The sequence below is a fragment of the Pseudochaenichthys georgianus genome, chromosome 11 (genome assembly GCF_902827115.2).
Source record: "Pseudochaenichthys georgianus chromosome 11, fPseGeo1.2, whole genome shotgun sequence".
NCBI classification, from domain to species: Eukaryota; Metazoa; Chordata; class Actinopteri; order Perciformes; family Channichthyidae; genus Pseudochaenichthys; species Pseudochaenichthys georgianus.
Window position 1 is genome coordinate 31,626,989 of NC_047513.1, and position 288,358 is coordinate 31,915,346.

The 288,358-nt window shown below is 41.7% G+C and overlaps 1 protein-coding gene across 1 annotated transcript; it reads left to right on the forward strand.

The window, feature by feature from the left end:
* The first annotated feature begins 37,895 nt into the window (after positions 1–37,895).
* khdrbs3 (KH domain containing, RNA binding, signal transduction associated 3) lies at positions 37,896–222,450 on the forward strand. The gene is given in 10 exon segments (XM_034094620.2): positions 37,896–38,230; positions 114,886–115,004; positions 135,591–135,707; positions 156,774–156,854; positions 156,856–156,921; positions 162,715–162,854; positions 177,755–177,935; positions 193,078–193,160; positions 217,006–217,058; positions 221,390–222,450. Coding segments are annotated over 10 exon segments (1,023 nt in total). The 5' UTR covers positions 37,896–38,139; the 3' UTR covers positions 221,482–222,450.
* Positions 222,451–288,358: the final 65,908 nt, after the last annotated feature.

Here is a 288,358-nt window from a genome sequence, read left to right on the forward strand (position 1 = left end):
GTCTCTACTTTAAAGAGTCATCTCCTGCTGATGTTCAGGTGTATATCAGTATGTAGTGTCTCTACTTTAAAGAGTCCTCTCCTGCTGATGTTCAGGTGTATATCGGTATGTAGTGTCTCTACTTTAAAGAGTCCTCTCCTGCTGATGTTCAGGTGTATATCAGTATGTAGTGTCTCTACTTTAAAGAGTCCTCTCCTGCTGATGTTCAGGTGTATATCAGTATGTAGTGTCTCTACTTTAAAGAGTCCTCTCCTGCTGATGTTCAGGTGTATATCAGTATGTAGTGTCTCTACTTTAAAGAGTCCTCTCCTGCTGATGTTCAGGTGTATATCAGTGTGTAGTGTCTCTACTTTAAAGAGTCCTCTCCTGCAGATGTTCAGCTGTATATCAGTATGTAGTGTCTCTACTTTAAAGAGTCCTCTCCTGCTGATGTTCAGGTGTATATCAGTATGTAGTGTCTCTACTTTAAAGAGTCCTCTCCTGCTGATGTTCAGGTGTGTATCAGTGTCTGTACTTTAAAGAGTTCTCTCCTGCTGATGTTCAGGCACGTATGTCTGTTACGGCCACAACTTCTACATAGCTGTAGTGGCTCAGGCTGAGACCCGCAACATAGAAATAGACGAAACAACCAGATGAGTACCTTTTGATTTTGTTGAGCTGTCTTTCTCTAAACAAGGCATCTAAATGAAAAAGGTCTGGAGGACTGGCCAAAAAGAACAAAAGGGTGGAGGGAGCCTGAGCCAGCGACGCCATGGGCCGTAGGACCCAGAGCTCGCCCCTAACTCCAAGTCAGGTATATAACCAACGGAATAAATGAAGCCACGAAAACTGGACTTGGTCCTCCAGGCTAAAAAGAATAAAGAAAAAGACTTGACCAAATGGAGCTCTAGCTCCTAACCAGTTTCCTGACTGTACTGGGTTGGAGTGTCAGAGGCCAATCGTTCTCCTCCAGCCTTCCTTTCATCCCCTCTAATTAGCTGGAGCTGGGACCACCTGGGCAGAGGCGGAGCCAGGGCAGATCAGGTGCACCTGCAATACGGAGAAAGAACACCAGGAGGGGAGCACGTAACAGTGGCCCTTTCTCATTTCACTAATTTCCCCTCCTCGACTCCTCGACTCCTCGACTCCTCGACTCCTCGGTCCTCCGGTCGTGACCCGGAAATGAATTTCAGCGCGCCATATTGAAGGACATCTCATTTCTCTAAATGCACTTCGAGGACCGAGCGTCGAGGAGGCTCTCTGGAGGAGATGTAATCGAGGATACCCTGATGTTTTGATTGGTCAGCGCTTAGAGATGTCCCGCCCTTACATTGTGTTGGAGTGTTACATACGGAGTCCAATGGAGGAGGAGAGAAAGTCCCTCTGGTGGGAACACTGGCATGGTAGCCTTTGCAGGCCATTTAAATGCACAGAAGCCTTTATACCACACTAGAGGAAAAGGAAAACCCAATAATAAGATACTTTGTTTAACTCAAATCCACAGCCACACATTTGGAGATAGTTTTGTTATTCTAACTTGAGGCTGCAGTGCTGCAAAACTAATCGGGTCATTTAAGGTTTATAGATATTAGTTTTAGAAAGTGTGCTGTGTTAAAGTGTTTACTGTAGCTCATAACACATGGCAGGGGGCAGGGTGCAGCGTCTCGCACACTCAGTCACATTGGATTGCACATCATTTGGTAGCACAATGATAAGTTAAATCTGCAAGGCTGAAATAAACGTAGACATAGTAAGCCCTGTGCTATATATCACACATTAAATATTCATTTCAAGATAAAAGCCATTATTGTTTATGCAAAGGAATTATGCCAATCGATTTGCACACGCACAAAACTGAGACACTTCAAAGGGAAATACATGCATAATACAACGAGTATGCCGGCAAAGAATGCTAGTTCCAAACAAAGTGCATGGCAGGCCAATGGCCGGTCACACCAGCAACATGAAGTACATCTTCTTCATGACAAATAAATAAATAGAGCTCATGGACTTTGTGGATCTGCACGAGTAAAGTTTAATTATTTTCATTTCTGGGAGGAATTTGAATAATAAGAATAATTCATAAGACATTATTACAGTTTCTGGGTTGCTAGAGTTCAGGGTTTATTGTTCTGTTATTTATGAACATGTAATGATCGTCTCCTCCGTAAGATGCCACACATTTGCTCTGTGTGGCTTCACGTTGATGTTCAGTAGATGTAAATACCCTCAGGTCAGCATGCTTTATGAGCATCATTAAGTATAATCTGTGCTTCTGCCAAACGGAAACCCTGCAGTGCTGAATGTATCAATTATATCTTGACAATAATACTTTTTAAAATGTATTTATTTGTATGGATTGATCGTGAGTTTCGGTTGTATTTTTTTCTTGTCTTTCCTTCAGTAATAAAAATACAATTATAAAACCTTTATATTCACGTTTATAGTATTACATAATCAATTGATTGATCTCTAGTGTTTCCTCATTTGTGTTAAGACACTCAATAAATATATTGTTTAACAAAAACAACCAAACACTTTAGACTAAGCTACTTCAAATCCTCCACTTTTGCACTTTTATATTAAAAGTGCAATTTAATCATTTTTGAAAGATGAATGAACATCCGCTAAAGCACACACTGTGTATCGGGTAGGTAACGCAGAGATGGCAAAAGTACACACATCCTTTACTCAAGTGGAAGTACAGATACTCGTGTTTAAAAATACTCTGGTACAAGTACTGACTAAACTTCTTTACTCAAGTCAAAGTAAAGAGGCTTTGAAATGTACTTCAGTAAAAAGTACCCATAGCTAGAAGCTGTTTTAAAGAGTACCTGACCTCCCTTTATATTAATAGAACAATAATGTCATTGTTAGCTAATGAATGTTTCCATGGCAACATGACAACGTTTCCATTGGTCCCTCTTCTTTAGAGAAGACCAAGAAGTGATGGATACACGGATCGTGTTCAAATCAATAGGCACGCACTGACTAGACATAGAGGCTTTACGGTGTTACAAGGCAAACATAATATATATATATATATATATATATATATACTAATTCATATATAAATACATACACATATTAATACAAATGTTTCTTATTTTATTGAGCAGGACATTTGGAAACAAAAGCAGTGTTACATAAAATACATTTTACAAAGCAAGACAAGGACAACTGACACCAACCGGGACCAAGCAATACTGATAGGAAGACGTAAGGGTAGACAGTTTGTATCGTTTGGTGCGTGTGTGTGTGTGTGTGCGTGCGTGCGTGTGTGTGTGTGTGTATGTGTGTGTGTGTGTGTGTGTGTGTGTGCGTGTGTGTGTGTGTGTGTGTGTGTGTGGTGTGTGTGTGTGTGCGTGCGTGCGTGCGTGCGTGTGTGTGTGTGTGTGTGTGTGTGTGCGTGCGTGCGTGTGTGTGTGTGTGCGTGCGTGCGTGCGTGCGTGTGTGTGTGTGTGTGTGGTGTGTGTGTGTGTGTGTGTGTGTGTGTGTGTGTGCGTGTTTGATCAAAACGAAGGGCTTGTCAGATTGAGGCATAGACTGAGGCTTTTAGGGTGTCACAAGACAAACATATACATATACTAATTAATATATATAAATACATACACATACAATATATACCTAATAAATATGCTTACATACAAAAAAAATACATATATTTATCTCATTTTTTATTTCGAGCCACGGACCCAGAAAGGGATATCGAGATGAGGAAGAGGATAATATGAAATACAATCTCTTTCACTTCACTTACTTACTGTAGATGTCCAACTATCCACTCCGAAAAGTCTCTATATTGAATATGTTTTGTATGTATAACAGTATGTTTTTGGTTTTATATATATATATTTTAATATATGGAGCTGGTACACTGAAAAAGTGTCTGAGGATAAGGCATCTGTACTTGTGTTTGACATTGAACAAATCACATGGTTTAATTGGGAGATGTGTGTTAATTTGATGGCTTGCGGATGTCATTTGAAGACGACATATTACGTTACGTTATTTTAAATTCACTTTATTTTGCTGGACATTTGTTGAGTTGTGCCTTTTGTGCATCTGTTCTTGTTTCTCTGTGTACTTCTCTTGAGAATCTGAGGACAGCTTTTATGCTTTTTCACAATTGAGAACAGCACTGTAGGCCTAAATACTGTATAATGGCATCTCCACAGTATACTCATTTTAAACTCTGTTACCCTGGCAACAAGATTGGCATTCACATGTTTGCAGTATCCCATAATGGTTGATGGCTACCCTGCAGCGCTGAAGGCTGTGGCATTTCAACATAATGCAAAGTATAGAGTTCTACAATCACACCCACAGGATTATAGGAGGTTTTGTTATACAATTGGAAGTTTTAACATATATATTTAAGTGGATAATGTAGAAGCCATTTATATTTGTTGTTGGCATGTCATTTTTTTATGTTCAGAAATATCATGCAATATTATTTTGAGTTGTGTGCTCTCCACAAATACAAAAATGAATGTTCAAAAAGTATTCCATCACTGTGTTTTCTCATGGAGATTTTTTTTAAATGACCAGACTTCAATCTGCAGATTGTTGACTGCACGTGGTCCCTCGATCCTGAGTAGAAAGTACAGGTATTTGAGTTCAACATGTAAGAAGTAGAAAGTACAGGTATTTGTGTTCAACATGTAAGAAGTAGAAAGTACAGGTATTTGTGTTCAACATGTAAGAAGTAGAAAGTACAGGTATTTGTGTTCAACATGTAAGAAGTAGAAAGTACAGGTATTTGTGTTCAACATGTAAGAAGTAGAAAGTACAGGTATTTGAGTTCAACATGTGAGAAGTAGAAAGTACAGGTATTTGTGTTCAACATGTAAGAAGTAGAAAGTACAGGTATTTGTGTTCAACTTGTAAGAAGTAGAAAGTACAGGTATTTGAGTTCAACATGTAAGAAGTAGAAAGTACAGGTATTTGTGTTCAACATGTAAGAAGTAGAAAGTACAGGTATTTGTGTTCAACTTGTAAGAAGTAGAAAGTACAGGTATTTGAGTTCAACATGTAAGAAGTAGAAAGTACAGGTATTTGTGTTCAACTTGTAAGAAGTAGAAAGTACAGGTATTTGAGTTCAACATGTAAGAAGTAGAAAGTACAGGTATTTGTGTTCAACATGTAAGAAGTAGAAAGTACAGGTATTTGTGTTCAACTTGTAAGAAGTAGAAAGTACAGGTATTTGAGTTCAACATGTAAGAAGTAGAAAGTACAGGTATTTGAGTTCAACATGTAAGAAGTAGAAAGTACAGGTATTTGAGTTCAACATGTAAGAAGTAGAAAGTACAGGTATTTGGGTTCAACATGTAAGAAGTAGAAAGTACAGGTATTTGTGTTCAACATGTAAGAAGTAGAAAGTACAGGTATTTGGGTTCAACATGTGAGAAGTAGAAAGTACAGGTATTTGGGTTCAACATGTAAGAAGTAGAAAGTACAGGTATTTGGGTTCAACATGTAAGAAGTAGAAAGTACAGGTATTTGGGTTCAACATGTGAGAAGTAGAAAGTACAGGTATTTGGGTTCAACATGTAAGAAGTAGAAAGTACAGGTATTTGGGTTCAACATGTAAGAAGTAGAAAGTACAGGTATTTGTGTTCAACATGTAAGAAGTCAAAGTAAAAAGTCGTCAGAAAATAAGTAGTGGAGTAAAGTACTGATACCAGAAAGATGTACTTAAGTACAGTAATGAAGTATTTGTACTCCACTACTTCCCACCTCTGCATACCAGCCATGTTGTTTAACTGCCTGTGCTTCGTGTCCCTGCCGATCTCCTTCAGAAAGTGGGCTACTTGGGGGCTGCATGGGGATTAAAGGGGGCTGGAGGAGGTGATATTCAGGGGACATAGAGCTAAAGTATATTTTTACTTCCAATATAACCAGAGAAAATCACTTACACACCTTGTGACCCAGCAATGGTGCGCAGAGGCCCTTCTGGAGGTGTTCGGTGAAGCGAAGCTGGTTTCCGGTGGTGGTTTTTACAATCTGCTCCTCACGTTGGATGTATACTGCTTCAGTGTAATGGTGTCGCTGTATGATCGCTGTAGTCTGAGAGAAAACATGTCCACCTTCTCAGACCTTTTTCAAATTTTGTCTGCAAGATAATCAAGATAACTTGTTGGCAGTTTCTGTTTGGTAACAGGTGGGTTGTGTACCGTGATCATTTTTCTTATTGAGAGCTTTTTCAATGGAATGAGCTGTGACTGGGAGCAAGTCATAGGAGAGTGTGAAAACAGACCATAATGTCAGGTAATAAAGCCTCGACCTGGACATTGTTCGGATTTCTTATTAGAAACGATGGGAACTGTAATGGAATTGATATGAAACAGCAGATGTAACATTTTTGATTATATCATAATCACATTTTTAAATGATATAGATTGTTTGATATAAAGGTACGGATGCAAAACGCAGGTTACCTCGACTCGCCCACTAGTGCACTAATGTCTCGTTAGCTTGAGGAGATTGCCGAGACCCACTGCTGCGTTTTTGTTTGATTGATAAATGACTATGTGCGTCTTGCGTAGTGGAGCTAATAATGTTTTTCATATCTGTTATTTTCTATTCTTATGATTATACTTTAGATTTGAGTGGTTCATTCAGAGTACGATCAACACAGTTGCTAAAACACATCCTGTACAGTCAAATAAACAAACATACAACAAATCGCACAGCTCACGCACACACACACACACACACACACACACACACACACCATAAAACAAGTACAAGTAAAAACAATAGACCATTTAAACATCTCTACATCCTCTTATTGTATCTGCCATCTTTCGGTTTAACCGAAGCAACATGAGATCAGCAATGTAGTAAACCTTGACAAAAAGTCTTGTTGTCAAATGTTTTTCAGGTTAGCAGATTAGGATTCAATTCAATTCAAAACCTTTATTGATCCAGGTGAAATCCCATTGAGATCAATGATCTCTTTTTCAAGGGAGAGCTGCAGCAGTAGGTGTTACGCTCCTCGTAAAGAGACTCAAAACTTGAACCCGCTATGCAAGAACACTTGGGACGGAGACTTAGGTGTAGTGTCAAAAAAACTGGATTTATTTACGTTCCTCAAAAACAGGCAGGAGACAAAGTAGACTCTCAACAGAGTGGGAAGAACGTGGAGCAGGGCTGAGACGGAGGTTGGGCTGGACGTGGCAGGCAGGACGGAATGGAATATGGAGTATCTGGAACAGGCACAAAACAGAACAGGATTAGTATATGAAAGAGTATACAAAAAGACTAGCAATACTAGTCAGCCGGAACTGGAGTTTACCACTGTGAGTATACGAAGAACTGGCGAAGTCTGATGATCGAACCGGAGTGTTAAGCAGCAGCAGGTGAGTGGTGGTAATCAGTGATGATGAGAAACAGGAGCGGAGGTGAGTTGGCGGAAAACGGAAAGTAGGTCGACCACGCCCAGCCAGGAAGACAGACAGACAGAAAGACAAACAAACAGAAAAAAGGAGAAGGAGATACTGCAATTCCTCACAGTAGGTTCCACAAGAAGACATAAAAACATAAACAACAGAACAACAAAAGGACATCATACAGCAACATGTACAGGGATTACAATTTACATATTTAACCACATGTACAGGTGCCAACAGCATCTGACTGAGTAGCATCCAACCGAGCTTTAAAAACATGTCGTGGTACCAGCTTGGTAATTATCCATTCTTTTTGCAGACTGGATTGATTTGACTGTGATAGTTTCTGTAAACCTCCAACAATTCTAACAGTTAGGGCATCCTGCATGGTCGCTAATTCAGCAAAGCTTAGGGTTAGGTTGTATTGGGTCCCACAGGTGTGAATAATGTTCATTAAGACAGCTTGAAGGAAGACTCTTGTTCATGTGTGAGAGCAAAGCAGATCAGTCGTTTAAACCCTATTACAGAACACCAAAAGCTTCTTAATCCAAAAGTTCAAAGCAGGCTTAGACGGTGTGTATGTAGAACTGACAGCTCTTATTTCCCTTCACTAAGCATCATTTGGATAATTCTCAACAAGCATTCAATCTGACAGCGAAGTGTCCGTTTTTAGACGTGTTCATTTGAAACCCCTTCAATAAAATGGTCTGTCATGATTTTGAGTGGAGGATTAGGAGGTCGAGAGGGTTATTTCCACCTCTCCCTTCCTGCCCTCTCCTCGCCACAATTCTCTTTCTTTAATGGTGTTTGCCACTTTAGTCTCAACAGCTGTCTCCTACAAATACACAAAATGCCATCTCAATTATGTAAAGGGCAATGTACTTTCTTTCGGATGAAGGTGAAGCTTTACAGACATTGTGAAACGTTGTGGTTTGTTCTGTTTAGTTTCAGGCACTAAAACTACTTGGTTGTATTTAGTAAAAGATAATGGTTTGGATTTAAATAAGTCTAGAGAATCTATCCACCATATTCTCTTCCCTTCACACACTTATGCAGACGAGGAATGTATTTTTTATACAACAAAAGCAAACATATCTAGGAAAACATTTATTGAAATGTGATTCCCAAAGCAGTTTTGTTTTATGGAAATTATCATTTTAGGAACTATAGGCTGTCACGGCCCGTCCACACGGCGGCGTGCGTTGAAAGCTTCACCATTCACGTTGAATGGGGTGACGTCACTTTTCGCCGAACTGCATTGTGGGAAGCGAAGCGGAGCGTTGCTGAAGTGGCTCGCTGCAAAAGTTGAGCAATGTTCAACTTTTGCCGCCTCGGCAGAAGCGTCAGCCAATCGGATCATATGCCAGTACAAGCACTAGCCAATCAAACCGCTGCTTGTGTGTCAGGGGATTCATGTGATTGGTTGTTGGTCGAGCTTCAGACACGCAAGCCCCTGTGTGGACGTACCGTTACGGCCCCTACACACGGCGGCGTGCGTTGCCGCTGGGCGGTGGGCATCTTGAGCTTGGGGAGTCAACGCGAGCAACGCGACCAACAACCAACCACATGAATGTCCCGCCCCGGACATACAAAGCAAAGCATTCATGCTACATCCATGCTGGCTAAATATATACTGTCTCTGCTTGCTAGCTGTCCATTCAAACGAAGCACACTGGATATAAACTCCCCAAACAAGCGAAAACCTACCAGTTTCCCCCACTGCCTCTGCCCCCTCCCCCCATGCCTGGCTCCTCCGGTTTGTATCCCTGTATGTTCCCTACCGCCACGATCATTTTCTCCTCCTTTTGTTGACATATGGGAAATAACTGCGGGCCGGCTCTCCCAACATACACCCGGTTTGATTGGCTACTGCTTGTACTGTCAGATTTGCATACGCGGGATTCGATTGGCTGACGCCTCCGTCGAGGCTGCAAAAGTAGAACTTGTGCAGCGAGCACCGCGAGAGAAGCTACGCTTTGCTCCCACAATGCAGTTCGGCGAATCGTGACGTCACCCCATTCAAAGTGAATGGGCAGAAGCGTTGACGCGGCAACGCACGCCGCCGTGTGCAGGGGCCGTTAAAGAGCATTAAAAACATGAAAAAGCAAAGATAATAAAACATGAATAACACACGTGAATAAAAGTTACAGTGCCGTGTAATAAGCTAAACTTGTTCTTGCGTTGCTCGTGGTTTTATTCCCATGATTTAAATGAAGGTGTCTGTGCTGTGTTGGCTCAAAGCTTGACATAATCCCCTGCCTCTTCCACTCCTCCTCAACGGCCTGGGAGGATTTATGTGTTGTGTTAAGTAAGGCTGAAGCTACTCATGTTATCGCACTCCATCAATAGCAAATACATTAACAATATCTAGTCGCTGCAAGCACACTATTAATTTACCCCGAGCTGTCCCTACAGGCGCAGAGTGAGTGTTGGAGGCAGCGAGGTGGATCTGTTACTCCTCCCTGGGACAAAGTGTCTCTTCTCGGGGATCAATGTCCATCGAACTCGCAGGAAGAGAGGCAGGCAGGCAGCCAAGCTGGAGGAAACCCTCAGAGCCAGTCACGCTGTCACCTAAGAGGTCCCATCAGGCCCTGAAGAGACAGAGGGGGAAGCTGGAGCCATGTCCTCTCACACGGAAACATCGGCCATCGGTCCTCAGAGGTTGACGAGGTTGAAGAGGACAGAGCTGTAATGGATACAGAGAGATCCGGTTCACGACAGGAACAACCCAGATGTCCGTGACAGGTAATTGTCAGTCAGACATTATGACATTTATCATCCGGGAAACTTGAAGGAGCTCCAAGTTCAAAACTTAGTAACAGCTGATTGATAAACACATTGGACCACCCAAAATCCGGACATATTTGGGAACACTGAGGCCCCGTCCACACGGAGACGATATCAGTTGAATCCGCTAACGTTGTCTATTGTTTAGACAAGGGGTCTTCAACTACAATTCAACGAGGTCCAGTTAGAGAAAATGTCCCCATGCAAAGGTCCGGAACATCAAAATGTCAAACTTGCTTTATGAATTAGTGTGATATATATTGTAGTAGCTGTAGCTTTATCAACGTCTGCATGTAATCAACAGCTGACTGCCAATCAAATAAAGAAAGTACAAAAACAACAATATTTATTGTCAGTTAACATTGAACTCTACAGATACACAGTAAATACTGTGGATGTGTGTAATGTTCCTCTCGGGCTGCATTTACAAATAAAATAGAGAAAATAAATAAAATAGCTTTTGAAAATGTGTGCATCTTAAAAGTGCTTAATTTTAGATAAATAAAATAAAGTGTAGCAGCAGCTTGAGTTTCCCTTTTTCTTTGGTAACCGTTTCACATCATGACTCAACAGTTTCAGACGATTATAGAACATATCAGTCTTTACGTCATAACAGCTGAACAGTTTTAAGTTTCTCTTTCTTTCCCTCTTATATTGCAGTCCCTCTCTCGCTTTGTTCTGTTCAGTGCGAGGATTGAGCTGGAGCTTATTGTCCTGCCAGGAGTTTAGATCTGGGCTGAAATGGTGTCAGGGCCTTTCTCACACACATGCAGGTGCTTATGTTTTGTGACCTCAGTTCTGAGTTGAGGGAATGTTTGGTCTAACACAAAAGCTCTGTTCTCACCGTCCACGTTCCTCTTCTTGGAGAGCGCCATGTGTCATTATGTGTCTCTCCCTGTCTGCCGCTAACACGCCTGTTCACTCTCCTCTCCGCTTCTCTCCCTGTATCGCTAATTATTCTCTCTCTTTCCTCTCCGCTTCTCTCTGCCGCGCTCTCATCTCTTCTTCTGTGTTTCTCTCCCTGTATCGCCCGCTTGTCTCTTTCGCCCCCTGTCGGCGGCGGTTAAAATAGAATCGCCCCGTCAAAATTGAATTCCCCTATTAATGTATTGATTATAGGCCCGGGTCCGTATAGGTCGGCGTCTGGGTCCGGATCCGGACCGCGGTCCGCCTGTTGCCGACCCCAGGTTTAGACGGTTCGTCCACACGACGCCGAAACGGAAACGTGGATTCGGAGCCCGAATCCGATACACTTTGATAACAGCTCCCAAAGTGGGTAGGTCTGAGGACGAAACGCTTGCGGCTCCGTTTGTACGCCCTATACGATCATTTCCTGAAAACGATGACGCCATAGCCGCGCCTCTCCTGGGGGTATACTAAGAAGCAGGATTTTTGCTTAGCCGGCTAACTTCAGGGAAAACCCGAGGTTTCCAGTCCTACGAAGCTGGTTCTCTTTTTAGCAGGCTAGATCTCCATGGTAACTGATGCTGAGCGGCTAACCTGCTCCGGAGCAAACTCAATTTCATCGCGGGCCACATTAGCATTATGGTTGCACTCAAAGGGCCGCTTGTAACTTTAAGACGGTATAAATAATATAAAATAATGTATTATATTACATTACTGCCTCTGCATTGGATTATCATCGGATAGGGTAATAACTTCATAATTAACTACGTCTGAAAGCAGAAGTCTAGGGCAAATAATTGCAAGTCTCTTCAGTGTGCATGTCACAAAATGAGATGCATTGTGGGAAAGGTTGTTTATGGGCAACATGCTTCTGTAAAGTAGCATCTAACCGTATAATAAACATATTATATTCTTTGCAAGTTCTTGTGGGGCCACATAAAATGAAGTCGCGGGCCGGATTTGGCCCCCGGGCCTTGAGTTTGACACCCCTGCTGTAGAGTGTTATTGTTTGTGTGCATGTAAATGGTCTGAAACCTGTGTTCTTTCTAATGGCCAGCAGGGGGCAACTCATTAACTGTAAAAAGAAGACTAATTACTGTAGATAGAAGTCTATGAGAAAATGCCCTCACTTCTCACATGATGAGGGTTTCTGCTGGTGCCTCAAGTAGAAGCACAGAAACTCGTGTTTAAAAATACTCTGGTAAAAGTAGAAGTACTGACTAACCTTCTTTACTCAAGTAAAAGTAAAGAAGTTAGGGCTTCTAAATGTACTTAAAGGTGGGGTAGGTAATTTTGAGAAACCGGCTCGAGTGCGCTAGAATTTGAAAATACACAGCCGGAAAAAATCTGCCACTTCCTCACAGAGCCCCTCCTCCAACACACACGAACGCGCACATGACCAATGAGGGCACGAGATAAGTTTGTGCACAGATGGAAGGCTGACAGGCAGGTAGGCCATCCAGTTACTTTAGCCGGCTCAGATGATTGGTCGTGCTTTTTACAGCGCCACGGCTTCCACACATGATATTTTTTAATGTATTTATTGTCAAAGCATTTAATGTATTCATTGCTATCGGATGTTAAGAGCATTCCATGGAATATAACAAAAAGTGTTTCTGAAGTGAATTACCTACCCCACGTTTCCATTGGTCCCTCTTCTTTAGAGAAGACCAGGAAGTGATGGAGACACGGATCGTGTTCAAATCAATAGGCACTCAACGACTCTAAAGAATAATGATCACGCACCAAACACACATTCAGACTAAAGGAACCAGCTGTTTGGGAAATGAGAGAAGTAGAAAGTACAGGTATTTGAGTTCAACATGTAAGAAGTAGAAAGTACAGGTATTTGAGTTCAACATGTAAGAAGTAGAAAGTACAGGTATTTGTGTTCAACATGTAAGAAGTAGAAAGTACAGGTATTTGGGTTCAACATGTAAGAAGTAGAAAGTACAGGTATTTGGGTTCAACATGTGAGAAGTAGAAAGTACAGGTATTTGAGTTCAACATGTAAGAAGTAGAAAGTACAGGTATTTGGGTTCAACATGTGAGAAGTAGAAAGTACAGGTATTTGTGTTCAACATGTAAGAAGTAGAAAGTACAGGTATTTGTGTTCAACATGTAAGAAGTAGAAAGTACAGGTATTTGTGTTCAACATGTAAGAAGTAGAAAGTACAGGTATTTGTGTTCAACATGTAAGAAGTAGAAAGTACAGGTATTTGTGTTCAACATGTAAGAAGTAGAAAGTACAGGTATTTGGGTTCAACATGTGAGAAGTAGAAAGTACAGGTATTTGAGTTCAACATGTAAGAAGTAGAAAGTACAGGTATTTGGGTTCAACATGTGAGAAGTAGAAAGTACAGGTATTTGAGTTCAACATGTAAGAAGTAGAAAGTACAGGTATTTGAGTTCAACATGTGAGAAGTAGAAAGTACAGGTATTTGAGTTCAACATGTGAGAAGTAGAAAGTACAGCTATTTGAGTTCAACATGTAAGAAGTAGAAAGTACAGGTATTTGTGTTCAACATGTAAGAAGTAGAAAGTACAGGTATTTGGGTTCAACATGTAAGAAGTAGAAAGTACAGCTATTTGAGTTCAACATGTAAGAAGTAGAAAGTACAGGTATTTGGGTTCAACATGTAAGAAGTAGAAAGTACAGGTATTTGAGTTCAACATGTAAGAAGTAGAAAGTACAGGTATTTGAGTTCAACATGTAAGAAGTAGAAAGTACAGGTATTTGAGTTCAACATGTAAGAAGTAGAAAGTACAGGTATTTGAGTTCAACATGTGAGAAGTAGAAAGTACAGCTATTTGAGTTCAACATGTGAGAAGTAGAAAGTACAGGTATTTGAGTTCAACATGTAAGAAGTAGAAAGTACAGGTATTTGTGTTCAACATGTAAGAAGTAGAAAGTACAGGTATTTGTGTTCAACATGTAAGAAGTAGAAAGTACAGGTATTTGAGTTCAACATGTAAGAAGTAGAAAGTACAGGTATTTGAGTTCAACATGTAAGAAGTAGAAAGTACAGGTATTTGAGTTCAACATGTGAGAAGTAGAAAGTACAGCTATTTGAGTTCAACATGTGAGAAGTAGAAAGTACAGGTATTTGAGTTCAACATGTAAGAAGTAGAAACTACAGGTATTTGTGTTCAACATGTAAGAAGTAGAAAGTACAGGTATTTGGGTTCAACATGTAAAAAGTCAAAGTAAAAAGTCTAAAAAATAAGTAGTGGAGTAAAGTAGTGATACCAGAAACATTTACGAAGTATTTGTACTCTACTACTTCCCACCTCTGGTAAATACAGGATGGATAAGTCGAAGAAAATGCACAGACTTCCAGAGAAAGAGAGTTATGCCAGTGGGTGGTCAGCCTGCAAGAGTGTCGAAACAAAGCTTCCAAGCAAACAGTCTTGACATTGAAACATCAGACAAGCATAAAATTGAGTCTTTGATCCGTTCCATCATGAGGGATCGCTTGGTCATATCAAAACCATGGCTCAAAGCACATCATGAATCAAAGGAGGGATCCTTGCGCCGCGCTGATAGGAGAAGTCAAACCCAATGTGATTTTACGGTAATAAATTCAAATTCTTTTATCTTTTTTTCCATTTACACCAAAACCGTCTCAAACGTTCCTTCTGAGAAGTCACAATTCCTTCTGATCTCCATTCTGCATATGCTCTTCCTCACTCCATGAGCCTTTGTCTTCTCAGTGGCTCCAGAGGGGATTGGATTTGCTCGTGTGAAATGATATTCGAAGTGATTAAAGAGAGTCATTCAGTGGAGCTGGCAGTTCTAATGGAGAGCAGAAAGCACTCGTCCGGCTCTAATAGCCAGACAGGCGCTGGAGGAAAGGCTCCGCTGTGAGACAGAGCGCCAACAGGGATACATTTGACGGTTTTATTTACAGGGACGTTGTTTGTTTAATTTGTTGTGCTGTAAGAGAGGCGGTGTCATGGAGACTTGAGGTTTAAAATCGTCTCTTTCAGGTCGCTGTCAGAAATTAAGCAATGTCATATTTCATCTTTTATCTTTTCATGAATATCAAGTTTTATCTTCTTGCTTTATTTCATTTGTTACACATTGCAGCAATGGTGGCGAGTGACTACGAGCAAAAGCGTTTTTTTTTTGTTTTTTTTTACAAAGACGTTGTTTGTTTAGTATGTTGTGCTGTAAAGCCCCGGACACACCGAGCCGATTTTGGCCGTCGGTGGATGTCAGGCCGACGATGAGCGTCCTGTCGCCCTCAGATTGGTGTGTGACACCTTTTTGGCCGACAGCCCACCGATTCTACATGTTGAATCGGTAAGCAATCGGCCAAAGGCTGTCGGTCAAAGAGATCACTCTGATTGGCTGTTCAGCTAGCGAATCAGTGGATGAGAAGCGAAACGGAAGTGAGGGACCCAAACAAACGATTAAGAAGGCAAATCTGAGGTTTCATTTAACTCTCGACGCAGGTTCGGGAAAGCCCCGTGAGCTTCTCGCTGTAGAGGGAACATGGAACGCGCTATTTGTTGTTTGCTTATATCACGCAGCCTGTTCTTCTTCTCTCGGTTATCACGCAGTCTGTCTTCCGGTTGTTGCCTCTTTTGAAAGACGAATACACACTACCGCCGCCTGCTGGTCAGGAGAGGTATTGCCACTCACGCATGCGCAGTTCGTACGTGCTTCTTGGCCGTCGGCTGAAGTCTTTCAGTGTTCCAGTGCGACACATGGCCGAGACGCAGAGACGCGAGGCGACGCAACAGTCGGGTCCGTCTGTGTGAGTTCTTTGGTGTCAGCTTGCTGTGTCCCTACCTTCAGAGAGACTTGAGGTTTGAATCGTAGTCGCTGGTGGTCGCACTCTCAGGTTGTTTTTGTGTCAGTAATTGAGCAATGTCATACTGTATGTTATCTATTGAATGTCACGTTTTATCCTCTTGCTTTATTTCATGTGTTACAGATTTCAGCAACGGTGGCGAGTAACTAGTTAAAGCATATTTTCAGGTCAATTGAAAATAAATGAAAATTGTATTTATGATTTTATTTACAATGATATTCTTTGTTTTTACGGAGATACAGATGTATGATGACGGAGACTTGGTTAACTTGTAGTTAAAGTACAAACACAGATATTTTGTATGCTTTTATTTACAAAGCCGTTGTTTGTTTTAGTTTGTTGTGCTGTGAGAGAGACTGTATCATGGAGACTTGAGGTTTAACATCGTATTAGGCGCTGCTGGTCGCACTCTTTCAGGTTGTTTTTGTGTCCGAAATTAAGCAATGTCATATTTTATCTATTGATTGTCATGTTTTCTCCTCGTGCTTTTATTGAATTTATTATCCTTTTCTCTGCTTCAAATGTCACAGGTATTCAGATTGCAGAAATGTTGGCGAGCAACTCTAACTAAAAGCAGTTTTTGAATGCAAGAAAAAAGTACATACTTTTATGCAAAACAACCTATACACTTGAATAGCGCGGACACGATGCTGCCGTCATTTCAGAGGCAAGCTGTGGATGTTGACTCACAGCTCAATGCAACTGAGGCATAATTAATGCTGTTAGGAACACCTGTGATATTCCTGCTCCCAGTGCTATTCTACCTCGATACAATGTGCACCTAACAGTCAGAAACTCTTTGAACTATACACGAGATGTGTGTATGCAGCCATGGGGGCGAAACTGCAGTGAAAAGCTCCACTATATCCATTGTGCATTGCATTGTGGGACAGTACAACAACAGACTTAGGAATGTGTTTTTTATCAGTATGCATGATAACATATATTGAGGATACGATGTCTGCTGCTGCAATCTGAATAGATAGGATTTATAAAGTGCATTTCTTCCAAAGCGCACAAAGCGCTTGACAAATTGCTATATTTACATTACCCCGTGCATTCGAGCAACAATAGTGATGTCTCTTTCCTAATGTAAATGGGAATGGGAAAAAGTCCTGTTTGGCCGACAAGATGTCACAAACTGACGGGTGGTTATAGTGCCACCTTTTAGCCAAAACATACATTTGGTTTCAACGCCTGGCTGACTTCCTGGGGGCTTGGTTTCAACACATTACATATCTAAAAGATTGAATATCTAGAATTTGCAAATGGTCAGAAACTACTACTACTGTTTTGCAGAGGTGGGAAGTAGTGGAGTACAAATACTTTGTTACTGTACTTAAGTACATGTTTCTGGTATCAGTACTTTACTCCACTACTTATTTTTCTGAGGACTTTTTACTTTGACTTCTCACATTTTGAACTCAAATACCTGTACTTTCTACTTCTTACATGTTGAACTCAAATACCTGTACTTTCTACTTCTCACATGTTGAACTCAAATACCTGTACTTTCTACTTCTCACATGTTGAACTCAAATACCTGTACTTTCTACTTCTTACATGTTGAACTCAAATACCTGTACTTTCTACTTCTCACATGTTGAACTCAAATACCTGTACTTTCTACTTCTTACATGTTGAACACAAATACCTGTACTTTCTACTTCTTACATGTTGAACACAAATACCTGTACTTTCTACTTCTTACATGTTGAACACAAATACCTGTACTTTCTACTTCTCACATGTTGAACTCAAATACCTGTACTTTCTACTTCTTACATGTTGAACTCAAATACCTGTACTTTCTACTTCTCACATGTTGAACTCAAATACCTGTACTTTCTACTTCTTACATGTTGAACACAAATACCTGTACTTTCTACTTCTTACATGTTGAACACAAATACCTGTACTTTCTACTTCTTACATGTTGAACTCAATACTGTACTTTCTACTTCTTACATGTTGAACACAAATACCTGTACTTTCTACTTCTTACATGTTGAACTCAAATACCTGTACTTTCTACTTCTTACATGTTGAACTCAAATACCTGTACTTTCTACTTCTTACATGTTGAACATAAATACCTGTACTTTCTACTTCTTACATGTTGAACCCAAATACTTGTACTTTCTACTTCTTACATGTTGAACACAAATACCTGTACTTTCTACTTCTTACATGTTGAACTCAAATACCTGTACTTTCTACTTCTTACATGTTGAAACTCAAATACCTGTACTTTCTACTTCTTACATGTTGAACTCAAATACCTGTACTTTCTACTTCTTACATGTTGAACTCAAATACCTGTACTTTCTACTTCTCACATGTTGAACTCAAATACCTGTACTTTCTACTTCTCACATGTTGAACTCAAATACCTGTACTTTCTACTTCTTACATGTTGAACTCAAATACCTGTACTTTCTACTTCTCACATGTTGAACTCAAATACCTGTACTTTCTACTTCTTACATGTTGAACTCAAATACCTGTACTTTCTACTTCTTACATTTTCCAAACAGGCTGGTTCCTTTAGTTTGAATGTGTGTTTGGTGGCGTGATCATTATTATTTAGAGTCATAGAGAGCCGCAGTGACGCGTCCTAAAACCCAGAAGTAAGTTAGCACTTCCGGTTCCTTTTCTCCATAGGAGTTTGGAAAATATCTGAACTAAGGTCTGTGGTTGAAACACATTGAAGAGACGGATCACGTTTTGTTCTACGACATTAAATCATCAGCAGTGATCCCACTGGTGATTTCTGAAGAGTTGACGTGTCTGAAAAACGATGGTTGTTACCAAGTGGCTGAATAGGACTACAGAAGTCGTCGAGGCCGTTGTACGTCATTACGCCGAACAGTAAACACTCCTCTAAGTTAGTTTCTGTTCTGCTTGAAAGCCAGTCCCTGCCTCCTGCAGACTGTTCAGACGAACGCTTCAACTTGTTCCATTTAGAATCTGTATGTTTGAATATGGATCTGAAGTCGGCGTGACGTTGAAGACGCGACCCTGCTGTAGTTCCTTTATAGCATAACGTTAGCATTTTGCTTCTGGCGACTAGATTTATGATTAGAAAATGATAAAAGTAGGATAGACGTGTGGGGATTATCCGGCTGAACAGAACGAGATCCGTCTCTTCAATGTGTCTCAACCACAGACCTGATTTCCAGCTATTTCCTAAATCCTACGGAGAGATTGCTTTGGTTTCTGTCGAAGGAACCGGAACGAGTTTACATCCGGGTTTTAGGACGCGCCACTGCGGTTCTCTATTGCCTATTGATTAGAACCCGATCCGTGTATCCATCACTTCCTGGTCTTCTCTAAAGAAGAGGGACCAATGGAAACGTTGTCATGTTGCCATGGAAACATTCATTAGCTAACAATGACATTATTGTTCTATTAATATAAAGGGAGGTCAGGTACTCTTTAAAACAGCTGCTAGCTATGGGTACTTTTTACTGAAGTACATTTCAAAGCCTCTTTACTTTTACTTGAGTAAAGAAGTTTAGTCAGTACTTCTGCTTTCACCAGAGTATTTTTAAACACGAGTATCTGTACTTCTACTTGTGTAAAGGATGTGTGGACAGGTACGTGATACAAAATAGGCGGTCGTGGACATGAAATGTGACTTTGTTAGGCCCATGTCAATAATACTTCTGCTATTTTTACTGGTTAATGGTTTTCCTTTTTGCAGTGTGCATTGCATTGTGGGACAATACAACAACATACTAATACATGTGTTTTTTATCAGTATGCATGATATTACACACATTTACCAATGCTAGTCCTATCATCGAGAGTTTAGAGACGCCGTGAAAAAACTGAAACGTCGATTTTAATTAAACGTATTATGCAAACAGATAACACATTACTGTATTAGATTAGTTTAAAGCAGTAATATTATTATATTTGCTTTCAACGATCCTAATATAGTTATGTTAGATCTATTGGCATAATACATTTAATTAAAGTCAACGTTTCTGTGTGTGTGCAGAGTTAGGGATCAAACCTGTAACCTTGTGATGAAAGCATATCCTCCTGTGCGAAATTAAACAATTGAAATGTCATACAAAGTATCATATCACACACCTATGGTACCTGTGATACATATCAGCCCTCCTCTGAATGATTATCACTGAATATCAACAGCTTTCATGCATTTACTGAACGTGCGTATACACATCGGCTTTACATGAGGATTTATTTTAGCATGTGTGTTTTTCAGGTTTCGAGGTGTAAAAATATTGTAATTCTTCGTTCCATTCGCTGACAGCACGCTGTATCCGAGCTGTCAAACCATCTGCCATTACGCCGAGGCCCCGACGCCTGTTTGGAGCATCCCCCACTCTGGAAGACGATTATCATTCCTCACAGTCTCCACCTTTTGTACCTGCCACTCAGCGCTGCTCTCCGTGTAATAAGCTGCTCTCTTCCCAGTGCTGACGAGGATGTTTCCGCCCCAGCACTCCCCTCTCTCTGTTCTGTGTGGTTAACAGGCGCTAATGGAGGTCTGCTGTGGAGGAGACAGAAGGAACCTGTGTGCTTGTTACTAGTCAGTCTCCTTGGGTAAAACGCTTCCATTGGACACCTTTGTTTACTTTTGAAACATAGTGACATCACTACCTACCTGCTGTTTTGTTCTTTTGTTGTTGTTTTTTCGGTCATTGTGCTTTTGGCTTAACTTAAAGGTCTCCTATTATACTATTTTTAGGCATATATTATAGGTCTCAGACAGTGGCGGCCGGCCCATAGGGGCGCTAGGGGCGCCGCCCCCCCTCTTCCAATATGTTTGATATGATTGTCATTAAAAATTAAACATAAATAAAAATATATATTTAAAAAAATATATTTTTATTTTTATTTTTAATGAACAAGGTAAATATTATATTGTTGGTATCAGTAAAATGTATAATCTACAATAAAATCTCGTTTAAAATAGTTTTACGATGTCTAAAGTTACTGATAAGTCACATGTTTCCTGCCTGGCCGCAGCGTGTATCATTAGCCTCTCTCGTCCGGGCCGTAGAAAGGAGCCCTCAGCCAAAGCAGCAGCCAACAAGCTGACTGTTGCCATCTGTATACTATGCCGCCGAAACATAATTTCAGCCAATCAGCGTCGTCAGATCTGATGCTCAAAGGGCGCCGTGTCAGCGCCCTGGCCTGTGTGTCTGTGAGTTGTTTGGACTCGTATCCAAGGTGACGCTACAGTAGTTTGGAGACTCCGGTGCTAGTGGATCGCCGGAGCTGTAGATTAACATGTACATGCTTATTGTAGTTGTAAGGGCAGTGCCTGTGGCGCCATGGAGCATGTGTGTGGGCTGGACCTGTGTTTTACAGGAGAGGAGTGAGCAGAGGGTGGAGTTGTCGATTCTTGTTCAGTTTTCATCTTCCTCACCCTCTCAAACGTTGAGCTGCTAAAGAGACACGCTACCATGGAAACCAAACAATGGTGTAGCTGTATTAAAGTCTGAGTGGAAACAGTCGTGAGTAAATCTGATTTAGCCAGAAATCGGGAGAAATATGACCCTGGGAGGAAACCGGGGAGAGGGCAATGAAATCGGGAGTCTCCCGCGAAAATCGGGAGGGTTGGCAAGTATGACTCACACACACAAACACACACACACACACACACACACACACACACACACACACACACACACACACACACACACACACACACACACACACACACACACACACACATAATGTTCGTATTTTGTCTCCTGATTTTAAATGGGAATTAAATCATTTGAGTGTTCCCAAAGCACCAGTGTTCTGCAGTTTGTGTGGGCCTATGTACTGTTGCACAGTTTTGGAAGATTCATAGCTAACCACACTGAAGATTATGGATTATCTCATATTTTTAAGCCTCAATTTGTCCCCCCCCCCCCACCCTCTAACATCATCAGATAATTTAAGGGGTCATTTCTCAAAAATATCTTCCGGGGGAGGATCCCCCCGGACCGCCTTAGTATGGTTTGGTCCCTATTTCCATAGCCCCACCAAAATACTTTCCACCAGCCGCCACTGGTCTCAGATATCTAAAAAAACATGTCTATGAAGTGTTTTGCTCAAGAAACCCAAACAGATCACCCATTCTAGCCATGCTTAATTTCCTTCTATTTCAGCCCTGAAAATGTTCCTACTTTTCTCTCTCTTTATTACCTCGGATTGTGTAGAAGTCTATGAGAAAATGTTGTTGTGCTGATTCTGGGTCCGTAGCTTTAAAAAGATTATTATTCTATGAGATACTCGTCCAAACCAGGCATGAGAATCACTCACCTTTCGGCGAAATTCGCCATTTTGAATCCAAAATAGGTCGTTTGTGTGATTCATGTCGATCTGCAATAAAAATATTGTTGGGGTATGGGGGGGGTCTGGGACCCGGAGTAATCTGCGGCCGCGAGCTGTTATGTGCCATCATGACACGCATGGTGTTCTTTTTGTATATATTATAATGCAGCGCGAGCTGTGTGCTCGAGTCTTCCTGCCTGTCGGCTCTGCTGCTCCGCGATGATGGTCTAGCTTCAGCAGCCACATTAGCTACGGGTGCGTTCGTTAATATTAACTGTGCGGTCCGGAGTCACTGTGGCACAGACTGGACTGCTGGTGAACAGCTGTCAGAACGGGCCATTCAGTGTTCAGAGCAGAGCTCCCTGTCGGAGCGCAGAGCAATATTATCGTTGAGCTAGCTAGCTAGCATACATTGTCACTATCTGCTAACGTTAGCTTTAGCCTTCGTTTTCTAATAGTTTTTTTTTCATAGGCGATAAACGGGCGGTGGTATAAGTATAGATCTTGTACTTGAGTAAAAGTAGAAGCACTCAGATATTGTACTAGAGTAAAAGTAGAAGTACTCAGATCTTGTACTTGATTAAAAGCAGAAATACTCAGATCGTGTACTTGAGTAAAAGTAGAAGTACTCAGATCTTGTACTTGATTAAAAGTAGAAGTACTCAGATCTTGTACTTGATTAAAAGCAGAAATACTCAGATCTTGTACTTGAGTAAAAGTAGAAGTACTCAGGTCTTGTACTTCAGTAAAAGTAGAAGTACCAGTGTAGGAATAGGAATACTCTGTTACAGTAAAAGTACTGCATTCAAAATGTTCCTCAAGTGAAAGTAGAAAAGTATTCTCATCAAAATATAGTGAAAGACAGTAAAAGTAGTCGTTGTGCAGATTGGTCCATTTCAGAATAATATATATGATATGTTTTATAATGATTGATCATGAAAGTGTTCTCAAAGCTGGTGAAGGAGCAGCTAGTCTGAAGTACTTTGTAGACTGCAGGGTAGCTGGTGAAGGAGCAGCTAGTCTGAAGTACTTTGTAGACTGCAGGGTAGCTGGTGGATTTACTCCAGGTGGAACTAAAGTCTGATTCAACACTTGGTTATATTTCACATCATTCATCCAGATCTGTGAAGTAACTAAAGGTATTAATATATGTAGTGGAGTAGAAGTACACCATTTACCTCTGAACTGTAGTGGAGAAGAAGAACAAAGTAGCAAAACATTGAAATACTTAAATAAAGTACAAGTATCTCAAAATTGTACCCAAGTATAGTACTTGAGTTTATGAATTTAGTTACTTTACACCAGATGCCATAAAGATAGAAAGACTAAGCCTTGCACAGAGGCATGACAATAGATTTTCAAAATGCTCAGCAGTGCTGCCAAATTATAAACTGACTGCTACACAATTAAAATAAATGCTTTTATATATTTCTATTAGATGTGACTCTTTGGCATTTCTGTTATTATTACCTGCTGCTTTAGTTGTTCTGACTGCTAACATCCTGTTATTCCTCATTTTAAAGCCGATATTCCGTGGGGTCGGGGGGCTCAGGTCCTTGTCACCTTTTCCATACCTGATGAGTTTGCATCCCTGATAATACTTAGCAAGGAGGCCATAATATTTTTGACTCATGGCTGAAGTTAAGTTTCTCCAGCTCTCCCCAGGTTGGCAAAACAATGCATCTCAAAATGCATCAGATTGATGCTTTAAAATATGGAATATTCAAAAATGTTCTTGCGGGGGAGCATGCCCCGGACCCCCCTAGAGGGATAATATCCTTCTCACCTTTTTCACCCCTGACCCGTTTTCATGCGTGCCAAACGCCATATCATGTTCCAAACCATATCAAGGATTATTTCTGAAGCATTTTGGAGCTCAAACTCTTTTTCTCTCTCAAGGTGAGTTCCTTTTTTGTATTTCCTGCTATTTTACACATACTCTCTCCAGTACAGGTTAGCTCTGAGTGTTAGCGATGCTTGCTAATGTAAACAAATACGATATTACGTCCAAAACACGTCTCATTGTTTCTGATAGCAACTTTCTGATAGGGCCGTGGGTGTAAAGCCATATCGGACGCAAATCTGGATCAGCTCCGTGGTTCCCCCGTTTTTAGAGATGTGGGTACGGAGGAAAAGAGAGAGGGTTTTATTTGCTGATACTTTGTGAGTCTACCGACACATCGGGGACACATATATAAAAGACATTAAAAAGTGCATTTTGCATAGGAGACTTGTCATCAGATTGCCTACCCGGTTCCGACCTGCCTGCTCTGCCTGATCCCTGATCCTGCCTCGCCTGCTGTCTGACCCTGCCTGTACGCTGACCGCCTCGCCTGCTGTCTGACCTTCTGCCCGGCCCTGACTCACCTTCTGCCCGCTGTCCTCCGGTTCGTTTTCCTGCACATCATCCGGTTTTCCTCTGCTCTGGTATTATTACCAATAAAGTACATTACCAATACTCCGTGGTTTCTCGAGTGCTGCATTTGGGTCCTTCATAAGATTGTGACACACACACAGACACACACACTTCTGGAGGAGCAGACAGGCTTGGCGATACAGCTAGAACAAGCCAAACTCATCCTGAGCACACACAGCCGAAGTAAAAACAATAAGTGTGGCTTGATATTGAGTAAGAAAAAGGTTTATAACGCTGTGAGCATGGGTCTGCGGAGAGCGTTTCAACGTAGTAGTCTGAAAAACGTTTACCCATTCAAACATTCGTGGTAGATACCTTGTTTGTTTTATCATAAATACACAAACAACAATGAATACTTGCAGGTTGTGTACCCGAATCTCCCGCTGGTCCAAACCAAGTAGGAACAGCATCGTTCTTCAGTGCCCTACGCTGAGCATATCCGGCATGCATCGCTGAAAGGTTTGGGCGTGGCTACTGGGTATCCCCACGTAGCGATACCCAGGAAGTAAACAATGGAACATGAGAAATCTCCAACGAGGCGTTTTGCGAGGTGTTAGAGCTTTACTCGCTACAGGGTGTACTTTGAGGGTTTTTGACTGCAGACCGTTTCCATGCATAAAAACCTTCATAACAACAAGGGGACGGGTGATAACCGGAAAAGCACGACATGGGACCTTTAAAGTATATTTGAAGTGGATGTAACTCGAGACACATCAACATATACATTTCTCTGACTGCTGAATAATGAATTATGGGTAATGATTTTCCTTCCCCTGAAATAAATACAGCATTACAAATAAATGCCTCCAGGATATTTTACAGCAAGCGTCTCTTTCATCCAGACGTGCTTACAGATGGCTTCGGATGGATATTGACATTCATGGGGATCAAACCGTGACCTTCCTGTGACCTCTTTGTTGAACTCCTGAACTACGCCACTTAACGAAACCTTAGTGTTGAGCATTCAAATCCATATTCAGCCCCTCGTGAGTTCCATTCTGCTTTTACAATTTCCTTTTCCCATGTATCTTTCATATGTCCGGGGATTGGCCTCAGACTGCGGCAGGGTTAGTGAATTCTCCGCTAAACCGTCTTTGTGTTTCAATTTCCTCTTCACCATTCAGAGGGAGAACTTGGTCAAACACGATGTCGTCGCCCACAGAATGAGAAGTTTTATGATATAAGGGAAATGGAGGATTTGACTGACAGCAGCTTCTTCATCCCCACAGATCAAGAAAGTAAATCCTCCTCTTCCTCTTTGCTGCTCTTAGCGACTAATGGCTCACACAACACCGTAAGACAATAACAAGCTTCTCTTCCTCTTCCTCTCCGATTCATTTCTCTATTTTAGCAGCTCTTTTCAAAGGGTTTTCATAACGAAACATACATTTAGAAAATAGGAAAAGGTATTTAAGTAGAGGAAGATTGTAGGCCTACGTATCTATTATTGTATTATTTTTTTTTTTAATTATTTTTTTTCTTCCATATTTTATTTATGTATTTTACAATTATTAATTTAATTTATTATGAATGTATTTTATTAGAATTTATTTAATAAAAAAAAGTAGACTCACATTTTATATTAAGATTTTATTTATTGATTTATTATTTTCTTTTGTTCTCTCTTGATTTTAAACATAACTGAAAGTAGCAATAGTAAATTGTAATTATACTAAAACGGCTAAAAGTCCGACTTAAATCTTAAGTACGAACCGCATCACAGTATTTCTCTACCGTTTGTCTTTGTTAAGAGACTTCAGTATTCAAATGTTCTCCTCGCAGTTCATCTCTCAATCTCACGTCACAGATCGGTAACGCTCCATTAGCCGCCGACGTGATCATTTAGAAGAGGAGATGGTGAGGAGATCCGGGCATATGAGAGCTGCTCGGTAAATACATCTGAATTATATTCAGCGTGAGATCCACTTTCTTTACTTCATCTCTCTCAGTCTGTAACGTCTGGCTTCATGAACTGTCGGAGGATGTGTCCGCTTGATTTTCTGTTAGGATCAACAACTGGTATTCTGTTGTTCATTATATATATATATATGTATATTACATGACATGCTACTCAGGGACACAACGCGACTGCAGTGGGGTTTGAACCCAACACCAACACACTAGCCCACTGCGCCACAGCCTCCCATACAGTAGCACTCGGTTGCAGCTCAAAGTGCTTCAACAATATGGCATCAGACATTATCAAGTAAAACAAGAGCTGAAATAGGGAGGAGAAATAATAGTTAAAAATAAATGATAATATTAATAATAATATAAATAATAATACACTTAATGAAAACATAAACAAATTAAATAAATACATTAAAAGGAATCCAAAGGACACAACAAATCACCCATTAAGAAAAAGTGATAAGTAAGACAGAATGAATGCATTTAATAAAATATAAAAAAAAACTATAACAGATATTTTGAAAAACGTAATAAAAAAAGGGAAATAAAACAAAAATGAACACAGCAATTAAAGTGATTTTGGACGAGAATCTTTCCCCCACACGTTGCGTAGACACGCAGGTCTGGGTCTCCCCTTCAGCTTCATCATCTCGCACATCGTGGAAAAAGAAAAAGCAGATTGAATCTCACGATAATCATCACTTGCTAATTGATGCAAGCAGAGAAAGGCCTACTTCACAACAGGAGGGTTAACACTCAGAGAATATTGGAGAATACAGAGAACAGCCTCGGGCCGAGTGTGTGTGTGTGTGTGCGTGTGTGTGTGTGTGTGTGTGTGTGTGTGTGTGTGTGTGTGCGTGTGTGTGTGTGTGTGCGTGTGCGTGTGTGTGTGTGTGTGTGTGTGTGTGTGTGTGTGTGTGTTTGCTGATGCTATCATTGTATCATTGTTCTCGTGCTTAATCGCTGTGGCTAATGACAGGAAATGAAATCACTGAAGGCCGGCACGCTTCCCACAGAATAATTACTGCTGCTGACCTTGTGCCTCTCTCCGGTATGTAAGGTCACTATAATAACTCTCACACACACACACGCACACACACACACACGCACACACCACACACACACACACACGCACACCACGCACTCAGAGTTGACAGAAATGAAATGATGTGTCTGATAACCCCCGGTGACATCAGGCACAGTTTGTTGAATCTGTTGGAGATGAAATGTCTGCAGGCTGAAAATCTAAAACACCGCTAAGCTTAATGAAACATGTCAGAGTGTTATTTGTCAACACCCTCACATTCACGCTAGTTATTGATCGTGCTGTTCCTCGTCATCATTTCGTTGTTACCGAGCAGAGAGGAGCATAGTATGAAGGGCCGTGTAGGCCAACATCCAAACTCACCTCACACACACACGACTGAAAACATCTGGCCTTGCACACATGTGTGTGAGGTGTTCAGTAGTGAATGTGAGAGGATTTCAGTAGTGTGTGTGTGAGGCCAGATGTGTTCAGTAATGTGTGTGTGAGGCTTAATGTTCAGTAGTGTGTGTGTGAGGCCAGATGTGTTCAGTAGTGTGTGTGTGAGGTGTTCAGTAGTGAATGTGAGAGGATTTCAGTAGTGTGTGTGTGAGGCTTAATTTTCAGTAGTGTGTGTGTGAGGTGTTCAGTAGTGAATGTGAGAGGATTTCAGTAGTGTGTGTGCAAGGCCAGATGTGTTCAGTATTGTGTGTGCGAGGCCAGATGTGTTCAGTAGTGTGTGTGCGAGGCCAGATGTGTTCAGTAGTGTGTGTGCGAGGCCAGATGTGTTCAGTAGTGTGTGTGCGAGGCCAGATGTGTTCAGTAGTGTGTGTGCGAGGCCAGATGTGTTCAGTAGTGTGTGTGCGAGGCCAGATGTGTTCAGTAGTGTGTGTGCGAGGTGAGTTTGAATGTTGGCCCACACGGCCCCTCATAGAATAGTTTTCCGCCGCACTTTCTCTTAAACGTTTCCTTGCTTTCAAGGTGACTGAAAACACCGTTCCACATTACCTGAAACAACATAGCAGGCTTGGGACTCAAGTTCTACTGCTAACGGGTTAGCGTAGCACACAAACTGATATCAAATCCACCTATTCTTTCACACACACATACTGGTTTTGGGCCGAGGGCGACACCGTACTTCCGGTATGCGCCATTTCACGCGAGGTGCAAGCAGAATATCATCGTCTATTGCCTTAATCAATATCTAGTCAACTCTAAAATACCACATATATGCAATGGCATGATAATATTATTGTGACAGGTGGGGTGTTCACCTGGTGCTTCCAGAAGATAGACGTAGATGCAGCCAAAATCGACGAAGGCCACTTTCGAGGGTCGTTTTTCCATCTGCAGGCAGTCTGTAAGGGCGATCGGACAACCCACACAGTGTACGTCTAGTGTACGCTGGTAACGACCTCGAGCACACCCCTCCAGTCCAGAGGTGTAATCCGAAGACATGCAGCGATTTCTTCGGTCGTTAATTCAGAAAAAAACCTAGTGCGCTCTGCCTGGCTAGCCGACTTCCCTTACATACCTTGATCTAACATGCCAGAGGCTGTTCACCTTGGAGACCTGCTGCGGATATGGGTACGGCCTGTTAGCTAGCTGTTTACATTAGCACCTCCAGGATATTAGCACCTCCAGGAAAATGGCGTATTTATATATATATATGGCGCGCGTTGCATTGTGGGTAGCTCGTGACGTCACTGTGTGTGAAAGAATCGGGCACACTAATAAATATTGCAGTGCCTCTAATAACCAGCAGAGGGCGATTCTAATGCAAATATAGAAGTCTGTGAAACAATTACCCCACTTTTGACTTGATTTAATCTGCCTCCATCATACATCTTTTTGATGGGCTAATGGCCTAACTGCTAGTTTCAAGCCTCCTTTAGTGTACCATGATGTTCATTTTGGTTAATTACAGTCACATTTTAATACAATAGACAACAAAGCAGACTAGGATTGATGAAATACGATTTTTTAAATCCCAAATAGGGAAATGTTTGCGTACAATAAAACAAAACAAGGCATTGCTCATAGGTAGACATTAAAGAGTAGAAATATACAATACTAGAATTTAAATATCTCAAAATAGATTTCAAACAGCATTAAAAAGTAGAATTGTGCTAACCTTGTGATTGACAGGTCGCTAGTTTAAGTGTTTCCCATGTTTGTGTCGAGGACATTTCTTTGTCGGTTTAATGTTTATACAAATAATTGTATATATTTTTTTCCAATACTGTGTTTCCCACACTTTTATGTCCCTGCTTGTTGACTAAAAAGACCCTGTCATACTCAAAGCTTCGTCAGTTAAGGCGGTGGTGGCGAAGTCGATAGGGACTTGGCTTGGCGACTGGAAGGTCACCAGTTCAAGTCCCGGCAAGACCAGGTGCTACCGAGGTGTCCCTGAGCAACGCACCGTTCCCCACACAGCGCCGTTCAAAATGGCAGCCCACTGCTCCTAACACTAGGATGGGTCAAACGCAGAGAAACCGTTTCCCCACGGGGATTAAAAGTCCATCTTGTCCATAATCTAAAAGGTGACTTCACAGCGACTACGTCCACTATGTATACAGTCAATACAAAACACACAGGGTACCGACGTCCTTTTGATCCACACTAATATATAACATTTTCGTTTTGGCCTATGCTTCATCCTTTTACCTTTTATCCTTTTTATCCTTTTACCATCCTTTTTAAGTTTCATGAGAATCTGAGGAATACTCTTTTCTATAAGTAATACAATAAAATAATAAAAGAAAGACAAACCAAAAGCACAACCTCATTGACGGTGGTGCAGATTTAAAAATGTGTACAAAATACTGCTTTGAGGTGGATTTGTTTCCACTACAGTAGGCCAGATGTTTACATTTGTCATCCAGCTGTAGCCTCATATATATAACACTCAAACACGCGAGCGGTATCAATCTTCTCGTCTAACTCTCGACAAGAAGGCACATTTCCCAAAACGTCAAAAATGTTCCTTTAAGCGTGAAGCAATAATCCATCTGGAGGAACGTAATCCCGTTTGAACCCTGCTGAAAGTCAAACCTCGACAGCACCCTTCACACGGTGAGGCTTTGGCTGCAACCTCAGGTCTGTGAGGAGGTGGTTGTGTGTGTGTGTGTGTGTGTGTGTGTGTGTGTGTGTGTGTGTGTGTGTGTGTGTGTGTGTGTGTGTGTGTGTGTGTGTGTGTGTGTGTGTGTGTGTGTGTGTGTGTGTGTGTGTGTGTGTGTGTGTGTGTGTGTGTGTGTGTGTGTGTGCGTGCGTGTGCGTGTGCGTGTGTGCGTGTGTGTGCGTGTCGACCTTGGGAGCCCTGCTGGGTGCCATTGATTTGTTTACCTGTGTGCTGCTGACAGTTTCTCATTAGGTTTCTTTTTGCACAACACTTCCAGGAGAGGAGACCGGAGTCTGCGATGTGTGATCAATGTTCCTGATTGATCTGAACCGGCATTATAAGTCTGTTGAATGGCCGTTAAATGGATGGGAGCGCTCCATTTAGTCACCACAATGAGGCGCATTATGCGAGCGAAGCAGCATTGTGGAAGAAGAGTTCTGGTTAAATGACCTTTTAAGACAACGCACTGAGGCACACGTTGTGTTTTAGTCCACTGGTATTGGAGCAGAAGAAACCAAGACATGTTGCTTTATCAGGCCTTTTAGCATCACTCTTCTAGATAGATAAAGAAAAGGAGGCGACAACACCTTCATCTGTATTTGTGGAGCTTTTTAATTTCTGTTCGAAACCTCACTTTGATGTAAAACATGGGGCACTTTTCACGCTTCTTGCAGCATGCTTCAGAGAGATCCAACCTACTTCTTTTCAATTAGGACACTTAAACATTATCTCATGTGTGCTCCTTGCTGATAATTAGACGTGGGCACCAGGAGGCAGTGTTGCCACTCTCCCAGCAATCCTTCTTCCACCACCAACACGTGTTGAATCCACTTATTGAAGGTGTTAGAAATGATATAACGGGCCAGCACGGAGAGAAGGCATCCATGCCACAAAGTGACACGGCGATAATCAGACTGTGGACACGCGGAGGCCTCGTTACTCCTCAGGTGACAACACCCCCGTGACGTTGATTAGATCCCTGCCTCGCGCGGAGAGAGGGAGAGACAGCGGGCTAATGCAGCACGCATCTCTCTTTTACTTTTGCACCATTACTCATCTTCATCATCGGGATAAGATCCTATCCAGGCGCACCGATGAATGAATCCGACGGTACGAAGAAGTTTACACTTAATTTCCATTGGACCTATACGTAGCGTTTCGGAAGCGCCCACACATTAATCCAATCACTGTAACACCAGTGGCGTTTCTATATGTACAAAAGTGGTGGGGCACAAAAAACTCAGATGTCTAAATATAAGCTTCTGCAGTGAGGTTCATGGCTGCCGAGGCTCTGGCTCCGACTCTTCAGGTTTACAAATATTATATTTTGACCTAAATCAAAATATAATATTATTTTCAAAAGCTTTTTTTGTCTGATGCTTCAATTAATTTTAAACAGACAGTTCAACAGAAGGATACCCACAACATGTAATGTTATCATTTAAATATTGAATTGTTCTCTCTTAGTAAGATCCCATTTTCAATCAAATTGCAGTCTTACCTTGACTTGAAGATGAAGTCCATTTGCCTATCCTTCTGGACAAAAATCACTATTACTTTTTTGTAAAAGTCCTCCTTATCTTCTTGTAGTTTCAAAAGTCATAAATCTAATCTAATCAATAGATTTATGATTCGAAAAAGATAAAAGTAGGGTAGACATGTGGATATTAACCGGCTGAACAAAGCGTGCATTTATCTAACAGGTTTGTTTCCCACAGACCTTATTTGGAGCTATTTTCTAAAATCCTATGGAGAAATCTCATTGCTTTTAGGTCGAGGGAAGCCATGCGCAGCTTACTTCATGGTTTTAGGACGCGTCACTGCAGCTCTCTCTCCTCCTCTTCACACACCACACTTTTCGCGGCACACGTACTTACAGCCAATCAGCTCTGAATTATGTGAGATGACGTATGGTGGGGATGGCAGCACTTTGCCCCTATGGTCATTATTTTTTGCCACACACATTAAATAGGACAATACTCTGAGCATGCGCAGTGTAGTTTTTACAGTCACCGTTCACTTAGACAGTCAGAGCGAGGGGCAGGATCGGGTTTTGTCCCACATGGCTCTAAACAGCTCAATAGACACACACTGTAGACACTAATTAGAAGAGCACAGACTAAAACAGCAATGAGACGAATCAGACGATTAAACATGATCTTAAAATATATTTTTTTATTTATTTTTTGCATTTTTTTGTAATCATTATTTTTAATACTTTCTGCTGACACGAGGTGGGGCTGTGCCCCACCTGCCCCTAATGACCAGTCGCCACTGTGTAACACCCACGTATTTTTGATGTTCCTCAAATTTAAAACATGTTTGTTTGTCTGTTAAATAATACGGGCTGCACAAACGGAACGTGTCTTGGTGGCTTGAACACTTGTAGCCTAACACATTCCAATCCTCTCACACACACACACACACACACACACACACACACACACACACACACACACACACACACACACACACACACACACACACACACACACACACACACACACACACACGTTGTTGGCATATAGTATGTTTTGTGTTATGCTGTTGTGCCACGTGTATTGTTTAGTGTGTTGTTGTCTTTCATATCGCCGCGTGCTTTAGTAATACTATTTTTAAAATGTGGTCATGCCAATAAGTATAAGTATATATAGTATAACAAAATTAGACGACATTTGTTCTTGCGTTTCAAAGCAAAGGCTCTGAACGTGCAGATATAAGATACTTGGGTGTATGCACATGACATGCCAGCGTGGGGTGCTGCACGGCCGCGTGCTCAGCGGGCTTCAGGTGAAGGAAGAGGGCAGCCATGCTTTAATGATCACAGTAACACTTTGTGACAGCCCTCGGTTCCTCATCCTTCTCTCCCACCTGACGGCCGCTTGTTTCAACGTCTGACTTCAATGTTGGACACAATCTTCAGCGTGGCCATATCTCAATGTTGATTCAATGACTGTTTGCTATCTGGGAGAACATCTCTCGCCGCTGCCGCCCTTGTGGTTAAATGTGACTTATATATATATATATATATATATATATATATATATATATATATATATTAAAAAACAAAACATGATTGCAATTGATGTATGTGCAGAAGAGAGCCTACAAGCATTCGTCTTTCCCGCTTGCTGGCTGTTCGCTCCTCCTCTCTGGGAGCTGTAGAGACGTAGGGGACTTCCCCCCTCGCTCGTCTGTGTCCGATATCGCGTTAAACAGAGGATTTTGACATTTTACATTCATTGCTTACTTCCACATGCCTTTTCTCCTCCTTATCTCTTTCATAACTGTATATGTAATACATGTTAACGGCGTCAATAGCCACTTTAATGATACTAATGGACGGTAGTCCCGGATGTCGTCATGACGGATTTTCAGAATAAAAGCTTGGTATTGAGAACTTCCGGGTTGTTCCAGAATAAAATAGCATTTAAACTGACGGTATGTTTAAGGTGCATTATGCCATAAAACATTGATTTTAATTTCTAACAATCGCGATCACTTATGGCCGATTCCCTTCGATAAACAAAGAGGAAGACGTATCGGCGTGACACTTTGACTCAAACATCAGGGCGATGTGAAGGCTTTGTTTACAGAGACGGAGCTCAACAGATGGCAAGCATATCTATAAATAAGTCGCTCTTCTGAATAGGAGATTAGTGCATTTGAGCCGGTTTTTTAATGGTCTCTGAGAGAGATTAAAAAGTAAGCTGATTCATAATGCGTTCTCCCTTCGCTGTGAATCCCCCTCAAACAAGAGTCTGGAAAGAAAAGATCTCCAACAAGACGAGAAGTTATATGAATAAAAGCATCCTTTTTCTGCAAGGCTGCTATTTCGTGGGTCTTACAATAGTACCAGCTGCATCACAGCACATCAATTATAAATGATAGCGTTACAAATAACACGCTGACAACCTCTCAACCTGCAGACCCTCAACAAGCTGATTTCCAGCAGTTTATTTCACATGCCCACCACAAACTGTACGAATAAATGATCATTAATACCCCGAGGGAAATGCTTCCAGTGCTCAAAGGAAGACAGAAAACAACCAAAAGCACTTTTCTAAAGTTCACGGCGCTGATACATAAACCATCTCGCCTCTGGGTCACATGTTCTCCAAGTTATTGAAATAGAAAGGCAGAAAGAAAGAAAGAAAATCTCAATTATATAAGCAGCGCTGATCAGCCTACAGATAGCCGCCCACCTGAGGCCACCTCGGCACCCTCCACACATATTGACAGAACTCTTATCTCTCCTCCAGCGGGTATAACGCGTGTACACACATCCTGTTTCCCCGAGCCGTTCAGCACGCCCTTAACTCCTCACAAAGACACTGCTGCTTTCATCGTGTGTGCTTCCAGGAACTGTACGGCGCCGGCTGAAGTGGATTTAGAGGCTGGATCTTCAGTTATCTGCTGTCTGGATACATCTGTATTTTAATGACAGTCGAGCGTCACTGGCTGCTCTCAGGAACCGCAGATTTCTCTGGATGGTTGCGTTTATTTGCTCGTAGTGTCGTGGACGGTCCGCATTGATCAGCTGGCAGACAAAGCAGACATTGCTAATGTCCAGTGACGTGCGGGGAGGTTCGTGGCTGGTGAGGCACGGACTCTTTCAGTCAGATTTACAAATATTATATTCTGACCTTAATCGGAATATTCGGTTATTTTCAAAAGCTTTTTTAGTCTGATGCTTCGATTCATTTTAAACAGACCGTTCAACAAAAGGATAGGATACCCACAATCTAAGTATTGGATTGTTCTTTCTTAGTAAGATTCTATTTTCATTACAATGGTGGTCTTACCTTGACTTGAAGATGAAGTCCATGCTCTCCTTCTGGACAACAATCTCCATTACTTGTTTGTAAAAGTCCTCCTTATCTTCCTCTAGTTTCAAAAGTCTAGCTTGTTGCCCGGGCCGCCGGCTCTACCCACTGCGCTATCTATTCCTTAAACTATTGAACTGTTTTTATATTACTGATAATTGTCTTTTTGTTCACAGCTTCTCCGCATTTCGAAGTGTTTCCCGAGCCAGAACGACCTCTCTTTCTTCCTGGCTTGCTCTATAATGATACAATTCAAATGTAATACCAACAACAACTCAACAGCAACAACGCAAAATACGACAACAACCCACACATTGCGCATTGTTTAGAGCGGTCATAAAGTGTTGAAGCGCTCACATTTGAAACTGTTTCAACCTGTCAGCATCGAGACGAGGCAGTGCATTGAATCGCCTGAATGGACCGCGAACCAGTCAACTGATTCATTCAGGAAATGTCACATGTCACGTGATTTGAAGCAAGCTTCTATGGAATAGGAAGTCCAGGGTTGAAGCTCCGTTCGAAGCTTCAGTGTCAAACTGCCATCACTACCTTTAAGTTTGTTTTTGCAAATTGGCTGGTGAGCCTGTGTTCTTTGTGTCCATTAAAAGACCTGCTCGTGGCTTCAGAGACCAGTTTCCTCTCTTTTTTCTCGCGCCTGGTCATCCTTGTGTTTTGCTACTCCCCTTCGTACCCCTAGATTTGGAGGGAACGTAACGCAGACGAACACCGCCTTTTACCGCGTTTAAGTAAACATCGCGGTAAGGCTATAAGAGCTCAAGGTTCTTTGTTTAGTCATACGGACATAGCTACAGTGGAGTTATGTCGATGAAAATCTTAGGTCACAGGCTCCTCCAACAGAGCAACACAATAACACAGAAAAACAGAGACAAATAGTGCAAGTAAATATTAAAAAGTCAATACAAAAAGAAAAAGAGTGAAGTAGTAGTAGCTAACTTTAACGCTAAGAAAGTTAGCCCGTCATGTCACCCTAAGCCTAACGTTTTGAGCACCAGGAAAAGCGCTTTATAAATGTAATGTATTATTATTATTAGTATGTAGGCATATGCCGTGGAATTAATTCCGGTAAAATAAATGTATTTGAAGAAAACTTGTGTAAAATATATGTATCATATATTCTCAGTGACCCATGAAGTGCTGTGAAGGCGGGGTGTCTTATTTAATGAATTCGTAAACACGCCCGTGAGAAATGTGTGCTCGACCTACGAGGAGGTGAATGGATTTCCTCCGGACTATTGACAGGTTGTCCTGAGGAGCAAGCCGCACGAGTCGTGCGCTCCGAATCAATGGCTTGATTATGTGTAATGAGTGAAGAGGCAATGATGTGGCCTCCTGAGATATTACTGGAAGAGTATCATTAAGGCTTCTTAAAAACACACATGCTTACTGCGTGTTAAAGGCCTTTTGGCGATTAGCACAACACACATTATATCTGCCCGTATGGTGCAGTCAATCGAAACAACGGCGACTATACGGTGTTCAGTGACATGTTGAAACGGTTTGAGATCGTACTTCCTTCATTGCGAGCAGCTTCTGTCCAACAAGATGCTTCCTTGCTCTTTATTCAGGACGCTTTTACGCATAGCTGAAATATATACAACGACACGTCGTCTTCAAAACCAATAGAAAAGGAGATTAAAACCAGAAGGAACACAGAATAAGGCAGTTTCTTTATGCAGAAAACTGTATTTTTGTGTCTCGTTTGTAAAGTACATGCAGATCAATGTGACATTCTGATTTAATCAACTATATAACAGTTTTTCTTGTTTCCCAGCATCGAATCTGAGCTGTAATTAGTAATTGAATCGTAGGTGTTGGGGATGTGAGGAATGTGTCAAATCATCCGAAATATGTTCCAGCTTTTTGTGGAAATCCAATTTGCAGAGTCTTGTCTGGCATCTTTGAAAAGATCCAGAGAGATGAGCTTCTGCACGTTTGATTAACATCGCATGGTGTTGGTTTTCCTGTCGGCCGATACCACACGCGGGGACGAGCTGGAATGAATAGCCGCTCTTGTTCACGGTAACTTAACGATATCATATCGTGTGACATGATACGTTAGTTTCACTGTATGATTTTACTGAGTGAGTGAAGATTTAAATAACCAATGTTCAATATTTCAACATGTTACACCATTTTCATTTCTTCAGAAAAAATGTAAATATGTTATGATAGGAATCAGCACCACGGACAGCTCCTATGGCTGCCCTGTCCTCCTTCATTCCTTCCTTCCTTCCTTCCTTCCTTCTTATATTTTGTAATTATTTGGTTTGTCCACACATCGTGTTGCTTGATTAAAATAAAAAATGCCCCGCCCCTTCCTCGTGGACCAATAGCTGCCTCCCTCTGTCTTCAGCACCGGATACAACCGAGAAAGCCTCACACAGAGGAGACAGCTCACCGGTGGTAATGCGTACCGGGGATCCGCAGACTGACCACTCTTCACCGGGATAAACCTCTCCGTCTTTACCGCGTTCTGTGAGACATGCTCTGATACTCTGCTTCCTCTCACACACACAACACTTCACGGTGCTCCAACTTCACATTTCTTTTTATCTTTTTAATTTTTCTTGAATTGCATTTGTTTAATTGGAGCCACTAAGAAAGAAAGAGAAATCCCCGGAAGAGAAGATGGAGAGCGAGAAGTACTTGCCGGAGCTTTTGGCAGAGAAGGACACGCTGGATCCGTCTTTTCAGCACTCCCTGCGGCTACTGGATCAAGGTAATGTCCGTGGATAAGCACCGGGGTAAACACTCTATGTGTGCGGGTTTCACGCTCTTGTTGCGGGGCTGCAGGCTGCATGACTGCACGCCTACTGCCAGTTATAAATAAGAGGCTTTCTGGGTCTGACATTTCCTGTTTTGGTCTCACTAGCGAGGTTCCTTTGAGCAGCCAGCATGCATGTGTGTTCTGCCAAGTTGTCCTGCAGCAAACCTGTCCTCTGTGGAGTGAGATGCACGTGCACCTGCTCCATTCCACTAACTTTGTACTGTGGGACATGAAGGCATCTTTGAAGACGTTTTTTTACCTCTAAATGAGGATTTTGCTGCTGCTGGTTTTGATCATGCACGAGACTGAAAACATCAACTAATATGAATCTTTACCACCTGCCTGTTCTCCAGACTATCCGATTCATCTTTAAAATGTCTCTATCCAACTTGATGTCTCCACATTTGTCATTTTACCAGTTTTAAACACAAAGATAGTCACTTCAATTTGATTACAAATAACCCGATTATTAATCCGACTATTTGATTAATCGTTTGATCTATAACATATGATATGAGGTCTCTACACTTCTCACTTCGTCCCCCAAAGACAGTCACTTTAATATGAAATGTGACCAACAAAATGAACCAATTATAAGCCGACTATTTGATGAATCGTTTGATGTTTAAAACGTCAGAAACAGTGACACACTTCTCCTCCGTTCCGCAAAGTCTAAATGTGTCATGCTGCCACCCACAGAGTCACTTTGAGATCATGTATAAGTGAGAAATGAACACATATTAACGCCGTTATTCGATCAATGTTTGATGTTTTAAACGTCAGAAATGGGGAAATAGTTTCTCAAGTTTCAAGTCTGACGTCATGTCTCTTTATTTCTCATTCTGCTTCCCAAAGATATCCACTTTATTATGACGTGTGACTCCGACATGCATCAATTTACAACAATAGTTTCGCAATGTTCCGCTGCTAAACAACTGATCTGTGCAATGGACTGACCTTGCAGCTCTGAACTGATCAGAAGCATAACCTCGAGGCATAGCTACAGGATGAGGCAGGTCTTTGCAAACTGCAGCGGTCTCCTTTCATCAAGCCTTCTGCTTTGTAGCTTTGTGTTGGTGCTCGTGTGGGAAGTGCACGGTTACAGCCTCCAACTGCATCTTCGGAGAGCCACTCGTGGGCTTTGTGCGGAGCAGACTGCTGTCGGCTTTAAGGGCAAGGGGCAGCGGGCTGTGAACAGACCTGCTGCACTGGAACTCATTCTATCCTGAAACGGATGCTACGTCCAGACGACCAGACGCTGCGCCAAGCTGTTGTTATTCCCCTTCGGACAGCAGAGTCCCTTCGACCTGACGCCTCCGACGGTTAGCTCCTCCAGGCGTCCTGAGAAACTGAGACTTGATTGAATTGAATGTCTTTACGTAGAGTTTAAAACCCAGAATGCGTTTTATGGGTTGAATGTCATCCTATGAACTTGCGATACTTTGTTTATTTCATCTGCTCGTTGTTTCCGCAATCAATCGATTAGCTGTCGACAAAATGTCCCTCATAATGTCCAAAAGCCCAATTTCATGTCCTTACAGTTCTCTTTAGGTCAGACTTCTGACCAAAGGCTGGAGATATTGAGTATAACATATTTTGAAAATAGCGAAAAGTAGAAGTTATTCCTTATTTGAATGTATTTACTTAGTTTTAAGACTAAGGAGGACGTATAGGATTTAATGACACCTTCTAAACTTGCAATATGAACATTGTTTCGTCAATGAATCGATTACCTGTGAAGTCTGGTCAGACGAAGGAAGAACAATGTCTAGAAAGAGTCCAATTTCATGTCCCTAAATCGCCTGTTTTAATGTCTTTACTTTAGTTTGAAAACCCAAGAAGACTTTTCTGGATCTAATGTCACCGTGATGAACTTGCAGTGTGGATTCACCCTCGCTTTATTCAATCAATCTGCTCGTTATCTCCTCAATGAATCGATACACTGAAGTCTGCTAGAGAAACGATATCGAAACGCAACATCCAAAAGCCAAAAGTCTCTTTTTCTCTGACTCACAATCCAAAGATATTGAGTTTAAAACAATTGAAACAAGAGAAAAGCCAATGCAAAAAAAAATGTAATTTCTGCTATATTTAATTACGTTGTTGTTTTGTGAAATGATGATTGGCTTTTTTTCAAATTGATTTGCAGCTCCTAGCAACAAAAAGGGTGATACTCTTGTTGTGTCCTTCATACAATAAGTGTCCAACATATTCTGCACTGAATGACATGCGTTACATCCAACATTCACATTTCGCAGGATCCTGGCGAGACAGATTCAGGGACAGCTTCATCCCGCAGGCAGTATCGGCCCGTCCACACTCCAGCTTCGACAGCTTCAAAAACGGTTTCCAACGCGTTCACTTTGAATGGGGTGATGTCACTTTTCACCGAACTGCATTGTGGGAAGCGGAGCACAGCTTTCCTGGCGTTTCAAGCTGCAAAAGTTGAGCAATGTTCAACTTTTGAAGCTTCTGAAGCTTTCGGTGGAAGCGTCAGCCAATCGAATCATATGCCAGTACAAGCTCGAGCCAATCAAACCGCTGCTTGTGTGTCAGGGGCGGGAGATTCATGTGATTGGTTGTTGGTCGAGCTTCAGACACGCCCAGCTCCAAGCTTTTTTTGAAGCTGTAGTGTGGACGCGCCGTGAGGCGGTTAAACAACTGAACTGCTGAAAGCATTTCATAACATTCATCTGCTACTTAGTCCTTATGTATCTATTATCTAATATATCATTCCAACAACTCGTATAGACTCGTATTGCACTATTCCACTTTTTCTTTCTCTCACTTTTGTTGAAAGGAAAACCATTTTTCTTTTTGTATTACTTTGAATATAGTATATTTTAATATTGTCTGCTTATCTGTATCATTGTGTTGCACTGTTGGAGAAGCCTGTGACCTAAGATGTCAACAACATAATGGCTCTGTAGATGTTAGAGACATTAGAGAACCTTGAACATCGTGTGTAAACTGCACACAAAACCTTCTGTCTTCTGTTCAGTGTGTGTTGGAGGAATGGATGGATCAGCATCACATTCACTCAGCACTTTGTTATCAGCTCATATCTGAGTTATTCCCCTCACGGATAGGAAGACGGAAGGATTTGGAGCCGCGAGTTGAACCACTTCCTTCACAGAAACTCTCGAGAAGTCCTTCTCCCACACTGCAGGTTGAGCTGTAGCAGAACCCACAATAACAATGATGGGATACCCAGAATGCAAGGCGGGACAAGTCAAATAAGAGCTCTGTGCTTTACATCCAAATACCTCGAAAACAAAAGTTTCTGTGTGATACTTCGAGTGGGGGAACGTTGGACAGCATCGCGATTTTTATGAAGTAGGCAGAACTCACGAAATGTGTTCGAAGCCGTCTCCGAAAAGCGGTGAATACTGTTATCTCTCTCTTACACGACAGATGGAACACGATGCAGCTTAATGGAGCACTTCTCCTGCCATCTTGCTGATGAGTTCTGGACGTGATTATGCAATTGGCCCGGGGGGGGGGGGAACAGAGCGACTACAGTTACTGCGTGCAAAACAAATGGGAGATTACTCCAGGTCTGCAGAGGCTTCCATTCAGCAGAAATGAGAGGAGCATTGTGTTGGAAGCATGCTGGGCGCGGCGCTCTGATACGTCTGCTGAGCTCTTATCCCGTGAGGATATCTCTGCTGCCGTGACGAGTCCTCGTGCAGTCACTGGGAGAGGCTGGAGGAACACCCTACGCCACAGAGAAGCAGGACTAGCCTTTACTTGCTCGAGTTTGAAACCGGGTTGTCAACCGATGAACTTGCGATATGAATATTCACTTACTTTGTTTATTTCATCTGCTCGTCGTTTCCTCAATCGATCGATTACCTGTAGAAAGAATGTCCCTCATAACGTCGAAAAGCCCAATGTTATGTCCTTAAATTCCTCTTTTTGTCAGACATCATTAAGGGGGGGGGGGGCTTTGATACGTTTTTCTGAGCTCTTATCCCGTGAGGATATCTGTGACAAGCTTCGTTGAGAAACAGGAGACATGTCCTCAGCCCAAATAAGAGCGAAGCAGGAGAGGGACATCTCTTCAGCTGAATACTAATGAAGGGCTTCCAGGCATGGAACCCACTCCGGTGGCAGCTGCTATTTACATTGACTTTAAATCACTGCTTCCCTACAGCATTAGAGTTCGGTGGCCTCGACGACCCACAACACTAACATTAGGAGAAACTGGTCGAGCTTCGGAAGCAAATATAACAACATACATGTGACCTGCTCTGTAGAAAGCAGTCGCACTGACCCGAAGACACATTTTGAGTTGTATACACTGCTGGAAAGAGGAGATTCTTAGCTTTCTAATGATATTGTTTTTGTATTCCAAATATTAAGCGAAATATGTCACATTATATAATGACTGTCACGAGTCGTCATTTTGAGAAAAAGGCCTTTAAAGTTTCCTCTTCTCTGGAATCCATCGATCTGATTGGTTATTAGCAAATGATCAAATAGTACGGAGGGAAGATATTTTCATTTGGATAACTGGTCTGGGGGAAGCTCACGAGTGTGTGTGTGTGTGTGTGTGTGTATACGTGTTTGTGTATTTTTGCGTTTGTGTGTATTGTGTTTATTTCCCGGGGAAAAGCCTCAGGAGAAACACCGGCTGTTGTTCTGCCTGCTGTGACGTCAAGTTACTCCGTTCTCCGCTTGTAATTAAGCCGAAGCTTCAACGTTGTATTTATCATCTGAATTTGCCGAAACAAGTTTAATATCCTGAAAGCCAATACTTTGTTTATTTGAAATCAGATGAAAACAAGCTGTAACGGACCCTGCCGTGTTATCTAGCATTACTATACTCTTACATTCATAATGTCAGCGGAGGGAGGGGGGCGGCGCTGCGGAACAGCGGAGTGCGAGTGAGAGCCGTCATCTTCCCTTCACAAGCTTCAAACATCGATTTTTACGCAAATCCACGTTTATTTTGAAATGAGCCGTTGCGACTTCCGACTGATTTCCATAGAGCGGGTCACAAATGTGCGAAACACACACCTGCAGATGAAGAAACATCTTCACCAACTTCACGAAACATTTGCCTCTGTTTTCCGGTTGTTGCCTGTTTTGAATGACGAATACACACTACCGCCGCCTGCTGGTAAGGAGAGTTATTGCCACTCACGCAGTTCGTACGTGCTCGGCTGAAGTCTTTGCGGTGTGCTCCAGTCTGGCTCCAGTGCAACACGTGGCCAACACGCAGGAGAACACGCCGACGCAACAGCGTGAGCAGAGATAGACTGCGCAAAATATACAGAGAGCAGGAGACAGAGGACAGCCACGGTCAGATAGCAGGAGACAGAGGACAGCCACGGTCAGATAGCAGGAGACAGAGGACAGCCACGGTCAGATAGCAGGAGACAGAGGACAGCCACGGTCAGATAGCAGGAGACGGAGGACAGCCACGGTCAGATAGCAGGAGACAGAGGACAGCCACGGTCAGATAGCAGGAGACAGAGGACAGCCACGGTCAGATAGCAGGAGACAGAGGACAGCCACGGTCAGATAGCAGGAGACAGAGGACAGCTACGGTCAGATAGCAGGAGACAGAGGACAGCCACGGTCAGATAGCAGGAGACAGAGGACAGCCACGGTCAGATAGCAGGAGACAGAGGACAGCCACGGTCAGATAGCAGGAGACAGAGGACAGCCACGGTCAGATAGCAGGAGACAGAGGACAGCCACGGTCAGATAGCAGGAGACAGAGGACAGCCACGGTCAGATAGGAAAACATTCAGGAGCTATCTGGATCAGTCTTATGCGACAATGGAAACTGAACTAAAGAGAACATTTGAAACTTTAGCAGTCTGCGTGATCTGCCTGTAGGGAGGGGCGGGCCGGCCCTGCGAGTAAAGTAACGAGTAAAGTAACAAATTACTTTAGGTAGAGAGTAACGAAGTAGTGTAATATATTACTTTTTTTTAGTAACGACCCCATCTCTGCCCCTGGTTTCCTGTTGTGTTTTCAGATCCATGCAACGTTTCCTTTATGATGCACTTTTAGTTAGTGCTGTGCATGTGTTGCCAAATGGATGAAGGGGTTTCTTCATATGCATCGGCGCATTTGTGTTTTTATATTTGCATTGTGTTTGTGGCCGTGTTGGCCCCTGTTGGCCACCGTACATCAGGGCACCAAGACTTCAAAAACCCTTATTTTGGAACAATGTAAATATTTGAAGGGGTTCATTTCCTAATGTATTCTCGAGAAGAACCGATTCTCCTTAAAGAGCTCTTCCAAATAGTTTGGGAAAACACGGAGAGGATGTTTCTCTACTGTCCCCCAAGTATACTACTATTTTAATGTGTTGCTCCTTCTGATTAAACTCTCCCTTTTTAAATAAATGAAAAAGTGTTTCAGCAACATTAAAAAAGTTTAATTAATGTATGCAACCTCTTAATTCCACTCCCACATCAAGCAGAATGTGGAGTTACTATAACGAGTATCCCAGCTGTTGCCATTGAACCAGATTTCCCAGTATAATAACTATCGACTATCGTAAATAATAACATCTTTAAAATGCAGCACGTGGATTCTGTTGGTTCTGTGTGAGGAAGCCGAGCTGCGTGTTCCGGGACCTCTGGCCCAGTTTGGATGTTTTAACCTCACGTACGCTCCGTTTCAAGAGCTGCTTTTTAATTGGATATTCCACAGCAGCGGACCAGCACCATGTTTGCATTAAATTAAAGAGGCCCTATTGTGCTTTTTAGGGTTTGCCCTTTCCTGAAGTGAGTTATATTGGTCGCATTTAAAAACTCCCCATTACCTGAAACGCCTCCATTGGACTCCTTTGTTAACTTCAGTAAAATAGTGACATCACTATGTAGCACTCACTCGTCTATTTGATAGCGCTCCAACACATTGTACATGATAGGCTAAGGGGCGGGACATCTCTAAGCGGTTGACCAATCACAAAAGAGCTGGCCAGCTAACCAATCAGAGCAGACTGGGGTCTGGTTTCAGACAGAGGGTGAGAAGAGGTGCTGCAGCACAGGTAGTAGGAGAGAAATAAAGAGCTTTATGAACATTAAAGCATGGAGACATGTAGAGACACTACATACTGATATACACCTGAACATCAGCAGGAGAGGACTCTTTAAAGTAGAGACACTACATACTGATATACACCTGAACATCAGCAGGAGAGGACTCTTTAAAGTAGAGACACTACATACTGATATACACCTGAACATCAGCAGGAGAGGACTCTTTAAAGTAGAGACACTACATACTGATATACTCCAGAACATCAGCAGGAGAGGACTCTTTAAAGTAGAGACACTACATTCTGATATACACCTGAACATCAGCAGGAGAGGACTCTTTAAAGTAGAGACACTACATTCTGATATACACCTGAACATCAGCAGGAGAGGACTCTTTAAAGTAGAGACACTACATACTGATATACACCTGAACATCAGCAGGAGAGGACTCTTTAAAGTAGAGACACTACATACTGATATACACCTGAACATCAGCAGGAGAGGACTCTTTAAAGTAGAGACACTACATACTGATATACACCTGAACATCAGCAGGAGAGGACTCTTTAAAGTAGAGACACTACATTCTGATATACACCTGAACATCAGCAGGAGAGGACTCTTTAAAGTAGAGACACTACATACTGATATACACCTGAACATCAGCAGGAGAGGACTCTTTAAAGTAGAGACACTACATACTGATATACACCTGAACATCAGCAGGAGAGGACTCTTTAAAGTAGAGACACTACATACTGATATACACCTGAACATCAGCAGGAGAGGACTCTTTAAAGTAGAGACACTACATATAAATATGCTAACCAATCGGAGCACTTTGGGATTGTAGCCTTTGCCGACCATTTACATGCACTAAAACGTATATAACAGAAAAGGGAGAACTTAATATGGCCCCTTTAATTCACACATTTCCAGTTAGCTTGAGCTGCACCGTCTCCTGGGTTGGAAAATCCCCCGAAGTGAACAGAAATAAGCTTTGGCGTGGGATCAAAGGCAGCGATATCGTTTTGTTGGAGAACCAGCGCTTGATACCAATCAGTGGATCCGTGGAGCCACACAGAAAGATGGAGGTTCATCCGTACGCTCCCAAAAGCCTCGAGCCCCCTCGTGATTTGACCCTCAGATGAAGCGAACCTGCGAGTGAACTGAAAGAAAGCCGACCCAGCGACTCGCTCTGAATTCAGACGAGCGCTGGTAAAGCTGTTTCCAGGGGCGAAAAAAAGGTTAGAAAAGTGTCTAAAGAACTCTAATTTCACAGGAAGACTAGGGGTCGAGCAACGAGAGAATTCGGTTCGGGATATTTCCAAATATCTGGAACAAACTCCCAGAAACCTGCAGGTCAGCTGCAACTCTGACTACTTTTAAATCCAGGCTGAAGACTTTTGAGTTGCCGCTGCTTTTAATTGAACTATTCACATCTCACTGTAACTTTTATTCATGTTTTATTATCTTTGCTTTTGAATGTTCCTGAATGTCTTTCCTTTTTCTAAAGCACTTTGAATTGCCTTGTGTTGAAAAGTGCTATATAAATAAACTTGCCTTGCCTTTGCGAAATGTAGGCCAGGACTAAACACGGGCATGTACAATCTAACAGCGCCTCGTTTGCAGACAACAAGTCACGTGCCGGCATTGATTTCAGCGCTAATGCTCGATGCATGTTCTCCCTCCTTCCAGCAGACATAATGAGCCCATAAGGACGCCGTGATTTAGCTCCTTTCCCCGCTCAGATACAGCCCTCTTTAATCGTGTTAAACATGTCAAACCTGGAGCATCGGCATGAGTTATCCGTGCTTCTCAGCATGTAAACAAACAGACACAGTAGTACTCGAAGAGAAGTACATCTAATGTGCTGGAAGAGAGCCACGTGCAGTCCTTTTGAATAGCTTCATTAGAATGAGTATAACTGAGCGAGTCGAACAACTTGAAACTTTCCAGAAGTAAAAAGAGTTTGATTAAATAAACATGGAAAAGCCTGACATGGGCTGTGTTTGCACTTAAGGCTCCACCAGTACATTATATTCCATGTTATTTAGCTGACTACGTTATCCAGAGAGACACACATACATACACTTTAATATTGTAGACATGGCTAAAGGAGAAATGTGGGTTATGACAATAATACCTGTCCTGAAAGTGCCTTAAAATAATGTTCAATATGACTTTTATATTGTTTTATTTATTTGAAAGGGACGGTGCACATTGATTAACATTTCTGTAAATGCACCAGATTTAGTCAACAGGCTATTTTTCATCTGCAGTCCCTGGACAGATGTTGAAAGTCATCCTAAAAAAAAATGTCACTTCAAAAGACAGGTAAATACAATCAGGTAAACAACACTCAACATAGATGCTTATATTATGATTAGTGGTGCACGATAATTATCGGTCCGATATTAGGAATTATGACGTCATCCCGATAAACCCGATAAAAAGTATTAATAGCTCCGATAATATACAATATATTTTTTGGGTAAAAAAAAGAAAAAAGTACTGCGGTGTGGGTGGATTGGGATGAGGGGCGCTTGTTTTTCACTCGGCTCCTCCCGTTTTGCCAGTACTGTGGTATTAGTGGATTGGGATGAGGGGCGCTTGTTTTTCACTCGGCTCCTCCCATTTTGCCAGTACTGTGGTATTAGTGGATTGGGATGAGGGGCGCTTGTTTTTCACTCGGCTCCTCCCGTTTTGCCAGCACTGTGGTATTAGTGGATTGGGATGAGGGGCGCTTGTTTTTCACTCGGCTCCTCCCGTTTTGCCAGTACTGGGGTATTAGTGGATTGGGATGAGGGGCGCTTGTTTTTCACTCGGCTCCTCCCGTTTTGCCAGTACTGTCGTATTAGTGGATTGGGATGAGGGGCGCTTGTTTTTCACTCGGCTCCTCCCGTTTTGCCAGTAGGCTACTGTGGTATTAGTGGTTTAGGAAGAGGGGAGTTGTTCACAAACCCAGCGCTCCCTAACTCATACCTGGCTGTGATGTAAATGGTGTGCGGCCGTAAAGCCAGGACAGTAAACAAACATGTCGTCGGTAGTATGGGACTATTTCAAAGTTTCAGAGTTAGATAGTTCGCTTGCTAGTTGTATTAACAAATGCAAGGCAGAAGTTCCACGAGGAGGGAAAAAGGCTCCTATAATACTTCCAACCTGATCAGTCACCTGAAACATCGCCATTGCTACGATGGTGTGTTAAAAGCGTACGAAGACGCCTGCGCTGCTAAACTAGCGGCGAATCCAAAGCCAGCTGCAAAGGCACCGGGGCTTTGACCTATCGACGAAGCTTTTGAAAAAGGTAAGAAGTTTGCCAGAGTAATGCCAGGTAATAGTTGTTTCCATTTCTTAATATGGACCACTCATTGTTCAGGGAAACACATTGTCATTGACTGATTGACTCAATTATATTTATTTGGGAAAATAAATATGGTCACTTTGAAGAGTCAAAACTGTTCTTGGCTTTGTTTTGTTCATAGTAGTAATGCTCATGTCACTTGCTCACTACTAGTCTTTTTTTTACCACCAGGTGTGCAAAAACTACAGCTACATTTAAGATATATTTATATTATATTATTATCGGTATCGGTCTTGAGAAGCAGGAAGTTATCGGTATCGGTTTAAAAAAAACGCATAAAAGCATATATAAAAACAAAACAGAAATACGTATTCACAAAGCAGACGGATAGCGACAGGTCGAGACACATGTGGACACACGGAGCGTTGTGTCAGTGTTGACGGCTGATTTTCCACGAACCATGTTTTTAAATTAGACTTGAATGAACTGCACGTGTTCTGTTCTCTAATCGTTGGAGAATGGTTAGGTCTAAATTCCTTTGGTCACCAGAAACACACAACTCCAAATGAATGCTGACGCTGCTCTGTGTGTGAGAGATGTATACATAGGCGATGGTTTGAAAAAGACAAACAAAGAAGTTGCCAGGTAGTAAAAGAGTCTTCAGAGCCTCAGACTCTCCTTTAGTGTTGTCCTTTGAAATATACTTCCTCTCCTAATATAAAACAAGAACACTTGTAGTAAAACGACTTGGTTATATTGTTACAACAGTATTTTAGAGTTGGTTTACATTTATTATACTGGCCTAAGGTTTCTTTTATTACATTTCTTTTGTAACTGCAGAATGAAAGTGTTAAAAGCAGGAGAGGACTCTTTAAAGTAGAGACGCTACATACTGATATACACCTGAACATCAGCAGGAGAGGACTCTTTAAAGTAGAGACTCTACATACTGATATACACCTGAACATCAGCAGGAGAGGACTCTTTAAAGTAGAGACACTACATACTGATATACACCTGAACATCAGCAGGAGAGGACTCTTTAAAGGAGAGACACTACATACTGATATACACCTGAACATCAGCAGGAGAGGACTCTTTAAAGTAGAGACACTACATACTGATATACACCTGAACATCAGCAGGAGAGGACTCTTTAAAGTAGAGACACTACATACTGTTATACACCTGAACATCAGCAGGAGAGGACTCTTTAAAGTAGAGACACTACATACTGATATACACCTGCACATCAGCAGGAGAGGACTCTTTAAAGTAGAGACACTACATATACACCTGAACATCAGCAGGAGAGGACTCTTTAAAGTAGAGACACTACATACTGATATACACCTGAACATCAGCAGGAGAGGACTCTTTAAAGTAGAGACACTACATACTCATATACACCTGAACATCAGCAGGAGAGGACTCTTTAAAGTAGAGACACTACATACTGATATACACCTGAACATCAGCAGGAGAGGACTCTTTAAAGTAGAGACACTACATACTGATATACACCTGAACATCAGCAGGAGAGGACTCTTTAAAGTAGAGACACTACATACTGATATACACCTGCACATCAGCAGGAGAGGACTCTTTAAAGTAGAGACACTACATATACACCTGAACATCAGCAGGAGAGGACTCTTTAAAGTAGAGACACTACATATACACCTGAACATCAGCAGGAGAGGACTCTTTAAAGTAGAGACACTACACACTGATATACACCTGAACATCAGCAGGAGAGGACTCTTTAAAGTAGAGACACTACATACTGATATACACCTGAACATCAGCAGGAGAGGACTCTTTAAAGGAGAGACACTACATACTGATATACACCTGAACATCAGCAGGAGAGGACTCTTTAAAGTAGAGACACTACATACTGATATACACCTGAACATCAGCAGGAGAGGACTCTTTAAAGTAGAGACACTACATACTGTTATACACCTGAACATCAGCAGGAGAGGACTCTTTAAAGTAGAGACACTACATACTGATATACACCTGCACATCAGCAGGAGAGGACTCTTTAAAGTAGAGACACTACATATACACCTGAACATCAGCAGGAGAGGACTCTTTAAAGTAGAGACACTACATACTGATATACACCTGAACATCAGCAGGAGAGGACTCTTTAAAGTAGAGACACTACATACTCATATACACCTGAACATCAGCAGGAGAGGACTCTTTAAAGTAGAGACACTACATACTGATATACACCTGAACATCAGCAGGAGAGGACTCTTTAAAGTAGAGACACTACATACTGATATACACCTGAACATCAGCAGGAGAGGACTCTTTAAAGTAGAGACACTACATACTGATATACACCTGCACATCAGCAGGAGAGGACTCTTTAAAGTAGAGACACTACATATACACCTGAACATCAGCAGGAGAGGACTCTTTAAAGTAGAGACACTACATATACACCTGAACATCAGCAGGAGAGGACTCTTTAAAGTAGAGACACTACACACTGATATACACCTGAACATCAGCAGGAGAGGACTCTTTAAAGTAGAGACACTACATACTGATATACACCTGAACATCAGCAGGAGAGGACTCTTTAAAGTAGAGACACTACATACTGATATACAATAATGAGCAGAATATACCTAAACTGATCTACGCTCCACGATTAAAGGGAACATTTGATTTAGTATTCAGTAACGGCCCGTCCACACTACAGCGTCGACAGCTTCAATCTGCCCATTCACTTTCAATGGGGTGACGTCACGCTGCCTCGCTTTTTCGCCGAACTGAATTGTGGGTAGCATAGCGGTCCGTCTTGGAGGAGAAACTAACTATCGCCGTAGCAAATCACCCGGTTTTGTATGACCAGACCCTCTTCACCTACCGGGATACAAACCGGAGGAACCAGGCATGGAGGGAGGTGGCAGAGACAGTGGGTGAAACTGGTAGGTTTTCGCCTGTTTGGGGAGTTTATATATATATTTATATTGCTCCCATAAAATCCCTGGGGGTTTTTGCTTTGTATGTCGGGGGCGGGAGATTCATGTGATTGGTTGTTGGTCGCGTTGCTTGAATAAAATCCCCAAGCTCCAGACACGCCCAGCTCCAAGCTTTTTTTGAAGCTGTAGTGTGGACGCTCCGTGACACCTCACTGACTTTTTTGGACCTTTTTTCACTCCAACCCAAAACCTGCTTTCACTCCTGTCCATCTGTTGGCTTGTTTCTCTTTTTTCCTGCATCTCTGAGGCGTTTCCTTGCAATCCCTCCACCATATTGCTCTGGATTCTGTCTCCTCCTGGCATTCAGCTCGCCTCGGGCTCGGCTTGTTGATTTAATGTTCAGACTGTTAAACTCCCATGTTGAACATTCAGCTGCTGTATAAATGCTGCATTCATATTTCAAATGTCACAAAGATATGCAGTTTTTTTCCTCCTCCACCTGTATCCATACTGTACGTTGCTTCGGGCTCGCCTGCAACTGTCTGTATGGACAGATATCCACGAGGACACGTCCAATTATTATTATTAGAGAAGCTTAAATAATGCACAGTGAGCAGACAGCTGATGTCTCATTTCATTTCAAACCTTTATGTATGCAGGTGAATCTGGATATCTCTGGTGAGGACATCACTTAGAGGTGTGAGATGCTAGTTTAGCACGGCTTGGTAACGTTTAGCAACTCAACAGTGCCTTATTATGATGCTTTTTGATATACTACACTTCATATACACAGATCATTAAATAAAACACAATTTAAACAAATTGCTGTAATAGGAAAAAGAATAATATACTCAAATAAACTAAGAAAGCCTAAAGTTCATCAATATTTAATGCAGCCTAAAATAGGAATCGGAAGATATTACAACATTTGAATCATCATTATCTCGGCTGACATGATATCATCTAGAAAATGTTTAAAATATGCAGAAAAGTTAAGTTAAAGGGGACCTATCATGCAAAATGCACTTGTTGATGTCTTTTATACATCAATATGTGTCCCCGGTGCGTCACGCAGCGTCAGAAAATAAAACCCTTTCTCTTTTCCTCCGTACCCAAATCTTTTAAAAACGGGGGTACAACGAGCGGATACAGATGTGCTGCCGATCTGACGTCAAATCGGCGGCGGACCCACAGAACGTTGCTATCAGAAACAATGCCTGACGTGTTTCGGACGTAATCTCGTCTTTGTTTACATTAGCATCGCTAACACTCAGAGCTAACCTGTACTGGAGAGCAGGAAATAAAACAAGGAACTCACCTTGTGATAAACCCGAGAGAGAAAACGCATTTGAGCTCCATACTGTTTCAGAAATAATCCTTGATGTGGTTTAGAACAGGATTGTGTTTTATCACAGCAGAATTTAACTTTATCTCTGGTAGAATTCTGATCAGGCATTAGCTCCGCCTCCTTTTTTATTTTTCAAGCCAAGGACCCAAAATCCGCGTTTCTCTAACAGGGCTGAAACAGAGGGGTATGCGCAGTATGAGGCATGGCCACAACGGGGGATCTGTTTGGTATTTTAAGCAAAAAACTTCACAGACATGTTTTGTATAGGTATGGCCCTAGAATATATGTTTCCAATATAGCATGATAGGTCCACTTTAAGTTAACTTTTTTTACATTGTCTACATTTTGTTAAATTAATAATGGTGTTGCATCCCAGAAAGAACACATACATTTTTATAGTGAGCATCCTTTATAGTAAAAAACACACTATGTACTTATCTTTTCCCCAATGGAGTCCCACCATAGTCTGAACCCATAAACAAGACTTCAGATTGATATTAAATGCCATTTGTCACAAGAAAGAACATCTGATATTTGGTGCTTTTGGCCATTAAACAAATCTATTAAGAAACCCTTAACTCTTTCTATTTGAATGTAATGCCGAGCACAATGGTTTGGTTTAAATGTATTGATGTACCCGCATGTTTCTTGTGGTTCTTAGTTTGTATCTTGATCAGTGTATTGCAGTTGTTGTTGTTAGCCGCTTTGTTGTCAGCCAAATGAAATGTAATGTAATAATTTAGTAAGAGGACAGGACAGGATATTGAGAGGAGTCACTTACTGTAGATCCATAAATCCTCATTTTATCGGATGATAATTTGCTCCGCGATGCTTCTCAAGACACCGCGCAGACAGAAAGGATTACACTGGATTAGTTTGAGAAGCAGAGGAAACCTTCAGAGGGTATCAATGTGTTTTCTGAGCCCGAGGCGCAGAGACAAAGGGGAAGACAGAGAGGAAAGGGTTGGCCGGGCTGCAGAGGAGAAGTCATCTGTTAGGGGATTGAACCAAAGTCAGTTACAAAAGGGAAAATGCAATCTGAGGGGGGGGGGGGGGGGGACAAAAATTGGAGGCGCAGTTAAAATCGAAGAAAGTGAGAAAAAGCAGTTAAGGGAGTGATGCCGTTTACGCGTCGGTGATACATTAAAAAGTTCACACGTCTTAAAAGAAAATAGAAAGACTCTCAGGCTCCACTTGACCATTTCTTTCATGCCAAACCTTCTCTGTAATTTCCTCCCTGACTCGAACACAGGTGAGAAGTGAGAACAGTGGCACATCTCACCCGTGATTAAATCACTGCAATTACCGCGGCGATGAAAGAGTGTGATCTCGCACTTCCAGTGGTGTAAAGAAACCGCTTATTAAAATGTGGAAGCTTTCCAAAACATGCAGTAACATGTTTTTGAAATTAGTTATTTGGTTTCTGTCCAATATTTTACTAGATAATCACAAGTATTGTAAGCCAAGTTTGTCCTTTTCTAGGGTACCAAGGACTATGGAAACTGTAGGAACTATTATTCTCCAAATTGAATCACAGCGATGGAGCCTAAATGTCCTCTGAGCAAATATGACGTGTCACGAAATTAAATCGTGCGGGAAATCCATGTGAATTATTGGTCTTGCATAATGGCTCAACAGCAGCCTTCATAAAAATGTACGATGGTCCTATATGTATGATATTCGGTGGGTGTATGTAACACTTGGTGACGAACAAAAAAGTATATTAGAGCAAGACCGTAAACTCAACAGGAAGTCAGCCATTTTGATTCTTACAGCAATATATAAATATCGTTTTTTAACTATTTGAGGGTGGCATACTTTTACAAACTCCCTCAGATTTGATCCAAATGACTTCAAATGTTACCACTAGAATTGCAAGATCTGAAAAGAGCAATTTAAGCTGTTAAAGGCGGGTGGGTACGTTTGAGAAACCGGCTCGAGATAGACTTGTTGTTATATTCCATGGAATGCTCTGAACATCCCGATAGCAATGAATATCTGAAGTGCTTTGACAAATAATAAAAAAAGTCATCTGTGGAAGCCGTGGCGCTGTAAAAAGCACGACCAATCATCTGAGCCGGCTAAAGTAACTGGATGGCCTACCTGCCTGTCAGCCTTCCATCGGGGCACACACTGATCTCGTGCCCTCATTGGTCATGTGCGCGTTCGTGTGTGTTGGAGGAGGGGCTCTGTGAGGAAGTGGCAGATTTCTTCCGGTTGTGTATTTTCAAATTCTAGCGCACTCGAGCCGCTTTCTCCAAAATGACCTACCCCACCTTTAAGTGATTTAGTCTTTCTCGAATACTGTCGCTGTGGCTTGATGGCGAAAAAGCGTCTTTCACCGTTAAACAGGAAGTTGGTTAAGCGTACATTCTCCAATTTGCTCCAAGGTTTGTATGGATGATAAGACATCCAGACTCATGGTCACAGCGCCACCCACTGGCAACAGGAAGTCATCGTTTGGTGACAATTCTGCATATTGTGCATACCTAATGTCCAGTTATCCCACTCCATGCACTACGTACAGTATTCCAGCTGGTCTCCAGAGGTAACCCCCAACGCTTACATGTGCAATAAACCCATTCCCCTTTATTTTGAGTAGACATTTGCCTGTGGATCAGGTTCCAGGTCCTTTCGGTGCCCTCTGCCTCCATCTCTCCTAGACCGCCCCCCCCTCCTCTTTATTTGTGGTGTTGTGTGTTTGGCACCTCGATAGAGTGGATTGCACTGGATTAGCTTCTTCGCCTCCCCGACTGATCCGATCCATTTTGTGTAATCCAACTCAATTTAATTATGTTTATCGTTCCACCTCGCTGCCGCCGCCGAGGAGCAGCAGCTCACCTCCACCAAGATAAGCCCGGGGACCTCGTGCCTTGTTCTCTGCCAGAGAGCGTCTTCCTGAGCCGGTTGTTGCTTCACAGACAGAAGACCTCTCCACTCTCACTAAATACTGCGTTCGGTACAACATCATGTTTCTGAGCTCCTCCTCTATGGAATACAATAACCAAGGTTGAAGATCATCACATCCATTTCTCTCCCGTCGATGTTGTGCACATTTGATTCTCCATCCCATTTAATGCGAGGTCTTTTCTTTGCTTCTGTGAGTCTGAACTAAATCCTAAAAACACTTTTTCATACTCTCAGCAGGAGCTCACTGTCTCCTCTTTCTGAATAGCACGTGTGCAGCACGACATTGACTCTGAGGCGAACTGTATGTATGCCTTCAGGCTGCTGCTCGCAGTACTGCTTTATGGGCGAGGTCGCCTCCAGGCTAGAGTCAGACAGTTGCAGTGGGATGTAGTCGACTGCATTGAGCAGCAGATGTTACAGAACGAGTATGAGGATAGAAAGGAAGAAGAGGCGCTCTGTTCTATGTCTTTAATGCTTCTCTGTCGTCTGCACAGCGTCGTAACAACTCCGTTTGACACATCGGAGCTAATCTATCATTTTATACTTGTTCTGTTTTCAAGGAAGGGCTTTTTTTGTGTTATTATTTGTTCTTAACCCTCCTATTGTCCCCCCCCCCCCCCCCCCCCCCTACGACCGGTCCTGTTTTAACTGCTATTACATTAACACAAAAAACGTTAATCATCACCACATTTCATTTCACACCCTTTCAAACTGTACATATTGTATCAGACTACTGGTACACAGGAAACACTGCAGTAAATATACAAAGAACAGACACTGTGTGTGTGTGTGTGTGTGTGTGTGTGTGTGTGTGTGTGTGTGTGTGTGTGTGTGTGTGTGTGTGTGTGTGTGTGTGTGTGTGTGTGTGTGTGTGTGTGTGTGTGTGTGTGTGTGTGTGTGTGTGTGTGTGTGTGTGTGTGTGTGTGTGTGTGTGTGTGTGTGTGTGTGTGTGTGTGTGTGTGTGTGTGTGTGTGTGTGTGTGTGTGTGTGTGTGTGTGTGTGTGTGTGTGTGTGTGTGTGTGATATGTTCAAAGGTCGACTGTGAAGGATATCATGAAGCCTTGATGCAATCGAATGTAAAACAAAAAAGTGTTATGAACCGAGACACAGGACCCAAAAGCAGGACTCGAAGACAGTTGTCCAAAAATAGAATGTTCTTTAATAACAAAAACAAAATCGTACTTTCAAAAAATAGAAAGTAGTTAAGCAGCCAAAACTAAGTTGTACAGCAACACAAACACTCACTTGGCAAAAGGTCTAAATCTCAAGGTATCTGTGGGGGTTATTCCCTATCTTTATTCAAGAGCGTGGTATTTAAATGTGAGAGCATACTTTATGTATTTATCTCCCTCAAACCCTGTCCTGCTCTCAGATAGTGCTGCTTGCACTTAGATCTGCTTCTGCTCAAACTGTACGCACTCAGATATAAATGCTGCTTACAGACTTGTTCTGCTCTCAGATTTATTCTGTGCGCGCTCGAAACTTTTGTGCAACAATCCTGTCAAAATCCCTCAACCAATAGGAGGCCAGGTGTCCTAGCGGGTGCGTTCGCTTCACTTATTACAGCGTCCCGTAAGGGCGGTTACTCTTTGGTTTACAAACTCCCGCCCTCCACGGCTTTATAACATAGCATGCACTGCACTTGATTTACAACTACCTCACATAATAGCTACGTTCAGTGGCGGACTGGGACTACAAATCAGCCCGGGAATAAAATAAAATCGTCCCTCCGTTGCCTTCTGCACAGAACATAGTGCGAGGTGGTTGCTATGCAACAACAATAACAGATAGCGAATGTCATCGTTTAGGTGCTTTTTTTTCCTGGACATAGATAGGCACTTCTCAATGCACTCCTCCAAAGTAGGGCCAGCCCGGAGGTCGAAGTTAACCTTCAATGTTTCCATCTTAAGCTTTGTTAGTTAGTTAGTTTCGTGACGGACGTAATGTAACGGTTGTAACGGTTCTCAGACGCGGAGGGATACTGATTTGTGAAAAGTAACAAGAACTATTCCCTGGATATACGCTCATTATATCACGGCTAAGAAACATCAGATTGCTTGATTTGACTTGTCCGTTTTATAAACATACTAACTGTGCTTTGAAAAAAGTTGTAAATCAAACAAGTGCAGTGCATGCTATGTTATAAAGCCGTGGAGGGCGGGAGTTTGTAAACCAAAGAGTAACCGCCCTTACGGGACGCTGTAATAAGTAAAGCGAACGCACCCGCAAGGACACCTGGCCTCCTATTGGTTGAGGGATTTTGACAGGATTGTTGCACAAAAGTTTCGAGCGCGCACAGAATAAATCTGAGAGCAGAACAAGTCTGTAAGCAGCATTTATATCTGAGTGCGTACAGTTTGAGCAGAAGCAGATGTAAGTGCAAGCAGCACTATCTGAGAGCAGGACAGGGTTTGAGGGAGATAAATACATAAAGTATGCTCTCACATTTAAATACCACGCTCTTGAATAAAGATAGGGAATAACCCCCGTAGGTATCAGGAGTCAAAAGGCCCAGGTTCTCACGACATGGAAACATACGAACTGACAAGGAACAAAGAAACACCAGGGCTCCACAGAGGTGCGGGGGATGGGCACAGGCGAACACTATCGGGGCAGGGCCATCTCACGGGCGGGAAACCCACAAAGGCAGGAACTGTGGGATCTGGAATGAGAGGAAACAGGAAGTGACGAGATCAAAACACAAAAGTAGAGTGAAAACATAACTAAACCCAACATATCTGTCGAGTCACGACTAAAAGTTATGATTGATGAAAGTAGTAAAGCGGTCAGATTTGACCCGAAGACAACCGGAGGGTTAATGGGGACTTTGTGCTGATATAAACAACTCTTCTCTCAAAGGGGCACGATAATGCTTTTTGGGGCGTTCTCTTACCTGTAGTGTGTTGGTTAGGCTTTAGTGCATGTACATGGTCTGCAAAGGCTACAAAAAGGGAGTTTCTCCCCCAAATACTTTGCATATATGGACGTTTGCTTTAGGGGTGTAACATCAACTTCATCCCATCACCCAATACAACGTGCCTTTCTAAAGTCAAAGTGCATTTTGTTCTGGTGAATGTCTCTTTGGTGAATTAATAAAACGGTTTGTTTGGTTGATGTTTGGAGAAAAACGACTTACACCGAGTGTGTTGTTCAGAGATTGTGGATCTTGATGTTTTTTTATTTCGTTTCTGATTTCGTTTTTTTCTCCAAGGAAAGAACGCAGGATACGTGATTTACAGAGCAGAGATGTAAACGGTGGCAGACCAGAAACGGCAACTTAATTACTGCCGGTCTAAAAGTATTACATTTCATGCTCGTCTTTTGAAAACTGAAAACGAAGCAGAGGCTTTGGTGGCGCTGGCGGCGGGTGGGCATGACACTTTGATGAGTGAGGGGTGGTAGGATATCAGTTAATCAAGTTAAGTCTTTTTTCGGAGACATGCAAAAGTTGTCTTGGCGTACGGCATCTCAAAATGAGAGCGATGTCGAGATCCAAGAGGACTTCCTGGTGTCCTGCTGGGCTCCTCTCTTCACTGTGTTTAAATATTAAAGCCCTATTGAGTTCAGAGTTGTCCTTTCAATTATGCCAACAAGTTCATTCAGCGTACGTTCAGTGGCCGTTTCTCTGAGGCACCGAGATATCTTAGATCTGACTGGTGTTCCATTAAAGTCCAAATCTTTTCAAACGACCCAATTTCCGCCGGTTGAACGAGGGTTTATTGAAGATGAATTACAGCTTCACGGCATCTTCCCCTGTCCATCATATCGACATGATAATATAAAAGGAGGTTATAGACATTTTTATTGATTGGGATAAGCCCCTTGAGATGCACCACCTCGTTTCCAAGGGGGTCCCGACAATAGCAACAACTTACAGACACACATAAACAAAAAGACAAAATGCAAAACATGACACAAGACAAACCACGTACAGTCTGTTAAGTGAAATTCAAGCAATGCATACAATCATTACAATTTGAGGCAGTCGAGCAAATCAGTTTCATCAGTATCAGTTTCATTAATAACGAGTACAGACCAGTTGAACGTGAGATGTTTAAACAAACCCAATGATGACAGAGATCTAACAGCAGCAGGTAAAGTGTTCAGTTGGGGCTTTGAACATGAACGCTCTTCTGCTAATCCATCTTTTTGCAGAGGGGACAGAGAAATAAATCTGGACAGAATGTCTAACTTGATGAATTGGTGAGTAGGGTACAAAATACTGCTTTACATAAGGGGGATAGTTAAGATAAATGCATATGCTAAAACATTGCATTTAATAACTAAATAACACGACTACATGTTCAAAAAGTTGTTTCGATCTCCACTTGCAGACATCCAGCATCTCACTGGTTCACATCTTTTGGAAATGCACACTAAAAGCTGCGTTATGGCACTATCATCTGCTGTAGATAATAACAGAAACATCCCCTTAGTCCAATTATATCAATATCATCAATGTATATATCCTTTATTTAACCAGGTAAAAGACTCAATGAGATTACATTAATTTCCAAGAGTGACCTGGGCAAGAGGGGCAGCATGTACGGAGTTACCACGGATACAACGCAGACATGACGGGCAGACACATACAGCTGGAAGTGCCTGGAAACCCAGTTTGACCCCAGCTTCCTCCCGTAATGCCAATTATTACCATGATTCGCAGCCAGTGAAAAGGCGGTGAGAGAAATCTGCAGCACACAGACTGTACACAGAGGGTTATCATAACGCGCATACGAGAACATGGAGTCACAGCAGCTTTGTTGATGCTTCAGAAAACTGTCTGACTTCACGCCAATACAAATAAAACACACAGAAACAGTGTTCATTCAAATGATATTCAATATCATTCCCAATCTGTCGTGCCAACGTCTTTTCTCACATAGTGTCTCTTACAACAGATTACCCACAATGCACCATTTGTGATGTGTTGAGAGTGGATGTAAACTAACTGTAATATTTGTAATAGGGATGCACGATATTGGTTTTTTGAAACCGATACCGATAACTTCCTGCTTCTCAAGACCGATACCGATAATAATATAATATATATATATATTAAATGTACCTGTAGTTTTTGCACACCTGGTGGTAAAAAAAGGACTAGTAGTGAGAAAATGACATGAGCATTACTACTATGAACAAAACGAACTCCGGGGTCGTCTCAAACTTCTTGCCTTTTTCAAAAGCCTCGTCGATAGGTCAAAGCCCCGGTGCCTTTGCAGCTGGCTTTGGATTCGCCGCTAGTTTAGCAGCGCAGGCGTCTTCGTACGCTTTTAACACACCATCGTAGCCATGGCGATGTTTCAGGTGACTGATCAGGTTGGAAGTATTATAGCTCGTTGCCTTTTTCCCTCCTCGTGGAACTTCTGCTTTGCATCTGTTAATACAACTAGCAAGCGAACTATCTAACTTTGAAATAGTCCCATACCACCGACGACATGTTTGTTTACTGTCCTGGCTTCACGGCCGCACACCATTTACATCACAGCCAGGCATGAGTTAGGGAGCGCTGGGCTGAAGTCGAATAGTCCATTTAGCTTAGGAACCTTCCTAACGGAGTGAAATGACCCGGAAGTCCCTCAGTGGCAGCCATGATAAGTGCCGTTCGAATTCTCTAGAATGAAAGGAAAGGAGGTTTCAAACTTCCTTTATAACCTCCTTTAGCTTAGGAACCACTGGACCTCCCTCACCGAAAGGAGAGGAGAAAATGCTGCCCCACAATGCCTTGCAGCCGCAGCATTTGCCGTCACTCAACAGTCGGCCGTTCACGGAAACAACCGATTATGACGGAGAAATGATATCATGAACGTTACGGTGCTTATTAAGCATTTTAAAACGTAGGTGGTAAGTTGCCAAAGTGCTTTGTTCTGAACGTTCATCAGTATTATAATCAAAAAGAGAAATATGAACGTTAGTTTTCACTGAAATGATCAAATAAAGTCAACATTTCACTGAGCTGTGTGGTTTGTTCAACTTTTACACAGTGATAGATGTTAAAGACTAACGTTTATAATAAATACATTTGTATTGATTTTAAGATCTTTAGTTCATACAATCATACGTATTGGGATCATTGGTATTAATGTGGACCGGAGGGAGAGGGGGACGAGCATAAGTTTCACTTTCCTTTTTTATTTCAATTCCAACTTTGGTCCTGAAGAATATGTTTCTCTGTTGTCCACGTTCATAAAGCAAAGCAGCAGCATCAGAGCACGGTGCAGAGTCTCTAGATGAGTTCACAGGAGTCCCTCGTTCTTATTGAACATCCATGTTGTAGTCCGCTGTATAGAAAACTGTGGTTTCCCCACAGCAGGAGACGCACACAATGACGTCCGCTGGCGTATCAGAAACACGTCGGATAGTGAAAGTGCATTCGGATTCTCTAAAGCACCGCAGTATCTTCTCCTAAATCCTTTTGAATTCTGCTATCCACTATCCCTTAACCCCGTGACGTTTCACTCCGAGGTCAAGGAATAGGAGATAGGGTTAGAACTTAGGAGCTGATTTTTAAACTATCCGAACGCAACCCTGGATTTGTGAAAAACTCCCCTCTTCCTAAACCACTAATACCACAGTACTGGCAAAACGGGAGAAGCCGAGTGAAAAACAAGCGCCCCTCATCCCAATCCACTAATACCACGGTACTGGCAAAACGGGAGAAGCCGAGTGAAAAACAAGCGCCCCTCATCCCAATCCACTAATACCACGGTACTGGCAAAACGGGAGAAGCCGAGTGAAAAACAAGCGCCCCCCATCCCAATCCACTAATACCACAGTACTGGCAGAACGGGAGGAGCCGAGTGAAAAACAAGCGCCCCTCATCCCAATCCACTAATACCACAGTAGCCTACTGGCAAAACGGGAGGAGCCGAGTGAAAAACAAGCGCCCCTCTTCCCAATCCACTAATACCACAGTACTGGCAAAACGGGAGGAGCCGAGTGAAAAACAAGCGCCCCTCATCCCAATCCACTAATACCACAGTACTGGCAAAACGGGAGGAGCCGAGTGAAAAACAAGCGCCCCTCATCTCAATCCACTAATACCACAGTACTGGCAAAACGGGAGAAGCCGAGTGAAAAACAAGCGCCCCCCATCCCAATCCACTAATACCACAGTACTGGTAAAACGGGAGGAGCCGAGTGAAAAACAAGCGCCCCTCATCCCAATCCACTAATACCACAGTAGCCTACTGGCAAAACGGGAGGAGCCGAGTGAAAAACAAGCGCCCCTCTTCCCAATCCACTAATGCCACAGTACTGGCAAAACGGGAGGAGCCGAGTGAAAAACAAGCGCCCCTCATCCCAATCCACTAATACCACAGTACTGGCAAAACGGGAGGAGCCGAGTGAAAAACAAGCGCCCCTCATCTCAATCCACTAATACCACAGTACTGGCAAAACGGGAGAAGCCGAGTGAAAAACAAGCGCCCCCCATCCCAATCCACTAATACCACAGTACTGGTAAAATGGGAGGAGCCGAGTGAAAAACAAGCGCCCCTCATCCCAATCCACTAATACCACAGTAGCCTACTGGCAAAACGGGAGGAGCCGAGTGAAAAACAAGCGCCCCTCTTCCCAATCCACTAATACCACAGTACTGGCAAAACGGGAGGAGCCGAGTGAAAAACAAGCGCCCCTCATCCCAATCCACTAATACCACAGTAGCCTACTGGCAAAACGGGAGGAGCCGAGTGAAAAACAAGCGCCCCTCTTCCCAATCCACTAATACCACAGTACTGGTAAAACGGGAGGAGCCGAGTGAAAAACAAGCGCCCCTCATCCCAATCCACTAATACCACAGTACTGGTAAAACGGGAGGAGCCGAGTGAAAAACAAGCGCCCCTCATCCCAATCCACCCGCACCGCAGTATTTTTTTCTTTTTTGTACCCAAAAAATATATTGTATATTATCGGGGCCATTAATACTTTTATCGGGTTTATCAGGATGACGTCGTCATTCCTAATATTGGACCGATAATTATCGTGCACCACTAATTTGTAATAATCTCATCCTCGTTATCGCAGCGCTTGGACGCAGCATGTATAGTGTTATTTGTCAGCCTGTTTACTGTTTCGAAAAGGCTGTAAAACAGTCATTAAGTCTTATAGGCAAACCATAAACAAGGGGTCAGATCGAGAGATATACCACCGTCATAACGAGCGCCATCATCCTCTCTCTGCTCGGTAATAATTCATGCCGTCTGTCCGACGCTCCACCCCTGATCCCCTCACAGAGCTTTTTGGCAGCACTTCTTGTTAAAGTTTGACCCAGGTGTTGCCCACTAAGAGGCTTGTTAAAGTTTACCCTGGAAGTGGATGTCTGCTTGTTAAATCTCTGTCCCTCTGCAGCCATCATTAGGCAACAGACATGTTAGTGTGGAGCCTCCATGGTGTCTTCTTTCCTCCGCATATGCTCAGCAAAACAAAGGACTTGCAGCACGCTGTGAGGAGGGCACGCTCCATCAGAAGCAGCACATTGGAGTCTGAATTATACAACATGTGGGACAGCTGTTGCAGGCAGAGCGTACATCGACAGCTTAATACTGAAGTAAAGAAAGGGAACATAACGACTTGTTGCCAGTGCAGTCTTCATTTTCCCAGGGTTTTCCATTCCGAGAAACGAAGTCAGAATTCAACAGGATTGGATGAAGCAGCTGCACCAAATCCATTCAATGACACTTTATTCTAGAGGCTTGAGGCCATGTTGCTGTCTTGGTCACTTTTGACAGATTTAAAAATAATTGAACCCATAAATACAAATTAAATATAATATAAATGGAGCATGGAGACACTACATACTGATATACACCTGAACATCAGCAGGAGAGGACTCTTTAAAGTAGAGACACTACATACTGATATACACCTGAACATCAGCAGGAGAGGACTCTTTAAAGTAGAGACACTACATACTGATATACACCTGAACACCAGCAGGAGAGAACTCTTTAAAGTAGAGACACTACATACTGATATACACCTGAACATCAGCAGGAGAGGACTCTTTAAAGTAGAGACACTACATACTGATATACACCTGAACACCAGCAGGAGAGAACTCTTTAAAGTAGAGACACTACATACTGATATACACCTGAACATCAGCAGGAGAGGACTCTTTAAAGTAGAGACACTACATACTGATATACACCTGAACATCAGCAGGAGAGAACTCTTTAAAGTAGAGACACTACATACTGATATACACCTGAACATCAGCAGGAGAGGACTCTTTAAAGTAGAGACACTACATACTGATATACACCTGAACATCAGCAGGAGAGGACTCTTTAAAGTAGAGACACTACATACTGATATACACCTGAACATCAGCAGGAGAGGACTCTTTAAAGTAGAGACACTACATACTGATATACACCTGAACATCAGCAGGAGAGGACTCTTTAAAGTAGAGACACTACACACTGATATACACCTGAACATCAGCAGGAGAGGACTCTTTAAAGTGGAGACACTACATACTGATATACACCTGAACATCAGCAGGAGAGGACTCTTTAAAGTAGAGACACTACATACTGATATACACCTGAACATCAGCAGGAGAGGACTCTTTAAAGTGGAGACACTACATACTGATATACACCTGAACATCAGCAGGAGAGGACTCTTTAAAAAAGGGCTGTACGTTCTAACCCTTTAGAAACTGAATCTGGGCTAAACAGTGCATTTGTTGGGGATTATTTTCAGCCACGGATTAATACATATCTGGCGCACTAGTGAGTATTTACAGCAGCAGTGTATTAAAGGTCAGATTAAAATAAACTACTGTGTGTGTGTGCGCATGTGTGCGTGTGCATGTGTGCGTGTGTGTGTGTGTGTGTGTGTGTGTGTGTGTGTGTGTTCATGGTATTCTTGAACACGTCACCCAGTGCATTGATTTCATTTTCGGACAATAACTAATATCACTTGAAAGAAGATGTAGCAGAACTGATGCTTGTTCGTCGAATTCATTTTTTATTTTACAAAAACTAAACAGAATGGCTTTGAACTTAACATATCATTAACACATGCTACATTCTGATGGACTTTATTTCAATGCACAGCACCTGACAGATATTGGCATGACTCCCGTCTCTGCGGAGCTGCAGCTTTTCATTAGCCAGCGCATTCATTAGTGACGGGATCACAGAAGCACCACCGCTCATCTGTCATATGTAATGCATCTCTGGAAAAGATGAGTGTAATTACGGCGAGCGTGCAGTCCACACAGTCGATGCCTCGCGAGCAGCCGTGTCGATGAGAGGGGAACGGATAGAAATCAACTTTATAGATCTGTGGTTCACGAGCGCTCACCTCTCCACCCGAGGCCCGAGGCTTTAATTGCTGTCTGACCAGGCGTGGTTGTGTGTGTGAAGATGGGCCGCGTTGATATGAGAAACATTGAGGGCGGAAAGGACTGGTTTTCTTTCTCTGTGGTTGTTCTATTGACAGCCTCTCATCCTGGAGGAGCTGATAAGAACACAGGAGACACACCGAGGAGCGGATTGCATTTCAGGAGCCGGGAACCAGTGTATCTCTGGGTGTATGAGCCTTAAAGGTCTCGCACTGACAGTCATTTTTGACGTCTAGGAGGAGTGAAGATCCAAAGTGGAAATCTCACAGTTTAGAGTGGTGTAGCGATGACATGTTTGTGTAGGCTGACCCTGAAGTTAGCATCGTAAGAAAGTCCCTTGACAAAAAGAGAAGGGGTTTTGAAATGAAATTTGTACCAAACACACATTCATGATACTAACACGGTTTGTTCAGCAAGATAATCTCCACATATTAACACCATTTTGTTATTTTTGAGGCGTATAAATGCAATTTTAAATAGTAAAAAGCTAACTATAAACCGCTACATCTCGGTCTCATGGATGCGCTTGACCACCGCTAAGCTAACGGCGGCTAATGTCGGGCGTGGTGACATTTATTCTTCTCATCAATCAATCGATCAATGTTTATTTATATAGCCCAGTATCACTCATTTGACATGTGTCTCAGTGGACTTTACAGTTAGTGCAGAATATCAATACGACACACTCATTTAATCTTGTAAGCTACGGCTGTTCTTAAATTCCCCAGTGTCGTATTGACGGACGTATTTTACGTGATAGCCGTTCAGTTTGTGTTTTCCACAGGCATCTAACCGAAAACACTGACTTTGACACGAGGGAACCAGATAAGGCCAATTGCTAGCTCATTACTGGATGTTAGGACTCGTTCCTGCATCCTATTCCTGCTGCAGCCGATGGAGAAAAGGCCGGTGCAGGTGGCGCATTTAACCTTATCATAAATGGAACGGCTGCATCCACGAGGAGCGTTGGATTCCCAATCAATGAAGGAGAGAGCATTGATTTTCAAAACACAACCGCATGCTCCGCCTGAATGTGTGTGAGCTGAAGCCCAGCAGCTTCTACTGAAGCCTTCCGAGTAAATCGCCAGAACGCCGACACCTCCTCATCTCCACCGCTCCCATGTTTTATTTTGTGTTGCCATAAATTAGTCTCTGCGTTTCTGCGCTGGGCTAATGCTAATGCTAATAATGCTAATGCGAGGATAATAAAATGGCGGCTTCACAAAACTTTTTGGGAGTTTTACGGGGCGTGGTTTGCAATCCGCCCAGCCAATCAGGAATATAGCTCTTTTCTCACAAGAGAGCCGCTCGAAAGTCCCTGCTCTCTAGGGGTAAAAAGGTTCGCATGAACTACTTTTAGTACCGGCTCTTTTTGGTGTGAACGCGATCATGAACTAAGTTCGCATGAACCTTTGTGGGAAAAGTACCGCAGTGTGAACGCGGCTAAAGCTATCACTATCCCCCGCAACTTCTTCAGCCTGCGTGTGGTTGACTTGTGGAATGATCTGCCAGAAAGCGTCGTCACATCCAAGACGGTTAACTGTCTCAAGTCCCGCCTCGACCGCTGCCAGCATCCATAGTATATAAAGAACAGTGACGTACTTATTTATGAGCGACTAAAAGACCTTCGGCCTACTACAGCCGTATCCTATTGATTGATTGATATTAAAGTTAAAATCTTTGGGTTTATAAAAGTATATTTAAAACAACTAATTGAGAAAATAATAGGTTAGTTGCAGCCATTCACAAAACTCTAAGCTTGGAATAATAAATGTATTATTTACCAACAAGTTTGTTTAAAAATAAGAACGTTTTTTCTTGTAGATCCATTCAAGAAGGATCCTCCAGCATCACACCACCGATCAATATATGATGTTAAACAAAAGCCAAATATAATATCACACTAATTTCCAAATGTAACCCTTGTGTAAAGATGACTTCCCTCCAAGCACTTGACTTACTGCTGTCTTCACTCCCTAACATATTGCGTTTGAGGCGGGGGATCTAGTGAGGACAAATTGCTCTATATGTGACATCTCACCGTCAGAAGTGCATTTCCCCCACTGAGACGCTCGGGTCGCCCAGCGAGAGATAACTGTGGCCCCCGTTGAGCGGGAACAGCCTAAATACAGGAGCCCCACCTCCTATCATCGTTTAAAGCCCCTTCCTTCATTAAAGTGCTAATCCTTGACTCCTTTCAATGTTTGTACCGTTCAAAATTGGACAAACGTACAATTCGGCAATATGTGGGAATTAGGCTTTAACATTAGGATCGAATTCATTCACTTCTTCTTCTGTGGTGCTTTACCCACAAGTGTATATCCACTGTCAAAGCTTTCTTTATAGTAAGATGGGTTAAACATGGTTGATTTTTTTTAAACGTGATCTTTATTTATTTACATGTCTTATTATCATTAACTCTATCAAGCATATCTTTTTGTGTTCAAGTTACATTTCATAAAATGTACACTATCCAAATCCAACGAGTTGAATCAACCATGTAGATCAGGGGGGTCGAACTCAAACACACAGTGGGCCAACATTTAAAAATGGGTGCTAGTGGAGGGCCGGACTGGTTCAATGTTTATTGAACACTTATTGAAATGAACTTATTGCACATATTAAACCTGGAACTAACAAAGCTTAAATTATTGCCTATAAAAACAACATTAAATAATCAGCTGCATTCATTTCTCATGGCTCTATCTGCAGCTTTTCCAGAGTCATTTCTTATCAGTACATTTTCCCACAGGCCAACAACAGCTTCAAGAAAACTATTCCCCTCAAAGAGAAAACCAAACATGTCCTGCTGTCGTGAGAGAGAAAGTGCAGAAGGAAGCATCCATTGAACTCAGTGTGCTGCTCTGGGATGCTAGCTCAGATACTTGGCATCTCATCTCGGGTGCAAGGTCATCAATGTGTGGGCTCAGGCTCTACTATGGGCACTTGTAAATATCTATAACTATGTAAATGTATCCTGTAAATATAATGTATGATGTCCTTTATTGTTTTATGTTTCATGTGGAACCTATTTGCTGCAGGTCTCCCTTGAAAAAGAGATCTATGATCTCAATGGGACCAATCTGGTTAAATAAAGGTTTGAAATGAAATGAAATGAGGCTCTGAGCTGAGGAGACCCTCAGGATGGAGGGAAGGTGTGCGTGCAATATACCGGCGGGCCAGATCTAAAAGTAATTATAAATTATCCTGTGGGCCGAAATTAAATCCACCAAGGGCCTGATTTGGCCCCCGGGCCTTGAGTTTGACACGTGTGATGTAGACATACACTAAAAAAGCAAGAATACTGAAAGTACGTTAGCTTTCAATAAGCACAATTATTGTAATTGCAAATTCTATTGAAATTCAGTTCTGTACAGAAGTAAGTCTGATATGTTTATATCTTTTTGTATTGACCAAGGTGCAGTCAAACACGTTCATTGGTTGTGGTTTGTCGTCTAGATCAGTGGTTCCCAACCTGGGGGGCGCCAAAGGTCGCAGGGGGGGCGCCACAGGTCGCAGGGGGGGGGCGCCAGGCCTCAGATTATTTGAGGCCAAATCTCATATTTAGACTTTTATTTTTTATTATTCTTTTTTTTTTTACTTATAATTGTAACGCAATACATTGTCACTAAAAGCCTTGTCTCTACATTACAATAACATATACAAAATAATTGATTAATTAGAATCAGTGTTGGGACTAACGCGGCAGTAACTAGTACTCTAACGCATTACTTTTAAATTCAGTAACTCAGTTACCGTTACTACATGGTGCGTTACTGCGTTAGTTTTTTTATATAGTCAACAGCCAGGCGAACAGAGATGAGAACTGTACTTAAGTACTTGAGTAAATGTACTTAGATACTTCCTGTGTCACATGCGGAGACGGGCTGTGGGCGTGTTTGTGTTGTTTACTAACAAGACTATCATGGCGGCGGCGGAGCTCAAGTCTAGTTTCTCCACCTGGAGATATTCTCACTATTTCACTTTTGTCGAGCACAAAGAAAAGAACGTTTTAGTTAAATGTAAGTTGTGTCCTGGCGGGTCAAAGAGCCTATGTGCCCAAACCAGTCATTCAAATCTCTTAAAACATCTGCAGAAACAACATGCTGGGACGAAGCTAGTAGCTAAGACCACAGAGACTCAGCCGACGCCACTCCACCTGCACCTGCACCTCAGCAACAGCGGCTGGATTTTAACCAAGGGACTGCTAGCCAGAGGAAAGTCGATAGAGCCATTGCACGGTATGTTGTAGAACACATGCAGGCTGTTGCTACAGTGGAGTCACCCGCTTTCAGGGAGCTAGTTAGCATGATAGCATGTCCGGGCGGCACACGGCATATGGAACGGAAAACTTTTTCCAACTACCTGGAGAAAGAATATACAAAAATGTAAAGCCAGCTAATATCGATGCTATCCAGATTGCATATAATGCATGTCAAGTTGATCAACAGATTGTATTATTCTCCAATGCAATAACAGTACTGAAATGAAGGCTATAAGGGCATTAATATAATGGGAGCCCTTTTTTAAGTAACTAAAACGTTACTTTTCACAGTAACGCATTACTTGTTGGTGTAAGTAATCAGTAAAGTAACTGAGTTACTTTTGAAATGAAGTAACTAGTAATGGTAACTAGTTACTGGTTTTCAGTAACTAGCACAACACTGATTAGAAAACAAATTCAAGTTAGTATTAAAGGCATAAAAAGACAGAAATGTATAATTCTTTCTTTGATGGAAATGTTTCTTCTGCCCGTAAAGTGCCCAAACCGGGCTTTGCTGGATATGCGCATTTTTAAAACATAGTCATCGTCCACGCCGGTTTCAGTTGGATTATTTGTCAGTTGCTCCGATCAGATCGGTGTCCTCCATTTAGATTATTTCCGACTTTTGAATCCACATAAACACATCGGCAAAACCCGGCTTACTTTGAGCATGTGTTTCAAACAGTTTAATCCCTTTGTGAATTGTTTCCACTTCTGCGCCGTCCTTTAATTTCTTCATACAGCGGGAATCCAAATGAATGAATCCTGAGTCCAATAACCATCAAAGTCACTCCAACAGTGCTCCTTGATTACGCTTTCATCCTCCTTTAACACAATACTTCACATCCATCCAGTTTGTGACAGTAGTTGTAGCATTTTTGAGACTTTTAAAGGGGGGGGGCGCAACTTCCAACAGGAGTCATTTGGGGGGGCTCTTGGGAAAAAAGGTTCGGAACCCCTGGTCTAGATTATGGAAAAATACTTTGTGTCATATCATTCATCGAGTACTTCCTACACACACATAATACGCAAATACTGAAACCCTAAGAATTGATAATAATTAACATTTTTGATATTATACACATTGGAGAATTTGCATGCCAACAACAATCTCAATCACACATTGAAAGACAACAGCTATTTGTCTCCAACGTGCTGATCGACCACTTTCCCCTCTCTCTCCCTGTCTGCATAACCCAGTCTACCTACAGCTCTCTCCACAGAACACATAACCCCCTGGCAGTCGGTAGTGACTGCCTCATTATCATATTTATTTAAAGTATCCTGTGACCCATTTCATTCCAACATGGGTCCCTCTCGTCATGATTGAGTAGTCCCATATTTTAAGGTACTCTCCGGAGATGTTGCTGTGCATAATGGGAACATTTCTGTCACACATAGTCCTGTCCTTGTCGTTAAAATGAAACCAGTAACACTTCCTAACCGAGCATTGTTCAATTACTGCATTTATTACAGATGCATTGACGACTAAATATGGAGATCTTTCTTTGTTGGGAACCCAAGTCCGGCGATCAATGATCCGTCATGTAAGCAATACGAGAGGAGATGCGCACGATGCTTGCCTCTTGGTTGTAGTAAAGGAAAGCTGGTGAAAGGAAGGACCTGTGGTGCCACGCCACCACTCTGATGGACCACATCACCCACAGCTTTAATGGCCACATCTGTCACTGCATGTTTCGCTCTCTGGACGCTGACCTGCAGCTGCTCACGGAAGATTAATAACAGGTTCGCGGTCCGTCTGTGATCGGGAGTTATCGAATGCTTTCTCCTTTGGATGCGCTTCTCGAGACTTGGCCACGTCTGCGTCGTATTGATCGACCGCTTGCACATTTATGGTTATGCTTCTTCAATTTGCACAACGTTTGTCGACTTCCTGGGTCTCAACTCACCGTCCCTCGGCCCCTCAGGGTTTGAATCGTCCCTTTGTAGTGACAATCACCGCTGTTACGTTATCCGTCTAGATGATCGTGACCTTCTCAATGCTTTACATTCAGGATATGTTTATTGATGCTCTCTTTAAATACTCTACCTGCTGATATGATGTCTGCATGGGGGGAAGCAGATCATTGGTTTTCCGTTTCAGACGATTCAGACGAATTTGAGTTGGGGTGATGACTTTCTCAAAGGACTTTAGAAACCAAAGCCATGGTGGTTTGCTTTGAAAGCCCGACCCGATGGCCAGACGTTAGCCTCAAATGGATTTAACCTCAGCTTTATCTTCAGATGTAGCTCCCCACCCCCACAGAGCGCCGTCTCGCTGAGCTTCATTGTGCGGGGTTTCATTACCTCTGCTTTGGCGAAATGGCTGGGAGCTCTGGACTGATATTTCAACCTGAGACATAATTAATGAGATGTCTGCTTGTCTTTCCTCTCAGCGGAGCGGTGTTAGACGTCTGCTGGGGAGAAGTGTCGGAGCTAAGGGTGGTGGGAGGAGAAGTGTTGCCGCTGCTACCGTTAAAACCGTTAACAAGCAATTTCAAGTGTCTGCGATACGGGAATTGGCATTGACTTGGAATCGGCAGCTCTCTGACCCTGGTTTTAACTTAACAAAGTACATACAGATCTCCTTTCGTAAATCCAATCATGAGTCCATGGCTCTTGAACCAGAGGGACCATATTGTGTTTTGTATACGCCTAACATCAGAGCTGATAAGTTCCCCTCATGACAAGTATGATCAGAACATGTTAACAGATCAAATAAAGGGTTTGCGATCTCTTTTTCGGAGCTCAGTCATAAAAAAAGCCTTAATTTAAAATCACTTTTCAAGCAGAAATACCACAAATTCACTAGTTCATACTTTTCAAATCAGATTTTCTCTTTTTTATGTTTTCTGAAGTTTAATTTGATATAAAAGCTTCTTTTTTTTACGCGTTTGTGAACAAAACAAGGCATTTGAGATGTTGACGAGCAGCTTTGCTATTTCCCAACATGTCATGGACAAATCAATCATTCTTTAAGAGGCACTCAATACTATACTGAAAATAAGCATTATCTCCTCTCTAAGCTGAAGATATACCGTTCCTCTGTGTTCTCGTTCGACAGCATTGAAGCGTCGTTTTAATGAGGCATACCATATCTCCTCATAGCATATTCAATGTTTGCAGTCCAAGGTGTGAATGTGTAAAAGTTGGATCGCTCTATAGAGATATTCCGAGTCAGAAATAGCGGAGGTGACACACAATCAATTTAAACCCTGCTGCTTAAAAGTGGTATCGGAGAGCACGAGTGAAATGCATTTGTTGACACTTGTATCCAGGATAAGGTTTGTTTTGTCTCCGAGCTGCTTTGTTTATGCCGTTTTTGTTTTTTAAAAGCTCCGGAAAGCATCGTAGTAAACACAACCAAAGCTTCTTGAGCACAACAAAGAAATCCCCGTGGCACTGCTCCAATCGCCGGGAAATGTTTGTGCATGACAATGTGTAATGACGGCTTTAAACCGGCAGAACGTCGTCAAGAGACTTCTTTACCCGCTTGACATCGTGTCCTCGAATGAGCGAAAACTCAAACTTCTTTGTTCGATCTAAAGGTAACTAGCTTTTATTCTTACTGCTATTAAGGTGAGTTCATTGTTTTCTGAATGAGGATAGAAAGGTTATATTGAAGTCAAATCTAAATGTATTAAAGCCCCAAATCACAACGCAAGCAAAATACAAACGTCATAGCATAACAATTATAATAACATAAGTATTGCCATGTGATAAAAGCACGTGACAGAAGTGATGGTAATGTAGATGGAAAATAGTTCACATGGAAGACAGATTTGAAGAGATGGGTTTTCAGTTTGCTTTTAAAGGAGTCAACGGAAATAGCTTCACGGATCTTGTTACGTTCCCAATTGGCTAGGGGCAACAAAAGGGAAACGACCAGATTGGTATACTTATAGGTGATTTATTTTAAATAGCAGCGGTAAACAAAATGGCACGCAGGCAGCCTGAAACAAACAAAAGGGCCAAAAGGGCACAGGTTGACAGATAACCAACTAAGGGAGGACTCAAAAGGAGTCTAAAGGCATACAGGGGAAATAAATACTAAATAGAGAACGAAACAAAACCTCACTTTAAAAGTGGTACAGACTAACACAGGAAATATATACAAAACACCCAGCTAAACTAAAAGGCAACAGTCACAAAATCCTAAACTACTCCAAACACTAACTAAACTACTAATCACACACGTTTAACCAGTTAACATAATTCTATTAGAGCAAGTAGCGCGAGGCGTCTGTCCACATGTCAAAGTAGCGCGAGGCGTCTGTCCACATGTCAAAGTAGCGCGAGGCGTCTGTCCACATGTCAAAGTAGCGCGAGGCGTCTGTCCACATGTCAAAGTAGCGCGAGGCGTCTGTCCACATGTCAGAGCCTCCAGAGTGGTGATAGTCCGCAGCTTTGTAGTCCTCTCCAGCAGGTATGGCTGGGCTTGCACAGGGATTGGAGAACGTCGGCCCGGCGTGCTCCAATCAGTGTCCTCGGAAGTGGACCAGGAGATGACAGCCAATGATGTTGGGGCAACCACACAGCTCATTTGCATAATCACACACACAGCTGAAAACACTCAGGCAGATTAATGAGCAGACAAACCGTAACAGATCTGAATTGATCTTTAGAGAATAATTTCAAGAGTATTTTAGAAAGGGATTTTACGAGATAATAGTGTGTTTATATAGTAAGGTTATCTTGGTCCATGTTTTACTTTCCAGCAGCTCCACGGATACCAAAATGTCGCTGACCTTTAGTTGCTGAAACTCCATCCCATTATCACCTTCCCACAGTTTGGAAGGCAAGGCAAGTTTATTTATATAGCACCTTTCAACACAAGGCAATTCAAAGTGCTTTTCGAAAAATGAAAGACATTCAGAAAATGGCATTTCAAATCAGTTATTAAAAAGAAAAGCTAATAAAAGAAAAAGTACGTGGATAAAAGTTACAGTGCAGTTTAAGATATGAATAGTTCAATTAAAAGCAGCGGCAAAACGAAAAGTCTTCAGCCTGGATGTATGAGAATAGAATAGTTGAATGTACAATGAGATAAATCAAAACTAAAACAAAACATCACAACATAAGACAACAAAATACACGCAGCATACATACTTAGGAATAAGGGATAAAGGAATAAAGTGCAGTAATTATTTCCAGCAGTATAACAATTAAATCCGTAATGTAATAAATAATAATAGTGTGTATTTCTAATAATAATAATAGTAATGCTATATATGTATATGTACAGAGTCACATTGATTCACATGTCAGGTGTTAAGAGCAATGTTTCAGCGTTCTCACTTCCAGATTTGGGCGGTGGTGGCGAAGTCGATAGGGACTTGGCTTGGCAAGTTGAAGGTCACCAGTTCAAGGCCCGGCAAGACCAAGTGCTACCGAGGTGTCCCTGAGCAAGGCACCGTTCCTTACACTGCTCCCCGGGCGCTGTTCAAAATGGCAGTAAAATGATTACTTTCTGTTACTTTTAGATTACCTCAACATCAAATGCAAGCATCTAAATGTAAAGAAATAGCAATAAGATGTTTTTACTGAAGTGTATTATGTAAGACAACAGAACAATGTGACCTTCGAAAAGAAGAAACCAAGATATTTAGGGTAACATGTATTGATAGGAACACCTGCCTTTCATGAAGCATATTCAGAATACAGCAACAATGAAACACTTGAGCACTTACTACAGTTTAAAAAAGCTGAGCTGACAGGACATGCTCCATTTTAGTTTAATACACACAGTTAAAGGTGGGGTAGGTAAGTTTGAGAAACCGGCTCGAGATCGCTAGAATTTTAAAATACACAACCGGAGAAAATCTGCCACTTCCTCACAGAGCCCCTCCTCCAACACACAGGAACGCGCATATGACCAATGAGGGCACGAGATAAGTTTGTGCCCCGAGGGAAGGCTGACAGGCAGGTAGGCCACGGATTGGTTGTACTTTTTACAGCGCCACGGCTTCTACAGATGACATTTTTTTATGGATTTTTTGTCAAAGCACTTCAGATGTTCATTGCTATCGGGATGTTAAGAGAATTCCATGGAATATAACAAAAAGTGTATCTCGAGCCGGTTTCTGAAACGTACCTACCGCACCTTTAAGCTCACACAGACTATTTGATGAACATATAGGTTCACCTGCTGAAGTAAAACAGAACACATGAACCAAAGAAAGTGGAAACCATGAAGCAGATTCACACTTAAAGTATTAGCCGACAGAACATTACTAGCTAGCCTTAAGTGTTTAAGATGCATCCAATCTAGAAACACTAGCATTTATTCCAGCTTTTCCTCCCTTTTGAATTCATCCCGCTGTTGTTGTTTTCCCCACTCTGGTAGCTGAAGTGAAGTATGGTGCCAGTGGGTGACAACACACACACACACACACACACACACACACACACACACACACACACACACACAGAAATACGGTTAACATGTTTCGTGTGACACTTCAATTTCCTCCGTGTCAATCAGAGCAGCTGCTGTATCTCTCTTATTGCTCTGCCAGACTGACGGCATATGATGGATGTACTTCTCAGCTAGAAAGCAGAAATGTGTAATTACATTGACGAGCGTGCAACTACATGCATATGTGAGACTTGCATTAACCCCCTCGGACTGTTTGAGATTAAACAAATCCATTTTAAGTCGAATTGGCTAGGAGTTCTGAGAAGATTAAACATGCCTACGTTTTTTCTTTCTTCTCAAAACGGAATAAATTGTAACACTGGTACCTAGAGGTGAGATTTACCGATATATTTATTGACTTACTTAATTTTGTACAACTCTGTGACGCCCAAACTAAAACATGACACATGGGGACATACCTAAAAAACTAAAATAAGTAAAAAAAATCAGCTCAGATTTTCTGACATGCGTAGAACGTAAATGCGTTTCCTTTTCACAATAATAAGTGAAATAAGTCAAAAAAAATTCAAGCACGTTTTTCAGACTTCATTGATCTGGTGAGATTTCGCATGTAGAATTTTTTTTTTTTAAATGTGAGACACCGGTTTCATGTTATTTCACAAATTGATAAAGAAATAGCAGCTGCCATACCTAGATTTATTTTATTTCTTGCATCATATCAACAACCATTATAGATCAGTCACTTTTACACGGTGTGCTTTTAAATCAGGCCCGTGGTGGATTTAATTTTGGCACGCAGGATAATCACTAATTCCTATTAGATCTGGCCCGCCGGTATATTGCACGACCACCTTCACTCCATCCTGAGGGTCTCCTCCGCTCAGAGCCTGAGCCCAAACATTGATGACCTTGCACCCAAGATGAGATGCCAAGTGTCTGAGCTAGCATCTCAGAGCAGCACACTGAGTTCAATGGATGCTTCCTTCTGCACTTTCTCTCTCACGACAGCAGGGCATGTTTGGTTTCTCTTTGAGGGAGATAGTTTTCTTGAAGCTGTTGTTGGCCTGTGGAGAAATGTAATGATAAGAAATGACTCTGGAAAAGCTGCAGATCGAGCCATAAGAAATGAATGCAACTGATTATTTAATGTTGTTTTTATAGGCAATAATTGAAGCTTTGTTAGTTCCAGGTTTAATATGTGCAATAAGTTCATTTCAATAAGTTCTGCATTAAACATTGAACCAGTCCGGCCCTCGACTAGTACCCATTTTTTTTGGCCCACTGTGTATTTGAGTTTAACCCCCTGATCTATGTCAACCTGCCTGAAACCCCAAAAGGATTGTGTGTACAGTAAGTCCTGCACACTCTGGTGAGGGAGGTCATGGCTCCGGCTGCGGCCCCGGAGAGACGGTCACACACATGGCTCGTGCCGAAGAGAGACAACCCCCTCCTGGAGAACATTAGCTCTGCCTCTTTTTGTATCCACAGGAACCCTGCAGCACTAAATGAAGCCGGGCACATGTTCCTCCTCCTGACAGCCCGGAGATGGAGATTTGTCTCAAACGTTCTGCAGCTCTTTCGGCACAATTGGCCCAGATACTGACGCACAGAACCGCTCATCGTTCATACGGGACTTACCGCACGTCCTGCTCTTTCAGAACGAGGGCTTTCGTTACAGTGAAGCCGTGGTCACCATACGTCTGGGAACATATTGGAGTTGCCCTTCTTGTTTCTTTCTTTGCTCACCATGTAAAGCGGCCTGCGGTCCCTTGAAAGGCGCTATACAAGTTAAATCTATTATTATTATTATTATTATTAAATGAATGTCCTTATAAAGTCAGAATATGGCCTAAACATATATATGAATAATGAAGCTGTCAATAGTTCGAATCGTTCAAGCGTCAATCGAAACACTGCCATCACATTTCTAAATCATCATTTTGCATGTTCTTTTGTTGTTAAGCCGTTATTCTGCACATATTTGGAGTATGATTAAGCTTTCGTTAGTAGTTTATTCTTTTTTAAAGTCCAAAAATAAAAACTACATTGAATTAAAGAACATTTTCCTAAATTCACTTTTGAGGAATGTCCTGCTTTAAGGCCTATTTTATTCCAACAACTCAATATTTCAAACTATTATCTTCTCAATTAATTTAATATAATTGAAGATTTTGTTAAAATATATCAACTTTTAGTTTTAAGGCTGATGACGTGATCACATGTGAGAGCAGACATTTCAATCTTCATTGGTAAACCTGCTTTAAATAAGAAAAATATAACTCTGTTGTTAGCTCGACTGTTTTATATCTCAGAGGCTGAAGTTGAAATCTGTTCAGTTTGAATTTAATAAGACATACCAAAGCCCCAATTAAAAAAAGGCAAGAGGTGGGTTCATGTTTTTTTTAAGCCTCGCTCGTCTGCTGCTAGCTGAAGTAAGCCACCTGTCTGTTCGGAGTTAGCTAGTTAACCTCCAGGTTCAAACGCGCCGTACCTGCAGCTACAGTTTCTAGGCAACATCAGACATCCAGTGGTGAGAGGAAGCTGAGGAAGTAACTACAGACACACACACACACACACACACACACACACACACACACACACACACACACACACACACACACACACACACACACACACACACACACACACACACACACACACACACACACACACACACACACACACACCGCCTACAGTGTCGAGCTTCTGCAGAACACAGTAGTTTACCTGCCTGTTGAGAAAAATAGGAAATAAATCCAAAAGCAGCTGCAACACAAGTCCTTCCTCTGGTCCTCGTCAGCTGTTCTTGATGGTGTGTTCATCACTTTGTGGATGACTTGTAATCATTAATTGTTAATAACTTATGAGTTGTGGGAATTGTTGAATAACTGATAATATCTGAAGGTCCATTATCTTCACTACATACTGACATACACCTGAACATCAGCAGGAGAGGCATCTTTAAAGTAGAGACACTACATACTGATATACACCTGAACATCAGCAGGAGAGGACTCTTTAAAGTAGAGACACTACATACTGATATACACCTGAACATCAGCAGGAGAGGCCTCTTTAAAGTAGAGACACTACATACTGATATACACCTGAGCATCAGCAGGAGAGGACTCTTTAAAGTAGAGACACTACATACTGATATACACCTGAACATCAGCAGGAGAGGACTCTTTAAAGTAGAGACACTACATACTGATATACACCTGAGCATCAGCAGGAGAGGACTCTTTAAAGTAGAGACACTACATACTGATATACACCTGAACATCAGCAGGAGAGGACTCTTTAAAGTAGAGACACTACATACCGATATACACCTGAACATCAGCAGGAGAGGACTCTTTAAAGTAGAGACACTACACACTTTAGGTTCCAATGACCTTCACTCCAAATGCCCTCTCTACTGACGGTAACCCTGCATGTGATTCGCATCAGCTCCAAATGTCTCATGGCAATGCTTCACCTTTCCATCCAATTCCATCCAAATAGATGCATCAGTTGTTCAAACAGGAAACCTAATCTCCCTGGCTGATAGAAATGGAAAGTCAATGTATTTTTTATTTATATTCCGACAAAAGTTGTTTTGCCGCCATTTAAGTTTCCTGCTGCCGAAAGCATTGTTTTGTCGTCTCTGCACGTTGAGAGCGAACCTGAGCATCTGCCTGCCAAACAGCTCTGCCTCTGAGAAATGGTCTTCCTAGAAGAACTCCAATCTGCAGAATGAATGCCGCTCCGTAACACGGCTACACCCGCAGTATTCATGTGCATCTCTCTGGGGAGACAGCTTTCAGAGGTGTGGAGGAGTTGGCTCAGCAGCTCGATCTTAAACTAAGGTGGCCTACACCGAGCTAAACACCCACTCGAGCAACATTTGAATGTTCGCCAACGTGACTTAGTGAGACGGTGAAAAGAAAAAGAACGTTATTTCTTGTGTGCAGTGTGGGAACCAACAGAGACAAGTACCCTCCCTAGAGAGCTTTCTTGGAACATGTGTTAATTATCTTTCCCATAATGCATCTCCATCCAGTTATCACTTGTGAAAACAATCAACAAAAGCAGCTTGGAGAGGACGTTCATCAACACTGGACTATTCTTCCAGTTAACGTAAAGCTTGTACTGACTTTCACTATTTCTCTCATGGTGCAAAACTATTGATATCAAGCAACCAGTCATGCCAACATGAATTACACTGTAATCTGCGTTTTTCAATTATTATTATTATTATTATATTTTAACTAGGGATGTCCCGATCACCTTTTTTTGCTCCCGATCCGATTCCGATCATTTGATTTTGACAATTTGCCGATACCGATTTTTCCCGATCCGATCTTTATGCAATGCATTAAGAAAAAAAAATGGTAACAGATAACGGCTGGTCATCCAACGCGATGAATTCAGCTATCTTGGCTGTTATTTCTTTGGCCTTTTCTCTGTTCTGGGGCAGTTTCTCTTTCTTTTGAAAGCCTCTGAAAGTGTCGGTTGTTTCAGTGCCGTTCCCTGAGTGGCCGCTGTGTACTCGCCGTGTTGTTGTTGGTGTTTGTTTCTCAGGTAGCGTATTAGATTGGTCGTGTTGAACGTAGCTCTGTTCTTTCCACCACGCGGAACCTCCGCCTTGCAAACATTGCATCTGGCTGTTACACTGCCTTCGCTTTCAATTTTATAATACTTCCAAACTCCTGACATTTCCTCTGTCCCGACTCCCGAGTCACCAGCTGAACGTAGCCTCTCGTTAGCTTGCTGCTGCTATTAGACACTGCGCCCACTCTGTTGCTTTGACAGAAATAAGCAACCAGGTCTGAAAACAAGCCCAAAAGAAGCAACACATACATGATGTTGTGTAATTTTAAACCAAAACTAAGTCCTCAGGATGACTTTAAGACGTGAACATGGTAATTTTTGTTTTGTAACATTAAATAAAAAACAAATATTTTATAAAAAAAAAAAAAAAAAAAAAATCCCGATCCCCGATTTTTTTATCCCGATCCCCGATCTTTTGAAAATCACGTGATCGGCTCCGATCCCCGATAACGTGATCGGATCGGGACATCTCTAATTTTAACTGTATTATTGTATTGACCTGTAAGGCAAGGCAAGGCAAGGCAAGTTTATTTATATAGCACTTTTCAACGCAAGGCAATTCAAAGTGCTTTACAAAAAAAAAAATAAAAAAATTACTTAAATCATATTTTATAATTGCTTGTGTGATGGAGATTATGCATCGTTGTTAGTGTTTGTTGATTGTTATGTACCTACCTAAGGACTGCCGATGGACATTAGTTCTCTCTGTTCTGAGATTAATGTATTTGTACGCACGGCCCGTGTGTAAATACATACATCATAATAATAACGCATCGGCTCAAATCCATTGTGAGTTTTCAGTCAGTCAACAAAATAGTTACAGCTTTCTTTACCTTCCCTTCCTCGCTTCCTAGCTTTCATTTCCTCCATCTTGATTTAGTTTGGGTGGTGAGTGAGTGTCGCTGCACAGTCTCATCCCCTCCGGTGCGTTGTTGATAATGAGACTGGTCGAGCGCCATGAATAACTCTATTTTTCATTTCCTTAATCTCTGCCCACGGGTCAGTTCGGTAACACTGAGTCATTCTTCTCCTCTCTTGCTACTTGATCACACGTATCGCCTCCTATGGGGCAGGATAAGAGAAGAAGAAGACAAATCCACTCCTCAAACGCTTCGTAATTCAATATCTTTTAATAAAGTCAGTGAACGAAGCTCCTTGTTAAGCCGCATGACGGATGATTAATTCCAGATACTTCAATCCGGAAAGCACCTACCAGACCATGGAGGTATAAGAGACCCGAGCACAATGATATTCTTTTTAGTGCTTTCCGTACATTTCTCCAGCTCCGTCTTCACACCTGGCTGGCTGGCTCGCCATAGCGCGTTTCTGCCGTGTCTCCTTTCATAAAATCCCAGGTTTGACGTTGTTCCCGCCGATCGAGTGAGTGTTTGGCAGGTTTTCGGCAGGCGACTCAGCGAACAGGGATTCAGCCGTCCGACACTATCGCTCCTGACGCAAGGCTAAGCACTCACAATTGATTTATTCACTTAGAATAGGAGCGGGATACAAAAGGAGCCTCTGTTCGTGTCTCCTCTTGCTTTTTTAAGAGCTTGGCCATGTAGAAAAGGTTAATCAGATATTAGGACCCACTGGAGACTGTGCTATCGTAGAAGCAGAGGGTTACTTTCCGAAAGGACTGCAGATTAAGTGAATCAATGATGCCATTGGCTGGGACAAATTCAAGTGAAATGTGTCCACATTTAAAGTAAAGGTCGCAGTGAACATGGATGATAAACTGTCGGATATTATGGGCATGATATACACGAGAACAATAGATTACCATGTGACAAAGAATGGGATTAGGACATGTTGCTTACATGAATTGTTGATTATTGTATTGGTTTACTGATAAGAGGAAACAACTGATTTTATGTGGCATATAAACGCTGCTGAAGGTTAATCCAATGTCTCTGTGTCACTTTGAAATGATTACTGATAATCCATCATAACATTTATGGCATTAAACCTAGTTTTCATATAGACGAAGAAGAAGATGGACGTTTATTAATCAACAATTCAGTTTCCACTCGTCGTACACACACATGCGTTTTCATACAGGTAATACAGTACACACTTATTACAACATGCACATACATATGTTTTCAGGCTGCTGTTTCAAAAAAACCTTGTGAAATCTCACCTGTCATCACCCGACCAACACTGTTAGCAAAAGCTGGTGAACACACACTTATAACATAGAGCAGGGGTGTCAAACTCAAGGTCCAGGGGCCAAATCCGGCCCGCGACTTCATTTTATGTGGCCCCATAAGAGCTTGCAAAGAATATAATATGTTTATTATATGGTTACATGCCACTTTACAGAAGCACGTTGCCCATAAACTACATGTCCCACAATGCATTTGAAATTTGACTTTTTTTCCAAAATGTTATTTTTTTTCTCTCCAGAATTTGGCTTTTCTTTTTAAATCATTTTGTGACATTCTTACTGAAGAGACTTACAATTATTTGCCCTAGACTTCTGCTTTCAGACGTATTAATTATGAAGTTATTACCCTATCCGATAATAATCCAATGCAGAGGCAATAAAGTAATGGCCCATGGTGGTGGTGGGGTTATGGTATGGGCAGGCGTATGTTATGGACGAAGAACACAGGCCACTCGATTCACAACATTACCCTACCCCTACCCCTACCCCTAACCCTACCCCTCACACCAGATACTGCCTGGTTTTCGGACCCCCCCAGACCCCCCCAATAGAGCAAAACTGCACGTTTCAGAGTGGCCTTTTATTGTGGCCAGCCTAAGGCACACCTGTGCAATAATCATGCTGTCTAATCAGCATCTTGATCTGCCACGCCTGTGAGGTGGGATGGATTCTCTCGGCAAAGGAGAAGTGCTCACTCTCACAGACTTTTTCAGATTTGTGAACAATATTTGAGAGAAATGGTTATTTTGTGTTTATAGAAAATGTTTTAGATCTTTGAGTTCATCTCATGAAAAATGGGAGCAGAAACAAAAGTGTTGCGTTTATATTTGTGTTCAGTGTAGAAACTTGATTTGATCTTTCAGCCGGTAAAAAGGGATCCCAGTTGCTCTCAACGCATTGTAATTTGTCCCTCTGCCGTCCGGCTCTGGAAAACATCCGGACACGGCTGTGGGATGTCCTCGCACACCAAAGCTTGATGAAGTAGTTTCTAAAATGTCAAGGACTCTACAGAGGACTCCGTTTGCAGCTGTGAAACACGAGGACAGCCGTCGACATGGCCACGATGAGATGAAATGTGAAAGTGCACGAGTGTGTTTTGGTAGCGGGTTAATTTGCGCTACGTTGCCCTCGCGCATTCCCGTTTCTCATTATTTATTTAGTCGGAGTACACTCTTAAGCAGCGTGACCTTTCTCGTGTTGCTATCAACTCTGAGACCTTTTATTATTACTAGAAGGCGCAGTGTCGATCCTCTGGTGATGTTAACCTGTGCAGCACACGGGAAACAATGCTGCTCCGAAGACACTGTGTTGCACTGTTAGAGTTTACAAATGAGATTTCTGTTTTTGTCTGATATGAAATTAAATGCATTTCAGAGTAGAGTGACTTCTTCAAGTGTCCCTGGCTAGTTCGTGTATTCACTATTCTGCTATTTCAATTATGTTTTTAGTACACATGCTTACTTTAACTTGTGTACTATTTTAATTCTATTGGTTTATGATACAAAAAATAATGAAATCAAGGGGTTTTCGCTTGTATTAAGTTAACACATCTGCCAATTAGACAAGAGGACATTTGCTTGGTAAGATTTCTTTAGATTAGATGGGATATTTAGAAACACGAGATCTTGTAATTAGCTCGGATAACTTGCTTTGAACTATATCTGAGCAGAATTAGGACATTTTGTGTGACAGAGTAATCCACACATGCTCGAAAGTGTTCTGCTTCCTGATGTTAGTAAAAATGTAACGTTTAATCTGAGAGACAAGTGAAAATAAAATGCTTTGAAGAGTCTTTGACTAAAAGCAAGAGCCTTTATCTCGCTGCTATGTTACTTATTACGTTATTAGGTGTTATATCAAATGTAAAGACATATTCCGACTAGATATTAAACCAATTTAACTGGAAAGATTTCAAGTTTTAGTATTGCACACAGTCATATAGACAGATAGATAGATAGATAGAACTTATTGTCATTACGTAGTACAGGTACCTTGTAAAGAAACGGTTTCTCTGCATGTGACCCATCCTCGTGTTAGGAGCAGTGGGCTGCCATTTTGAACGGCGCCCGGGGAGCAGTGTGGGGAACGGTGCCTTGCTCAGGGACACCTCGGTAGCACTTGGTCTTTCCGGGACTTGAACTAGTGACCTTCCAGTTGCCAAGCCAAGTCCCGATCGACTTCGCCACCACTGCCCCTATTTAACGTTTAATCTGAGAGACAAGTGAAAATAAAATGCTTTGAAGAGTCTTTGACTAAAAGCAAGAGCCTTTATCTCGCTGCTATGTTACTTATTACGTTATTAGGTGTTATATCAAATGTAAAGACATATTCCGACTAGATATGTTTTAGGGAAATACTTGACCTAGATATGACGTACAGGACCAACACTGACGTCTGTTATCTCCTTTAAGGACATAGGCTGCTTGAGCCATAATGTTATTGTTCCCATTCTGTGACCGGGCAACCCTAGGTCACAGATGGTCTTTGTTGTGGGTGCACTGGGACACTTCCTTCTTTGTTGCTTATGGACTCCAAGGTATGACATCCTCGAGGCCATAAGAGACGGACGCAGGTGACTCAGTGTGCCCAACTGGTTAAGCTATCTTATCAAGATATGTTGATTACTCTGTGAAACCAGTTCAATGGGCTAACGAGAGAGAGGCGCTCCAGAATTGCCGTGGCAACCACCCGTGCAGTCAGACCGTGACTGTGTGACTTGTGATGTGAGTCCTCCGGCCGTAACTCCAAATAAACCTCCAGTGTTTGACATCGAAGCTCCTGCTCCACCGTGTCTCCTTCCTAAGTCGGTGACTCCCACTCTATTGCTACACAGAAACTTCCCTTACAATATTAAACCGATTTTTAACTGGCAAGATTTCATGTTTTTGTATTGCACCCAGTCACATCTGCACGGCATAAGACAATAAGATATGTATGAAAACAATATGGGTTTCTTTCCCGGCAATTAGTCTTGACTTGAATCGATGAGCGGCCGGATTGTCTTGTTTCTTTCAGCATTGCTCTTGGCTCTCAGATAATATTGTATCCAGCAGTCACCTCTGCGAAAAGGATATCAGATTTGTTTAGAAAAATATCTCCTCCTGCTGCGGGCGGGGGTCTCTCGAATCCACTGCTTGTGGTGGGAATGCAGCCTCTCAGATGAAGTGGCTCGGCTGCATGTCCGCCTCCATCTTTTGGAGACGTTTCAATGACGATACATTGTTAAAAGAGGAGGGGTGCGGTGTCCGTTTACCCAGGAGAGCGTCGGTGTAATCCATCAGGCTTTTGCTAACCCCCCCATCTCCTGCTGACTCCCCCCCCCCCCCCCCCCCCCCCGCGACTCCCTTTCTATCAACATCTCTCTTACTGTCATTCTCTGCCTCTCCAGACACTTGTGTAGCAACACTGTACTCTAAACGCGTTATCATTTATCATCGTAGATCATCTGCAGCTGACCTGACCACTAACAACAGCACACAGGGAAGCAGTACAAATATTTAATGTTAAGTGATGTCTTGTATACCCGAGCTGGCTTTCTGTCGGCCTACATTCAGTTACAGGGTGTGTGTTCGGCTTCAATACGGCTTCAATACAAATACTTATACATCGAGACCAAAACCAACAAGCCTCTCAGTGTCGTTAGTCTCAAGTAGTCTTTTCATTCTTTCCTACTGAATATATAAATCTTCATGAATACAAATATGTGTATAGGGATAGCAATGTCAACATATCAGAGATGTACGAGTTGAAAACTATTTATATTGCTTTGAAAACATCAACACATTTTTTATTTAAGTTTCGCTAAACTACATTTTACAATTGCGCATTTTAACCCATCGTGATACATCTCAATTAAAATGTGCCGTATTCTCATTTGAACGGAATAGAACTTGAACGCCTCACAATGCAAGTTGTTCAATACCACTCTCATGTCCGTCCATCTTTGCCATTGTGTTGACATAAGGATTAGCTTAGCTTAGCATAAAGACTTAAAACGATTTTCGATGTCGATCTTTGAAAAAAAGATATTTTCCAACTGGTGCTCAACATCTGTTTTTTATTTTACTGTCTCGTAATTTAACATCACACATCTTGGCATTCAGTGGTCAACAGTGTTGCTTATTTGCCATTAGCTACCATGGCTAGCTAGCAACACAGAGGCTTACATACTGTACACATTAAAGTCATTTTTTAATACTTGACGATTTTAAATTAGAGAAATAAAATGCAGCTTCTGAAGTACAGTAATTAGCGAGAATGTAATTCCACTCTTGAATTAAATATTCATGGGCCAATGTTTCCTAATATGCTACCGCCGATGAATCCCCCACCCCGAATGTAATCTCTTTGATTTCCTGTCGCCGGTGAAAGCCCACCGACTCGACTCTTTCTGCTAATTTTAGCCCCCGTGTGCCATTCTTAAAGTCGCCTCAGATTCGAAGTGAAAGGTGCCCAGGAAAGTAAAAGTGAACAATGCCTTCAGTGTTCGAGCCTGGAAATACGAGAGCGGCGGGTATCCATTTTCTTGTCCATTCAAGGGTGTCATTTGCTGTAACTCTATATGCCGCCACGGGACACTGAGTCGGCGCTGAAGTCCTGTTTTGCTGCCGTGTCTGAGTCTGAATTTTCTTCATACTGTAAAGAATAACAACATGTCCGTCTATTAGGACGCATTTAACTGCACTTAGGCGACTTTAAACTTCCTACAAAAGCTCCATTTTGAATAATCCGCGGCTGCTTCCTTCGTTGAGGTCGTCTCTCCTCCAGACGAATGATATGGCACGAAACAAATCTCCCATACAAGTCTACTTATCAAGAAGACATATGAGGGCCGAGAGAAATGATCGCACTGGCTGTATTAATATTTGATCAGTGTAAAATCATTTTAATCTCCTTTTGTAATTACGCTTTTGACAGTCATGTAATGGAGGTTTCGGAATGTGGAAAATATCACATAAACATTTAATTAGTTCCCAAACTCATTAAAGTGTTTCTGCATATACTTTGGTGTCTGATCCGATGATCATTTATATGAGACTGACACACGGGGTCATTTCAAACAGATAACAGACTAATGTTTGGCTGTCGTCACGTGTCAGACTTGAAGAATTAAGCTAAGTATTAACTGTAATTGCTTATCCATCAATTTAAAGCAAACATAAACGGGATGCAAATGCATTTACAAGCTTCCCGTGTGGCTGTGCTCTGAGTTCCCTTGCCGACGCAGCAGGGACGACCGGTCGCAGTGCAACAGGAAAAGAAATGGAATCAATTCACAAAATATAGCTGTTAGTTTTCCCTTCCCCTGCGGAGTCGAGTTCACGGCCGAAACATTGTCTTTCGGCGTGCGTCTGTAAACCTGGAGGTTTGTCCCGCTGTGTATCGTAGAGTTCAGATCATACAATACAATACATCTTTATTTATAAAGCACTTTAAACCTCCGGACCAAAGTGCTGTACAGGCAAATAGATAACACACAGCTCAGCTCACACACCATAAAACAAGTACAAGTAAAAACAAAAAACTATTTAAATGCAAAAAAAGCAACACTCTAAAAGATGTTGAAACGCTGAATGTTAAAACGCTAAGGAGAAGAGGTGGGTTTTAAGAAGCGATTTAAAAGCAGGCGGTGTGGAGGCCTGTCTGGTCTCCAGGGGCAGAGCGTTCCACAGTGCGGGAGCCGCTGTCACTACCCGATCCGTCCCCCTGCCCGATCGGTACTGAGCATGTGCGAGATGGTCCGGAAGTCCGGACGGCAACCCGAGATGGACACTTGACACAGTGGCTTTTAGCAAAGCTCAAAATGAAAAACCGAGAGAGATGAGTTATTGTTATTACAACGTGACTTCACTATTATTTAACAACTCTTTTTATGGGGTTATTTTATTTGGGGTGAAGTAGTCAGAATAAGTGAGAGATGGATTTAACTTCTGTTCGACAGCTATCATACTGAATACATATTTACTGTGAATGTATGCAAACATGTATGGCATATGGCTGTCCAACAGAAGTTACATCCATCTCTCACTTATTCTGACAATGTACTGAACCCCAAATAAAAGAACCCAATAAAAAGAGTTGTAACATAATAGTGAAGTCACGTTGTAATAACAATAACTCATCCCTCTCGAGTTGTCCTTTTGAGCTTTGCCAAAAGCCACTGTGTCAATGTTGTCCTACTTGGGTTGCCGTCCGGAGTTGTCCAATATGGCGGACCATCTCGCACATGCGCAGGGGGACGGATCGGGCAGGGGGACGGATCGGGTAGTGACAGCCGCTACAGAGAAGCAACGGTCCCCTCTGAGCTTTGACCTGGTTTCAGGCACCTTCAGGAGCGGTTGGGCGTGTAGTGCTGTAGCAGCTCAGGTATGGTGGGGTCATGCCATTTAGGGATTTCAAAGTAAATAAAATAATTTTAAAATGGATCCTAAAATAAATTGGCAGCCGGTGGAGAGAAGCTAAAACAGGGGAAATGTGGTCATGACATCTCCCGCTTTCCAGTTATGAAATTTTTACATTTCCAGCCAACGCATTGTGACTTACTCCGAATAAACTCTGGGTATTGGAAGGAAGAAAAGTCACGAAGCAACCGAAAGTAGAAAAGCACAAAGGATTGGCCTTTTGACTATACAAGGATGTGAGTGCAAAGTGAAGAAGGGAGTACGATAAGGAAGGATAAAGTGGATTTCCCCCTCATAGGGTTCATTTCATCCGTGCAAAACCGCATGGTGTCCCTCTTCAGAGTCCGACGAGACTCATTAGGACCTCCTCAGAACGATAAACCCCGTCATGGTCCGCTGCAAGACTGCTCTCTTTTTAGGCTTCCTGCTTTAACATGTTTGTGTGCTGCTTAATCGAGACATTTTCATTTTCTCACATGTCAAAAGTACTTTTCTTGTTTGGAGCAATTATGAATCCGATGCATTACATAAAGGATGCTCTTATCTGTAATGGGACTAAATGTTGCATGGCACACTGAGGATTATGAGCAGGCGGAGGAGAGTTAGGAGCAGTGCTTATAGCTGCTGTCATTGAGACTTAAGTGGCCATTATTTTTAGTTGGTCAGCAATTCCCGAACGTTAATTCGGAAACCCCCGATTAAAGGCACCTGCGACTTTTTAGCATCAAATTGACCGTGCCCTTTTCTCGACATCTGAACACTTTAAAGTGAGACAATGAGGCGAGTCAAGATACCATTCACCACTATACTTACAACTTACTTTAAATCCATCCAATTTCACCACTTCTTGACTGAGTGTTTAGAAGCTGTGAGATACGGTAGTAGCAGCTTGATGGTCGAATGTAGCTTATGAAGGCGAGTGAACTGACTCTAGATCAGGGGCGTCAAACTCAATTTCATCGCGGCCACATCAGCATTATGGCTGCACTCAAAGGGCCGTAACGTAACTTTAAGACTATAAATATACATATATAATATGAAATAATGTATTATATTTAGAGCCGGAACTCGATTAAAAAAATTCATCTAATTAATTAGAGGCTTTGTAATTAATTAATCGAAATTAATCGCATTTTTAATCAAATATACATATCTGACCTGAGAACAGCGAGAAGCAGTTTCCACATGGATGTGACTCCAGGTGGTCGACAGTCGAGTGCAGTCCAGAGAGCCAGGGAGCTGGTTATTCTCTCAGACGTGGACTGACTTATCCTGGCCCTGAAACCAGTCACCTGGTTGAGTGTGGGTTGGGTCAGGGTGTGGTTCCTTGCACTCGGAGTCGGGCTAACGTCCACGCTAGCTGCTACATGCTTTGCATTGAGGTGATACTTTAGGCTTGATGTGCTGCGGCTCTTGTCGACGCTTCCATCCGTCCGTTTTTTAAAACAAAATGTCCCATCCACGGGGCCGACCAAAGCGTCTCATCAGCTTGTTCGTTCATGTTTGACTATTGTTCACCGTGGTTTGTTGTTGTTTGAAGTCCCATGCTGAAGTCATGAACGTTAGTTGGTGCTCCAGTATAATCGGTACGCCTGAAACTCATCCAGGGAGAAACGTTCCGCTGTGCAAAAATAAGTGCGATTAAAGTGCGTTAATTTTTTTAACGCGTTAATTTTTGTGTAATTAATTCATCTTAATTAACGCGTTAAAGTCCCGGCCCTACTTATATTATATTATTGGCTCTGCATTGGATTATTATCGGATAGGGTATGACTTCATAAATAACTACGTCTGAAAGCAGAACTCTAGGGCAAACAATTGAAAGCAAAGAAAAGAAGTTTGCAACTTATATATATCAATATTCCAATTACTTGTATATAGACTATTCTGCACATTTTCTATTATATTCTATTTTATTTAATTTAATTGCACTATTATCTGTTTTATTGTGTTGCACTGTTGGAGGCCTGTGACCCAATATTTTCATTGTCATAACTACACTATGTACATATGACAATAAAAGCCTTGCATCTTGAATTGTATTGTATATTATATTCTTTGCAAGCTCATCAAATTAAGTCGCGGGCCGGATTTGGCCCCCGGGCCTTGAGTTTGACACCCCTGCTCTAGATGAGAGGAAAGGGGCTTCAATACTTCCTTTATAATGTCCTTTAGCTAAGGATACACTGGACCATCATGTGGGAAAGGAGAAAAAACGTTGTCCCTTAAAACCTTGCGACCGCAACGTGAAATGACTTTCGGCCGTTCTCGGAAACAACCGATCGTGACCGACATACCGTGGATCATGTCAGTTACCGGTGCCTATTAAGCATTTTTCAACTCATGCCATAACTTGCCAAATGTTTTAAACTTCAAGCGATGATCAATTGTAGTCAACATTTTAAGGGGTTTGCTGAGTTGCGATTAAATGTTTTCGAAAGTCATCACGAATCACACGACTTTAAATGCAAAAATACATAGTGTGAGAGTTCTGGTAAGCAGTTAAAAAAACTGTCAGAAAAGTATAATCTCTCCACTGATGATGTCCTTTTTATAAAATAATATACCCAGAATGTGCTTTCCTCCTCCATGTTTTTCCATAACGTCACAGCAAGCAGTATTTCATAATTGCGTCCGACCTGAGGGGTGGATCTTCCCATTTGAACACGTTGTTATGATTCAATCCGACACCACATGAAGCACGAGAGACGTTCCCTACCTGCTCAAATCCCAGGTTGTTTAATTGTGTGGGTGAAGAACCCCAGCTTGAGACCCTAATTGCGTTTTTGAACAAGAACAACTATGTTCATACACTGAGTTGTATCCCTTTTGAAGAGTATCTTAAAAGTCACATGTTTTAATTGGTAAAATACCAATTTAGGTTACATTTCAGTCGCGTTACCAACACGGGAATTAATCTAAAAAGTTTGCCACCTCTTTCTTGAACAGTGTGAACGATAATAATAATTGTAGTGGCTATTTGTCAACAACAATAAAAGTTCAAAAGGCCACTGAGGCACCAGGTATAGTGGATCTTACGCAGATCATGAGTTGGTACTGAGTCCATTGTCCAGACAAGGCATCGACGTTGTTGTGGTATTTATTAGCTTCACCTTGCGGGAACAATACAGCACAAGGTGTTGAAATGTTTGCTGGACTCAGCCCTGATACTGGTAAAAACCCATAGACCTTCCCGGTGCCCACTGACTGCTGCTGTGCCCTGATTGACTTAAATAAACCCAGCTGTGTGCCCAAATGGACCCATCACCTTCAAAATAAAAGCATTTTAGCTGGAACACAACTTAACTTAAAGGTGGGGTCGGTAAGTTTGAGAAACCGGCTCGAGATACACTTTCTGTTATATTCCATGGAATGCTCTTAACATCCCGATAGCAATGAATATCTGAAGTGCTTTGACAAAAAATCCATAAAAAAATGTCATCTGTGGAAACCGTGGCGCTGTAAAAAGTACAACCAATCCAATCCAAGTACAACCAATCCGTTTAGCCGGCCCGGCTAAACGGATTGGTTGTACTTGGATTGGATTGCCGCCCTGTCTGTCAGCCTTCCATCTCGTGCACGCACAAATGTATCTCGTGCCGTCATTGGGCGTGCCGTCATTGGGCGTGCATTGCAGCAGTACTTCGATGACTCGCCAGCAACAGGCGGCCACTTCCATCAGTCTGCTGACGTCGTGGTCGCGTTCATGTGTGTTGGAGGAGGTGCTCTGTGAGGAAGTCTGAAGGAAGGGGCGGATTCTTTCGGCTGTGTACTTTCACATTGTAGTGCACTCGAGACGGTTTCTGAAACTTACCTACCCCACCTTTAAATAATATGGCTGTAAATACAAAACAAAAAATAACAAATAAATACATTAAATAAATGTGAAAAATACTGAATAGCTTCCACAATAATAATAATAATGCATTACATTTTTTTACTAGAGCGCTTTTCAAGTACACATTACACATATTAGACATGTAAGAGTCATTACTGCAGACATTACCCACAGGGGCAAATTGGGGTGAAGTGTCTTGCCCAAGGACGCAGCGGCGGCCGAGGCGGGATTCGAACTGGAGTTCACCAACGCCTCTTGATCTGATCATCAATGCTCTAACCACTGCGCCAAAACCAGCAATGATGTGGAAATGATTTTCCGTTAATGTCCCTTTGAGAGACTGTGAGCAACGAGCAACCTGTCATCGGGCAAAATGGATTAGATGGACAGATTACGGCACGATGTGATCAAACTGAACCGCGTCACTTTTTATTCCCAAATACAAAACTGTCAGATAATCTCTGGTGATAAAACAGCAGAGGATGTATTCGCAGGGCTGATCCAAAGAGTCGCTGCCAAACAACGAAACAAGTCCGCTGAAAAACATCAAGTGCTTTATTCATTTAGCAATATTGATGTTTTTGTTCTCGTATTGTTTGATGCTCCCTACCGTGAACAGATGACAAACGGCAATGCAATTGCTTTGGCTCGATTCGCATCGGGAGTGAATTCAGAGGACGAGCGATGCGAGAGACGGCGGAAAACATGACCAAATAATAATATCATAGCAATCCTTTAACGCTCGTCTAATGCTCGATGTCTGGGTGTGGAAATTAATCCCTCTGTTCAAAAGAGACCTTTTAGGAGGCGCTATCAAGCATTCATCTGCATTTCTAATTGGCACGCGATGAGTAATTGGGTAAAAGGTGGTCTGGTCATTATCAGTTCTGACGATTCAGTGTATTTCGATGACGCCGCCTGAGATGAGGCCCAGATAATGATGAACATTAAGCTGCACAGTTTTCATTTCCACCCTCAAAGCCGCACCCTTCCACAGCCTAATGACAGTTTTATGGGAGACTTCATTATGCAAAGGGCTGTCGAACAGATAAACATCAGCTTATGTTAATTCGGAGATAAAGTGGCCAGTCGCTGTGATCCTCTTCGTGCTGATGTCCAGGTCTATCGTAGAGGTTGCATTGTGACGTGGACGGGTGATCTATTGGTAATTAATACATGTTTAACATTATTCGTCCATTGCTGATTTGTTGTCTGCCGACAGCCTAATGAAGAGAAAGCATTACAAGCTGCATCGGCACTGCATTGCTTAACACAGACAGTGATTCATCTGAGGTGTAATCGGAGCATGGGTGACTTGTCCGATATCATCCTGGCACTTTTATTAAGTATCAGCCAGTCATGTGGTCCACTTCTCACATAATGGACGCTCTTCCTTGACCGCAGACACATAAAAAAGACGCTGCAATTGCATTAAATTCTCATTACACGTGTTATTTATTCACTTAATGGTCGTTCCTTCTTGTAAAGGCATTCCTCCTTTGTCAGCCTTATTTATGCCAGAGGTTCACTTAGAATTAAAGGTGCAGTGGTTCACCCTGCACTAGTCTTGAGATGTACTTTTTACCAACGCATGGACAACCGTGTAAAACATAGGCTTACTCGTTCATATCAAAGCAGGGATGTTTTCTGTGTATCTGTCACCAAATGCTAAATCGCCCCTTCAATCCGGAGACGTTTATGTATGAAATACATATTTATTACTGATATGAATGAAATAATGATTGCCAGAATTGAGACAGGAGAATGGTGTTTGGCGATTAGGCCCCGGTTTGCAGGATTATCATTCAGGAGGGGAAGAACCGCTCCGAAGAAACCCCCCGGGGTCCAGACACGGGTGGTGGTGATGAGTAGGTGGGACCGGTCTGAAGGGAGAAGGTTTAGCTTGGTCCTGTAGGACAGGGGTTCCCAAACGTTGCCATGCCAAGGACCCCATATGGCATTATCCTCTGGCGGGGACCCCCCCCCCCTCCCCTCCCTGTTGCAATTTTTTTTTAAATGATGAGTACATTATGATGGAGAATATGGCAAATTAATCAGACAGCTTAATACATTTTCTTAATATATATTTGTATTAATAATTAATAATCAGTTATTCTTCTAAAAAAATGATTGTATTTATCTTTTGTTTGTCATTCATTACATTGATTGTGTCTTCTGTTATAAACATTCTTAACACAAACAGTAATATCAACAGTAAACATATTTTTAAAGCATTTTTAAAGTGATTTCTGTCTTTATAGTATTATATAATCTTGAACAGTAATATAAACAATTAATATATTTTTAGCATTTTTGAAAGCTACTTATGCCTTAATAATATTATATATAATATTCAACAGTAATATTAACAATTAACATATTTATATTCATATATATAAACATCAATATTTGCTACATCCGTGCTCTCATCCAGCTGCAGAGCGAAATATATAGCTCTCACTTGCTCCAAAAGCTGAGCAGATACTCAGTTTCACTCTCAGTAGCGGCAGCTCGATTCTGATTGGCTTGAAGGGCGGTCGTGTGATTTAAAAACAATAAAATAAAATATTAATAAATACAAAATATTTAAAAATTGGCATCAAAGGAGGACACATATTGATAGATATGCAGTTATTAATAACATCTAAAAAAAAAAAATGTAACTTTAAAAAAAAAAAAAAAAGATTCCCCTCCCTCAAACTTTGCGTGACTCCCCCGGCACCCCCTGGCGGCCCCCCGGGGGGTCGGGGCCCCCACTTTGAAAAACACTGCTGTAGGAGACGGGAGGCGAGAGGGGTGGAGGAGGGTTGCGTATTGTCACCTGGAATGACAGCTGACGAGAGGGAAGAGCAGATATAACGGGATTAGCGGGTGCAACGATAGGCCTGTGAGAATGGAGAGGAGTGATTGGTTAGCTGGGGAGCGACGCCCCCGATCACTCAATGAGGGAGGAGAGGGTAAAGAAGTGACGTGTAATATGAATGAAGAGCTTCGTCTTCCTGCTTGAACTTGCGCTAAGCTTCATTTGTCAAGAGCAGGATATATTTGTCTTATGTATGTGTTCCCCATTGAAGTCAGTAGGTGTGTTTCCAACTGCTTTTATGCATATTTGGCAAAAATCCATTGGTAACAGACTTGGCAAATAAATCATACTTTTCATGAAGCATTTAAACACACACACACCAGAGCTTTACTGGACAGAAACTCCATATTTACTTTAAGACATTCAAGTTCCTTTAAACCCGGTAGCAATTGCTATAAAAAGAAACCAAAAAGACGTTGGAGCGGATCCAAATTACAGCAAAAATAAATTGGCGTTGATGGAAGTCTGTGTCATGTTTTCAACATCGTCGTCCATCGCTTGACCATCGTGCTTTTAACCTTTCATTGCACCATCTTCTGCAATGGTCTAATTGTTTTAAAGAGGCCAGAATTGCCTCCACTTCCTGTGAGAGAATTCCCTACACCAGGGCGCCCAACCTTTTTTGAACCGAGAGCTACTTTTAAAGTTGCCAGTCTGCCGAGATCTACCAGTCCAAATAGAGAGGCCATTACTGACAGCCTCCTACCAGGTAAATACACACTTCTACGGGTATAAAACTGACCTTTGTACGATTAATACTTCATAAAATACTGCAGATCCTTACTTCTTTCTAATCCACACATACAAGTATTTAACTGAAGTGACACAACAGTGTTGGAGTTTATCCACACGTCACACTACAGTGGGTAATGTGTTCAGGAAACATTGAACAGTGCTGCCAGATATGACACAGGAAAATAGAAAAGACTCTGAACCCTTTCTTTGCCATTATTTAAAAATAGTGTTGCTACAAAAGTATAAATTAGGCTTACTAACAAGACAACTCAGATCTGAAGCTACTCAGGAATCTGCTGCCAAAGTGCAATAAAAGAGACAAAATGAATAGAATCAAACCCTTTTTTTGTTGCATTTTAGTAGATTATAAAAAGAAATGCCTTTTAAAATAGGATGCAAGCAACACTAGTTTCTTATCCTGAATTGATAATAGACTATAATCAATTAAAGTTTGCATTCTTATACCATTTTGTACAATAATTATAATGAATAAGTTCAAACAAACTAAAACTTACAGCTGATTAATAACGGTATCTAACTTGAGTTTTTATTATATCAAAAACCTGTTGAAATGCTTCTGTTATTTTTACTGTCCCCAAAAAGCGCGTCGGCAGCCTCCAGGAAAGCTTCTTTCACAACTTCGCCGTCTTTGAAAGACTTCATGTGTTTCGCAAGAACGTGACTGACACGATAAGATGCTTTGGTAGCAGCCTTGCTCTTGTTGTTGGGCCTGGTGAAAATGGACTGCTGTGCATTTAGCTGTCCTTTCAGGCCCCTCCCCTTTAGCTGTCCTCTCAGGCCCCTCCCCTTTTGGAGCGCAGGGCAGAATTAGGAGGGAATTCCGTCTCGTAGCGTTTGTTCAGTTTTGAAATGCCGCTCCTAAATTACCCTTCTTCGATAAAGCCACGCTCGCATTGCAGATGAGACAGATGGACTTTGAATTGGAATAGATACAAAAATAATCATCCTCCCACTCGGAGTGAACATTATATATTTTGGGCTTTTTTGCTTCTGCCATAATTGCGGTCTTGTGTGTGTGCGGACTGTCACTCCTTTTGCCACGGACAATGTCAGCGAACTAGTGCCCACTGCCCACCAGCCACGCCCCCACACATGGGGTCACGCCGGCCAATCACAAAGCTTTGATGCGTTCAAGTGCATTATTCTGGCACAGGAAGATTATGTTAGAGGACATTAACGATAAAACATAATATCGTTGTTCTATTTTTAGACACATCTCGCGATCGACCGGTCGATCGCAATCGACCGGTCGGGCACCCCTGCCCTATACGTTAGACCCGTGATGTTTGCTTATCATTACTATAGTAGAAGGGTGCATTTACGTTGGCACATGTTCATTTAGAGACTTGCTCACTAAGTGCTCTCCACCTGCCAGAGGATTTCGCCTCACGTTTCTATCCTCATCCATTAAATCCTGAGCAGCTGCATTAAACGGTAACACATGGAGGTTTTAAAGGATAAGGCATGAGCAGTAGGCGTCTTGTTACTGTTGTATGTGGGATTACTTGAGTCGGTTAAAGTGGAATTGTTTTGGAATCTAAGTTGAAGGAACAGAAAATTAGCAAGCCAACAATACGCTTTATTATTTGGGAGCAAAGGTTAGTGCCTTCTCTCATACTAGTTTTAAATACATTGGCATGTATATGTTCAGTGAGCAGATCAAGGAGGAAGAGGCAGTGAGGTTGAGAAGAATCCAAAAGACATACAAATATATGTTTTTGTTGGCATTACTTTTTAGACATAACCTGATTACAGATCTTTCTGAACACAGTTACAAATCATCACCAACTCTTACTTCACCTTTTGATGTATTAGCGTTGTTGGCAATATGGTGACGCTTTGGCTGCTAAAAACAATAACATGTCCACAATGGATATCAAAAATAAAAAAATAACTGAATGCTGAGGTTGTAATTGAGCTTTTTCAGTCAACATGTCTTCACATCAACTCGACAGAAGTGTATTGATGATAATTATGAAAGACTCATTGGATAACTTGTTGACTTTGAAGCTCCAAAGCAAATGTATACAAACACTGAGAACTGTAGCTTAAACAAAATATTAATATTGCAATGAGTTTGAACCTCAAACATTCTATATAGGTTAATAATATTCGCCCATACATAATTCAAAAATATTTCTCATCATAAAATATTCAGTTTGTATACAAAAGACTAGAAACTGTTTAGACGTTTTCTGAAAGCAGCACGATGAAGCAATCTCTTGGTATACTTCTGGGGTTCATAGATCCATCGGAAACATCAAATACATACACGAGGTGTTGAGAAAGGTCAACACGAACTACCTAGGATGGAGATAGTGAAAACACCTATAGGAAAGCATGGTTTCAAAGCGTTTAAAATCAGCTTGGTAAATGCAGAAAGACGACATTGTGTGGGCGTGGAGGCTTTTCTGCACTGAAGGTCCATTGAAGTGCACCACAAAACAGTGCATTCACAATGGTGACGTAACTGAAAGGTCCCAACTCAATACTTATTCAGAAAATGATAGATCAATGACTCCTAGCCAAGAGCCAAAACCAATTTAATATACGTTTTAACCACATTTCCAGAAAGTTAGCAAACAAAAACACTAATTAATGTACATTTCCTTCCAAAACGGGAATAGGAATCACACATCAAGATACTCAGCTCGGGTCACTTAAACATGCCTGAAATGAAAGCCTTTGCACTTCGAATACAAACCCTGCCACCCAGGAGGATATTCAGGGAATTCTAACGTTCTTACTAGGGATGTAACGATACCCAAAACTCACGGTACGATAATATCGCGATAAAAAGTCCACAGTACGATATTTATCGCGATATTGAAAAATAAAAATAAACTGTTAATTTTTTTTTTTTTACTTGAATTTTTTTTCTTTATTAAATAGTAAATCTGATTTGTGCAGCATTTTAGTGGGATAATAGTATTTTAAAGTGTCAACAATATAATAATCAGACCCGGCAATAGAATAAATCAAGTTTCACTTTAGTTTTTCAAGTAACTCAACTCTAACTCACTCACTCAGCGTCATCAAGGTTATCTTTTAGGAACATGAGCATGTCCACATTTCCAGGTAGAAGCTGGGATGTTTGGGCGTCTTACACAACCACTTTTTGAATTTGCGTCTGACCCCGAGGGAGACGAGAGCTTTCCCGTGATTTTTACAGTTGAAAAAAATGTACTTTAGCTCCAACCATTAGCACGGAGTTTGGCGGATTAAGATCATCTGAGAGTTTGACTTCCACAGAACGGAGCCTCTGACTGGCTGGATGTGTTTGGGATGCTTCACAAGCCGGATACTGAAATGAAAGAGGCACCACTCGAGGGCTTCTCTGTCTTAATCCGTGGACATTATCTCTACACTGTAAGCGGGGCTTGGCTCGTTACCCCGCAGTGGAGATCCAGGCTGGCAGGGTCTCGGGCAGAGAGGCAGAAAGGGAAGGGGAAGGAGGGAGGGCCCAGAATGTAATCTCCAGATTAGATGGCGAGACGAATTCCTGCTGCCAGCCTGACCTTGTCAAGGCAGTGGAGGAGCCAGAGTGAAATTGAGATTTCAGGACAGGAGCGAGTCGAGGAGTGTTTTTTTTTCTAGCGTTAGCGTTTCTCTTTCAAGGGTCACAGCCTCGACACCATGATTCACGCTAAATGCGGGTGGTCACACATGATCTGTGTGTGTGGCAAACAGTTTCTGGCACAGATCGTATCGCCTGAAACCCTTGGCTGTCCGTCAAAGGACTGCAGTCGTTATGGGATGTGGCAAAACATTAAAACATGTCTAATGCAGTGGAGTTTGCCATGATTTATTGAGACTGGGATACGGTCGTTCACACATGTCAAGTTTCAAGGCTTTTAGTGTCATGTGTGCATACAGTAGCTACCGTGTAGTTTTGACAATGACAATATTGTTGTGCAACACAATAAAACAGATCAAATAGTACAAGTAAAGAAAATAGAATATAATATAAACTGTGCAGAATAGTCTATATACAGTAATTGGAATATTGATATGAGTTGCAAACAGATGCTTGTAGAATGAAGACAGTGTGGATAATATTAAAGTGGACGAATAATGCTCATTTTCAGGTTCTTATTTGTACGTGATGCCTTTACTGTCTCCATGCTTTAATGTTCAAAAAGCATTGCCTGAGCTGCAGCACTTCTTTTCACTGACTCGATTAGGTTTACAACATGTACTTGAACCTAATATTATTTATTTGATCGAAACATTATTGATTTTAATTAACGTAATACAGTTATGTGAAATCTGTTGACATAATACATTTAATTAAAGTTTCAGGTTCTTTTTTTTTTAGAGTAATTACATTATTTTATTACATTACATGACATGTCACCTGTTAGACGCTTTTATCCAAAGAGACTTACATACTCGATACTGTGGACAATCCCCACAGGAGCAATTTGGGGTGAAGTATCTCAGGGACACAATGACATGGAGTGGGGTTTGAACCTGTGTCCCCCTGATCCGTACAACAACGCACTAGTCCACTGCGCCACAGCCTCTAATTCTAATAACCTAAAGGACTTGCAGCTACAGCTTTAGATGTTCACGTTAACAAATGCCTGAAAATTGTAAAAGATATTACAGATTTAGTTCTTGGACTATATTATTGTTATTTACTAGCGCTAATGCAATGCTACACCATAACTGCCAGCTGTAGCCACGGTCCAGCAGAACTTAATTGTCTTGATTATATTATTTATGGTTAAATTAGCAAAAATCCGAAGTCGAGGAAAACGTTCTAATTAAAATGTTGCTTAATTCGCAAAAGTAATCGGTGCATGGAAACTCATGACAAAACTAAAGGACACGAACACCATTTCTTTGCACATATGTACCACTATAATTGCATGTACGATTGCATTGCTCATTTTATGAAGCTAAGGGCCTTTAAATATTTACAGAACTTTAAAAAGAAAGCTTTCAGACAGAATTGTAGTTGGACTTCTTCTCTAATGAGTGACCTCATTTCGCTTTGATTGTGTTTGTTCCAGCATGTTCTTCCAGATGGAAACTGGAGAATGAGAATGCAGCGTTCATGTTTGAGCATTTCATTCACTTGACCCGTAATTGCAAAATAAAAAAAGAATGAGTCCGTCTGCCGCAGAAAGCATCTCGTGCATAAAACAAGTGGACGAGAAGCTGCCGATAAAACTACCGTTGTGCTATTTAGCCGAGATGTGTTTTTATTGCCTCAGACGCTCGCCGGAGGAGAAGAGAAACTCACCGTGTTCCAATATTCTCCTCAATTATTTACGCCATAAAACACACGAAGGTTTTCTACGCAGGTGCCTCCTCCTGTCTGCGCCGAAATGAAAAGCGACTTTCATAAATACACATGAATATAGAAAAGTTGTCAGTGTTGCCGGTGTTTCTTGATAAGGACTGCGAGCGGCATGCCCCGGACAAACAAATCAAACAGTAAAACACACCGAGTTGTTTAATTGAAATGTCAGATGTTTCTGCTATTATTTAAGACCAAAGGAGTCGCTATGAAGAGTGCACACAGGGCGATGTAACTCCTGACAGGCTGTCTTAACTGCAGCTAAAAGGTTTCTGTGAGAGAGTGTTTTGCCCTGGAGCCGTCTCCTAGACAAATACCACATGTTGATGAATACCTGTATATTGACCCACGAGCGCTAACAACGGTGGCATTTAACGCTCATTCATATTATTGATTCCATCACACCAGCTGCTTAAAGAGGCCTTATCATCCTTTTCGGGGTTTTCTCTTTCATGTAGCGTGCACTACATACTGATATACACCTGAACATCATCAGGAGAGGACTCTTTAAAGTAGAGACACTACATACTGATATACACCTGAACATCATCAGGAGAGGACTCTTTAAAGTAGAGACACTACATACTGATATACACCTGAACATCAGCAGGAGAGGACTCTTTAAAGTAGAGACACTACATACTGATATACACCTGAACATCAGCAGGAGAGGACTCTTTAAAGTAGAGACACTACATACTGATATACACCTGAACATCAGCAGGAGAGGACTCTTTAAAGTAGAGACACTACATACTGATAAACACCTGAACATTAGCAGGAGAGGACTCTTTAAAGTAGAGACACTACATACTGATATGAACCTGAACATCAGCAGGAGAGGACTCTTTAAAGTAGAGACACTACATACTGATCTACACCTGAACATCAGCAGGAGAGGACTCTTTAAAATAGAGACACTACATACTGATATACACCTGAACATCAGCAGAAGAGGACTCTTTAAAGTAGAGACACTACATACTGATATGAACCTGAACATCAGCAGGAGAGGACTCTTTAAAGTAGAGACACTACATGCTGATATACACCTGAACATCAGCAGGAGAGGACTCTTTAAAGTAGAGACACTACATACTGATATACACCTGAACATCAGCAGGAGAGGACTCTTTAAAGTAGAGACACTACATACTGATATACACCTGAACATCAGCAGGAGAGGACTCTTTAAAGTAGAGACACTACATACTGATATACACCTGAACATCAGCAGGAGAGGACTCTTTAAAGTAGAGACACTACGTACTGATATACACCTGAACATCAGCAGGAGAGGACTCTTTAAAGTAGAGACACTACGTACTGATATACACCTGAACATCAGCAGGAGAGGACTCTTTAAAGTAGAGACACTACATACTGATATACACCTGAACATCAGCAGGAGAGGACTCTTTAAAGTAGAGACACTACATACTGATATACACCTGAACATCAGCAGGAGAGGACTCTTTAAAGTAGAGACACTACGTACTGATATACACCTGAACATCAGCAGGAGAGGACTCTTTAAAGTAGAGACACTACATACTGATATACACCTGAACATCAGCAGGAGAGGACTCTTTAAAGTAGAGACACTACATACTGATATACACCTGAACATCAGCAGGAGAGGACTCTTTAAAGTAGAGACACTACGTACTGATATACACCTGAACATCAGCAGGAGAGGACTCTTTAAAGTAGAGACACTACATACTGATATACACCTGAACATCAGCAGGAGAGGACTCTTTAAAGTAGAGACACTACATACTGATATACACCTGAACATCAGCAGGAGAGGACTCTTTAAAGTAGAGACACTACATACTGATAAACACCTGAACATTAGCAGGAGAGGACTCTTTAAAGTAGAGACACTACATACTGATATGAACCTGAACATCAGCAGGAGAGGACTCTTTAAAGTAGAGACACTACATACTGTTCTACACCTGAACATCAGCAGGAGAGGACTCTTTAAAGTAGAGACACTACATGCTGATATACACCTGAACATCAGCAGGAGAGGACTCTTTAAAGTAGAGACACTACATACTGATATACACCTGCACATCAGCAGGAGAGGACTCTTTAAAGTATAGACACTACATACTGATATACACCTGAACATCAGAAGGAGAGGACTCTTTAAAGTAGAGACACTACATACTGATATACACCTGAACATCAGCAGGAGAGGACTCTTTAAAGTAGAGACACTACGTACTGATATACACCCGAACATCAGCAGGAGAGGACTCTTTAAAGTAGAGACACTACATACTGATATACACCTGAACATCAGGAGAAGAGGACTCTTTAAAGTAGAGACACTACATACTGATATACACCTGAACATCAGCAGGAGAGGACTCTTTAAAGTAGAGACACTACATACTGATATACACCTGGACATCAGCAGGAGAGTACTCTTTAAATTAGAGACTATACATACTGATATGAACCTGAACATCAGCAGGAGAGGACTCTTTAAAGTAGAGACACTACATACTGATATACACCTGAACATCAGCAGCAGAGGACTCTTTAAAGTAGAGACACTACATACTGATATACACCTGAACATCAGCAGGAGAGGACTCTTTAAAGTAGAGACACTACATACTGATATACACCTGAACATCAGCAGGAGAGGACTCTTTAAAGTAGAGACACTACATACTGATATGAACCTGAACATCAGCAGGAGAGGACTCTTTAAAGTAGAGACACTACATACTGATCTACACCTGAATATCAGCAGGAGAGGACTCTTTAAAATAGAGACACTACATACTGATATACACCTGAACATCAGCAGAAGAGGACTCTTTAAAGTAGAGACACTACATACTGATATGAACCTGAACATCAGCAGGAGAGCACTCTTTAAAGTAGAGACACTACATACTGATATACACCTGAACATCAGCAGGAGAGGACTCTTTAAAGTAGAGACACTACATACTGATACACACCTGAACATTAGCAGGAGAGGACTCTTTAAAGTAGAGACACTACATACTGATATGAACCTGAACATCAGCAGGAGAGGACTCTTTAAAGTAGAGACACTACATACTGATCTACACCTGAACATCAGCAGGAGAGGACTCTTTAAAATAGAGACACTACATACTGATATACACCTGAACATCAGCAGAAGAGGACTCTTTAAAGTAGAGACACTACATACTGATATACACCTGAACATCAGCAGGAGAGGACTCTTTAAAGTAGAGACACTACATGCTGATATACACCTGAACATCAGCAGGAGAGGACTCTTTAAAGTAGAGACACTACATACTGATATACACCTGAACATCAGCAGGAGAGGACTCTTTAAAGTAGAGACACTACATACTGATATACACCTGAACATCAGCAGGAGAGGACTCTTTAAAGTAGAGACACTACATACTGATATACACCTGAACATCAGCAGGAGAGGACTCTTTAAAGTAGAGACACTACATACTGATATACACCTGAACATCAGCAGGAGAGGACTCTTTAAAGTAGAGACACTACATACTGATATACACCTGAACATCAGCAGGAGAGGACTCTTTAAAGTAGAGACACTACATACTAGTATGAACCTGAAAATGAGCAGAATATGTCCGAACACAGGTTTCCATGACCCACTGTTAATCCAAAGATTTTTCTCAGAGAATAAAAAGGTATCTGAGTCGTCTATAATACAAAGTCTGCGCCAATTTATTCCAAAGTGGGAGCCCATGCTGGGGTCGGAGTACCCTTGAACGTCCAGAGGTCTTGGATAATTAGTGCTTGAATCAGTGCTTACACCAGGGACAAAGTACTTCTCATTATATTTGTTAGCTGTGAACTTTTTCTTCACACATATTGTTTTCCAAAGTGGCGCCACTGCGAGCCTCCAAACGGCCCTATTAAATATCTGCTGACTTGACGCTATTTTTCACATTTAAATTACAGCAACACTTGCTCCCACCACTTTTATAGTAATCAGTTAGGAAATGAAACAAGGGTACTTCAAAGAGTAAACATGCCCTTATTTAGCATTGCCAAGCATTTATACCCAATGTGTATGTTAATAGATTGGTGTTTCGTCCCAAATGCTCCAATTGAAAAGCCAGATTTGGTGCATATGTATTCTTGTTGCATTACAAATCAGAAGTAATCGCATTACATTCACTACATGTAATAAAAACAGGTCCTTTCCACTGTTCTTGAGACGCTTCGTACGTCTTGTCCGGTAACAAGCGATACACCCAGTGTGCACATGCTGTATTTATGATGTATCGCACCACTCAACATGAAATTGGTAGACTTAATGACCCAATTGCCTCCGTCCCCAACGCGACTCTAGCTCGCAGCTGAAGTCATGCATAATCCCACAAAATCTACCCGGCTTATGCATTTTAAATGAGGAGACCTAAATCACAGAGCTGCTTTTAAGTGAATCCATTTCTAACAGAAAAGCAGACCTCTGGGAGAGCGTCCCGCATGTCGGGGGTCGTGTTGTCGCCATTATACGGCCTGTACATATCTATTGCTAATGCACGCCGCGGTTGTTAAGGCGACATATTTGATTGCAGGAAAAAGCCATAAAATCCCAGAAAGCCGGACTTTTCTCTCGCCTTAAAGTTTTATTACAACTCTGGTATTAAGGTAGTGGTTTTAGAATAATCAATATATTTGCTCTGATGCATTCACGAGAGATCCAAATGCAATGAATGTATAAAATATTACATTTTAAACACTATTATCGACTCTTCTATCTGCGCTCCGGAGGATACACTTGCCCCGCAGTATATATTCATATATTATTAGATATTTATGTGCCTCCATTTCCCCTGATGCATCTCACACATTTGCATTCCTTCTTTTTAATTCGAGTGATTTACCTTTTTAGTTTTTAAGGGTTAGAGGTGCACATGTACACCGTCGAGTGCTTTGTGAAGTTAATCAGGAGCCTGACTGAAACACACAAACAGGACCACTTACTTAGCAACGTGCCAACGTACCTACTTACTTACTTTCTCACGTACTTTCTTTCGTGCTTACTTACCTACTTATATACTTACTTATTTCCTTACTTCCTTACGTACTTCCTTCCTTACTTACCTACTTACTTATTTCCTTACTTCCTTATGTACTTCTTTCCTTACTTACCTATTTGCTTAGGTGCTTACTTACTAACCTACTTGCTTACTTACTTCCTTACTTACTTCCTTCCTTACTTACCAACTTACTTATTTCCTTACTTCCTTATGTACTTCTTTCCTTACTTACCTATTTGCTTAGGTGCTTACTTACCTACTTCCTTACTTACTTCCCTACTTACTTCCTTACGTACTTCCTTCCTTACTTACCTACTTACTTATTTCCTTACTTCCTTATGTACTTCTTTCCTTACTTACCTATTTGCTTAGGTGCTTACTTACCTACTTGCTTACTTACTTCCCTACTTACTTCCTTACGTACTTCCTTCCTTACTTACCTACTTACTTATTTGCTTACTTCCTTATGTACTTCTTTCCTTACTTATCTATTTGCTTAGGTGCTTACTTACTTACTTCCTTACTTACTTCCTTACGTACTTACTAAATAAAAATGACCTGCAGGATGCTTGAGAGCAGATACACATGTCTGTCTGCAGAGAGGAGAGTCCAGCCTACAGACAGAGGAATCAAATCATGTATTTTCCTAAACCTCCTTTCCTAACCTCAGTGAACCATCCGGGGTAAAGCAAAGCCTGAACTACACACACAGGACCACGCACCTACGTACCAACATACCTGCTTACCTTCTCACATACCTACTTGCCTTCTTATATACTAACTTACCTACATGCTTACTTACTTCCTTACGTACTTCCTTACTTACTTGCCTACATACTTACCTACTTGCTTACCTACTTGCTTACTTACTTCCTTACGTACTTCCTTACTTACTTGCCTACATACTTACCTACTTGCTTACCTACTTGCTTACTTACTTCCTTACGTACTTCCTTACTTACTTGCTTACATACTTACCTACTTGCTTACCTACTTGCTTACTTACTTCCTTACGTACTTCCTTACTTACTTGCCTACATACTTACCTACTTGCTTACCTACTTGCTTACTTACTTCCTTACGTACTTCCTTACTTATTTGCTTACATACTTACCTACATACTTACCTACTTGCTTACCTACTTGCTTACTTACTTCCTTACGTACTTCCTTACTTACTTGCTTACATACTTACCTACTTGCTTACCTACTTGCTTACTTACTTCCTTACGTACTTCCTTACTTATTTGCTTACATACTTACCTACATACTTACCTACTTGCTTACCTACTTGCTTACTTACTTCCTTACGTACTTCCTTACTTACTTGCTTACATACTTACCTACTTGCTTACCTACTTGCTTACTTACTTCCTTACGTACTTCCTTACTTACCTGCTTACATACTTACCTACTTGCTTACCTACTTGCTTACTTACTTCCTTACGTACTTCCTTACTTACTTGCTTACTTACTTGCTTACATACTTACCAACATACTTACCTACTTGCTTACCTACTTGCTTACGTACTTCCTTACTTACTTGCTTACATACTTACCTACTTGCTTACTTACTTCCTTACGTACTTCCTTACTTACTTGCTTACATACTTACCTACTTGCTTACCTACTTGCTTACTTACTTCCTTACGTACTTCCTTACTTACTTGCCTACATACTTACCTACTTGCTTACCTACTTGCTTACTTACTTCCTTACGTACTTCCTTACTTACTTACCTACTTACTTACCTACATACTTACCTACTTGCTTACCTACTTGCTTACTTACTTCCTTACGTACTTCCTTACGTACTTCCTTACTTACTTGCTTACATACTTACCTACATACTTACCTACTTGCTTACCTACTTGCTTACCTACTTGCTTACTTACTTCCTTACGTACTTCCTTACTTACTTGCCTACATACTTACCTACTTGCTTACCTACTTGCTTACTTACTTCCTTACGTACTTCCTTACTTATTTGCTTACATACTTACCTACATACTTACCTACTTGCTTACCTACTTGCTTACTTACTTCCTTATGGAATTCCTTACTTACTTGCCTACATACTTACCTACTTGCTTACTTACTTCCTTACGTACTTCCTTACTTACTTGCTTACATACTTACCTACTTGCTTACCTACTTGCTTACTTACTTCCTTACGTACTTCCTTACTTACTTGCTTACATACTTACCTACATACTTACCTACTTGCTTACTTACTTCCTTACGTACTTCCTTACTTACTTGCTTACATACTTACCTACTTGCTTACCTACTTGCTGACCAGATGCTATTAAATGTACAAATTCTGTCTACAGCATATTGACATCACTATGTAACACGTGTGCTTCTATTGGCTAGCGCTCCAACACATTGTACGTGATAGACTAAGGGGCGGGACATCTCTAAGAGGTTGACCAATCACAACAGAACAGGCCAGCTAACCAATCAGAGCAGAGGGTGAAAAGACAGGCTTGTAGGTTGATAATACATCAGCATCAATATATAATATATGGAGTCAAACGCAAGACATCTAAAGTGGAATATTCTCATTCATTGATTCCTCTTGAGAGAGAAATGACTTTAAGAGCTTTATCAACTCGCCGAGTCTCTTGAAATATCACAAGTCAGCAGTATCGTTGAATGGAAGCGATGCACCGCACGATACACACAAAGGAGGGCAGCAATATCAATCGACAGAGACTTGCAGTGGTTTTCAATGAGCTCCAGATTCCATGGCACTGATAGAGGTCTTCATTGTGCCCGGCGAATTAGGACACGCCATTCACTATCCGGCCGAACCCGAGGAGTCCCGTGGAGCTTTAAGGGAGAAGACAACGGGAACATTGTGCACTGTTTAAATCTCGCTTTTGAAACAACTCAGAGTTTGACGTGGTTCTCAGTTCACGTGTCTCTCAGAGACGCCTGCATGGACATGATCTTTTAGAAGAGTTTAGTTCATTTAGGATTTGCTTAGAAGAACAGCTTCTGATTGATAGCTGTGCAGATCGGGGGTTCATTCCGACTTGATTCTCCTCATAGGCAAGTCGGATGAAATGACTCTTCATGTCTCCACTACATCAACATGTGTCCCCTCTTCTTCACGTCTCTTCTATTTCAACATGTGTCCCCTCTTCTTCATGTCTCTTCTACATCAACATGTGTCCCCTCTTCTTCATGTCTCTTCTACATCAACATGTGTCCCCTATTCTTCATGTCTCTTCTACATCAACATGTGTCCCCTCTTCTCCATGTCTCTTCTACATCAACATGTGTCCCCTCTTCTCCATGTCTCTTCTACATCAACATGTGTCCCCTCTTCTTCATGTCTCTTCTACATAAACATGTGTCCCCTCTTCTCCATGTCTCTTCTACATCAACATGTGTCCCCTCTCCTTCATGTCTCTTCCACATCAACATGTGTCCCCTCTTCTTCATGTCTCTTCTACATCAACATGTGTCCCCTCTTCTTCATGTCTCTTCTACATCAACATGTGTCCCCTCTTCTCCATGTCTCTTCTACATCAACATGTGTCCCCTCTTCTTCACGTCTCTTCTACATCAACATGTGTCCCCTCTTCTCCATGTCTCTTCTACATCAACATGTGTCCCCTCTTCTTCACGTCTCTTCTACATCAACATGTGTCCCCTCTTCTTCATGTCTCTTCTACATCAACATGTGTCCCCTCTTCTTCACGTCTCTTCTACATCAACATGTGTCCCCTCTTCTTCATGTCTCTTCTACATCAACATGTGTCCCCTCTTCTTCATGTCTCTTCTACATAAACATGTGTCCCCTCTTCTTCATGTCTCTTCTACATCAACATGTGTCCCCTCTTCTTCATGTCTCTTCTACATCAACATGTGTCCCCTCTTCTTCGTGTCTCTTCTACATCAACATGTGTCCCCTCTTCTTCACGTCTCTTCTACATCAACATGTGTCCCCTCTTCTTCATGTCTCTCTACATCAACATGTGTCCCCTCTTCTTCACGTCTCTTCTACATCAACATGTGTCCCCTCTTCTTCATGTCTCCTCTACGCCAACATGTGTCCCCTCTTCTACATCAACATGTGTCCCCTCTCCTTCATGTCTCTTCCACATCAACATGTGTCCCCTCTTCTTCATGTCTCTTCTACATCAACATGTGTCCCCTCTTCTTCATGTCTCTTCTACATCAACATGTGTCCCCTCTTCTTCATGTCTCTTCTACATCAACATGTGTCCCCTCTTCTTCATGTCTCTTCTACATCAACATGTGTCCCCTCTTCTACATCAACATGTGTCCCCTCTCCTTCATGTCTCTTCCACATCAACATGTGTCCCCTCTTCTTCATGTCTCTTCTACATCAACATGTGTCCCCTCTTCTTCATGTCTCTTCTACATCAACATGTGTCCCCTCTTCTTCATGTCTCTTCTACATCAACATGTGTCCCCTCTTCTCCATGTCTCTTCTACATCAACATGTGTCCCCTCTTCTTCATGTCTCTTCTACATCAACATGTGTCCCCTCTTCTTCATGTCTCTTCTACATCAACATGTGTCCCCTCTTCTTCATGTCTCTTCTACATCAACATGTGTCCCCTCTTCTCCATGTCTCTTCTACATCAACATGTGTCCCCTCTTCTTCATGTCTCTTCTACATCAACATGTGTCCCCTCTTCTCCATGTCTCTTCTACATCAACATGTGTCTCCTCTTCTCCATGTCTCTTCTACATCAACATGTGTCCCCTCTTCTTCATGTCTCTTCTACATCAACATGTGTCCCCTCTGTGGAAAGAGACTCTGAAAGTTTCAGGAACAAATATTCTCTCTCTTTTTGATCCATTTCTATAAAAACCTGTCTGAAAATGATCCGATCAGATTTTGGCCACTTGATGATGTCATAACGATGTGTTGTCTTGTGTAGCCATTAGCCAATCAGCAACAAGGTACCCCCCCCCCCCCCCCCTTATCACCTGAATCTCCTCTAGAGCTCCATTGAGTTCTTTGTAACCAAATCTCTCTCAGAGGGGCGTGGGGAGGGGCTCCTTGTCTTCATCTAAAGTAACAGACAGAGAATCAGCACTTTGGAAACAGGGCTGAAACAGAGGGGATTATGGGTAATGCTGCAATGATCTGTTTGGTGTTTCAGCCAATCAGAGACAGGCTTTGTATATATCTGAGAGCTATAATATATTAATGAACGACAGTATAATAGGGGACCTTTAAGTAAAAACATTGAATGACTCACCTTGCTCACAATCTCCTAATACTGAATATTTTGAGGACAACGCGTGGTGGAATCAGAACACTCTTCTTGGCATGTTGCTAGGCGATGCATTCATATTAATGTTGTTCTTTTCTCCGAACGTGTGCACTCGCAGCCCCTCTTGGGATACAATGCAGCTTAACATATCTCCATCTCCCTGATACTTCTTTTATCCTCGTTAAAACTCAAATCAAAGGTTTTCAAATGTTATAATGCCGATATGTTCAGCCGTTTTCTGACATAATTGAAAAATGTGGTGTTTTGATGAGATATTCGAATGTTTTCAGATTCAAACAGATTATTTAGCGTGAATTTCATCATCATCACATCTCCATTCGAGGGTGACATGTCACGTAAAAAGCATCATGACTTCTTCGTTTTAATCTCCATTGAAAGATGGTTTTAAACAAGAGAATGAATCGTTCACCCTCTGCTTCACCCTTTCCCCCTGCTGAGCTTTTAGCCTGAAGTCTTTGTCGCTTCCTCCCCACACCTCTCAGCAAAACCATTTTCCTGGCACTGAAACACAGATGTTATCCATCTGATTAAGCATTCAAGGTTACATCTCCAAATACATCAAAGTCTCCCAAAAGAAAAAGCGTGACAGCCAACATTTTAAACTGGCTTTAACTTTAACGTGTTCGGGTTGCCTAAAGGTGCAAACTCAAATGTCTTTCCCATCATTTGTCTTCCCAGTTCGGTCAAATGAAAACGTATTGGCGTAAACAAGACTCAGCCGATAGAAGGGATTATTGACACTGAAAGGATCTACTCGTCTTTGTTTACAAGGACTAAACGGGTTGAGGACATCTGCCCAGGAAAATGAAAAGCCAGTTGAGAAAAGCATCAACATTGAAAAAGATAGTCGGTTCATTGTTTGAGTCGTTTCAATATTCTCAGTGTTCTTGCTTTTCATTTCTGATGTTTTGTTTTAATGCAGTAAATCTGAAAATGTCAACTGAGGATGTTCAAACTTAATCCTTAAATGTTATGGACTGACGGAAACAATCACATTCAACCGATTTGGAGAGTTTGGGGGACAACAAACTCCCATTGGAGGGGAACGTTGGGATTTCATAAAACACTACAAGAAAGGAAAAAGCGCAAAAGGGCCCATTTAAAGTAATAATGCTAAGCTAGGCTAGCCATCTACTGTCACGATTCTTGTGTGGTGTCACGTTTTTACTTTTGTGTCTGGTCGTGGGTGTTTTGCTTTTCTCCTTGTCATGTTTTCCTCCCTGTGTATTGTCTGGTCTTTTCCCCTGTGTTTTCCTGTCTGTCGTTAGTTTCCCTGGTGTGTCTGATTTCCTGATTGTGTTCACCTGTCACCCCTTCGGTGTCTCCTGTGCTCATCAGCGCCAGCCCCGCCCCTGATTGTTCCCACCTGTGTCTAGTTACCCTGTGTTTAAATTCCCCTGTCTTGCCATGGAAGGTATTGTCTCTTGCTATCAGGTCTATGCTCCTTGTGCTCTTGAACAAGTTTGATTCCTCACTACGCGAGTGCTTTCAGTTTTTGTTCTCTATTTTTGTCATCTCGGCGAGAGATTTGATAGTTACCTTTTTTGTTGTTCAATGCTGAATTTGGAAAATAAAGTATCTTACAAATACTTTACCTCTGTCTCCCGGGTCGTGCACTTGGGTCCTACCTCCTAAGTGTCTGAGTTCGTAACATCTACTCATTCCAGCACTAGTCATAACACACACAGCTTTGTCTTGGAAATAAAGCAAATACATATATTTCCCAGTTGAACTTTTCTTAGTCATTCGACTGTCATGCACTATTGCTACTTGTCAACACCGACTGATCCCCTTTTCTCCTTTCTTCTTTCTAGAGATCGAAAAAGTTCAGAAAGACGAGGACAAGGATGACGAAAAGTTCATCGACGTCGTCATCAACAAGAACATGAAACTGGGCCAGAAAATTGTAATACCAGTCAAGCAGTTTCCTAAAGTAAGTTCTACAGAACCACATGTCATCCTACAAAAATGTCATGTGCATATATTCAGAATTTAAGATGTTGGTATTTATAGATAATGATGCATCTCTGGTTATGATTAACATTCCCTACGAGATGCCACTTGACACATTTTGTTGACGCTTCGTGTTATTCGATGTAACATTTCCGGCGTACAGGCAGGATGTTTGCTGACAGAACTGGGGTAGATAGTATTATGTTAAGGGGTGTTACTTCCTGCAAGAGTTGTTCAAGTGTAAATCCCACTCTCCTTCATTACGCTGACCTTGGTCAACGACGCTTTGAGCTCTCGGTATATTAATTTGCCAATGAATATTTATGAATATATGATTCAAAGGAATTATCTGGTGGTGGATTTCATTTTCTTGAGTGTGTAGTTGACTTACACCTCGGTTCTGGGGTTTATTTCCAACTTCTCGAGGTCTTTTTCTCATGACTTCGGAAGGTGAGAGTACGTATAACTCAAGTCCAGTGGTGCAAGTAACTATGTTAATTAACTACTCAAACACAATGTTGCTTTACTTGAGTATTTAAGGGTTTTGCTACTTTGTACTTTTGCTCCACTACATGTATTTAATCCCTTTAGTGACTTTACAGATGTGGATGAATGATGTGAAATATAATCAAGTGTTGAATCAGACTTTAGTTCCACCTGGAGTAAATCCACCAGCTACCCTGCAGTCTACAAAGTCATTCAGACTAGCTGCTCCTTCACCAGCTACCCTGCAGTCTACAAAGTACTTCAGACTAGCTGCACCTTCACCAGCTACCCTGCAGTCTACAAAGTACTTCAGACTAGCTGCACCTTCACCAGCTTTGAGAACACTTTCATGATCAATCATTATAAAACATATCATATATATTATTCTGAAATGGACCAATCTGCACAACGACTACTTTTACTGTCTTTCACTATATTTAGATGAGAATACTTTTCTACTTTCACTTGAGGAACATTTTGAATGCAGGACTTTTACTGTAACAGAGTATTCCTACACTCTGGTACTTCCACTTTTACTCAAGTACTAGATCTGAGTACTTCTACTTTTACTAAGTACAAGATCTGAGTACTTCTACTTTTACTCAAGAACAAGATCTGAGTACTTCATAATTTTACTCAAGAACAAGATCGGAGTACTTCTACTCTTACTCAAGTACAACACCTGAGTACTTCTACTTTTACTCAAGTACAAGATCTGAGTACTTCTACTTTGACTCAAGTACAATATCTGAGTACTTCTACTTTTACTCAAGTACAATATCTGAGTACTTCTACTTTTGCTAAAGTTCAAGATCTGAGTACTTCTACTTTGACTCAAGTACAATATCTGAGTACTTCTACTTTGACTCAAGTACAATATCTGAGTACTTCTACTTTTACTCAAGTACAAGATCTGAGTACTTGTACTTTTACTCAAGTACAAGATCTGAGTACTTCTACTTTTACTAAAGTACAATATCTGAGTACTTTTACTCAAGTACAATATCTGAGTACTTCTACTTTTGCTAAAGTACAAGACCTGAGTTCTTCTACTTTGACTCAAGTTCAAGATCTGAGTACTTCTACTTTTACTAAAGTACAATATCTGAGTACTTCTACTTTAACTCAAGTACAACACCTGAGTACTTCTACTTTTACTCAAGTACAAGATCTGAGTACTTCTACTTTAACTCAAGTACAACACCTGAGTACTTCTACTTTTACTCAAGTACAAGATCTGAGTACTTCTACTTTAACTCAAGTACAACACCTGAGTACTTCTACTTTTACTCAAGTACAATATCTGAGTACTTCTACTTTTACTCTAGTACAATATCTGAGTACTTCTACTTTTACTCAAGTACAAGATCTGAGTACTTCTACTTTTACTCAAGTACAATATCTGAGTACTTGTACTTTTACTCAAGTACAATATCTGAGTACTTCTACTTTTACTTTTGGTACTCACACATATATATATATATATATATCGGTATATTTGGATTAGTTTGACTTGAGTAACATTTTGAATTAGTGTTGTCACGATACCAACATTTTGGTTTCGATACCGATACCAAGTCAATAATTGCGATTCCGATTCTTTTTCGATACTTTTCTTAAAAAAAGGGAAACACGGAATATCGGCTTTAAAATGAGGAATAAGAGATGATTTTAGCAGTCAGAACAACTAAAGCAGCAGTGTTACTAAGAACAGAAACGCCAAAGAGTCACATCTAATATAAATATATAAAAGCATTTATTTTAATTGTGTAGCAGTGAGTTTAACATTCTGGCAGCACTGTTGAGCATTTTGAAAATGTATTTTCATGCCTCTGTGCAAGGCTTAGTCTTTCTATCTTTATAGCCACTGGTGTAAAGTAACTAAGTTCATAAACTCAACAAGTACTATACGTGGGTACAATTTTGAGATACTTGTACTTTATTTAAGTATTTCAATGTTTCTTTTGCTACTTTGTACTTCTACTCCACTACAGTTCAGAGGTACATGGTGTACTTTTCCTCCACTACATGTATTTAACCCCTTTAGTTACTCTACAGATCTGGATGAATGATGTGAAATATAACCAAGTGTTAAATCAGACTTTAGTTCCACCTGGAGTAAATCCACCAGCTACCCTGCAGTCTACAAAGTACTTCAGACTAGCTGCACCTTCACCAGCTTTGAGAACACTTTCATGATCAATCATTATAAAACATATAATATATATTATTCTGAAATGGACCAATCTGCACAATGAATACTTTTACTGTCGATACTTTAATACTTTTACTTGAGGAACATTTTGAATGCAGTACTTTTACTGTAACAGAGTATTCCTACACTCTGGTGCTTCTACTTTTACTGTCGCTACTTTAACTATATTTTGATGATAATACTTTTGTACTTTTATTTGAGGAACATTTTGATTGCAGGATTGTTCCTACATTCTGGTACTTCTACTTTTACTCAAGTACAAGATATATACTTATACCACCTCCGTTTATAGCCTATGAAAAAAACTAATAGAAAACGAAGGCTAAAGCTAACGTTAGCAGATCGTGATGCTAGTTTGCTTGTTAAGTTAGCTCAACGATAATATTGCGACAAACACTTTTCAGTGCACATCACGCTCTGCGCTCCGACAGGGAGCTCTGCTCTGAACACCTGAACGGCCGTTCACAGACTTCTGGCGTCTTTTTTGTCAACAAGCCGAGGCGCAGCGGCAGTTGCACTCCCACTTGCAGCCATGCTTCTCGTTTTCTCACATGCTCTGGCAGCTAGCGCGTGGCCGCGTGCACGAGAGAGGGGAGGGACTTAGAGCGTGCTTGCAGCTTGAGAGGAGCGGGACTGCAGGCACGCTGCAGTGCAGGGAGTGGAAGCAGAGCGCTGAACACGCACGGCTCTTATTAAAACGGCACTTTTTCACGGGAGTACTTTTCCCCGTCATTCTTAAAGTACCGATACTAATGAAACGGAGGAATCGTACCGTTTTTAACGGCAGGGTATCGCGGTACCTTTCAAGTATCGGTACACCGTGCAACACTATTTTGAATACAGGACTTTTCTTGCAACACAGTATTCCTACACTTTAGCACTTCTCCTTTACTTTAAGATCTGAGTACTTCTCCCCTCTGATGGAGTCCAGTACAGGGAGCTTCCCGTTGACCTCCACATGAAGCCGTTTTGAGCGATCACACTGTTGCTACATCTGAGTGCACTTCAGCCTCGCCCCCACGCACGAGGAGCCTTCAGGTTTTATCGGAGCCTTTTGCTCGATGCATGACAGGGATTTCCCGCTGGGAGCACGATGGGGAGGCTGGTGTAAAAGTGAGAGGCTTCCTCTTAGACGGGAACATCACTCAAGTGTTCACCTCAGCCCTCGGGCGGAAGGACAGCGGTGTGTGGGAAGAGACACGGAGGAAACTCAGTACAGGAGTCAAACTCTGACCCAGTAAAAGCTCGACGGCTGGCTTCACCGTAAGATGCATTCCTGCTCAATATCACTAGAATGTTAATGACATGCACGCGGGGTGTACACATCAACACCCGACATTTGATCTAACACTTTAAGCTCACTCCTAGCTGTTTTTGATCTGCGACATACTTTCACATCCTCAACACTCTTTGGGCGAGAAAGGAGGAAACAAACAACAATAATAAAGTTGTGATTTTTGTGAATACTGATGTACTTGCCGTGAAGACTTGTTCTAAAATGTGCCTCGTTTCCCCTTCTCTACATCCTTGAGTATTCCATGTAAGCACTGATTTGGTGAATAATGTGGCAGGTATAGATAGATATAGATAGATGGATGGATGGATAGATATAGATGGATAGATGGATGGATGGATGGATGGATGGATAGATATGGATAGATAGATATAGATGGATAGATAGATAGATATGAATGGATGGATGGATTGATATAGATGGATAGATGGATAGATATAGATGGATGGATGGATAGATAGATATGGATATATAGATAGATGGATGGATGGATGGATGGATGGATGGATGGATAGATATAGATGGATAGATACTAAGATATGGATAGATGGATAGATAGATATGGATAGATGGATGGATGGATGGATGGATAGATAGATATAGATATGGATAGATGGATGGATGGATAGATAGATATAGATAGATATGGATATATATATAGATGGATATATATATATATATATATATATATATATACATATATATATATAGATACTTTATTGATCCCAATTTGGGAAATTATTTTGTTGCAGAAGTGTGTTCAGACATTAAAATACAATACTCACAATACTTAAAAAAGTGGAAAATAAACAAAACAATGTAACATATCGTGGATAATTAAAATGAAAAGTCAAAGATACTACAGTATTATATGGTATCTACCATGTTTACCAATTTGTCTTAGCATTTTAGCATGCTGCCATTTACCTATTAGCCCAAAGTACGGCTGAGGCTAACGGGAACGTCAACAGTGTGGCAGGTATTGGACACAAAGCGTCCCTGTTACCAGCTGCAAATTACGTTCATGGTTGGTTTTGCATCAACTCTGAGAAAGGTACTGACATGCACTCTGATAAAGAGGGGACGTGTGTGTGTGGCGTGGTGTGCGTATCATCTGGAGTCTGTTCTAAGTCTCGCCGTTAAATAGATTTGTTTTGACATCTTTGATAATTACAGTAATCGTCACTGACATTTCAATACTTGCGAGCAATGGGATTTTTTGCGGTGAGAAAGGAGGAAACGTTCAACAATAGAGTTGTGGTTTCATAAATGCGTACCATTCAAAGTTCATGTCGCACAACTTTGATATAATACTTAGCCTTCTTTCAACGTTTCCACATCAATGATTATTACTGTAAGCGCTGACAAGACTGTAAGAGTATCTGTAACCAATGTAGCTTAGCATTGTTAGCATTGTTAGCATTGTTAGCATTTGCTAATCATCACGAAGTACAGCTGAGGCTAATGGGCAGGTCATAAAACAAGCATCTCTATTACCAGCTAATCATCAAATGTAAGCTGGTTGGTTTTGCATTAGCTCTGAGAAAAGTATTGACATGATGGAGAGAGGACATGTATTATTGGTGAGGTCTGAGAGGCGGTGTATTTATGTGTGTCATCTGGAGGCTGATCTAAGTCTGTGAGGTTCACCGCTAAACAGATTTGCTTTGACAGCTTTGATAAGTAGTGCCACTAATACGCTGTTTAGAGCTCCAACAAGCCACCGAAGGAAGACAAATTCAATTTGTTCTATCTGACGGGTGGCAGGAGAAAGAGTGATCGGTCTGACTCGAATGGGTTTTTCTCCTGCGAGCATCACCTTTTGGCTTTGAATTGGCACGTTTTCTACAAATAGCCATTTAGCAGCACGTGCAGAGGTTAAATCCATCCTCCACAAACATCGCTTTTTATCAAAATGAAGCGAGGACAACACGCTGCTGATCCTCTGGGATGAAATGCAGCTGTTGCTCAGAAACTTTAACAGCCAACGCTGAGGAATTTTCAATTTTTTTTTTAGATGCTGGCAAGAGTGATGATGTTCGACTTGTTTGGTGTGGTTCTGCTGTGTAGTAGACATTGTAGAGGAACATTTGCAGCAAGCATATGCTCAAACAAGAAGACAATATTTAATTAAAACCTTAATCTAGCATCTTAACCAAAAACAAATTAAACAAAACTCAAATTCAAACTGCCGTAGATGGACCAGGTAGCTGCAGAAGAGGATAAGGGCCCGTCCACACGGAAGCGTGCGGGGCTTCACTTAGAATGGGGAGACGTCACGCTTTGCCGAACTGCATTGTGGTTCCGTCGCTTTACCTCCGTTGCTCGCTTCGTAAGTTGAGAAAAGTTCAACTTTGACGGAAGCGCCAGCCAATCAAATAATATGCCAGTACAAGCGCTAGCCAATCAAACCGCGTGTGTGTGTCTGGGGCGGGAGATGAATGTGATTGGTTGTTGGGCCGGACACGCCCACCGGCAAGCTGCGGAACCGTGTGGACGTACCGTAAGGGCATCGTGTGATTTATTTACCAAAATATTTATTTTTATTTTGAGATTAGAGTAAAAATGTAAATCAGAACTCTAAAAAAAAAAATGTTTTCTGAAAATAGCCTTTTCTCAGATTCTGACTTTTATATCAAATTCCAATTTGTTTTATCAGAATTCCGACTTTTTCTCAGATCTCAAAAAACAAAAGGACTTTTTTACCCACATACAGTATATACCCAAATCACCCTGTGCCAAAGCGTAAACAACGTCTCGAATGAACACACATCTTTTTACCATATACAAGGAGATCCATATTTAACTATTACAAATCAATGAACAGCTCCAACACTTACAGTACAGAAATAGAGATCCCAATATTTGAAATCATGATTGAACCACACTGTCACACCTACTCATGAACTAAAAATACCCCTCCCTTTGAACAAGGATGCTTCTATCAGCGCTATCTAAGGATCTGTGGTTCTCCGTCTCTTTATTTTTCTAGAGAGCATCTTTTGGCAGCAAGCACCGCAGGCCATTAGCGAGGCGTAAGGAGTCCCACTGGTTTATATCCAGTTCACACTGTGGCTTTTCGGTGATTTATCCTCCTGCCGTCCTGCTGTCCTCAGCACAACCCCCTCTCTCTCAGCACACCTTTCGCCAGACTCGCAGTATTACATTCAGAAAATATCAGATGTGCCTCCTTCCCTCCCTCCATCCCCTCCCCCTGCATCCCCTTCAAGCTAAGTGTGATTAATCAAACATCCTTTCCCTTCTTGTGTCTTCATAATCATCCATCTTTCTTTTGTTTCGGCTTAATGTCAACAATTCCATTTCTGTTTCCACATATTTGGTTCTTATTATTGTGTTATTGTTTAAATTGTGATTGCAGCTAACACCACGACCAGTGATTATAACGCTGAGGAATTGAGATATTGGCAAGAGTGACGATGTTAGCATTTGCTCAAAAGACAAGATTGAATTAAAACCCTATTCTAGCATCTGAACCAAAAACAAATCAATCTGACGCAGATGGACCAGGTACAGAAGAGGAGAAGGGCAATCATCTTTTAATCTATACCAAAATATTTAATTTATATTTTCGTGTTGAGATTAGAGTAAAAATTCAAAAAATTAAAGTCAGTCAATTCTTTCCATTTGTCTGGCTTTATTCTCAGAACGGAAAAAACCAATACACTTTTTCACCCTAATAATAATAATAATAATAATAATAAAAACAGCAAGTAAATCCATATTTTACTTTTATAAATCAATGGACACTTCTTGTTTCTTCCCAATCATCCATCTTTCTTTTGTTTCGGATAAATACTGTCAACAATTCCATTTCTGTTTTCACATATTTGGTTCTTGTTGTTGTGTTATTGTTTTTAGGGCTGCACGATATATGGTTTCGTGACGATAATCGCGATATACGCATGCGCGATATTCACATCGCGTGGACGTGCGATTTAAAAAAAAAACGTTTAATTTTTTTTTTTTTTAGAACTTGCGATATTAAGTAGGCAAATTAACTCAAACACGTCATGTCACAATTATTTTGCTGCTTGCTACAAAAGGAAAACTTGCGCAGCTCTCATGTCAGGGGTACTTTGAGTGAGGGACATGCAGGCTCTGCATGCACAGCAAACCACAATCAAATCTCCAAAGCAAACGGACCCCGTGATTAAAGGTCAAAACACTGAATAAAGTAGTTTCATGTGTTTCTCCGGGGCAGTTCGGCGCTGCTAACCGAGCTAGCTCAGCTTGTTGCTCTGATAATTTAAGATCCAGACGTCCGTGACTAAAATCCTTCATCCGGTTATCCATGACCACGGATAAGCGGGAGAAGATGGATGGATGGCATCCATCTTCTCCCGCTTATCCGTGGTCGGGTCTCGGGGGTATCAGTTCCAGCAGAGAGCCCCAAACGTTCCTTTCCCCTCATCAACCAGCTCTGACTGGGGGGTCCCAAGGCGCTCCCAGGCCAGAGAAGAGATATAATCCCTCCACCTGGTCCTAGGTCTACCCCTTGGTCTCTTCCCAGCTGGACGTGCCTGGAACACCTCCCTAGGGAGGCGCCCAGGTGGCATCCTAACTAGGTGCCCGAACCACCTCAACTGGCTCCTTTCGACGCGAAGGAGGAGCGGCTCAACTCCGAGTCCCTCCCCGATGACCGAACTTCTCACCTTATCCCTACGGGAGACGCCAGCCACCCGGCGGAGAAAACCCATCTTGGTTATGTATAGTAAAAAAATACCAATTGTATAGCATTAAAGTTCAAGAAAGGATGGTTTGCGGGAAAGAAAACGGTCTTTTCTTCCATTCCTGTATGTTTTCATATCGCGGGGGAAAAAATCGCAATATCAGTTTTTTCCAATATCGTGCAGCCCCAATTGTTTGTATTGCGTTTGCAACGAACACCACGACCTGTGATTATACTGCAACTCATCAGCTTGTATCGTGTTGATTATAGACGGCAGCACAATCCTCTCTCACAGTTTACTGACATGCAGCAGTATCCAGGAGCCCAGGCAGGTTTTTATACATCATATAATCCCTCACGATAACCAAAGCATTAGCTAAACCCCAGAGCATCAACCACTGCAGGAGTCAGACGCATTTTGATTCCTGATAACAGCAGGGATTACCGTTATGTGTTCAGTAAGACTCCTATTTGGAGGACGAGCGGTACTTCTGCAAACTGCCGGGGAAGCGTTGAAATGTCCAGATTAAGACTTCTCCCTGACATTTACTGGCATTAGTCAAACAAACATGAAGCATGATCTATTTAAATAGTCAGGAACTTAAAATAACACCCAACCAATACCATACATGCATGTCAAGACAGCCTTGTATGAGAATATACTAACATACAATATAAACGGATATGGTGCAGTACTGAACTTCTGATCTACACATATTTCACACATTTTAATTTGGTCCGAACTATAATATTGCTGTTAGTGATAAAAAAAGACATATAATTAAACATAATACTGTGACAAGATCGCTTTTACATAACGTGTACTTTTACATGTAATACTTGAAGTACATTAAGCTGTTTATTAGTCAGAATTGAGCCAATGTACAGAATGTGTACTTTTACTTTGTGATGCGTATGTTTGTGTACATTTACTTAAAGGTGGGGTAGGGAAGTTTCAGAAACCGGCTCGAGTGCACTACAATTTGAAAGTACACGGCCGAAAAGAATCCGCCCCTTCCTTCAGACTTCCTCACAGAGCACCTCCTCCAACACACACGAACGCGACCACGACGTCAGCAGACTGGTGGAAGTGGCCGCCTGTTGCTGGCGAGTCATCGAAGTACTGCTGCAATGCACGCCCAATGACGGCACGCCCAATGAGGGCACGAGATACATTTGTGCGTGCACGAGATGGAAGGCTGACAGACAGGGCGGCAATCTTGTTTGTACTTTTTACAGTATCACAGCTTCCACAGATGCCATTTTTTAATGGATTTGTTGTCAAAGCACTTCAGATATTCATTGCTATCGGGATGTTAAGAGCATTCCATGGAATATAACAAAAAGTGTATCTCGAGCCGGTTTCTCAAACGTACCTACCCCACCTTTAAGTACAGTTGTGTACAAGCATTTAAGACCATAGTATTTTTAAATCTACTTCAGAAAAGGATCTGATTACTTCTTCAAACGCTGGAACACAGATTGTAAAAGGTTAACCTGCTAAATTTAGTTTGCATTTCCATCAACATGTAAAACACATGAATATTATATAAGTGTATATAATAGCGTTTCCAGGGGACAGAGTTGCACAGTCAGGTATTTGTTAGCAGATTAAGGCCAGCCGTGCTTTGGTGCCCTTTTTTTTTTTTTTACATACTCGCAAAATGACAATAAATCAAGTTGACACAAATTGCACTTTTGGGGCCAGTCGGGGCTCTTCGGGGATCTGAGGGCCCGAGGCGGTTCCACACTGCGCTCGCTAATCCAGGCCTTCATGTTTTTTAGCAGTATGTATTTATATCTTCGTCGAATGTGACCACTTGCTTTGTGCTTTTAAAGCATTGTGATCTATTATCATGGACTGAAGAGATGCAACAAGGTCCCTGCTAAACTCACTAAGACTTCGAAGTGTTAAAGTGATAGTTTGGATTGTTTGAAGTAGGGTTGTTGGAGATACTTTCACACAGTCGGTGGTGATTTACTGAAACATTAAGAGGTTCAAATATAGCGTTCACTAAAGCTGATAAAGTATATTTTGCTGCTGCCCCATCGAGAACTGTATACTGCTTAGCTTTCATGCTGGTTCTTCATATTGCTTTAACTGCGATAAATGATAGTTTATTCAATTTTTTAAAAATATATATTTGTTTTTGTATTCGGGATTGTGGGAAACGGTATTTCGATCTCTGTCTGTACAAACAAACTGAAAGATTGACAATAAAGTTGACCTTGACTTTGATGTGCCATGCATTCACGCTCTCTATTTTAATATATTTGGCCAATCAGATGAAGCCCTACTGCTCTAGATGTCCCGCCCCCCATGTAGAAGTCGTGCCATTGGCTGAAAAGTAAAGTGTTTCAGCTGACTGTCTTGATGGCTGAAGGGAGAGAGAAGGGGGGAAATATGAAGAAGGAAGAACTCGACGAACAGCACGTCTGTTATTTGGAAGTATTTTGGTTTCAAGAATTATGACGTTTTCAAAACTAGAGTTTCATGCAAGTCAATCCGAACTATTAACCTGCAGTCAGTGTATTATTTGCTATGAAGATAATAAAACCAGATTACACAGTTAAAACCTTTCTTGCCGGAAAGAATAAGACGCCATGGGTTTAAATATTAGACTGACCACCACAAAATACATTTAAGAACTTTAATGGATAGAAAATAAAGACCTTGCTGATAATTAAAAACATTACCAGGCTGGACTTCTCTTCATGGCTCTGGTAGACCGGTTATTTAGAACATAATGTAGTTTATATCCGAGAACATTGTCACTCTTTTCTCATCTACCAGCTTCTCTGGGTGTTTTTGTTTCAACCTGCCCACCGCAGACAGCACATGCCCTAAATCAGGGGTGTCCAACTCAAGGCCCGGGGGCCACATCCGGCCCGCGACTTCATTTCATGCGGCCCCACAAGAGCTTGCAAAGAATATAATATGTTTATTATACGGTTACATGCCGATTTACAGAATCACGTTGCCCATAAACTACATGTCCCACAATGCATCTTGTTTTGTGACATTCTCACGGAAGAGACTTGCAATTAGTTGCCCTAGACTTCTGCTTTCAGACGTAGTTAATTATGAAGTTATTACCCTATCCGATGATAATCCAATGCAGAGGCAATAATATAATACATTATTTTGTATATTTTATATATGTATTTTGATATAGTCTTAACGTTACTTGAGTGCAACCATAATGCTGATGTGGCCCGTGATGAAATTGAGTTTGACACCCCTGCTCTAGGGCTGAACGATTAATCAATTTTAAATCGAAATCGATTAATCGATTATCAAATCGCAAAGCCTGCGATTTTTTTTAACTTTTTTTTTTTACATTTTTTTTTTTCTTCTTGTGTGTCAGTCATCCACACCAATCAGAAGTGCTGTGCTCCACATGTACCAGCCATTGTTAATCAATCAGAAGTGGCCCATGATAGAAGGTGATAGACAGATTGATCCAATCACCTGCCAAGTATTTTTGAAAGTGCCTGCCCTTTCCAAACGGCTTCCAATGGAGCTTCAGATGCTTTCTGAGTCAGGTTAGTAAAGCTCCATCACATGTTTCTGTTACAGGGTGAATCTCAAACTGAAGCTCGACTTTAAAGCAACCCAACGGAAGTTTCATGTAAGTTTAGTTCTTTCACTCGTAGCTCGGGCTGCGGGGGCGCTAGAGACGGGAGCACGTTGATACGACCTTCCTAGCCGGAGATATGGCCGCATTTTACAATAAACTTCCATTGGGTCGCTTAAAAATAAATATCGCAAATCGCAATCGCAATATTTGTCAGAAAAATCGCAATTAGATTTTTTTTTCCCAAAATCGTGCAGCCCTATCCTGCTCTAAATGAAAAGCAGCATTTGTTCTCTGCTCACCTACAAGCCGGCATCTAATTGCCTCGCTGGTTTCACAGAAACACAAACGGGCTGCCGAGTAAATGTATGTTTGCGTCAATTTCTATTTCACACTTTAATTTTCAAGTGCCTACAAGTACAGTGTCAGTTACACAGAAGACAGCAAGGTGCAATTACAAGTAAAGACAAATAACAAAATATACATGGATACAAAAAAGAAAACAAAAACTGTGTGTGTGTGTGTGTGTGTGGCCGTATTTATAAATAATGCTGATGGTAGACGACTGAGATATCCACACTAACATCCCGAACACCTAGTGAGACACACAACCTGTCAGAAGGATGGCCGGGTGCACACGAGCTGTAGTAACACGGCGATGTGTCGGCGAATCATTGTTCACGAGACGCCACAGCTCGGTGATCAAGGCTCCTTCCAGGTGGAAATGACGGATGTGCAGGACAATCGGTTAAACTCTGCACACTTGAAACATTTCCTGACAACCTCTGTTCCGTGCGCCCGGGTAGCGCTGTCTGATCCTTCTGTAAATGCCAACAAATCAGAAGGATCTTGTTTGCTTTAACAACTTTGAATGTAATGTTCCTCACGCAATATCCCTCCCAACAACAGCATCATTAATACTGCAGCTCCACCTTTGGAAATGACCAATTTTGTCGCCACCACTTTGTTAAACATTTCTGAAAATAGCTTGCACAAATAAGGTAGATATATGGATGGATAGATATAGAGATATATAGATTGATATATGGATAGATAGAGAGATGGATATATAGATGGATAGATGGATGGATAGATGGATGGATGGATGGATGGATGGATAGATATATAGATTGATATTTGGATAGATAGAGAGATGGATATATAGATTGATATATGGATAGATAGATAAATATATGGATGGATAGATAGATAGATATATACACATATATATATATATATATATATATGGATATATATATATAGATAGATAGATATACATATATATATATATATGGATAGATGTATCGATTAGTACTTTATTGATCCTAATTTGGGAAATGTTTGCGGTGCAGCAGCATAAAAAAAAGGCAATGTACATAAGATAAACTAAGACGCAGAAATAAACAGTCCAATATATTTCAGAAATAGAAATAAAATGGCATTACACAGATCAAAGTTTTTGTACAATTTGATAAATGTACTCAATTCCTATGGAGTTTATAAGTATAACGTACGCAGGTAGTCATCATCAAAGTCCACAATGGGAACGCGCACGTCATAATTCATCAATGTAAGGTTAGCTGTGCGGGAGGCCACTTTGCCCGTTTGCAAGTGCAGGGTAGGAGTGAGCACATGGTATTTACCGTGAGAATAGGAGCCTGCATGATCACATTCAGCCACAGGACTTGGGGTAATTATAACAGTCGAAGGAACATACATAGCTTCAAGCTGCTGGAGTTCAGCCCGGCCTGGAAAAGAAAACCCAAGCGTTGCTCACAGCGTTAGAGCGAATAACTAACGCTCCCCTCTCAAATCCGTCACCCAGGTATTGGCAGGAGCCTCCCTAATAAGCAGCTGCCTTCTGAACAAACGGCAGGAGAGATATAGGTGAGGTGTAGTACCGAACTGGGGTTGTTTTTGTACCTCCCGCTAGCTAATTGATGACCTAGATAGCGGAGGCAGACAGCTGTATAACTCACTGGTAAAGGAAAACATGGAGAGGGGGAGAAAAGGAAAAGCATCGCTCTCCTTTTGTCTTCCTGACCATCTCATCCCGAGTAAAGGTTGTGTGACTTTGAAGGGTGTTTGCACAGAACACAGCAATGCATAACATTTATTTTTGTACGGCTGGCAAAGCGGTGACCTTGTGTAGCAATCCGAGCCGGGAAGCTTTAGATAGTCGGAGAAACGCCTGAGGCAGACGAGTTCAATGCTGGCTCGAACATGCACATTATGATAATTCTTTTAAATGTATTCAAACATCCAGGAACATTCGGTTTGAAAGATTGAGGACGTGTCTCACACTGATGACTGTCGAGTAAAGTTCTGATTTTACAAAGGAAACTGTATATTTTAATATATTCATAGTTCATTTTTACATTTACAATCGGAATGATAAATAAGCAGTCCAATGGTAATGATTTGTGTGGTTAATAATGCCGTCTTCATGCTTGTAGTGTTTGATCTCGATACACATATATCTGCATATGAATACAGAATCTGTAGTCTACTGGATTTCGGTATCAAAAGCGTTTTGATTGCTGCTAAGACATCTGCATTTCCCTACATGGATCAAAACGGTTTATCTCATATTCTGTTTGTAGTCCAAGAAGTATTGACCAATCCCGTTTGAGTTAGCTTTGGTTGCATTGAAGTCAACAATAGGGACTCGGGGTGTAACGGTTCACAGAAGTCACGGTTCGGTACGACAAGGTTTTCCTTGTCGTACCGAACCCGTACCGAAAAAAAGTCCCAAATGCATAATTGTGTTGCCGTTATTTATTTTTAACGGTAGTGCAAGTTTAGAACTCTAACATTTGGAATCATTAACTGTATTACACAGTTAAAAACAAATGGCCATATTATTTATAATGGCTGAACAACTAAAAAGAAGTTTTGAAAATATTAAAATAAATAATAAGAAAGCGTTTAAATCACAATCAATAAAAGGCAATACAGAACTGTATAACATCTCCTGATGTCTACATATAAAATAAATACAATGATAAATATAAAATAAAATCTGTACCTTTTAGGAGCAATGTCTAACATGTGTAATTAACTTGTGAGTGTGTGAGGCCATTTTGCCTAAATAAAGGTACTCGAGCTTTACTCTACTTTCAAGTTGTTCTTCAGAAAGACGAGTTAGTCTACGTTGTCAGCAGTGAGGGCGGATCTGTTGGCGGTAACTATGGCACCTGCCGTCGAGAAAGCCCTCTCGCTGGGGACTGAGACTGACTCGGAGGTGATTGAGCAGGTTTGACGTGTTGCCGCTAGCATACTGCACCGCTGTCGAACAACGCCGACACACCGTCCTCGTCCGATCCACAACTCGCACCCCATCGTTGTTGTAGTCCACAGGGAACCCGACATGTTCCCACACAGCTGATGTAAAAGAAGCAGGTGGGTCTTCTAGCTCCTGTGTGTTATGTGAACTCGCCATAGCTACTAACTTTTCTTCTTCATGTATTGTGTTCGTTTTGTTGTGTTTTGTTCTTCATTTGTTATTTACGGGCGGCTGGCTTTTAGGCGCAATACCGCCCCCTGGAGTATATATAGTGTAATACTGCCCTGAGTGACAGACTTTTTTCCCACTCGTAAAAAAAGGCCTGCCCAACTGAGGAGGGTAACTTATATATGTATTGAATTATATTTGCCATTTTTATACTTTACATGAATTGATATTTTAAACGGTTTCCAAACACTTGTTAAATAAAGCTGTATTATGTTTTTGGAATTCATGCCTCTGTCATAATTGAACCGATTAAGGGAAGCTTTAAAATCGATCCACGACTTAGGGTCTACGGGTTCCTCCTGCCCCTTAGCAGGAGGTGGCGTTGTCAGTGACTAGCTTTACATGTGGCAACCTCAGTCACGGTTACCACATTTTGTCCTAAGGGGCAGGAGGAACCCGTAGTCGTGGATCGATTTTAAAGCTTCCCTTAATCGGTTCAATTATGACAGAGGCATGAATTCCAAAAACATAATACAGCTTTATTTAACAAGTGTTTGGAAACCGTTTAAAACAAACCGACGCACAGAAGAGAAAGTCCTACGCCGAATATCTGTTGGACCGATAGCTGGTGGGGTCAGAAAGTGCCAATCAATTATCCATCTGACCCGTTGAGGACTCTGGGATCTGGACTGCACTTTGAGGCTAATTAGTTGGTCAAGCTACTGCTGAGATGTTATTGATTGTTGTGTCTGTTCTCTGTCGAGACGGGCCCGTACGAATAGTTGTTTGCTGTCTCCTGTAGCTCTGAGGGAACTTTATCAAGTCTTAAAGGTCCCCTACTATCATACTGTTTTTCATCAATATATCACAGGTCTCACATATATACAGAGCCTGTCTCTGATTGGCTGAAACACCAAACAGATGGCAGCATTACCCATAATCCCCTCTGTTTCAGCCCTGTTTCCAAAGTGCTGATTCTCTGTCTGTGACTTTAGATGAAAATAAGGAGCCCCTCCCCACGCCCCTCTGAGAGACATTTGGTTACAAAGAACTCAATGGTGCTCTAGAGGAGATTCAGGTGATAAGGGGGGGGGGGGTTACCTTGGTTGCTGATTGGCTAATGGGTACACAAGCCAGAAAAATCGTTATGACATCATAAAGTGGCCAAAATCTGATCAGCTCATTTTCAGACAGGTTTTTATAGAAATGGATCAAAAAGAGAGAAAATCTTTGTTCCTGAAACTTTCAGAGTCTCTTTCCACAGAGGGGACACATGTTGATGTAGAAGAGACATGAAGAAGAGGGGACACATGTTGATGTAGAGGAGACATGAAGAAGAGGGGACACATGTTGATGTAGAAGAGACATGAAGAAGAGGGGACACATGTTGATGTAGAGGAGACATGAAGAAGAGGGGACACATGTTGGTGTAGAGGAGACATGAAGAAGAGGGGACACATGTTGGTGTAGAGGAGACATGAAGAAGAGGAGACACATGTTGATGTAGCAGAGACATGAAGAAGAGGGGACACATGTTGATGTAGAAGAGACATGAAGAAGAGGGGACACATGTTGATGTAGAAGAGACATGAAGAAGAGGGGACACATGTTGACGTAGAAGAGACATGAAGAATAGGGGACACATGTTGGTGTAGAGGAGACATGAAGAAGAGGGGACACATGTTGGTGTAGAGGAGACACGAAGAAGAGGGGACACATGTTGATGTAGCAGAGACATGAAGAAGAGGGGACACATGTTGATGTAGAAGAGACATGAAGAAGAGGGGACACATGTTGACGTAGAAGAGACATGAAGAATAGGGGACACATGTTGATGTAGAAGAGACATGGAGAAGAGGGGACACATGTTGATGTAGAAGAGACATGGAGAAGAGGGGACACATGTTGATGTAGAAGAGACATGAAGAAGAGGGGACACATGTTGATGTAGAAGAGACATGAAGAAGAGGGGACACATGTTGATGTAGAAGAGGATTCTCCATAATAGATCACATGTGTAACCTAGGGACTACAAACTGAATATTGGGAAGTGAGTGAATACCAGTTTGCTGGTGTTCAGGGTTCAGTACATGTTCTGTAATGTCTGGCCAGTTCAATGTTCTTAAATTGTATTTTTTGCGGGACATCTACATTTCAAAGGGTTAAATACAAAGTTTGGATTTTTGAAGTGGGGTTTGACGAGGTACTAATCCAAAGTTAGGGTTTAGCAACTCGAGCTACATCTGTTGACAAAAAGACTCAAAGGCGGTTTGCATCCATGATATGCAAGAGTCAGGTGTATATGAGTATGTAGTGTCTCTACTTTAAAGAGTCCTCTCCCGCTGATGTTCAGGTGTATATCAGTATGTAGTGTCTCTACTTTAAAGAGTCCTCTCCTGCTGATGTCCAGGTGTATATCAGTATGTAGTGACTCTACTTTAAAGAGTCCTCTCCTGCTGATGTTCAGGTGTATATGTAGTGTCTCTACTTTAAAGAGTCCTCTCCTGCTGATGTTCAGGTGTATATCAGTAGGTAGTGTCTCTACTTTAAAGAGTCCTCTCCTGCTGATGTTCAGGTGTATATCAGTATGTAGTGTCTCTACTTTAAAGAGTCCTCTCCTGCTGATGTTCAGGTGTATATCAGTATGTAGTGTCTCTACTTTAAAGAGTCCTCTCCTGCTGATGTCCAGGTGTATATCAGTATGTAGTGACTCTACTTTAAAGAGTCCTCTGCTGCTGATGTCCAGGTGTATATCAGTATGTAGTGACTCTACTTTAAAGAGTCTTCTCCTGCTGATGTTCAGGTGTATATCAGTATGTAGTGTCTCTACTTTAAAGAGTCCTCTCCCGCTGATGTTCAGGTGTATATCAGTATGTAGTGTCTCTACTTTAAAGAGTCCTCTCCTGCTGATGTCCAGGTGTATATCAGTATGTAGTGACTCTACTTTAAAGAGTCCTCTCCTGCTGATGTTCAGGTGTATATGTAGTGTCTCTACTTTAAAGAGTCCTCTCCTGCTGATGTTCAGGTGTATATCAGTATGTAGTGTCTCTACTTTAAAGAGTCCTCTCCTGCTGATGTTCAGGTGTATATCAGTATGAAGCATCTCTACTTTAAAGAGTCCTCTCCTGCTGATGTTCAGGTGTATATCAGTATGTAGTGTCTCTACTTTAAAGAGTCCTCTCCTGCTGATGTTCAGGTGCATATCAGTATGCAGTGTCTCTACTTTAAAGAGTCCTCTCCTGCTGATGTTCAGGTGTATATCAGTATGTAGTGTCTCTACTTTAAAGAGTCCTCTCCTGGGTCCCTTTAGTCCATTGTTTTTGTCTAATTCTACCCATTGGTTATTTGTGGTTTACTACATACAGTCCATACATAACTCATTTCTAAATTGGTCAACAACGTGTTGGATGCAGTAACTTGAGCTACATCTGTAGAGGTCCAACACAAACGCATCTTGGTTGTAGATTTCCACCATGGGTAACTCAACATGTTAGAAAATGATTGTAGTTTTTAAGGGTATCATTTCCCCCAGGGATGCTACATCTAGCCTTCCCATTATCACCAACCAACCAATGTATTGATTTAATAAAAAGTGTTCAGCTGCCAAAACTCAGAAGAAGAGAAATAGTTGATCACCATTGATGCCATGGAAACTATATAAGTACGTGTTGGGCTTCCTCACCTGATTAGTGGACAGTTGTCATTTCATCATTTCTTTTAGTTACAGTGAAATTGATTTTTCTTTATCACTTTCTGTCCCTATACGTTTTTTGTCTAACCCTATTCTCTTCCTCGTCTACTTTATTTGACTTTTACAAGTTGGATCTTGCCCGAAGTCTCATTACTGTCTACCGTGTTGTAACATATGAAACAAAAAAAAACTCTCGGATAAAAACGTAATTATTCATCACATAAATCATAATGAATAAGTGAGTATTTATTATATCAATTTGATTATTGGATAAATGCAGATCCATGTAAAGCAGGGGTGTCAAACTCAAGGCCCGGGGGCCAAATCCGGCCCGTGACTTCATTTCATGCGGCCCCACAAGAACTTGCAAAGAATATAATATGTTTATTATACGTTTACATGCCGATTTACAGGAGCACGTTAAACTACATGTCCCACAATGCATCTCTCATTTGATTTTTTTTCTTAGAATTTGAAATTTTTTCTTCAAATTTCACTTCTTTTTTTGGATTTTGACTTTTATATTCTCCAGAATTTGACTTTTCTTTTAAAATAATTTTGTGACATTCTCACTGAAGAGACTTGCAGTTATTTGCCCTAGACTTCTGCTTTCAGACGTAGTTAATTATGAAGTTATTACCCTATCTGATAATAATCAAATGCAGAGGCAATAATGTCATATAATACATTATTTTATATATATCAAATATTTATATATGTATTTTTATATAGTCTTAAAGTTACAACCGGCCCTCTGAGTGCAACTATAATGCCAATGTGGCCCGTGATGAAATTGAGTTTGACACCCCTGATGTAAAGGGTGTTTTCTCCAATTCTTCTTCATGTTTTTAAACCACCAGCTTCATAAAAATAATGATACCTGTTTCACTACATGTTCTATATTGATATGATAATTTGAAATGGTTTCCTTTTCCTCTTTATTGAATCCACCGTGTCCTTCATGTCCATCAAACGGTGACACGGTGAACCTGGGATCTAAGACGTCGTAGAAATACTTCAATTCTGATCCAATCAAGACGGGGACAGGAACAATGCTGAGACGTGTTCATTAGCTTCGTCAGGGGCCTGGCTTCGGCCTGAGCATCAGAACATGTCTCAAACACACAGATTCTGATTTATCGGCTCTCTCTGTTGCAGTTTAACTTTGTCGGCAAACTCCTCGGGCCACGCGGGAACTCGTTAAAGAGGCTACAGGAGGACACACTCACAAAGATGTCGATTCTCGGGAAAGGATCCATGAGAGAGAAAGAAAAGGTAACGCTTTACTTTCTTTTCCTTTCACTCTTTTACCTTGACCTCGTTTTATTTTGCTGCTGTTTGAAGTAACAGTGTGTTGGACTGTCCTTTACACTTTTAGATATACACATCTCGATAGTGCCCTGGGTCCAGGGTTCTCAATGTTCCAACATATACCAGATTACTTTGCACAAGATTAAAGCTTCTTCATTTAAAGAGTCCTCTCCTGCTGAGGTTCAGGTGTATATCAGTATGTAGTGCCTCTACTTTAAAGAGTCCTCTCCTGCTGATGTTCAGGTGTATATCAGTAGGTAGTGTCTCTACTTTAAAGAGTCCTCTCCTGCTGATGTTCAGGTGTATATGTAGTGTCTCTCCTTTAAAGAGTCCTCTCCTGCTGATGTTCAGGTGTATATCAGTATGTAGTGTCTCTACTTTAAAGAGTCCTCTCCTGCTCATGTTCAGGTGTATATCAGTATGTAGTGCCTCTACTTTAAAGAGTCCTCTCCTGCTGATGTTCAGGTGTATATCAGTAGGTAGTGTCTCTACTTTAAAGAGTCCTCTCCTGCTGATGTTCAGGTGTATATGTAGTGTCTCTCCTTTAAAGAGTCCTCTCCTGCTGATGTTCAGGTGTATATCAGTATGTAGTGTCTCTACTTTAAAGAGTCCTCTCCTGCTGATGTTCAGGTGTATATCAGTATGTAGTGTCTCTACTTTAAAGAGTCCTCTCCTGCTGATGTTCAGGTGTATATCAGTATGTAGTGTCTCTACTTTAAAGAGTCCTCTCCTGCTGATGTTCAGGTGTATATCAGTATGTAGTGTCTCTACTTTAAAGAGTCCTCTCCTGCTGATGTTCAGGTGTATATCAGGATGTAGTGTCTCTACTTTAAAGAGTCCTCTCCTGCTGATGTTCAGGTGTATATGTAGTGTCTCTACTTTAAAGAGTCCTCTCCTGCTGATGCTCAGGTGTATATCAGTAGGTAGTGTCTCTACTTTAAAGAGTCCTCTCCTGCTGATGCTCAGGTGTATATCAGTATGTAGTGTCTCTACTTTAAAGAGTCCTCTCCTGCTGATGTTCAGGTGTATATCAGTATGTAGTGTCTCTACTTTAAAGAGTCCTCTCCTGCTGATGTTCAGGTGTATATCAGTATGTAGTGTCTCTACTTTAAAGAGTCCTCTCCTGCTGATGTTCAGGTGTATATCAGTATGTAGTGTCTCTACTTTAAAGAGTCCTCTCCTGCTGATGTTCAGGTGTATATCAGTATGTAGTGTCTCTACTTTAAAGAGTCCTCTCCTGCTGATGTTCAGGTGTATATCAGTATGTAGTGTCCACGATGAAAGTGGTAAATGACATTACTACTATTTTAGATAATAAGCAGAGTTGTGCAGCTCTGTTTATTGACCTTTCCAAAGCGTTTGACACCGTTGATCATCGCATCTTAAAGCAGAGGCTACTCAGTATAGGCATATCCAGCCTTGCAGTGGGGTGGTTTGTGAACTACCTCTCTGAAAGGTCCCAATGTGTTCACTTTGATGGGCTGTCTTCTGAGTGGTTAAACATTTCTAATGGTGTACCACAAGGTTCTGTTTTAGGACCACTTTTATTCTCCATATATATTAACAGTGTAGGTGATGATGTGGATGAAGCTACTTTACATTTTTATGCGGACGATACTGTAATGTATTGTGCAGGTCCCTCCATTAAAGAGGCTGTTGTTAAATTACAAGCTGTTTTTAACACTATTCAGACTCAGCTCTCTGAACTAAAGCTTCTTTTAAATGTTGAGAAAACCAAGGTAATGCTCTTTTCAAAAGCTAAAAAGACTCCAGAGCCTGTTTTAGATATTGTAACTACGCAAGGAACAAAACTTGAAGTTGTTGCCTGTTACAAATACCTTGGTATCTGGCTTGATGATTGTCTCACTTTTAAACTTCATGTCAATAACCTGCTAAAAAAACTGAGGGTTAGGCTAGGTTTCTTTTTCAGAAACAAGTCCTGTTTCTCGCTTGAGGCCAGGAAAAGGCTAGTCACTGTGACCTTTTTACCTGTGCTGGACTATGGGGATTTGTTGTATATGAATGCACCTGCCAATTACCTGAGCAAATTGGATGCTGCGTATCACAGTGCTCTGAGATTTGTCACAAATTGTAAAGCGCTTACACATCACTGTACACTGTATGCCAAGGCAGGTCTGCCATCTCTCTCTGTACGGAGGCTCAGTCACTGGTACACTTTTATCTATAAAGCTTTGTTGGGTAAACTCCCGTATTATATCTGCTCGCTGATAACACAGAGAGTTGCAAGCAGCTATTGTCTGAGGTCACATGATGTGGTCTTGTTAGATGTGCCAAGAGCAAGGACTGTCTCAGGTAAGACAGCTTTTATGTGCGCAGCTCCACTTGCTTGGAACAATCTTCAGCAAGAATTGAAACTGAGCAATCTCATTCCTCTGCATGTTTTTAAAGCTAGGGTAAATGAAATGCTTGCCGATACAATGGGCACTTGTAAATGTCTATAACTATGTATCCTGTAAATATAATGTATAATGTCCTTTATTGTTTTATGTTTCATGTGGAACCGATATGCTGCAGGTCTCCCTTGAAAAAGAGATCTATGATCTCAATGGGACCAATCTGGTTAAATAAAGGTTTGAAATGAAATGAAAAATGTTCAGGTGTATATCAGTATGTAGTGTCTCTACTTTAAAGAGTCCTCTCCTGCTGATGTTCAGGTGTATATCAGTATGTAGTGTCTCTACTTTAAAGAGTCCTCTCCTGCTGATGTTCAGGTGTATATCAGTATGTAGTGTCTCTACTTTAAAGAGTCCTCTCCTGCTGATGTTCAGGTGTATATCAGTATGTAGTGTCTCTACTTTAAAGAGTCCTCTCCTGCTGATGTTCAGGTGTATATCAGTATGTAGTGTCTCTACTTTAAAGAGTCCTCTCCTGCTGATGTTCAGGTGTATATCAGTATGTAGTGTCTCTACTTTAAAGAGTCCTCTCCTGCTGATGTTCAGGTGTATATCAGTATGTAGTGTCTCTACTTTAAAGAGTCCTCTCCTGCTGATGTTCAGGTGTATATCAGTATGTAGTGTCTCTACTTTAAAGAGTCCTCTCCTGCTGATGTTCAGGTGTATATCAGTATGTAGTGTCTCTACTTTAAAGAGTCCTCTCCTGCTGATGTTCAGGTGTATATCAGTACGTAGTGTCTCTACATGTCTCCATGGTTTAATGTTCAAACGGCTCGTTATTCTTCTCATACTGCCTGTGCTGCAGCACCTCTTTTCACCTTCTGTCTGAAACCAGAGCCCAGGCTGCTCTGATTGGTTAGCTGGCCGGCTCTGTTCTGATTGGTCAACCGCTTAGATATGTCCCGCCCCTTATTCTATCATGTTCAATGTGTTGGAGCGCCAGCCAATAGGAGTGCGAGTTTTACATAGTGATGTCACTTTTTTTTTTTTGGATGTGAATGTTTTCAGCTTCTAATTGTTTGGTCAATACATGTAATCAAATAGTGAAACACGTCCATTACATGTATGATATGTCCAATAGACAATATTCAGCTTATTAACATAGACAACTAAAATACTAAGAAAATGTTCATTTGTTTTAAATAAATTACTTTTGTTCTGCAAACTGGATGGATTTCCTGGATCTAATGTTATGATTGTAGATTTATGGCAGAGGGTTGGTACGGTTGTTGTTTTTGTATAATTAGAAATCCAACTGTTTATAAAACTTTTGTACCTTTTAACTTACTCACTCTTAGAAATAGGAGCACATTTAATTCGTTTTTAGAACTGTTTTCTTCGTTTCGCTTGAACCGTAGCTCTCTGTTTATCCGATTCGTCTCACAGAAGTAACACCACGGAAAACTCACACTACATTTGATTGACAGCTCACGGGTCACATACTGTTTTTGAAAAACAGCTTCGACTTGAAAACACATTTTCAAAGTTTATGTAAATATGACTGATCTTGGGGATCACCAAACACGGCTGACATCTTTCAAAGCCTGCTCTTTCTTAGTAAACAAAATAAACACAATCGCATCGAGAGCCGACTGTAGGCAGCAGAACACTGTGTGGATTTAAAGTATTTCACAAGATAAGAAAACAACACTTTATATTAAGGTACACAAATCCACCATCAACTATAGTTGTTCGCTTATTAGCAGTATATTGGCTCTTTATTAGTCATTATAAAATGCGTATTAATGCCTTATTCTACATGTTTCCTCAATAACCCTCTAATTAGTGCTTATTTATTGTAAGGAAGTTGTTGTACATGAGTTTGGGTCTTAATATGCGCTGCTCAATATGGGCCTACTAAGGCAGTAGTACCACAAGAATAGTAATTCTCCCATAACTAAAAAATATGATCTATTCTTATGCAACAAGACATGAAACTATAATGCAGCGTCCACACGGCGGCGTGCGTTGAAGCTTGCCGGGGGGCGTGTCTGAAACTCGACCAACAACCAATCACATGAATCTCCCGCCCCGGACACTCAAGCACGCGGTTTGATTGGCTAGAGCTTGTACTGGCATATGATTTGATTGGCTGGCGCTTCCGTCGAAGCTTCAAAAGTTGAACATTGCTCAACTTTTGAGCAAAGCGTAGCGACGCTCCCACAATGCAGTTCGGCGAAGCGTGACGTACCCCATTCAAAGTGAAGCTTCCACGCACGCCGCCGTGTTAATTGTGTCTATATAACTCAACATGATGGTGGTGAATTTGTATACCTTAATATAAAGTGTTACCGAAATAAATACTAATTTGAACTTAAATGGAATTAGTACAAATATCCAGTTTAATGACTTCTATCATGCGTGACATAAATGTCTCTTTAGCACAGTGGTTCTCAAAGTGAGGGGCGCGTCCCCCCTGGGGGGCTCAGAGGCATGCCAGGGGGGGCGGGAGAGACCAGGAGGAAAAATGGTTATAAAAAATAAAAAGATTCATAAATCGAAAAATTATTTATTCGAAAATAATATGATGCAGTACTATTGTGTGTGTGTGTGTGTGTGTGTGTGTGTGTGTGTGTGTGTGTGTGTGTGTGTGTGTGTGTGTGTGTGTGTGTGTGTGTGTGTGTGTGTGTGTGTGTGTGTGTGTGTGTGTGTGTGTGTGTGTGTGTGTGTGTGTGTGTGTGTGTGTGTGTGTGTGTGTGTGTGTGTGTGTGGTGTGTGTGTGTGTGTGTGTGTGTGTGTGTGTGTGTGTGTGGTGTGTGTGTGTGTGTGTGTGTGTGTGTGTGTGTGTGTGTGTGTGTGTGTGTGTGTGTGTGTGTGTGTGTGTGTGTGTGTGTGTGTGTGTGTGTGTGTGTGTGTGTGTGTGTGTGTGTGTGTGTGTGTGTGTGTGTGTGTGTGTGTGTGTGTGTGTGTGTGTGTGTGTGTGTGTGTGTGTGTGGGAGATCGTTGTTGTTAGCTTCTGGTGCTAGCGAGCTACGCTAACGGATATAAGGAGTGGAGGAGAGTCCTCTCCTGTCAGACTGAGAGGCTCAGTGAACTAAAGGACTCAGGAGTGTTTAGATAGTTCACTTTAGTGGAAGTTATCTCAGTGGGTCTCAAACGTTTTGGTCACGATTAATGTAAACAAGTATTTCCGAGGCACACGTTTATATGATCATGATAGTTATACAAAAATAAGAGAATAAATGAAAAACAGCTATGAAACGTTTTATGACAGTAAAACAAAAATAAAGTTTAAAAGGGAGTGATTTGTAAAATATCCATAAAGAAAAAGTAAATCTGTTTCCAGTTCTGTTTCATCTGGGTGTTGAGATGTCTCCATAGATCTCTTCATGTTGCTCTCAAAGTGCACCAGATTGATGCTTTTAACTTCAAGATTTAAAAATAAATCTTCTCGGGGGAGCTTGCCCCTGGACCCCCCTATGTGAGGTCCACACACCACCTGTAAAAATAGCACTTTACCCCTGCTTACACCTATATGCCGCGAGCTGATATCGAGCCTTCATTGTAACAGTCGCGGGTACACTGTGTGTGCGTGGGGGGTGTTGCAGTAGAACATTCCACTAGCGCCCGGTACATTAAAGGGAAACCCTAAATGTTTGAGCACCCTCTATGAAACGTCAAGCTACCCCACAGCACCCCAAAAGAAATCTCTGGCGCCGCCACTGAGCCTGACTTGTGTTGGGGGGGCCCGACTTTTTTTTTTCTCCAAAGGGGGGGCCTGACAGAAAAAGTTTGAGAACCACTGCTTTAGCAGCAGAATTCATTGGAGACTGGACCGGTTAGCGAGGATGAATCGACTTCACTTGACTGCCTCTTTCCTCTTCCTCTGTTTGTCAGCGGTGATTTGTTGGCGCCGATGATTCTCGCTATTGTACAGAACATTATTTTTGATTACTGTGATCAATAGCCTTTGATGGTGGACTTCTCTGGAGTACCCGGAGACAAAGATCTGTCTCGCTGGATGCGCTGACCTCAGCAGCCTCTGCATGTCTGCACACACACTGCAGGATGTATGACGGACAGCTTTCTGTCGCTTCATGTGGCGCTGCTTTCCTCAGAAGGAATAGAGGAAACACATGCTACAAAACTGGTAATTTATCTTCAGCTGGGTGCTTGGTTTCTGTGTTGCTGTGCAGCTTGTAACATAGAATTAATTTGTTCAAACATGTATTGACTTTGTCTGTCTACAAATATGCTTTATTCAAAACCTAATTTACTTTCAGGAAGGATAAGCAAAACAAAGAAACATGCCCGCCATATGGTACGCCTTCAAATCGAAAGCAGTTTGTGAAAAACAACCAAAAGGATACAAAATAAATACTGAAGTAAATACAAAAACTTTAAATTACAATAATGATATTATTAAAAAAATAATCTTAAATATATTGCAAAAATAATTACCAATTTAAATACATTATTATTATTTAAAGAAAAACGTCCCATCAAATATAAGCAAAATACTTTAAACAATATTAACAATAAGGAGCATTATATCAATATTGATCTATACATAAATATGCTTGATCATCATAGCTTTGAGCTCTTAACATTCCTTGTGTCAACGTCTAGGACACCACTGAAAGAAAAGGAATGGGAACTTCCAAGACTTTTTTGAGTGGAAAAAAAAGCTGTCTTGCCATTACATAGATATGTGGTTCTCGCAAAAGTGTTGCGATATCTCGCAAAGGTTTTGTTCAAATTATTTATTTTTTTCTTCTCCATGTCCCCTAGGGGGCTCCGTAACATACACATTATATCGCAGTTTTAGTTTCACCAACTCCGTTTCTAATATGCAATAAGACTACAACATGCGTGTATTTGATGTATGTATTTTCGAGCTTTCCAATCCAGACGAGATCTCTCTCTCCCGTCTGTGTGTGAGGGGGCGGGCCGTTCGTAAAGGTCTCCTGACTGACAGGCTGTCATCCTGGTTCGTGGTTACTCTGGGTTCTGTCTTCAGGACAGTGTTGGATTGTTTTGTTAATTGGATGGGACATGATTGGATTCAATATTAGAGTAATTTTCTCACTTGTTTGTTTAAATATATTTGGCCTTTGTTGATGTGATTGAATGATTTACTCAAATAAAAAGGTTGATGAATTATCATCTAATGATTTGTATGATGTTTTATTTATGATTGATTTTAACTAATGATAATGTAGAAAAACTAACATTTTAAATTCGGGACGGTCCACATTAATTTCGGGACTGTTCCGGGAGGATGGGGAAAAACGTTAGTCGAGAGCCCTGGTCCTCTATTGTACTTCTGGGATGCACCAGAAGATAATGTTCAAGACAATAAATGGGAATGTAATTGTGGTCTTCTGAGAAAAACCCGGCATAAAAGCCGGGTTGGCGGTACAAAGCGTACGATGTTCAGAACATTCCCTTTAAAATCGTACCCATGGCGGATCAAAGTCTAGGACTCCACTGAAAGAAAAGGAGTGGTAACTTTCAAGACTTTTTTAAGTCAAGTTGGAACAAAGCTGTCTTGTCATCTTGTCATTACATGGGCAGCATTGGAAGCAACATATCTATTAATATTTAAAAAAAACTTACTGTACTTATTCTGGTCTTGCTGGAAAAACCAGCATAAAAGCCGGGTTGGCGTTAGAAAGCGTACGATGTTCAGAACATTCCCTTTAGAATCTCACCCATGGCGGAGACGCTGCAAAGAGCCGGGGGAATTGCTCAAATATTTGCTGCTGCAGGACCTTGATCTCGTGTGGACAGGAGCGGTGTGCAGAGAGGCTGAAAGGCACCGAGCTGTTGCAACCCCCCCCCCCCCCCATCATCTACCTTTCTCCCTGGGACTTTGGCTCCATCTTTATATTTCCCTGATAGACAACACGATCAATTTGTTTCACTTTTGGTTGGTCCTGCATCGGGTTTAGTGGCTAGGGTTCAGATTCAGAATCAGAAACAGGTTTATTACCAGGTAGGTTGACACGTACGAGGATTTTGACTTTTTTTATAAACGAAATTACGAAATATCAAAAAAGATAGCAGTATTTACATATCATTAAAATGGAATCAAATATGGAATCAAATGTGGCAGTAATACAAAAATAAAACGGATGTCGTGTACAATAGACCTATCGCTAAGCCACGCCTCCTTTGAAAACTCGGACGAACAAAGCCGACCGTGAATGACTGTTGACAATGGCCGCGGGGGAGTTCAATTGATAATATGATGTTGAATGTTAGCAGTGGTGGTCACTACATTAAATCTATAACTATAACTGTCCTTGTTGGTCATCATTTTCGCTGTTATGCACCTGGCTGACTGTAACGTTACCTTTTTTTGGGTGAGGGTCTGTGTCTTTTCGGAGCAGCACACACGAGAGCCCGGATGGGATCTGGATATTCCAGAGTTGGCTTCCCATCTCTGAAGTGCTTTGAGGTGAAAAGACAGTTAGCAAAAGCTAGCTAAAAACACCAGCTAACTAGCGAGGACGAAAAGTCAGACAGCAAACGTTGATGTTGATAACACTGTAGCTAGTTAGCTGGCTAGCAAGTTGGCAGCTAACGTTAGCTAGCTGGGCTGGATATACGCCAGCTAGTTGGCAGTCAAAGTCAATCGTTGGCAAACTAATAGTTTGGTCTACGTTTCTAATACATGCCGTCAAATATGATGTCTTTATGAATTGACCAAACATAAGTGTCCTTGGTAATTGACTTCACATTCAGTTGTGTATGTGGGCGACGACACAGCATAATCCACCGCTTGCATTTGTCGAGTTTTCTTTTGGGCTTCGGAAAAGGTACGAAATATACTCCTCCATCCAGTCTTTCAGGGTACCTGGTGTCCGAATTAGAGGTACCCCACGCACAGCGTTTCACCATCAGATATTAGCTAGATAATAAACATAGAAACTGAACTCTTCAGTGGTTTTGATCACAGACGTCTGGTTTTGGTTTGATGCGCCCCACAAACGGCTTTTCTGGTGATGTCCGAGTTTTCTGCCAGGAGGGATTTTCGCTGTGATATGATTGGACAAATTCTATTTGGGGCGTGGTTTAGCGATAGGTCTATTGGGGCTGGGGTTTCCGGGATTGGAATAGATTGCACTGGGCTACAAGTCTGTGTGTGTGGCCTATCATTACTATACTTGTGGGGACCTACATCCCTTATGGGGACAAAATGGAGGTCCCCATAAGGGGAATAATTAATTTTAGGGTGAAGACTTGGTAAGGGTTAGGGTTAGGGTTAGGCATGTGTTGGTTAAGGTTAGGATAAGTCTCCAGGAAATGCAACCAGTTACTGATTATGTGTCTGGCTGTGGTGAGAGGATCCTCTTCTGCGTTGAATGTGTCTTGTGGGAGGGCTTTGAGGATTGGAAAATGTTTGGCTTTGGTGTTGTTGATTATTGGTAGGGTCTGTTTCTATATTGAGGTGTGGAGAAAAGTTGAGGAGGGAGATATTCACATCTGCATTGGGGAAGGCGGTGAGTGTTTGCTTTGTCAGTTATGCAAATTATTTACTGAAAAAATTACAAGGGTGTCTGGGGTGTGGAGTCCTGGCAGATTTTGAGGATGTGTTCGGTTTTGGCTTCGGAGTAAATGTCTTGTTTGAGGAAGGGGATGTTGTTGGCGTTAGGGTTGAAATACTTTCATTGTTGCAAGGACTGCTTTGTATTTGAAATGCCTTTCTTACACCAACAAATGGAACTAGTTTTTTAGGTCCATTATCATTTGAAGATGTAGAAATAATATCATAATTCACTAGCATATGAATAATGTTCGCCACAGTTCAAGATGACACATGTTATTACACTTGCCAGCTTACAGGATTTTTGGTTCAATATATTGATGTGTAATACGAGTAGATTCTGCCTTGCTGGCTGTACAGTAGCTGTTGAATATATTGTTGTTGCCTCATTGCATTTCATTATGTTGTCCTTGCTGATGTCTTGCTCTGCCTAACTTTTGCAAACTAAAGCATTTTTACTTTTACAGATACACCAATGCTCTCGGCCAAATGTTCTTTTTAAGAACTATAATTAATAGAAGCAACACTTTGTAATAGAAAATTAAATGTGCATATCGGAGAGAAAATAGTAGGCCAATGAGAGAAATAAATAGCCTTTGTATTATCCTTCTAAAACATGTAGGTTTTTATTTATGAACACAAAACTAATTATAAATCTATTAACAAGCATTTCAAGGTTATTTTGTTATAGTAACTCCCAGTGGTGCAAACACTGTTTTTCTGGCTTGACAATATGTTTAAAACCATCATGTATGTATTATTGGATCTACAAAAATGTTTGATATGCCTGGCACTGATTGGTCGGACACTAGTCATGGCAACCGGACAATTTTGACCTTTGTCTGATGCAACCGGGCATCTCTGTTTTTCTTATTAGTAATAATTGTCCGCATTGGGTAAGGACTGTAGGCTATGTACGATGTAAAGACTCTTTCTGTGCCATCATGTGTTGTCGTCTTTGGAAAATGGATGTGTGAGCTGTTTTTCTGCGGTAATGGTTTAACAGTGAAAGTAGATCTGACCCGATCACCTCTGGACTTTGATTGGCTTTTCAATGAAAGACATTGATCGGGCTGTATATCTGAATAGGACGAGAGGTGAAATAGACGGAGCTTGGAAACATAAACCATTCAGTGCCGAAAACATATGAAAGGACCTCTAAATAACTTTGGTTAGTTACTGCTACCGATGAATTGAGGCCAGTAAAGGGCAGACGCAGCTTTCATCTCCGGTGAAGAAAGATTTCTTCAGAATATAAACAAGTAAAACAAGGCGGGTGCAGCTGAGCAGTTCATGATGGAATTCGCCCTCATTTCCCCAGTGTCTGTGCTTTACTTCATTTGAATCTGAATGCTCCAAGCTCGCAATTATTCTGTACCTCTAAGCTCCGTCTGTAGGAGCTTGTGCGTCGAGAGCATTTTGGCCGTCTGTTTTCAGGGTGAACGGCTTTTCCTGAGCAGATTTACAGAGGAAAGAAAAGTAAACAAGAGGAAGATGCTGCCAGTAGATATGAAAAACAGACAGCTGTAATCTCCCACCGTGGGCTGCTGAGCTGATTAGGACTCTGCTGGATCACCAAGGCTTCTTATCAGCACTGGGGGAGACTGTGCATGTATGGAAACTGATATCTATAGCACAGTATCATATGCAAATGATGCAGTCAGTCACACATGCAGACTGGTTCCATATGAAATGGCATATCCACCAGTTTGACTCCTTTCCCATGACCGCACGGATGGGAACATCGAGCTGAAGAAGTGTTCAAGGAAAAGGATGACACATGCTGCCATTACACCGGGCTGTTCCTTTGTATCTGATGAGAGTTAAAGCACACCATAATGATTGTTTTTCACATCTTATTTTTTCATGCAAATAAACAAAGGAACACATGAAAGGGACGAGGAGAGACAGATCTGCAAGCCGTCGACTTGTTCCAACACCCTGCTTACACTCCCTGCAATGGGGCAATGCGCAAAGGAGCCCTCTGCTCGTAAAGCACCGATTTATGGGGGAAATTAACATATCATTAACATACCACAGGCACTCTTAAAAAGAAGGTTATTTATAATTAGGTGACATCAGAGACACGGGGTTGCATTGCGCTGGAGAGGAGGAAGAGGATTGGAAAGGCCCCGGAGAAGACGTGTTTTTCACTTTAGTTTGAGAAGGAGAAACTGGGACGCTGTTGTTCCCTCTGCGTTGTGGTCGCAGGCTTTTGGGGTTTTCTGTCCTATTTCTCGCCATAATGACATTTAAGTGGCACGCTTCTGTCGGGTCTGCATGGCCTGTGCACCCCCTCGCCGTTTACTCACTTTATGTTTCTATTGCAGTTTAAATTAACTCCTGCAGAAAAGTGGTGAAAAGGAGTTACATCTGCTCTACTTTCAGAAGTTCAACCAGAGATGGGAAGTAGTGGAGTACAAATACTTTGTTATTGTACTTAAGTACATTTTTCTGGTACCAGTATACCTTACTCCAGTACTTATTTTTCTGACGACTTTTTACTTTCTACTTCTCACATGTTGAACTCAAATACCTTTACTTTCTACTTCTTACATGTTGAACCCAAATACCTGTACTTTCTACTTCTCACATGTTGAACTCAAATACCTGTACTTTCTACTTCTCACATGTTGAACACAAATACCTGTACTTTCTACTTCTCACATGTTGAACTCAAATACATGTACTTTCTACTTCTCACATGTTGAACACAAATACCTGTACTTTCTACTTCTCACATGTTGAACACAAATACCTGTACTTTCTACTTCTTACATGTTGGACACAAATACCTGTACTTTCTACTTCTTACATATTGAACTCAAATACCTGTACTTTCTACTTCTTACATATTGAACCCAAATACCTGTACTTTCTACTTCTTACATGTTGAAACCAAATACCTGTACTTTCTACTTCTTACATATTGAACCCAAATACCTGTACTTTCTACTTCTTACATGTTGAACACAAATACCTGTACTTTCTACTTCTTACATGTTGAACACAAATACCTGTACTTTCTACTTCTTACATGTTGAACACAAATACCTGTACTTTCTACTTCTTACATATTGAACTCAAATACCTGTACTTTCTACTTCTCACATGTTGAAAACAAATACCTGAACTTTCTACTTCTTACATATTGAACTCAAATACCTGTACTTTCTACTTCTTACATATTGAACCCAAATACCTGTACTTTCTACTTCTTACATGTTGAACACAAATACCTGTACTTTCTACTTCTTACATATTGAACTCAAATACCTGTACTTTCTACTTCTTACATGTTGAACACAAATACCTGTACTTTCTACTTCTTACATGTTGAACACAAATACCTGTACTTTCTACTTCTTACATGTTGAACCCAAATACCTGTACTTTCTACTTCTTACATGTTGAACACAAATACCTGTACTTTCTACTTCTTACATGTTGAACCCAAATACCTGTACTTTCTACTTCTCACATGTTGAACACAAATACCTGTACTTTCTACTTCTTACATGTTGAACACAAATACCTGTACTTTCTACTTCTTACATGTTGAACACAAATACCTGTACTTTCTACTTCTTACATGTAGAACTCAAATACCTGTACTTTATACTTCTTACATGTTGAACACAAATACCTGTACTTTCTACTTCTTACATGTTGAACTCAAATACCTGTACTTTCTACTTCTTACATGTTGAACTCAAATACCTGTACTTTCTACTTCTTACATGTTGAACTCAAATACCTGTACTTTCTACTTCTTACATGTTGAACTCAAATACCTGTACTTTATACTTCTTACATGTTGAACACAAATACCTGTACTTTCTACTTCTTACATGTTGAACTCAAATACCTGTACTTTCTACTTCTTACATGTTGAACTCAAATACCTGTGCTTTCTACTTCTCACATGTTGAACTCAAATACCTGTACTTTCTACTTCTCACATGTTGAACTCAAATACCTGTGCGTTCTACTTCTCACATGTTGAACACAAATACCTGAACTTTCTACTTCTTACATATTGAACTCAAATACCTGTACTTTCTACTTCTTACATGTTGAACACAAATACCTGTACTTTCTACTTCTTACATATTGAACTCAAATACCTGTACTTTCTACTTCTTACATTTTGAAAACAACTACCTGTACTTTCTACTTCTTACATGTTGAACTCAAATACCTGTACTTTCTACTTCTCACATGTTGAACACAAATACCTGTACTTTCTACTTCTTACATGTTGAACTCAAATACCTGTACTTTCTACTTCTCACATGTTGAACACAAATACCTGTACTTTCTACTTATTACATGTTGAACTCAAATACCTGTACTTTCTACTTCTCACATGTTGAACCCAAATACCCGTACTTTCTACTTCTCACATGTTGAACTCAAATACCTGTACTTTCTACTTCTTACATGTTGAACTCAAATACCTGTACTTTCTACTTCTTACATGTTGAACCCAAATACCTGTACTTTCTACTTCTTACATGTTGAACACAAATACCTGTACTTTCTACTTCTCACATGTTGAACCCAAATACCCGTACTTTCTACTTCTCACATGTTGAACTCAAATACCTGTACTTTCTACTTCTTACATGTTGAACTCAAATACCTGTACTTTCTACTTCTTACATGTTGAACCCAAATACCTGTACTTTCTACTTCTTACATGTTGAACTCAAATACCTGTACTTTCTACTTATTACATGTTGAACTCAAATACCTGTACTTTCTACTTCTCACATGTTGAACTCAAATACCTGTACTTTCTACTTCTTACATGTTGAACTCAAATACCTGTACTTTCTACTTCTTACATGTTGAACCCAAATACCTGTACTTTCTACTTCTTACATGTTGAACTCAAATACCTGTACTTTCTACTTCTTACATGTTGAACCCAAATACCTGTACTTTCTACTTCTTACATGTTGAACCCAAATACCTGTACTTTCTACTTCTTACATGTTGAACACAAATACCTGTACTTTCTACTTCTTACATGTTGAACCCAAATACCTGTACTTTCTACTTCTTACATGTTGAACTCAAATACCTGTACTTTCTACTTCTTACATGTTGAACTCAAATACCTGTACTTTCTACTTCTCACATGTTGAACTCAAATACCTGTAGTTTCTACTTCTTACATGTTGAACCCAAATACCTGTACTTTCTACTTCTTACATGTTGAACTCAAATACCTGTACTTTCTACTTCTCACATGTTGAACTCAAATACCTGTAGTTTCTACTTCTTACATGTTGAACCCAAATACCTGTACTTTCTACTTCTCTCATGTTGAACACAAATACCTGTACTCTCTACTTCTTACATGTTGAACTCAAATACCTGTACTTTCTACTTCTCACATGTTGAACTCAAATACCTGTAGTTTCTACTTCTTACATGTTGAACCCAAATACCTGTACTTTCTACTTCTCTCATGTTGAACTCAAATACCTGTACTCTCTACTTCTTACATGTTGAACACAAATACCTGTACTTTCTACTTCTCTCATTTCCCAAACAGCTGGTTCCTTTAGTCTGAATGTGTGTTGGGTGCGTGGTCATTATTCTTTAGAGTCACTGCGTGCCTATTGGTTGGAACACGATCCGTGTATCCATCACTTCCTGGTCTTCTCTAAAGAAGAGGGACCAATGGAAACGTTGTCATGTTGCCGTTGTTCAGCATGGAAACATTCATTAGCTAACAATGACATTATTGTTCTGTTGATATAAAGGGAGGTCAGGTACTCTTTAAAACAGCTGCTAGCTATGGGTACTTTCTACTGAAGTACACTTCAAAGCCTCTTTTACTTGAGTAAATAAGTTTAGTCAGTACTTCTACTTTTACCAGATGTGTGGAAAGATATGTTTAAACACGAGTATCTGTACTTCTACTTGAGTAAAGGATGTGTACTTTTGCCATCTCTGAGTTTAACAAATACTTGGTCTTTTATCACTTAAATCATATTTTAGACTGCACTGTAACTTTTATCCATGTATTTTTCCTTAATGTTTATTTTATTAGCTTTTCTTTTTTAATGCTTAATGTCTTTCATTTCTTTTTTGTAAAGCACTTTGAATTACCCTGCGTCGAAAAGTGCTATATAAATAAACTTGCCTTAACAAAAATTGATACCTCAAAATCTGTGACTTTCTACATGTTGACGGTACCTGTGGTTCCAAAGAGTTGATTGGGTACACGTTAAGAATCAAACAAGGAATAACTTGCTATTTACATGAGTGAGTGAAGAGAGATATTACTGAGGCAAATGCATGAAAGTAAAGATGCCATGTGAAATGCAAATCTGGAGGAGCAGTTGTTTTGAACAGACTTTATTGGCAGTATCCATCCAACATGTCTGACCTCACAGCTGATCGCCTTGTGTTCCACTCCACCATACAGATGGATCCATGCATTAATTAGAGCATTTGGACGTACATCTGTTAAGCTAATTTAGCTTCTTTCAGATCAACACTTTATTCTTAAAGTTAGCAAGTTATTAAAGGAGTTGTCATAAAAGCATTTACGGACATTTGGAGTCAGACTTGAAAGCCCTGTTTGACTGCCTAAAACATGGCGCAAATGATAGTGTACGGCTGTTGACAGTATTCTCTGTGGAGTGATAAAAAGAGACATCCAAAATCCCTTCAGTAAAAACATTAGATTCTAATATGACTACAAAATGAAACAATAATTTTGAACCTGACTTTATCCAATGTTCAGATTTGTGTTCCTGAAATGTATTAAAATGTGCGCATATTTAATGATATGATAGCTAATATGCATATTTAAACATGCTATTTCAGAAAACTTGTAATACAAAAAACAATTGTGTTAATGTAAGTAAATAACTGGAGAAATGTCTTGCTGATACCTTTAAGTAAAAACAAATCCCCTATTCACCTGTAGTGTCTCGCCTTAAAGGTCCCCTACTATTATACTGTCCTTCATCAATATATTACAGGTCTCAGATATATACAGAGCCTGTCTCTGATTGGCTGAAACACCGAACAGATCATGGCAGCATTACCCATAATCCCCTCTGTTTCAGCCCTGTTTCCAAAGTGCTGATTCTCTGTCTGTTACTTTAGATGAAGACAAGGAGCCCCTCCCCACGCCCCTCTGAGAGACATTTGGTTACAAAGAACTCAATGGAGCTCTAGAGGAGATTCAAGTGATAAGGGGGGGGGGGGGTTACCTTGTTGCTGATTGGCTAATGGTTACTCAAGACAACACATCGTTATGACATCAAGTGGCCAAAATCTGATCAGCTCATTTTCAGACAGGTTTTTATAGAAATGGATCAAAAAGAGAGAGAATCTTTGTTCCTGAAACTTTCAGAGTCTCTTTCCACAGAGGGGACACATGTTGATGTAGAAGAGACATGAAGAAGAGGGGACACATGTTGATGTAGAAGAGACATGAAGAAGAGGGGACACATGTTGATGTAGAAGAGACATGAAGAAGAGGGGACACATGTTGATGTAGAAGAGACATGAAGAAGAGGGGACACATGTTGATGTAGAAGAGACATGAAGAAGAGGGGACACATGTTGATGTAGAAGAGACATGGAGAAGAGGGGACACATGTTGATGTAGAAGAGACATGAAGAAGAGGGGACACATGTTGATGTAGAAGAGGGGACACATGTTGGCGTAGAGGAGACATGAAGAAGAGGGGACACATGTTGATGTGGAAGAGACATGAAGGAGAGGGGACACATGTTGATGTAGAAGAGGGGACACATGTTGGCGTAGAGGAGACATGAAGAAGAGGGGACACATGTTGATGTAGAAGAGACATGAAGAAGAGGGGACACATGTTGATGAAGAAGAGACATGAAGAAGAGGGGACACATGTTGATGTAGAAGAGACATGAAGAAGAGGGGACACATGTTGATGTAGAAGAGACATGAAGAAGAGGGGACACATGTTGATGTAGAAGAGACATGGAGAAGAGGGGACACATGTTGATGTACAGGGGCATGAAGAAGAGGGGACACATGTTGATGTAGAAGAGACATGAAGAAGAGGGGACACATGTTGATGTAGAAGAGACAGGAAGAAGAGGGGACACATGTTGATGTAGAAGAGACATGAAGAAGAGGGGACACATGTTGATGTAGAAGAGACATGAAGAAGAGGGGACACATGTTGATGTAGAAGAGACAGGAAGAAGAGGGGACACATGTTGATGTAGAAGAGACAGGAAGAAGAGGGGACACATGTTGATGTAGAAGAGACAGGAAGAAGAGGGGACACATGTTGATGTAGAAGAGACATGAAGAAGAGGGGACACATGTTGATGTAGAAGAGACATGAAGAAGAGGGGACACATGTTGATGTAGAAGAGACATGGAGAAGAGGGGACACATGTTGATGTACAGGGGCATGAAGAAGAGGGGACACATGTTGATGTAGAAGAGACATGAAGAAGAGGGGACACATGTTGATGTAGAAGAGACAGGAAGAAGAGGGGACACATGTTGATGTAGAAGAGACATGAAGAAGAGGGGACACATGTTGATGTAGAAGAGACAGGAAGAAGAGGGGACACATGTTGATGTAGAAGAGACATGAAGAAGAGGGGACACATGTTGATGTAGAAGAGACATGAAGAAGAGGGGACACATGTTGATGTAGAAGAGACAGGAAGAAGAGGGGACACATGTTGATGTAGAAGAGACATGAAGAAGAGGGGACACATGTTGATGCAGAGGAGACAGGAAGAAGAGGGGACACATGTTGATGTAGAAGAGACATGAAGAAGTGGATTTTGTACAATAGGTCCCCTTTAAATGAAATATCTTGATTTGGTAAATGTAAAAATGTCTAAAAGAACCGACAACATTCCCTTTCATTGTGTACTAAGTGCTTAGTATCCATGCTAAACTACGACCAGCATAGTTGAGAAAACCTGCTCACTGTCAACAACAAGCGGTCCTTGATGTTACTTTAAAACGTGGACATGTGGGGCCGTACTGTCCAAAGTAAAGGAACCATAGTATGATAAAGTGTTGGACAACATTTCACCAATAATGGTGCTAGCAGCAAGGTCATGGGATTACCTCTTCCCTTATTACATGGCTTAGTTGAATACTCGATTCTGATTGGTCAATTCAGAACACATGACACGTTGTTAATACCGAACAGACAGACCGCTGTCAAGGACTTCTTGACCGTTGTTAAGGACGCTCACATCTTCAGAAAGAAGTCCGGTCGATTGAACTGTATACAGCTGGGCCAGTTTTTGGAACTGGGACAAGAAAAACAGCGGAGAAGTAACGGGGCAGAAACCCTCCTTTTTACGCAGCGGTCCAGACATCGACATCAAACGGCGACACATATTCACTTGCCAGTTCCTTTGTCATTAGGGCAGGGATACCTAGATACTTCCCAAGGTTTGACATCATGAATTGTGCTACTTTTAAAGCAAGGAGCGATGTTTTCAAATCTGTAATCAAAAAGCTCCTCAAAAACGCAAGCAGGTCCTACCGTTGGCTTTTCAAACTGACAAGAGACGCTCTCACTGTTTTTCAAATGTAACAGTTTGAGAAGCAAGCAAACTGTCTGATTGTCTTTAGTTTTCCGCTGTCGTGTGATAGCAACATGGAGGATTTTAACATTCATTTTAATATATTTGGAGAGCACAGTCATTTGGAGTAATGGTTAGTGGCTGATGAGTCCCCAGTGAAGAAAAGAAAAAGACAAGAGGGACAAGAAAACAGCGGAGAAGTAACGGGGCAGAAACCCTCCTTGTTACGCAGCGGTCCAGACATAGACATCAAACGGCAAAACATACAGTGTGCAGTTACTTTGGCATCAGGGCAGGATATCGAGATACTTCCCAAGGTTTGACATCATGAATTGTGCTACTTTTAAAGCAAGCAGCGATGTTTTCAAATCTGTAATCAGAAAGCTCCTCAAAAACGCTATCGAAGCAGTTCCTGCCGTTGCTACGTTAGTTCAAACAGTAACAACGGACTATTTTTCTTCGCGGATGCATGTCAATTTAAATCAATACATACAACTATTTTTTAAATCAATAAAATCATTTTCTAAATCCATAAAAGCATTTCAATTAATATTGGAAGTCATAACGTTACTTTGTTGAGAATGTGGCCGTGTAATAAGCGGGATAATGAAGTTCTTTTCCCCATAATGACCGCATCGCAGCACATTATCCCTTACTTATATATCTACCCCAGATTGCAAGATAATCCAAAGGCTTTATGATTCATCCCCTGAGGGACATGAATACTACAACATCTGTGTCAAACCATGTTTACAAAAACTGTTATTTCACTGATTTTAATTGCACATTTTGACATGCTGGGGACAGAGGGGGTCGCTAAAAGTCAGAAGGGTCAATACAATAGTCACCATGGGTATCTGACTGTACCAAATGATTTTACTTCAAAACATTATTGACAAAGCAAATGTTTGTAAAAGATAAGGTAGTTATTTTTAGGGTTACGGGTTTGTTATCACCAATTATGTGAAGTCAAATTGTTGTAGAAATCTTTTTTAAATATGGAGGTTTCCTGCTTTTGACAGTTTTGTATGATATTAAGTGAATATCTTTGGGTTTTGGGTCGACCACACAAAACATTATTGGGATATTACCGTTGACTTAAAAACTGGGACCAACATATTCACTATTTTCTGACATGTTATAGACAAAGAGTCCAGTTTAAACTTCAATGACCATCAATAATTTCCTCTAAACTAGCAGAGCAGAGATATTCTGATCAACTTCATGAAAGCCCGTACGTTATCTGCACACATATAACGAGGACAGACAGCTGTGTGAAAACAAAAGCAATCTGTTAACCCAGACAGCTGCCGTGGAAAGACTTGTCAGGATCGTCCGTTTGCAGACTCGTACGTTTTCAATAACCCACATACATATTTCCTGTCTGTCTGTTTTTGTAACTTTCCAGCATCAAACCGCATTACGCAACACGCTCTGCAGTAAATCCTTTTTTCGAAACACATCAAATAAGATAAATGTTGCTGACGGTGACGGGTCGCTTCCCTAGACGGCTGATATATGAAACTGTTGTTTTTCTGCCATCAGGAAGAAGAGCTACGGCAAAGCAACGAAGGCAAATATAACCATCTGAACGAAGACCTGCACGTCCTCATCGAGGTGTTCGCCCCCCCCCGCCGAGGCCTACGCCAGGATGGGTCACGCTCTGGAGGAGATCAAGAAGTTTCTTATACCGGTATGTTCCCTTTGTTTCACACACACACACACACACACACACACACACACACACACACACACACACACACACACACACACACACACACACACACACACACACACTTTCTCTAGCTTTCACTCTCCTCCACCTGACTCTTTTCCCAGCTGCTCGGTTGAATCACTTTCAGCTTGTCCATGAGTGAAGTGTTGGAGTGAGTGTGTGAAAAGCATCTGGTGTGGCCCAATTCCAAACTGAACCCTACACACTCCTACTGCAAGACAAAGAAAACACACTCTTAGCCGAATGTTGTTTTTTCATTCAAGGTGAAGGGTGGAAACACAGCTTCTCCTTCTTCTCCTGCAGAAACAGGAACTGTCGTAACTTTTGGTATCAATGTTTTAACTAACATTTTCTTTTACTTCTTGTTAACCTTTTCTCTGCTGCAAGAAACAGTCCCTTTGAATATACAAATCTTTACAAGGAAGGAACAGGCCTACAGTTTCCAGACTGGATACAGGTTTATTTGAAGCAAGAAAAAAAGGACCAATGCAGACATCCTGGAGAAGGTTTAATAACATCATGTTGGAGGGGTTTCACAACTTCCTATTTGAGGGTAATCACTTCCTGTTTGATGTGTTAATTACTTCCTGTTGTAGGGTTTGATGACTTCCTGTTGTAGGGTTTGATGACTTCCTTTTCTACTGTTTAATAACTTCCTGTTGGAGGGTTTAATTGCTTCCTGTGGGAGGGTTTAATAACTTCCTGTTGGAGGGTTTAATGACTTCCTGTTAGATGGTTTAATAACTTCCTGTTGGAGGGTTTAATAACTTCCTGTTGGAGGGTTTAATGACTTCCTGTTGGAGGGTTTAATAACTTCCTGTCGGAGGGTTTAATAACTTCCTGTTAGATGGTTTAATGACTTCCTGTTAGATGGTTTAATAACTTCCTGTTGGAGGGTTTAATAACTTCCTGTTGGAGGGTTTAATGACTTCCTGTTGGAGGGTTTAATAACTTCCTGTCGGAGGGTTTAATAACTTCCTGTTGGAGGGTTTAATAACTTCCTGTTAGATGGTTTAATAACTTCCTGTTGGAGGGTTTAATAACTTCCTGTCGGAGGGTTTAATAACTTCCTGTTAGATGGTTTAATGACTTCCTGTTAGAGGGTTTAATAACTTCCTGTTGGAGGGTTTAATAACTTCCTGTCGGAGGGTTTAATGACTTCCTGTTGGAGGGTTTAATAACTTCCTGTTGGAGGGTTTAATAACTTCCTGTTCTACTGTTTAATAACTTCCTGTTGGAGGGTTTCACAACTTCCTATTTGAGGGTAATAACTTCCTGTTGGAGGGTTTAATAACTTCCTGTTGGAGGGTTTAATAACTTCCTGTTAGATGGTTTAATAACTTCCTGTTGGAGGGTTTAATAACTTCCTGTTGGAGGGTTTAATAACTTCCTGTTGGAGGGTTTAATAACTTCCTGTTGGAGGGTTTAATAACTTCCTGTTGGAGGGTTTAATAACTTCCTGTTAGAGGGTTTCATCACTTCCTGTTCTACTGTGTAATAACTTCCTGTTGGAGGGTTTCACAACTTCCTGTTATAGGATTTGATCACTTCCTGTTAGATGGTTTAATAACTTCCTGTTGTAGGGTTTGATAACTTCCTGTTAGAGGGTTTCATCACTTCCTGTTCTACTGTGTAATAACTTCCTGTTGGAGGGTTTAATAACTTCCTGTTAGATGGTTTAATAACTTCCTGTTGGAGGGTTTAATAACTTCCTGTTGGAGGGTTTAATAACTTCCTGTTGGAGGGTTTAATAACTTCCTGTTGGAGGGTTTAATAACTTCCTGTTACATGGTTTAATAACTTCCTGTTAGATGGTTTAATAACTTCCTGTTGGAGGGTTTAATAACTTCCTGTTGGAGGGTTTCACAACTTCCTGTTATAGGATTTGATCACTTCCTGTTAGATGGTTTAATAACTTCCTGTTGTAGGGTTTGATAACTTCCTGTTAGAGGGTTTCATCACTTCCTGTTCTACTGTTTAATAACTTCCTGTTACATGGTTTAATAACTTCCTGTTAGATGGTTTAATAACTTCCTGTTGGAGGGTTTAATAACTTCCTGTTGGAGGGTTTAATAACTTCCTGTTGGAGGGTTTAATAACTTCCTGTTGGAGGGTTTAATAACTTCCTGTGGGAGGGTTTAATAACTTCCTGTTGGAGGGTTTAATAAATTCCTGTTATAGGATTTGATCACTTCCTGTTAGATGGTTTAATAACTTCCTGTTGTAGGGTTTGATGACTTCCTGTTCTACTGTTTAATGACTTCCTGTTGGATGGTTTAATAACTTCCTGTTGGAGGGTTTAATAACTTCCTGTTGGAGGGTTTAATAACTTCCTGTTGGAGGGTTTCACAACTTCCTGTTGGAGGGTTTCACAACTTCCTGTTAGAGGGTTTAATAACTTCCTGTTGGAGGGTTTAATAACTTCCTGTTAGAGGGTGTAATAACTTCCTGTGAGAGGGTTTAATTACTTCCTGTTGTAGGGTTTAATAAATTCCTGTTATAGGATTTGATCACTTCCTGTTAGATGGTTTAATAACTTCCTGTTGGAGGGTTTAATAACTTCCTGTTGGATGGTTTAATTACCTTCTTTTTCTAGGGTTGACTGACTTCCTGTTGGAGCGTTTAATACCTTCCTGTTAAATGGTTTAATAACTTCCTGTTGGAGGGTTTAATGACTTCCTGTTAGATGGTTTAATTCCTTCCTGTTGTAGGGTTTGATGACTTCCTGTTAGAGGGTTTCATCACTTCCTGTTCTACTGTTTAATAACTTCCTGTTGGAGGGTTTAATTGCTTCCTGTGGGAGGATTTAGTGACTTCCTGTTGGAGGGTTTAATAACTTCCTGTTGGAGGGTTTAATAACTTCCTGTTGGAGGGTTTAATAACTTCCTGTTGGAGGGTTTAATAACTTCCATAACTTCCTGTTGGAGGGTTTAATAACTTCCTGTTGGAGGGTTTAATAACTTCCTGTTGGAGGGTTTAATAACTTCCTGTTGGAGGGTTTAATAACTTCCTGTTGGAGGGTTTCACAACTTCCTGTTGGAGGGTTTAATAACTTCCTGTTGGAGGGTTTAATAACTTCCTGTTGGAGGGTTTAATAACTTCCTGTTGGAGGGTTTAATAACTTCCTGTTAGAGGGTTTAATAACTTCCTGTTGGAGGGTTTAATAACTTCCTGTTGGAGGGTTTCACAACTTCCTGTTGGAGGGTTTCACAACTTCCTGTTGGAGGGTTTAATAACTTCCTGTTGGAGGGTTTAATAACTTCCTGTTGGAGGGTTTAATAACTTCCTGTTGGAGGGTTTAATAACTTCCTGTTGGAGGGTTTAATAACTTCCTGTTGGAGGGTTTAATAACTTCCTGTTGGAGGGTTTAATAACTTCCATAACTTCCTGTTGGAGGGTTTAATAACTTCCATAACTTCCTGTTGGAGGGTTTAATAACTTCCTGTTGGAGGGTTTAATAACTTCCTGTTGGAGGGTTTAATAACTTCCTGTTGGAGGGTTTAATAACTTCCTGTTGGAGGGTTTAATAACTTCCTGTTGGAGGGTTTCACAACTTCCTGTTGGAGGGTTTAATAACTTCCTGTTGGAGGGTTTAATAACTTCCTGTTGGAGGGTTTAATAACTTCCTGTTGGAGGGTTTAATAACTTCCTGTTGGAGGGTTTAATAACTTCCTGTTGGAGGGTTTAATAACTTCCTGTTGGAGGGTTTAATAACTTCCTGTTGGAGGGTTTGATGACTTCCTGTTCTACTGTTTAATGACTTCCTGTTGGATGGTTTAATAACTTCCTGTTGGAGGGTTTAATAACTTCCTGTTGGAGGGTTTCACAACTTCCTATTTGAGGGTAATCACTTCCTGTTTGATGCGTTAATTACTTCCTGTTGGAGGGTTTAATAACTTCCTGTTGGAGGGTTTCACAACTTCCTATTTGAGGGTAATCACTTCCTGTTTGATGCGTTAATTACTTCCTGTTGGAGGGTTTAATAAATTCCTGTTATAGGATTTGATCACTTCCTGTTAGATGGTTTAATAACTTCCTGTTGTAGGGTTTGATAAATTCCTGTTATAGGATTTGATCACTTCCTGTTAGATGGTTTAATAACTTCCTGTTGGAGGGTTTAATAACTTCCTGTTGGAGGATGTAATACCTTACTGTTGGAGGGTTTAATAACTTCCTGTTAGATGGTTTAATAACTTCCTGTTGGAGGGTTTAATGACTTCCTGTTAGATGGTTTAATTCCTTCCTGTTGTAGGGTTTGATGACTTCCTGTTAGAGGGTTTCATCACTTCCTGTTCTACTGTTTAATAACTTCCTGTTGGAGGGTTTGATAAATTCCTGTTATAGGATTTGATCACTTCCTGTTAGATGGTTTAATAACTTCCTGTTGTAGGGTTTGATGACTTCCTGTTCTACTGTTTAATGACTTCCTGTTGGATGGTTTAATACCTTCCTGTTGGAGGGTTTAATAACTTCCTGTTAGATGGTTTAATAACTTCCTGTTGGAGGGTTTAATTACCTTCTTTTTCTAGGGTTGACTGACTTCCTGTTGGAGGGTTTAATAACTTCCTGTTGGAGGGTTTAATAACTTCCTGTTGGAGGATGTAATACCTTACTGTTGGAGGGTTTAATAACTTCCTGTTAGATGGTTTAATAACTTCCTGTTGGAGGGTTTAATGACTTCCTGTTAGATGGTTTAATTCCTTCCTGTTGTAGGGTTTGATGACTTCCTGTTAGAGGGTTTCATCACTTCCTGTTCTACTGTTTAATAACTTCCTGTTGGAGGGTTTAATTGCTTCCTGTGGGAGGATTTAGTGACTTCCTGTTGGAGGGTTTAATAACTTCCTGTTGGAGGGTTTAATGACTTACTGTTGGAGGGTGTAATACCTTCCTGTTGGAGGGTTTAATAACTTCCTGTTGGAGGGTTTAATAACTTCCATAACTTCCTGTTGGAGGGTTTAATAACTTCCTGTTGGAAGGTTTAATAACTTCCTGTTGGAGGGTTTAATAACTTCCTGTTGGAGGGTTTAATGACTTCCTTTTTGAAGGTTGACTGACTTCCTATTGAACATTTTAACAACATCCACACTCCAGTAGTTGGTTAGGAACGGCGCTTCATGTGGCGGACCCTCCACCCAGACGTGAAATCGTAGTTAAAGTGGGTTAGGGTGTAGGGGAATTGGAACTGGGCCAGTGTGTGTGATCCTGATGGGAAGTCGTGGGTACTACAGGAATAAAAGAGCACAGGAAGGGATTTCCGGGAGCGCCAAACTCTCCTTGGCAGCTGAATGGCGCTTATTTACTCTTCCTCCATTCATTATGGATGATCTCTGAGCTGTGATGATTTACAACTCACCATTAATTATCAGCAAACCACCACCACCACCCTTCATGTAACCTCTTCCCACTCCTTTCAGAAAGCACAGTTATTGACGGAGCACACACATAACAATCATATCAATCGTTTTATGATTAGAGACTTATTTCCATGTTAATTATGCATCTTAATTCTGTGGCAAAGAAACAACTGTGTGAGAAGATAAAGGCAAAATGCGGTCCCGAGGATTTATCAGTGGGAGATCTGAAGTGTTTTGCTGCCTCGGGAACAGCGGCCACGGCAGTTCTGTAATGTGCATTAATTAGATATTCCCGGGGCTGTAGCCCTGGAGATAAAGGAGGGAATTGAATCCAGTGTAATTGAAAGCGGCTCTGTTTGTGTGTGTGGGGGTGAACACGCTGCCTCTCTGTGTGCAGGATTACAATGATGAGATAAGACAGGCCCAGCTGCAGGAGCTCACGTTCCTGAACGGAGGCTCGGAGGACGCCAAGGTGCCGTCGGTGAGGGGGAAGTCAGCGGTGCGAGCCAGAGGGACGCCTGTTCCAGGTCTTCCCAGGTAACTCACATTCAAGATGCAAGGCTGTTCGTGTCGTGTGTACATCGCTACATCAACATGTGTCCCCTCTTCTTCATGTCTCTTCTACATCAACATGTGTCCCCTCTTCTCCATGTCTCTTCTACATCAACATGTGTCCCCTCTTCTTCATGTCTCTTCTACATCAACATGCGTCCCCTCTTCTTCATGTCTCTTCTACATCAACATGTGTCCCCTCTTCTTCATGTCTCTTCTACATCAACATGTGTCCCCTCTTCTTCATGTCTCTTCTACATCAACACGTGTCCCCTCTTCTTCATGTCTCTTCTACATCAACACGTGTCCCCTCTTCTTCATGTCTCTTCTACATCAACATGTGTCCCCTCTTCCTCATGTCTCTTCTACATCAACATGTGTCCCCTCTTCTTCATGTCTCTTCTACATCAACATGTGTCCCCTCTTCTTCATGTCTCTTCTACATCAACATGTGTCCCCTCTTCTTCATGTCTCTACATCAACATGTGTCCCCTCTTCTTCATGTCTCTTCTACATCAACATGTGTCCCCTCTTCTTCATGTCTCTTCTACATCAACATGTGTCCCCTCTTCTTCATGTCTCTTCTACATCAGCATGTGTCCCCTCTTCTTCATGTCTCTTCTACATCAACATGTGTCCCCTCTGTGGAAAGAGACTCTGAAAGTTTCAGGAACAAAGATTTTCTCTCTTTTTGATCCATTTCTATAAAAACCTGTGTGAAAATGAGCTGATCAGATTTTGGCCACTTTATGATGTCATAATGATGTGTTGTCTTGTGTAGCCATTAGCCAATCAGCAACAAGGTAACCCCCCTCCTTATTTTCATCTAAAGCAGTGGCTCCCCTTGGGGGGGCGCCAGGCCTCAGATGATTTGAGGCCAATTATCATATTTAGACTTTTTTTACTCCGTGTATTTTTTTACATATAATTGTAACGCAATACATAATTATCGCTAAAAGCCTTTTCTCTACATTACAATAAAATATAAAAACATAGATTAATTAATTTGAATAACAATTCAAGTTAGTATTAAAGGCATAAAAAGACAGAAATGTATAATTCTTTCTTTGATAGAAAGATGTAGTGTAGACGGGCTGTAACCGGCAGAGAATCAGCACTTTGGAAACAGAGGGGATTATGGGTAATGCTGCATGTTTGGTGTTTCAGCCAATCAGAGACAGGTGTTGTATATATCTGAGAGCTGTGATATATTGATGAAAAACCGTATAATAGTGGAACTTTAAGTCGCAGCTCCTCCAACAGTGCAACACAGAAAAACAGACACATTGTTAAAATAGTGCAAAGAGTCAATATACATGTAATTGGATTATAATGTGTGTGTGTGTGTGTGTGTGTGTGTGTGTGTGTGTGTGTGTGTGTGTGTGTGTGTGGTGTGTGTGTGTGTGTGTGTGTGTGTGTGTGTGTGTGTGTGTGTGTGTGTGTGTGTGTGTGTGTGTGTGTGTGTGTGTGTGTGTGTGTGTGTGTGTGTGTGTGTGTGTGTGTGTGTGTGTGTGTGTGTGTTTTAGTTCAACGGGGAAAAGGTATTATTTACAGTTAATACAAGGAGCTCCTGGAAAGCAGTTGTGGGGGGCATTCTGTGCTTGGACGCTCTGTTGGTTTTCTTCGGAGGGATAGGTGGGAGAGAGTCCCTTTCAAGTGGGGAGTCTGCAAAAAACCAGCGGAACTTGACAGTGTGTGTGGCTGTGTGTGTGTGTGTGTGTGTGTGTGGCTGTGTGTGCATGCACTTTAGTTCAACTGGGGAAAAGGTATTATTTACAGTTAATACAAGGAGCTCCTGGAAAGCAGCTGTAAGGAATCCTGTTCCTTGTTCTCCGAGGTAGTGTGTCCTTTCGGGCGACGGCACATGCACCGATGCCTCTGTACGGTAAAGCAACACGAGAAACATTTCATCTGTACGTGTTGCTTGGTGATTAAAAGATAACGTTTTACAGTTTCCAGGCCACGCGTCTTGGTAGAGATCGGGACAGAAGCATGAGCTGTACTACAGTAGGCTTGTCACTGCACATGTTGGATATTTTAATTTGCAGTTACGATGTGCATAGTAATTATTATTATTATTAATAAGGCCTCATCTCATATTCCTACTGATTTATGAGATGTCTGAGTTCAACAAGACGAACAGGAAATGGAAACTCAGTTCTATAGAATGTGTATTACTCCTTATTGAATGAAGATCTTTATTGTTATGAATGCAACAGCAGGCAATTTAACTTCCTGATGGATGAATAACACGTTGCTAATAAGAAGCCACCACATGTGGTTGTGTGTTGGTCAAAGCAGCAGGAAGTCATGAGTACATAAGGGGAATGCAGTTCAGTGCTTTAAAGCTCCCACGGCACGGCCATTTCTACTGATCATAATTCCATTGAGGTCGATTAGAATACATTTACATTGTTCAATGTTCCAAACTCACATTGTTTCTCACAGCATCTCTGTATAGTCTGTGTATTCACTCTCTGTCCTACACGGCTTGTTGGAGCTGGCCGACAGCGAGACACAGCGAAACCCAGCCCGAACACACACACACCCACACACCCGCAGCCTGGCTGGGAGACTCACAGCCTCGCCGCGTCCCGCCGTCTCACGGAGGAGACATCGGCGGAGCTGCAGCTGAGAAAAGATTGAGTGTGTGTGAGGATGTAACGGCTCCACGGATTGGTCCATTTTGACCAATCCACGGACGTCGTTACGTCACTTGGTTCCCGGAAGAAAACAAATGGAAAAAGAGAAATGTCCAACGAGGCGTTCTGGGGCAGCAGACAGGTCTTCTCTGTGTTAGAGCTTTACTCGCTACAGGGTGCACTTTGAGGGGTTGACTCTGCAGAGCGTTCACATGCAGACCTTCATAACAACAAGGGGACGGGCGATAACCGGAAAAGCACGACATGGGACCTTTAAATAAATGTCTTCTAAAACCTTTTTTATCCAGCAGTGATTTTGAAACGCATTCATTTTCACGTTCAAAATGAAATTTAAGAAACATCTCAATACAATGTCAAATATCACATTTTGTTAAAGGTATATTATATTTTCATTTGTTTTATATAGCCGTTGAAGTTCTCTGGATATGTCTGCTTTGCTTTCCGTCTGTGGGATGTCTCTGATATCAGGGTGTAGTCAGGTTTTTTTCAACCCATTGTGTGGATCCTATAAATTATCTTTGCTTATTTTAGACTAGTTTCAGTTGGGCTGCGTGTTGGCAGGATGAGTCTTTGAATAAGTATCATTCGGTTGTGACTATTCCTGCACTTTTCTTTTTGTGTCGTCGGCTTTTTTTTCTGTGGTTTTTGCTATGGCTACATGTTGAGTATGAACACATGCATGAAGTGACACTGTAATTCCTCACCAGTCCCTTATCTATCGTTTATTTTCTGTGTAAGCATTGTCCTTGTATCAAATCAAGTTTTATTTATATCGCACATTTTTAAAAACGACTTTTGGCCGAGCCAAAGTGCTGTACATGTAATACCTTACAGTAAGGACACTATGCAGCAAATACAACGGCACAGTTTATGCAGAATATGAAAACCGACAGCCTCTGACCTTAGACAGACACTTGTAGTGTTTCACTGTCTTTCTTGTAATATTTGGCTTTGCATATGTAAAGTAAAGGCATGCTGCTGGAGGACGCACTTTAGCCAACGCTTTAAAAAAGAAAAAGCAGAATCTCCAATCTATATTTGATAAATACATCCCATGTTTTGGGGCGCGACGTGTCAAATCTGCGGCAGAAGAATTGGTGCGAAAACGTTGTTTGCATTTCCTTTTTCGGTCCTGACTTCTTTGCAAAATGAGAAATAGTGAAAGTATCCGACTCTGCCAGCAGTTTGCGTGCCGTCCCCTGCCAGCAGATAACGGTGTTTCTGACCCTAATCCCAACCAAGTGGATTTGTTTGCCTTCACTCTGCACCGACAAACAACCTGTTTTATATTCAAGACCCTTTTCTTTTTGTTTAGCTGACTGGCAGAAAGCACAGGGTACATACAGATATAAAATGAATCCAATAGGACATGCTAGAATAACAGTCAAACAAAGGATTCCTGTTAAACGCGATGGGTTATATCTCCGTCTGTTACTTATCATATTCAGCAGCAAATGGCGTCTTTAAGGCCCTGATATTCCGCCTCTGCTGACTGTGTGCAGACCTCAGCAGGAAGTACAGAGAAGAGGCAGACACCATAGATTGGCAGAAACTACAAACCGAAGCAGTGCTGCATTCATTGAAAGTTGCACTGTTCCCATGGCTGCTTATTTACTGGATGTGCCAGTCTGTTTCATGCTCTCCAAAGGAAACCACGAGAGCCAAAGCATCTTCTGCCGGTGGCCGGTCCAGCTTTCTCTGGACGGAGCTGTCGATAAAGCCGAGAGAAAATATCTCAGTTTTCTTTCATGATAACTCGCTCCCAGCCGTTCCTCTTGGCCTTCTCTATTATCCGACTGAAATGATATTCCCTTCATTCATTTCAGCCACAGTTAGCCACATGTCGACTTGCCCTCACTTTTATAAGCGCTAATTACTTTGTATGCATTATAGTGTTGTCACGATACCAACATGTTGGCTTCGATACCAAGTCAAGAATTGTGATTATTTTTCGATACTTTTCTTAAAAAAAGGGAAACAGTCTTAAATGTAATTATTGTGCTTTATTTCATACCAGAACCAGAACACACACTTTTAAACAATGAGAACAATAAATAAAATAAATGGCAAGAACTCGTATTAAATAAAATTAAAATATTCCCAATGGATACGGCCGCTCTGAGGGTAAACTTCGCTCATTGGTGTGACGCGTATACACACACACACACACACGTCACATCAATGAGCGAAGTTTAGCCTCAGAGCGGCCGTACTCATCGGGAATATAGCCGCCACAATTGTCAACAAAAGATATCGGAGCTAAGCTCACCCCCATTGTCATGCTGCTAAACCTCCACATACACCAGGTGCCCTAAATGCCATTAACCACACCATGTGACATCACCAGAAACGAACCAATTACAAGTGTGTGTGGTGTTAACAATGAAGATAGTATAACTAGAAACACAGGCTACCACAGCATTTTGGATCCTCCAACCCCTGTTAGTGTTTATTCACAGTGCAGCTAAAAAAAAAACGTAACCGCTTTCACACCAAGTACTTTGCCGTACTTAGTGCCCAGCACTTAGTGCCCAGCACTTAGTGCCCAGCACTTAGTACCCCCATGGAACTAAGTACAGATCGCGATCACACCAGAAAAAGTCCCTGAGGGAGGATGAGGCAAATGAAGCCGCTGACGTCACTTCTTCTTCTTCTGCTTTGGGTTTACTGGCAGGCCGCAAACCACTTCACGGCGTATACTGCCGCCCAAAGTCCCCGGCCGGAAGTCCCCGGAGTTGGGGAAGGCTTCAGTAGAAGCTGCTGGGACTCCCAGCAGCTTCTACTGAAGCCTTCAGAGTAAATCGCCAGAACGCCGACACCTCCTCATCTCCACCGCTCCCATGTTTTTTTTTGTGTTGCCATAAGTTAGTCTCTCTCCGTTTGTGCGCGGGGCTAATGCTAATGCTAATAATGCTAATGCCAGCAAATACAATGGCGGCTTCACAAAACTTTTCAGAGTGTGGCGTGGTTTGCAATTCGCCCAGCCAATCAGAAATTGGTACTTTTTTCTCCCCAGGAAAGTCCCTGCTCTCTAGCAGGCACTACAAATGGGGGTAAAAGTTCTCTGACCTAAGTTCTCTTTTTGGTGTGAATGCAAAATTCCAGGCACTATCGGAACTAAACGGGAAAAGTACGGGAAAAGTACTCCGGTGTGAACGCGCCTCTTGTTATAATACCTCAATAATTAGTCTTGTTCATCATGTCATGAGTCACTGTGGGCTGAGACGGAGTTGAGTATTCCTAGTATTAGCGCACTAAAGTTTGCCTCCAATGGTTATTTGTCTCAAGGCTTCTGGAATCTTATGAGTTTGCGCCATAATTGCAGGATAGCACTAGAAAAATATATTATGTTGAGGCTTTAAGTAATGTTTTTGTCTGAATCAGCTTGATTTGGACCAGTGGGCTTCCTATGAGGAGTCACTGGTTGCAAGGTGGTGATGTTGCTGTGTGTGAGCACTGGAGCGGAGAACGTTTGTTCAAAACAACAACGCCGTCGCCGGAGGTTACTGTAGACCAGAGGCCTGTACTACGAAGCTGGTTCAACCTAACCTGGATATGTTTGAGTTAGCCGGTTGGCCTAATCCAAAACATACGCGCTCTCGCTAAACTGTCCTACGACGCTGGTTATCAAGTGGATAGCTCAAGCCAGTCGTGTCCTATCTAGTTAGGTGCGCGTTCACATGAAAGAGGTGGTATCTGGAGCATTCGACCAATCACAAACATGGACAAGCGTACTGACAGCACAGCGTCATACTTCCTGAATGAAAAGTCAACTATAATATTAGACATATGAAGAAGTTAAACTTTAAACATCCATGACTTAAACACTTGATCAGGATCAAAGCCTCAGAGCTGCACCTGCAAGGTGAATACAGCTGGGAACAGAACACGTGTTTGAATGCGTACATTAACAGGTTTATGATATCACGGCCCGTCTAAAACACGATCTGACTTCAATTACATTTGTCTCGAGTGTTTCGTCAACTTACGTGTTGCTTAAAATAATACTTCTGCATACAGTCTGTGACGCTGTGAGTGTTGCACGGCCAGATACGGCTCAGCTGACTCAGATCAGGAGATATATGATACATTATGAAGTGATATGCCGCGGACTGTACTTAATGTACTCTGATCCGGTTACTGATGTCGTGGCAGATATTTAAGTAAGCTTTCTTAACGCTAATGTTATAATAGTCAGATTGCTCTGAAGATGGAGGTGATATTCTATTCATGTTCACGTTCACACAGTCGGTGATTTTTGCCGGCCGTCTTTCCTGCAACGGCAGTTTTTCTGTATTTCCTTTCTCCTGTAATATGACTTGATCGCTTTAAACTCCGCACACTGAGCTCTGATTGGTCAGCGGGCGGTGCTTTCACTGAGTTGAGCTCTTAGCCTGCAACCTAACCTGGTCCGGAGCAGGTTAGCCGCTCAGCATCAGTTACCATGGAGATCTAGCCTGTAAAAAGAGAACCAGCTTCGGATGACCGGAAAGCCGGAGTTTTCCCTGAAGTTAGCGGCTAAGCGAAAATCCTGCTTCGTAGTACACCCCCCAGAGCTTTCCAACACGTCGATCTCGGGCAGCGAATAATGAGTGACAGGCTGATAGTGACCCGATAGATATACTTTATTATTCACTTAATCACTGATTGAGATATGACGAAGCTAACTTAGTCTCATGGGATTTATGTAACAGTAAGACAGAGAATAAGTGAGCACCCACATGCACTATTTTTCTTTTTATATGCTGTTGTAAATACTCCTGTTGTCTGCTGTGTTCAGACTCAAGTCATGTGTGTGATGCCACATTCAGTGTCCTTTTCTTAACAGAAGACGATGCAGAAGCTGCGGAAGCATTAGTTTTTTGTTTTTGAAGATGGAACAATTTCACACACAGATATAGGGAGGCTAGAGCTATGCAATTGATTTATTATGGTTTATAATTTAATGTCAAGACGAAGAAAAAGATAGCTTAACTGTTCAGTGTCATTCCTGTGCAGATGGAGGTTATAAATCTCCAAAATCATGTTCAGCTTAAGTCTCAGCGAAACTCACAACATTTCTGGAGCCTTGTGGACCCAGAAAACGACATTCACCAAGCAGCACTGAACACGTCTGACATCTAAATACAGAACAAGACTGACATGTAAAGGACTCTATTATGGCGCATTTCCACTGCAGCTGGTAGCCCCGTTTAAGCGTCCTTAATCGTCCTCAAGCGCCCAGGCCAGTTTTTGGTGGCCTTTCCATATAGCGTAGCACCGGCTAGCGGGTACTTTTTCCCTCTTTTTCCGGCCCCATAAAATCGTGGTTCTATTAGACCAGGGCTGAACTAGTGACGTCAACACGCTCGACTGCTGATTGGTCAGAGAGAATCGGCACAAGATCGCGCGCGAGATCATCCCGAGCGTCGCATATATATCTAGAAGCAAGCTTGCAGCATTTTTATAAACGGGAGCTACAAAAATGGCAACGTCAAAGAAAAGCACACCGTGGTCGACATCTCATTGGGGATGATAAAATCCAGCGGGAGCTCGACGGGAGCCCCGCCTACACTGCGTTGCTATAGTAACTACCCCAGGTCCTCAACTGTAATGGGAATGCGCCTCGTACGCTTAGGGACGCTTCAACGAGGCTACCCCGCTGCAGTGGAAATGTGCCATTAGAGAGAACCTAAGTGGGTACACTCCAGCTTACACCTCTATGGTGGACTCCATGCGGTGCCATTCTTCTCACTGACTGTGAAAAAGAGGGAATGCACTTATTTTACACATGTGCCATAAGATGCTTGTCAGGTGGTGATTAAGGCAAGGCAAGTTTATTTATATAGCACTTTTCAACACAAGGCAATTCAAAGTGCTTTACAAAAATTAAAGACATTCAGAAAATGGCATTTAAAAACAGTCATTAAAAAGCAAAGATAATAAAAGAAAAAATACATGGATAAAAGTTACAGTGCAGTCTAAGATATGAACAGTTCAATTAAAAGCAGCGGCAAAAAGAAAAGTCTTCTTGCTGGATTTAAAAGTAGTCAGAGTTGCAGCGGACCTGCAGGTTTCTGGGAGTTTGTTCCAGATATTTGGAGCATAACAACTGAACGCTGCTTCTCCATGTTTAGTTCTGACTCTGGGGACAGAAAGCTGACCAGTCCCTGAAGACCTGAGAGATCTGGATGGTTTATAATTTAGCAGGAGGTCAGACATGTATTTTGGGCCTAAACCGTTCAGTGCTGACGTAAGTGAATTGTCAGCGATGCACTTACTCTGTGGGCCGTAATAATATGAGACATTTTAGTTTTCTTGGACCTTGATGTGAAGTTAAGATTTCACACGTGTACACAAGTATAGCTTAATTCAACCGATGAGGGCTATGAATAAATGTAAGCGATGTAGCTCTTGGCCACTTTCATTTTTTCAAAGTAGCTCTCGGATGAAGAAAGGTTGGACACCCCCGCTGTAGATGCTGTAATGGCATCAGGTGGAATGGCGTTGACGGACAGATGGTTCGTCCAATTTCCTGCTATGTACTTTTTTAAAGTGCTCGCCCTTTTTTTTGACAGTTGCTGATGACAGCTCCTCAAAGTAAAGCATCTTCGGGTTGGATTAGTCCTATTGGGTTATTCTAGCAGTGGAAAGGCAGAACTGAGCACTTTGTCACACATAAATAGTTCTAGGGAACATTTTGACGTTTCTGACCAACAAAATCTACATTTGACAGTTTGGCAATCATTAAAAATAATTGTAATATTATCCTTTAATCCTGATTCCACTGCTTTAAGATACATTATTTAATTGGGCTAAATATGCAGTTTCTGAGGCAAGGTGAGTCTCTCATCTCAGATAATTAGACTGCTAACATCGGTTGAATATAAAAGTATTTATGCGGAGACAAATATTTATTTGCTCAAATAGGTCAGAGTAACCATAAGGGCCTTTTTAATAGAACAAAGAAAGGGTGGGATATCGTGTCTTGTAGTACACAGAAGCCATGTTTGGTGTCCATACGCAAAGCAGCATAAAAGCCTTTATATGCAGATGGTCTCCAGGAGTCCCTTTCCTCTCGACTGTCCCTTTGAAAGGACACTAATTCCAGCTCCTTAGAGACCTCGTAAGAACTACAAATAAAAAATACTCATGGCCATTAGAACAAAATGAAGGCTCTCTGTGTCGAAACAAAAGAAGAAGTGGTGGTGTTTGTTTATTTGTGTTTATAAAGTAAAACCCTCAGATTTGGAGTAAACAAGGTCATTAATATAAGATGTGTGTATTGCTCCGAGTCAGAATATCATTAGCTGTGTTTTAAATGGAGCGTTAATTAGAATGTGCAATGCTAATGCTGGTGTGATAAGTCATAACAGGAAGTGGAATGATGTACTTATACGTGTGATAGATACCGCTTCATCTGGAGGTGGAAGAGACGGAGATCCACTTCAGATTCGCCCAATTCCTATCAAAGAAACAATGTCCCTGTTTTCGGTTTGTTTTGTTCTCCGCCCACGCTGAATCAGATGTTTCACCTTTTGGGGACAAAGAGCATGAAAGGAAAATGACACTCAGGGCAACCTTGGTGGTTTTCCGCTGCCGCTTCAGATCAGTTGACTGCGCGTACAAAGAAAGCAGTGGCTGTGCAAAAAGCTCAAACTACATGTTACCAAACCACAAGGTCAGACTGACTTTGATTTCCAGCCGAGCCGCTGGACTTCCATCTCGACTTCATCTGTGTTCACTCGTCTGGATGACTGCACATCTGCTTCATACTGCGGCTGTTTGCAAACATTTAATTGTTTTTATTGGTCAATTTATTGAACATTGAACAAGCAAAATAAGAAAACGTTCAAGGTATAACACAAATAAATTCTCATATAGTTTCCGTCATGTTCAAAAGGGGCAAGAAGAAGCTTAAACCGTCTCTGGTCCCCCTCTAGCGTACATTGTTCAAGACAATAAAAGTGTAGGCTATCGTCATCAGCATCCGTGATATTTGATGAATTATTTTAAACGCATCCTTTTTTTGTACAAAACAACCCAAAATATATTTAACTTTTACAACGACAAGACATAGCAAGCATCACTTCACAGTTCCTGCTCATAACCGTCAGGATGTGGTTTCTAAATAATAGTTTTAGTTCAGATACAAGTTGCACAGCGTGTCAGCTCATCGTTAGTTATTCCACAGATGCAGTTTCCTCTCAACATGTGTATGTTTTCTCTCCGTGTGAAAAGTGGAGTCATAACATACTCTAACAACATATCTTCACTACCGAGGTCGCGTTAACCGAATATTTTCCGCCTATGACGTTTTTTTTTTTTAGCAATGACGGAAAAATCTGAAAGACGTCCGTCATTTTGACAGATTAGATCAAACTCAGAACAGCGCCAGCGCCAGTGTTATGCCGTGTTATTACGCACGCCCTCCCAAAAGGAAATGATATCGTTTCCAAACCGAACGTTGCCGAACAGATGATTGAAATGTCTGTGAGTCCTACTTGCTTTACGCTGCGCGCGCTCCCGCATGCAGAACACGGCGCTAACAGTTCACGAGCGAGTGTGCGTCCCCTCCGCCCCCCCGATCCTGTCCGTCAAATTGACGGGCAGCGAAAAAGTATAGCGCAACCTCTGTACATTTTACATTTATTATTATACCATTTATTTCCCTCTTAAAGGTGGGGTAGCTTGAGATACACTTGTTGTTATATTCCATGGAATGCTCTTAACATCCGATAGCAATAAATATCTGAAGTGCTTTGACACAACATCCATAACAAGTCATCTGTGGAAGCCGTGGCGCTGTAAAAGCACGACCAATCATCTGAGCCGGCTAAAGTCACTGGACGGCCTACCTGCCTGTCAGCCTTCCATCGGGGCACACACTGATCTCGTGCCCTCATTGGTCATGTGCGCGTTCGTGTGTGTTGGGGGAGGGGCTCTGTGAGGAAGTGCAGATTTTCTCCGGTTGTGTATTTTCAAATTCTAGCGCACTCAAGCTGGTTTCTCAAACTTACCTACCCCACCTTAATGTAAATGATATTGTCCTAGCTGTAATTTGGACTTTCATAGTTGTAATGGAAACTTAAAATGGAGTCGAAACAGTGAAACAATTGGGGAGCTGGAACTTGATGACAAACAGAGGGTTTACAATATAATAATACATTTTTTTATCCTAAAGGATGTGCAATGCCTTGTTTTAAAGGTCACCTATTCTGCAAAATCCACTTCTTCATGTCTCTTCTACATCAACATGTGTCCCCTCTTCTTCATGTCTCTTCTACATCAACATGTGTCCCCTCTTCTTCATGTCTCTTCTACATCAACATGTGTCCCCTCTTCTTCATGTCTCTTCTACAACATGTGTCCCCTCTTCTTCATGTCTCTTCTACATCAACATGTGTCCCCTCTTCTTCATGTCTCTTCTACAACATGTGTCCCCTCTTCTCCATGTCTCTTCTACATCAACATGTGTCCCCTCTTCTTCATGTCTCTTCTACATCAACATGTGTCCCCTCTTCTCCATGTCTCTTCTACATCAACATGTGTCCCCTCTTCTTCATGTCTCTTCTACATCAACATGTGTCCCCTCTTCTCCATGTCTCTTCTACATCAACATGTGTCCCCTCTTCTCCATGTCTCTTCTACATCAACATGTGTCCCCTCTTCTTCATGTCTCTTCTACATCAACATGTGTCCCCTCTTCTTCATGTCTCTTCTACAACATGTGTCCCCTCTTCTTCATGTCTCTTCTACATCAACATGTGTCCCCTCTTCTTCATGTCTCTTCCACATCAACATGTGTCCCCTCTTCTCCATGTCTCTTCTACATCAACATGTGTCCCCTCTTCTTCATGTCTCTTCTACATCAACATGTGTCCCCTCTTCTTCATGTCTCTTCTACATCAACATGTGTCCCCTCTTCTTCATGTCTCTTCTACATCAACATGTGTCCCCTCTTCTTCATGTCTCTTCTACATCAACATGTGTCCCCTCTTCTTCATGTCTCTTCTACATCAACATGTGTCCCCTCTTCTCCATGTCTCTTCTACATCAACATGTGTCCCCTCTTCTCCATGTCTCTTCTACATCAACATGTGTCCCCTCTTCTTCATGTCTCTTCTACATCAACATGTGTCCCCTCTTCTTCATGTCTCTTCTACATCAACATGTGTCCCCTCTTCTTCATGTCTCTTCTACATCAACATGTGTCCCCTCTGTGGAAAGAGACTCTGAAAGTCTCAGGAACAAAGATTTTCTCTCTTTTTGATCCATTTCTATAAAAACCTGTCTGAAAATGAGCTGATCAGATTTTGGCCACTTTATGATGTCATAACGATGTGTTGTCTTGTGTAGCCATTAGCCAATCAGCAACAAGGTAACCCCCCCCCCCCCCCCCTTATCACCTGAATCTCCTCTAGAGCTCCATTGAGTTCTTTGTAACCAAATGTCTCTCAGAGGGGCGTGGGGAGGGGCTCCTTGTCTTCATCTAAAGTAACAGAAAGAGAATCAGCACTTTGGAAACAGGGCTGAAACAGAGGGGGTTATGGGTAATGCTGCAATGATCTGTTTGGTGTTTCAGCCAATCAGAGACAGGTTCTGGATATATCTGAGAACATGCTGCTGTAATGAAAACAAATCCCAGTTCAGGATCGATAAAGTATATTTGATCTTATCTCAATCTTGCACAACAATATCTTAAACATTAATAGTCGTTGTGCAACTTCCCCAGAGTCTCCATTTTATTTCAAGAAAACATCCGTCAGTGAACTTGCATGGTGTCCTCTTCGCTTTCCTTAATAGACAGGAAAGCAATTCAGCCACAAGACATGCTGTGTTTTGAGTAATGGACGTCGTGACTCACTTTTCCTCGACTGGAGGAATGTGCCCTCCACCCTCGCTGTTCCTCCGTCTCCACCTACACACAACACGCTGCTGCCGAATGGATCCAATTCACTGCTGCGTTTCTTCCAAGTAATTCTGGCCGATGTTGGAAATCACTAACAGGAATGGAAGTAGAGGAGGCAGCGTGACTCCAAACAACATGATAAATTACAGCACCTCATCATAACGACTTGGAATCCAATGGACGTATCATATTAATGATATATGAAACTATCCGAATACTAAAATGAACTCGCTCGGTCGAAAAAGGATATACTCGATGTTACATGATCCATCCAAACTGTGTACACATATTAAAGAGGACATCCTGCTGATGTTCAGGTGTATATCAGTATGTAGTGTCTCTACTTTAAAGAGTCCTCTCCTGCTGATGTTCAGGTGTATATCAGTATGTAGTGTCTCTACTTTAAAGAGTCCTCTCCTGCTGATGTTCAGGTGTATATCAGTATGTAGTGTCTCTACTTTAAAGAGTCCTCTCCTGCTGATGTTCAGGTGTATATCAGTATGTAGTGTCTCTCCTTTAAAGAGTCCTCTCCTGCTGATGTTCAGGTGTATATCAGTATGTAGTGTCTCTACTTTAAAGAGTCCTCTCCTGCTGATGTTCAGGTGTATATCAGTATGTAGTGTCTCTCCTTTAAAGAGTCCTCTCCTGCTGATGTTCAGGTGTATATCAGTATGTAGTGTCTCTACTTTAAAGAGTCCTCTCCTGCTGATGTTCAGGTGTATATCAGTATGTACAGTAGTGTCTCTACTTTAAAGAGTGCTCTCCTGCTGATGTTCAGGTGTATATCAGTATGTAGTGTCTCTACTTTAAAGAGTCCTCTCCTGCTGATGTCCAGGTGTATATCAGAATGTAGTGTCTCTACTTTAAAGAGTCCTCTCCTGCTGATGTCCAGGTGTATATCAGTATGTAGTGTCTCTACTTTAAAGAGTCCTCTCCTGCTGATGTCCAGGTGTATATCAGAATGTAGTGTCTCTACTTTAAAGAGTCCTCTCCTGCTGATGTCCAGGTGTATATCAGTAACCCTGTCTACTCTGATTGGTTAGCTTGCTGGCTCTGTTGTGATTGATCAACCGCTAAGCGAGGTCCCGCCCCTTAGCCTATCACGTAACATGTGTTTTATAGAAGTATGAGTATTGTATAGTGATGTCACCATGTTCAGGAAGTAAACAAAGGAGTCCGATGGGGAGAATCAGGGAAACAAACTTTGGGATTTTAGCCTTTGCAGTCCATTTCGCACCAAAACCTAAAAAAACAAACATGGCCTCTTCAATTTCTACCACCACTGCATCGTGTGTTCCCAAAATAAAACAATGTCTTCTGTCTTGTTTCAGGACTCGAGGAGGAGTCCCCCCCCTGCATGCAGCGGTGCCTCGAGGAGCCGCCCCCAGAGGAGCCCCCCCCAGCCGGGCTCCTTCCTCCAGAGGGCGGGCGGTCCAGAGAGCCAGGGGCGCCCCCCCGACCGCAGGGTACCGGCCTGCCCCCCCCCTCGTTCAGGACACTTACGGAGAATATGTGAGTACATGGAGACGCAAGAAAATGACGAACCTGTTTGCATTGCAGTTTCTCACATTTAAGATGTAATTCTGGATTGGATGTCTTTTTTTTCTAACCCAGGCATATTGATTTGTGCATCTTGCAGTATTTTTATTCAAAGATTCAATATTATGGACTAAGCAATCTGTCTGCTCTGATTGGTTAGCTTGCTGGCTCTGTTGTGATTGGTCAACCGCTAAGAGAGGTCCCGCCCCTTATACACAACACAGAGATACACTTAGGACTGTCCGCTCTGATTGGTTAGCTTGCTGGCTGTGTTGTGATTGGTCAACCGCTAAGAGAGGTCCCGCCCCTTATACACAACACAGAGATACACTTAGGACTGTCCGCTCTGATTGGTTAGCTTGCTGGCTCTGTTGTGATTGGTCAACCGCTAAGAGAGGTCCCGCCCCTTATACACAACACAGAGATACACTTAGGACTGTCTGCTCTGATTGGTTAGCTTGCTGGCTCTGTTGTGATTGGTCAACCGCTAAGAGAGGTCCCTTATACACAACACAGAGATACACTTAGGAATGTCCGCTCTGATTGGTTAGCTTGCTGGCTCTGTTGTGATTGGTCAACCGCTAAGAGAGGTCCCTTATACACAACACAGAGATACACTTAGGACTGCCTAAGGATTTATATTTTAGAATCACTTGTATTCCAAGTGCTGAAAGGGGCTTTGTTGTCTTTTTTTCTGTTAGTCTGAGAGCAGTATAAGTAGAGTTTATTGTATGTGCACACATATTTGGCCAAAAATGCTAATTATGAACATGAAGTCAGTTATTGTAGATGGTAAATTGTACAAATCTAATTCTAATGAATGAAAAACGTATAGAACTCACTACAGGAAAGGTAAAACTCCAAAAAGCACAATGCGGCCTCTCTAAAAATCATTATCTCAACAAACGGCACTATTTCTTTATGCCCTTGTGTTGAAAGGTGCTATATAAATAAACTTGCCTCTCTAAACATCTTGAAATATCAGCATGTAGGAATTGAACTCCATCATATTTCATCTGTTGTCTTGCTCCCTCATCAGGCAGCAAAAAGACTGTGGATTTGTTATTGCATTCATTATTGTGCTTGGTCTCGTAGCCTACCTGCACCGGTCTAAAGGGACCCTGGCTGTAATATCAACATCTGCCACGGAAGAATATATTAAGCCTGGAGTCAGACTATTCGTGCATCCGCCAGGAGAGTCTCTTGCCGCACTGTCGAGGCAAACTCCCAGAGGACCAGGGCATCAGCGTTGCATATTTATCAGAAAGGAAGAGAGGAGGGTGTCCCGCGATCGGAAATTGCCACAGAAACCCATACCTAACCACATCTGACAGGTTTATTCAGAGGTTGTAATTCAAATGTGTGGAGGTCGTGGGGAATGACTCGTGGACCAGCTGTTTCCCATCATTGTCACAGTTGTAAACCGCGTCCCCCGACACCTGCGCCAGTGGGTGGAGAAAGAAGAAAAAAGACCCCCAACATCTGCCGGATGATAAATCTAACCACCTCGTTGCAAATTAGAAGCTGAATGAGTTTGACTCGGTGTTATCTGAATACATCACCATCCCGGGACAAGTGTTCTCCGGCGGGTGACAAATAGGCTCTTGTGTTCATCAATGAAATGACAAAGAGACATTTGTTGCCTTCATTTATCACAGCTTAACATTTGCTCTTGTGCATGTTGTGTCTTCGCCGTGCACATCAACACGGGCCGCGACTTTTGTTCAGTTTGAGGCGCTCACTTCCTCGTTCTTTGTCATATTCAAAGCACCAACCTGAGACATAACAACAACATAGCATAGTGGTGGTCTGATGGATAGTGAGGTGGGCTGAAGATCGGAAGGAACACCACCACTAGTGTGCCCTTGAGTAAGGCACTTGGCCCTCAGTTACTCCAGGGAGAATGTCCCTGTAATCGGTCATTGTAAGTCGCTTTGGATGAAAGCGTCAGCTAAATGTAATGTAACAGGGGAAGATGGCACTCCCATCTCACAAAGAAACAACAAAGAAACATGATAAAATACGTTACGCTCATTAGACAAAAACAAAAGAACCAAACAAACAAATAATTAATCGAAAAGACAGTCTACTGACAACCAAAAACACACTGTTAGAAATTAAAATCAATGTTTTATGGCATAATGTACCTTAAACATACCGTCAGTTTAAATGCTATTTTATTCTGGAAAAAAACGGAAGTTCTCAATACCAAGCTTTTATTCTGAAAATCCTTCATGACGACATCCGGGACTACCGCCCAGTAGTATCATTAAAGCGGCGATTGACGCCGTTAACATGTATTACATATACAGTTATGAAAGAGATAAGGAGGAGAAAAGGCATGTGGAAGTAAGCAATGAATGTAAAATGTCGAAATCCTCTGTTTAACGCGATATCGGACACAGACGAACGAGGGGGGAAGTCCCCTACGTCTCTACAGCTCACAGAGAGGAGGAGCGAACAGCGAGAAGCGGGAAGGACGAATGATTGTGAGCTCTCTTCTGCTCGGCCAGCACCGGGGAGAGGAAGCTGCAGACTTTCTCTCCTGACTGAACAATATCCTGCTTGTAACATTACCGCGCTTTTTATTAATTAAAGTACCAATTTTTAACCTTCTCAGAGACTCCATTTAGTCTCCTTTTTAAGCTTCTCTCCTGGACGCGAGAATAACGAACACAGCATAACAACACACAACATGTCAAGCATATGAATTATTCCTATATTCCAACTGTTCATTAGAGCTTGTGCCATCTTTTGATTTGTTGTGGCAATCATTTCTAACGAAAAGAAACTGTCTTTTGAAACCACTTTAATTCAGATCTGCCCTTGATTGAGTTTTACAAATAAGTATTTCACCCAGAGGAATAATTGTATTTATTATTTCAAAGCCCTATCTCTGTCTGGATGTTTCACATATTATAGCTCAGTTAAAGCTTTGTATCAAATTACCCTCAATCCAATTGTTGCCAAACTAAATCAGAGAAATGTTGTTTCTTGGCAGCCCCATCAATCTTGAATGGTTATTACGATTGCAGCCAAATCCCATTTAATGTCGTTCATTAGCGGTTTGAGAGCGCTGTCTTACCTGCTTGCTAATCCCATTGGAGAACCATTGAACATGATGTCATTCTCATTTCACGAACAGTGCTGCATGTCATATTGTTTCTGTTGTTGTGCTATTTCAACGTTGCCACCCTGAAATCCACAGTCCAGTCAACGCAGCTCTACTTTGCTTTAATGCTAAATCTAGAGCTACACGTTTTGTTTTTGTTCATGCGGACGCTTACTTCCTCTGGGTGAGAGGACTACTGCGGCTTCACACCAGCGCTTTTCCCTTTCTAGCTCCGAGTGGGAGCTTTTCTGGTTCAGCTCCGGTTTCCCTTTCTGCTCCCGCTCTGTGCACACCGCCCAGAGCTGCCGCTGCTGCGTCATGACGTCACCGTGTACGTGCCTGCTTCATAACATCCAAACCGCGCGGATATCCCTCACATCGACAACAACAATGGCCGATTGTATTGAAGCGCTGTTCGCTTTGGTTATCCTCTTACGAAACGAAATGGAAGGCATCGGACGACTTTACAAGGGACGACTTTACTTGGAACTTTACAAACATCACATGCGAAATGCTTCTTTGTGGTCTTCAGCATCAACGACAAATCTGCCCCCGCCTCGACGTAAGAGAGACGTAAGCAAGCCGCCTCTTAGCTCCGAAGCTCTTGCCTCTCGACCGACAATTTTTTGGAGCTGGAAGTGAACCGGATTCCGGAGCTAAATCAAAATCAAATCAAGTTTATTTATAAAGCACATTTTAAAACAACTTTCGGTCGCGCCAAAGTGCTGTACATGAACAAAAAATATACGGAACATATTGCAATTTGTAGCATTTAAGTTAAAAACAACAAATATAAAGGCAGACACAGTTAAAATACAAAATGAAAAATGTCATGCTCTGCTCACTTTTAAAAGGCCAGAGAGAAAAAGTGTGTTTTTAGAGAGGATTTAAAAGCCCCTAGTGTCTGGGCCGACCTCACAGGTAAGGGCAAAGTGTTCCAGAGCCTGGGACCAGCTGCTGCGAAGGCTCGGTGCCCTCTAGTTTTTAGCCTGGTTTTCGGCACTACCAGCAGCATTTGGTCGGCAGACCTTAGAGCTCTGACTGGGGTGTATCGCTGGATTAAGTCAGCTATATAAGCCGGAGCCAGCCCGTTTAGGGCCTTAAGAACAAATAAAAGGAGTTTAAAATCTATTCGGAACCGAACTGGAAGCCAGTGAAGTGAGGCCAGAATGGGGGTAATGTGGTCACGCCTTTTGTGGCCAGTCAGGAGACGTGCAGCTGCGTTCTGTACTAGCTGCAGGCGTTTTATGGATGCCTGATCCATGCGCACATACAAAGCGTTGCAGTAGTCCAGTCGCGATGTCACAAAAGCGTTAATTACCCTCTCTAAGTCTTTAAAAGATAAAAACGACTTGGTCTTAGCCAATAGTCGTAATTTAAAAAAGCAGGTTTTGACTACGCTGCTGAGGCGGCGCCTCTGCGGTGTGAACAGGAAAAAACGGTACTTTTCAGGCTCCAGCTGAAAACGCGTTGGTGTGAAAGGGGCATGAGGCATGTTCAGTGCACGTGGGTTGCTATTTGTACGTTAAATCCTTTCAGATACAGTAATCTGTTCTGAGCACTGTGGGTCCTCAGTGACTGTGGTAACAGAGATAACTCTCTGCATGTCCAGCCTGCTGAGAGCTCAGAGTTGTTAATTGAACGTGTTCTCGATATCCTTGTAGCTTTTGTAATGTAAATCTGGTTTAATGGTGAAAATATCTCATATGCAGTAATAACGAAGCTGCATCCATTATGTGGTGTGGCAGGCAAGTCATGATAAGATTTTAACCTGTCCACAAAAATCATCTGTCAATTTAATTTCAGTCATTATTTTGGATGTGTTATAAATGCAGCTGCGTGCCATTAGGCATGTCATTGATGGTTGATGGATCTTTGATGATGCTCTGAGGGATGAACCCTGATGACTTTGGTGATCCGCTGCCTTTTCATGTAGCGTCACCAGAAGGTCCGATGGTCACTTTGTGAGATACTTTGGGCTATGAGAAAAAAACGATTCATCCATTCCTAATAAATATGTTTATTTGCTGACATGATGAACTAAGATGTTGAACCAAGCACCCAGGAAGTGCTAGCAAAAATGTGTTTTACCTAAATCCACTACCCATTACGAACCTGTTAGGCCCCAAGCCTGTTTTTCAGGTCTCAGGCTCGAAAATGACATTCCCAGAACAAATGACCATATCTTCACTTCTAAAAGGGGAACATTAATAATCTTTGTTCTCAAAGTAATGATAAACCTGTGAGTTGAATGTAGAAGAGTCAGAATCAATATAGATGTTTTTTATTTTAAAGAAAATTCAGATTGAACATGGTAAAAAACCGTAAATTATAGTGTCCGTCCAAAAAATATGTTTTACTTATAGTGAAAAATACCCTTGGATGATGGGTTAGTAGACTAAAAGCTTTAGGAATCCAAATTACAACATATAATAAGTACCCTGTATCAAGATTGAAGCAAAACAAGTGACATTTGACCTTTTTAGAGAGGTTTAGCAAAAAAAACTCCACCTCTGGGGTGATTTGGGTGGAAATGGGCGTGTTTACCGTTTCTCTGGAACCCATTGGTCGATTCTGGTGATTGACATCTCTTTTGAACCGTTAGAGCCAATAGAACCGAAGGGGGATTTCCACATACACCACACGTTAAAGCCCTTATTTAAATCATTAGGGTGTACAAGGCACTTTAAACACTTTATCCAGTTCTTAAGGTTTTAAATGTATACCTCATGATAAGCATCAATGCTACATTGTTAGCATGTTGACGTTAGCATTACATTCACAGAGCCTACAACAATGATATATAAACGATATCCTACATATTCAAATGATTGGAATCGCATATATGGTAATTTATTTCAATCGCCACCTGTCAACAACAACAACATCCCCAGTTTGAACCCATTTCTCAGCCAAGGTTATTTTGTGTACAGTTAGCATTTCTCACACATCCTGCATGACTCTGCAAAGCATAAGCAGGGAGAGCTTCAGAGGCAGTGATTTTGAATGATTTTTCCCTGTGAAGATATTTCTGGAGGTCTAATTCAGTCATGACAGGAATCCCCCTGATAACACGGACAGATGTGAGTACTTTATTTAAAACTCGGATGAAGAGATCGAAACCAAAGGCGGTAGAGTAACAGAAAGGAAAGCTGGGACATTTGTCAAGTGTAACACAACAGGGTGGCGATACTTCAACTTGATGCATGGGCCAACTTTCTGGCGTCCTCGATCTGATAACTTCAGCATTTCCACCCCTGCAGCAGAAAAAAGCTTCAGCGTGTTCAGCGTTCTGAGGTATGCTGGCAGCAAGAGCCAAATAAATGACACGCAGCTTTGAGAGATCTTGAGACCCAGACAGATGACCGAGGGTTACAGATGCTGGGTGCTTTCTTTGAAGACTATTGGGTCTTATTTAGCTTTTATTTTGCTGTGGCACAGATGTGCGGAGGCGAGACTTTTTAATCGTTGAACAGATGGCATCGTACTAATGTCCTCTGAGAAGAACAAGGCTCTTCTTCTCCTCTTGATTTGCTTCATTTGTACTGCTTTGTTGTTTGCATTTCCAAACATTTGGACTACCTATGTTGTAACTGTATTATCTCTTCGATTTCCACACGGCATCTATTGCACGTCTGTCCGTCCTGGGAGAGGGATCCCTCCTCTGCTGCTCTCCCTGAGGTTTCTCCCATGTTCCCTTTAAACTGTGGGTTTTCTCCAGAAGTGTTTCCTTGTGCGATGTGAGGGTCTGAGGACAGAGGGTCTGAGGACAGAGGGTCTGAGGACAGAGGGTCTAAGGACAGAGGGTGTCGTATTGTCATACTGATATTCTGTACACACTGTGAAGTCCACTGAGACAAATGTAACATTTGTGATATTGGGCTATACATAAACATTGATTGATTGATAAGCAGTTGTCGGCGGAGTTCAGTATGTTAGGACCAGAGGTGGGAAGTAGTGGAGTACAAATACTTTGTTACTGTCCATCCATCCATCCATCTTCTCCCGCTTATCCGTGGTCGGGTCGCGGAGGTAGCAGTTCCAGCAGAGAGCCCCAAACGTTCCTTTCCCCTCATCAACCAGCTCTGACTGGGGGATCCCAAGGCGCTCCCAGGCCAGCGAAGAGATATAATCCCTCCACCTGGTCCTAGGTCTACCCCTTGGTCTCTTCCCAGCTGGACGTGCCTGGAACACCTCCCTAGGGAGGCGCCCAGGTGGCATCCTAACTAGGTGCCCGAACCACCTCAACTGGCTCCTTTCGACGCGAAGGAGGAGCGGCTCAACTCCGAGTCCCTCCCTGATGACCGAACTTCTCACCTTATCTCTAAGGGAGACACCAGCCACCCGGCGGAGGAAACCCCTCTCGGCCGCTTGTATCCGCGATCTCGTTCTTTCGGTCATGACCCATCCTTCATGACCATAGGTGAGGGTAGGAACGAACATGGCCCGGTAGACAGAGAGCTTTGCCTTCTGGCTCAGCTCCCTTTTCGTCACAACGGTGCGGTACTTTGTTACTGTACTTAAGTCTGGTATCAGTACTTTACTCAAATACTTATTTTTCTGACGACTTTTTACTTTGACTTCTCACATGTTGAACACAAATACCTGTACTTTCTACTTCTTACATGTTGAACTCAAATACCTGTACTTTCTACTTCTCACATGTTGAACTCAAATACCTGTACTTTCTACTTCTTACATGTTGAACTCAAATACCTGTACTTTCTACTTCTTACATGTTGAACCCAAATACCTGTACTTTCTACTTCTTACATGTTGAACACAAATACCTGTACTTTCTACTTCTTCCATGTTGAACTCAAATACCTGTACTTTCTACTTCTTACATGTTGAACCCAAATACCTGTACTTTCTACTTCTCTCATGTTGAACCCAAATACCTGTACTTTCTACTTCTTACATGTTGAACTCAAATACCTGTACTTTCTACTTCTTACATGTTGAACTCAAATACCTGTACTTTCTACTTCTCACATGTTGAACTCAAATACCTGTACTTTCTACTTCTCTCATGTTGAACTCAAATACCTGTACTTTCTACTTCTTACATGTTGAACTCAAATACCTGTACTTTCTACTTCTCACATGTTGAACTCAAATACCTGTACTTTCTACTTCTCTCATGTTGAACTCAAATACCTGTACTTTCTACTTCTCACATGTTGAACTCAAATACCTGTACTTTCTACTTCTCTCATGTTGAACTCAAATACCTGTACTTTCTACTTCTTACATGTTGAACTCAAATACCTGTACTTTCTACTTCTTACATGTTGAACTCAAATACCTGTACTTTCTACTTCTTACATGTTGAACTCAAATACCTGTACTTTCTACTTCTTACATGTTGAACTCAAATACCTGTAATTTCTACTTCTCACATGTTGAACTCAAATACCTGTACTTTCTACTTCTTACATGTTGAACTCAAATACTTGTACTTTCTACTTCTCACATGTTGAACTCAAATACCTGTACTTTCTACTTCTTACATGTTGAACACAAATACCTGTACTTTCTACTTCTCTCATTTTCCAAACAGCTGGTTCCTTTAGTCTGAATGTGTGTTGGTGCGTGGTCATTATTCTTTAGAGTCATTGCGTGCCTATTGATTGGAACACGATCCGTGTATCCATCACTTCCTGGTCTTCTCTAAAGAAGAGGGACCAATGGAAACGTTGTCATGTTGCCATGGAAACATTCATTAGCTAACAATGACATTATTGTTCTATTGATATAAAGGGAGGTCAGGTACTCTTTAAAACAGCTGCTAGCTATGGGTACTTTCTACTGAAGTACATTTCAAAGCCTCTTTACTTTTACTCGAGTAAAGAAGTTTAGTCAGTACTTCTACTTTCACCAGAGTATTTTTAAACATGAGTATCTGTACTTCTACTCGAGTACAGGATGCGTGTACTTTTGCCTTCTCTGGTTAGGAGGGTGCGGTGTTGAACTCAGCACGGGGTTCAGGGAGCAGGCAGAAGCCCTGCTCTGGGTGTCGCCATGCTCTCTGTTCCAGTGGTATTGTGGAGCGCAGTGCAGCTGTGATACTGCTGTTAACATGCAGAGCCCTCTGTGAGTCCTCAGTGGCTCAGAGGCCAGTCCTTATCTCGTAACAACACGCCTCTCAGTCATCCACTGGCATACAAATGAAAGACTCACTTAGGGGGCTGCTCTTTCTCCCCTCCCCCCTTTCACCCTCTCGCTGTCACACTAATCCCGTTTAGTGTTGGAAACATAGCGCCGCGTCGTGCTATTGTGCTCTCTGAGATATGTTTGAGTAAATGGTATATCGATGCAAACACATCGGCTATTATAATAGCTTCAATCACACTATCATCACAGCCTGCTTTCCATTTTAAAGCGGTTTCTTTCTCCTGTCAGACACCAAAGAAAAGAGCCATTTTCGACGTGCCAGGGTAATTTATAAACCGAGCATGTTTCTCCTCTCAGCTCGCTTGTAACTCAATTATAGAGTAGCTGCTCCAATAAATGGCAATAACATGCCATTGTTAAAGTTTAATACGGTCCTTAATACCAGAAAATGTTGTCCAATGTGAGTGGACAGCAGCGAGAGAGACTCCATCAAGACAAGAGGAGGCCCCGGTTAAGTCTAATGGAAAATGGCTTGTGCTGATAACCAATCCGGGTGTAGTACCTGCTCTGCCAACAGTGTGTTGGTCTGCATCAGATACTGCTGTCCTGATTCTCCAAGTCCACCATCCTCACGTGTTTTTGACTTCAGGGTTTGATTCCCATTTGAATTGTTTTGTTTTTCAGCACTGCCTTCCATGCTGGTGTTAGACTATGCACTCAGTTTGGGAAAGAACAACAATAATCACTAGTTGTATGTAGGGATGTCCCGATCACCTTTTTTTGCTCCTGATCCGATTCCGATCATTTGATTTTGACAATCTGCCGATACCGATTTTTCCCGATCCGATCTTTATGCAATGCATTAAGAGAGAAAAAGGTAACCGATAACGGCTGGTCATCCAACGCGATGAATGCAGCTATCTTGGCTGTTATTGTTGGCCTTTTCTCTGTTCTGGGGCAGTTTCTCTTTCCTTTTGAAAGTCTCTGAAAGTGTCGGTTGTTTCAGTGCCGTTACCCGAGTGGCCGCTGTGTACTCGCCGTGTTGTTGTTGGTGTTTGTTTCTCAGGTGGCGTATTAGATTGGTCGTGTTGAACGTAGCTCTGTTCTTTCCACCACGCGGAACCTCCGCCTTGCAAACATTGCATCTGGCTGTTACACTGCCTTCGCTTTCAATTTTATAATACTTCCAAACTCCTGACATGTTCTCTGTCCCGACTCCCGAGCCACCAGCTGAACGTAGCCTCTCGTTAGCTTACTGCTACTATTAGACACTGCGCCCACTCTGTTGCTTTCAGAGGAATAAGCAACCAGGTCTATGAAAACAAGCCCAAGAGAAGCAACACATACATGATGTTGTGTAATTTTAAACCAAAACTAAGTCCTCAGGATGACTTTAAGACGTGAACATGGTAATTTTTTTTTTGTAACATTAAATAATAAAAAAAAAAAATTATAAAAAAAAGAAAAGAAAAAATCCCGATCCCCGATTTTTTGAAAATCACGTGATCGGCTCCGATCCCCGATCACGTGATCGGATCGGGACATCTCTAGTTGTATGTCCTTTACATTTTTGATTCTGCTTTATTCACATTGGATTCTAGGTATTAAACGATATATAACCAGTATTTATTTTTAATCTTTTGGAGTATACGAGACTGAGGCGTTGTGTAGTCTTGTCGTCTGTTTTTAGCGATTGTTTTGTTATGACTTTATACATTTTTTCAGAAACACCCAGTAGGTGGGATCCTGCTTTTCTGGCATGTAATGGGAATGACCTCAACATTTCGATAAATTGTTCTGATCCAAAATCGAAATGGTAACTTTGCACTGTTTTTATATAGCACTGTATCCAGTCTCTACAACAGCTGATGCAATGTGCACATGCATGCTCCCCAGAGATTAAACCTTTTGCATTTTGACCCTGAGGCCGAGTATGTGTGCGCGACAGATTTCCTTTTTAATTAATCTGGTTGATTGAAGGGATGACATTTTTTTACTTGAATGCCCCGTTGGTGTTTCTCCCGGTAATGTCATCATGATGTTGGCTAATATGTCACACTTTGTCACTGGGATGTGTAATGAGGCATAGTGCCAGCCTCCAGCAGGCCTTTTGAACTTCACATGGTGGTAAAGCAGACACTGTTGCCATGTTGTTATGTTTAGTGGTTGTGACATTAATTTAATGATATCAGCCCTGTGCTGGGTTCGGGTTTATTTTACATTCTCAGCTAATAGTTGTTCATCTTACGGCACGTCCACACAGCAGCTTTTCAAAAATCTTAAATCTTGGAGCTGGGCGTGTCTGACAGCTTGGGGATTTTTTGCGACCAACAACCAATCACATGAATCTCCCGCCCCCGACATACAAAGCAAAAAACCCCGGGGATTTTATGCGAGCAATATATATATATATAAACTCCCCAAACAGGCGAAACCCTACCAGTTTCCCCCACTGCCTCTGCCACCTCCCTCCATGCTGGTTCCTCCTGTTTGTATCCCGGTAATAGTTCTGGTCGTAAAGAACCGGGTGATTTGCTCCCGTAATTTCTCGTTTGGAATATGAGGAAATGAACTGCGGTCTGGTTCTCCCTGTCAGATTTGCATACACGTGTTTGATTGGCTGGCGCTTCCAGCTCAGCTTCAAAAGTTGAACATTGCTCAACAATTCGGCGAAAAGCGAGGCAAAGTCAATGGGCAGAGAAGCGGTGGAAGATTCTTCTGAAGCTGCTGTGTGGACGTACCGTTACTGTAAACTTACGCATTAGCACCTCTGGAAGCAACTGAGGGTTGGGGTTAAGGGTTGTAACATTTTGATGACTTTTTGTCAAAGATAATAATCATATCACTGGAAATGTAGAACACAAAACAAACACTGGCATGGTGGAAAAAACATAATAGTAAACTGTCAAACTGTCTTTCAAACAGCTGACATTGTTACCGCACATACTCAGTTTGGGCATTAGGGTGAAATCAGCTGAATTTTATCTATGAATTGTTGATACGTTTGCATTTCAAAGTGTTGAGAAAAACAATGCCACGCACAACGTCTTTGAAGTGGAGAAGCTTTGTCGAAAAGGGACCTGCTGAAAAAGTTTGAGCATTGCTAGAAAACGTTATCCCATTTGAAATTGAAATGTCTCTGTTTTTGTCGGGGAAAAAACGGCTGTTTTTGTTTCTGGGGATCATTCTTTTTCAATCTATTTAAAAGTTGTCTCTATTATGCAGGACCTGTTGCAGGCTGGAATAAACAAGCATGGTTATGAATATTAAATGACAGGAATCTCGACAGGAGGACAAAAAGTAAAGGCATGTAGCTGTGATTGTGCCGTCTCAGTTCAGTCGAGTAAAATACCGTTCTGTGAGCATAAACGCAGTCAGCTGTCTCAGTTAGTTATTGCAAACCAACCATATTTATTAAATAAAGAATGAGTAAGTGTGCAATACGCATGATACAAGATACATCTCATTACATGGAAGCACCATCTTTCCTTTATTTAACGCCTATCCTTTTAAATATAATAGTTCATAAGACTTCAGCAACATAGAGTCTTATTGTATGTGAGAAACTGATTGCCTCTAGGGCAGAATATTTAACATTTAAAGACGGCAGTATCATGAAATGCCGGCAGTAATATACTGAAAAGGTGGGGCTAATCAAAAATAATGAGCAGCGTGGCAGTACTCGGACATATAAGCAGGGTGCACATAACTGGTACGCATGCGCGGCAACCATCTGAAATGCGTCCGTCAATTGTGTCACAAAGCGCATTTGCGTACACTAAATTGAACTCTAGTCCAGCATACATACTTCGTTTGGAGAAATTAGACTCCGCGGTCTTAAAATCCCCACAATGCTTTGCGCACGGACCAATTTCCCCAAATCTGTGGCGGAAAAGGTAAGGCGGAGCCTCTCATATGAAGCACACCTGCACACTTGCTCGCCTGTTCCACTCTTCGTTTTCCAAATGCCAGGAAGGATTCTTGCCTCGCTTCTGAAGCGAGTGACTCGGAATAATGTGCTACCAAGCAAGCGTACTCGACATTGAGAAACACCCTTAGTCTTTTTCATTAGCACAGGGACTTGTTGACTTTGGAAAAGCTCTTGTAAGAGAAGAATTACAAATACGAGGGTGGACTTAAATTCCCATCGAGCTACCTCTAGACAAATAAGAGAAAACAAAAACCAATAGACCTCCCTCTCACACAACAAACAACAAATAAATACAAACAGCTCTTGAAAGCCACCCTACGGGATTACTACGGAGAGGTTTGAGCATATTAAAGTGATTCTTAAAATCTACCTGCCAGGTTTTTCCTTAAAGTGAAAGAAGATGTCTGCATCTGTTGCACTCAATAATTCCACAGAGAGGAAGTGTTTCTACATCCGGGGCTCTTTGAGTCAAATGTCGTCCCTTTGCTTCGTTTCTGGAGGATTCATGATAAAAGTTCCAATTCAGACGATGTCATTTGGGCAAATGCATGTTTCTAATCAGGAATTAGGGCCTTAATAATAACATGGAGTGTTTTCTTCTGGTGCTAAATCTTACTGACGTTCATTTCAAGGCTTGCAAATCGGGGGCAGATGGAATTAGCCAAGAAGTGTGTGGGGGATGAGAGATGTGTCGCTAGGGGTCGACGCCTTTTGTGGAACATAAGACCCATTTATCCCAAATTAGGACGGGTGCGGCACTGGTTTGCTTTGATGTGCCTCTTGGTGGAGTGCAGAAGGGAGGACGGGGCAGATTGCTGCAGCGCAAACAGATGTTCAAGGCTCATCCTTTGAGGTGGTGATGAAACGTCGCCACAGCGAGAGTCTTCACATCACACTGTCAGCCGGTTGACTCGGAGACAAGGGCAGGGCTGCACTTATACTTTAATAGTGCTGCATATGGGCTGATATTCCACCAGCGGCGCGTCAAGTAGTCTGACCTATATCTGAGCTGGGCTTAAAAAGCTTCACATGGCAAGTTATCATAAGCAGGAGTTAGCCTGTTAGCATATAGATATTAGGAAATGTCCACTACGATACCATGGTTTGGTTAAAGACCTTAAAGACGCCCTATTATGCTTTTTCCGAATCAGAATCAGGTAGGTTCTCACGTACGAGGAATTTGACTTGATGTCATGGTGCATACATGAAAACAAAAATGTAAAAAATAATACGGATAGCGAACTATATTTAGAACACTGTAATACCCCTTCCTTTACTTTGTTGTATGGGTTTGTGTGCATGTAAATGCTCTGCAAAGGCTAAAATGCCTGTTTCTCTCCCACACTAACATAGTGACATCATATTTAACATAGCGCTTCTATTGGCTAGCGCTCCAACACATTGTACGTGATAAACTAAGGGGCGGGACATATCTAAGCGGTTGACCAATCACAACAGCTAACCAATCAGAGCACACTGGGTTCTGGTTTCAGACAGAGGGTGAAAAGAGGTGCTGCAGCACAGGCAGTATGAGAAAAATAAAGAGTTTTAAATTCAATGGAAACCAAAGTCATTACAATTGAAAGCGGCCTTGGGTCCCTTGAAAGGCACTATACAAATGAAATCTATTGTTGTTGTTATTATGAATGTGATCAACCAGATCAGCACACAGCAGCTTGGGTCCAACATATATTTATTACATTACATATTATACATTTTCACTTAGCTGACTTTATCCAAAGCGACGTACGTTAAAGTCAAACAATTGTAAGTGCTGCTGCATTGGCTTCAAGTTTCACAAACCTTTCTAAGTTCTACGTACAGAAAAGATCATTTCTCAACCTTCTTTACATTCCAACAGGTTTATAATGACAGGTGTATCAACATCTCTGTAATTCTCCTCCATCTTTCAATATTTGAATCTCATCTAACGGCTTGTATTTTTGTCTCTGCAGGAATATGACGACGGCTACGGAACAGCTTACGATGACCAAGGATATGAATCGTACGACAACAACTACAGCACTCAAGGACAGAAGTAAGTTCTCCTATGTTCTTCCCACAGAACCTTCAAATGCTGTTCATATGTCTGTACTTCACACGCAAAATGTCGAGAACAGGCGTATACCATTTGCTAAATAATATAAATCTGTGATTTGCCTTTAAAACTCCACCTATCAACAATTTTACAAATCTAAAGTATGGAATTTATACATTACATGTCACTTGTTAGACGCTTTTATCGACATACTCAACACTGTGGGCAATCCCCACAGGAGCAATGTGGGGTGAAGGGTCTCAGGGACACAACGACATGCTGACTGCTGTGGGGTTTGAACCTGTGCCCCCCTGATCCTGAACACCAATGCACAACCCACTGCACCACACAGCTCCACATATATGTGACCCGCTCTATCGAAATCAGTCGGAAGTCGCAACGGCTCATTTCAGAATAAACGTGGATTTACGTAAAAAACTATTTTTTCAGGGTTCGGGTGTTTTGTTTGATTTTAAACAAACAAAGTCTTGGCTTTCAGAATATGACACTTTTATTTCCAAAATCACACGATAAATACATGTTTGAAGCTTGTAAAGGGACGAAGGCACCTCTCACTCGCTATCTGCTCTTCCACAGCGCCGCCCCCCTCCCTCCGCTGACATTATGAACATAAGAGTATAGTAATCATAGATAACACGGCAGGGTCCGTTACAGCTTGTTTTCATCTGATTTAAATTAAACAAAGTCTTGGCTTTCAGAATATTAAACTTGTTTCGGCAAATTCAGATGATAAATACAACTTTGAAGCTTCGGCTTAATTACAAGCGGAGAACGGAGTAATTTAACGTCACAGCAGGCAGAACAACAGCCTGTGTTTCTCGTGAGGGTTTTCCCCGGGAAATAAACACAACACACACAAAAGCAAAAATACACAAACACACAGGTATACACACACACACTCGCGAGCTTCTCCTCCAAATGAAAATATCTTCCCTCCGTAGTATTTTGATAATTTGCTAATAACCAATCAGATCGATGGATTCCAGAGAAGAGGAAACTTTAAAGGCCTTTTTCTCAAAATGAGGACTCGGTGAAAGTCATTATATAACGTGACATATTTCGCTTAATATTTGGAGGACAAAAACAATCCTGATATCATTAGAAAGCTGGGAATCTCCTCTTTCCAACAGTGTATACAACTCACAATGTGTCTTCGGGTCAATGCGACTGATTTCGATGGAGCAGGTCACATATATGTAATGTGATATGAGTCCCTATAGTAAAATAAAAGACAATCGTCACCTGACTTTTACAGCATGTTTACTTCCCGCCTTGCAGTACGTTTGCATTACTTTTGGATTCCCAGTGAACTGGCAACTGAGAAAACTGTGAGAAATACATTTCACACAAATCCAAACGGTGTTATCGTGTTGTCTCGGAGTTCATGCCAGGGCAAAAACACGACTGAACTCCGAACAGATTGCGTAAGTGCCCTGAATAAAAGCATTAGTTTTTATTTATGTCTCCCTGCATCTGTGGGCAGCTATTCCTCCGCAGCCTGACCATTTGGGTCGGAACAAATGTCGTATGTGGAGAAATGGAGTTTTTCGGTTCAGAACAGCTGGATTACGAGCCGTTAGGAGTCATTATCGCTCGTGTTCTGCCCTGTTTGAAACGCAAAAGACATTTTGTGTTAATGAAGTATTTTGTGAAGTGTGAAATGTTTTGAGTGACCTTTAAGATGTCTTTTAAGAATAAATGTTCTGCCACGTCTTAAAGTAACAGGCAGATTGTATTCATAGCAGGATCTCTAATCCACATTTTGTTTTATGACACGCCTTTAATTAAATCTCAGCAGACTCTTTGACGTATTCCTTAAGTGTAGCTCATTACGCTAAACATTTAATCTTTTGTTTCAATCACCAATGCCTGATGTGTGTCTATCATTGCAAAATGAAGAGCCTTAGCGTTGAACAGAGGGTCCTGCAAAGCTAAATACAGACTATTGATTGTCTTGTTTCCAGCGAGCTATCGCACTCTCAGAGCCACGCAAGGTCAAAGGCTTTCTGTTCGGCGTGGTGGTGTCCCGCTGGGCTTCATCGGGACACACATTAATGCATGCCTGTCTGTGCCACGTCAAAGGAAAGAGTGATTGCCGCCGCATTTAGTCTGTCAAAAAATTGGATTGTATTGACAGCAGTTGGAAAAGATGAAAATAGACGGCGTAGAAAGAAAAAGATGATGCTGTCTTTTGGCCTTACTGAGCAGGGGGGTCGATGTTTTCTTTTGTGGAGGTGCCAGGATGTATGTCACCCAGGCTCCATCCATCTGTTGTGCTATTATCATCTTCCACACACACTCCGAGGGATGTATCTTGAAGTGTTGCTGGTGACGCTCGCTGGGGGGAAACGCAGCTATTGGCTTTTGAATTATGGCGTAAATAGATCTGTTGTGAGAACATAAATAAGTAAGAAATATGTTTGTGTTGGCTGATTACATCCCTAGGGTTACGGCCCGTCCACATGGCGGCGTGCGTTGAAGCTTCAACGCTTCTGCCCATTCACTTTGAATTGATTTGCTCGCGTTGCTGGCGATGAAAGTTGAGCAATGTTCAACTTTTGAAGCTTCGGCGGAAGCGGCAGCCAATCGAATCATATGCCAGTACAAGCTCTAGCCAATCAAACTGCGTGCTTGTGTGTCCGGGGCGGGAGATTCATGTGATTGGTCGTTGGTCGAGCTTCAGACCCCCCCCCCCCCCCCCCCCCCGCCGGCATGCGATGATGCACGCCGCCGTGTGGACAGGCCGTTAGGGTTAGTCCATCAGAATTGTGTTTTAGGGGCGAGAACATAAATGTTTTGCCTCTATTTTTGTACAAACAAAAGCTTGGTGATAAATGGAAAGTATTAATCGACATGAGATCGTTGTATAGATACTCTTGTTGTTTCTTCTTCTTTACTTTACTCAGACATGATACTAGTAAAGTATATATAAGAGCAGGTTGGTCGATGTTTTTTCTTTTTGCGAAGGTGTCAGGATGCATGTCACCCAGAATCCATCCATCGTTTGTGCTATCTCTTTTTTCTGGATCACACACACTCCACACACACTCCGAGGGATGTATGTTGAAGTGTTGCTGGTGACGTTCGCTGGGGGGACGCAGCTCTGCCTCAGGAATCTGCAGCTATTGGCTTTTGAATTATGGTGTAAAGAAATCTCTGTTGTGATTACAGCCTTTTCCTGTAAGAACTAGTTGTATGTTGGCTGATTACATCTCTAGGGTTAGTCCATCAGAATGTGACTGTATTCCTTGCCCCATTCTTTAAGTAAAGCTATAAGGTAACAAACAGAACACTATTTCTGTCTGTTTTAGGGGCGAGAACATAAATGTCCAAATATAAATAAATGTAAAATCTCTTTTTTCTGGATCACACACACTCCACACACACACACACACACACACACACACACACACACACACACACACACACACACACTCCGAGGGATGTATGTTGAAGTGTTGCTGGGGGGGAACGCAGCTCCGCCTCAGGAAGCTGCAGCTATTTGTTTTATAAGGAGCCTCATGAATTATGGCGGGGGATGGGTGGCGGCGGGGGAGGGGTGGCGGCGGGGCGGGGGAGGGGCGGCCCAGAAAGAAGAATGGAGTCCATCATGTAAAGGCTGCAGGCCGGGTCGACTAAAAGGGATGTTCATGTATTTTATCTGGTGGAGACAAAGCTACTAATAGGGCCCAGGCATAGAACCAGCGCCTCCAGAGACGGCTGGTTCACTTACTTCTACTCTTTTGTTCAAGATTTAGTTTAAAGTCACTTCAGGACAATGTTGTGCATGTTGATGCAGTATTTCTGATATGTGACCGTCCTTGGATTGATTGCATTTTGATATAACTTTGATCTCTGTATTTGAAAAGGATATCCTACTCTCCTCCTAGGCTTTCCTCACCCGACACGGCATCACCAGAAGAAGGACTTTATATTTGATCAATCATCAGAGAATTAGGATAATTAGATTTCATTGACTGAATTGTGAACGTGTGACTATAGATATAAGATTATGTGGATTGTTGTCATTATTTGGTGGTGGTGAGGAGGCTAAATGATATGGCCCTGCTGTTGGAGTTGAACAGATTCGCCAGAGAGAGGACTCCTATTTAGAAGTGGTGCAGTAATGAGTCCTATAACTCTGAGTATTTGATCAAGCAAGTCAACGGTTTTTTTTAACTTGTTTGTGACTAGAAGCCTTAAATGAGGTCTGAGGTTAAAACGAGCTTAAAAGATTTATTCTACAACATCAAATACGTTTAAATTATTTCTGCCAATGGCACTAAATAAATCACAAAGTGGTGTTAACGAGATCATCCTGAACAAAACGTGTTAAGTATCATAAATGCGTTAGCAATAGAGATTATTTTCCGCAAAATCCAACTGGGAAATCTCTTTATTTGTGTTGAAATGTATATCTTACATACATTATATTGTACATTATTATTTAAATAAGACCGATCAGAGGGTTAGCAGTTCATGTGTCCTTGGGCAACATTCAGTACTTGCTCTCAAATGGCTGCTATAGAGATGTCTGCGGTATTTAAGGGTGTGTAAATCGCCTTGGAAAAAGCCTCAACTTAATAAGGTACAATTATTAATAATATTTTATATTATAAAGACATTTGTTTATCCATGTATTACCTTTAACTAGTGCACTTTAGTCACTGCATTTCATACTGCAACAGAATACCATCCTTCCACTCTCCGAAACACATTCACAATCCAATTTAGCTTTTAGATGGACACTCATTTCCTGAGAAAGTATAGCAGGTACCAGCTGCAGCAGGGCCTCGTGTGTGTGTGTGTGTGTGTGTGTGTGTGTGTGTGTGTGTGTGTGTGTGTGTGTGTGTGTGTGTGTGTGTGTGTGTGTGTGTGTGTGTGTGTGTGTGTGTGTGTGTGTGTGTGTGTGTGTGTGTGTGTGTGTGTGTGTGTGTGTGTGTGTGTGTGTGTGTGTGTGTGTGTGTGTGTGTGTGTGTGTGTGTGTGTGTGGTGTGTGTGTGTGTGTGTGTGTGTGTGTGTGTGTGTGTGGTGTGTGTGTGTGTGTGTGTGTGTGTGTGTGTGTGTGTGTGTGTGTGTGTGTGTGTGTGTGTGTGTGTGTGTGTGTGTGTGTGTGTGTGTCACCAGTCTGAGCTCTGACTGCATGGCAGGATTCCGGTTGCCGGACGATAACAAGCGGAACGCTTTACAGTCTCTCCGTCATGGTGTTGCCCCGGTGCCTCGCGCTGGAAACAGACCTGCCATGTGTGAAGACAAAGGGAGAGGGAGGTTTTCTCCTGCTCTTACAGAGGGTGTCGCGCTGCATCAGCAGATTTACTGATATCTAATCATCTTGGGATATATGTCCACAGCACATGAAATACATGCAGCTATAGGGGGTTATGGCAGACATCTTAATACCCCAGGTGGTTGGGGAGAAGAATGGGGGTTTGTCCTGACTTTAAATTACAAATCTGATCTACTGTAACTTTCCTCACAAGACACGAAGGGCTCTTTATGTGTTCGGATTCATTGGGATGGCAGAGAGTCACGATGTGAAGGCACTGTCTTTCTACCGAGTGTACGCAATGCAGATTGGTGTATGTTTTTTTAAGCATACCAGTTTGTAGACTTGGAATGTTTTTGCGACTTGTGTTGGCATTTTGCAGATTAATATGGAAATATAATCTCACAATAGCATTTGTATTTATAAGCCTACATTATACATTATATACATCAGGGTTCGTACGGTCATTGAACACCTGGAAAAGTCATGGAAATTCAAAATGCAAATTCCAGGCCCTGGAAAAGTTAGGGAAAACGATGTTTTTCCCAAAGTTTTGGAAAAGTCATGGAAATGTAACTGCGTCAAATATAATTTACATTTTATCTAATCGCCAAAATAATCTGCGGTCGCGAGCTGTTATGTGCCATCATGACGCGCATGGTATTATTTTTTAATATATGAAGCGCGAGCTGTGTGCTCGAGTCTTCCTGCCTGTCGGTTGAACTCTGCTGCGGTCAGCTACATTATCTACGGTGCGTTCGTTAACTGTGCGGAGTCACTGTGGCTCAGACTGCACCGCTGGTGAACAGCTGTTAGAACGGGCCGTTCAGGTGTTCAGAGCAGAGCGGCAGAGCGTGATGTGAACTGAAATGTTTTTCTGTCACAATATCATTGAGGAATCGTTAGCTAGCTAGCATACATTGTCACTATCTGCTAACGTTAGCTTTAGCCTTCGTTTTCTAATAGTTTTTTTCATAGGCTATAAACGGAGGTGGTATAAGTATAGATATTGTGCTAGAGTAAAAGTAGAAGTACTCAGATCTTGTACTTGATTAAAAGTAGAAGTACTCAGATCTTGTTCTTAAAAGTAGAAGTACTCAGATCTTGTACTTGAGTAAAAGTAGAAGTACTCAGGTCTTTTACTTAAGTAAAATTAGAAGTACTCAGGTCTTGTACTTGAGTTAAAGTAGAAGTACTCAGATAAGTAGAAGTACTCAGATATTGTACTCGAGTAGAAGTACTCAGATCTTGTACTTTAGTAGAAGTGGAAGTACTCAGATCTTGTACTTGAGTAAAAGTAGAAGTACTCAGGTCTTGTACTTGAGTAAAAGTAGAAGTACTCTGATCTGGTACTTGAGTAAAAGTAGAAGTACCAGAGTGTAGGAATACTCTGTTACAGTAAAAGTTCTGCATTCAAAATGTTACTCAAGTAAAAGTAGAAAAATATTCTCAATATAGTGAAAGTAGTGACAGTAAAAGTAGTCGTTGTGCAGATTGGTCCATTTCAGAATAATATATATGATATGTTTTATAATGATTGATCATGAAAGTGTTCTCAAAGCTGGTGAAGGTGCAGCTAGTCTGAAGTACTTTGTAGACTGCAGGGTAGCTGGTGAAGGTGCAGCTAGTCTGAAGTACTTTGTAGACTGCAGGGTAGCTGGTGGAGGTGCAGCTAGTCTGAAGTACTTTGTAGACTGCAGGGTAGCTGGTGGATTTACTCCAGGTGGAACTAAAGTCTGATTCAACACTTGATTAGATTTCACATCATTCATCTGTAAAGTAACTAAAGGTATGCAATACATGTAGTGGAGTAGAAGTACACCATGTACCTCTGAACTGTAGTGGAGTAGAAGTACACCATGTACCTCTGAACTGTAGAGGAGTAGAAGTACACCATGTTCCTCTGAACTGTAGTGGAGTAGAAGTACACCATGTACCTCTGAACTGTAGAGGAGTAGAAGTACACCATGTTCCTCTGAACTGTAGTGGAGTAGAAGTACACCATGTACCTCTGAACTGTAGAGGAGTAGAAGTACACCATGTACCTCTGAACTGTAGAGGAGTAGAAGTACACCATGTACCTCTGAACTGTAGAGGAGTAGAAGTACACCATGTACCTCTGAACTGTAGAGGAGTAGAAGTACACCATGTACCTCTGAACTGTAGAGGAGTAGAAGTACAAAGTAGCAAAACATTGAAATACTTAAATAAAGTACAAGTATCTCAAAATTGTACCCACGTATAGTACTTGTTGAGTTTATGAATTTAGTTACTTTACACCAGTGGCTATAAAGATAGAAAGACTAAGCCTTGCACAGAGGCATGACAATACATTTTCAGAATGCTCAACAGTGCTGCCAGAATTATAAACTGACTGCTACACAATTAAAATAAATGCTTTTATATATTTCTATTAGATGTGACTCTTTGGCGTTTCTGTTCTTATTGACACTGCTGCTTTCAGGGGTCGGGTCCTTGCCACCTTTTTCATACCAGCCTCCCTGACTACAGTTGCTTTAGCGTGTAGAAGCTAGTAAGCCTACTATTTGATTTGTTTTAGATAGGCACAACATGTTTCATATGCAGACCTTATTTTCCTGTTCCATGTTCAAATAAAACATTTTCAGTGGGAATTTTTTTTTGGTCATGGAAAATGAGGTAAAGGTCATTGAGAAGTCATGGAAAAGTCATTGAAAATCATTGGTGAAAAAGTGTATGAACCCTGATACATGCTTTAATTATTGAACTAACTTGAGCGGAATACCTGAGGTTGAGCAAACGAACTTTACCTGAAAGACATGTTTGAGTGTTGGCTGATTAAGTCTCTAAGGTTAGTCCATCATCGTTTGACAGCCTAGCCTTTTCAGGAAAGTTGATGGATAAATATATTTAATACATCGATATGTCTGTCTGTATTAAGGCCACGAACAACCGTGCTCTGCGTACATTTTTCTATAAACAAAATAGTATAAATTGAAAATGTTCAAATTAGATGAGACATCTTTGTATCATGCTTTAAACATCCTTCCTTACTCTTGTTCTTTACATGTACTTATATGTTGCTAGCATTGTTCACTGCAAAGACAGTGACAACATGTTAATGATAAGCCAGGTTTTCCTCGGACAACATATACTGCACATTACCATCCACACAACACTTAGAAATGCAACAAGACAACCGGTGCCACTATGCAGTCCCACAGAACGGCCAGCATGTCATCATGTAGATGTAATTCAATTTGAAAGGAAAATAAGGCGCTCACGTCCTCACGACGTGAGCCTTAAGCTAAAGAGCTGAAGGTGTTGCGACATGTACGTGTTTCGGAGGGCGCTGACGCCTCGGGAAACCTCAGCGTGACAGCTCCTCGATCACAGCGTCCTCTCAGTGCGTTTCTACACGACTCAGCATCATCTATTTCAGAGAGGCAGCCGAGAGCTGCATCTCAGGAGAGGTCAGGAGCCAGAGGTCGGGACGCTCTGAGCCTGGACTTTAGTAAGAGTAGAAGTACTCAGATATGGTACTAGGGTAAGAGTAGAAGTACTCAGATATGGTACTTGAGTAAGAGTAGAAGTACTCAGATCTGGTACTTGAGTAAAAGTAGAAGTACTCAGATCTTGTACTTGAGTAAAAGTAGAAGTACTCAGGTGTTGTACTTGAGTAAAAGTAGAAGTACTCAGATATTGTACTTGAGTAAGAGTAGAAGTACTCAGGTGTTGTACTTGAGTAAAAGTAGAAGTACTCAGATCTTGTACTTGAGTAAAAGTAGAAGTACTCAGGTGTTGTACTTGAGTAAAAGTAGAAGTACTCAGATATTGTACTTGAGTAAGAGTAGAAGTACTCAGGTGTTGTACTTGAGTAAAAGTAGAAGTACTCAGATATTGTACTTGAGTAAAAGTAGAAGTACTCAGATCTTGTACTTGAGTACAAGTAGAAGTACGCAGGTGTTGTACTTGAGTAAGAGTAGAAGTAATCAGATCTTGTACTTGACTAAAAGTAGAAGTACTCATATCTTGTACTTGAGTAAAAGTAGAAGTACTCAGGTGTTGTACTTGAGTAAGAGTAGAATTACTCAGATCTTGTACTAGAGTAAAAGTAGAAATACTCAGATCTTGTACTTGAGTAAAAGTAGAAGTACTCAGGTGTTGTACTTGAGTAAGAGTAGAAGTAATCAGATCTTGTACTTGAGTAAAAGTAGAAGTACTCAGATCTTGTACTTGAGTAAAAGTAGAAGTACTCAGGTCGAGTAGAAGTAGAAGTACTCAGATCTTGTACTTGAGTAAAGGTAGAAGTACTCAGATCTTGTACTTGAGTAAAAGTAGAAGTACCAGAGTGTAGGAATACTCTGTTACAGTAAAAGTTCTGCATTCAAAATGTTCCTCAAGTGAAAGTAGAAAAGTATTCTCATCTAAATATAGTGAAAGACAGTGAAAGTAGTCGTTGTGCAGATTGGTCCATTTCAGAATAATAGATATGATATGTTTTATAATGATTGATCATCAAAGTGTTCTCAGAGCTGGTGAAGGTGCAGCTAGTCTGAAGTACTTTGTAGACTGCAGGGTAGCTGGTGAAGGTGCAGCTAGTCTGAAGTACTTTGTAGACTGCAGGGTAGCTGGTGGATTTACTCCAGGTGGAACTAAAGTCTGATTCAACACTTGATTAGATTTCACATCATTCATCTGTAAAGTAACTAAAGGTATGCAATACATGTAGTGGAGTAGAAGTACACCATGTACCTCTAAATTGGAGTGGAGTAGAAGTACACAGTCGCAACAAATTATCTCAAAATGTTACTTAAGTACAGTACTTGAATAAGTGTACTTGGTAACTTCCCACATCTGAAATCAGATATGACGGCAAGTCATGTGATCATTTATTCGTATTTGATCCTTCGTCGTGGCCTCAGGAAATCAAAGTTTTGGAGAAAGAAAATCGGAGGCTTAAACGGGGACAGGGAGGTGCATCTGCAGGACCTTCATCATCTACCATGCAAGAAGTGTAAATACAGGACAGTGAAGGAGACACTGAGGAGGACAGCGAGGAAGACATGTCGTGGAGTAAAAGTACACCATTTACCTCTGAATTGTAGTGAGGTACAAGTGCACAGTAGCAAAGAATCAAAATCCTCAAGTAAAGTACAAGTACATTCTATTTAAGAACAGTACTTGAGTAAATCTATATAGTTACTTTACCCCGCTGTCAGTAGCTGCAGTTCTTAGGTACTAACCAAGTGCTCAGGTGAAGGAGGATGCTTCCTGCGTGGATAGCATCTTTAATTTCATCGAGAGAAGGTGGCGTGTCTTTTGGGAACTGAGAGGACGACAGCTGTGTCTGTGTGTCCTGGCTGGACGCTCTGAGGTCACAGCGAGGTTCCTCTCACAGCTCGAGTGCGATCAAAGCATGATGGCGCCTCAGAGACCTCCTGACACCTCAGAGCACGTCCCTCGCATCGTTCTACGGGGCGTTTTATCGCCCGCCGGATCCTGAGGCCCGGAGCAGAGGGGTCGCTGTGTGACAGGGTTTTAAAGGGCAGATGCCCCCCTGAGGAACAACTGTACGTCTTAGTAGAGGAAGAGGAGGGTGCCGGGGTATCAGAGAGGCAGTATCAAACCAAAGAGACTTTTGAATAACACATTATTCTTCAAATTATTTAGATTGAGTGATCAGAAAAATAAATATGTTGCCTTCATAAAGGAGCGACAATTACGAAACCAAAAGGATATTCTTAATATTATCAGAACTAAACCAATGTGGTGCCATTTTACGCTTCCGAGCTGATGGAAATGTCCTATCGGAGAGCTCTGCACAAAAAGTCATGTCAATGCAATGTCAATGAGTTATTGAGATATTACAATCTGGACCAATCAGCAGAGGCGATTTCCATTTCTAAAGTTATGCTGTTAGCTTGTGTTAGGCGCCCCCCACTAATCAAGAGTATAAAGCCCCGGACACACCAAGCCGATTTTGGCCGTTGATGAGCTTCAGGCCGACGATAAGCGTCCTGTTGCCCTACTCCAGGGGTTCTCAAAGTGCGGCCCGCGGGCTAATGGCGGCCCTCGGAAATGTTTCTGGCGGCCCGCGATAGTTAATGTGACACGCTGAAATGCATGCGTTATATTTTAATCCTCCATGGTCGTATCTGGTAAGAATTAGAATGGAATTTAAGAATGGTAAAACTGCGCCCCCTGGGTTGTCATTCCTAAATTATGAATGACAGCTTGTGGAAGGTTTGCTAGACTACTGGTTGCATGGCAACTAGGCATCTCGCGAGTTGCGGTTAAGCGGAAAATCTGTTGTAAGTTATCAGAATCAGAAACGGAAGTTAGCTAGCGGTTTTAGCTAGTCACCGTTTGTAGATAACCCAACTTTGTGTCCTCTGCAAGTTCTTAATGTTTACTGTATGTATAATTGGTTAGTACGATAAAGAAAGGATTTGTTTTGGAATTATTTTGTGTTCCGTTTTTTCGTGGGCGACCCTCAATCCAATATTGGGTACCTAAATTGGCCCTCACTCATCAAAACTTTGAGAACCCCTGCCCTACTCAGATTGGTGTGTCTCGCACCGTCGGGTCTTTTCAGTCGTGTCGACACCTTTTCGGTCGAAAACCGCAGTGGGTCAAATAAATCACTCTGATTGGTTGTTCAGATAGCGAATCAGTGCATGAGAAGCGAAACGGAAGTGAGGGACCCAAACAAACGATTAAGAAGGTAAATCTGAGGTTTCATTGAACTCCAGCTCTCGACTCAGGTTCGGGAAAGCCCCGTGAGCTTCTCGCTGTAGAGGGAACATGGAACGCACTCGCTATTTGTTGTTTGTTTATATCACGCAGTCTGTTCTTCTTCTCTCGGTGTATCACGCAGTCTGTGGCCGTTTCTTAATCGCGAGTACACTGCAGAGCAACTATTTCAAGTATACTACGTCATCGAGTGGTGGGCATTTAACATGCATTTAAACAGTCCTTCGGCGCCACTCGATGACGTAGTATACTTGAAATAGTCGCTTTGCAGCAGTTTTACTTGCGATTGAGAAACGGCCACTCTTCCGGTTGTTGCCGCTTTTGAATGACGAATACACACTACCGCCGCCTGCTGGTGAGGAGAGTTATTGCCACTGACGCGTGCCAGATACAGAGTTCTGTCCTCTCGTGCAGAACGCAGAGTCGTCAGCTGAATTATTTCTTTTATGTGCAACTGCAGTTTACGTCATGTATTCCATCACCTTCCTTTGTCAGTGCCACTTCTTTGCGGTGGGCTTGTTGTGTCGCGGCCCCTCAGGCAGACAACACCCATTTAGTACAACGAGAATATCAGCATTGTGTGTTTCCTCTTTTTTATCTTAGTGCAGATTGGCTGTGTTAGCTGTCTGCCTCTGAAAGCCCGCGGTGCCTCACAGATGCCGGGCTTCTAGATGCGGTTTTCAAGGTAGACAGCTTGTCAAGATGAGTGACAGGTGCTGTAGCGGGAATTAGACCGTCTGAGGGAGAGGAGGCGGGTGCTACACCACTCTGCACCAAGACAAAAAGGCACATGTTCATGTTATATGTATTCAATACGTTTTCACATCACGATAAAGCAAACCAAACATTTTCCAAGTGACGGATTATATGGATTATATTAAAGGTCACCTGTTATAAAAAATCCACTTCTTCATGTCTCTTCTACATCAACATGTGTCCCCTCTTCTTCATGTCTCTTCTACATCAACATGTGTCCCCTCTTCTTCATGTCTCTTCTACATCAACATGTGTCCCCTCTTCTTCATGTCTCTTCTACATCAACATGTGTCCCCTCTTCTCCATGTCTCTTCTACAACATGTGTCCCCTCTTCTTCATGTCTCTTCTACATCACCATGTGTCCCCTCTTCTTCATGTCTCTTCTACATCAACATGTGTCCCCTCTTCTACATCAACATGTGTCCCCTCTTCTTCATGTCTCTTCTACATCACCATGTGTCCCCTCTTCTTCCTGTCTCTTCTACATCAACATGTGTCCCCTCTTCTCCATGTCTCTTCTACATCAACATGTGTCCCCTCTTCTTCATGTCTCTTCTACATCACCATGTGTCCCCTCTTCTTCACGTCTCTTCTACATCAACATGTGTCCCCTCTTCTTCATGTCTCTTCTTCATCAACATGTGTCCCCTCTTCTTCATGTCTCTTCTACATCAACACGTGTCCCCTCTTCTCCATGTCTCTTCTACATCAACATGTGTCCCCTCTTCTTCATGTCTCTTCTACATCAACATGTGTCCCCTCTTCTTCATGTCTCTTCTACATCAACATGTGTCCCCTCTTCTTCATGTCTCTTCTACATCAACATGTGTCCCCTCTTCTCCACGTCTCTTCTACATCAACATGTGTCCCCTCTTCTTCATGTCTCTTCTACATCAACATGTGTCCCCTCTTCTACATCAACATGTGTCCCCTCTTCTTCATGTCTCTTCTACATCAACATGTGTCCCCTCTTCTCCATGTCTCTTCTACAACATGTGTCCCCTCTTCTTCATGTCTCTTCTACATCAACATGTGTCCCCTCTTCTTCATGTCTCTTCTACATCAACATGTGTCCCCTCTTCTTCATGTCTCTTCTACATCAACATGTGTCCCCTCTTCTTCACGTCTCTTCTACATCAACATGTGTCCCCTCTTCTTCATGTCTCTTCTACATCAACATGTGTCCCCTCTTCTTCCATGTCTCTTCTACATCAACATGTGTCCCCTCTTCTTCATGTCTCTTCTACATCAACATGTGTCCCCTCTTCTCATGTCTCTTCTACATCAACATGTGTCCCCTCTTCTCCATGTCTCCTCTACATCAACATGTGTCCCCTCTTCTTCATGTCTCTTCTACATCAACATGTGTCCCCTCTTCTTCATGTCTCTTCTACATCAACATGTGTCCCCTCTTCTCCATGTCTCCTCTACATCAACATGTGTCCCCTCTTCTTCATGTCTCTTCTACATCAACATGTGTCCCCTCTTCTTCATGTCTCTTCTACATCAACATGTGTCCCCTCTTCTTCATGTCTCTTCTACATCAACATGTGTCCCCTCTTCTTCATGTCTCTTCTACATCAACATGTGTCCCCTCTGTGGAAAGAGACTCTGAAAGTTTCAGGAACAAAGATTCTCTCTCTTTTTGTCCTGATCCATTTTTATAAAAACTGAAAATGAGCTCATCAGATTTTGGCCACTTTATGATGTCATAACGATGTGTTGTCTTGTGTCACCATTAGCCAATCAGCAACAAGGTAACCCCCCCCCCCCTTATCACCTGAATCTCCTCTAGAGCTCCATTGAGTTCTTTGTAACCAAATGTCTCTCAGAGGGGCGTGGGGAGGGGCTCCTTGTCTTCATCTAAAGTAACAGACAGAGAATCAGCACTTTGGAAACAGGGCTGAAACAGAGGGGATTATGGGTAATGCTGCCATGATCTGTTTGGTGTTTCAGCCAATCAGAGACAGGCTCTGGATATACCTGTGATATATTGATGAGAAACAGTGTAATAGGTGACCTTTAAATGATGGAATAATGCGACAGAGTAGAAGTAACAGAAGTACATCCCAGTGTACTTTGCAAAGGAAAACGGTCTGTTCAAAAGCAGGAAGAAGACTCGATTGTAAAGGCAAATCTTTGCAGGAAGCCATTGTTTCGCCCTTTGTGACTTTCCAGCAGGGTGTCGGCGTCGGAGATAGCTTTGCAATCAGCCGCCGAGTTGAGCAATCACCAGTGTGTCCATGAGGAGGGTTTCTATTTGAAAAGATGTGAGCTTAATTTCAGAGTACATGGTGGAGATAAAAGAAAATTCTGCTTTTCTATTCTCTCCATCCATTTTCATCGTGTGTGGAAATCAAACCACAGCGCCATAATCAGTGTGTGGCATTTCCATTAGCTATTTTTACCGTTACAACGTGAGGAAAATCAAGGAAGTACTTTACCTTTAGGACTGTGCCATCATGTAGGAAATAGACTAGCAGAGCAGACCACACTGTTCTACTTCTGCAGCCACTCGTAATGTCCTACTTGATTTCTTGAAATGCATCACCGAGGACTGGAAGAGTAATGGCGATGTAAGAAAACAAAGTCCACGAGGGACGTGTACTACATCATTCAGATTTAACACCGCCATCTGTTTGGCGGCGGCGAGTGCTTCAGACGGAGCCCTTTGCAGGAGTGATGGATACGTTGGAGAGGCAGGGTCTTTACCTGCGGAGAAGTAGGTCTGGAATGGATGTTTGATGAAAGAGACGCACTCCCCCCCGTGGTGACACACCTGCGCTTCAGAGCGATGTCTCTCAGCCGGTGAAGTTCGGGGAGAGACAGAAAACCAGCGGACGCCTCCCGCTAATTAATGTCAAATCAAAAGCTGACCTATTTAGAAAGTCAAGGCGCTTTCACACCTATGACAGGGCAATATCTGGAGTGAGATCCAACCCCCCCTCCAGCCGGCTCTTGTGTTTCAGACTTCCAGCTGTGCACTTCTGACAAGGCGACGCTGTGCTTTGGAATCGATCATGAGATAAATGTGGAATACTCGGAGATGGAGACGGTTGTTTCAGGCTTTTCTTTTATCTCGTACCGCCTTACTTTCAATAGGCAACATTTATTTATTTTAGTTGAAGGAAGCTAAGATATTAAAAGTGTCGTCCGTTATAACTCTTGAGCCGCGTTCACACTGCGGTACTTTTCCCACAAAGGTTCATGCGAACTTAGTTCATGCGAACTCTTTAGTTCTCATGAACTAAGTACAGATCGCGTTCACACCAGAATAAGTCCCTGGGGGAGGATTAGGCAAATGAAGCCGCTGACGTCACTTCTTCTTCTTCTTCTGCTTTGGGTTTACTGGCAGGCCGCAAACCACTTCACGGCGTATACTGCCGCCTGAAGTCCCCGGACGGAAGTCCCCGGAGTTGGGGAAGGCTTCAGTAGAAGCTGCTGGGAGTCCCCGCAGCTTCTACTGAAGCCTTCCGAGTAAATCGCCAGAGCGCCGACACCTCCTCATCTCCACCGCTCCCATGTTTTATTTTGTGTTGCCATAAGTTAGTCTCTCTGCGTTTCTGCGCTAGGCTAATGCTAATGCTAATAATGCTAATGCGAGGATAATAAAATGGCGGCTTCACAAAACTTTTTGGGAGTTTTACGGGGCGTGGTTTGCAATCCGCCCAGCCAATCAGGAATATAGCTCTTTTCTCACAAGAGAGCCGCTCGAAAGTCCCTGCTCTCTAGCAGGGACTTTCGAGCGGGTAAAAAGGTTCGCATGAACTACTTTTAGTACCGGCTCTTTTTGGTGTGAACGCGATCATGAACTAAGTTCGCATGAACCTTTGTGGGAAAAGTACCGCAGTGTGAACGCGGCTAATGTCATGGTGGTTATCTGAGATGGCAAAAGTGCACACTTCCTTTACTCGAGTAGAAGTACAGATACCTGTAATGCCTCCATCGGACTCCTTTGTTTACTTCTGGAACATAGTGACATCACAATGTAACACGTGCGCTTCTATTGGCTCAAGCTCCAACGCATTGTACATGATAGGCTAAGAGGTGGGACATCTCTGAGCGTTGGCCAATCACACAAGAGACTCCGCAAGAGTCAATTATTCTAAACCAAAGAGGCAAAACTTGACGGTGTCTTCCACACAGGTCGCACATGTTGGCTGGTGACATGGGAATTGTAGTCTTTTAAAGTCCCTTGACTACAACAGTCACTACGAGGTAACATTTGGCCTTTTAAGACAACACTGGCACATCCACGTATAGTACTTCATTGGACATGTTGACCACTGCAGGTGCTGGCATAACTGGCAACGGGGTTTTATTTTCAGTCCCGGCGTAGTTCTGATTGATTTAGCTGTTGGTGCAGCAGGAGCCGTCACACTTTTGTACACATGATGCGGAATTTTACCGGAAACTTTGACCTTCGGGAAATGTTTCCAGTCTCCGTAATTGAGAAGAGAAGGTAACTACGGAGAGAAGTTGTGTAGCCATATTGACAAAATGTCACCTCAGAAATTAGAGGCGCCTAACAGCTTTTGTTGCACTCCTTCCCTTTTGTGCAAAGAGAAGGTTTCCACTGGCAGCTCTGAACACAGCGGACTGCTATTATGTGTCCTTCCTGTTTAAGTCGGAATCTTTTTTGAGATGAAAAGTGGAATTAAATGCGGGGAAAACAAGCGGACAGCCACGTCTCCCAAATAGTGTCTGCATAGCTGCATCATCCAGGTGCGTGTTGTTTGTTATTGTCCAATATGACTCTGAGCTTTACAGGAAAACCCAAGATTACCCACTCTCTCACATGTAACCCATGTGTCTGCACCTGGGCGTTGTGGCAAATTGATTTTCCGACGTTGGTAAAAATTGATGTGTGTTTTTGTTTTTGAAAGCGACCGCTCTGGAATACACCCCTCAATTTTGGCATTGAGAGAGATGTAATTATTTAGCATCCTGGTTTTGTCTCGGGGTTTGAAGAGCCAACACAGGCATTGAGCTGCCACATGTCTCTCTTATGATGGCTCAAATTAGATTATTTACATTTTAGATAGATAGATAGATGGATGGATAGATAGATAGATGGATAGATAGATAGATAGATAGATAGATAGATAGATAGATAGATAGATAGATAGATAGATAGATAGATAGATGAAGAGATGGATAGATGGATGGATGGATAGAGAGATAGATAGATGGAGAGATGGATAGAGAGATAGATGGATAGATGGATGGATAGATGGATAGATGGATGGATAGATGGATAGATAGATACAGTAGATGGATAGATGGATGGATAGATAGATGGATAGATACAGTAGATAGATAGATGGATAGATGGATGGATAGATGGATAGATAGATACAGTAGATAGATAGATGGATAGATGGATGAAGAGATGGATAGATGGATGGATAGATGGATAGATAGATAGATAGATGAAGAGATGGATAGATGGATAGATGGATAGATGGATGGATAGATGGATAGATGGATGGATAGATGGATAGATGGATGGATAGATGGATAGATAGATAGATAGATGAAGAGATGGATAGATGGATAGATGGATGGATAGATACAGTAGATGGATAGATGGATGGATAGATAGATGGATAGATGGATGGATAGATGGATAGATAGATACAGTAGATAGATAGATGGATAGATGGATGAAGAGATGGATAGATGGATGGATAGATGGATAGATAGATAGATAGATGAAGAGATGGATAGATGGATAGATGGATAGATAGATACAGTAGATAGATAGATGGATAGATAGATACTTTATTGATCCCAATTTGGGAAATGTGTGCGTTGCAGCAGCATAACAATGTACATAAGAGAAATTAAGATACAATAAATAAACAGTCCAGAATATAATTAAAATAGCATTAAAAAGATAACAAATTAAATATATATATATATACATGTGGAAATACAAATTTCTAGTAACAAATATGATGCAGGGTATTATTGTGCAAGAACCGATTATGATTATGAGCTGTTTTGTGTGTGTGTGTGTGTGTGTGTGTGTGTGTGTGTGTGTGTGTGTGTGTGTGTGTGTGTGTGTGTGTGTGTGTGTGTGTGTGTGTGTGTGTGTGTGTGTGTGTGTGTGTGTGTGTGTGTGTGTGTGTGTGTGTGTGTGTGTGTGTGTGTGTGTGTGTGTGTGCGCCATCGCGCTTTGAAACCATTCCTCCGACTGTCCAAACAACCAACCAGTTGTTGTTGTTGTTGTGAGGAAGTATGACTTGTTGGATGGCTGCCAAAGAAAGGATCAGTTCACAATACAAGAAAGCATATTTGTCTTAACTTGTTATAAGCACTGCAAAATAAACTCCAGTTGAGCTGTTTATGATCCCTCCACCCTGCTGCTGAAGGCCGTTGTTTGTTGTAACCACATCGAACAATTTATTTAAAATACCAAAACTCAATGTCCCATTTTCCCTGGATAACACAAAGGGGGAAACATCACTGGGACTACTTTCTGCTGAAGAAATAGTCCCTATTCAAGTGATTGACAGTGTGATGTATTGATATACAGAGGATACTAGTAACGTTTTAATGCATTTGCTGTATGTAGAATACTCCATATAAAATATACAGAATCACTTTAAACACGTTCTGATAGACGACAGGAACAGAAACGTATACACATCGGGTACTTATATACGAAAGACATGTGCACGGTAGCTTTCTTTTATTTATTTATTTAAATTAGAATCAAATGAATCCATTAACTCTACAACCAATAAAGCAGTCTATGATTTGTGTTTTAACATGTTCTTTTGTTTTGTTTTAATGTTCTGTATTTTAAATTGTTTTATTTAAGTATCCCAGTAATGTGTGTTGCATGTTTTAAATGTATTGTATTTACTTGTTTAAAATGAAATGTGTGTTAGGTTAACTTTTAAAATCTGTCCAGGGACTACAGATGGAAAAATAGCCTCTGGCACTTTTACAGAAATGGTCATTAATGTGCACTGTCCCTGTTCACGTGTCAAACTCGAGGCCCGGGGGCCAAATCAGGCCCTTGGTGGATTTAATTTCGGCCCGCAGGATAATTTGTAATTCCTATTCGATCTGGCCCGCCGGTATATTGCACTCACTCCATCCTGAGGGTCTCCTCCGCTCAGAGCCTGACCCCAAACATTGATGACCTTGCACCCGAGATGAGATGCCAAGTGTCTGAGCTAGCATCTCAGAGCAGCACACTGAGTCTAATGGATGCTTCCTTCTGCACTTTCTCTCACGACAACAGGGCATGTTGGTTTCTCTTTGAGGGAAATAGTTTTCTTGAAGCTGTTGTTGGCCTGTGGGAAAATGTAATGATAAGAAATGACTCTGGAAAAGCTGCAGATAGAGCCATGAGAAATGAATGCAGCTGATTATTTAATGTTGTTTTTATAGGCAATAATTGAAGCTTTGTTAGTTCCAGGTTTAATATGTTTCGTTCATTTCGATAAGTGGTGCAATAAACATTGAACCAGTCCGGCCCTCGACTAGTACCCATTTTTTTAGTTTGGCCCACTGTGTATTTGAGTTTGACCCCCCTGATCTAGGGAAACCCGCCCTTAAAGATTGGCTGTTTATTCTAATAATTATTCAAATTAAAGCCACATTTGTAATAAAATAATCCAAAAATATACTGCATGACGTCCGTCTAACATGTTTTTTGTTTTCTTGGTCAATTTGCTAGCTTAGATTAAACACATAGCAACTGACACGTGTAGCTTTATCAAACAGCTAGCATGTATAGTAGGACTTCTAATACGAGCACCTCTCAGTGAAATTGAGAAAAACACTCAGAGGTACATCTTCAATTTGTTGGAAGAGGAAAGACTGATGTGAAGACTAATAAAAACCGTCATTACTGTGCAGCTCCTCTCTGCAGCAGCTCCTGCTCAGTGAAAGCAGACTTAATAGCGGACAGAATTAGCAGAGATCGATTTCCTGGAGTGCTGCAAACTGTGGTGTAATTCGATAAAGGAGCGGAGTGTCTCAGACTCTCAGACCTGCCGTTGGGCTTTTCAACATCACACCGCAAAAAGCTCCTCGAGTAACGGGAGTGAAATGTCCTCCGTTACGATGAGTTAGAAAAAGTGGTGGGGGGACTTTTTTCAGATAAAGAAAAAAAACACGGCTGCATTAATCGCCCGCGCAAACAATTCATACATGAATACAAATGCTTGCAGTAACTATGCTGCAAAGCGGGAGCACCGCATGCTTTACTTTTCTCTATTGACTTATTACTAATTGTAGCGGCAAAATCTCCCTATGAGTTATGCTAAAGCTTGCTCTTTGCTGTGACGCGTTCCAAGTAAGAGTCCGCAGTCATTTGTAGTCCATGGTGTTTAATAAAGACGAAAACGGACAAGTCAAATCAAGCAATCTGATTGATATACTGAGCGTATACCACGGGTAGAATTGTAAATTACTTTTCACAACAAGTCAGTATCCCTCCGCGTCTGAGAAAAACAGTATACCGTTGGGCTGAAAAGCAAACTGCCTCCGCTTCGTGTCGGGCCGAACCACTCCCCTTAGCTGTGATATAATGAGCATATACCACGGCCTGTTTGCTTAAATATACAACTCCAGACCACTAGCTGTACCCGAATATCTGAATATTCGTTCGTTGGAGTACTATTCGGGTTTCAATTTCGTTATTCGGATATTCGTTTATTTTGGTTCGTTCAAATTGAATGTATTGAAATCTCCAATATCAACGTAAGAGCTGGTGCCTCTTCGGGGGGTGCTAACACTTAACCATAAACGTTATCGTTTACTTTCTCCGTCTTTATAAGTAGATATGACTTTTCTCCGTTAGTCTCCCCGTTTCCATAGCAACAACAACTTCCTGTCAACAGCGCTACCTCTCCTTCAAAATAAAAGCATGTACATACAAAATAGGAAGCCAAGCCAAATTACACTTAAGACCTATACAACTGCAACGAAAGTAACAACACAATGCGATATCCTTTTCAATTTCAAAGAACACGAATTGGGTTACATTAACAAATAACTATAAAACAACAATACTGTAGAATAACTAAATGAATGCGGTGAATAAACCGAAATACACGTGTTGAAGCGGAACGCTGCTGATTACTACGCACCCCCCCGTGCACGGGCCGAATATCCGATTACGGAGGTGATCTCTGGGCTCATAGATCTCGGCCTCCGTTACGGGTTGTTTAGGTTTTTGTTGTTGAAAAGTGTCCCCTTTCTCCATGTCTATCGTTGATTGTGTGCACCTGGTGCCCTGTGTTGTCTCCTCCCCCCTCACCTGTGTCCTGTTGGGTTGGGCATTTAGGCTCTGGGGTTTTGCTGTTAGAGAGGCTGGTAGTGTGTGTGAGATCCTGGTGGCCGCAGGCTGTGCCCACGTGAACAGCAGCAGCAGCAGCAGCAGGATTGAGGCTGTGTGTATTGTGTTCATGCTGTAATAAATGCCCACACCGGGTTATATTTGGGACGTGCTGCCTCTGCCTCCTTGCTTGGTCTGGGCCGCTCAACGGTCAGCTTCACACTACCGAAAAATCCGGAGCCCGAACATTGGTATTCGGGACATCCCTACACACCACACGGTCAACAGAAAGAGCAGATTCACCCTCTTTCTACGTCAAATCCCCAAAACCGGCATCCAACAGGTGGCCTACAGTAAGAAACAATAAGAATTAAACGTGATGCAAACGGAAATGAAGATAATAATAGAAGTAATAAGTAATGGCAAAACAAACATTTTGGCTCCTACATTACTACTAATATTAAACCGGTCTAAACTGCACCACTTACCAGAAATACACCCAAACAGTCTTAGAGATTGTGCAAACAAACCTCTCTCAAAGTGTAACTATTTATCGAAATAGTTATCACCGCAATAAACCGTATTTAATTTTAATAATATTTAATTTCACATTCTGTTCTTGTATCATATTCTATTTACATGTTTATAGACTATATTGCACAATTTCGTTTTTCTTTTATATGTATTTTTGTACTTTATTATATATATGTTTTGTATGTATTGAACATGTTGGAAACAAATAATAATAAGTATAGCAAAGAGAAGCAAAATAAAAAAAACGTTCAAGGTATAAAAAAAGAAATTCTCAAATAGCGTCATGTTCAAAAGGGGCCAGCAACTATATGTTGCATTGTTGGAGGAACTCGGGTCGAAACCATTCCATTGCCATTTCTACACTGTAGCTTCTGTGCATATGACGATAAAACCTTTGAATCTTGAATAATTCTCCGTGCACGCCATTTTAAGAACGTTTTTAACTAATAACCCTAATGCATAGTGGTGCGAGAGCAATGTTGGCTAAAGCTGCCCCATGTACAGTGTGTTGTGACAGTTGATCAATGGGGACTGTCCACGACACTATAAACAACTGAACTAAACATAATTGGTCATTTCCAAAAGTGTTGGAGTCCAGCGTCCGCAGTATAAATGTCCGTTTCTCCCTCTGTGGCGGGTCGTTACTGTCACCTCTTTGCCCTCAGCAGTCGGGGGGGTGTTCACGTGGTGTTTCGGGGTTTTGGACGCTGCCTTCAGCGTTTGAATCTGGGGATAAAGTGACCGACAGAGGGAGAGGAAACAGCTGCTGTCGGCTCAGCATTTGATGAATTGCCTCTCTTGAATGACGGCGCTGTTGCTGAATGATTCTGACGCAGGATTGTTCTGTCGGCACCTCGATGGCAACCGCAGATAAATACAAAAAGGGGGAAGAAATGAACCGCCATGCGACTCACTTCCACACTCGGCTTTTTCATTTTTCATTAAAGTTGCCACCTCTCAAATAGATCTCCATATGCAGCGAAATGGAACCGCATGTTTGTGCAGAAAAGTGCCTGAAAAGTGTCTGAAGTTTTGAGAGACTGCCTCTTGTTTGCTTTTTACTTTTACCAGAACTCCTCCTTGACTTTATTGCAGAAATTATGTGTGATTGCATCATGATACATATTCCTTCGACGCTCTACCATCATGCTGAAAGTTACTGCTGCAGAATGTCGTGATGTTTTTTCTTTTATTTCATATTTATTCACCTTATTTTTACATCTGTTTACAGCTCAGACGACTACTATGATTACGACGCCAGTGGGGAATCGTATGAATCTTATGGTGAGTTGCTTCTCTTCTTCAGATATCTCTCCTGGTAATTAATTGTCAGAACATTAATTTCTCGTCTCTGCACAGCCGGTCTCATCTCACTTGTCGTAGCTTCTGCTTCCTTTTAAAACATTTAAAAAAGAAAAAAGACTTTCAAAGTATTGTAGTAGAAGTTCAGTAGTGTTGACCCCGATATGCTATCTGGAGTAGGACCGGCTTACTTACAGTTTTCTATCTGCAATTGTCACATCTAAAATGGCAAGTATGTTGTTTGTGTTGTTATTATGAATAGGTGAAATACACATTCTTAACCAGGACAATTTATTTGGGTCATTAGGAGAGATTAATTCAATTGAAAACCAATTAACTAAATCACAATCTTCACTTAATCCCAGGTAATCCCACAAAAAATATTACATTTGATGTAATTACATACTTTAATTTAGCTTTTGTCTGCAAAGAATCGCATAATACCAAAGGATATACATTCTTCTATGATACAATAACAACCACAAGTTTGTTTCACCAACATAAATATGGATTACTTGTATTTTTTAACACGTTTAGTTTTCAAAGCCATCAAAAATATAATAGCCAGAATGCTAACATCTAAAGCTGAAGCTAACACACAGGAATCCCATGTATATGTATTCCTGGCTATCACAGGCTAACAACAGAATCAACATCACCATATATGACTTCCCCGATGAACAGCTTAATGCACTTTCCAAACCAAATGGATGTGTTTGAGTGTCACGGTCTCGCAGTAATGTCAGCTAAACGGAACCACCCTCAGGTTTAGAGGTTGTTCATCGTGTCTGGAAAGAACCGCAGTTGCCACAAAGTTCAGACGAAGTTCAGACGAAGTTCATACCGTTTTAGATAGTTCAACAATACTGTGTCAACCTTTGACAATATACAGTTAAAAGTGGGCCACGGTCATGTCTGCTGCCGAGTTCCTGAATGAGCTCATACACACTGAGATCCGGTCGACTTTGCTGCCGTACAGCTGAAGGTTGCTCCATCTCAAAGAGTGGATTTGTAGCCTTTTTGTGAAGTGGGAAATACGAGACGAACTCTTTATCTCGGTCGAATGCTAGAGTCTGCATTGTGGAGCAATATAACTTACATTGGAAACAGCAACGTTTCAATCCCCTTGTCTTTTTTAAGTGGGAGTATAGTGCTATGTTTAAAATGGCATACTTATAATAATATATTTTATTTCTATAGCGCTTTTCTTGAACCCAAAGACGCTTTACATTTGGGAGGGAGGGTAGACAAACAAAACAAAAACAAAGCCAAAAAGAAACGAAGTTGATTGAGGGGGGGGGGGCTTATGGATAGAGAGTTGAAGAGGTGGGTTTTGAGGCGGGACTGGAACAGGGTGAGGGACTCAGACTCACGGAGGTCTTGGGGGAGGGAGTTCCAGAGCTTCGGGGCTGCCACAGAGAAGGCTCTGTCCCCGAAGCTCCGGAGTTTGGCCTTTGGGATGGAAAGCAAACCGTTACTTATGTAACTACCGTACTTTTCGGACTATAAAGCGCACCTGCATATGAGCCGCAGCAGCTACCTTGTCCGTCTGTCTTGCTCTCGTTCTGTCTCTCGGTTCCACTTTTACTTTGGCGCGCTACCTGTCTCACTCTTTTCCGGCCTCCAGCTTTTCCTGCTGGAGCCCGCCGCTTAAAGGTGGCGGGCGCGGACCGGTCCTAGAGCCCGTAGTGTTAAAGGTGGTTAATTTTACCTGTAAAATCCATAGATTTAGGAGGTTCCCTAGTGGCCGTTAGCTGTACAAAAAAAATGGGGAAAAAAGTCGCGGCTTATAGTCCGAAAAGTACGGTAGATGTTTTAATGCATAATTGCGTCCAAATTCAACTTCTGGTGCACTATGAGTACCTGAACGGTGCACTCGGTCAATGAGTTGATGTGGAACATTGAACACTTGTATACTCAACAATCGCCTTCGAGGTAATTGTGACTAGCCGCGGTTGCAGTTGCTTCAGACACAGAACTATGAAAAAATAACTTATACATGTGGTTTTTTTTCACTATTTAAGTAACATACCACTACACTGGTGTCAAATTGAAGCCACTGGGAATTTAAAAGGGTTAATTGAGCAGTCTGTACCGGTTCGTGAATTAGCTATCTTTCAGTGGCAATTGCGACTTACGTTGAGAGCCCAGCATTTCGTGGGCTTGAGACACTTCACGTTCATAAATCACTAACTGCATACGTTGTCATCGTGCACAGAAAGCAGTATACTAAGGGAAGCATCTGAGTTGAGACTCGGCATTTGTCACTCGTTTCGCAAAGACAACCCGATCAGTTTTCATTTTCATCAGGGCACAGAAACAAAGTGTACTTTGTTCACCTGATTTCTCCGGGGATAGTAACTGCGGTGATTTCACAGAGTAGATACTCTTTGGTGACGTAGGTAGCCATCAATAACTCCCGATCACTAACGGGTGACAAAAGCCCAGTTGATGCGTTTCCTTTGTGGCGTAATGAACTCCGGATATTCCTGGGAGATTGCAGTGAAAGCGAGTTGCTGTCATTATTCTACATCCATTATATTGTGCCGTCAACACTTGGATTATTCATTAAATGTAAACCTATTAAAACATCTTTAGTTCGAGACTGACAACAAACTGATACCATAATTAAAAGGATATCTTCGCGTCAATAAACGTGTTGATGACAGTCGGCTCGTAGGAATGATAATGGAGTTTCAGCGAATAAAAACGTTCCCAACTTTTCCTAACACGAAGTTAGAGCGCGTCGTACCTCGGCATGAAATATAAACCGCTGCCGCATGGGTCGCACAGCAAAAGGGCAACGGTTCAAAGACAACAGATACACAGGGATGACGTGCGTCCTTGTTCTCGAAACACAAGGTTACCGTGGTCTCTTTCTTCAAAGGGACTGTCAGAGAAAGGGTGACAGGTTTAATTAAGGGCTCTCCGCCGTGTGCCGCCGGCAGAGAGCCCGAACAGAGAGAGACGACAAGCCTTTGTGAGCCTTTGCTCCGGGGAAGCCTCGGCGCCGGCTGCAGCTGAGACAAAGGGTGCCATCGATAGAGGCACTTTCACATTGAGAGTACCAGGGGGTGAGCAGGGCGCTGATTTGGACTAATGGTAATTGTGACCTTTTTGCTGGGAGCCACTAACCGGGTCCTTTTCAAGTAGCTATTTGATCCTCTCATTCAATTATCTGAGATGCGTCCTTCCAGGTGTGAGTGGCTGTTTGTATTCTCAGCTTGAACGGTGCTTTTGTTTTGAGACGAGCTCAGTGGTTACTGGTTGAATAGGAGAAGAGCTCACAACTTTCTGCAGATGGGACATATTTACAATGAATTGAAACCATTATAACAAATCACCTCTGGCCGGGAGTGAACAATCTTCTCCATAGCTCTATCTATCTATCTATCCATCCATCCATCTATCTATCCATCCATCCATACATCTATCTATCCATCTATCTATCCATCAATCCATCCATCCATCCATCTATCTATTTATCTATCTATCCATCTACCTACCTACCTACATATCTATCCATCTATCCATCTATCCATCTATCTGTCTATCCATCCATCTATCTATCTATCCATCCATCTATCTATCTATCTATCTATCTATCCATCCATCCATCTATCTATCCATCCATCCATCCATCCATCCATCCATCTATCTATCCATCTATCTATCTATTTATCTATCTATCCATCTACCTACCTACCTACATATCTATCCATCTATCCATCTATCCATCTATCTGTCTATCCATCCATCTATCTATCCATCTATCTATCCATCTATCCATCCATCTATCTATCTATATATCTATCCATCTATCCATCTACCTACCTACCTACCTACCTACCTATCTACATATCTATCTACCTATCTATATATATATATATCTATCCATCTATCCATCTATCTACCTACCTACCTACCTACCTACCTACCTACCTACCTACCTACCTACCTACCTACCTACCTACCTACCTACCTACCTACCTACCTACCTACCTACCTACCTACCTACCTACCTACCTACCTACCTACCTACCTACCTACCTACCTACCTACCTACCTACCTACCTACCTACCTACCTACCTACCTACCTACCTACCTACCTATCTATCTATCTATCTACCTACCTACCTACCTACCTACCTACCTACCTACCTACCTACCTACCTACCTACCTACCTACCTACCTACCTACCTACCTACCTACCTACCTATCCATCCATCTATCTAAGCTTGAAAGACACGGGTTGTTCTGAATGAAAGCTTTAATCACCCCAACCTGTTCTGTTCCTCTCTTCCTAATCAGGTCAGGAAGAGTGGGCCAACAACCGCAGCAAGGCACCGCCGGCACGAACCACCAAGGGAGTGTACAGAGATCAGCCGTACACCAGATATTGAACTGTTTATACATCCTGCACCTGAGTCCTCATGGCTGTTTCAACCCAAGTAATGGATTTTTTATGGACGCTCCCACCTTTATAGAATCGAAAACTAAACCGCAAAATAAACCGTGAGACCCTGAATGAAACTGGTTTCCAAATATGGCATCTCCCTGTTTAAAAGAAAGTATACCCCCACTGGGTACAATTCATTAAGCAATGTAGGTAATCTCCTCCGGGAGAAATCGACTGACTTTGAGATTAAGACTCCATAGTACATTAAGTTTCTCTCTCAGCTGTGTGATTGTGAAGTACGAAGTTCTACCGAGCCATTCGACTTAAATCGCTAGAAGCTGTCGATACAACGACTCTACACAGCTGTCAGTGCAACTTAATGTATCACCCACTATTCTTCAAACCTTGAACTGCGTGGTTGATCACTTTAAAATGTAGTAGCTTAGTTCTAGGAAAAGTGAAGTAACTGTAGATATCTTTTTCTGAGGGGTAATTGGTGAAACTGTGTCCCTTGTAAATGAAACCTTTACAAACTGAAGAAGAAAGAAGTCATACTGTACACATATTGTTTTGCTGTTTCCTCCTTTTTGTAAGATAATAGTTATTTAGTGTTAAAGGGCTTATAAAAGCATGGTGTGCAACTGTGGATATTGTCAGCTGTTTTATTCTGAAAAAGCCTATGTAGTTGTGTTCATGGTTATTATCCCAACACATTCAACACGTCGATAAATAGCTGCTCATCATGTACACCAGCAACAAACAGCTTTTGATTTTACAGATTTTATTCACAAGTTTATTTGCTGTCATTTTTTTATTTAGAACCAGATGCTTTGATGACTTTGTAGCCGTCACATTTTATTTCAAGAGACTAAATCACATGCTGGGGAATTGGTAATCATTTCCATCGAGAGATATGTTTATTTCTAATGATTTTAAGCTTATGTAAGCCCTTTAATATTTTCTTCTTTGTTGATGCTGAATAAACATTTTGAAAGAAGCAACTTGTGTTCGAGAGAATAATTATGGACTCGTAAAAAGACTCTAATTTAAACTAACAAACCCTTAATGAAAACGCCGGTTCATTTGGAAGCCATTAAAAAGACGTCTGGAATCAATTGGAACGATTTTAATGAACATGTTTGGTGTTAAGACGGCATAACTAAAAAACATTGAAACGGCCAATGTCAAATACCTCGCAGACGACCTTGGTGATCTGATAAGATCGGTGTCCTGTTTATATGTGATCGTGATTCATTGGAGGACGTCTGTCCCACTGAGATTTAGAGGATTGAGCGATAACGACACTCTCGAAAAACCCTATCCGCCGTGTGTGTTCATATAATTCGATGTGAACGCCGATCACGTCATCAGTAAACACACATTAACTGAGTGAGTGTTTACCCCGACGGAAACACATCAAAGCCTCCTTGACCTCTAGGCCGATGTTCAGGGGGATTCTCTCTCTTCTTGTTTTGCTCTTTCTGTTCTCCTTCGGTCATGTGACCCTCTCCCAGTCGTTTAAAGAGCCTGCCTTTGCCCCGTCCATTAAAGAGACTCTAAATGACCCCCAGCTGACCTCCGCAGAGAGAGGATGGCAGTAGCTGTTAAAAAAGACCTCCGTCCCACAAGGTAAACAACCTGACCCAGTTTAACCTCTCCCCTAACGCAGTAGAACATAAACCCTCTAAACTTAAATGTAACATGTTTTCCTGTCAGAGCTGGGAATAATTAGATGTCTGTAATAAAGAAACTGTGATAAAGTATGATAAATAGCAGTAATATTTCAACAAGCTGTGTAGTGAAATAACTATATCCTAAGACTTTGATAAATGACATTCTGATATATGAAATGTAATGTTTCTTGGCATTTGTTAATAAGTTGTAAATGTTAATGTTTTGTTATATTCTTCTCTAGGTCGCGGTCCCTGTTGGACCAAGCCATCCGTCCGATGATATACCTGGTGCTAAAGGTATGTTGTGTCCTGCGTTATATTTCATGTCGATGCTAATGTTCTGCATGTAAACATTGAGATATGTCCAAAGTATGGGGTAACGCAAGCGTCAAAAGTAGTAACGCAACGTGAAATCTGCTGACCGTTGACGATGCTTGAAAAGTCTGCAGTCAAAGAACATTAAAGTATTAATAGAGCTGTATCTTTTGTACATTTTATACATATTGATACATTGACATGCTGAAACTCAAATAAGGGTACAATTAGTTAAATCTATTCAAGACTACAAGGTTCAATCTTGCCACCATTGAATTATTCATAGGTTTCCAAATCGAAATGGCCATTGGCTTGATTTATCTTTTTCTTTGTGAATAATTAAATATGAATAATTTAAATATTTCAGTATGTTTAGAAACCATTGGTTCAAATTATATAAGAGCTTTAAGAAACAATCAGAAGTCCTTGCCGTTGAATAAGTGTTAGGGCTATGTTTACAACAAGTCCGACAGATTTCCTACAGATGCAGGGCTGACCCTCGGAGAATATCTCAAACGATGGTCCGACTATTTAAGGCAGGGGTGTCAAACTCAAGGCCCGGGGGCCAAATCCGGCCCGCCACTTCATTTTGTGTGGCCCACAAGAACTTGCAAAGAATATAATAAGTTTATTATAATGTTACGTGCCGCTTTACAGGAGAACGTTGCCCATAAACTACATATCCCACAATGCATCTCATTTTGTGACATGCGCACTGAAGAGACTTGCAATGATTTGCCCTAGACTTCTGCTTTCAGACGTAGTTAATTATGAAGTTATTACCCTATCCGATAATAATCCAATGCAGAGGAAATATTGTAAAATTATACATTATTTTATATTTATTATCTATGTATATTTATATAGTCTTAAAGTTACCACCGGCCCTTTGAGTGCAAACATAATTCTAATGTGGCCCGCGATGAAATTGAGTTTGACACCCCTGATTTAAGGTGTCGATTTGCAGTACCGTAGGAATCCTAAGATGAAATATTCGACATAGGGTTATGATGACACATCAAATATGAATGTGACTTTGAGGCAATGGGATGGAAGTTTAATGTTGAAGATATTTTCCTGGCGCTTATGAAATCCTCCACAATCGACCCCTAGTTGAAATGTGCGACCCTCAGCTTTCCGGGTATACCTCAAACCCCCCCAAGGGGATGCCTGTCCTGCTGGACTCTCTGCCTCACGTTGAGCTTTTGAGTGAAGAAATGCAATGCCTGACTTATTGCTTTCGTCAAATGCTGATGTGAATGTGAAAAAAGGGCAGTCCTTTAAGTTGTCCTTAAAAGTCCGTTGTTCTTCTTTTCCTTTTTGTCAAGCTCAATCTGTTAATTGTCGTCTTCTTTCCTCTCTTAACAGATTTGACAAAACGTACACATGCTTCAATCCAGACATTCAAGGCCACGCGGTGCAACAAAACAAATCCCGAGAAGGAAGGATCTCGCCTTGGGGCGAACGGTGGATTTGAAAAAGGTTCACCGTCTGAACTGAGGTGAATCCTGCGGGGGAAGAGACGGGAGAGGGACCTGTTGCGATGCAGAACAAAAGACAATACATGTATCACACATCGTCATTCTTCAGGAGAAAGGGAAGGCTCGGAGGTAAACCGTGAGGCGTGGAGTTCCTCTCCCGCTGCGAGGATCTGTCGGAGGATACTTCCTTTACCCACTCAGTATACACTTGACTTAAACACAGCAGTGAACTGACTCTGAACCCACCCTGTGTCTCGTTGATTCAAAACCATTGTTGATGAGATATCTCTTCCACTTTCATTAGACGGCGCCTATTTAGCCAGGATAGGTAAATAAATAATGCAAGATGCCAAGGGTGTGACATAATTTGTCTCTCAACGACACTTCTAATCTCATATTGTTGTGCTCATTAACCTATATCCCATGCGCTCGAAGGAATAAATAATTCACCAAGTGCCTTATTGTTGCATCGTTATGACAGCTTTAGAGGTGTAAGAACATTGTGTTGAAATATAGGGCAGTGCACTACTTTTCCCCATTCTGCTGTTTTTTTGGTTTTCTGTATGCATCGCCTCCAAGCTGGGAAACACCACCCAGCCTAGACAAGAGTGCAGTCCATTCAGGATGCATTGCTTGATCAGAATCGACTTCAGTGGATATTACAATTCCAAAATAGCCTTCTATCGGATAGAGAACTTCATTCTGTCTTGTGCATAAGTCCAGATAGGCTGATCCGTATTCCACACAGTTGTATGTCCTCGGTGGCCGACAATAGTTTTCCATTAGAGGAAGTGATTCTCTCCAGAGCCTCGGGCCAATCCTCAGACAATAACACGGCGACCTAAAGCTTGCATCTGGGCTCCCAGAGTCGACTCATCACCTCCGGGTGCTGATTCTCCCTCTGAGGCCGGGCTTAACACGACGGGCTTATCTCAAGTAAGCTTGTCCAAGTTAATAAAGTAAGAGCAGCTTATTTGATTAAGAATGCATACAAAGGAGGATGTTGTGATCTGGTGCTGGGAGACAAGTCTATTCCTAAGCTGGAAGACAGATCGATCGGTAGAGGGAACACTGGAGGGTTTTAAAAAAGGCTTTAGAGGATCTGAAGTATAAATAATTTAAAGTCCCTGAAAACGATCTCAACCAGATTCGTACTATTAACGATGAGGCCAACGTGCAATTGGTTAGTTTTGGTTCTTCCAAATGATGTATCTGTTTTTCTTTTCGTCTTATCCTTTCTGACTGCTCTAATGTGGGCGTGCATAAACATAATGTCATGTATTTCTGTGCACCAATCACCATGCAACATTTGAATGTAAATTTGATGACATGTTGTTTAACAGCAACGTCAATCAACATTCAGAGGAGACCACACAGTCCTGCAGACGCACATTGGCTGAGTGATAGAGTAGGAAACCCCTTGAAGTAGTGAAGTATGCCTACTTGGTTTAATCCCAAGAGCTCGTTGAGAAGATTCATACCAATCTCTTGTCAGTATGGTACATCTGTCACTCAAGACAGCAGTGGATTAGTTTAGCATAATATAACGCTGTTACAATGAGCAAACAATTACTGAGTCTAAAGCAGGGCTGTCGAACTCCATTTCACCACGGGCCACGTAGGAATTATGGTTGCACTCAAAGGGCCCGGTTGTAACTTTAAGACTATATCAACATACATATATAAATATTTAATATATATAAAATAATGCATTATAGTACATGATTGCCTCTGCATTGGATTAGTATCTGTAATACATTCATAATTAACTACGTCTGAAAGCAGAAGTCTAGGGCAAGTAATTGCAAGTCTCTTCAGTGAGAATGTCACAAAATGATTTAAAAAGAAAAGTCAAATTCTGGGGAAAAAAAGTAAAAAATAAAATGACATTTAGAAAAAAAAAAGGAAAATTCTGAGAAAAAAAATTCTAATTTGAGATGCATTGTGGGACATGTAGTTTATGGGCAACGTGCTTCTGTAAATCACCATGTAACCGTATAATAAACATATCATATTCTTTCAGAGCTCTTGTGGGGCCACAGAAAATGAAGTCGCGGGCCGGATTTGGCCCCCGGGCCTTGCGTTTGACACCCCTGGTCTAAAGCGTAAAGGCAATACTTGTTTCTTTCCCTGGAACTGGTTTCCGTCTACTTTATACCCTGAACCAGTAACTTCCTGGTCCATTGGTTGCACGAGAACCACGAAATATGACTAAATATGACATGCTAATTTCTAATCCCAGAAGAGCTGGTCTGCAGATTTTGTTATCTACCTTTTTTTTAATATAACCTAGCGTATTTGGTCATGAACCCAATACAAATACTATTTTACACTATGAGTATATCTTAAGTGTGATTACAGAACCCCTTCAAAATATTCTAGTGTCATAAGTGTTTGAAAATTGGGTGGAAAATAAGTGCAGTTTATCTGTTTCTTTCAGACAACTTTTTCTTTAATGTTATATCTCTCCTTTCTTTGACTTTGACTTTAAATCTATGGCTTTTTGATCCTGTGAAGTGTGCTCATCCACTTGTATTTCTTAATCATGATGACTATCTAAAGCGGCTGCCTCCTGCCTTTTGTTCTGCAATTAGCCGGAAGGCTCTTAATCTTAGTGAGATTTAAACACCCTGATCAATGTTGAAGTGCCTCTCCGTCTCCTTTGGAGCAGAGCACTAATGTGGGCAGGGGTCAGCGTTCGTCTTCTGCTAAGTGAAAAGTCAGATTGGGAAGGATCGAGCGTTAATACAGAGTGTGTACCACCATTAAGTTGACCAATAGAACTCGTGTTACTACAAGATATATATTTATCCAACCCTACAAAATTACGTTTTCATACAACTGAACTGCATTTTTAAAACATGTTCTGAGGGTACATGCTAACCCTAAACCCTACTGCAATATACCCAATACAATTTGTATTACATGTATCTAACCTCATGTCCTACACAATTACGTTTTCAAAAACTAAACAGGATTTTCTTTACATTTTTCCGACGGTTAATCCAAATGAAAACAAAGCAAAAAAAGCACCTTCTAATTGAACGTTTTGTTTCACAGCGGACATGAACGTTGGTCTACTGGGTAAATGTATTTGGTTTGTTTGACAATCCATAAACAAGAACCTTGTTCATATATAGACCAGGGTTTCCGCTAGGATTTGTCCTCTCCGGTCAAATGTTGTGTAGCAGAGTTTCCGTAAGCAGGTAATCACCGGACTATGAGCAGATATGCTTCAGTTTAAAACTCAGTTCACGGGGCTCATTTTTATACTGCTTCAGTTTATAATCGTAGCAGATCGAAAAATTCAGATTCATTTTTCAATAAATGATTCCACAAACAACAACAACATAATTATTACATTCAAACAAACTACTTGTAGTAGATGACGTACATTATTCAGAAGTTTACATCAACTTTGAATAATAACACGGGAGAAACGGAGCCTCTCTTTTCCCCTCTCCCTCCCTCTCTCTCTCTCTCTCTCTCTCTCTCCCTCTCTCTCTCTCCCTCCCTCTCTCTCTCTCTCTCTCTCTCTCCCTCCCCTTCCTCTCTCTCTCTCTCTCTCTCTCTCTCTCTCTCTCTCTCTCCCTCTCTCTCCTGACAGCCCGTCAGTTTCTCATGCAGCTCCTGCAGCTCGCTAAACAGAGGGCGGGGCTTCAGGTGATCATGCAGAGCTGCGTGTCTCGGTCAGACTCAGCAGCTGATCTGATCCCTCTCTCGCGTCTGGTTACACTTCACTCGCGTTTATGTCCATATCGATCAGATCCAGCTCTCCTGATCGGCCTTTATAGAGAGCACCGATCAAACTATTAAGAGTGAATATCGGCCGATAATGACCGGCGGCCGATCGATCGGAGCCTCCCTAATTATTACCAGACATTTTGACCGGCAGGTTTTGAATTTACCGGTTTTTAATAAATTTGACCAGCTAAAAACCGGTAATTACCGGCTAACGGAAACCCTGATATAGACTCCTATAAACATTGATTCAAAGCATCTAAGTTATATGACAAATACCTTTATCGATAATGTCGGGGGGGGGGTTTTATTGGAATTTCGGTTCAAGAATATCTGGCTGCTTTATCTTAGAAATATAATTCAAAACAAGTGAATTCAATAAAGCAATGTTGCAGGTATAGACATCAGGGTACACAGAAACATTTCTGTTAGGAAGACTTCAAAACCAATACAAATAAATCTTATGAAAAAAGTACAGGTGCGCAAAAATACAAACAATGGCAGAGAATATTCTATTACACATAAAAATGCTTTGAGTGGAAAAGCAGCGAACGAAAAAGAACATATGTACTTGTCAACCAATTTGTATATAAATTGTGCATCATGTTTCTGTGTTATGTTCATGTCCTGCTTGAAAAGGATTACATGTGAAGGTTGTAGACATCCTGACTGTTGATAAAGCTTTTATTAATTAAAAAACGTTGTTGTTTCAAATATGTAATTGTGCAGTCCTGACGTAAGCTCCTCTCACACTTCACATTTTGGCAGGTGGCATGTTTAACTTCAAAACCCCACGACTGCAGGGAAATTGTTTACCTTGATACACCCTTGAAATAGTAGTTGCAGATCAAATAAGTTTGTGTTGCAAAGGCTGTCTCAGTCTCCAACCTTTTAAATATTGTATGTTCCCCTCTGCCTTAGATATATCTCTCTCCTCGTGTAAGTGCTGCTGTTCTATATTTTTTTTTAAAGCTTATTTTCTCCACATCCGCTTCCATCCTTCAGGCCGTTCGACTTTGAAGTTTGTTTCTCAGATGTGTGAAATTTGAGATTAAAGTCCATCTGTTCATGCCCTCCCCCCCCCCCGCCATCAATACTACACAGATATAAACAAAAACAGAAGACAAAAAGCGGCTCTCTTTTAACAGGTTAAAGGCAGCAGTAATAGGATTTAGCCACTAGTTGGAAAGGTTGAACGAGCACTGGATCAATCCCACAAACCAATGCAGACAACATTTCATATAACTTGTATTTATTCATCAGTGCCAAAAAACAGGCCACAATCTTTTAAGGGGCCGTGCATTCCCCCCCGGAAAATAATAAAAGTGTGTGTGTGTGTGTGTGTGTGTGTGTGAAGACTTGTATTCGTGGAGTAGTGGGGACACCGATTTGTTCGCAGACTGACATTGATGGGACATACCTTTCTTTCTTCGTTACAAAATGCAAGTCCACATAACATGAATCATAATTTACTATATTTAGGATTTAGGTAGGATTAGGGCACTACAAATATCCAGGTCAAGTGTGAAAGTGATTTTTTTTGTTTGCACTGTCCTACACATGGATTCAGAGTGTATGAGCTGGAGGCGCAAAAAAAAGTAGAATACGAGGGGGTTTGGGTTGTGTGAATGTTTTAGCGTGCCACAGTTGTCCCGATGGTAACCAAGGTTACCAAAAGTTATGGATAGGGATTCTATGTCCTTCCTTTTAAGAAGGGAGTAGCAATCGACCGCATTTCCCCAATGATCCTAATGTGAAGCTGTGGCAGTTTTGTCGGCTTTTTCCTCCGGTCAGCCCAGTTAGTAAACTGATGCGTTCTGATGATATTCAGTCCCACCTCTACTGTATTGTTGGCTTTTCATTCCAGCAGCAGCGAGCGAGCGAGGGAGGGAGAGCCCTCAGCGTAAATATTCTCTGTAAACCAACAGCGCTCGCAGGGCCAGGAGATTAAAACAATTGTTTATGCTTCCAGTGGGGAGACATAGGCAATATAAGCAGACTCCAAATGAAATAACACTGATATTATGCTATCTATATTGCAGGCTCAATATGAATAGACGCCTGAGGGTAAGAGGATATTGCAAAGACAGCGTCCTGAGCAAAGTTAAAAGCCCATCATCTATATGGTTTACCTCAACACCTATTTCCGCTCAAGGAGCAATGACCTTCTAAATGACATTTGCCTCCTGTTAAGCTGAGCGTGTTTGGCATTTAAAGTGAGGCACTACACCTCAACTCTGCCCGGAAAAGTGGTAAATAATGGAGGGTAGAATCGATGGGTGAAGGCCTCTTATTCAAGAGAAAACATTTGAGTTGACAATGCTGTAATTGCAGTGAATTAACTTTGAATGCGTATTGCTTTGGAGGAATATTGTAAATTATACTATAGACTGACAGCATAATGTCACAATTAACACTCACAATGTACAGTACAACTCCAGCATAAGCACACTACTTGCCTGTATCCCCCACTGTTATGGGCAAAGTCATACTGCGATGTCCCTCAGTCATTTTGAAGGTGATAGATAATTAGAGTCAGCCAAGGAGTTGATTACTGGGAGGTAGTGGAGGGAGATCAGGTCATCCATTACTTGGTTGGTGGTTCCACCCCCGGCTCCTCCTCTCCGTGTGTTGGAGGTTTCTTAAACAAGATGAACCCCACATTGTTTCCAATCTGCCAGGCCAGCATCCTGCATAGCAGCATGTGGATATGGCTGAATTCACACCAAAGCATGCGCTGCAGTAAGGATAATTTCAAACTAAAAGGGTAATAATTTCAGGGCGGACTATGATGTTTTACTTAAATACAAACAAATATTTAGGATTTTTTTTAATAGGTTTTGTCTGAAATTTAAAATGTTCTCCACAGGCTTGAAAAAATACTTTTGTGGAAAGGACAGCATTAGAAACAAAACCCTTTTGGAAAATGGCCAAAAATAAATAATAAAAATACGATAAAACTGAATAAAAAAAGTAAGGGTAAAGAGAATTAAAAATGATGGCTTGAAAGATAAAGTATATTTAATGAAAATGTAATTTAACCTCTTAAGCCCGAGGGTCCCCCCAGTGGACCCCTCCCACCATTTTTTACGATTCTATGTCTCAGGGCTTCTTAACATTTATGAAACTATTAATGTTTCATACCCTTTTAAATGTAAGAAACTCCGCTAACTGACAATAAGAACAATTGTTAGCTAAAAAAAACACGAGTAATACCAAGCCTTTGAATTAGCATTGAGCGAAAAAATGCTAACTAATGCTAACGCTTTTTTACACAGAACTCACGGTAGAAATGCCCTTATTACTATCTTAACTGCACAAACAAGATATACGATTTAAAGCTGAGACTCCACAGATTCCACACATGTAATGTCATCATTTATCAAATACATTTCCAAAAGAAAAGTCAATGGCAAAAAAAAGAAAATAAATAAAAAACCTATACATAATTTTGGTATTTCCAGGTGTTAAACATTTACAACTGTAGATTTAAAGATTTGTGGTTGAAAATATATATATTCAAGAGATAATCATATTATATGGCTTATGAATAATTAAACATCTTCAGTAAATGTTTCATAAATCATGAATACAACTATTAGATAAAAGCCATTATAAAAGCTTATAAAACATGGTGCCAGTAGAGCTGGTGTTTTGATCTCGGTGTGCAGTCAGTCATCGCCGAAGGTTTTGGGGGCAAGTCCCCAGGCGGCCGGGTGAACACGACTCCGCTTTAGTGTTACATCAGTGTTGGATGAGATGATGAAACTGTCAGCGCTCCTTTCTCTTCGTGCCCTCAGAATAAAGATACAGCGAGGCACCTCCTGACCTCTGGGATTGTCCCATCTGTGAGCCTTTTATTTTTCTCCTCACCGGTACAGTGGAGGATTTCATCCACTTTCATCCACGGTTTCAGACCGGCCTCCCCATTCTTCCGACACACACATGTTTATGTTCAGTGCCCTTCTCTTTGCTCATAGTAGTTCTTAACATTCAATGGGTGACCCCCCACTGGTAATTGTTATACAGTGTGGCTGCAGCGCCTCTTCAAAGGATGCGTTCAGGCGCAGTACTGATTGTAGGTCACCTTCACGAGAAGCATACATCCCAATTCTTGCATTTTATGGAGCACATATATTTAGTCCATGTTTTAATTAAATACGAAGCATGAAACTGAGAATAACGATGTCTTTATTATCTGTCAATTTGAAGAAAACTATTCAAAAATAATTTCTCCATACCGAAGCTTTATGTTTCCTTTACATTCAGAGTCATAAAACTCCCGCACAGAGACATCTTACGTGGCTTCTCATCCTCAGAGATCATCGCATGTTATGGCGGGTCATATTTAGGGCACATACAACGAGGTAATTTGGTTTTAGATTTAATGAAATGGCTCCGTTTAATGTGTGAGATGTCTAAATGGTCTGCCGTCTGTGGGAGTGGCGAGAGGACATAAATCAGGAGGAAGTTTCCCTCCTCGCTTCTAGAAACAAGAGGCACTTTTTGATGTTAATTTGTCACATAGCTGCGTGCTCACACGTCCCGGGGGAAACGATAGCGAGCCTCCCCCCCAATCACACCACTGTTCCATTTAATAAATCACTAGGGGGGAAATATCACGTCTCCCGGGTACCTTAGACAAGAAATCCTCCCCTGGAGTTCCAGCAGGGTTGCGTTCGTACACGAGCTGGAGAAATTAGCATTTTTTTGTCTTTATCCAAGCAATTCTTCACAGGGAACAAAACTAGGCTTCTTCAGATGACTTCCCTTAACGATACTCAAGGGTGCTCGGTGCTTTTACTGTCTTTGTTAAAGGACAGCTCGATCTCATTTCACTTTTTGCTGTTTTTTCCCGCATCCTTTTGTTGCATACTGCGGCATTCTTCAGTCGACTGCTCTTGGAGTAAAGACATCTTTTACTTTTCCAAAAGCCTTATTCACTCCTATTCACTTTCAAACAGCATACAACTGGAGACTTCGAGTACGATGAGTGCAGGTAATCCATCATCTGAAATAGAAGCACATATTTAAATCTGACATTAATACCGTTTTACAATTTTAAAGAAGTGCATGGTGTAAGAAGCTGATTTTAGATTTCAAGAACACCTCAGGCTCTGAGAACGAGAATCATCTTACCTTTTCCTTCCTTGATTTCTCTCTTTTATAAATCGCTGTTTCTTACATTCCCTCAAATTCCTTTCCTCCTGTCTTATCATATAATTCAACAGAAAGAAACCCTTTCACAGGTAAAGACGGAACTGCTCTTGTTTCCAGGCAAGGACATCAAAAGGTCTACGTATCTTTCATCGCAAACTGAAAACCCTCCTGTTTCTCTTGTGCTTTGCCATTTATCCAAAAACACAACGATAATACAGTAGCCGCTTTCACACCAAGTACTTTGCCGTACTTAGTCCTGCACTTAGTACCCCAGGGCACTAAGTACCAACCGCGTTCACACCGGAGTACTTTTCCCTGAGGGAAGATTACGCAAATGAGGTGCTGACGTCACTTCTTCTTCTTCTGCTTTGGGTTTACTGGCAGGCCGCAAACAACTTCACGGCGTATACTGCCGCCCAAAGTCCCCGGCCGGAAGTCCCCGGAGTTGGGGACTGGCTTCAGTAGAAGCTGCTGGGACTCCCAGCAGCTTCTACTGAAGCCTTCCGAGTAAATCGCCAGAACGACGACACCTCCTCATCTCCACCGCTCCCATGTTTTCTTTTGTGTTGCCATAAGTTAGTCTCTCTCCATTGGTGCGCGGGGCTAATGCTAATGCTAATAATGCTAATGCCAGCAAATACAATGGCGGCTTCAAAAAACTTTTCAGAGTTTTACGGGGCATGGTTTGCAATTCGCCCAGCCAATCAGAAATTGGTACTTTGTTGGTACCACCTCTCTAGCAGGGACTAACAATGGGGGTAAAAGTTCCCGGCACTAAGTACTCTTTTTGGTGTGAACGTGAACATAAGGGGTACTAACGGAACTAAACAGGAAAATTACGGGGAAAAGTACTCCAGTGTGAACGCGCCTAATCGTTTGGCTGCTGAGGAGATTCTTCTTGTCTCAGATCAGTTTGTAAATAAGGTTTCCCCCACTTGTGTTGTGGGGTGGAAAGTAAATAAATAAATGATGAGAGTTCTCCAACAAGATCCCTGGCACTTACATCAGGGACACTGCGGTTTGAAATCCATGAAGTGTGCACGTATAGCCATGCATGTGTTGGGACATAAGACGGTATGAGAAAATTAAAGCACTTTTTGAACATTAAGGATGTTAAAAAGTCACAGTAGACAAAATACAGTTATTTACATGTACCGGTTTATTTTGTTTTCACATATAAACATTGTATTTCTAGAGACGGGTAAAAACAGAGTTCCTATGTTAATGTGCAGCTCGCAGCTCATTTTAATCAATCTTTCCTTCTGTGTGTTGCCGAGCTGAAGAGGATCTCATGCGTCCCTCTCCAAACACATAACTTGAAGTTCCAGAAAATGCAATTATTTTAATGCCATAGAAACAATTGCCTTCTCTCAAATGTAATTACACATGACAAAAAGGGCTTGGCAAGGATTGAACCCTCCGAGAGCCCCTTCAGAGAGGAAGGCATCCGGGCTGAATAGCTTTTCAGCTGGTCTGCAGACATGTGATATGGCTGCCATGACCATACTCTCAATCCTTAATGAAAGCTTCTTCACATGTGCATGATGTACAGAGGAAGGCTTTAGAGCCGAGCGCATGTAATTCCCACTTCTGTGAAACCCAGAACATGAAGCTTAAATTAAAAAGACGTTACCAGGTGTTTGACCGAGACCTCCCCAACCGTTTAAATATCCTATTGTCTAAATGTAGAGCAGCATGTTGGGTAATTAGAAGATATGCAATGGGAACTTGGTGAACAGGAAACGAATCTCGATGATGAATGCTAGATCGAGAATGTACGTGTCGTGTCAGCCTTACTTTGAACACTGTTTGTGTTTTGCTTCGTTGTCGAGCTTTCTCAAGTGGTTGGAAATGCCAGTAGGTGGGGGCGACTTTGGTTGCCCCCAATGAAGCCAAAGACAGTCAGCTTCAAGCCATACAATTATTATTATTATTTGTATTTATTTTTACATTTATTTTTTATTTATTTATTTATTTTTATTTATTTTTATTTATTTTTATTTATTTTTATTTTTAATTTATTTTGTATTATTGAATCTTAACAAAATAAACACATCATAGATTAACTACATAACAGATGACAAGTATGAAAATAAATAATAAAATTATAGTAATAATAATATTACGTATAAAATAATGTACACTGTTAATACTCAGGTATATATTAATTATATTCATTATATTGTTCTATACTTCACCCATTTTCCCACCTTTCCTTAAAGATATGCATTTGGTTTCTAACTCTTATAGTTGTTTTTTCTAACAACTATTCCTTTACTTTGTACTGGTCAATAATTAGGACAAACAATTGTATTTGTATTGATGAAAAACCTCTCGTGGACACTTTATAATGCAGCGAGCAACTCCTCACATGTTGCCTCTTGTTATATCAAACCATCTTCCGCTTTAAACCGACTGTTTGTCTTAATGCTCGGCTCAGACGGCATTTAAAGGATCTGCTGTGCATTAAACAAGCACTTTAGAAAGCGGCTGATGGAGAGGTGGCATGCATTAGGGCGACTATATTTGGACGATGAGCGGCGAGGCAACAAGCTGTCCCTAGCAGGATACTTTCACGTTGGATTATTGACAGCACAGACTCTCACTCCCGCGCACCACCAGACTGCTGGACACAATTCGACATTGGAAACGCTCATTAACATAATTTGAGAAGGGTCTGTCAGCAAAGTGTTCTGTGTTTGTATATATCATAATGTCAGCATATCGATTTACATTCATTGTGTACTGTAACAAGGATAGATAGATGGATAGATAGATAGATAGATAGATGGATGGATGGATGGATAGATGGATGGATGGATAGGTAGATAGATGGATAGATAGATAGATAGATAGATAGATGGATGGATGGATGGATGGATGGATAGATAGATAGGTGGATAGGTAGATAGATAGATAGATAGATGGATGGATGGATGGATAGATAGATAGGTGGATAGATAGATAGATAGATAGATGGATGGATGGATGGATGGATGGATAGATAGATAGATAGGTAGATAGATAGATAGATAGATGGATGGATGGATGGATGGATGGATAGATAGATAGATAGGTAGATAGATAGATAGATAGATAGATGGATAGATACGCATAGTTACAGCGAAAGTGAAGCAAGGTTTTGTTACATCTACATTTGAAAAGCAGTGGTGGATTGAACACACACTGTGTGCAGGAATTGTCTAACTACAGTTGTACAAACACAAAAATGCAAAAACATTTTTTCCAGCATCACCCGAGTGACGGTCCGGAGCTGAACTGTCATGTTCTGTCAGGCGAGCCTCAGTCGCTCCATTGTGTCTGCTCTGTACAACCCACTGCTCCCCACCTCACGGTGTAAACAGGAGCGTGAGCCTGACTGGCTATAAGCAGTTGAACTGAATGTATGAAGATGAAACTGCATGGCTGGCTCAAAGGTGAAGTTGACTATAACTTTGTTGAACATATTGATAGGATAAGGCTGAAACAAAAGGCGAGGACGTTGATAATAATAGAAAGTACAACTATGGGCAATTTGTGCAATGTATATATATATATATATATATAGATATGCCATTAATTACTGTGCGATATATACCTGGCTGCTACATCTTCAGAACTGTTACAGATGTGTAATTTGTTTTTGTATCTTGGGACGAATAAAGGTATTCTGATTCTGAAGTAACTAGGGTTAGGGTTAGGGGTTATTTTGCCGTCTACATCTAGAGCAGTATGGTTTTACTTCAAACACTAATCCACATTGTCTCAGTGGAGAGGCTATGGTTGCTGAAATGTGAATGATGTGAGTTTCAGGGAGAACAAATGTGACCATGCTGCTTTTCCTTACCGCCAACCACGCCGGAAGCCCCGCGTTTGTTGCTATGGCAACGTGAAATGAAGAAAGTTTGACAGGGGTTTGCCATACATTTTGAAAAGCAGTGATTGGCAGTGCCTCAAAGGTAGCACCTCGCGCTGCCCTCCCCTTCAGCTGCTGTACAGCCGCGTCAGTGTCAGCGGGTCCCTGGAGGAGGGCCGGCTGGGACTCGGGAGTCTAATTGGGGCTCGAGGACGCCTCCCTCTGCTGCTACAGCTGTGCTGCCGCCGGCTGACGGTCGGATCAAAACCCTGTGACTAGTCGAGGGGTCAGAGGTCGCCTGGTGGCTGCTCGGCATGCAGGGCCAGAGGAGGACTCCTGCTGTGTTCGTGAACTCTGACTGAAGCCCTCAGCTGCTCACTCTGTCTCTGCTGATAAGGGGAAAACACAAGGAGAACTGGCGTCCATCTTGCCTCTCTTGTTTTATCAGAGAGGCCAAGTCAGTGGACATTTTTAAACGACATCTATTAAAAGACACAAGCTTTTTATTAGCAACCCCCCACTTTAAATGTTCTTTTAGTCTTTATTATGTACCTACCTTTATATTGTTTTATTTATTTTATAGGTCTTAATCTTTTTCTTCTGTTTCTGTCGTACCAATATGTTCACTTTGTTTTATGGGGTGTTATATTTGATATTGTTGCATCGACTCAGTTGTCTCGTGTCTTATCTGTCAGAGAAACTATTATTTATTTTATTTCTATGTATTTGTATTATCATACCTCGTACCTCCTTGTGTCTATTAACCTGATACTATGTTATATGTTGCTGCATGTACCTTTTAAAGTTCTTAACAAATAATCTGAGGGGAATTTGTTATTGTTTGTTTTTAACTTGTGATGTGTCCTTTTGTGAAGCACTTGGAGCTGCATGTATTGTATGAAAAGTGCTGTATAAATAAAGCTTTATTGTTATTACTCTCTTGTCCTCTGTTGGATGTTCTTACCCTGATTTTCTATGTAATTATTCTTCTTGTAAGCTTGCCAAAAATCTAGCACCTCCCATCGTCTTGGCCAAACACTACGTCCTTGTTGTTCTTCCATGTCTGAAATACCTGAACACGGCATCAGAAGATTTTAGGTCTTTTTCTTAAAGGGCCCATGTCATGCTTATCTGGTTATCACCCGTCCCCTTGTGAGTTATGAAGGTTGTTCTGCATGTGAACGGTCTGCAGAGCCACAAACCCTCAAAGTGCACCCTGTAGCGAGTAGAACTCTAACACAGAGAAGACCTGTCTGCTGCCCCAGAACGCCTCGTTGGACATTTCTCTTTTTCCATTGTTTGCTTCCTGGGTTCTGTGACGTGTGAACACCCAGATCAACAACAAAGGACCGGATTGGCCCAAATGGACCAATCCGCAGAGCCCCTCCCCCACCAGGACCCCTTGGCTAACTAGCAGGGAGTCCCATTGACTTGCATAGAGCTCCCTGGATGGTAATAGACGAGTTGGGATGGCGGAGAAATGCTCTCCGCAGACCCATTCTCACAGCGTTATAAACCTTTTTCTCAATATCAAGCCACACTTATTGTTTCTACTTCGGCTGTGAGTGTTTGTGTGTGCTCAGGATGAGTTTAGCTGTGTCTCGCTGTATCACCGACCCGGAAACCTGTCCGCTCCTCGCAGCAGCGAGCCTCGCAACGTCCCGACCAATCAGAGCACACAGCGCTCACAGGGAGGGGGGGGGGCAGGAGCTCCAACAAGCCGTTAAGGACAGAGAGAGAACACACAGAGTATACAGAGATGCTGAGAAACCAATGTGAGTTTGGAAAATTGCACAATGTAAATATATTCTAGTCGACCTCAACAATGGAATCATGATGAGTAGAAATGGCCGTGACACGGGACCTTTAACAGCTCGACTTGTGTATTATTCACTCACATATTCATCATACATTCCTGGATACTTAAGTTACGACCAACGACATGTTTTGCCAGTTTAAGAGACCTTCAACCGACAAAATCTAATCAGTTTATTCTTAAATCCAAGTGTATTTAATACCAAATGTGTAAGAAAATCCCTCAGGGCGTTCCTGCGATATCCCAGTAATAGGAAGTATTTATATTTTTAGTTTAATATTTAATATTCCATGTGTCACATACTTGTGTATAATACCTTGCTTTATTGTTAATATGTAAATGTATATTTTCTAATTTGTATTTTACAATGCCAGTTCTTTTTATGCTGCTGCAACTCAAACATTTCCCAAATTGGGAAGAATAAAGTACTTCTAATCGTATCTTATGTACATACCTGAACACTTGATGACTTTGGGTACAGTTAGAGCAATACATTTTGTCGTACAATAGTTCATGTCAGGTAAAAGCATTATTGGGTTTCAGTTCTTTCCCGTGTCTCTTGCTGTATTGATTATCGGGCTTACGGATCAATAAAGAAAAGCGACCACATGCATCATAATTCTGCTCACCTTTCAGAAAGAAAAACGTGTTGTTGTTCAGGACTATCAATCGCCCAGATAGTGGGAAACATTTGTCTTTGTAAAAACATATGGATCCACCAAAACCGACAATCAATGAGACACCAAACTGAAAGAGATGTTTAAGCCTGAGGAAAATGAAAGTACCAGCCACTGGTTTCTCATGGAGTCGACTAAGCCCTTCACTTACAGCGCATGATTATTGCTTTCACTTCCTGCCAGAGAAGAGGGGGTGGTGTGTTTTTGTTTATTCAAATAAACAGTGTCAGTGCAGCGGTCTATGACAAACACTCAATTGAATTGCTTTTGTGATGAACAAGTCACTGCTCAGACACCTTTTTTAAATGAGGCGGGGGGGATAAATACCATGTGTTGCAGTAACTTCATTTCCATAGCAAAGGTATGACTGAACTCGGCATCCCCCCGCAACAGCTGCTTCCTCCATCCACTGCTTTATGTGTGGGGAATACATCAGTTTAAACACTGGAATGAAAAAGCCATCGGTCTATATCCACATACTGTAATCACATCTACTGTATATGCAGTTCTCATACACAGTGAATATGACAAATAACTCAATTTATATGTGTCTTGGTATACCCTGTCAAAACAAAATACACTATGCCCTTAGAAGACAATCAACTCTACTCGGAGACATTTACATATTTCCCATTTATATATCTATTAGTTGCATTTCTTTGACCTATGGCCAATGTATTTCATTGGGGTCTGAGTGTGTTAAATAGGTTTTTGCATGTAAAAAAAGCAATGAAACGCCTCCGTCGGACTCCTTTGATTACTTGGTGACATCATTATGTGCTATTGGCTATCGCTCCAACACATTGTACGTGATAGGCTGATGGGCGGGACATCTCTAAGAGGTTGACTGATACTCTGCTATCTAAAACCTCTCTCTCGCTTAGATTTGTACTGATCGGCCATCATTCTTAACGCGGATTCGGGGTCCTTAGCCTGAAAAAAAAAGGAGGTGGAGCTAATGCCTGCTCAGAACTCTACCGCAGATACTCAGCTAAATGCTGCCGTGATGAAACGCCATATCATGTTCCAAACCACATCAAGGACTATTTCTGAAACAGTATGGAGCTCAAATGCTTTCTCTCTCTCAGGTTTATCACAAGGTGAGTTCCTTTTTGATTTCCTGCTTTTTTACACATACTCTCTCCAGTACAGGTTAGCTCTGAGTGTTAGCGATGCTTGCTAATGTAAACAAAGACCATATTACTTCCATAACAGTCGGGCATTATTTCTGATAGCAACATTTCGGATAGGGCCGTGGGTCCGCATTTCAGGTATGACGACAAATCTGGATCAGCTTCGTTATTCCTCCGTTTTTAGAGATGTGGGTACGGAGGAAAAGAGAGAGGGTTTTATTTTCCGACGCTGCTTGAGTTCCCCGACACACCGGGGACACATCTTGATGTATAAAAGACGTTGAAAAGTGCATTTTGCATGATAGGTCCCCTTTAATACATCTGGCCCTCCCTCACTGTCAGGTTACCTAACAAAGTAATACCTTATTTATTGTCAGTCCTTGCCCCGGATATTTTACTTTTACCAGCCGCTCTCAGGACTGGCTTGCACTAAATGTTCCTGTAGTAAATACTAACTCTGGAAAAACAGACTTTAGATATTTTACCTTATTTGTCTGTAAACAAATTAGTTGATTGAAACTTGAAATCATAGCAGATAGTTGATGGATTTTTTTATTCCTACACCATGGACATTTCTAAAAGTCATTTATTTAGAATGTGTCATGCTCAGAGTTGGGTGTAACGCATTACAAATAATAATATTACTTTTGTCGGTAACGGAGTAGTGTAACGCGTTACTTTTATAATTCAGTAATGACACTACAGTTACTAACATTGCCCCGACAGGCGTTACTTCGTTACTTTCTATAAAATAATCACTCACGGACAGACAAGAGGGGTTTCCGCCGCAGGTTTATATACATGTAGGCCTATGTAATCTGCGCGATTTGCGAGACCACCACGTGCAGTGCTGCATAAACATGAGTCTTCTCATCTGTAAACTCCCTCAACGGGGCCCCTCGCTCTCTTTTGTTGATCGCCCTCTCACGGGTGAACAGTTCAATGTCCCGCTTCATTGTAGGAATTCTGCATTGTCTCTACCACTTTAGTTTGACCATCTCTGTTACTAAGTTATGGAATACTAAATAAATAAGTAATTAGATACCTTACCGTTACTGCGCTCATAAAGAATGATAAGAATAATGCGTCTTGAACTGGTTTCATGAATTAGTGTCTTGACGTTTCACAGACTGTTAGCTTGTTGTGCTAGCTGGTAGCCTCGAGCATATAAAAAGAAAGACTTGTGTTATGTCTTCCTTAATGCAATAGTAATTGGGCAAGTGGAGTCTCGCAGAGGCAAAACTGTGGCGCGCTTACACTGTAGGTGCGCCGCAGTCTGCGTGATCTGCCTGCAGGGAGGGGCGGGCCGGCCCTGCGAGTAAAGTAACGAGTAAAGTAACGAGTTACTTTATGTAGAGAGTAACGAAGTAGTGTAATATATTACTTTTTTAAAAAGTAATATGTAATATATTACTTTTTTAAAAGTAATATGTAATATGTAATATATTACTTTTTTTTAGTAACGACCCCATCTCTGGTCATGCTGTTATTGCATTACTATATTTATTTGTCATTACCATTATAATTGTCTATTTTATTCTGCCATGATGTACAGTATCAAGTAAATGAGATCTTGAAGCCAATGTGACTTCCTGATTAAATAAACGATATAGACGTATATGCTGACCTAAGTTCAGCGCTCATTCTGATTGTCTGCAGTTCAGTATCGTCTTCAAGCTATAAAGGTTAATAGCTCAGCAGTCACTGATGTGTGGACATTATTACACTCTGATTGTTTCTTTGGCTCCTGTGGTCTTTTATTAAGCTTTAACGAGAACAAATCAGACATGTTTCATGCTCTGAGATACCAGTAAGAGCTCAACAAAGAAACAACTGATTCCATCTTGTGTGGATGGGAATTATGTAAAGTAAATTCACTGTCAAGTCTTCTCCGATTGTAATGTCTCTTTGATGTATTTTCTCAGTCTGTTCCTGTGTAGTGTCTTTGGCAGGCGAGGCTGCCCCTTGAGGTTCTGGGCCTTTCCTAGCTTTTTATTACATGTTACTTATTAGACGCTTTTATCCAAAGCGACTTACATACTCAATACTGTGGACAATCCCCACAGGAGCAATTTGGGGTGAAGTGTCTTGCCCAGGGACACAACGACATGCTGGCTGCAGTGGAGTTTGAACCTGTCACCCCCTGATCCCAACACCAAGGCTCTATCCACTGCGCCACACGCCTCAAACCTCGCGGAAACCCCTCACAGCTGACACCGACAACAACAACAACAACAACAACAACAATGGCCGATTGTGCTCCGGCTTCCTCTGCACCTCTTCGGAAGACCAGATTCCCAGCAGGTAGCTGGTCTCCTCAGTGGACCACTGCTGCTTGTTAAGTTTCTCCATTGTTGTGTACAAGCTGGATAAAACGCGGGCTGGTTGTTGTTGTTCAGGAGTTGATCCCGCCCCTGCCCCCGCCTCGACGTAAGCGTGACGTATGCGGTGCTTTCGCTCTAGCCGGACAATTTTTTGGAGCTTGAATCTAATCCGGAGGCTGCCGTGCTGCGGTGTGAACAGGAAAACCCGGTGCTTTTCAAGCTCCAGCTCCGAACCGGCCCTGAAATGCCGTTGGTGTGAATGAGGTCTTTGAGTCGTCCTATATGGTCGCGATTCCTCAGGATACTGGGCTTGAATTATGTTATTTGGCGTCAAACTCTTGAGCCATTTAAACTATGCCAGTGAGGAGTTAGTGTATAAGCCAAGAAAAAGGTTAGATTATACGATCTTTACAAGCCCAATCCCTACAAAACATCACCAGACAAATCCACTTCGACTCCTGCAAGGCGCTTAATGACAGAGCAAGCAGACATCTGAGAGCTGACATTATCATCCCGGAGGACAAAGACGCTATTATAAACTGATTAGGTGGAGGAGAGCAGGATGGAAATCACTCTTGAATCTTTTTTTAACCATTAATTAGTGGTTCTGTCAGTGGGATCATTCTGCGGGGATGACTAATGCGCAGAGCTTTCCCACCGCTCTTCATGACCAGTTGGTACAGTGCTGTCACATTTGCATATGTAGCTCTGACAGCAAAGACAAATCCCATCAGCTAATAATGTAGCTGGAGTTCTGTGTGCAGCGCATGTAGTTCACGAAACACTTTCCACCTCTTCCATTCAAACACTATGACATACAAGCAGAAGCATATCCGCCTTACATCAGTAATTGGTCGCCTGTAAAAGGAATACGTTGTGCAACAGTCCTGGAGAGTATGAATATATCAACTTGCACCTCCACTGAATGTCAAGTGTTGTATCAAACTTATTTAGATTGAATGTAATGTGAAACACAATGTGTTTCTTATCCTGGTCAAATATCCCTGGTATTACAGGAGCTTGAGCTTCAGCCTCAGGATCCATGTATCTGTGATCCTCTCCAGAATGGAAGGAGTCATCACATACACAGCATAAACTAGTTCCTGAGCAGTGTCCTTCACATGCTGAGGGAGTCACACAGTCACACAGTCACAAGGTGGAGGAATGCCGCTTCTTGTTATCATACATCCTGTCATGAATACAATACTGAGTTTTTTCTCAAAATAATGACTTTTTCTCAAAATAATGACTTTTTCTCAAAATCATGACTTTTTCTCAAAATTATGACTTTTTCTCAAAATCTCAATTATGACTTTTTCTCAAAATCTCAAAATTATGACTTTTTCTGAATACTTCAAAATGTTAATAATCCCTCGTCCCCGGCTTGAGTTTAAGCCTCAGGATCCATGTGTTTCTGATCCTCTCCAGAATGGAAGGAGTCATCACATACATCAACTAGTTCCTGAGCAGTGTCCTTCACATGCTGATATCCAAGAGAGGGAGTCACACAGTCACAAGATGGAGGAATGCCGCTTCTTGTTATCATACATCCTGTCATGAACACAATACTGAGTTTTTTCTCAAAATAATGACTTTTTCTCAAAATCATGCTTTTTTCTCAAAATTATGACTTTTTTCTCAAAATTATGACTTTTTCTAAAAATAATGACTTTTTCTCAAAATCATGACTTTTTCTAAAAATAATGACTTTTTCTAAAAATAATGACTTTTCCTCAAAATCATGACTTTTTCTCAAAATAATGACTTTTTTCTCAAAATTATGACTTTTTCTCAAAATCATGACTTTTTCTAAAAATAATGACTTTTTCTAAAAATAATGACTTTTTCTCAAAATAATGACTTTTTCTCAAAATCATGCTTTTTTCTCAAAATTATGACTTTTCTCAAAATCATGACTTTTTCTAAAAATAATGACTTTTTCTAAAATTATGACTTTTTCTCAAAATCATGACTTTTTTCTCAAAATCATGACTTTTTCTCAAAATCATGACTTTTTTCTCAAAATCATGACTTTTTCTCAAAATTATGACTTTTTCCTCAAAATCATGACTTTTTCTCAAAATTATGACTTTTTCTCAAAATCTCAATTATGACTTTTTCTCAAAATCTCAAAATCATGACTTTTTCTGAATACTTCAAAATGTTAATAATCCCTCGTCCCCGGCTTGAGTTTAAGCCTCAGGATCCATGTGTTTCTGATCCTCTCCAGAATGGAAGGAGTCATCACATACATCAACTAGTTCCTGAGCAGTGTCCTTCACATGCTGATATCCAAGAGAGGGAGTCACACAGTCACAAGATGGAGGAATGCCGCTTCTTGTTATCATACATCCTGTCATGAACACAATACTGAGTTTTTTCTCAAAATAATGACTTTTTCTCAAAATCATGCTTTTTTCTCAAAATTATGACGTTTTTCTCAAAATTATGACTTTTTCTAAAAATAATGACTTTTTCTCAAAATCATGACTTTTTCTAAAAATAATGACTTTTTCTAAAAATAATGACTTTTCCTCAAAATCATGACTTTTTCTCAAAATAATGACTTTTTCTCAAAATCATGCTTTTTTCTCAAAATTATGACTTTTTTCTCAAAATTATGACTTTTCTCAAAATCATGACTTTTTCTAAAAATGACTTTTTCTAAAAAAAATGACTTTTTCTCAAAATCATGACTTTTTCTAAAAATTATGACTTTTTCCTCAAAATCATGACTTTTTCCTCAAAATCATGACTTTTTCTCAAAATCATGACTTTTTTCTCAAAATTATGACTTTTTCTCAAAATCTCAAAATTATGACTTTTTCTGAATACTTCAAAATGTTAATAATCCCTCGTCCCCGGCTTGAGTTTAAGCCTCAGGATCCATGTGTTTCTGATCCTCTCCAGAATGGAAGGAGTCATCACATACATCAACTAGTTCCTGAGCAGTGTCCTTCACATGCTGATATCCAAGAGAGGGAGTCACACAGTCACAAGATGGAGGAATGCCGCTTCTTGTTATCATACATCCTGTCATGAACACAATACTGAGTTTTTTCTCAATCATGCTTTTTTCTCAAAATTATGACTTTTTTCTCAAAATTATGACTTTTTCTAAAAATAATGACTTTTTCTCAAAATCATGACTTTTTCTAAAAATAATGACTTTTCCTCAAAATCATGACTTTTTCTCAAAATGACTTTTTTCTCAAATTATGACTTTTTCTCAAAATCATGACCTTTTTCTCAAAATAATGACTTTTTCTCAAAATTATGACTTTTTCTCAAAATCATGACCTTTTCTCAAAATAATGACTTTTTCTCAAAATCATGCTTTTTCCTCAAAATTATGACTTTTTTCTCAAAATTATGACTTTTTCTAAAAATTATGACTTTTTCTAAAATAATGACTTTTTCCTCAAAATTATGACTTTCCTCAAAATCATGACTTTTTCCTCAAAATTATGACTTTCCTCAAAATCATGACTTTTTCCTCAAAATTATGACTTTTTTTCAAAATTATGACTTTATCTAAAAATTATGACTTTTTCTAAAAATTATGACTTTTTCTAAAATAATGACTTTTTCCTCAAAATCATGACTTTTTCCTCAAAATTATGACTTTCCTCAAAATCATGACTTTTTTCTCAAAATCATGACTTTTTTCTCAAAATTGAATACTTCAAATGTTAATAATCCCTGGTCCCCGGCTTGAGCTTCAGCCTCAGGATCCATGTATCTGTGATCCTCTCCAGAATGGAAGGAGTCATCACATACAGAGCATCAACTAGTTCCTGAGCAGTGTCCTTCACACGCTGATATCCAAGAGAGGGAGTCACACAGTCTCAAAATGGAGGAATAGAAAGCAGTATTTAATGTCTACTTCAGATTAGCTCCACGTCAGAAATGAGCATGCTTGATGTCTCTCTCCATAGAGGCTGAATCATCATGTTCATCACATAGCTATCATCTGCCTCAAACAGTCCTGATGCTCTTCTGGGTCATCACACATCCTGTCATGTTCACAGCTACAGTTGGGATACCTCATGTTACTCTCATGTTGGAAGAGGACGTTCAGCATTTTCCCAACAGTCTCTGACAAAAAGAGTTGAGTACGTAAGTGTTTGTGAGACATTACTTGAAGTCAGTGAAAACAATGCTTCCTCATGCTGTCATCAAGATATCAGAATGTCTTCATAGGCAACATAGGTAGACTCCTGGTGTGATCTGCAAAGCTTTAATTGCTCCAATCTGTTGTTTTAAAGACAGCCTGAACTCACGTGGTTATTCTTGTTTTCATGGATTTCTTTCAACATGACGTGCAGGTACACAATTATTTTTGTATTACATGTTAACCAAAGATTTAAAGAGGCTCTACAATTCTCTAGAATCCGAAATGGATGGCAGTCTGATTTCCATTTGCATGTAGATTATATAAGTGTGAAGTAGAAAGTGAACATGACAGATGTGGGATTTAAACCATAGCTGTTATGTCTCAAGTTGCTCCTGGAATTGTTGGGTCCTGGAACCAGTTGTTACACATATTTGGTGTTTAAAAAATCACTACCACAATACCACAGAAAAACACCTAAAGAAAAAAGAATTGAAACATTCCTGCTGTTATCAATTGCTCAGAAACCCCCATTGTGTCAATATAGAAAGCCAGGAATCAGGTTTATCTCGAGGCTTTTCAATCGGGAGAGACGGTTTTGAGTGATGCATATTTATCGCACAGATGAACAAGTGAATGTAATGGTAATGTTGGCGATGTAGGCCCCGTTGTGCAGGAAGTATCATTCGGGAACCGATCCAATGAAACCCCCCTGGGGTCTAGACCCTGGTGGTGGTGAATGGATAGTTGGGGTCGGTCGGAGGGGGAGGGGTTTGGCTTGACCCTGGATTCAGAGGGACGGGAGGAGAGGAGGGGTGGAGGAGGGTTGTGTCGAGTCACCTGAAATGACAGCTGTCAGAGGGGAAGAGCAGATTACAAAGGTTTGACAGAGCGCTATGATAGGCTCTTGGAAATAGAGCAAAGTGATTGGTTAGTAGTGCTGGGGGGAAACGATTATTTTGAAAACGATTAATCGGGCGATTATTTGATCGATTAGTCGACTAATCTAACGATTATTTTTCTGTTGTTCAATTCATAAAAAACGTAATGTAAAAAAAACGTAATGTAAACAAAATAAAATGTTTCACGATACTGTGTCTCAGGGGATCTTAATATTTAAGAACCTATTAATGTGTTATACCAGATTAACGGGAATAATCTCAGCTAACTGACGATACAAACCATGTTTACCAAAACAAAACACAAGTCTCATAAGAAGCATCTAAATGACCCCTGAGCGAAAAATGCTAACGGACATTGGCACAGAACTCAAGATAAAAGTACCCTTATTACTTATCGTAGCTGCACATACAAGATATCCGATTAAAGCTGAGACTCCACAGAGTATGTAGGTATATAGTTTCATCACTGAGTGATCCGGACTCGCGACAGGGGAAGCAAATACAGTCATCACAACACGTACCTTTACAGAGCTTCTAGGGAGATCGTCTCATCACCGTAGCTGTCAATCTGATCAAAAGACGTGTTCAATGGCATTAAAACCAGAAAAAACGCGGCTGAATCGGTTAATCCATAGGTTTTTAACGTCTCTGTATAAAAGAATGATTGAATTTATAATCCATAATTCCATTTTAATGTAAAAATCGGAGAGCAAATGCTAGCTGCTAATGGTAGCCACCACAGCTAGAACTGCTTGTTGCTGTGGGTGACCCACGTGTGTGTAGCGACGCGTCGACGCGGAAATATGTCGTCGACGATATTTTGAAGTCGATGCGTCGACGTTGTCGACGCGTCGCTACAGCACTATTGGTTAGACTGAAGAGTGACGCCCCTGTCACTTATTGAGAGGAGAGAGAGTAATAACATACATGAATGAGAAAGACGGTCTTCCTGGTTGAACTTGCGCTAAGCTTCATTTGTCCATTTCCACGAACAAAAGCCTGTGTTACACTACAGCAACGAGAACAAAGGCCAAAAGCATAATTGAGCCTCTTTCTTCCTTTAACACGTCCGTCTCTCTCTGTATATTTAAGTATGGCGATTCCATTGGTTTTCAGTAACGATAGGGGTATCTTTACCTTGAGTTCTGTGCCAAGTGCGTTCGCTCCGGGGTCATTTAGACGCTTCTTATGAGACTTGTGTTTTGTTTTGGTAAAAATGGTTCATATCGTCAGTTAGCTGAGTTTCTTTCCGTTAATCTGGTATGACACATTCAAAGGTTTTTAAATATTAAGAAGCCCTGAGACACAGTTTCGTGAAAAAACTACCCGCCGCACCCGGATTAGGGGCTCTCGGGTTTAACAGGTTAATGTGTTTTCTGCATTATTATTACATGTCTTTTGTTAGACGCTTTTATCCAAAGCGACTTACAGACAACCGTGTTCTACTCTTGGAGCGTCTAAGGAGATAAATGTGTATACGATTGTATAGATGTGTGTGCAAGTACGTATTGTATGTATGTATATTATGTGTGAAGAAGACGCCTTCATCACAGTTGGCATAGGGGCATGGTAAAAGCCACACTGAGGGAAACATATTAATAACTTAGCTGGACTTTGGTAAAATAAAACCCAAGTCATTATTTGTTCAAAACAGCTTTATTTGAAGTCATACACACCAATGCTGTGCCAAAGTAACCTGCTTACCCTCTCGTTCAAGGTTGTGAAGTCCAAACAGAGCTGCAGCCTTAAGTAGAGGCTCAATCAGTGGAAACACCTGTGCTCAATTGGAGCATACCATGAAGTGCACGGGCGACAATTTTCTTCCAAGTGTAAAAGTGTTATTGTTTAAGGCTTCTGTGGTCAGACATGTAGAACATGTTGACCTATTTAATTTATTGTGTTTAATTAGTTTGAATTACATTTTGAATATGTTTGTAGATGATAAGAATAACAGTAATTAAGGGTATAAATAGTGGATTGTCCTATGGGGAGGGCTTAACATATATACACCTCTGTGTGCTTTGGAGTTAGTCTGACTGGCTGTAGAGCAGAGAGGTAAGTTATATTTCTTCGACCTGTACATATATTGAGGTTTGTTTTTCCGTCTATTCTGGACTGTCGATCCTTGTTACTTTGTGTTCTTTCAGCTAGTGATGGCGAGATGAAGCCTTATGAAGCTTTCCAGCCAATTGGTTCGCAAAAGGGTTCATCTCATGAGGCTTCATCATGGGCTTCATCTGAACACAAACCCCCCTGCTGGTCAAAGTGTGTACAACAGGCAGATTGGACATCTCAACAGTGTGCTCTCTCTCATACCGAGTTCCCAACGAGTAAAGCCTTAGAATACCTCTAAACAACGAACATTAAATCATATTTTCATGTCAACAATATAGTATTTATTCCAGTTTAATGATTGTGATTGAAAAGCCTAAGGAGGCTGGTAAACATTGCAAAGAGGGATTTGTGTTCCTTAATAATATTCGTAAACTTAACCATGTTGTAGCCTGGGCTAAACCATATCAAAGAATACATTTATTAACTACATTATCTCATTTAGCTGTAGCTTTTATAAACAACAACAAATACGTATTGTTCAGTCGTTGAACCAGGGACCCTGCGGTCATGAGTCAACTGCTTTCCAGCTGAGCCACAGCACACACGCTAAAGCTGCCTGAAAACACTGCAACATATTTAGTCCTGTATTTATTAATCTATTTTTGTATTCCTACATTTATTTATGCTTGTATCTATTTATACTTATGACATGTTCCGACCTCTATATGAGTGAGGGTCTGAGCTCTTGATTGCATCGTGTCACCGGGCCCGGGTACAGGAGGGGTAATATGGTTCTTACTATACATCCATGGGTATTATGAGCATCGTGGTTCAACGGTTCAACCGATCTGAATGGCTTCGTGAAGCAGTCACGTGGTATCGACAGGCAGCGAGGCTTCGTTTGTCATCGATGACGTCACTGGCTCAAAACGATGCAAGCCTCGATACGTGCTTCACAAAAAGCTTCGGGGATTACTCGACACACGCTCCGAAGCCTCGGCGCAATACGTAACATCACTAGTACATATATTGAGGTTTGTTTTTCTGTCTTTTCTGGACTGTGGATCCTCGTTACTTTGTGTTCTTCAGCATTGTGGCTGTTAATAAAAGCACTTATTGATGCTTTTTTTGTGACTAGCCATCTTATTTAATTCCTAGTTGAGTATGAGAAAAACGACACCCTCTGTCCTTAGACCCTCTGTCCTTAGACCCTCTATCCTTAGACCCTCTGTCCTTAGACCCTCTGTCCTTAGACCCTCTGTCCTTAGACCCTCTGTCCTTAGACCCTCTGTCCTTAGACCCTCTGTCCTTAGACCCTCTATCCTTAGACCCTCTGTCCTTAGACCCTCTGTCCTTAGACCCTCTATCCTTAGACCATCTGTCCTAGGGACTCTGTCCTTAGACCCTCTGTACTTAGACCCTCTATCCTTAGACCCTCTGTCCTTAGACCCTCTATCCTTAGACCCTCTATCCTTAGACCCTCTGTCCTTAGACCCTCTGTCCTTAGACTCTCTATCCTTAGACCCGCTGTCCTTAGACCCTCTATCCTTAGACCCTCTATCCTTAGACCCTCAGTACTTAGACCCTCTATCCTTAGACCCTCTGTCCTTAGACCCTCTATCCTTAGACCCTCTGTCCTTAGACCCTCTGTCCTTAGACCCTCTATCCTTAGACCATCTGTCCTAGGGACTCTGTCCTTAGACCCTCTATCCTTAGACCCTCTGTACTTAGACCCTCTATCCTTAGACCCTCTGTACTTAGACCCTCTATCCTTAGACCCTCTGTCCTTAGACCCTCTATCCTTAGACCCTCTATCCTTAGACCCTCTGTCCTTAGACCCTCTGTCCTTAGACTCTCTATCCTTAGACCCGCTGTCCTTAGACCCTCTATCCTTAGACCCTCAGTACTTAGACCCTCTATCCTTAGACCCTCTGTCCTTAGACCCTCTGTCCTTAGACCCTCTGTCCTTAGACCCTCTATCCTTAGACCCTCTGTCCTTAGACCCTCTGTCCTTAGACCCTCTATCCTTAGACCCTCTGTCCTTAGACCCTCTGTCCTTAGACTCTCTATCCTTAGACCCTCTGTCCTTAGACCCTCTGTCCTTAGACCCTCTATCCTTAGACCCTCTGTCCTTAGACCCTCTGTCCTTAGACCCTCTATCCTTAGACCCTCTGTCCTTAGACCCTCTGTCCTTAGACCCTCTATCCTTAGACCCTCTGTCCTTAGACCCGCTGTCCTTAGACCCTCTATCCTTAGACCCTCAGTACTTAGACCCTCTATCCTTAGACCCTCTGTCCTCAGACCCTCTGTCCTCAGACCCTCTGTCCTTAGACCCTCTGTCCTTAGACCCTCACATCGTACAAGGAAACACTTCCAGAGAACACCCACAGTTCAAAGGGAACATGGGAGAAACCTCAGGGAGAGCAGCAGAGGAGGGATCCCTCTCCCAGGACGGACAGACGTGATTACACACAATGTGTAATCGTTTCTAAAACATAGTAAGCATTTCTTCTTATCCAAGATGACCCCGTCTGCTTTCATACCGTTTGTTCATTCACAAAAACAAAGTTTCACAATTGCTTCCTATATCGTGAATAGAATAAGTACATGTAAAGGTTGGAAACGATATATATTCCAGACACTGATGAGTGTTTCTGCAGATCCCATTCGTCTCAGCCTCACTGTCTTTGTTGCCTGAAGGTTCGCTGAAGTCCCTCCTGCCAGGTGAACGAATCCCTCTGTCCTCCACAGAGACAGCTTTATTATAAACCAGGGAGCTGTTTGAGGATAAGCCGGCTGCACATCATGACTTTGTATGCTGGCTAAGATCTCCCTGACACCCTGAGAAATAAAACATGATGCCTGGGTCCTTAAAGCACCATCTCTACATGCGACCAGCACCAATGACACCTCTGGTTTAATATGTAAGGCACACAGGGTAATACATCTATGATGCTATAGTGGTACACAGAGATTTATGACACACAACAAGCTATTAAGGAGCTGTATGTGGTGGGGTAATCAGGGGGGGAAATGGGGTGGAAATTCTCTTCTTCATGCCCCATTGATTCATCCTTCAGTGAAAGAAACCTCCCCATTATGCACACCTCATCTAAAAGAGCCCGAGGATGATCGTTGAGGGCCCGCAGTACACTGATCCCAGGTCTGTTGAGAGGTCAACGGAGGTCCTCCCTGCAGCATCTGGACTCTCAGGAGGCGGGCATAACAGCCTGATGCATGGAGTGTTGATAATATCGCTGCATGAGCACGTGAGAGGTGAAACATGTCCCTGTGGCAGAGGGAGGGAGAGCTGCTTCACAACACAAGGCACAGTGAATATGATCTCTTACTAGATGCCTTTAATGCAAGCCTTTTTTATAGATAATAATAATACAAGATTACATTAGTGTAGCGCCTTTCAAGGGACCCAAGGCCGCCTTGCATGGTGAACAAATAAGAGGGGAAAATAATAAAGTAAAAGTTAAATGAATCGCATGTGTGTTTTCTTTCTGGATTACACACAACGACAATACAGTTGAGTGTGTCGGTTGTTCATCAATGTGTATACGCTTTGTGCTAGTAACCCTAACGGTACGTCCACACGGCAGCTTTAGACGAATCTTCCACCGCTTCCACCGCTTCTCTGCCCATTGACTTTGAATGGGGATGACGTCACTTTGCCTCGCTTTTCGCCGAACTGCATTGTGGGGGAGCGAAGCGAAGATTTCCAGGATTTCCAGGATTCAAAAGTCGAGCAATGTTCAACTTTTGAAGCTGAGCTGGAAGCGCCAGCCAATCAAACACGTTTATGCAAATCTGACAGTAGAAGCGCTAGCCAATCAAACCGCGTGTAAGCAGGGAGAGCCAGACCGCAGTTCATTTCCTCATATTCCAAACGAGAAGTTACGGTAGCAAATCACTCGGTTCTTTACGACCAGAACTATTAACGGGATACAAACCGGAGGAACCAGTCATGGAGGGAGGTGGCAGAGACAGTGGGTGGAACTGGTAGGGTTTCGCCTGTTTGGGGAGTTTATATATATATATATTGCTCACATAAAATCCCCGGGGTTTTTTGCTTTGTATGTCGGGGGCGGGAGATTCATGTGATTGGTTGTTGGTCGCGTGGCTCGAAAAAAATCCCCAAGCTGTCAGACACGCCCAGCTCCAAGATTTTCAAGATTTTTGAAAAGCTGCTGTGTGGACGTACCGTAACCCATTTATGAACAATATACGTACATCTGACAACAAAAATAGTTATAAGATAAGACTTTATTTATCCCGAAGGAAATTGTTGTGCCAGAGTTACAAAAATACAATGAACACAGCAGCATAATAGTGAAACTGTACACTACAAGTTATATTTCGAACAGTTAAAGGCAGTGGCGAACCGTCAGGGCCTTCAAGGTATTCAGAGAATACCCTGGAACACTCAGATAAAACAAAAAATCGATTTAATTATATAAATAAAATGTATATTAAATGAGAATGGTATCCGTGTTGTTGATCTGTAATATCACAGTGTTACGTTGATTTGTTTGTCCTTCTCGATGCACTTCGCATTTCAGTGGGTTTGTGTTAGGAAAGAAAGCAACCAATCAGATCTTGTTCTGGGTCTCTGGGTAGAATATCCTTCAACCAGGTATTCTACATCCTTGATCGAAGGCCCTGGCCGTTGCACTGACTGAGAGCGTACGTTTGGACTGACAGTTTGATCAACCAATCATATATTGATTTGTAGCCAATGGGCGTGTTCTTTCAGAGTTCCCCTCGGTTCCAGGGTGCTCTAGAAGGCCCGCTAGTTAACTGGCTCGAGACAGAGGATCTATATGAATGCCACGAAGCAATTCATGCCGTTTTATTGTTTTTAACGTTGGAATGACAAGTGCAACAGGTGAAGATGAAGTTGTTGCGGAATTGTTGTGAGCAGACCCGGCGTCATGGGCGGGCCCCATGGGGCCGGGCCCGCCCATCCAGGATTTGGGCCCGCTGTTTTAATCAGGGCTGAATACAACATTTTAATTGTTTTATTATTATGTTCAGTGGCGGCGCCAGGGTATACTTGGGTAGGCTACAGCCATACCAAGAAATGGCTTAGCCCCACCATGAAAAATGATTTTAAAGTAAGCTAAATAAAGTCTGCCAACTCGCGCGGAGTAAATTGCACAGACAGCAGTTAGTAAGATTGATTTCAGCAGCCGCTTGTCTGGAAATACCGAAGACTAGAAACGGTTTGAAAACTTTTGTCACATAGTGATCGTCTTCTCAATAGAACATCTTTGATAATGTCTTCTGGCCAATCAGAATCACGATAACGACGTGGTGTTGTTGCAGGAAGTCCTGACGGAGAATACTTTTGGTGTAGTAAATCTCTATATACATCGATACAACATTACGTGTTGATAGAAATCACGTAATGAAATAAGACCCCACGGTTTGATGATTGATGTGTGGGCTGTCTTTCATGTTGACACACAGAACAATGGGGGCTATCCACCCTTATCCACCATGTAAAGTAATTCACAGCCTCTTCCCTCTTCTCTCTGTGAGGAGCAGCAGGTTCAGCTTTCAGAACAAAGTAACAAAAAACTGAAATGGCATTCATTTTTTTAAATATGTAGTAATAGATTTATTTATTTTTCTTCTCAAGAGAGGACCAGAATGTGTATCTTATGTTAGTATTTCAAAAAATCTCCCCAGACCCCCCTGTAGGGGTTGGGTTTTCAGCATGTCAACCTGTCAAATGTGTTGACCGTGGTTATGATAAGAAACCGGAAATAAGGTCTAGAAACAATATATATTCCTACGACCAAAGATACATCAGTATATACCCGGCTTGTGAATGTACAAATTCAAATGTAGCTTCAATGTGTCATATTTAGTCACATAACATCTGCCTAAATAAACTACTAAACATCAGCATGCCGGACATTAGTTGCCTTCAGCTTAGTGATGAAGATTCTCAGCCATGCGACCTTGATGTATTTATACAGCTTTTTACTTCTACCAATTGTATTTACGCTTGAAAAATCACAAAGTGTTAATATGTGGAGATTACCATGCAATCCAACACATGTTAAGTATCGTGCATGTGTGCTATACATTTATTTTCTGCAATATACGGAAATCCAATGGGAAAATCCTGATTCCTGTCACAGGATGAACATATAACTCGAGTGGGACATACGGTTATTCCATATTTCATTGACTCAATCGAGTGGTGCATGAATGAGTCCTAAAACCCTGGAAATTAGTTAGCATTTTACCATTTCTAGTTCCCTTATCTTAAAGTCAAAACTATTTTGAACATGTAGGTATGTAAGGTCTGTAGTTATCATTCTTTCACACACAGTGACGTCACGAGCTACCCACAATGCAACGCGCGCCATATATATATATATATATAAATACATAAACACGCCATTTTCCTGGAGGTGCAAATATCCTGGAGGTGCTAATATAAACAGCTAGCTAACGTAGCCAGGCAGAGCGCACTAGGTTTTTTTTCTGAATTAACGACCAAAGAAATCGCTGCATGTCTTCGGATTACATCTCTGGACTTGAGGGGTGTGCTCTCGGTCGTTACCAGCGTGAACTAGAGCTGTGTGGGTTGTCCGATTGCCCTTACAGACTGCCTGCAGATGGAAAAACGACTCTCGAAAGTGGCCTTCGTCGATTTTGGCTGCATCTACGTCTATCTTCTGGAAACACCAGGGGCCTATGCTACGAAGCTGGTTCAACCTAACCTGGATATGTTTGAGTTAGCCGGTTGGCCTAATCCAAAACATACGCGCTCTCGCTAAACTGTCCTACGACGCGGGTTATCGAGTGGATCGCTCAAGCCAGCCGTGTCCTATCTAGTGAGGTGCGCGTTCACATGAAAGGGGTGGTATCTGGAGCATTCGACCAATCACAAACATGGAGAAGCGCACTGACAGCGCAGCGTCATACTTCCTGAATGAAAAGTGAACTTTAATACTAGTCAAAAATGAAGAAGTTAAACTTTAAACATCCATGACTTAAACACTTGATCAGGATCAAAGCCACATAGCTGCACCTGCAAGGTGAATACAGCTGGTAACAGAACACGTGTTTGAATGCGTACATTAACAGGTTTATGATATCACTGCCCCGTCTAAGACACGATCTGACTTTAATTACTTTTGACTCGAGTGTTTCGTCAACTTATGTGTTGCTTAAAATAATCCTTCTGCATCCAGTCTGTGACACTGTGAGTGTTGCACGGCCAGATACGGCTCAGCTGACTCAGATCAGGAGATATGATACATTATGAAGTGATATGCCGCGGACTGTACTTAATGTTACTCTGATCCGGTTACTGATGTTGTGGCAGATATTTAAGTAAGCTTTCTTAACGCTAATGTTATAATAGTCAGATTGCTCTGGAGATGGAGGTGATATTCTATTCATGTTCACGTTCACACAGTCGGTGATTTTTGCCGGCCGTCTTTCCTGCAACGGCAGTTTTTCTGTATTTCCTTTCTCCTGTAATATGACTTGATCGCTTTAAACTCCGCACACTGAGCTCTGATTGGTCAGCAGGCGGTGCTTTCACTGAGTTGAGCTCTTAGCCTGCAACCTAACCTGGTCCCGACCAGGTTAGCCGCTAAGCATCAGTTACCATGGAGATCTAGCCTGCTAAAAAGAGAACCAGCTTCGGATGACCGGAAAGCCGGAGTTTTCCCTGAATTTAGCCGGCTAAGCGAAAATCCTGCTTCGCAGTATACCCCCCTGGTGAACACCCCACCTGTCACAATAATATTATCATGCCATTGCATATATGTAGTATTTTAGAGTTGACTAGATATTGATTAAGGCAATAGACTATGATATTCAGTACAGGAAGCTTAGCAACACCTAGACGGTGTACGGCTGCTTGCACCTCGCGTAAAACGGCGGATACTGGAAGTACGGTGTCGCCCTCGGCCCAATACCCGTATGTGTGTGTGAAAGAATAAGCTGAGGAGATTCTAACGTTTAGTTTCACGACATAAAATACGAACCTGACTCGTGACTGTGCGAGTACGAATGTCATCATCAAGCCGAACATCAGGCTTAACCGCGATAAGCACTCGTTCCTGCCTCTGTCCATTAAGCTTCTTAATGTTCAATGACATTTTAAATGTTGGCCATGAGGGTTGTGCAATAGGTCGCCATTGTTTGTATATGTTCATGGATGCGGAACTGCATGACGGAGTCCAGAACTAATGTCCTTACAGGGACAATAAAGGATATCGTATCGTATCGTGTTGCCTTCAGCTTAGTGTTGAGGATTTCTAGCTTTTGAGTTCTGCTGAATGCATTGCATGGTGTTAATATGCGGAGATCATCATCAGAGTTGGGTGTAACGCGTTACTGTAATAATATTACTTTGTCGGTAACGGAGTAGTGTAACGCGCTACTTTTATAATTCAGTAATCACACTACAGTTACTAACATTGCCCCGACACGCGTTACTTCGTTACTTTCTAAAATCAGTCATAATCAAACCTCAACCAACACCTGCAAAGAACACATGCTAAGGTGAAGCTAACGCACATAGCTGTTGTTTATTTATATCACACGTAGTCTGTTCTTCTTCTCTGTTTTCCGGTTGTTGCCTGTTTTGAATGACGAATACACACTACCGCCGCCTGCTGGTAAGGAGAGTTATTGCCACTTACGCATGCGCAGTCCGTACGTGCTCGGCTGAAGTCTTTGTGGTGTCTGGTTCCAGTGCAACACATGGCCAACACGTAGGAGAACATGCTGACGCAAGAGAGCAGAGATAGACTGCGCAAAATATACAGATAGCAGGAGACAGAGGACAGCCACGGTCAGATAGCAGGAGACAGAGGACAGCCACGGTCAGATAGCAGGAGACAGAGGACAGCCACGGTCAGATAGCAGGAGACAGAGGACAGCCACAGTCAGATAGCAGGAGACAGAGGACAGCCACGGTCAGATAGCAGGAGACAGAGGACAGCCACGGTCAGATAGCAGGAGACAGAGGACAGCCACGGCCAGATAGCAGGAGACAGAGGACAGCCACGGTCAGATAGGAAAACATTCAGGATCTGGATCAGTCTTATGCGACAATGGAAACTGAACTAAAGAGAACATTTGAAACTTCAGCAGTCTGCGTGATCTGCCTGCAGGGAGGGGCGGGCCGGCCCTGCGAGTAAAGTAACGAGTAAAGTAACGAATTACTTTATGTAGAGAGTAACGAAGTAGTGTAATATATTACTTTTTTTTAGTAACGACCCCATCTCTGATCATCATGCAATGCAACACATGTTAGGTATCATGCATGTGCTATACATTTGTTTTCTGCATGACACGGACATCCAATAGGTAAATCCTTTTTCCTTTGCGATGCTAACTTCCAGGACAGCCTACAAACATCATCACTGCACCACTGTTTTTGCAACAACAGCAGTAAATACACTATCCATTTAAAAGAAGTACGCCCTATGGTAAAGATATTTTCTGTCATCTCTTTGATTTGACATTTCCTTTTATTGTATGTGTTGCCACTGGGCTTGCTTCTCTGTGATGGCAGGATGACATGGAGGGGTGACTCTGGCACAAAGTGGCCCCTGAGCGCTTCCACGGCCAAAGCTGAAAGCAGAGCAGCCGCACGGTCAAGGTTATGATGCGGTGAAAGCCTTTTTCCTCATATTCCTGCGCTTTAGGCAACTGTGGAACAATTTCAGGGCTTTGTGCGGCTTTGTGCGAGTCCCCTAACATGTCATTTAAATTCTGAGTGTGAAACCAAAAGCTTTAAAGCCTCGTCCTCACAGGAGCAAGCGGAGAGATTCCGCGGAGGATCAAACAGTGATACCCGTTTTGTAGTCAATTTACGACAAAACACCTCACTGTTAACATTCTGATTAAGATCCTGTGGCTTAATTTGATTCACTGTTTTTTTTTCATTCGGCGCTTCAAAGTTTCTAATTAAGAAGATACAGAAAAGGGAAAAAAAAAACCACTCTTCAAAGTGAGAATCTTTAATTAATACTGCAGAGAGGAGAGAGAAGCTTTATTGATCTTTTACAAGTTTCAATTAACTAAGTGAGTTACTTTGACTGCTGTGATACACTCACAGCAGCTTGTTCCTAAAGCAGAACACGTGACTCAAGAAGTCCATTTTAATTATCATTATCATAAAAAGTATTTAAATTACTGTGTTTGATATCCTTGTTTTATCTCTGCTTGGAAGTTTTCTTTTAAACCATTATAAAATCACATTGTCTTTATCTAATGTTTCCAATTGATTTTATATAATCTCGCTTTTTCCACTGGATTCTAAAAGTGTGTGGTGTGTGTGTGGTGTGTGTGTGTGTGTGTGTGTGTGTGGTGTGTGTGTGTGTGTGTGTGTGTGTGTGTGTGTGTGTGTGTGTGTGTGTGTGTGTGTGTGTGTGTGTGTGTGTGTGTGTGGTGTGTGTGTGTGTGTGTGTGTGTGTGTGTGTGTGTGTGTGTGTGTGTGTGTGTGTGTTTCCAAATGGGTTGGACCTGTCTCTGGTTTGTTCTAGTGAGGTTGTATATTCATAATGTATAGTCAGTTGTATGCACAAGCGACAATGTGGATTTTATTGTTGTTTAAAACACGAGCGCTCATGTTGCTCCACTTATGTATATTGTTATTTAAAGCAATGTATTGTATAGACTGAAGTATAGTTTAATCAGTGTATAGTTAAGCTAGGCTCAGGGTGCTTATTACCACCTCTTCAGAAAGTAAAGCTTTTAAGTAAAAGGTAATCAGCAGCTTATATCGAACACAGAGAGATACTGTACACAGCAATAAGCTTATAAGTTCAGGAATGCACTAGACATATAATGGAGGGCGCCGTTTGAAGCTATGACATTTGAGCCTGAAATAGCATTGGTGGTCATGTTCATGGAGATTCCTCTGTGTTTCAGTATTCGTCCTGCAGTGACGTTGGAAAAGACACATACGGTTTACAGCTGGACTCAGTGGGGGGGCAAACCAGGCCATGATAACTGATTGTTACGATCTCAGGCACTTAGGATGTTGGACCCAATTGCAGACGGGAGACAGAGGTAAAGTTTTGGTAAGATACTTTATTTTTCCAAAAAACACGATGACAAAAAATGAGACCAAAAGGAAAATCGCTCACGTCGTGAGGAACAAAACTATTCTTGAGCACAAAAGAGCATAGACCTGACCATGACAAGAGACAATACGAACTGACACTGAACACTGGGAGACAGGGGAATTTAAACACAGGGTAACTAGACACAGGTGGGAACAATCAGGGGCGGGGCTGACACTGATGAGCACAGGAGACACACAAGGAGTGACAGGGGAAAACACTCAGGAACTTAGACACACCAGGGAAACTAACGACAGACATGAAAACACAGGGAAAAGAGACCAGACAATACACAGGGAGGAAACATGACAAGGAGAACGGAAAAACACCCACACCTAGACATAGAAACGTGACATGACAAAATAATCCTGACACTGATCAGCTGGTACAGTAAAGTGAAGTAACACCACACTGCAAGAGATCCCATTAATGTGGGTCATCAACATCACAACATGCGGCTCTGCATGACTAATTCAAGATTTGCATTTATTTGCAAACATGTGCATTTTTCACCCAGCCTGCTTCAACAGGACACAATCAGATGTAGGTTGTTTCTCTTCTAAATGAATGTCTTGCTCATGTTTTTTTAATGTATGGCATATGGTATGAAGAATTTCCCAAAACCTCATGTATTTCTTTGTTTGTGATGTTTGTCTGTGGGTTCCATACATATATTATTGAATTCTGACGTTGGAGATTCATTTTAAATCTCCCAGCAGTCACAGTGGATATTATTGTTGACGTATATTAAAACATAAATATGAAAAAAGACACCTGGAAAGAAATTGTATGAAACTCGAGTTTAGTTACAGAAAATAACACCCAATAAAATCAATGATGCATTGTTTTCTAACCCTAACCCTAACCCTAACCCATCCTTCTGTCTTTCAATAATACAGAAAACATAGACTTTAAATTATCTTGGCAACCAAATCCAATGTATTCTTATTTAGTAAACTTAAAACGTTCTATAGAAGTAAATGCTATATGAGCTGGAGAAGAAGCATTGCTTGCTAAGAGCAGTGGTGTGTTTATTGATGTGTGTGAAAGGTTATCTGCTACAGTTGTAATGAACCTCATTGTGGAGGAACCTTCTGTGTAGCAATGCAGTGGGAGTCACCGACTCATGAAGGAGACACGGGACGAGCAGGAGTTCTGATGTCAAACACTGAGATTTAATACACAGTCAAAGGTTCTGACTGCACGGGTGGTTTGCCATGTCCAATCTGATCAACCTCGCACCTACAGAGAGTCAAATCCACATATTGGGGATGGGCGGAAACATCTGCAGACACAGGAGATGTCTCTCACATCTGTGGAGCTTAGAAGCTAGCCCACCAGGTCAGGCCATAAAACCTAGTATCAACATACGACTGCATTAACACATTCCTTACAGGAGATTAGAAGCAGGGTTGGTCGTAAATGTCAACACACAGAATAAGGTTAAATGTCTAGGAGTAAAGATAAAATTAATCCCTAACATTCATGTTTTTCATTGTTTGTGATCTTTGTTATAGGGTTCAATACATATATTATTGAATGTTTACGATGTAGATGCATTTTAAATCTCCCAGCAGTCACAGTGGATATTATTGTTGACGACGAAAAAAGACACGTGGAAATAAATTTCAGTTACAGAAGAAAACACCCCATAAAATCAATGGAGATGCATTGTTTTCTAAACCCTAACCCATCCTTTAGTTTCTCATAATACAGAAAACATAGACTTTAAATTATCTTGGCAACCGTGTCCAATGTATACTTATTTACTTACTTTGTTAGATCTTGTGAGGTGTCTGTTAAAACGTTCTATAGAAGTAAATATGAGCTGGAGAAGAAGCATTGATTGCTAAGAGCAGTGGTGTGTCTGTTGATGTGTATGAGAGGTTATCTGCTTCAGGTGTAATGAACCTCTGTGTGGTTGCTCTTGTGCAACCCATATTCACTTTGTATACCATCTCGCTGTACCCTAATGCGCACACACACGGGCCTCCATTATGTGTGTTGAGGTGCAGTATATGATAACCTCACCGGTGTTCAAACTGACCCTCTCTGCTCCCTAGATTGGTTATTGATCCTGCTTTCTTTACGCATACTGCCACGTGCACTCTTTCCTCTAGCCCAGTCTTTTATGTGGAGACAGTGTGCAGTCTCTCGTTGCATGAAAAATGCTGAACGGGATGAGCCATGTCACCTTCCCCGGCTTGTCCTCCCCATAAATAATGATCATTTCAAAGGCTTGTCAATTTAGCTTCGTCGAGCAATATCTTCGAGAGCATTTATTTTTCCAATTCAAAAGATCCTCATATTTCATTATCTCAAGCGACATTGGTCTTTCTTGGCTCAGAAAGAGATTGCAGGGACACAAGGCTGTAATCCACGGCAAAACCGAAACCCAATCAATAGATATGAATAAAGAGACTCAAATCAATCAATACCACTTTTCCTCGACATCAAACAGAACATAGGAGCGGTGTACGATGGATTACCTCATACTTCATCTTAAAGGGGCCTTATTTTGCTGATGTTCAGGTGTATATCAGTATGTATGTCTCTACTTTAAAGAGTCCTCTCACTGCTGATGTTCAGGTGTATATCAGTATGTAGTGTCTCTACTTTAAAGAGTCCTCTCCTGCTGATGTTCAGGTGTATATCAGTATGTAGTGTCTCTACTTTAAAGAGTCCTCTCCTGCTGATGTTCAGGTGTATATCAGTATGTAGTGTCTCTACTTTAAAGAGTCCTCTCCTGCATGATGTTCAGGTGTATATCAGTATGTAGTGTCTCTACTTTAAAGAGTCCTCTCCTGCTGATGTTCAGGTGTATATCAGTATGTAGTGTCTCTACTTTAAAGAGTCCTCTCCTGCTGAGGTTCAGGTGTGTATCAGTATGTAGTGTCTCTACTTTAAAGAGTCCTCTCCTGCTGCTGTTCAGGTGTATATCAGTATGTAGTGTCTCTACTTTAAAGAGTCCTCTCCTGCTGATGTCCAGGTGTATATCAGTATGTAGTGTCTCTACTTTAAAGAGTCCTCTCCTGCTGATGTCCAGGTGTATATCAGTATGTAGTGGTCTCTACTGTGACCTCTTTAAAACAGGCTACAGAGGGGATGGACACAAGTAAGGCAAAAGTTCTTCATGAAATCCATTAATGAAACTCATAATGTACCGTTCTTTGTTTTACGAAGCCTTGGTGATGTTACACTACATTACAAGGAGGGCAACACTTTGTTTATCACTTCCGACTTTAATTATAACATGCTATCTGTATTATCACGCAACAGCTTTCTCCAGTGCTAACCTTTAATGGAGTGCAGCTATTTTGTGTGTTCTCCCTCTAATGACTGTGTCTCTACTTAAAATGAGAGTGCATGTGTGGGAGTATTATTGCATTTCAATATCACTCTGCCGCACTGTAGTCACAGCATGCATTAGAATAAGGGAGGCAATTGATGGTGATTCGATGTTGAGGTGGTTCATTCTCCCGCAAATTAAGACCTTCAGAGTTTTATCACTGAAGGTATCTGGTAGCTACGCGTTGACAGTGCATGAAACGATTCATAACTCGGGATGTGCTGCTCCCTGAGAGCTCGAGGCATGCTTAGCCTCACTGTTGAGGTGTTTTTGGATGTTGCCTCACGTTCTCTCGATAACGAGTGAACACAGATATTAGCGAGGCTGTACGTAGACACCTTGCAAGTTAGGGGCGTTTGTGGCTTTGTTTTGAGCGAAGATGCTCATATATCATTCAGGCCATCTCCTCTGACAGGCAGCCAGCTGTGTGTGTGTGTGTGTACAGTATTCTGTCAGAGCAGCACTTCTCCTCAATCAATCATCTCATTACCCATCCCAACATTTTGAAGAGGAGAATGACGGCGGGAATTAGATCGGGATTGGCGACGCCGGTGGAATTAGCGAGCGCTCAAAGTCCCGCGGGGATCGCCTGGCTTATTACGAAAACATAATTGGGGCTGCTGTGACACTTCACGGTGGCCTCCCTGTGTGTGTTGGCGCCCTCGCTGGGATCGTCCGTGATGAGGCGAAATCCTTGCCTTAGTGTCTTTTCGCTGTTTGTACAACGAAATCAATGATTCGTAAACACTGCTCGCTGACCCGGAACACAGCAAGTCGGTGATAGGAACCCCTGCCACGACGCTCGATATGATTATACACAGCCAAATGAGCACTGGAGTCATTCACTTCAATGAGAACACACACACACACACACACACACACCACACACACACACACACACACACACACACACACACACACACACACACCCACACACACACACAGCTCTGACAGTGTTCGGTAATTACTTGATCTTGCACTTCACAGCCGTTAGTAACACACAGGCGGTAAGCCACCCAGACATCCATAGGGTAAATGATAGCTATACGGCACAGTGTGGAGTTCATACTGTGCTTCGTCTCGTAGTGACTCTCAAAAGTCCTTCGCAGAGCCTAACTTACCCTAACTGACAGACCTATGCACACACACACACGCACACACACACACACACACACACACAACACACACACACACCACACACACACACACACACACCACACACACACACACACACACACACGCACACGCACACAGTCTCTCTTTCTCTCTAAGACCCTGGAGGAGCCGGGGTCTGGCCATTTCTGCTCCATGTTGAAAGGGATTAGAAAGATTTGTAAGTGCTCAAGCTGACTCCACCATCTCAGGATTGCAGCGGTAGCTTGAGGGCAGCCGTCGGACACTTTATTTAAAACAGTGAAAGCAACTTCTTCTTCTTTTTTTCTGTCTTCCAAACGTCCTTATTGGCCGTCCTGCTGAGGCTAATGCGAGGCGGAGAAACATGCTGTCACAAGCCGCGATACCGCCGGGCCCTGGCATTCTTCCGGCACTATACACCCACATTTGCTCAGTGGTGGATTATTTTCTCTGTCGGGTTATGATTCTGCCGTAAAGTAGCTGCACAAAGTGGACATACTTCTTTCTTGAGGGAACTTAGCATTCATTTACACTCAAGGCATACAATGTACAAGCTTGGATAAGTTGTACATTCAATTCTACACAGGCTGAAATAGTTGTCAAACAGCTGTGATTGAAAATTCGAAGAAATGCTGGATGTTATGAATGAAGGAAAACTAAATCATCCATTTTACAGCTGCAAAATGCAAGATTTACCCACAACTGAAGCACTCTGGTCTGCATCTCGTCTAAATCAATGATTATATGAGAACCAAGAGAAAAGCTATTTGTTCCCCTCCCTCTAATGGCCCTTTCCAGCCCTGTGACCACAACCTTCAATTTCATACATGGCTCTCTGCGACACAGGCACAGGTTGTCTGAAATAGCTTGGGTCAGGCCATCATCCCATCCAGCGTTTCATTATTCATTGTTCTCATTTTCCTGAGAGTATTTCATTTCTCTCAGGAAGTCATCTAGAAAGCGTTGAAGGCCTATTTCCTGCCGGCCGGTGCGAGAGGGGGGTTGTGGGAACAGCAGGGGTGGGGGGGTATGGAAATCTAGCAAATAGAGGCGACGAAAAAAAAAAATTGCTGCCTCTACACAAATTGCCTGCACTTCCCGTTGATAGGAATCACCCACATGTTTTTGTTGGACCATGGTGTTCAATTATACATGCAGAGATATCTGAAATACCTGAGATATCCCCCATTACATCCCACCCTAGAGAAACAGCTATTTTATATTTATGAAAAGGGCTGGTAATAATGCAATTTAGGTTGGTCAGCATGCTCATTTTGTGGATGCCTTCTCGATAGCTGAATAGAATGAGGCTGATTTGCCACTTTGCACCCTTTGTGTCCACTCAGACTGATGCATTGTGGGTGACATGTAGTTCAGTGACGGGACAAAAATACATCAGCGGGCACCAAGGTGACATTAATATATAAAGCTCTGAATCACATAATGGTTAGTCGATTGCCACCTTTCCTTACGGTGCAGCTTGCCTACAGTACAGAGATGCTTTATGGTAATGAGCATCTGTGTCGCGGTTGAGTAGCTTGTAGGTATAAAGAATTACATGGGTTATATTTACTACTTGGCAATATGGTGTGAACGTAACCTGTGAGCATGAGTAACCTGCTTATAATGAGGTCGACTGCTTCTGCCTTGATCCATGCAACTGCTTTTAATGAGCATATTCGAGTCATTCATTCTATTAAAACTCTGGCAATAGAGAACCGCAGGGGCGCGTCCTAAAACCCGGATGTAAACTCGTTCCGGTTCCTTCGACAGAAACCAAAGCAATCTCTCCATAGGGTTTAGGAAAATAGCTGGAACTAAGGTCTGTGGTTGAGACGCATTGAAGAGACGGATCACGTTCTGTTCAGCCGGATAATCTCCACACGTCTATCCTACTTTTATCATGTTCGAATCATAAATCTAGTCGCCAGAGCCAAAATGCTAACGTTTTTGCTATAAAGGAACTACAGCAGGGTCGCTGCTTCAACGTCACGCCGACTTCAGATCCATATTCAAACACACAGATTCTAAATGTACGAGTTGAAGCGTTTGCTTGAACAGTCTGCAGGAGGCAGGGACTGGCTTTCAAGCAGAACAGAAACTAACTTAGAGGAGTGTTTACGTGTTCGGCATAATGACGTACAACGGCCCTGGACAATTCTGTAGTCCTATTCAGCCACTTGGTAACAACCAATCGTTTTTCGGACACGTCAACTCTTCAGAAATCACCAGCGGGGTCCCTGCTGATGGATTTAATGTCGTGGAACAAACGTGATCCGTCTCTTCAATGCGTCTCAACCACAGACCTTAGTTCCAGATATCTTCCAAAACCCTACGGAGAGATTGCATTGCTTTTTATCGAAGGAACCGGACGTGGGTAAAAATGCTAACTTACTTCTGGGTTTTAGGACGCGTCACTGCGGTTCTCTATTGGGGCTCGAGTTGTTCACAGCTGTTGACGGTTAAGGGATGTATGAACCGTAACACTTTTGAGAATCTCGATGCAATCATCAAGGTTAAACGATGGTCTGTCAATCCCTCAAAGTGTTGCAATTCGCTGCTTGTTTGACCACAATCGCTTGCATCCTATACAAAAAAGGCAATGTGTGGCTTTGGAGGATTGGAAGTATGAATATAAAGTAAACAAGCTTAAGGGTAATGGTAAAAGGAATGTTTTATTTAGGCGTTTCCGGTCTTTTTCAGAGAGCTTTTACATATTTCAGCTTTCACCCAGAGTGGAGCAGCAATGAGGCCCCGTTTACACGAGAACAAAGCGGGTTGGATCCGCATAGTTTCTCTTGCGTATAGCCCTTTCATTTCCACAAGACCGTAACAAAACGATAGAAACGGACCCCCAAACGATAACGGGTGCCAAGGTGGATAGATTTGCAAACAAAACTTTCTGGGGGGTCCAACGGCTCCGTGTAATCGCCTCTAGACGATCAATTCCTGAAAAAATAACGACAGCCCCGCCTCTCCCCGCCTCCCCCGCCTCCCCGCCTCCCCCGCCTCCCCCGGCCTCTCCCTGCCTCTCCCCGCCTCCCCTGGTCTCTCCCCGCCTCTCCCCGCCTCGCCCCACCTCTCCCGGCCTCGCCCGCCTCTCCCCACCTCTCCCCGCCTCTCCCGGCCTCGCCCCGCCCGCCCGCCTCCTCCCCGCCTCCCCCCGCCTCTCCCCGCCTCTCCCTGCCTCTCCCCACCTCTCCGGCCTCGCCCCACCTCACCCCGCTCTCCGGCTCTCCCTGCTCTCCCACCTCTCCCCACCTCTCCGGCCTCGCCCCGTCCCGCCTCGCCCCGCCTCTCCCCGCCTCTCCCCGCCTCTCCCCGTTTCTCCCCGCCTCTCCCCGGCTCTCCCCACCTTTGTTTGTGCCTCACACACATCCGGGGCGGGATCTTATACTCTCTGCTTATGGTGTATTTGTGGAGGAAGTTACAGCGCCAGTTACAGGCCCGGCATATGTACTACAGCGTCTCCAGCGTTCTCGTGTGAACAGACCAGAGGAACAGACACGTCAAATGAAACGAATACGTGTGAACGGAAGACTTTTTTGGAAACGCATACTGTGCATAAACGCAAACGTTCCCGTGTGAGCAGCACCTGAGTCCTAAAGCCAGAAAGGACTTCCCGTTACCTCGTCTCAAAGCAATGTGTGTGTAGTTGAAAGCCTGGAATGATGTGTTGGTTGACGCATGCTGATGAGATCTTCATGTTTTGTTGAACAACATAAAATACGTCAGTGAGTGGTGTCAATATGTAGAGATTATCCGGCTGAACAAAACATGTAAGTATCATAAACGTGTGTTGGTCACAAAGCTTATTAATTTTGGAATATACGTAAAATACATTTAAACACAAGAAGAGGCTCAGGACAGATAACATTAACATATCTTTGGCACTGCCATTGGGAGTAATTTAGGTTTAAGTATCTTTGCAAAAGGATATCTTTCAATTGGTAGCGACCACTCTAACTCACAGCCACTGCCGCCCCATGACTCTAATCACATGAAATGCTGCTGACTAATTAATAAAACAATGCAATTACCTTTTAATTGAGTAATGTGTAGTGAATACATAAGTGCAGGCCATTTACATTAAGGGCAATTACAGCTTATAATTAAAATATAGACTGAGTTACAATTACTGTCGGACACGATCCAAATATAGGCCAAACTTTACGACACCAAAACCTGTGAGTGTTAACCTACTTCGGGGGGTTATATGACATTTGAGAACTTTAAAAAGCGTGTCAATAAGGGAAATGTACTTAGTAGCAGAACATATCCTGGCAGCCTCTGTAACTTGGCGACTCCCTGACGTTGATTCGCTGGAACAGAGACTACCCTTCGGCTTCACCTGCACTCAGTCGGCTCAGATTTGGTCCAAATGGATTACTAAAGGTACTCTAACCGTTTTTTTTTAAGTGTCAGTATAAATAAAACATTGGACGAAATAGGAGAAAAATGTGTTTTAGGGCCATTAATAGAATGACCATTAATAGACACCATCTTCTTCTTTGATCCGCATTACGTAGTAAGTCAAACGTTCTAGTGGAATCCATTGATTTTAAGCCCTGCACTGAATCATGTGGCAGCGTGTCGGAGAGAGAAGGTGACTGCCACATGTATGTAAATGTCTATTTGGTGCTGCTACTTTCACGGCAATTGTAAAACTTTTCCAACTTCTCCGCTGCTCGCTGCCGACCATGTGACCTAGCTGACTTCAGCTGAAGCTAATTGGAGTCCTAAGCATTCAGAGTTCCCCAAAGGAAATGTTTGTACAAGCAAGGTAACACAAAGGGGCGAATCGATAAATGCAAGTGGTCATTTTGGGATTTAAGTCTTCTTTTAAATGAAATTGTGAAATTGAGTTTTGAAGAAGGGGTTGGATCATATAAGTCTTTAACTCTTTCTACCCCTTTTCAGACATGTCATAGTTATTGATAGTGTTTATTGTATGTGTTAACTGTTCTTTGTACTTGTTCGTCTTCATTTTTCTTATAGTTTAAGTTTTTTATTTATTTTGTCAGACTTTTTTTATTGGGTTTTCAGACAAATAACAGACAACAGTATACACAGTATCACATTGGGCTTTAGGTGATACAAAAACAGGTTAGAAATACAAGATTGGAGAAGGAGAGTAAACAGCACCTGTCTGGTAAAACAAAACCAAAAAGGCCACGAGCAAACAAAAGAAACACGATAGGTCACCTCTGACGCAGCGTCCACACGGCGGCGTGCGCTGAAGCTTGCCGGTGAGCTTGTCTGAAACTCGACCAACAACCAATCACATGAATCACGCGGTTTGATTGGCTAGAGCTTGTACTGGCATATGATTTGATTGGCTGGCGCTTCCGCCGAAGCTTCAAAAGTTGAACATTGATCAACTTTTGAAGCGAGCAATGCGAGCAAAGCGAAGCGATGCTCCCACAATGCAGTAGTGATGGGTCGTTCGAGAACGATTCGTTCTTTTTGAACGAATCTTTGAAGTGAACGAGATGAACTGATTCCTCCCACAAAACGATTAGTTTGTTTGAGTCGCCGCCTTCCGCCATAAGCTAAAGAGAAGCTGTTCGCGAACGACGAACTTAAAGAACTGGCGGAAACAGTTCAGAACTGTTTCCTACAGTTATTCTATCCCTTTCTTTCAAGAGGAGGGTCCCGTGAGATGTTCCATCTACACAGAGTTGGACTCAGTTAGACAACTACCACGAATACATTGAAGTACTTTACTGTTGGACTCAGTACTAGTTGGATTTCTACCACAAGTAGGCTACTATGAAGTTATTTTACTGTGTACTTTCAGTTATTCTCTGTCAAACTCCTGTGGCAGAAAACCTTTTTATCTCTCATCAAATATAGCAGAAAGCATGCAGTTTGACAGAGGATTCAAACTGTAATCAGAGCCCTCTCATCTGAGCTCCGTTACACACACACAGGAGCGGGACATCTTCCTCAACCTGTCCGCCATAAAAGCTTCAGAGGGCGGATAGCTGGGCTCCGTAGCGTCCAGCTAGCTTAGCCGCTAGCTTAGCGATAAATACACACAGCGTTGTATTCTCCTCCCCCTGTCGGCCCTAAAAGCTTCAGAGGGCGGATACCTGAGCTCCATAGCGTCCCGCTAATGTGAAACACACACACACAGCGTTAGCGGGACATTCTCCTCCCCCTGACGGCCCTAAAAGCTTCAGAGGGCGGATAGCTGGGCTCCGTAGCGTCCCACTAGCTTAGCCGCTAGCTAAAGGTAAACATAGAATATGAAAAACTCGTCACCGATGTAGAGGATATCTTTTTTTATTCACTTTGAACTCGGCCAAATGGAGTTTAATGCTTTGGGATTTAAGTTAGGCCACATAGTACGTGCATGGGTTTGAAAGTATAACGTGCTAGCCTGCTGTAATACATCGTATAGTCAGGCACACATGTATGAGAGATTTAACAATGGCCAATTATATTTCTTAAATAATATGTAGCCTATTCCCAGAGCATAATTCATGGGGCAACAAGGTGAGGTGTAAAATGTGTTTTAATATCATACATTTTACGCCAGCAAACTTCTTGTACGGACTTCGGCAGTAGTGAAGACTCACTGAACGAATTGAGTACAAAGACGAATCCTTCGCGAACGTGCAAATCACCAGAAGTCGTTCGCGAAACGGTGAACGAATCAGTGAACGAATCTTTAAAGTGAACTGAATCAAAAGATTCGTGTCCCCGAAAGGAATCTAAATGCCCATCACTACAATGCAGTTCGGCAAAGCGTGACGACACCCCATTCAAAGTGAATGGGCAGAAGCGTTGAAGCTTCAACGCACGCCGCCGTGTGGACGGGCCGTGAGAGTTAAGAAATTGTCTTGATACATGGCAGTTGTAACGTGCTCACATACAGTATACTCGTACATATATTGAGTGCACTTGTCGTTTATGTTTGAAATACATATACATTCTAAATCTTTACTTGGACTCCGGCTTCGTCTCCATGTGGAGGAAAACACTCCCAAACTTCCCTTTGCCATCATTTCACTGGAGCAAATCAAGCCTCAGCACACACCCTTTCTGCCATTTGTGGTAAAAGAAAATGAAAGGAGAGTGATGGAGATGGAGACAAATAGCTCATACTCGAGCTGTCACACTGTAGGACATATCCTTGACTCCGTATTGATCCATCAGAGTTGAGTGACTCCGTTCACTCCCTTTTGATCTACAGAACATGACACCTCCTGGATGGGAAGACGGAGGTATCGCGGTGCCATCACATGTTTCAAGGTATAGTTGTAGCCAAGGTAATGTGGTGACTTTCGGGTAAGCGATACCCTGCGAGAGCCAGCTTTCTGGTCTGTGGACGAGACAACAGCGTGGCTCTGATATCAATCAAAGTCACATTGAAAACAATCGGCTGATATGATACTCCTGGAGCCGACCGCAGGAGAGATCGGAGGAAGAGGCTGCTGACATGCCGATGGTCTCAGACGTGGCGTGGGATCCATTATCGCATCTCCCCTTCAGAGGATGTCATCTGCCATTTTACACTACTCGGGGTATTGATCATTCTGCACCACATCGAGAGGAAATTCCACCCAAGGTGACACCAGAAAACACCGGAGTGGGAGAGAGTAGGACTCGTTGTGCAAATGAGCTCTGAGATGAGTTAATTGAATCCCAGGACTAAACGAATTAGAGTTGGGATGTATCGTGTTCTCTGCCAAGTCCTAATGGCCTCATCGGTTCTGAAGCGCCATGTGAGAATGGGAGAGTCCCTGAGCTCTGGCATCCACAGAAGACAAGGTAAGTCCATTAGTAGCACGGATTTATCTAATGGATACACTATGAAAAGGGAGGCATTGCTGAAAACCAGCGTCTACAGAGAGACTGTAAGTATATCTATTGAAAAACATAAAGACTCCTCTTGCTGATAGTTATTACATACAATTATCCCATTGAACGGCACTATCCTCTACACAGAGATCTTTATTGGCATGACTCACCCAAAACCTCGCTTTATGTTCGTCTGTTGTTATTACATCATCCGTTTAGGAGTCCAAATGGAAATACAGAGACGGAAATGGTTGCTTAATATCAGACAGAATTGCTGTTAGACTTTGTTTTAATCAAGACTTCTTCTTCTCGAAAAGTCAACGAAAAAGATCTCGGTCAATTCCTTATGTTTATTTTGACAGGCATTAACACGTGCGCTTTTCATGGGGGTAAGGCCACCAAGAAGTATTTATTAAGACAACGTAATCATTCATGTACAGCATTATTAATTTATGTATTTGAAAAGACAGAAATATTGTTGCTTTTTATTCTAGGCTTCTTGAGGGACACCTTTAACTGGGGCTCTGTGCACGGTTTGCACAGCAACATTTGAGGCGTCTGATGACTTAAAGGTAGGTAGGTAAGTATGGAGAAACCGGCTCGAGTGCGCTAACATTTGAAAATACACAACCGGAAAAAATCTGCCCCTTCCTTCAGACTTCCTCACAGAGCCCCGCCTCCAACACACACGAACGCGCACATGAACAATGAGGGCACGAGATGGAAGGCTGACAGGCAGGTAGGCCGTCCAGTTACTTTAGCCGGCTCAGATGATTGGTCGTGCTTTTTACAGCGCCACGGCTTCCACAGATGATATTTTGTTATGTATTTATTGTTAAAGCACTTCATGTGTTCATTGCTATCGGGATGTTAAGAGCATTCCATGGAATATAACAAAAAGTGTTTCTGAAATAAATTACATACCCCAACTTTAACATACTTAAATGCCCCCCCCTAACAAAAAAAAAGGAAGTCATTACTGGGCTCCTTGGTTGATTGGAAAACAACCCTAACCCCATCCATAACCCTAAAGCAAAATGACCAGGAGCTTATTTCTGGTTCACAATGAAAAGTTGTCTTTCTGCCTTTTTAAAATGTGTCATATCACAAAGGTAGTGTGTGGAAAATGTTCATTATCGCAATCAGGAAACCCCCCTTTTTATCACAGAATGCAGAACGGGTTCAAGTGATGGTCTTAATGTTCTTTGCTGCCCACTATTTCTCACGCCACTGCTGGGGTGTGGCGCAGTGGATAGAGCCTTGGTCCGGGGATCAGATGTTCACAGGTTCAAACCCCACTGCAGTCAGCATGTCGTTGTGTCCCTGAGACACTTCACCCCAAAGTGCTCCTGGGGGGATTGCCCACCAAGTCGCTTCGGATAAAAGCGTCTAACATGTAATGTAATGTTGTAGAGCTAACTTTATATAGTTCTTATTAGCATTGCTAGCTTCCACTCTCACTGAAATCACATGACTATGTTAGCTGTCAGATGTGTGTGTTAAAAAGAATATTATTAAACGGACAAGTCAAATCAAGCAATCTGATTGGTTCTTAGCCGTGATATACTGAGCGTATACCACGGGTAGAATTGTAAGTTACTTTTCACAACAAGTCAGTATCACTCCGCGTCTGAGAAAAACAGTATACCGTTGGGCTTTTCAAACTGGAACAAGAAAGCAGCGGAGAAGTAACGGGGCAGAAACCCTCCTTTTTACGCAGCGGTCCAGACATCGACATCAAACGGCAACACATATTCAGTGTGCAGTTCCTTTGGCATTAGGGCAGGGATTTCTAGATACTTTCCAAGGTTTGACATAATGAATGGTGCTACTTTGAAAGCAAGCAACGATGTTTTCAAATCTGTAATCAAAGAGGTCCGCAAAAACACTATCGGCCAATCAGATTGCTTGATTTGACTTGTCAGTTTTATAAATATATTTACATTTCTTCCGTTACGGAACAAACTTACAAAGCATAAGATGGAAACATTTAAGATACCTCCGGGGAGGTCGTACTATGGAGGAGTGGATTGAGGAGTGCCTCTCTAGAAAGCACCTAAACGACGACATGCAGAGCTACGTGAAGAGCAGGTAGACCAACTGGAGAAGTACCACCGTTCAAAAGCTTTCTGATGCGGGTCTTGAAACAAAGCAGAGACATGATGACCGTTAGTGGCCACAGGTGCGAAAGCTCTCTCCAGAGCTGCTGGAAGCCGAATCTCAGGACCGGAGAAAGTGGAGCAATATTCTCACCACGCCAAGCAACAGCCGAGAACAACCTCAACAAGTAACCACGTAAGCCATGCTGCTGATGCTGGACAGGTTTTCAGTGGCTGCAAACGGCAACAAACAAATGAATGTAAATAAATAGCCAAATAATGGATCAACGCTCTCTGTCTAATATGTTCGCTAGCTGTTAGTGTTGTTGCATAGCAACCACCTCGCACTATGTTTCGCGCAGAAGGCAACGGAGGGACTATTTTATTTTGAACATCATTATTTACTAATAAAAACTATTTAAATTAGAGTGTGTATTTTTTTTCATATTGCCACACTTGGTAACCGTTTTATAAAAGCAATAGCTCACTTCAGGCCGTGATATATGCTCATTATATCACAGCTATCCGCTTCGCGTCGGGCCGAACCACGCTCCTTAGCTGTGATATAATGAGCATATACCACGGCCTGTCGTGAGCTATTGCTTAATTATAAATAGTTTCAAGCTAGAGTTCTAAATGCTAAAACATGCGGCACACTATCTTCATCTTCTGCCTCTACTGTAAGTGCAAAACGCTACACATGTGAACAGGAATGTGACCTGATTTCCATTCAACAGCAGAACATGAAGCAGCAGAAATGATGATACTTCTCCCCACAGCTTGATATATTAATGATGTGATCAGTTAAATATATTTAGAATACCCAGTTTATGAAATAGTGATCAGGGAGGAGGATATACTTGTTTCAAGGTTGCTCTCCATGGATCAATTTCCATCTGGCTTTGATCGAGGAAATTCTGTGTTGGGAATTGTTCTCCTTTTTTGCAGAGCTTATTTGCATTTAAAGAAGTCATCTTTGACTTCTTCTTCAATACATAGTTCTTTGGACTTCTTGGTAACGCCTATGAGGAGGTTTCCAGATTGCACCCTGAAATGTTTATGGTTAAATATCATCGCACCTAGAAACCTAAAGTCCTCACCTGCACCCTTTAGCCTCAGGGAAGAGATCACAAATAGACGCTTCACACCTTAGCCTGCTCAAAATGTCACCAGCTGACAAGTTTAAGCAGCTTTCAGTGTCTGTTTCCGAATAGCTGACACCTGTCTTCCTGATTAAATGAATGAATCATCCTCTCATATTCTAAAAATATGCAGAACGAAAGTAACGTTTGCTTCTCAGGATCTATAATTAATGTCGTCACATTCAGAGCGAGGAGAAGGAAATCTGATGTTCCCCCCTCCCCCTCCTCCTCCTCCTCCTCCTCCTCCTCCTCCTCTTCCTCCTCTGCAACCCAATAATCCCTGAGAGATCAGAGCGAGCTGTGAAAGCACAAATATAAACGTGGTATCAGAACTTTCAAATCTCTGCTGCCATTGTTCTGACAGCTGCCTGCACTAATTAGCCATCAAAGGTCTCGCTCTCCGCAAGTACAGTCTCATTTCTGCTGTCACGGCACGTTTGAATGTCAACGTGTGAGTCTCTGTACTTCAATGTAAGTAAAGAGTGACAACATTCTGTAATGACTGAACTTCATTTCATTGTAATTTGGAAATGAAATATGGACCACGGCAAGGAGCCAGGAAGTCTGACATAAACCCAGAGAGATCATTAGAGATTCCGTTTTGTGGGCTGTTTTGACAGGATAGCTGACATCCTCGTGGATTCATCTTCTCATTACAGACACATGCATTTCCTAACATTCGGTCTATATGCTGTGAAATGTATTATCTCTTGGATTTACACACGGCATCTATTGCACGTCTGTCCGTCCTGGGAGAGGGATCCCTCCTCTGCTACTCTCCCTGAGGTTTCTCCCATGTTCCCCTTTAACTGTGGGTTTTCTCTGGAAGTTTTTCCTTGTACGATGTGAGGGTCTTAGGACAGAGGGTCTAAGGACAGAGGGTCTGAGGACAGAGGGTCTGAGGGTCTAAGGACAGAGGGTCTAAGGACAGAGGGTCTAAGGAGAGAGGGTGTCATATTGTCAAACTGATATTCTGTACAAACTGTGAAGACCACTGAGACAAACGTAGCATTTGTGATATTGGGCTATATAAATAAACATTGATTGTCCACAATAAAATGTATTATTTCTTTGTCATGGATATTGTTTTGAACGTAACTTAAACCTGTTCAGCCCCGAGCCTGTTTTTCAGGTCTCAGGCTCGAAAATGACATGCCCAGAACAAATGACCATATCTTCACTTCTAAAAGGGGAAAATTAATAATCTTTTTTCTCAAAGCAATGATACACCTGTGAGTTGGATGTAGAAAAGTCAGAATCAATATAGATGTTTTTATTTTAAAGTAAATTCAGATTGAACACAGTAAAAAAATGTAAATTATTGTGTCCGTCCAAAAAAAAACATTACTTATAGTGAAAACCACCATTGAATGATGCGATGGTAGACTAAAAGCTTTAGGAATCCAAACTACAACATATAATAAGTACCCTGTATCAAGATGAATGCAAAACAAGTGAAATGTGACCTTTTTAGAGAGATTTAGCAAAAATAAAACACTTCTGGGGTCATTTGGGTGGATTTTCCATATCTCTGGCCCCCTTGCTGGATGTTGACATGTGACATCTCTTTCTAACCGTCAGAGCCAATGGAATCGAGGGGAACTCCCACATACTCCTTATTTGGTAATGTGTGTGTGTTAGACTGCCGCATAGCCAAAACCGGAAGCTGCGATAACTCTGGTGACTACCATTAGCAGCTAACTTTTACTCTCCGATTTTTACATAAAAATGGAATTATGAATTATCAATAAAAACAATTATTACCCAGAAACATTATCAACCTATGGATTAACCGATTCAGCCGCGTTTTTTCTCGTGTTAATGCCATTGAACACGTCTTTTGATCAGATTGACAGCTACGGTGAGACGATCTCCCGTAAAAGCTCCGTAAAGGTACGTGTTGTGATGTCTGTGTTTGCTTCCCCTGTCGCGAGTCCGGATCACTCAGTGATGATATATATACCTAAATAATCCGTGGAACCTCGGCTTTAATCGGATATCTTGTAAGTGCAGCTACGATAAGTAATAAGGGTATCTTTTATCTTGAGTTCTGTGCCAAAGTCCGTTAGCATTTTTCGCTCAGGGGTCATTTAGATGCTTCTTATGAGACTTGTGTTTTGTTTTGGTAAAAATGGTTTGGATCGTCAGTTAGCTGAGATTATTTCCGTTAATCTGGTATAACACATTAATAGGTTCTTAAATATTAAGATCCCCTGAGACGCAGTGTCCTGAAAAAAGAAAAAAGTACCCGCCGGCGGGGACCTCGAGGCTTAACAGGTTAAAATGATGGTAGCACTGATCGAGGTTTTCTGTAAATGTCCAAGTCTGTTCACATTTACATTTCCAGTAACCATTTTTTAAACACTGCCAGAGTCCACACGGTGTTCCCGTTAGTGTATACTTCCTGCCTGCCTGTCTTCTTCTGCTGTTCCCTTTAGTGTTTACTTCCTGTCTGCCTTCTTCTGCTGTTCCCTCTAGTGTTTACTTCCTGTCTGCCTTCTTCTGCTGTTCCCTTTAGTGTTTACTTCCTGTCTGTCTTCTTCTGCTGTTCCCTCTAGTGTTTACTTCCTGTCTGTCTTCTTCTGCTGTTCCCTCTAGTGTTTACTTCCTGTCTGCCTTCTTCTGCTGTTCCCTTTAGTGTTTACTTCCTGCCTGTCTTCTTCTGCTGTTCCCTCTAGTGTTTACTTCCTGTCTGCCTTCTTCTGCTGTTCCCTTTAGTGTTTACTTCCTGTCTGTCTTCTTCTGCTGTTCCCTCTAGTGTTTACTTCCTGTCTGCCTTCTTCTGCTGTCCCTTTAGTGTTTACTTCCTGTCTGCCTGTCTTCTTCTGCTGTTCCCTCTAGTGTTTACTTCCTGTCTGTCTTCTTCTGCTGTTCCCTTTAGTGTTTACTTCCTGTTTGTCTTCTTCTGCTGTTCCCTCTAGTGTTTACTTCCTGTCTGCCTTCTTCTGCTGTTCCCTTTAGTGTTTACTTCCTGTCTGCCTGTCTTCTTCTGCTGTTCCCTCTAGTGTTTACTTCCTGTCTGTCTTCTTCTGCTGTTCCCTTTAGTGTTTACTTCCTGTCTGTCTTCTTCTGATGTTCCCTCTAGTGTTTACTTCCTGTCTGCCTGTCTTCTTCTGCTGTTCCCTCTAGTGTTTACTTCCTGTCTGCCTGTCTTCTTCTGCTGTTCCCTTTAGTGTTTACTTCCTGTCTGCCTGTCTTCTTCTGCTGTTCCCTTTAGTATTTACTTCCTGTCTGCCTGTCTTCTTCTGCTGTTCCCTCTAGTGTTTACTTCCTGTCTGTCTTCTTCTGCTGTTCCCTTTAGTGTTTACTTCCTGTCTGTCTGTCTTCTGCTGTTCCCTTTAGTGTTTACTTCATGTCTGTCTTCTTCTGCTGTTCCCTTTAGTGTTTACTTCCTGCCTGTCTGTCTTCTTCTGTGTATTTATCTGATGTCCCGCATGTCTTTTAACTTATTTCTTTCTTTTGCAGTCTTTTTTTTTTCTTTACTGGGGACAGTTTAGCCTTCAGGAATCCATAGTTTCCTGAATATTCAAAAAGTATTCCTTGGGTTTTCTTATGGAGACTACTACTGTCTGTTGTCCACAGCGGACATTACATTGACCGGACTTCTCTCTGCGGATTGATTTGACTTCACATAGTCCCTCCATCCTCCTTGGCGGATGTCCCTCAAAATCGAGCATTCAACTAAGCTGAATAAAAATATCAAGCAAAACTATAGCGTATTATTTGTTTAGTTTGACTTGATGTTTTCAAAGGCTTTATTTGTCATACTCACATTATCTCCAGCCTACTGTTGCTCCTGAAACAATGCTCCATAAAATATATTTACTTTAAAGTAAAAGTGATAAAATAGTCTAACAGAAACAAAAACAAATATTCAGGTTGCCTTCCCTGTGAAAGTTGGACCATATCCCTCGTGTTTGCCGCTGATGTTGAAACTGGACCATTAACTCGAGTTAAATCCCTCTGAGGCTGAAGTTATCTTGTCTGACGGGGTACAGGTGGTGATTCACCTAACTCGATTTGCTAATTAAGACCCTTCAATAGTCTGATGATACATGGCGGCCAACTTTTGGGCCATGGGGGAAAACATTTAACAAAAAAAGGCGCATTAAATCAGCTGCTCGACTTCCCGAACACCAGCCTTGCCTTAGCAACTGTCACTATCTATCAATACAGCCTGCAGTCAATCAGATCAATTATCTAAATAGTGAATAATGGATTAATTCAGCATGAATTTCTCATAAGTACTTCACGTTGACAGAGAGGCTCCTGTGTAACCACTCTGGTTTGCAACTATCAAAAGCTAATAAAAGCGTTTAGATGTCAGCGTTTGATTTCTCCCGTGTGATCCAGTACAACTGTCCGGAGTCATAAGAGGAATTTCAAGTATTACTGCTTTAGGTATTTCACTGAGTGTTATCCAATGTCTTTTTTCAATCTAATGCATGTTCTTTGGTTGGTTGCCAGCAGGCTGTGCTCTGTCTTTCATGATGTCAGGCTGCAGACAACAGGCAGTGCAATTAAGACGGGCGAGTTAACGTCCCCCTCGGCCCTTATTCCCATGCATGTCATCCCAGGCCTCGTGCTTTCATTTGGCACATTACGATGTGTTGACAAATCAACTTATGAGGGCTTTATGGCACACAACAGGATAATGTCACACACAACAATAGTGTCAAACACACAGAAAAATAGCGGTTACAGGAAAGGCTCTGAGCCAAATTGGTGGAGAAGGACTTACAGTGGGGCAAAAAAGTATTTAGTCAGCCACCAATTGTGCAAGTGCTCCCACTTAAAAAGATGAGAGAGGCCTGTAATTTTCAATTTTTATGAGAGACAAAATGAGAAAAAAAAAAATCCCGAAAACCACATTGTCTGATTTTTAAAGAATTTATTTGCAAATTATGGTGGAAAATAAGTATTTGGTCAATAACAAAAGTTCATCTCAATACTTTGTTATATACCCTTTGTTGGCAATGACAGAGGTCAAACGTTTTCTGTAAGTCTTCACAAGGTTTTCACACACTGTTGCTGGTGTTTTGGCCCATTCCTCCATGCAGATCTCCTCTAGAGCAGGGATGTTTTGGGGCTGTCGCTGGGCAACACGGACTTTCAACTCCCTCCAAAGATGTTCTATGGGGTTGAGATCTGGAGACTGGCTAGGCCACTCCAGGACCTTGAAATGTTTCTTACGAAGCCACTCCTTCGTTGCCCGGGCAGTGTGTTTGGGATCATTGTCATGCTGAAAGACCCAGCCACGTTTCATCTTCAATGCCCTTGCTGATGGAAGGAGGTTGTCACTCAAAATCTCACGATACATGGCCCCTAATAGATCACATATCATTCGAAGGTGTTGTTTTTCAAAGATAACTAAATAAAGTACGCCTTAAATTGCAGTTTTGCATAGTCCAGCTTATTTTTTAGCTTTACGCACCCTAAATGTTACTGTTTTGGCTCTCAACATTATCATTTGTAGCTGGCTGCTGTGTTCAGCAAAAAATAAGCTTTAAAAAAGCTGTAGCAGAAGTCCAAACAGTAAGTGTTAGCTTTTGAACAAAGTCAAGCTTTAAGCAGATAGATATTTATCTCAGAAATAGCTGGTGACCAAAAACTGAGGTTGTTGTTCTATGTCTGCTGGATGAGTAAAAAGACAACAATGACACATTTATCATTCATTTTAAGACATTTGAATTAGAATAGTTATTCCTCTTTAAGTTATTCTGTTCTTCACTAACTAACTTAAAGAAAATGTTCATTCATTCTTTCCTTTACACGGATCAGTCGTCCTGGTCCCTTTGCAGAAACACAGCCCCAAAGCATGATGTTTCCACCCCCATGTTTCACAGTAGGTGTTCTTTGGCTGCAACTCAGCATTCTTTCTCCTCCAAACACGTCTAGTTGAGTTTTTACCAAAAAGTTCTATTTTGGTTTCATCCCAATCCTCTTCTGGATCATCTGCTCTCTAGCAGACTTCAGACGGGCCTGGACATGTACTGGCTTAAGCAGGGGGACACGTCTGGCACTGCAGGATTTGAGTCCCTGGCGGCGTAGTGTGTTACTGATGGCAGCCTTTGTTACTTTGGTCCCAGCTCTCTGCAGGTCATGGACTCGGTCCCCCCGTGTGGTTCTGGGATTTCTGCTCACCGTTCTTGCGATCATTTTGACCCCGCGGGGTGAGATCTTGCGTGGAGCCCCAGATCGAGGGAGATTATCAGTGGTCTTGTATGTCTTCCATTTTCTAATAATTGCTCCCACAGTTGATTTCTTCACACCAAGCTGCTTACCTATTGCAGATTCAGTCTTCCCAGCCTGGTGACTAAGTACTTTTTTGCCCCACTGTATTTGCTCCATTAGCAAGGAAAGTGGCCAAGGACATTTGAATGATATGATACTAAATAGAGTAAATCAATTCAATGCAGAGGTTTGAGATAGCTATTTCCAAACCCCTATCCACCAGCACAATTACAAATAACATTTTCTTTAAGTTAGTTAGTGAAGAACAGAATAACTTAAAGCGGAATAAATATTCTAATTCAAATGTCTTAAAATGAATGATAAATGTGTCATTGTTGTCTTTTTACTCATCCAGCAGACATAGAACAACAACCTCAGTTTTTGGTCACCAGCTATTTCTGAGTGAAATATCTATCTGCTTAAAGCTTGACTTTGTTCAAAAGCTAACACTTACTGTTTGGACTTCTGCTACAGGTTTTTTTTAAAGCTTATTTTTTGCTGAACACAGCAGCCAGCTACAAATGATAATGTTGAGAGCCAAAACAGTAACATTTAGGGTGCGTAAAGCTAAAAAATAAGCTGGACTATGCAAAACTGCAATTTAAGGCGTACTTTATTTAGTTATCTTTGAAAAACAACACCTTCGAATGATATGTGAGCTATTAGGAAAATACTAATCTTAATGAATGCAGCTTAAATTTGAATATTAATGTCAGTGGCGGCGCCAGGGTATGGCTGGGGTAGGCTACAGCCATACCAAGAAATGGCTGAGCCCCACCTTAGCCCCACCATGAAAAATTATGTTAAAGTAAGCAAATTAAATTAAATAATAAGCAAAATGCTAAATGTTGAAAAAACGGCTTGCGAAAATATACGGGTCGCATCCACAACACAGAAACTGACCCTGCTGTAACAACAAGTGCACCTTACTGATGCAATATGGTTGAGACCATTCGGGCTTATGCTAGAGGGGTGCAAGGAATAGTCTAAGTAGTGGGGGAGTTGTATACACTAGGTGTGGAAATTCTCTGGCGTTATAATATCAGCGCGGCCGCGGTCAGATCAAAATGCCTCTGAATGCAATTTGAATAGACCTACAGCCAATCAGAGCAACGAAACGTTGGGCCTGCGTCATGCCTTACTGATTGAGATCGATCGGAACCGCCATCAGTATCCCCATTGGATCTTCAACGTGTGCTATCATACGTCACGTTCACAGGGATCCCTTTTTATTTACTACAAGACAAATGTGCCGTTTTATTTCATACAGTTCCATTTTGATTGAGACAGGGAAATAATGTAAACCTCACGCGGGGGGCGATATAGCGTGTATGTAATTACATTGCAAATACTGACTTGAGCCCCACCACTGTATGGGTTAGCCCATAGATTACCCAACAAAAACACTCTGATTAATATTATGCTTTTATTTTTATTTCAGAAGTATTAGTAAATTGTATTACATAATTATAAAATATCTAATATGCATTGAGTTAATGCCTTACCACTCAGATTCAAAATAAACTTGAAGGCGAAAACACTACTTTAGGAAGGATTTTCTTTTAAGTATATTGTCAGATTTATTTCCTGTTCAAATGAACCACAGATTTAAGGCGGTCTGCGGTGGAAAGTTCTGAAGAGATTATGTTCTGCAGCCAAGACTCAATATTGTGCAAGTAGTCTCATTCCAGCATTTTCCAGCTGTCCTTTAAATAGTCCCACTGACAGTTTGTCACTACTTAAGAAATGTCTCTATATATAAATATAATCCATACACTACAACAACTCTAAATCTTGCTAAGTATATTCGTCTAATATCTAGTCAGAATATGTCTTTACACCTGATATAAGACATAATGGTAACACTTTAGATTAAGGTACACATATTCACCATGTTCATTAACATGCATATAAGAGCCAAACGGCTAGCTTATTGGTGAACACATTCTGAATTATAAATACCTAATTTTAAGGGGAGGGGCTTAGCTTGACCCTGGTGGTGGTGAATGGATAGTTGGGTTCGGTCTGAAGGGGAGGGGCTTAGCTTGACCCTGGTGGTGGTGAATGGATAGTTGGGTTGGTCTGAAGGGGAGGGGCTTAGCTTGACCCTGGTGGTGGTGAATGGATAGTTGGGTTCGGTCTGAAGGGGAGGGGCTTAGCTTGACCCTGGTGGTGGTGAATGGATAGTTGGGTTGGTCTGAAGGGGAGGGGCTTAGCTTGACCCTGGTGGTGGTGAATGGATAGTTGGGGTTGGTCTGAAGGGGAGGGGCTTAGCTTGACCCTGGTGGTGGTATATGGATAGTTGGGTTCGGTCTGAAGGGGAGGGGCTTAGCTTGACCCTGGTGGTGGTGAATGGATAGTTGGGTTGGTCTGAAGGGGAGGGGCTTAGCTTGACCCTGGTGGTGGTGAATGGATAGTTGGGGTTGGTCTGAAGGGGAGTGGCTTAGCTTGACCCTGGTGGTGGTGAATGGGTAGTTGGGGTCGGTCTGAAGGGGAGGGGCTTAGCTTGACCCTGGTAGTGGTGAATGGATAGTTGGGGTTGGTCTGAAGGGGAGTGGCTTAGCTTGACCCTGGTAGTGGTGAATGGATAGTTGGGTTCGGTCTGAAGGGGAGGGGCTTAGCTTGACCCTGGTGGTGGTGAATGGATAGTTGGGTTCGGTCTGAAGGGGAGGGGCTTAGCTTGACCCTGGATTCAGAGGGACGGGAGGTGAAAAGGGGGGGAGGAGGGTTGCGTAGAGTCACCTGAAATGACAGCTGTCAGAGGGGGGAGAGCAGACTTAAAAGGTTTGGCAGAGCGCTATGATAGGCTTGTGAGAATAGAGCGAAGTGATTGGTTAAGCTGGAGAGTGACGCCCCCGATCACTTATTGAGAGGAGAGAGAGTAGTTACATGGGAATAGTAAATGAAGAGTAAAGACGGTCTTCCTGGTTGAACTTACGCTGAGCTTCAGAAAACAGGACACTTTTGAGCGTTCGCGGCTTATACTGTAACACAACATGTCCTGATTCTGGTCAAATATAGTTCAAAATGAGTTCTAGCTAATTACAAGATCTGATTTATCTAAATATCGCTTCTTATTTTAAGAAGTCTTACCAAGCAAATGTTCACTTGTTCTATTGGCAGATGCTTGTTCTTATGTCAAGTGAAAACAGCTTGTTTTCATTGTTATTTAACTTGTTTTTGGAACAGCATTTTGTCCCGTGTATGTACCACCATATTTAGCTGCATTCTACTGTAGTCCAATGTATTTGGCAATTCGGGGAATAAACAAAACCCAATCAACATCCACAGGGAGCGCGGAGAACCATCACATCTCTCCTCGTGTATGCCTCGTATTCAGCAGATCCCTAATTGGTGCAGTGCTTTGCTCTGAGTGTACACTCAGCAGGATGTTGAGAAAATAAAAGCCATCACACACAGATGCAAGATGACACGGCCCTCATTTGCTTCGGAGGTGAGAAATACTCGGGGCCATGGTGCCAGATGACCTTGGCAGTTGTGTCCTCAGGGAGGAGTGAATGAATAGCTAACCTTTAGATTGTATCCTGTGCTTCCCATCATTTCCCCAGGCAATCATTTACTTTTCATACTTTTTATATTCTAATCTAAAGGGAAGTATTTGAGAAGTTTACACATTAGCAGGAGGAAATGCAAAATGCTCAATAAATGAATGTGTACTAAATCTCAATCTTTACAACCTCAGTTGACCAAAGTGCTGTACAGCAAACAAATACAATATAAAATAACACAATAGGAGTAAAATAATATAACAATAATTAAAAACAAAATAAAAAGCACAATAACTAGAAACATACATTCTCATCAAGCTCCACATTTGTGTATCAGCTTCCAGTTTGTGTTCGGGCGGCAGACACCCTATCCGTTTTTAAGAGTGCGCTGAAGACCTTCCTTTTTGATAAAGCTTATAGTTAGGGCTGATTAGATTCAGCCCCTAGTTTTGCTGATATAGGCTTAGTTTGTCGGGGGACATCTTACTTCTTCCTTCTCTCTGTCTGTACCCGTGTCCTCTCATGTTCCCATTAACCCAGCTTCCCCACATGTCTTTCTTTTTGGTGTCTATATACGCCGGGATCCGGAGTCACGGAGGATCCTGCGGTCCTGTGTCCTGGATCTTGAGTCGTGGCTGTGGTCCTGGATCATCGGTCCTGGATGGATATCCTCGTGAATTCATCTTCCTATTATACACACATGCATTTCCAAACATCTGGACTACCTATGTTGCAAATGTATTATCTTTTCAATTTACACACGGCATCTATTGCACGTCTGTCCGTCCTGGGAGAGGGATCCCTCCTCTGTTGCTCTCCCTGAGGTTTCTCCCATGTTCCCTTTAAACTGTGGGTTTTCTCCAGAAGTGTTTCCTTGTACGATGTGAGGGTGTAAGGACAGAGGGTGTAAGGACAGAGGGTCTAAGGACAGAGGGTCTAAGGACAGAGGGTCTAAGGACAGAGGGTGTCGTATTGTCATACTGATATTCTGTACACACTGTGAAGTCCACTGAGACAAATGTAACATTTGTGATATTGGGCTATATAAATAAACATTGATTGATTGATATAAAAACACATATAAATGTCAAAGTGTTATGTTCAGCGGTGGACTGGGACTACAAATCAGCCCGGGACTCTCGACAGGCCCACTTCGCTACCGCTGGCCCCCCTCGGTACCGCAAGTAAATACCGCTAGTAAATTGTCGATGGGGGGAGGGGTGCTAGTGACTTATCCGACC